This window comes from Ascidia mentula, chromosome 1 (assembly GCF_947561715.1).
Source record: "Ascidia mentula chromosome 1, kaAscMent1.1, whole genome shotgun sequence".
NCBI lineage: Eukaryota > Metazoa > Chordata > Ascidiacea > Phlebobranchia > Ascidiidae > Ascidia > Ascidia mentula.
This window is the reverse complement of record NC_138566.1, coordinates 7,299,831-7,577,643: the sequence shown is the minus strand read 5'-3', so window position 1 is coordinate 7,577,643 and position 277,813 is coordinate 7,299,831. Positions and strand designations below refer to the sequence as shown.

Sequence of the window (277,813 nt, the reverse complement as noted above, 5' to 3'; positions counted from 1 at the left end):
GAGTACCTTTTCCTACTTCTCCCTGTCGCATATTTGCACTCTATCCTTACGTACGGAAACCCTGGCATGATAGTGTGTGTTTACAGCAAAACGCTATTGACATGGTTCCTGTCTATCCAGGTCGATATGCTTGGCTGGAGCCCATTTGATGAAGTTGCTGTTGAGACTATTTCGATGAACGTGCTGGTGTGTGTCTGTGGCGTTGCGTGCCAGTCATAATGCTCATTGTTATTCAAACAACTTTTAGCATTTTTATCATTGATTTTGCGGAAAAGCGGGAAAGTTTTTCGATGTGCTCGGCATGTTAGTAGACACATTCGTTTTATGAGACCAACATGTTTGCCTAATTTTTGTGTTCTCTGTCGTTGGGAGTCTGCTCCTGGCTTGGAAGCACATGACCTCTTGCTGACAGTCACTCTCGGAGGTTCCGTGTTGTACCTTGCTCACGTGGCGTGACAAACCTCATTGTGACGTCACATCGATTCCAATGTTCCCCAGATAATGGCACAGTAATTGACTTGATCCCTGAAGTGTTCACCTCGTGTTATCTTCGTCTCTGTCCCTTGTGAAAAACTGTGTTCCTCTAATGGAAATTGTCTGTTGTGGTGCGGGTTTAATAGCGTTGTCGCCTCATGTACTTGAACATTGGTTTAGCAACTTGTGTTGGTTTGAGTACGTTGCAATGGATAAGCTTGTGGAAGATATCAATGATATGATTAGACTTATTCATCGGTTTTGGTGAATTATATATATTAATATATTAATGGTTTTTACCAATTTGTAAAACAATTTGGTTAAAGTTGGACCAAATTCTATAATACTGTGTTGGTAGATATATAGATCTACTGGACATTGTATTAACCAACTAAAATATGGTTATGGTTGAAATGACGTTTTTGTCGCGAGCTTGCAATATAACTATGCTGTAAATGTGTTTTGGCCGCTGAAATATAATAATTTCCTTCGCTGTTTTACAGGATTTTAAAAAAATGTTAATTTAATTTAACAATAATCTGGAAGTCGTCTGCGTACTGCGCCTGACAGGCCGGAAGTGACGTGTTGTACGCTGATACAGCCAACGTGTCTTGGCATGTCTTCAAACAACTCTACGCTCCCCAGCGATATCGACAACTTGGACAACTTCCACGAGGCAAGCGAAATTACCAACTCGACCGAACTCGACTCTTCGAGGACATCTGGCGGTGAATTGGGATGGAATTTATCTCCGCTGTTCATCATCATGGCTGTTGTCGGGGTTATGCTGGTGTGTGTTGTTTTGTCTATGTACATCAACGGTTTTCGTTTAAGGAAACCCAAGTGGTGGTGCCGGAAAAAACGATCTAATCGACAAGAGGACCAAGACCCATTCATATGATAACGAAATTTGATGCTTTAATCGGCAAAATTATTATCAAGGAAATTCAAACCTTCCCAAAGTCTAGCATGTTAAATATGAATCAGCAATGTAGTTTACCCAAGCTACATGTTGAAGTTTAAATGCACTTTCGACATCTCTTCGTATGAGCCTCTGTGAGGCCGGTAGCTTGCTTTCAAAGTGAACTAATTCAATTCGCAATTTGCCCGAAAGGAATCAATTCCATAGAATTGGTTTTAACAGAGCGCGTCAGCGGGAAGGTGTATAACATGAGTTTCCGCATTTCAGTTTACTCCTCGGAGTGTATGCTTAGCCCTAGGCCATATACAGATTCTGCTCGCATACTTATGCAAATTAACTGTTTTTCTTGTTTACGCCTGGCGGTACGAGGTATATTTTCATTTCTGAAGATTTTTTTTTGCCTTTACCTATTGCGCGAAAACGATCTGCAGACCTTGATGTGTTTTTTGCTGACATCAGCAACTTCGTACAAGAATTGTGTCTCTGTGATATACAATAAAATGTTTTTACTTCATGAAATCCACCTAACCAGCAACACCTCTTTCTGCGATATACGTTGCAAGTACAACTCTTGTTTGTATTACGTTCAGTTTGTGCGTTTTGGTTTCAATGAGTTTGGTATTAATTTCTCTTTTAAAACGTCAGTAATCATCAAATTATTTTGCAATTTTTTTATGATTAGGCTCTTAAATGTCACGTGTTTTCTTTTTGCAAAATAAGAACAGAAATTTCTGTTTATGAAACAGACCGGGTAAATTTTGAATAAAAATTTACTTCAAAAAAATGTTTTTGTGATGCAATAAAGAACGAGATATTCGTAACAAACGAACTGTCATAGATTTCAACGGCTAAAATTATTTATTGAAAGTTGATCAACCGAGATTTTTCGTCGATATAACCGGAATGCCTAAAGTTTTAGTTGCTGGAACGATCAGTTTTTTTCGCGTAACTAAAAAAACAGAAGGTTTTTGCAACCTCCTGATGAAGGTTTATTAAATAACGATCAAAACATTATGTTTTTGCCCCGGGAGCTCTATGCGAATTATTTTGGCAATGTTTTTGTTGTTTTAGTTTATATTCGGTAACGCTAAGTGCAAGTTGTTGTTGAGGAAGGTATACTATAATAATATCAATATTGAGTGCAAATACCAACTTAAACCTTTGTAGTCGGACACACAGATCCCGTTAAAAGTAATTTAATTTGACACGCAACAAACTTGCTGTAGTTTAGCTTAAAAAATGCCTTAAGAAGGTAATTGCTAACTATCAACAAACAAAATCATATGAATGTGAAAACGGGAGGCGTTTAAGTATGAACCGGACGCTGTGTCAGTTTAGAATAGACGTAGAGGTTTTTCAATTAACGCTCCCCGAATAAAATAATCCGCCGTCAAGGTCATCCGGCCGTAGCCGCATTGCGACGTTACAAACTCCCAATATTATCTCCTCGTGCTACATGGTTTTCCCTTTTCTTAGTGATAGGAGAACAGTTGTTGCACTTAGTGCTAGGCCAGTGAAATTGGTGTGTTGTTTAGTTTGGCAATGTATGTATTGCAGCCGAGCCGTAATGGAGTTAGCGCAAACGATTTCGACACCGCCCATACTTGCATTTGAAAGCGTAACAACATATTTATTTAAATTTATAACTTGGAATGCGGAACAATGGGTGCAAACTCCCAAACTTTACTTTGTCAATTTTTTTCCGAAAGTTTGGATAATGTCGGTCGCATAGCAGTTTGTTCATTAAGTGCTATTTTCCAGTCTTGTTCAAATCTAGCTTTTGGTATATAGTGTGTTATATTACACTATAGACCCAAACGTTGTGTTCATATTTTTCTTGGAATAGGTCCAAAGTTCTATCTTGCCTTCGCTCCTGTTTCTTGCTCTCGGTCAAGGCCTGTAAAGAATTTAAAACGAATTTACAAGACGTTTTTTGTTACAAAATTAACTGAACTGCGTGTTGTAGGGCGTTACCCATCCGCCAGTAAACTATGCGCTTGGAAAAAGTTACAATGAGTACATGTAGTTTTTTAACAGTCAGTCTTTTATTAAAACAGTGCACCAGCAAGTACTGTAGTTATAGACCAGAGACTGACACAACGAAATTTAATGAGTATTTACAGTGTTTTTGCCGTTAAAGACGAGCTGGTAAGAAACCACTTGCACCAGTGCTTTCCACACTTTTTCAACTGTGACATTTCTGGAGAGCATTTTTTAATTAAAAGTATTTAACGTGTGTCTTTGAAATAATTTGGTAGCATATTTGAAGTAAAATAAAGGCACTCTTGCGGCGGTATTAACAACACCAATGCGCCTCGACTCTATTTAGGAACACTATTTAACCGCGATATTGGGTAAATTTCTGTTACTTGGTGACAAATGAAACAAATCGGTATTTGACCCAATGAAGTTGCAACAAAATAACCAGAAGAAATTACAAGCGTCAAGACAAGGGAAACTTTTCAAACTGATTTGTATGCATTCATTTCACGTTAGCAACCAGAATCTCATTTTTTTCAATATTAGTGTTTGGTCTTCAATTTCTGATTCTTTTAAGTTTTATAAATGAGAAATACAATGGAACACAAATGTGATCAATGTAAAAAGACGTTTGACAGAGAGGAAAATCTTCATCAGCATAAACTCACACATTGTCACAATTCAAGCCACAAAGAGGAACATCCATACAGATGCAAGTTTTGCGAAAAGACGCTCAGTGACAAAGGCAACCTTAAGTACCATATGGCTACACACACACGGATGGATAAACCACATCAATGCAATACTTGCGACAAGAAGTTTTGGAACCACCGAGCATTTAGATTGCACCAAAAAAATCACTTGGACATAAAGGAATACAAATGTGACGTGTGCGAAAAATCGTTTGTCACGAAATACAGGCTTAAAACACATTTGAATACACACAGAGCAGTGAAGCCACATACATGTAATGTTTGTGAGAAGCAATTTACCTGTACGTCGAACCTTCGTCGCCATGAAATAAAACACACTGGAATAAAATCATTTCAATGCGAATTTTGCGATAAGTCTTTTGGTCAAAAAGGACATTTGACCGGTCACTTGAAAATACACACTGGAGAAAAACCTTTCCAATGTACTTTGTGCCGAAAGAGGTTTGCCGCCAATTCCACCTACACAGGTCATATGAGGACTCACACTGGTCTGAAACCTTTCAAGTGCGAAGTGTGCGAGAAAGAATTTGCGCAGAATTCAAAGTTAAACAAACACATGAATATTCACTTTGTACAAGAAAAGCGTCACCAGTGTTTGGAATGCAAAAAAATGTTCGTCTCCCAAGAACGTCTCCGTGAGCACGAAAAAATCCATTCTACAGATAAACCTTACAAATGTCACCTGTGCGAAAAAGCCTTCAAACTGAAGAAACGTTTGCAAGCACACGCTAGAACACACACTGGTGAAAAGCCTCACAAATGCCACCTGTGCGAGAAGCGATACACTCAAAAGCATAATCTTGTCTTCCACATTCGCAGCCACACTGGAGAGAAACCCTACAAATGCGATGTGTGTGGAATGGGATTTGTTCAAAATCCGCCACTGAAACGACACATGCTAACGCATGCTGCAAAGTAATTTTGAAAATGTTTCGTCTGACAAAATGAACTTCTATGAAACGGCATACTTTGTTATCGTGGCATACTGGTGGCATACTTTGTTTTCGCAGTAAACCAGTTGGATAATCGCTTTTTTGTTGCAATAATCTTGTTGTAACATTTAATTGATTTACGTATTTGACGGTGAAAAAACAGATTCAATTAAACGATAAGTTGTATATATTGTAGTGTATTATGAGTACGTATTTCGACTGTATCAAGAACTGTTCGTGTATTTGAGAAATTTACAAAGACAACAGCGCGTAGTATGTTCATGTAAACTAATCTGTATTATGTTTATTTTATACACGTAAGAATACTTTTACATGATTAGCTTTTATGCAGAGACCACTGTATCGCCACCTTGTGGTTGCTGTGTAATTGGCAAAAAAAGTTTATCAACAACAATTTTAAATTAACTACAAAATAATTCAATCACATTAAACCGTATTTTTACATAAAGCGGCGATGTCTTGATTTCAAAATACCTGAATTTTTCCGTCATCGTTTGACGTTCCTTGTGATATCGCTAAATACACACACACGATAATCAAATTACATGGTCTTTGCAAGGAACTGGCCTCTTTCACCACATTAACAAGAGTAGAATATAAATTTTGTTACAGTTGCCGTGTTCAAAAAAAATTGCGTTTGGACCACATGGAAAACTTGATATATTTCAGATCTATTCGTTCTTACAGTGAAAAAAAAAACGACAAAATATATACACCTCATTTAAAAAAAATATATTTAACACTGACGTTTCGCTTGTCTTAAAAACCAAGCTTCTTCATAAATTAAAACAAACTCAACAATGAAACTAATGGCCTGGAATATTGCATCCCTGCCTAAATGCAACAAAAGTCCCACCGCGGGTGTGGTTGTTTTAACATATTTTTCAGGACTTTCAGAGACATTGAAGAGACTGCTGGAGGACTTTTCCATCCTGGTGTACGACCGCCCGTCAGTTATACTACGCTCCTTGGTATCGCATCCCAAAGAACGCGCTGGAGGTGCGCTAGATGCTAGAGAGTTAATATACCGCATTCCCTGTGGAGAGTGTGAGAAGGTGTACATTTGTGAGACGGGTCGCGCCTTACGAACACCGTTAAAGGAGCATCAACGGGATGTCGTCAAACCCAAGAAGGTTGCAGGGACGGCACCGTCGCAACATGTGGCAGAAACAGGACACGCAGTTAATTTCAAAGATACAATAATTCTGGACAGGGAGAATGATAGGTATAATGAATGTTTATTGAGTCTGTGCATATAAATGCACATGAATCTGCCTTGAATGATAAGAGGGAAATCTTTTTTCCTCCTGTTTATCGTAATTTGATAAACGGTCTGCGCGACACGCCCCATGATTAAACCTGATGTCGGCACCTCAGGGCGCTGTGCGTTAGACCCCGGTATCGTTCCTTGTTGGTGCGCGTTTTCAATTCTTTGTGCCCGCCTCTACGTTTTTTCGCGCTCTTTTAGCTTTTTCGTACTTCTTTCGACCTTTTTTGTTCTTTTCACTCCTGACTATTTATCGCCGTGTCATGCGCTGTACTTCATTTGTCCTGATGAAGGTCAGTTGGATAACGACCGAAACGTCGTCCGAAATAGTTTTTTCTTTTTTGCCAGAAGAGCCTTTAATTACTAAGTATTATGTCTGGCAGCATCAGCAACAAACTATTTAAAGGGAAATAATGTTTTTCACAAGCATTTATTGTACACAGGATTCGCATTGCAGTTATGCTAAAAGGACAAACACACAAGCCAACTGTTACGTTTACATGTTTACGTAACATGGAAATTGGACATTTACACATATCATGAACATTGATCACAAATAGCCAAATTACGTCATTAAAGTTCGGGACCTCTCAAATTCGGATTGTAATGTGGTAAATAGGATTGCGCATTCGTTGGTAACCTCATGTCTTTATTTATGGTAGAATTATGCTTTTGCAAATCTCGCGCGCCATTCTCATGTGATGTTCGTTGTTTTGTTTGATTGACGTGTGGTCACTTTACTGAATAGTCATTGTACTCGCATGCATATGCTCGCACGCATTTTGCTCGCATTAGATTGAAATATGAACCGTCCGGTCATTGTTTGCAAAGGGTTTGTTTTTCAATAATTGTTGTGATGTATCAATCGTTCTGGTTTGGTTTTGTCGTAATTGTTTTGTGAAGAGAATGGGCTGCTGTCCATCAGATAAGATAATAGCTTTTGTCATGGTAATTTCGAACCGACTTTTTCGTTGTGGTGATTTTTATCGTAGTGTATATATATATGTGCACGTTTCCTTGACTAACCTAGACACAGTCTTAAACTCGTCTCCTGCGCAATCTCTGTCTCCGTATCTGTCTAATTCAACTATGCTTTGTTTGTAATCAGTTTATCTCGTGATCTCGTAACTTGTAATTTCGATTCGATATACTTCTTAATATAATCATGTATCCTTAATCTAATACGTGGTAAAGCAATTTTGCATCAGGTTTGTAATTGAAATCAGGTCAGAAAACACAGAAGTTAGAACTCACGTGTGGCCTTATGTCAAATGAATTAGTCAAATAGGATTCCGTTGTCAATGGTTAATTAATCATGTTAATATCCTAACGTTAGGTTAACAACATTTGGCATATAGGTCGCAACACCAACGTACGACAATTGCAATATTTTCCAGCATGCACCGCGGTTGTTCTTTGAAGTAAGTTGCTTCTCCTTTATTTGGAACAGAAAGCCGCTGGTGGGATAAGTATAATGGCTCTAAACATTTTACAGCCCAATAAATCTCACGCAGAGCTATAGATTTTGAATGGGGATAACCACAGGAGTTAACTTTTGTATGGTAGACTGATTTACAAAAAGAAAAAAGTGTAGCCCAAGCATAATGTATTTGCATATATATAAAACGCTGGAATTGATCAAATTATAACAAAACAGCAAATCAAGTAACAGGATGTAGGTAAACCGTTAGGTTTGTTGAAACAGTTGCAAGAAAGTTCTTGCTTCACATTGCATCCAGTTTTGTGTTAATTAGCTCATGTTGTTTGGCGTCCGCAGAAAAAAATTCTGAGCGAGGGGAGTACAAAGATATTTTCCGTGTTTGTTTACGTTTTAGTACGCCCATGGTCGTTTATAACATTTACTGAAAGCTTGACAATGTTACGTCAGGTGGTTGAGTAATCCGATTTCGATTTCGCTTTGTTAACAAACGTCTGTTCAGGATTTTAGATTATGGAAGAGTATAAAACAAGCAAAGTTTTACTTTTGGCAATTAACAGCCACAAGAGCCAGTCGATTGCGATAATACATGACCACCAGTTAATGTTGTGTTGTATACAAAACAGTTGTACGTAATATAATATGATTGTATGCCAAGTGGCAAGTTGGAAATTTAGTACTCTGCGGAAAACAGGCTTGAGTCGTTGAGATGGAAGTAGCCCTCATATAGTGTCAGACTGTTTGAACGGGAATACGATAAGCTATGTTGATGTGAGCAATTTTGTGTTTAGTTTTGTATCTAGACACTTCAACTATTCTAAAGTGCTTTTTGAGGATAGCGACAAAAGCTTATAATGCAATACAACAAAAGATTAAATTATACACGCTTTCATTATATTTGAATCGATTTTTCTTAATTTTTGTATCAAAACTTAATGAAGGATGGATTTTAGCTTTATTCGTTTAGCAACTCTCAAATGAGTGTTTTTATACACGTTTCTAAAACAAATTTTGTGTTTAGAAGACTTGCAACTTTATAATCTTTGCTGCTCCGCAACGGGTACTGAAGAGTCATGTCAATGCAAAGCCAGTGTGATGTATGTAGGAAGACGTTTGTTGACGAAGAAAATTTGAAGCAACATATGATTGAGCACAACGAAAAGACATCGTTCGAGTGCACGATTTGTGACATGACGTTTCAATCGTCATCGTGTCTCCAAATTCACGCTTTTACTCACCTGAAGAGTCATCCATACAGATGTAAGTACTGTGAGAAAACACTCAGTAACATTGAAACATTCAGACGTCACGTTCTCACGCACACCCAGACAAAAAGAATACACGAATGTAATATTTGCGGAAAGAATCTATCTCGCAGTTCAACCTTAAAGTCACACTTGAGAAATCACTTCGATAGAAAGAAGTACAAATGTGACGTGTGCGAAAAATCTTTCGTCACGAAACTCAGGCTCACAAGACATATGGATACGCACGCCACAGTGAAGCGGCACCGATGTGATGTCTGTGAAAAACGGTACACCTGTCGAACAAGTCTTCTCAGACACGCTCGAACCCACACTGGAATAAAACCGTTCAAATGCAAGTTTTGTAATAAAGCTTTCTTTGGGAAACCATGTTTAACCCAACACTTGAAAATTCACACAGGAGAAAAACCTTTCCAATGTAATGTGTGCCTGAAAAGCTTTACTACAAATTCTAGCTGCAGAGTTCATATGAGGACTCACACTGGACTGAAACCTTTTAAGTGCGAAGTGTGCGAGAAAGAATTTACGCGGAAATCAACTTTGGAAGAACACACGAAAACCCACTTTGTACAAGAAAAGCGTCACCAGTGTTTGGAATGCAAAAAAATGTTCGTCTCCCAAGAACGTCTCCGCCTGCACAAAGTAATCCATTCTACAGATAAACCTTACAAATGTCAGCTATGCAAAAAAGCCTTCAAACTGAAGAATCATTTGCAATCACACACTAGATCACACACTGGTGAAAAGCCTCACAAATGCCACCTGTGCGAGAAGCGATACACTCAAAAGCAAAATCTGGTCTTCCACATTCGCAGCCACACTGGAGAGAAACCCTACAAATGCGACGTGTGTGGAATTGGATTTGTTCAAAAACCGCCACTGAAACGACACATGCGAACTCATGCTGCAAAGTAATTTTGAAAATGTTAGATTCCACGAAAGGAAAATATTGCCCTTTGCTCAAGTTGCAAAATTAAAGGGTCAACTTCACACTCTTTGCTCAAATTTATTTGTGATTTTGGTCGATATAATTTACTTTAAATAAATGATTTTTTGATTTCTGTTGTGAATGATTTTGTTGTATTGACTACAGGCAGAAACACAAACAACGTACAAAACAGACATGTTTGAGGTGTTCTTGTGAACAAAACTTGGCTTTGTGAATTACCCACGTTTGTCAAAACGCTTAGCTGGAAGTAAATGCGAAAAATTTCATAGTTTTGAGAACTTTAAATTAAACTATCGGAAGCAAATATACCTGGAATATGCGTTTTATGCCGTTTATTGCGCATTTTCTCCTCTAGTGGTGTGTGGCCGATAACATTCAAACAGATGATGGCATAAGTTCTTGCCGAAACGTTTTTCAAACATGACAATGTTAACAACAGTATGGGCCAGTCTTTTATTCTCAGAATCAAGTAAATCCGTGAGTTGTGTTCCTAATTTACATCCGTTTTAGTACGAAAAAGTATCCAAACTGTATCTAGAACTTCACCAATATTTGAGAAATGCACGATTATAGAAGCACGTGGTGCGTGGAAAGTGTGCTTGGTGCCATTCTCAATTTTGGGGCTTACCACACCCTGCTGACGTTGCAATCCAGCATTAACATTGTCGATGGTTTGGGTGAGCAGAATATCTCTAGACTTTTGTGATGAGCTCTAAAGTACATCAAAATAACTTCTAGTTTACCAAGAGTTACATATTTGATAAAACTTTTTATTAAACAAGTGTCAACTTATTACAGGTGTGACTTCAGCCACAGCCACATATATTACCACAGTGCTATTCGGCATTATTTGTACGCCTGTGGTTCTCAAACTCCTAACTGCCAAATGGTCATTAGTTGTTGCATACGGTTTTTATTTTCTGTACATCTGTGCCAACTACTTTCCAAGTAAGCAAATGCCTTAAAAGTAAATTCAAACATGTATAAAAGATTTGCACTAACTTGGGAAATGTGTATCTCTTAACACGTTTTTAAACTTAAAAACCCTCAGCCACTTATTGATCAAACAAATCAATTTTTTGCGCCTTAAAGTATGAATGTTTTCCTAATTATTTCCGTTAGAAGATGATTTAACAACCAATTTACATACAGCAACTTTTCAATGTCTCTATGTTGTTGTAGCGCTTTATTTACCGCATTGTAACGATGTGGATTAATTGCCTTCTTTCGTCGCAATTCTCTTTTTCTGGCGTTGCGTGGACTTGCGAAGTCATTCTTAACTTGGTAATACAATAAAGCAGTAAAACGCCTAAATGGTGACCCCGACGAGTCAGAAACGTGTACTACATCGCTTATTGTTGTTTTTTATTCAGATATATACATGCTCACTGCCTTTAGAGTGGTTGTCGGTTTTGCTGAAGCGCTGTCCCGGCCTTCGTTCATGATATATTGCGTTCATTTCGCGTGCAAGTACGCCAAACATGAAAACAGGCCGATTGATAATTACCAAGGACAATTCATGAGCTACTTCTACCTCTTCATTCGCGTTATGGCGGTAATATTGCAAGCACCTTGGTTTTCTTTTTAATTTAAATATACTTCTAATGATTTGCAGGTGATCAGCAACCTTACAGTTTATTGCATTCTGTACGTTGGAAGACCAACCGCATTGTTCTCCTCAAACAAAACTGCGTCCTCCAGACAGCATGATTATTCTGTTTGCGGTTCAAATGACTGCCAGGATCCCAACGTAACGCGTGAGAGTCTGGCGCAATACGTTCCATCCCAAATTACTCTGCATATCCTGTTAGCCGTGTTTGGGGCAATGGTTTTGGCTATTTATCAAGTTTTGGCTCTGATCATTCACGTTGCTTTCGTTGAGAAATCGAACCTTAATGATGTCACAAAGAAAATGAACGAAACCAAAAGCGTTGTGTCAGGATCTCGTGACCAAACTTCTACGCACGTTACTTTTCATGACACTCAGTTCAACGGACCACCTGACACTTCGCAGTCTATTCCCCTTCCCAAACCATTTAACGACGGCTCTACAGATATTGTAATTCAAAACAAACAAAAGGTTTGTTCCAGATTTTGGGCAAATGCAAATTTCTGTTATACAGCTAAAAATATAACCACGCCATGTGGGACACGGTGTATGTGTTAGGGTAAAATGTACAAACAATTCTCTTGGAACCAATGTTTCAAATACGTACATATTATTCAAAACGATGGTATCTTTTATTACAGGGCACTGTTAATCTTGCAGTTTTTTCTGTAAGAGACGCGTTTACTCAAATGTTCAAAACAAACCAACTTTTGATTATTCCTCTCAGCTTTTATACCGGAATACAGCAAGCTTTTGTATTTGTGGAGATGTCAAGAGCTTTTGCTTCATGCATTCTTGGTATCGATCAGGTATAATTAAAAACAGACTTGCGAGTAAATCCTAGCCTATTTCTATGGCATGGAGGACAAAATGCTTATAATTATAAGTACTCGCTGTCGATATAATGGTTTACCCTATTACTATCACCCCACAAAACTTTCTGTGGGCCAGATTAACCGAAGGCATGCATCGAATAGAAGGAATAAAACATTTTGTTATATGACAGTTGTAGGTTTTAGGAAACTTAAACTTGTCTTAAGTTTTCAGTATTTACAACAAACTAGACCAACAATACAGGAATTGACAATTGCCCAACACACACCGTAATCCACATTTAAGCCGCTTTTTGATTTGCAGGTAAGTTTATGTATGATTGCCTTCAACGTTGCAGCCACAATTGTGACAGCTTTGGTGGGAAAATTGTCGTCCAAAATTAGAAGACAAACTTTTTTACTCGTGTCGATGTTAGTGGACATTAGTACTTCTATTGCCTTTATATTTTGGTCTCCAGCGGAATCCACCAAGTGGTTTGTTTACTGCTTGTTTGCTTCAACAAGAATAGGAAATGGAGTCCGCATTCCTATGAGCACAGGTACAAATGCAACCTTAAAAACCTGATTTATAACCAGGTGGTAAATGTATATGCGACTTCCAGTTCAGTGATCTAAGGTACACATATACTAGCTTGTCAGTGTCAGATAGAGTCATGTCAAGGCCATAATGCACTTAAGACTTTGGTGCCTATACGTGTAGTTCTCTATAGAAATAATAATAAGCCACACAACGTTTCCATTAAATTTAAACTAACCAACAGAAAAAAAAACAATGACTATTTTTTGAAAGTTTCTCTAACAGTTGAAAAGTTATATCCCAACAGCACGTGAATGATAAATATGTGGCGCTCCCTTTCAATGGTTGCCAGACTGTAAATTTTTCTGCACTTGCATCAAAAAGTAGGTTTTAAAAGTAACTGTGTTACAAATGCCGCGTCTGCATAGAAATTAACCTTTCACGACCCTACCAAATATTAGCGAGTATATTTGTTAGATGCCCATGCTGCCTTCTTTCCCAATGATCAAGAGCAGACAATGGTGGTGTGGGCGTTCTGGTATTTAAGTGGCCGTGCATTTCAATTTGGTTGGAGCACAGCGGTTTGTGTCAAGTATAAGGTCTACTTCCAAATTGCTCTAATGATGACCAGCATGATTTTTTACTGTAAGTTATTGTAATCATGAATAGTTTACAAATTCACTGACTCACCTTTTTTCAGATGTCGCCGAGCATTTGCACCGGAAAGAAATGCGCAAAAGTAATAAAGCGTAAAGTACATTGGTGGTTAAGCAAAATCTCAAAGGATCATACTGCAATTTAAACCTTCTTTTTAATTTGGAATATTATTTTTATTATTAATTTTTCTGGAGTGCGTTGCTTTTTAAATGCCTATTTATCAAGTTTTTAGTCATTTTTTAAAGGGATTCACACTCCACGCAATACGGCATTAGAGTTACCTGGTAAGGAGGTTACTTTTAAACAAGTCGAAAGTATGCCCCTTAAACTGCTATGTATAATCCCATGTAAGCTTTTTCTCAGTTTCTGATGAAACGAATAGCTTTTGCTGACAAACGAAACGTGTTTTCTTGTTTATTTCACCCTGCGTTCTCTCAGTCAGTTCAAACCATGAGCAAGTTTCCGTACGGGATCGGCAAACTTTTCTGTAACGTGTTGCCAACATTTATCATTCAGCGCACTGCACCATATTATGTAAGAGGCAACAACTTTTAGTTGAACAACGTTTCTCCGATTACTTCGTATATCTTAGCGTATCCCATGATATTACGGACGCAGAAACAGTTGTCGAATGTATTCTAGGAAAGGGTAAATGCCAAACTTTCTGAAAATAACGTATGTAACTTGCAAATGTATGCACTCCTTGCTGTCCTGTTCCCTATCGTTTTGAATGTACTAAAGGCCTTGAAATGACAGTATGCGGATAATTTTGTGATGACTGTATTTCAAATACGTCAGAATACAACTTAGCAGGCAATAAATTCAATAGGAGTTTCTCAAAGCATTTTTTGAAAAAATTAACGTTAATTCAATGTGAACTTTAAAGTTTAAGTTTGAAGAGGTTCTTTACCATCTAAACGACTCTTGGTTTAACTGTAACTGTAGTCCGCAAAACCTGATAAAATAAAGCATGTGGAAGTTGCATTTGAGTGCAAATGCCTTAAATCACTACTTACTATAAGCTACCATGCTGATCACCAACAGAACGAGATGGAAATAAATCTTGTACCTTACACAAATTGCCGTACTCCAACCAGCTTGCAAAGCAAAACCGCTGACATAGCATAGCGACCAAATCAACATGGCAGGTTCCTGATTGTCAGGAAAGAAGGCAGCTTGAGTTGCTTCAAATGGACGAAAAACAAGTAAATGAACAATTTTGAAAGTGAATTGAAAATATACCTTTGCTTATGTTAATCTTCCACAATTAATTTAAACGTTTAAAAATCTTTGTTATTTTATTATTGCGGAATATATCACAGCTTAAATCATTCTAGGAACTTGGCATCTTATCATCACACAACCCCAAAAACTAAACACAATTGTGACCTTTAATTTTCATGCAAAATATAGTCTACCTGCACTGATGGTCGTTCGAAGTCCGTTTGCAATCCCTATCAAGCCGAACAAACAGTAAACAATCCACTTGGAGGATTCTGTTGCACTCCACAGCAAGATAGTTAAGAATGTTCCAATTTCAAGAAGTGTGCATATTAATAGAGGCAACTGCCTTCCATGCTTTCTCGTAATTTTGCCAACATGAATTGCAACAAAAGCATCAGCGGCACTAAATGTCAACATGCACAAAGGTACCTTTAAATTAATGTATTTTAGGAGACGCCTAGCAGGTGAAAACTGTATAATATACATATACCGAAATATGTATAATAATATACCGAAAATAAATATATTCCAGTAATTACCTGATCAACACCAAGAATGCATGAAGAAAGGGCTCTCGGCATTTCGACGTAGACAAACGACTGAACCAAACCAAGGCACAGTGATGTGGGGATAATAAGAAGTTGTTTGGTTTTCAACATTTGGCGAAATGTACTTTGAAGAGAATGTACAGCCAAGCGGCGATATCCCTAGAAAATAATCTTTTGCATCAGCGCAATCATATGCTTGAAAACTTCAAAAAAACTGTCGCACGAAACATTACATAAAATTTTGTCTTTTGGACTGCGACATCATCAGTTTCTGTCTTGATTGATTCATTGCATGGTAAATCGTGTTGAATATGTGGTCCCTTGGACACATTGTTACTGCATGGTGTCTGAGAAGATGCTTCCGGAAATATTGGTATTTCATCTAAAACTATATTATTGTCGAAGCTTCTCAGAGTACCGCGTTTAGTTTTGTCATCAACTGTCGAACCAACATTTAATTCAGATTTTTCTACGAAATATCCCTGAATTGTTGCAGCGATCAAAACCAGTCCCATTAAAACACCGAGCGTGATGTAAAGTGTAGTTTGAGAGGGGACGTATTGCATCAGATTTTGTTGCGTCACATTCGGGTCTTGACAGTCGTTGGCTCCGCAAAACGAATAATCCCGTTGCTGTGATGTTTTGTTTAGGTTTGTTGAGTTGGTATTTGAAACACTGGAGGATCTTCCAATATAGAGAATGCAATAGATCACAAGGTAGCTCAAAACCTGAAAAAGGTTTCGCACTATCAAATTAATTCTTACTTCCGTCAAACTTTCTGCCCACAACCAAAGTACACTTCACTTACCGCCGCAATATGAAAGATACAAGAAAAGTAGCTGAGAAACTGGGCGTTGTAAAAATCGTATTTCTTATTTTGTAACTTGGCGTACTTTCGTCCAAAATGAATGCAGTATATCATGAACGAAGGCCAAGTGATAGCTTCCGCCACTCCCAAAATAACTCCACTAACTGTCAACAGGTAGATATCTGTATATATCGTTAATTGTTGAAAAATACCATGTAGCACACTAAAATTTAAAAATTTTATTTTAACTTCTATTCTAGTTTTTTGATTTACTATTAACATCAGTTATTGACCCTTAACATCATAAATGAACTTGTTTATAAGTTGGAATCACGCAAGAGTCGATTTCGATTCAAAGTCTGCTTATCAAATTTAAAAGCTCAAATACGGCGTTTCAAGGTTGTGGGCAAGTTATGACATCCTACCAAAAATCACGTCAAGTAGCGACGTCAAGCAGTTCGCGAAAGCAGCAATTGATACCGTACGGCTAAACAGCAACGAAATAAAACATTACATATTTTCAGCACCGCTAAATTCACAGTGAGCTGATATTAAACTGTTTTAGGGTTATGTGTTAGGGGATAAATCATTATTATTTTAAACAGTTACCTCTAATTTTACATGAGTTTCAATTGTGAAAATGCGGTGACGTAACTTTTACAGCCTGCCCAGACCTCTCTAGTGACGTAATTTCGGGTTTCCCACAATTGAACACTATACCCGGCAAATGTAAACAATGTGTCGATTCAGATCAGCAAGTTTAATTTTGATCGTATTTTTTTCGATATTGCTGTAGGAAATTACTTACAAATGTACCCTTGTTTGGTCTTATTTTTACCATAAGTATTGCCGTCGTACGTCTGATTCGAAATCAACTCAACGGTGAACACGGTAAAAAAAACGCGGCAAACTTAAAACCGTTACCGAAAAGGTTTGCTTTGCAAAGTACTCGAAATCTGTCGATGAAATTAGACAAGCATCAAAACCATTACGTTTAACAAGCGCATTAAATTTTCCGTGAAAGTCGAAAATTATTATGTTTCCTTAAAAAAATTTACTTGGGTAGTAGTTCGATCCGATATAGAGAACATTAATGCAGTAGGCAGCAGTAAGAGAGCGTTTGACACCGAAAAACTGGAAAGCCAAAGGCGTGCCAATAATGGTGAATATAGCTGTAGTGGAGTAAAGAGCCGTAGCAGATGTGACTCCTAAATATAAAGCATCGAAACGACATTGATAGAATATGTTACTGGAAAAAATTGTCAGACAATACAAAGTTACGTGTATGACATTGGAGCATTCACAGCAGCGCAAATCTAATACCTAAAAGAAAATATTTTCGAGTAGAGTGTTTGAGTGGGGAAACTATATATATTCGTGGTTTACAATCTGCATTACAGGCAACAAAAATTTAAAAATTGGGATTTAACCAAACTTGCAGATGCAGGTCTATAGCGATCACAATCCTGCTGTAAAAAGCTACTGCGTTTTTGTGTATTATAGGCTGTGGTTGTTGTGTTCGAAAATGTAATTGCTACTATTTGCAACAAAATACTCAAGAACCTCTGACATACCAACACCGTTAACGATGTTCACACTTGACTGCAAAGTGAACAGGGAGTTGAACGAACCCATGATTAGAACAACGCCAACCATAAACAACCCGAACTTGAGCTTCACATTCCTTTTCTCCCGTCTGTACATCGGTTGCGCTGGTTGACTTTCCATGGTTGACTTTTCGTTTGTGAAAAAGCTTACAAACTAAATATAATATTGTGTATAAGCTGCATACAGATGGCCACTGTTTCGACCTGGCCGTCCGTATGCAGCTTATACACAATTCATATTATTGGCTCCACATTGCTTAAATATAATATACCTTTCTTTGGCGAGGTTTTGAGTTGTATTGATATCACAGACACTAAAGAACAAATATTTCAGTCACATTTCTGTTGCTACGATTGCATCGAAAGCAATTCTGCATGTGATGAAAAACATTACAAATATTATTTCCCAACACAAATTACTCCTTGCCAAACTTGTTGCCTCACTCTAACTTCGCCATTGAAGCTCACAGACCCAAAACTGCAAATTCATGGGAATCGTCTACCATGACCAAATACGCACTGAACGGTTTACCAAGCACTTTTGCATTCAATAGTATATTATAATATCGGATGCAAAGTAAGAAGTAATTTACAAACAGGCGAACATTCCTGTTCGATTACATCTGATTGTTTTAGGAATTTAAGAATAACACACTCAACATGATGCCTGTGACGAACAAAACCAACGGTATATACCGTATATGATTTCTATGCACTTGCTTGGTTCATTTATGCATGCAAAACTTGTGTCGTGTTTTGACGCGTCAGCTTGCAACGTTGGTAAGCGCATCAATTTTAATCTAATTAATTTGTCAAATCATTCGCCGGAATAAGAATAGAGCAGCCAGGAATAAGATTGAGGCTACTTGGAATGTTGCGACCTATTATGTCAAATATGAGTCTCGATCGGGTCTTAACAATATTATTTATGATTGATGGAAATCCTATTTGAATAGCGCATTTGACATTAGATCGCACGTGAGTTCTAATTGTTGTGTTTTCCTAACCTGACTTTAATTAACTCTCGATGCAAACACAACACCAATATTTATTTACCACGAACAATTTTGGATACGAAATTAACATGCGCAATTATACCAACGCCAAACTGAGTGAATTTACGCCCAAACGTCCAGACAGAATTGAACAAAACCGAATCACAAAATAGTAACTATTAACTCACTGCAAACCACGCACACCCATTATATGAAGCGAGAATACAAAAGACCAACGGTCAGCGGACAGTTTAACAAAGACAGGTCGTTTGAAAGACGATACAGGACAGTCACACAAGAAAAACGTCTAGCGTCTCCAAGCGCCTAACGTCTCTACGCTACCAAACCAAACACTTCAAAATGGCCAATGAAATCGCTTGACAACGCAACAGTTGCTTGGAAACTACACATGTCTTAACATTAATATGACACCAAAACAGTTGAGAAACAGTTGGAAAGGACACATAGGACACAAATCACGTGAATACACAACCGTTGCTAACGCTACAGTTTGAAATGAACACGCCTGGCAAGACGACCCTACTTATGACTTTACCCAAACCAAATGATGAGAAATCCCGAACAATGACATACTGGCCATGCAACCTACTTCCATAAATGCACATTGGTATGTAACGTAAAATTACGTCACATGGAATAAGATCAGATACATAAATTTTCCAATGTTTAGGGTTTTGTTTGCGCTAAGGAGGGATGCATCAGACAAGCACTTTACAGCAATGCCTTTCCTGTCATCAGAAACTCATTTTGACGTGATATAGAAATTCTCCACCAATACAGAAAGGAGTTAATTTGTACACTTTTTTAAAGTCCTAATGTTAAATTAACCTAATAAGGTTCACAGGCTTCGCAGCCAAGGCATTGCAGCGAAGCTGATTCAGCCACATTTCCCGACAAATCGTAGTGAGATTTGAATAATCAAACTCCCGGTGAGGTTTGAACTCACGACCAGGCTAAACGCTCTTAACAACTGAGCTAGAGGAGCTCAGTGGTCTCACGGGGGTATATTGTGGCCAAAGTACACCGGTGCGCAAGCGCACAACTTGCAAGGCCATCTTTGCATACTTTGGGGATCTTCACCACCGTTATCAGACATAGCAAGGCAGGACTGCGCAGGCCCTTTATATTTGGCGATCCTGCCTTGCTATGAGAAAGCATGGTAATACTTCTGCGTTAACCTAATAACTCTAACATTTTAGTTTCCACAATGATTACATCCATCTCTTTTCGCAGATATCATTTCGCCTATTTTTGTTATCTTTCGCGCAACTAGGTTACACTTAGGCTATATTGGCCTTTTTATGTAAAACAATTCTGTTTTCATAAACGGTGTTTATTGACAAACTCCAGGAAGAATTATACATACAAAATTTACGTCACGCATGCAATCGAAAAGGCATTCTGCACAGAAACTGTGCTGCACGATAAAAACTCGTAAAGTGCAAAATAAATTAGGAAGTGTACAAGTGACTTGCAAAATACAACGTGAGAAAAGCGTGCTCTACTGCAACTTGCCATATTAGCTCAAAGTTTTGCGTACAAAAGTATTTTGTAGTTAATAGCAGCTTCCGTTTCGTTTTCCAGTTCATTCGGGAAAACCTTCACGTCCAATCCAGCTGGCTGGAAATCCTTGTATTTCACCGACTTCACCCTTATGTAACCATTTGAATTGAAAAGGCGGCGGGCGTTGCGGGAAGTGCAGGATGCCACGATAAAATTGTGCTTCCGCTGGAACAAAAGCTTCTCTAATTCGTTGAGAAGTCGCCGAGCAAGACCCATATTTCCGTATTCTGGCCTAACACCCATGGGACCCAAATGAACGTACGACTTGGGATTCAAGCAGCGACAAAAATCTTCCTGCACCTCGTCGTAAAACTTCAATATCCCCACGATTTGTTCGGTCGGGTTGACACCGAGATCCTTTAAAAGTGGCACCGATTTAACTTCAGGGACATATTCGTGGTTCACCCGGCTCATTAACAATCCCACAAGGCGGCCGTCTTTGTCGAAGTAGCCAACTGCCGTTTTCTCTTTCAAAGACTTCTTGATGCGAATGTAATGGTAAGGCAAAAATTCCCTGTTGGATATGCCCGCAAGTTTGTGTACTATCTCTATGTTAATGTAACATTGCTCGACGAAGCGCACAACCTCCTCATAATCTTCCTCCTTCAAATGCTTTAACGTCAGGTTTTCCATTGCAAAATATGAAGCTTTGATTCCTGCAAAATCCTTCCAAGTATTGCGATGAATAGTTGGCACCACTGTGGTCGTCCCTTTCTTTTATGCCCATTTCGAACATGTGTTGAAAAAGGTTAGGAAAACTTGAAGAAGTCTCTCCGCACGATGGGGTTCGTCAAGTTGCGGAAAATAGAGTAACAAAGATTTGTAACTCATTCCTAACTTTGCAACATTATTTTGATGAGGTTGCACGTTTCCTGTTTAACTTCTGCATCAATAATTTGTGTTTTATGCAAAAACGGCGATCATTGATGAAGAACGAATGTAATACGCGCAAAAACAAAACAGCGTTTAAAAAAGCTGCGATTAAACATAACATCGAAAACTTAAGCATTAATTTTAACCAATATTGAGTCAAATCCAACTCCACGATATTATCGCAATGTAAACCAAATAAAATCGATTCTTTCCATTCTTTGGTTTTATTGCATTTATGATAATAACCTGTAGCTTTTTAGAAGTTTTGTCACGTTTTACAGCAAGAAATCTAGTTGAATAAGCAGTCTCAAAGACTGGTTTTTGCTAACATAATCACACTATTAACTAAACCAAATGTTATCTATTTTTATATTTAAAATAACAAAGAATTCAAGAATTATTTGCAAATAATCGATGTGGATTCTAACGTTTACTGAATAAAGGATCGGAACCAAAAGCCTCCCCTTTCAAAAAGGAAGCAATCACAAAAAGCACTTGCTTTGCAAACAGGGCAAGCCTGGTTTGTCAAGCAAACCAAATCCAAAAAACTTTTTTGCAAACCAGGCTGATCTTGTATCTATAGCAAGTCCTCTTGGTGTATGTGATCGATATGGAATTTGGCTGGTCCCCTAACCCTGTGGTGTCAACAATTTATTTTACTACTTTCACGCCCCCCACTTTTTCCGATTCTTAACGCGCGACTGAGTTGCAAAATAAGGAAGCCTTCCCTTTGTTTTCCGCGACAAACACGCTGTCGAATTTCGACGAACGGTCAAAATATACCCTGTAAAAGCGCTGAGCTCCTGTAGCTCAGTTGATAGAACGTTGGGCCTAGTTAGCCCAGGGTCGCGAGATTAAATATCTCCGGGAGCTTGATTTTTCAGGCTCCGACTTGTCAGAAAAAAGTGGCTGATCCAGCTAAGTTGCAATGTCCGGGTTGCGAAGTCTGTAAACCTAATGATAACCCAAGTTAATTTAGGATAGCATTTATGGCTACGAGTATGTTCTATTTTGCAAAAAGTAAAATGGGATGGGGTCACTTTCCGATTCTTAACGCGCCACTGAATAACAAGGAAGCCTTCCCTTCATTTTCACTATTCCTCACAACAGACAAACAACACGGCCGAGTTCTGCGAACGCTTGACAAAAATCCCAAGGTTCGTCACTACTTTCCAACCGGACAGAACAAGGTCAATAATACTATGAAAGGTAAACGAGACAATCTATTGGGACGGGATTCCTTTATACTAATGTGACGAACCTCTGGTAGCTATGGCTGCGTAAAATGATTTTAACTATAAAATGATTCAAAGAGTGCATGTAAAATTGTAACTACCTTCGTGCTAACGTGAAGAACCTCTGTATCTATTGCTAATGAAAAAAACTTGTAATAAAATTGGAGTAGCTGATCACTCTGCTACGTATTGTTGGGGAATGTGAGTAACTAGAATATTAGCAAAGTATGAACAAATTCTTGTGCATTGCCTGCTTGAATATCAGTGTTTTCGGGTTCCAAGGTCCTGATTGGGGCGGATGGAAATGTAGACACAGAATTCCAAGTACGAAAATTAAGCAAAAGGTTAGCTGTCTATACAGTAGCCGCTCAAAAATTACTTTCTACTGGACAAAGTAATTTCCGAGGCCTGAGAGTAAATAGATCCTTCAACTGAAAGGTCCACTTAGTGTCGCTGACCCCTGCCCAACGGTGCCGTCGGTTCTGTGATCATTTCCTTCTTTCAGCAAATGCAACAGTGAATGGTAAAATATACAGGTGTGCCATGTTCAAAGATTTTCGACAGTCAACCATTGACAGCTTACGTCGCCGCAATCACTATTTTTATGCAATAAGGGCAACATATTTAAAGGAATCATCTTTGCACAAACTTTAATTTTATGTGTAAAAAAATGCACAAACTTGACGTTTGTATTTCACATGGGCTTGAAATCCTGACTTTCGGTCAAGGATGGGTTGAACCCCATCTGCCCCGCATCTGACCAAGTTTTATTAAACATGCCAAAAGCTGATGTCGCACATTAGTAGTTAAATTACTTTCACGTTGCAACCAATTTTATGTCAGTGACGTCATCTGCGATAAATATTTTGAACGTAGGTTTTTATGTAAAAAAAAACAACTTACGAACGGTAATAGCTAAAAAGGAGCTTATCAGGTCCAGGTGGAGAGGCCAGTGAATAAGAGATACCATGAACCCACATTTAAAGAAAATAAATTGCAACTTGTTTCGAAAGCACACAAATCTTACACATTATGACAAGACGATTAGGTGGAAATATCCATAATATTGCTGTGCAGGTCGTGAAACTCTATCTTATACTCGTGCTGAATACGCACGGATGGGCGGTTTGAAAAACCCAAGAGTTCTGTAGAATACGAATGTCTGTAGAAATGTGTTTTTGAATATAAGGCAAAAACGATTATGTGAACTAACTGGCTTTTTCCATCCGCTTGCTGTCGCGCTGGATCCTAATTTTAAACCGACTCAGTATATTCTAGACCAGACCATTGAATACAAAGTAGCAAAACGTAAACAGTCATCCGAAAAAGCTTTATTTTCTGTTATTTTCTAGGCACAAACATGCCAAAATGAAATTCAAATTACTATTCGGAAACCAACTTGTTCCATGACAATAAAAGGATTCGATATTTTGTGTATTTGTGGTCACGTAGCAATTCCTTTTGCGCTCGATGTTTCACGACTTAGCGGTGGTCACGTGACATATAGCCAATAGACAAATAGTAATTATTTACACAGGGGGCATGTCGTGCAGACTGTTTCTCAAATTGCGATAAATGGGTGGAAAGAAGGTTTCCCTATTATCATTAGGTGCAAACCCATGTGCGTTTATATGAACAGACTCGATGAAGTATCCTCTTGTACCTGTCCTTTTTTTCCGGTCCAGAATTATCTGCACGACATGCCCCCTGGTTGAACGTGATGGTCTTGTGCACCTCGAGGCGCTATGCTTTAGACCTCGGTATCGTCCTGTTGGCGCGCATTTTCTATTAATGGAGTTCCCCCCTCCCCGCTTCTTAGCTTGTGTTGTTTCTTTCGCCTTTTTGCCTTTTTTTGCCCTTTTTTGCTTTTTGCGCGCGTGACTATTTATCGCCGTGTGGGCGTTTTTACTTCATTATCCTGATGAAGGTTTGTTGTATAACAACCGAAACGTCGAACAAACAAGTTTTTTCTTTTGCCAGAAGAGCTTTTAATTACTAAATAGTATGCCTGGCAGCGTTAGCAACAAACCTTAACTTTACTGGCGATTGATGTTGGAAACTGCAAGTTCTTTCCCACGTTTGGGCATTAGTTCTAACCATACCTTTTCCCTATCATTTATCGCAGTGCGTTGATTCCGCAGCCATTCACGTAGAAAACACGTAATAATACCTATATCCTGAGTGATTTGTCACAATACCTGTAATTTCGATGGATGTGTGATGTTATGAGACCGTGCGCTAATTATTTAGCAATCTCATATTCCGATAAGAACGCGAATTTATTCGGACTTTTTTTTCGTTGAAGGTTTTCCTTAAATACGAATAACATAATTTTTTTTACCCGTGTATGCGATAACATTTTTTTTTCATTTTCAGCATACGGATGTGTTTTTCGGACAGCAATATTTTTCACGGTGCTCGTTGTGGCACGCACATAGTAGATATTTTAACAATTGTATTTACTGTAACATTTGACAAAAACCTAAAAAAAAATCAAAACTGAAGCAGTTTGGTGTTTTATATGAAGTTTAAGCAATAACCCAAAAGCTTGTATTGCAAAGAACTCAACAACACTTAAAAGCACTATAACTCACATAATTTTGATATCTAAGCGCTTGACGGTCTGCAGAATTCTCATAGCGATGGCTAACGCTTTGCCTTGACCTTTTCAATTCATAGTGCATTGCGTGGGAGCAGAAAGGAACCTTGTTTGCATCTTTAAGATTCAGCAACACTAAAAAGTTAAATGATGCGCATCGTGGTTCCACGGCGCTTCATTGAATAACAACCACAAAATCTCATGTAACTTTTGTGTGTAACTGAGATAGCAGCAGCAAACTCCAAAGTTTACCAAAGGGAAGTTGCACAAATGCGAAACAGCTGTGTTTTTTAATTTTTACTGCTATCTTATCACAAAAACATATTGGTATCAATTTATTATGTTCAATAGCATAGAGAAAGGTTCATGCTGCTATGACTGAAATGAAGAGTAAAAGAATCGTGCTGTTATTGTAGATATTAAACATTAATTTTGTGTTTGAAAGTACGTCAGAAGATGTTTCGTTTTTTCTTACTTTTGTGGTGTTTAAACTCTGCCAAACCTATAGTAACAAAAAACGTAGTTACAATACCGTGAATGCAAATGGTGGGGTCATTTAAACTTACTGAAGAATGCCATGTCGATAGTAAAGCAAAGTTGTAAGACCGGGCTTTTGGGCTTGGGTTCGGGTCAAAAATGTGGGATGGGGTCACTTTCCGATTCTTAACGCGCCACTGAATAACAAGGAAGCCTTCCCTTCATATTTACTCTTCCTCACAACAGACAAACAACACCGCCGAGTTCTGCGAACGCTTGACAAAAATCCTAAGGTTCGCAACTACATTCCAATCGGACAAAACAAGGTCAATAATACTATGAATGGTAAATGAGACAATCTATTGGGACGGGATTCCTTTATACTAATGTGACGAACCTGGTAGCTATTGCTGCGTAAAATGATTTTAACTATGAAATGATTCAAAGAGTGCATGGAAAACTGTAACTACCTTCGTGCTAATGTGAAGAACCTCTGCATCTATTGCTAATGAAAAAAACTTGTAATAAAATTGGAGTAGCTGATCACTTTCCTGCGTATTGTTGGGGAATGTGAGTAACCAGAATATTAGCAAAGTATGAACAAATTCTTGTGCATTGCCTGCTTGAATATCAGTGTTTTCGGGTTCCAAGGTCCTGATTGGGGCGGAGGGAACTGTAGACACAGAATTCCAAGTACGAAAATTATGCAAAAGGTTAGCTGTCTATATAGTAGCCGCTTTAAAATTACTTTCTACTGGACAAAGTAATTTCCGAGGCCTGGGAGTAAACAGATCCTTCAACTGAAAGGTCCACTTAGTGTCGGTGACCCCTGCCCAACGGTGCCGTCGGTTCTGTGATCATTTCCTTCTTTCAAATGCAACTGTGAATGGTAAAATATACAGGTGCGCCATGTTCAAAGATTTTCGACAGTCAACCATTGACAGCTTACGTCGCCGCAATCACTATTTTTATGCAATAAGGGCAACATATTTAAAGGAATCATCTTTGCACAAACTTTAATTTTATGTGTAAAAAAATGCACAAACTTGACGTTTGTATTTCACATGGGCTTGAAATCCTGACTTTCGGTCAAGGATGGCTTGAACCCCATCTGCCCCGCATCTGACCAAGTTTTATTAAACATGCCAAAAGCTGACGTCGCACATTAGTGGTTAAATTACTTTCACGTTGCAACCAATTTTATGTCAGTGACGCCATCTGCGATAAATATTTTGAACGCAGGTTTTATGTAAAAAAAAACAACTTACGAACGATAATAGCTAAAAAGAACCCAAGAGTTCTTTAGAATACGAATTTCTGTAGAAATGTGTTTTTGAATATAAAGCAAATACGATTATGTGAACTAACTGGCTTTTTCCATCCGCTTGATGTCGCGCTAGATCCTACTTTAAAACCGACGCAGCCATGTGAAATGGTATCGGTAACACCTTCGTCACGGTATCATCGGTTCTTTGAATTGAAAGGTTCAGTTGGGTTAGTGATCCCAAATATGTTCATACCAGATTTATATGAAGAAATGAATAGAAATAATGTGGAAAAATTCACTGCGTAGAAAAGTTTGCTTGAACAATGTGATTGTACGCTCCGACGCTGCAACACTCTTCAAAATCACTGTAAAAACCGGTATATTTTTGTGTACACTCGAAGCAAAGCACCAATTGTAGTTTCATTCCAGTAATATATTTTAGACCAGACTATTGCATACAAAGTAGCAAAATCTAAACAGTCAACCGAAAAAGCTCCGAAAAGTTATTTTCTAGGTACAAACATGCCAAAATGAAATTCAAATTACTATTCGGCAACCAACTTGTTCCATGACAATAAAAGGATTCGATATGGTCTTGTGACATATCGCCAATAGACAAATATTAATGATTTACACACCAGTTAATTGGTTTGGGCCGATGAGCTACTTGAGGGCGCTATGGCTAGTAACCATGCCCAGACAGCTTTAATGATCATTTAAACAACATGCTTTTTATTGCAGCCAAGCCGGAGCGAGATCTGAAACTTCACCGGGAGCTTAATTTCTCTCTCTCCTCTACTTGTCGGGAAATGTGGCTGATCCAGCTTGGCTGCAATGCCTTGGCCGCTAGACCTGTGAACCTCATGTTCTGTATTCGTTTGTCATAAAGTTCAAGAGCACGTAGTAAAGCAATAAAGAGTTGAAAATATCATGTGCTTGCTTGGAGCTGGGTTGATCAAAATTTAACTTTTGTAGTGAATTGCATTTTTTAGTAAATTTAATCGCACCCTCGCTATTGTGCACAATCGCAAAGTTAAGTATTTGCCTGAGCATTCCATTATGTCCCCCGAAGGACATTTATATGCCCACAGCTGCATAAAGTTCTGCAATCAATAAAAATTTGACTGAGCGGAATGCTGGTCTTGTTGTATTGAGTCTTGACACTTTGACATTCTTTAATGCCGGAAGACAGAAAGCAGATAGATGATACATATTGAAAGAGTCGCCTTGTCAAAGAAAAAGGCACGCAGGGAGCTGTTTATAATCAGCTGATCCAAAGTATCTAGGGTGAATCGTAAATGTCTGGAGGTTATACCTATAAATGTTGTATGATTTGTAGACTTAGATTTTCATCGATTTATTGTTTTTAAACTCTGCAACACCTGGAGAAACAAATTTAAATTTTATTTTTAAGGTTAGAAGTTATATGGCAGTAAAACACAGCTTACTGAATGCTGCCATGCTGAATACCAACAAAATGAACTGGAAATAGATCTTGTATTTTACGCAAACTGCCGTGCTCCAACCAGATTGAAATGCATATCCCATCATCACAAACAGAGACCAAACCACCATAGCTTTCTCCTGATTGTGAGGGAAGAAGGCAGCGTGGGCAGCTGTTAAATGTGATAGATTTCCATGATTACCGTAGAGATTTGCAATGCATAAATAAGTGTTACGTTTCTGTTTTAGATAACACCAATTGAAATATGTACAACAACGCTTTTAGATCATATATGATGTTGGTAATAGTCGACCCACGTATACTGCAGACACAGTATTAAAATTTCCTGTCCATTTGTTAATTTTATTCGAATGATGACAGTCAACGTATCTGTTATCATCAGATGCACTGTAATTAACATCACCGATTGCGCACAAAAATAATTTAAATAAAAAGCACTGATGTACTATACCTGCACTAAGGGGTGCTCGAATTCCGTTTGTAATGCCCATCATACCGAACAAGCCGTAAACAATCCACTTGGAGGATTCAGTTGCGCTCCACAACAAAATGGTTAAACATGTTCCCACTTCCAACAGCGTGCATACCAAAAGTGGGTACTGCAATCCATATTTTCCTGATATTTTCCCAACAAGAAATGCAACGGAGGCGTCAACGACACTAAAGGCCATCATGCACAATGACACCTTATTTAAATAAGTGTCGTTGTAATATGTAGCAACCTGGCAATTACTTTAAATTAACCGTGTGCGCAAATTCAATTTGTGACACGACTTCTTTTGTATGTTAAGGATAAATATGCAAGCACAACAAGCAATACCTGGTCAACACCAAGAATGCAAGAGGATAGGGATCTCGGCATTTCGATGAAAATGAACGCTTGCATTATACCAACAGAAAGCGATGTGGGAATTATGAGAAGTTGTTTGGTTTTCATCATCTGGGCAAATGTACTTTGCAGTGAATGTAGAGCAAGGCGAAACCAACCCTGGAAATAAGGAAATTACATCCATACAATTCAAAAGAAATATCTGTGCATAATATCTAATATGCAGGGCCTGCGCAGTGGGGCGATCCCGCCTTGCTATGCGTAAGCATGGCATTACTTCTGCGTTATCTAATACACAAAATTTTAATTAAATAGTCTGTTCTTCTGGCAAAATAAAAACGTAACTTTTTTAACCGACGTTTCGTTTTCTTGGTGTCGGTTGTATGCTGTACCTGTATCATTACCCTGAGGAAGCCTTGTTGGATAACAGGCGAAACGTCGGTTAATAAAGTTACGTTTTTATTGTGCCAGAAGAACAGACTATTAAATTACAATATGCCTGGCAGCAACAGAAACATAAAACGAAATTTTGCTTTAAATTACAAACACACATTGGATACAAGGTTCTTAGAAGCAGCAGTTTATGTAAGATTACTTGACACTCTCTGCAAAAAGCAAAATCATTTCTTTGACTTTCGATGTGTTTGGAAGATCGAAGTTCATGTTGAATGTGAGGAGGGTTTTCATTCGATGCATCATCACCTGTGTTCGGAGTCTTAAAGGAGATTTCCGGAGGATTCGTGATCAAATAATGTATCTCATTGTCAAAATCGTTTACAGAATCGCCGTTTACATGCGCTTTGATTTCGCTTTCCACTTTTACGTCAGGATCCAAACTTAACGGCTTTTCCACGAAATATCCTTGAATAGTTATAGCGATCAAAACCAGTCCCATAAAAACGCCGAACATGATGTAAAGTGTGGTTTGAGGGGGGACGTACTGCACCAGATTTTGTTGCGTCACATTCGGGTCTTGACAGTCGTTGGCTCCGCAAAACGAGAAGTCCCGTTTATGAGTAGTTTTGTTCGGGTTGGTTAAATTTGTAGGGAGCATTAGAGGGGATCCCCCAACATAGAGAATGCAATACGTCACAAGGTAGCACATTATCTGCAAAAAGAAAGTTCCTTGCAACAAGATCTTTAATAATTTAAGGTTACATTCTCAACATGACATTTCAAGCCACAATATAGCCTACTTACTGACGATGTGAAGAAAATACATGAAAAATATCCAAGAAATTGGGTGCTGTAGAATTTCCTTTTATTTTTTCCAAACCTGGCATAACTTTGCCCGAAATGAACGCAGTAAATCATAAAGGAAGGCCACGTTAAAGCTTCAGCAATCCCCACCAGGACACCACTCACGGTCAACATGTAGATATCTGTATTTATTCAATTTAGCGTTTGTAACTTTCGTCTTTGGAAAAATTACCTTCTGCCACAATGGATCTTATTATACTTTATTTCCGTCCCTGAATAATTGGGTTTGTTTTTTTCTTGCGACACAAGAATGTCATTCAGGGCGAAAATTTTGTTAAACGTTAAACGTTAAAATTAAATATTACTTTTTAACCTCTCTGTTCCACATTATATTACATGCTTGTCAACTGTAAGTACAACGTAGTCTATAAGGTGAATAACTGAAATGTCAATAAACCTACTTGGATAGAAGTTAGAGCAGATGTAGAGAAAGTGGATACAGTAAGCAGCTGTTAGTGCCCGTTTGACACCTAGAAACTGGAAAACTACCGGAGTGCCTATGACGACGAATATTGATGTGGTGGAGTAAAGAGCCGTGGTTGATGTCACTCCTGATTGAGAATCAATGAAAAGGTAGTTATAAATTATTTTTTTACTCGTCATATATTAGTTTCAATTGCACACTTATATACAGATTTATTGTAGCATCACCAATCCCGCATTTAAAAAAACACATATTTTATTGCATGGATTGGGATAGCTGGACAACATATTGCAAAAAGCATACATGCCCTATCTTCGGTAACTGCATGTGTGAAATATACAGAAAGTGTTTATGTATCAAAACTAGAATTGTGGACACAAAGTTGTTCTAGTAACATTTAAAATTGAAGTTTAACTTGTGTCACGCGTGAGAAGTGTTGCCGGTTAGGTGGATTTCATGAAGTAGAAGCATTTTTTGCTGCATTTATCGGGTTAGAATCTACTATATATGTGATAAAACGCAATTAATATATGTCATAAATATCAAAACATATTTATTTCGATATATTGTACCAACGCCATTAACGATATTCACGCTTGACTGCAGAGTGAGCAAGGAGTAATACGACCCCATGGTTAGGACAACGCCAACCATGAAAAACCCGAACTTGAGCTTCACATTCCTTTTCTCCCGTCTGTACGTTGGTTGTGCTGGTTGGCTAACCATAATAATATATGCGAACCAATATCTTTGTACCTGTTTCTTTCAAGCACAGATATTCCTATTTTTTCCCTATTGCTTATTAGATGGAAAAAAACAAATTAGGTGTGAAGTTTAACATTGGCCTCCGTTTGTCTAGCTAGAGGGAAACAATTCCACGACAATTGTTAAACAAAAAACAACATATATAGATCATTAATTTAACTGCAATCCCGATTAAATAAAATTTAGTTTTTTACCCTTCCAATGAACTTCGTTGCGGAGAGGGAAGCTGGAAATTGCGCATGGCTTAGCAAGTTCTACCAAGCATGAAATCGCTAAAAATTGCGCTACGCAACGGCGAGTACGCTGCAGTGTGTAACCTTAAACCGCAATTTTATGTTAAACAAGAACAAATGTTGTCTCTATGCGAAAATATCTTATCATAAATATCTTGCTTGTACATTACGATTTTGTTGATTACAGATTAACATCACTTGACTGTCATAATGTCTCGGAACAAAAAAGCCATAGCTATCATATGCTAATCATAATGGACTGTATGTTTTGCTCATCTTTGCAGTCGCTTGCCCGCTTCAGTGGACGTGAGCACAGTAGGGTTCGAAACGTTCGCTCTGTTATGATCACATATTCTAGCTCTTCTGGCTCAAGTTTTTTGCACCTATCATATGTCTCATATGCGGTGTACTAAATTTCAGCGTCATAAATAAGTATCTTCAGAAAAAAACACCTTGTTCAAGATGCCCTCGGGCGCTAAACTTGTCGCTCGAACTCAGACGCTTCTCCAGATCAGAGCCGGCATTGCAAAGCTTTTTCTCGATGGAGCGTTCGCAACGATGGGTTTGGGCAACAACCAGCAAAGAGTTTGTAAGATCGAAATGGAATAGAAGAGCAAAATGCGTAAGAAACGTCACTCTCGGCTTTATAATAACACGGGTTTTGGAAAATGTGCAGAATTGTTGTACGTTATTTTTAAACAGTGTGGACTATTAGGTCAATAGCATGCGTGGCAAGTATACCTATGCGATTTAAATTGAGGTTTTCATTTAGTTAACTTGCAATGTTCTGTGTATATTTTCCATCTATAGCTTCAGTAAGTCCCTGAAACTTAACGTATGTCGAAATTGCAAACTATTCCCTTGTGTATTGCGACGATAGATAGATAACAAGCCCAGATAGTAATAGTGGCAACCGGCCAAAGAATCGGATTAGAATGCACTTGAAGCAAACATATGGTGTCTAAAGCTGTCTATATTCGGATTCAGTCTAATATTGAATAAACAATTCTTTCGAATCCGAATCCGAATTCAGTACATCCCTATAGTACTAGTTGTTGGTCGAACAACATCATCGTGTTGTATTTTTTTGGTTGACGATGTTTTAATTTCCCATTTGTTGCATGCGCATTCTTGCCAATAACTCCTTTCTTGTCACGGCAATATTTTCGGTGTCATTCAAATCATTTCAACGGTTTTTAAATAAGAGGATCCAAGTGTACAGTGACCCTAATATGTTTGAGAACCCCCGATCTAAGTCTAAGAGACAATGGAAAGAAGAAAACCTACCAACCACCCTAAAGTGAAACTAAACTATGCTTTATTCCGTACCCTGTGTAAAACAAGGTAGGTGTAAACCAGGGTTCGTCATCAGCACAAAAACATTTTGTGTGATTTTTGCGCTAGATCGCTGTTCGAATTCGGGTTTTTCACTGTTGTGTTCATTCCAACCGGGCACACTGAATTGTTATTGTTACCAACATATCAAAGGTCGAAGTACGGGCCATTTTATTTCGTTGAATTGTTGGTTATTTCAAACCAAAATCTTGACTACCAGTGTATGTGCATAGGTATACCTATTTCTACTTTTACTGACCCAAACGTGATTCGATTACAGAATAATCGCGCTATAACCAAACATAATTGGAATTTATTATGCAAACACTAAACGCAACCCTTAAAAATAACGCTCCTAATTCCACCGACGTGTCGTTTTGCGAAAACAACAAACCTTTCATGCAAAAGCAATGACATTAATGGAATAAATAATTCAGTGTAAATGTTTGAAAACGCAATTCTTATAGATTGCCCGACGGTCGTGGACAGGCTACATCCCTCCACATGATATAATATGTTGCAAAATAGGTGGTTTTTATAGTTGTTTAACACAGGGTTTCACAAAGTAGATTCCGCGGACCATTTGGCATATTTATTTGTTAAACCGACAAGGCAATGTGCTTTAAGTAAGGCTGTCAGCCAACGCCTAAGATAAAAAAAAATCGGTATAAGTCCGGGCAATTTATCGAATTTGTGGGTTTGGCATATAGATGAAAGCTCTTGCCTTAATTGGGAAGATCATTACAATACAATAGAACAAGATTATAGGCATGTAAACTTATACTTCCTATTTGTTTCTCACTATGTCAGCAAAACTTAGTTTGGAAATTAGTCCGGCTTGTTCAATGTTTGTGTATTTTGTAATGATTATAACCTGTATTTTATGAGCACTCTGAACCACATCACAAACGAGTTGTTGTTATTGTTGCGGAGTTAAGAACGCCCCACTCTTATTTATTTTTTCCCGTGATAAACGAACTTTCATAAAACATACTTGCCGACAGGTGCGAAGATCCGTATAAAATTATTAAGGGAAAAACCATGCAAAAAACAGATGTTCTTGTTGTTTAGAAGATATCAGTTTAGGTTTAAGAAGTGTTTAATTGTCAACAGAACACAGCAAAGACAGAATAAGGAATTATGCGACCGGGGTCAAACCCCGCGGAAACGGATATGACAAAGAAATAAATACAAAATCTGCTTATATAACTGTGAGGTCATACGAGAAGGGCTTGAGACTGCAAAACGCACACATGAACCCTTGCAGAGAGACAGACGGTGAGCGATAGATACGTTTCTTTCAAATAACTTAAAATAAATTTTATCGATAAAAACATGAAATGATTTGTCCCAACCAACCAAAAATTTGGGAAGACAAGTACCCTGCGTCACCCTCCTGGGATTTTTGGTAATGCTTGTCGTGCATCAGTTGTTTTCGCAACGCCGGTAAAAAGCACGCTTCAATTACTGTAACCAAATCGGCCGGGTTTGATCGATAGGTACCAAGATAAAAGGCGTGGACCTTTATTTGTGAATCCGTGTTTTTGCATTTTCGTCACAAAAATAAACTCTACCGTAACCTTACCTCATTTTATACTTCCGTCTCGCAACAAGCTGGGTCTACCAACTAATATCGTCGTCAATGTTACACCATAGAAGCAAAGTGAGACAGCAACGTTAAACAAAAAAATTAAATGATAAATTAACGCAACAACCATTTAATTTAAAGTTACAATGCTTTTTGCCATGCAGTTTATGTCGGCTACTGTTTGCAGTACATTTCTGCCACAGGGTGAAATGTTTTCTTGAAAGTCCCTTTTCCATGTTTCCAAACTTGGTCGTAACGAAAGTCAACATGGCACAATAAGTGATGAGATTCAAACATTTTAACAATCGGTTCTTTCAATACCGGCATGACATAATGACCTCGGGGTCGATAAATATGGATCCATTTTATGCGTAGCTAGGCTATGTGCAAGTTCTACTGCCATTGTCATCTCTTACGAGGAATTAGGCATTGAATTCTGCGTACAAGAAACGCTTACGCAACGTAACCCTAAATTCGTTACGCAACCCCTAAATGTCGTCCTCGTTTTTCTTGCGCGAAATTGCCTTTCAATTTGGCCCTAGCAGTTGGCGCATGTGGTTCTGATGACCGTTTGCTTCTTGCTGTTTACGCGGTGATGAGTATGCTGCTCAGTGAAGCGTGACGTTGCAAATAGCCTTGCTTCACCACCCTCATTCTGGCAGAATTCTGGCAGAATAATTTTGCAAATTTGCCACATTCTACAAGGTACAACAGGCATTTACTCAAAAATTGTTTTTTTTTGGATTAGAATCAAATTACAGAGATGAGCAAGCAGATCAAACCTCAAAAAACATTTAAACAACATTTTCCGCAGCTGTATCAATCAAAAAAATCGCGAATTAAAAAAATCGCCTGGTTTTGCGATTCAGCATAATGGCGGCATGCGAAAAACTAGTCTAATACAAAGAATTCTGCTCGGCGTTCTGGCAATAGGTGCCAATATTGACCAATATCAAGAGAACGGAAATTTAATTCTCTACAACATGCAATTAACAAATTTGAAATTAAGGTGCCGGATGACCTTCAAATCGCCGATTGAAGACGACCCGCTTTGAGCGAATCAGCAGCGTAATGGCGTAATGTCGGCATGCGAAAAACTTCCCTATTAAAACAATTCTGCTCGGCGTTCTGGCAATAGGTGCCAATATTGACCAATATCAAGAGAACGGAAATTTAATTCTCTACAACATGCAATTAACAAATTTGAAATTAAGGTGCCGGATGACCTTCAAATCGCCGATTGAAGACGACCCGCTTTGAGCGAATCAGCGGCGTAATGGCGTAATGTCGGCATGCGAAAAACTTCCCTATTAAAACAATTCTGCTCGGCGTTCTCGCAATAGGTGCCAATATTGACCAATATCAAGAGAACGGAAATTTAATTCTCTACAACATGCAATTAACAAATTTGAAATTAAGGTGCCGGATGACCTTCAAATCGCCGATTGAAGACGACCCGCTTTGAGCGAATCAGCAGCGTAATGGCGTAATGTCGGCATGCGAAAAACTTCCCTATTAAAACAATTCTGCTCGGCGTTCTGGCAATAGGTGCCAATATTGACCAATATCAAGAGAACGGAAATTTAATTCTCTACAACATGCAATTAACAAATTTGAAATTAAGGTGCCGGATGACCTTCAAATCGCCGATTGAAGACGACCCGCTTTGAGCGAATCAGCGGCGTAATGGCGTAATGTCGGCATGCGAAAAACTTCCTTATTAAAACAATTCTGCTTGGCGTTCTCGCAATAGGTGCCAATATTGACCAATATCATGAGAACGGAAATTTAATTCTCTACAACATGCAATTAACAAATTTGAAATTAAGGTGCCGGATGACCTTCAAATCGCCGATTGAAGACGACCCGCTTTGAGCGAATCAGCGGCGTAATGGCGTAATGTCGGCATGCGAAAAACTTCCTTATTAAAACAATTCTGCTCGGCGTTCTCGCAATAGGTGCCAATATTGACCAATATCAAGAGAACGGAAATTTAATTCTCTACAACATGCAATTAACAAATTTGAAATTAAGGTGCCGGATGACCTTCAAATCGCCGATTGAAGACGACCCGCTTTGAGCGAATCAGCAGCGTAATGGCGTAATGTCGGCATGCGAAAAACTTCCCTATTAAAACAATTCTGCTCGGCGTTCTGGCAATAGGTGCCAATATTGACCAATATCAAGAGAACGGAAATTTAATTCTCTACAACATGCAATTAACAAATTTGAAATTAAGGTGCCGGATGACCTTCAAATCGCCGATTGAAGACGACCCGCTTTGAGCGAATCAGCAGCGTAATGGCGTAATGTCGGCATGCGAAAAACTTCCCTATTAAAACAATTCTGCTCGGCGTTCTGGCAATAGGTGCCAATATTGACCAATATCAAGAGAACGGAAATTTAATTCTCTACAACATGCAATTAACAAATTTGAAATTAAGGTGCCGGATGACCTTCAAATCGCCGATTGAAGACGACCCGCTTTGAGCGAATCAGCAGCGTAATGGCGTAATGTCGGCATGCGAAAAACTTCCCTATTAAAACAATTCTGCTCGGCGTTCTGGCAATAGGTGCCAATATTGACCAATATCAAGAGAACGGAAATTTAATTCTCTACAACATGCAATTAACAAATTTGAAATTAAGGTGCCGGATGACCTTCAAATCGCCGATTGAAGACGACCCGCTTTGAGCGACTCAGCAGCGTAATGGCGTAATGTCGGCATGCGAAAAACTTTCCTATTAAAACAATTCTGCTCGGCGTTCTCGCAATAGGTGCCAATATTGACCAATATCAAGAGAACGGAAATTTAATTCTCTACAACATGCAATTAACAAATTTGAAATTAAGGTGCCGGATGACCTTCAAATCGCCCATTGAAGACGACCCGCTTTGAGCGAATCAGCAGCGTAATGGCGTAATGTCGGCATGCGAAAAACTTCCTTATTAAAACAATTCTGCCCGGCGTTCTCGCAATAGGTGCCAATATTGACCAATATCAAGAGAACGGAAATTTAATTCTCTACAACATGCAATTAACAAATTTAAAATTAAGGTGCCGGATGACCTTCAAATCGCCGATTGAAGACGACCCGCTTTGAGCGAATCAGCAGCGTAATGGCGTAATGTCGGCATGCGAAAAACTTCCCTATTAAAACAATTCTGCTCGGCGTTCTGGCAATAGGTGCCAATATTGACCAATATCAAGAGAACGGAAATTTAATTCTCTACAACATGCAATTAACAAATTTGAAATTAAGGTGCCGGATGACCTTCAAATCGCCGATTGAAGACGACCCGCTTTGAGCGAATCAGCAGCGTAATGGCGTAATGTCGGCATGCGAAAAACTTCCCTATTAAAACAATTCTGCTCGGCGTTCTGGCAATAGGTGCCAATATTGACCAATATCAAGAGAACGGAAATTTAATTCTCTACAACATGCAATTAACAAATTTGAAATTAAGGTGCCGGATGACCTTCAAATCGCCGATTGAAGACGACCCGCTTTGAGCGAATCAGCAGCGTAATGGCGTAATGTCGGCATGCGAAAAACTTCCCTATTAAAACAATTCTGCTCGGCGTTTTCGCAATAGGTGCCAATATTGACCAATATCAAGAGAACGGAAATTTAATTCTCTACAACATGCAATTAACAAATTTGAAATTAAGGTGCCGGATGACCTTCAAATCGCCGATTGAAGACGACCCGCTTTAAGCGAATCAGCAGCGTAATGGCGTAATGTCGGCATGCGAAAAACTTCCCTATTAAAACAATTCTGCTCGGCGTTCTCGCAATAGGTGCCAATATTGACCAATATCAAGAGAACGGAAATTTAATTCTCTACAACATGCAATTAACAAATTTGAAATTAAGGTGCCGGATGACCTTCAAATCGCCGATTGAAGACGACCCGCTTTGAGCGAATCAGCAGCGTAATGGCGTAATGTCGGCATGCGAAAAACTTCCCTATTAAAACAATTCTGCTCGGCGTTCTCGCAATAGGTGCCAATATTGACCAATATCAAGAGAACAGAAATTTAATTCTCTACAACATGCAATTAACAAATTTGAAATTAAGGTGCCGGATGACCTTCAAATCGCCGATTGAAGACGACCCGCTTTGAGCGAATCAGCAGCGTAATGGCGTAATGTCGGCATGCGAAAAACTTCCCTATTAAAACAATTCTGCTCGGCGTTCTGGCAATAGGTGCCAATATTGACCAATATCAAGAGAACGGAAATTTAATTCTCTACAACATGCAATTAACAAATTTGAAATTAAGGTGCCGGATGACCTTCAAATCGCCGATTGAAGACGACCCGCTTTGAGCGAATCAGCAGCGTAATGGCGTAATGTCGGCATGCGAAAAACTTCCCTATTAAAACAATTCTGCTCGGCGTTCTGGCAATAGGTGCCAATATTGACCAATATCAAGAGAACGGAAATTTAATTCTCTACAACATGCAATTAACAAATTTGAAATTAAGGTGCCGGATGACCTTCAAATCGCCGATTGAAGACGACCCGCTTTGAGCGAATCAGCAGCGTAATGGCGTAATGTCGGCATGCGAAAAACTTCCCTATTAAAACAATTCTGCTCGGCGTTTTCGAAATAGGTGCCAATATTGACCAATATCAAGAGAACGGAAATTTAATTCTCTACAACATGCAATTAACAAATTTGAAATTAAGGTGCCGGATGACCTTCAAATCGCCGATTGAAGACGACCCGCTTTAAGCGAATCAGCAGCGTAATGGCGTAATGTCGGCATGCGAAAAACTTCCCTATTAAAACAATTCTGCTCGGCGTTCTCGCAATAGGTGCCAATATTGACCAATATCAAGAGAACGGAAATTTAATTCTCTACAACATGCAATTAACAAATTTGAAATTAAGGTGCCGGATGACCTTCAAATCGCCGATTGAAGACGACCCGCTTTGAGCGAATCAGCAGCGTAATGGCGTAATGTCGGCATGCGAAAAACTTCCCTATTAAAACAATTCTGCTCGGCGTTCTCGCAATAGGTGCCAATATTGACCAATATCAAGAGAACGGAAATTTAATTCTCTACAACATGCAATTAACAAATTTGAAATTAAGGTGCCGGATGACCTTCAAATCGCCGATTGAAGACGACCCGCTTTGAGCGAATCAGCAGCGTAATGGCGTAATGTCGGCATGCGAAAAACTTCCCTATTAAAACAATTCTGCTCGGCGTTCTCGCAATAGGTGCCAATATTGACCAATATCAAGAGAACGGAAATTTAATTCTCTACAACATGCAATTAACAAATTTGAAATTAAGGTGCCGGATGACCTTCAAATCGCCGATTGAAGACGACCCGCTTTAAGCGAATCAGCAGCGTAATGGCGTAATGTCGGCATGCGAAAAACTTCCCTATTAAAACAATTCTGCTCGGCGTTGTGGCAATAGGTGCCAATATTGACCAATATCATGAGAACGGAAATTTAATTCTCTACAACATGCAATTAACAAATTTGAAATTAAGGTACCGGATGACCTTCAAATCGCCGATTGAAGACGACCCGCTTTGAGCGAATCAGCAGCGTAATGGCGTAATGTCGGCATGCGAAAAACTTCCCTATTAAAACCATTCTGCTCGGCGTTGTGGCAATAGGTGCCAATATTGACCAATATCATGAGAACGGAAATTTAATTCTCTACAACATGCAATTAACAAATTTGAAATTAAGGTACCGGATGACCTTCAAATCGCCGATTGAAGACGACCCGCTTTGAGCGAATCAGCAGCGTAATGGCGTAATGTCGGCATGCGAAAAACTTCCCTATTAAAACAATTCTGCTCGGCGTTCTCGCAATAGGTGCCAATATTGACCAATATCAAGAGAACGGAAATTTAATTCTCTACAACATGCAATTAACAAATTTGAAATTAAGGTGCCGGATGACCTTCAAATCGCCGATTGAAGACGACCCGCTTTGAGCGAATCAGCAGCGTAATGGCGTAATGTCGGCATGCGAAAAACTTCCCTATTAAAACAATTCTGCTCGGCGTTGTGGCAATAGGTGCCAATATTGACCAATATCATGAGAACGGAAATTTAATTCTCTACAACATGCAATTAACAAATTTGAAATTAAGGTACCGGATGACCTTCAAATCGCCGATTGAAGACGACCCGCTTTGAGCGAATCAGCAGCGTAATGGCGTAATGTCGGCATGCGAAAAACTTCCCTATTAAAACCATTCTGCTCGGCGTTGTGGCAATAGGTGCCAATATTGACCAATATCATGAGAACGGAAATTTAATTCTCTACAACATGCAATTAACAAATTTGAAATTAAGGTACCGGATGACCTTCAAATCGCCGATTGAAGACGACCCGCTTTGAGCGAATCAGCAGCGTAATGGCGTAATGTCGGCATGCGAAAAACTTCCCTATTAAAACAATTCTGCTCGGCGTTCTCGCAATAGGTGCCAATATTGACCAATATCGGGAGAACGGAAATTTAATTCTCTACAACATGCAATTAACAAATTTGAAATTAAGGTGCCGGATGACCTTCAAATCGCCGATTGAAGACGACCCGCTTTGAGCGAATCAGCAGCGTAATGGCGTAATGTCGGCATGCGAAAAACTTCCCTACTAAAACAATTCTGCTCGGCGTTCTGGCAATAGGTGCCAATATTGACCAATATCAAGAGAACGGAAATTTAATTCTCTACAACATGCAATTAACAAATTTGAAATTAAGGTGCCGGATGACTTTCAAATCGCCGATTGAAGACGACCCGCTTTGAGCGAATCAGCAGCGTAATGGCGTAATGTCGGCATGCGAAAAACTTCCCTATTAAAACAATTCTGCTCGGCGTTCTCGCAATAGGTGCCAATATTGACCAATATCAAGAGAACGGAAATTTAATTCTCTACAACATGCAATTAACAAATTTGAAATTAAGGTGCCGGATGACCTTCAAATCGCCGATTGAAGACGACCCGCTTTGAGCGAATCAGCAGCGTAATGGCGTAATGTCGGCATGCGAAAAACTTCCCTATTAAAACAATTCTGCTCGGCGTTCTGGCAATAGGTGCCAATATTGACCAATATCAAGAGAACGGAAATTTAATTCTCTACAACATGCAATTAACAAATTTGAAATTAAGGTGCCGGATGACCTTCAAATCGCCGATTGAAGACGACCCGCTTTGAGCGAATCAGCAGCGTAATGGCGTAATGTCGGCATGCGAAAAACTTCCCTATTAAAACAATTCTGCTCGGCGTTCTCGCAATAGGTGCCAATATTGACCAATATCAAGAGAACGGAAATTTAATTCTCTACAACATGCAATTAACAAATTTGAAATTAAGGTGCCGGATGACCTTCAAATCGCCGATTGAAGACGACCCGCTTTGAGCGAATCAGCAGCGTAATGGCGTAATGTCGGCATGCGAAAAACTTCCCTATTAAAACAATTCTGCTCGGCGTTCTCGCAATAGGTGCCAATATTGACCATTATCAAGAGAACGGAAATTTAATTCTCTACAACATGCAATTAACAAATTTGAAATTAAGGTGCCGGATGACCTTCAAATCGCCGATTGAAGACGACCCGCTTTGAGCGAATCAGCAGCGTAATGGCGTAATGTCGGCATGCGAAAAACTTCCCTATTAAAACAATTCTGCTCGGCGTTCTCGCAATAGGTGCCAATATTGACCAATATCAAGAGAACGGAAATTTAATTCTCTACAACATGCAATTAACAAATTTGAAATTAAGGTGCCGGATGACCTTCAAATCGCCGATTGAAGACGACCCGCTTTGAGCGAATCAGCAGCGTAATGGCGTAATGTCGGCATGCGAAAAACTTCCCTACTAAAACAATTCTGCTCGGCGTTCTGGCAATAGGTGCCAATATTGACCAATATCAAGAGAACGGAAATTTAATTCTCTACAACATGCAATTAACAAATTTGAAATTAAGGTGCCGGATGACCTTCAAATCGCCGATTGAAGACGACCCGCTTTGAGCGAATCAGCAGCGTAATGGCGTAATGTCGGCATGCGAAAAACTTCCCTATTAAAACAATTCTGCTCGGCGTTCTCGCAATAGGTGCCAATATTGACTAATATCAAGAGAACGGAAATTTAATTCTCTACAACATGCAATTAACAAATTTGAAATTAAGGTGCCGGATGACCTTCAAATCGCCGATTGAAGACGACCCGCTTTGAGCGAATCAGCAGCGTAATGGCGTAATGTCGGCATGCGAAAAACTTCCCTATTAAAACAATTCTGCTCGGCGTTCTCGCAATAGGTGCCAATATTGACCAATATCAAGAGAACGGAAATTTAATTCTCTACAACATGCAATTAACAAATTTGAAATTAAGGTGCCGGATGACCTTCAAATCGCCGATTGAAGACGACCCGCTTTGAGCGAATCAGCAGCGTAATGGCGTAATGTCGGCATGCGAAAAACTTCCCTACTAAAACAATTCTGCTCGGCGTTCTGGCAATAGGTGCCAATATTGACCAATATCAAGAGAACGGAAATTTAATTCTCTACAACATGCAATTAACAAATTTGAAATTAAGGTGCCGGATGACCTTCAAATCGCCGATTGAAGACGACCCGCTTTGAGCGAATCAGCAGCGTAATGGCGTAATGTCGGCATGCGAAAAACTTCCCTATTAAAACAATTCTGCTCGGCGTTCTCGCAATAGGTGCCAATATTGACCAATATCAAGAGAACGGAAATTTAATTCTCTACAACATGCAATTAACAAATTTGAAATTAAGGTGCCGGATGACCTTCAAATCGCCGATTGAAGACGACCCGCTTTGAGCGAATCAGCAGCGTAATGGCGTAATGTCGGCATGCGAAAAACTTCCCTATTAAAACAATTCTGCTCGGCGTTCTCGCAATAGGTGCCAATATTGACCATTATCAAGAGAACGGAAATTTAATTCTCTACAACATGCAATTAACAAATTTGAAATTAAGGTGCCGGATGACCTTCAAATCGCCGATTGAAGACGACCCGCTTTGAGCGAATCAGCAGCGTAATGGCGTAATGTCGGCATGCGAAAAACTTCCCTATTAAAACAATTCTGCTCGGCGTTCTCGCAATAGGTGCCAATATTGACTAATATCAAGAGAACGGAAATTTAATTCTCTACAACATGCAATTAACAAATTTGAAATTAAGGTGCCGGATGACCTTCAAATCGCCGATTGAAGACGACCCGCTTTGAGCGAATCAGCAGCGTAATGGCGTAATGTCGGCATGCGAAAAACTTCCCTATTAAAACAATTCTGCTCGGCGTTCTCGCAATAGGTGCCAATATTGACCATTATCAAGAGAACGGAAATTTAATTCTCTACAACATGCAATTAACAAATTTGAAATTAAGGTGCCGGATGACCTTCAAATCGCCGATTGAAGACGACCCGCTTTGAGCGAATCAGCAGCGTAATGGCGTAATGTCGGCATGCGAAAAACTTCCCTATTAAAACAATTCTGCTCGGCGTTCTCGCAATAGGTGCCAATATTGACTAATATCAAGAGAACGGAAATTTAATTCTCTACAACATGCAATTAACAAATTTGAAATTAAGGTGCCGGATGACCTTCAAATCGCCGATTGAAGACGACCCGCTTTGAGCGAATCAGCAGCGTAATGGCGTAATGTCGGCATGCGAAAAACTTCCCTATTAAAACAATTCTGCTCGGCGTTCTCGCAATAGGTGCCAATATTGACCAATATCAAGAGAACGGAAATTTAATTCTCTACAACATGCAATTAACAAATTTGAAATTAAGGTGCCGGATGACCTTCAAATCGCCGATTGAAGACGACCCGCTTTGAGCGAATCAGCAGCGTAATGGCGTAATGCCGGCATGCGAAAAACTTCCCTATTAAAACAATTCTGCTCGGCGTTCTCGCAATAGGTGCCAATATTGACCATTATCAAGAGAACGGAAATTTAATTCTCTACAACATGCAATTAACAAATTTGAAATTAAGGTGCCGGATGACCTTCAAATCGCCGATTGAAGACGACCCGCTTTGAGCGAATCAGCAGCGTAATGGCGTAATGTCGGCATGCGAAAAACTTCCCTATTAAAACAATTCTGCTCGGCGTTCTCGCAATAGGTGCCAATATTGACCAATATCAAGAGAACGGAAATTTAATTCTCTACAACATGCAATTAACAAATTTGAAATTAAGGTGCCGGATGACCTTCAAATCGCCGATTGAAGACGACCCGCTTTGAGCGAATCAGCAGCGTAATGGCGTAATGTCGGCATGCGAAAAACTTCCCTACTAAAACAATTCTGCTCGGCGTTCTGGCAATAGGTGCCAATATTGACCAATATCAAGAGAACGGAAATTTAATTCTCTACAACATGCAATTAACAAATTTGAAATTAAGGTGCCGGATGACCTTCAAATCGCCGATTGAAGACGACCCGCTTTGAGCGAATCAGCAGCGTAATGGCGTAATGTCGGCATGCGAAAAACTTCCCTATTAAAACAATTCTGCTCGGCGTTCTCGCAATAGGTGCCAATATTGACTAATATCAAGAGAACGGAAATTTAATTCTCTACAACATGCAATTAACAAATTTGAAATTAAGGTGCCGGATGACCTTCAAATCGCCGATTGAAGACGACCCGCTTTGAGCGAATCAGCAGCGTAATGGCGTAATGTCGGCATGCGAAAAACTTCCCTATTAAAACAATTCTGCTCGGCGTTCTCGCAATAGGTGCCAATATTGACCAATATCAAGAGAACGGAAATTTAATTCTCTACAACATGCAATTAACAAATTTGAAATTAAGGTGCCGGATGACCTTCAAATCGCCGATTGAAGACGACCCGCTTTGAGCGAATCAGCAGCGTAATGGCGTAATGTCGGCATGCGAAAAACTTCCCTACTAAAACAATTCTGCTCGGCGTTCTGGCAATAGGTGCCAATATTGACCAATATCAAGAGAACGGAAATTTAATTCTCTACAACATGCAATTAACAAATTTGAAATTAAGGTGCCGGATGACCTTCAAATCGCCGATTGAAGACGACCCGCTTTGAGCGAATCAGCAGCGTAATGGCGTAATGTCGGCATGCGAAAAACTTCCCTATTAAAACAATTCTGCTCGGCGTTCTCGCAATAGGTGCCAATATTGACCAATATCAAGAGAACGGAAATTTAATTCTCTACAACATGCAATTAACAAATTTGAAATTAAGGTGCCGGATGACCTTCAAATCGCCGATTGAAGACGACCCGCTTTGAGCGAATCAGCAGCGTAATGGCGTAATGTCGGCATGCGAAAAACTTCCCTATTAAAACAATTCTGCTCGGCGTTCTCGCAATAGGTGCCAATATTGACCATTATCAAGAGAACGGAAATTTAATTCTCTACAACATGCAATTAACAAATTTGAAATTAAGGTGCCGGATGACCTTCAAATCGCCGATTGAAGACGACCCGCTTTGAGCGAATCAGCAGCGTAATGGCGTAATGTCGGCATGCGAAAAACTTCCCTATTAAAACAATTCTGCTCGGCGTTCTCGCAATAGGTGCCAATATTGACTAATATCAAGAGAACGGAAATTTAATTCTCTACAACATGCAATTAACAAATTTGAAATTAAGGTGCCGGATGACCTTCAAATCGCCGATTGAAGACGACCCGCTTTGAGCGAATCAGCAGCGTAATGGCGTAATGTCGGCATGCGAAAAACTTCCCTATTAAAACAATTCTGCTCGGCGTTCTCGCAATAGGTGCCAATATTGACCATTATCAAGAGAACGGAAATTTAATTCTCTACAACATGCAATTAACAAATTTGAAATTAAGGTGCCGGATGACCTTCAAATCGCCGATTGAAGACGACCCGCTTTGAGCGAATCAGCAGCGTAATGGCGTAATGTCGGCATGCGAAAAACTTCCCTATTAAAACAATTCTGCTCGGCGTTCTCGCAATAGGTGCCAATATTGACTAATATCAAGAGAACGGAAATTTAATTCTCTACAACATGCAATTAACAAATTTGAAATTAAGGTGCCGGATGACCTTCAAATCGCCGATTGAAGACGACCCGCTTTGAGCGAATCAGCAGCGTAATGGCGTAATGTCGGCATGCGAAAAACTTCCCTATTAAAACAATTCTGCTCGGCGTTCTCGCAATAGGTGCCAATATTGACCAATATCAAGAGAACGGAAATTTAATTCTCTACAACATGCAATTAACAAATTTGAAATTAAGGTGCCGGATGACCTTCAAATCGCCGATTGAAGACGACCCGCTTTGAGCGAATCAGCAGCGTAATGGCGTAATGTCGGCATGCGAAAAACTTCCCTACTAAAACAATTCTGCTCGGCGTTCTGGCAATAGGTGCCAATATTGACCAATATCAAGAGAACGGAAATTTAATTCTCTACAACATGCAATTAACAAATTTGAAATTAAGGTGCCGGATGACCTTCAAATCGCCGATTGAAGACGACCCGCTTTGAGCGAATCAGCAGCGTAATGGCGTAATGTCGGCATGCGAAAAACTTCCCTATTAAAACAATTCTGCTCGGCGTTCTCGCAATAGGTGCCAATATTGACCAATATCAAGAGAACGGAAATTTAATTCTCTACAACATGCAATTAACAAATTTGAAATTAAGGTGCCGGATGACCTTCAAATCGCCGATTGAAGACGACCCGCTTTGAGCGAATCAGCAGCGTAATGGCGTAATGTCGGCATGCGAAAAACTTCCCTATTAAAACAATTCTGCTCGGCGTTCTCGCAATAGGTGCCAATATTGACCATTATCAAGAGAACGGAAATTTAATTCTCTACAACATGCAATTAACAAATTTGAAATTAAGGTGCCGGATGACCTTCAAATCGCCGATTGAAGACGACCCGCTTTGAGCGAATCAGCAGCGTAATGGCGTAATGTCGGCATGCGAAAAACTTCCCTATTAAAACAATTCTGCTCGGCGTTCTCGCAATAGGTGCCAATATTGACTAATATCAAGAGAACGGAAATTTAATTCTCTACAACATGCAATTAACAAATTTGAAATTAAGGTGCCGGATGACCTTCAAATCGCCGATTGAAGACGACCCGCTTTGAGCGAATCAGCAGCGTAATGGCGTAATGTCGGCATGCGAAAAACTTCCCTATTAAAACAATTCTGCTCGGCGTTCTCGCAATAGGTGCCAATATTGACCATTATCAAGAGAACGGAAATTTAATTCTCTACAACATGCAATTAACAAATTTGAAATTAAGGTGCCGGATGACCTTCAAATCGCCGATTGAAGACGACCCGCTTTGAGCGAATCAGCAGCGTAATGGCGTAATGTCGGCATGCGAAAAACTTCCCTATTAAAACAATTCTGCTCGGCGTTCTCGCAATAGGTGCCAATATTGACTAATATCAAGAGAACGGAAATTTAATTCTCTACAACATGCAATTAACAAATTTGAAATTAAGGTGCCGGATGACCTTCAAATCGCCGATTGAAGACGACCCGCTTTGAGCGAATCAGCAGCGTAATGGCGTAATGTCGGCATGCGAAAAACTTCCCTATTAAAACAATTCTGCTCGGCGTTCTCGCAATAGGTGCCAATATTGACCAATATCAAGAGAACGGAAATTTAATTCTCTACAACATGCAATTAACAAATTTGAAATTAAGGTGCCGGATGACCTTCAAATCGCCGATTGAAGACGACCCGCTTTGAGCGAATCAGCAGCGTAATGGCGTAATGCCGGCATGCGAAAAACTTCCCTATTAAAACAAAAAATGCACTAAAACTGCACCTAACACGCTGAAAATCGCTATACCACGTGACTTCTTGCTCATTCAACCAGAAAATTGACCCCAATGCATCACCGGTTGCCTTGTGACGAAATTGAGAATCTCTATGACGCAGGAGTACAAGACGGGCAATCCCCGCGGGCAAAACTATTTTAATAGAGTTGCTGATATGCGGTCTTTAGTCCTATTTTCATAAAATAAAGTTTGGTCCTGGCATTGAAATTCGTTTTGGTCGAAGATTGCCTTTCTTTTTGTTTGTCCCTTATGACGCATTGACGTTGATGAGGACATATTTCGCTCGTTATCGTTTGACCGTACTGTTGCATTCTATTAGGATTTGATCTCAGATACCGAAAAGTTTATCAACCCGTATGGATTCGTGGTACCTAACATGAAAATTTTTTAATAACCTCCCTCCTATTATCTCCTGACTCCCCTATCAATGACACATTTGCAGGAATTTGTCAGGTGTAGTATGAATTACACTACATTTTCAATTTTTTTTTTCCTCAAAAGTAACCATCACAATTCAACTTTTCCTTTTTTTTCGAACTGAACAGTGAAGAAATGAATCACGACCTGCACAGAAAATAGAGCATATTTTTTTTAAAGTATTTTGTCACAGAAATAAATTATGCAACAGATGTCACAGGATAAACAGTAAATAAATATGTTTGTGTGTATTGGAAAAAATAGTATTTAGCGTTATATATGTCACATACCTCTAAAATTTGTTGCCATTTTATCCAAAGAGCACATGAAAAAGAAATGTAGAAAGCAATCCATCATCTAAACATGTAGCAAAAATGTTTTGTATTTGTTTACACCAAGGGTGTACAAACTGCAGTCCGCAAATCAACATTTTGTAGCATGTCGAAGGCTGCTACGTGGCCCGGCTCCGGAATTTAACAAATACAATTTTTTACAAATAAAGTGGTGTATTATTGCCAAGTTTGCTGATATGTGCAAATGTGATTGAACACATGTTGTACTTGCATACTGCCAAAGTTATAAATTTAGAAGGCTTATGGTGTAATCAAGTTTGGTCCTTCAGTCCAGACTGTGCTACACTTGGTTCATGCATTCAGCAGGTTTTACTGTACAGGTCTGTTTTCCCCAAAAAATAATGCAACACATAAATAAGTTGTTATTACACCAATAAACATATTTTAGTAAGTGTGTAACTTATGTAATAAACCAACATAAAGCATTGTGCATCTTACATACCTTTTTATTTTGTTCCATTTGCAATTTTATCTGAACAGCACATGACAAAGAAATGAAGAAAACAATCCATCAGCTACACATAAATATAGCAAAATATGTATTAGGAAACAATAAATAAATTTCCGTTCTCTTGATATTGGTCAATATTGGCACCTATTGCGAGAACGCCGAGCAGAATTGTTTTAATAGGGAAGTTTTTCGCATGCCGACATTACGCCATTACGCTGCTGATTCGCTCAAAGCGGGTCGTCTTCAATCGGCGATTTGAAGGTCATCCGGCACCTTAATTTCAAATTTGTTAATTGCATGTTGTAGAGAATTAAATTTCCGTTCTCTTGATATTGGTCAATATTGGCACCTATTGCGAGAACGCCGAGCAGAATTGTTTTAATAGGGAAGTTTTTCGCATGCCGACATTACGCCATTACGCTGCTGATTCGCTCAAAGCGGGTCGTCTTCAATCGGCGATTTGAAGGTCATCCGGCACCTTAATTTCAAATTTGTTAATTGCATGTTGTAGAGAATTAAATTTCCGTTCTCTTGATAATGGTCAATATTGGCACCTATTGCGAGAACGCCGAGCAGAATTGTTTTAATAGGGAAGTTTTTCGCATGCCGACATTACGCCATTACGCTGCTGATTCGCTCAAAGCGGGTCGTCTTCAATCGGCGATTTGAAGGTCATCCGGCACCTTAATTTCAAATTTGTTAATTGCATGTTGTAGAGAATTAAATTTCCGTTCTCTTGATATTGGTCAATATTGGCACCTATTGCGAGAACGCCGAGCAGAATTGTTTTAATAGGGAAGTTTTTCGCATGCCGACATTACGCCATTACGCTGCTGATTCGCTCAAAGCGGGTCGTCTTCAATCGGCGATTTGAAGGTCATCCGGCACCTTAATTTCAAATTTGTTAATTGCATGTTGTAGAGAATTAAATTTCCGTTCTCTTGATATTGGTCAATATTGGCACCTATTGCCAGAACGCCGAGCAGAATTGTTTTAGTAGGGAAGTTTTTCGCATGCCGACATTACGCCATTACGCTGCTGATTCGCTCAAAGCGGGTCGTCTTCAATCGGCGATTTGAAGGTCATCCGGCACCTTAATTTCAAATTTGTTAATTGCATGTTGTAGAGAATTAAATTTCCGTTCTCTTGATATTGGTCAATATTGGCACCTATTGCGAGAACGCCGAGCAGAATTGTTTTAATAGGGAAGTTTTTCGCATGCCGACATTACGCCATTACGCTGCTGATTCGCTCAAAGCGGGTCGTCTTCAATCGGCGATTTGAAGGTCATCCGGCACCTTAATTTCAAATTTGTTGATTGCATGTTGTAGAGAATTAAATTTCCGTTCTCTTGATATTGGTCAATATTGGCACCTATTGCGAGAACGCCGAGCAGAATTGTTTTAATAGGGAAGTTTTTCGCATGCCGACATTACGCCATTACGCTGCTGATTCGCTCAAAGCGGGTCGTCTTCAATCGGCGATTTGAAGGTCATCCGGCACCTTAATTTCAAATTTGTTAATTGCATGTTGTAGAGAATTAAATTTCCGTTCTCTTGATATTGGTCAATATTGGCACCTATTGCGAGAACGCCGAGCAGAATTGTTTTAATAGGGAAGTTTTTCGCATGCCGACATTACGCCATTACGCTGCTGATTCGCTCAAAGCGGGTCGTCTTCAATCGGCGATTTGAAAGTCATCCGGCACCTTAATTTCAAATTTGTTAATTGCATGTTGTAGAGAATTAAATTTCCGTTCTCTTGATATTGGTCAATATTGGCACCTATTGCCAGAACGCCGAGCAGAATTGTTTTAGTAGGGAAGTTTTTCGCATGCCGACATTACGCCATTACGCTGCTGATTCGCTCAAAGCGGGTCGTCTTCAATCGGCGATTTGAAGGTCATCCGGCACCTTAATTTCAAATTTGTTAATTGCATGTTGTAGAGAATTAAATTTCCGTTCTCCCGATATTGGTCAATATTGGCACCTATTGCGAGAACGCCGAGCAGAATTGTTTTAATAGGGAAGTTTTTCGCATGCCGACATTACGCCATTACGCTGCTGATTCGCTCAAAGCGGGTCGTCTTCAATCGGCGATTTGAAGGTCATCCGGCACCTTAATTTCAAATTTGTTAATTGCATGTTGTAGAGAATTAAATTTCCGTTCTCTTGATATTGGTCAATATTGGCACCTATTGCGAGAACGCCGAGCAGAATTGTTTTAATAGGGAAGTTTTTCGCATGCCGACATTACGCCATTACGCTGCTGATTCGCTCAAAGCGGGTCGTCTTCAATCGGCGATTTGAAGGTCATCCGGCACCTTAATTTCAAATTTGTTAATTGCATGTTGTAGAGAATTAAATTTCCGTTCTCTTGATATTGGTCAATATTGGCACCTATTGCCAGAACGCCGAGCAGAATTGTTTTAGTAGGGAAGTTTTTCGCATGCCGACATTACGCCATTACGCTGCTGATTCGCTCAAAGCGGGTCGTCTTCAATCGGCGATTTGAAGGTCATCCGGCACCTTAATTTCAAATTTGTTAATTGCATGTTGTAGAGAATTAAATTTCCGTTCTCTTGATATTGGTCAATATTGGCACCTATTGCGAGAACGCCGAGCAGAATTGTTTTAATAGGGAAGTTTTTCGCATGCCGACATTACGCCATTACGCTGCTGATTCGCTCAAAGCGGGTCGTCTTCAATCGGCGATTTGAAGGTCATCCGGCACCTTAATTTCAAATTTGTTGATTGCATGTTGTAGAGAATTAAATTTCCGTTCTCTTGATATTGGTCAATATTGGCACCTATTGCGAGAACGCCGAGCAGAATTGTTTTAATAGGGAAGTTTTTCGCATGCCGACATTACGCCATTACGCTGCTGATTCGCTCAAAGCGGGTCGTCTTCAATCGGCGATTTGAAGGTCATCCGGCACCTTAATTTCAAATTTGTTAATTGCATGTTGTAGAGAATTAAATTTCCGTTCTCTTGATATTGGTCAATATTGGCACCTATTGCGAGAACGCCGAGCAGAATTGTTTTAATAGGGAAGTTTTTCGCATGCCGACATTACGCCATTACGCTGCTGATTCGCTCAAAGCGGGTCGTCTTCAATCGGCGATTTGAAAGTCATCCGGCACCTTAATTTCAAATTTGTTAATTGCATGTTGTAGAGAATTAAATTTCCGTTCTCTTGATATTGGTCAATATTGGCACCTATTGCCAGAACGCCGAGCAGAATTGTTTTAGTAGGGAAGTTTTTCGCATGCCGACATTACGCCATTACGCTGCTGATTCGCTCAAAGCGGGTCGTCTTCAATCGGCGATTTGAAGGTCATCCGGCACCTTAATTTCAAATTTGTTAATTGCATGTTGTAGAGAATTAAATTTCCGTTCTCCCGATATTGGTCAATATTGGCACCTATTGCGAGAACGCCGAGCAGAATTGTTTTAATAGGGAAGTTTTTCGCATGCCGACATTACGCCATTACGCTGCTGATTCGCTCAAAGCGGGTCGTCTTCAATCGGCGATTTGAAGGTCATCCGGCACCTTAATTTCAAATTTGTTAATTGCATGTTGTAGAGAATTAAATTTCCGTTCTCTTGATATTGGTCAATATTGGCACCTATTGCGAGAACGCCGAGCAGAATTGTTTTAATAGGGAAGTTTTTCGCATGCCGACATTACGCCATTACGCTGCTGATTCGCTCAAAGCGGGTCGTCTTCAATCGGCGATTTGAAGGTCATCCGACACCTTAATTTCAAATTTGTTAATTGCATGTTGTAGAGAATTAAATTTCCGTTCTCTTGATATTGGTCAATATTGGCACCTATTGCGAGAACGCCGAGCAGAATTGTTTTAATAGGGAAGTTTTTCGCATGCCGACATTACGCCATTACGCTGCTGATTCGCTCAAAGCGGGTCGTCTTCAATCGGCGATTTGAAGGTCATCCGGCACCTTAATTTCAAATTTGTTAATTGCATGTTGTAGAGAATTAAATTTCCGTTCTCTTGATATTGGTCAATATTGGCACCTATTGCCAGAACGCCGAGCAGAATTGTTTTAGTAGGGAAGTTTTTCGCATGCCGACATTACGCCATTACGCTGCTGATTCGCTCAAAGCGGGTCGTCTTCAATCGGCGATTTGAAGGTCATCCGGCACCTTAAATTCAAATTTGTTAATTGCATGTTGTAGAGAATTAAATTTCCGTTCTCTTGATATTGGTCAATATTGGCACCTATTGCGAGAACGCCGAGCAGAATTGTTTTAATAGGGAAGTTTTTCGCATGCCGACATTACGCCATTACGCTGCTGATTCGCTCAAAGCGGGTCGTCTTCAATCGGCGATTTGAAGGTCATCCGGCACCTTAATTTCAAATTTGTTAATTGCATGTTGTAGAGAATTAAATTTCCGTTCTCTTGATATTGGTCAATATTGGCACCTATTGCGAGAACGCCGAGCAGAATTGTTTTAATAGGGAAGTTTTTCGCATGCCGACATTACGCCATTACGCTGCTGATTCGCTCAAAGCGGGTCGTCTTCAATCGGCGATTTGAAGGTCATCCGGCACCTTAATTTCAAATTTGTTAATTGCATGTTGTAGAGAATTAAATTTCCGTTCTCTTGATATTGGTCAATATTGGCACCTGTTGCCAGAACGCCGAGCAGAATTGTTTTAGTAGGGAAGTTTTTCGCATGCCGGCATTACGCCATTACGCTGCTGATTCGCTCAAAGCGGGTCGTCTTCAATCGGCGATTTGAAGGTCATCCGGCACCTTAATTTCAAATTTGTTAATTGCATGTTGTAGAGAATTAAATTTCCGTTCTCTTGATATTGGTCAATATTGGCACCTATTGCGAGAACGCCGAGCAGAATTGTTTTAGTAGGGAAGTTTTTCGCATGCCGACATTACGCCATTACGCTGCTGATTCGCTCAAAGCGGGTCGTCTTCAATCGGCGATTTGAAGGTCATCCGGCACCTTAATTTCAAATTTGTTAATTGCATGTTGTAGAGAATTAAATTTCCGTTCTCTTGATATTGGTCAATATTGGCACCTATTGCGAGAACGCCGAGCAGAATTGTTTTAATAGGGAAGTTTTTCGCATGCCGACATTACGCCATTACGCTGCTGATTCGCTCAAAGCGGGTCGTCTTCAATCGGCGATTTGAAGGTCATCCGGCACCTTAATTTCAAATTTGTTAATTGCATGTTGTAGAGAATTAAATTTCCGTTCTCTTGATATTGGTCAATATTGGCACCTATTGCCAGAACGCCGAGCAGAATTGTTTTAATAGGGAAGTTTTTCGCATGCCGACATTACGCCATTACGCTGCTGATTCGCGCAAAGCGGGTCGTCTTCAATCGGCGATTTGAAGGTCATCCGGCACCTTAATTTCAAATTTGTTAATTGCATGTTGTAGAGAATTAAATTTCCGTTCTCTTGATATTGGTCAATATTGGCACCTATTGCCAGAACGCCGAGCAGAATTCTTTGTATTAGACTAGTTTTTCGCATGCCGCCATTATGCTGAATCGCAAAACCAGGCGATTTTTTTAATTCGCGATTTTTTTGATTGATACAGCTGCGGAAAATGTTGTTTAAATGTTTTTTGAGGTTTGATCTGCTTGCTCATCTCTTTAATTTGATTCTAATCCCAAAAAAAACAATTTTTGAGTAAATGCCTGTTGTACCTTGTAGAATGTGGCAAATTTGCAAAATTATTCTGCCAGAATTCTGCCAGAATGAGGGTGGTCTTGCTTCAGTTGAAGCGATTTTTGTGAACTATCAACTTCGAACACATCAACCTGTTAGAAATTGAACTTTGTTCACTGGTTTGTCGGAAATGCAGCGTTATGCAATTTGTGATGACGAAATCTCTAAAGTGACTATGACGATACAGTGTCCTTAATGTCCTAAAATTTTAAAGTTATTGTTATGTCACTAATTAAACTTCACTGATATTGTTCATAAGAATCATACTTCATGTGTTAAGTAAAAAAATGTTTTTTTCTAAAAAATCTTGGCTTAAAGATTGTGATTTTGTAATGTGGTTTTAATTATTTGGATGTTAAGGCTTTCTTGTGTTTGTTATGTTGTGAAAAATGCTACGTGTTAAACTGTTTACAAAAATTTTAAAAAAAATAGTTTTTGGCGATAACAAAGCTATTGTGAGGGTTTGCATTTGATCAGAGTTGTAATTGTACATTTTGCAATTCTTTACATACACTGTCATAATTTATAGCCTATAGCATAATATATATTATATACATATTTTTGTTCAGCAATGTAATAGATTCAATATTATGAGCACGTTGGAGGGGCACTTGCTGCCAAATTGCTGCGTAACGGATACCCAGCATTTGAAGGCAACCGTTGCAGCCACTAACCAAGCAGGTGTCACTAACAATCCAGTAAACAGTCAGCAATTTAATCATGTACATTTGGATCAAAACAGCCCGAGAAATGATGATCATGTATCACCCCATCTGCATAATCATGTCAAACCACCTACTATTGCTGAAATTTCTATTCTGAACAGAGGACACCCACGGTTTCCACACCCATCCAACATATCTGCTTCTTGCATCCAGAACCTTAACTTGCTCACTCAGTTTGTGGTATGATTAGTTACTTGTTTCTTATTGTTTGTTATTTTGAAGCTATTGCTTTTTACTGGTGAACTTGATGGTTTCATCATTAAATGAAAATAATGCCTTGAAAGTTTGGATTGATGTAATATGGGTGACTGTTGTGAATGACTACTTAAAAGTATAAAACTTATGACATACTAGCAGTAAATATTAATTTAATTTATATACCGATTCACACTTCTAAATTTGGTCAAATGTGTAGATACAGACGTTTTTTAGAGTGTGCAGAGATTTTCCAAATTCTACTTTAACCTTTATCCCATATGCCCTAAACCACAATTTTACTGTGAATGTTTATTTGTGTATTCATACTACCCTGCAATGTTGACCTTTCTCTATCGGGAAGATTGTGGCAACTTTTGCCCCAAGCAATAATTTCTTCTAAAAATTACCTATTAGCCTGAAAAATTCTTGACTTTTTACAAATATCTGAAATACCAATTGGGCAATTCATGTTCTACAAACTGTTACATTGCCTTTTACCAACTCTGCAATTGGTAAAATTATATAATTGGCAAAATTAAACACACAAAACACACATATAAAATTATATTTCTTTTTGCAAAGATGACCCCAAAAGGAAGTTCAAGCAGAAAAAGTCGTCATTTTGTTCCCAATGAAAGAAAAGATGAATATTACTGGCAAAAGAGGAGAAAAAACAATGAAGCTGCCCGGAAGTAATACTTATATACACTTACTAGGGCTACTAATTTCATTATAAGACAAAACCTTTTCAGAACAGGTACTTTTCAATGTTAGCGAAGTTATTGATGCAAACCCTTTGTTGTGATCATAAGCCTAATTAAACAAGAAATGTTGTAGAATCACAATTAGCAAATCTATATATTTATATAATTACATTATGATTTTCCCTTTCACATTAATAGTGCAACAGGAACTATGTTGGGTTTGAAATCCGTTTACACACAATTTGACATCAAGCATAAAATGTCAGACAAATTTCAGCACTAAAATTAGGTTACTAACTCGGTTAAGAGAAATATAAAACATGATGTAAAACACATGAGATGAAAATAGGACAAAAAACGATTCAACTACAGTGGAATTGGTATATATGTGTATAGATTTATATGTTTTACTGTTTATCTAATCAGAAACTGTGTGATGTTTTATGGTATATGAATCTTGTAGGTCCAGAGAAAAACGGAGAAACATAGACTCTGTATTAGAAGAAAAGGTGCTTATTTTAGCACAAGAGAACAAGTTGCTCAGGGAAGAGTTGCATTCCATAAAGGTATACAAAGTTCTTTAACAATGTTTTTGGTATATATTTGGCAGCATGTGCGTTATTTTGATGTTGCAATTCTGCAATGGGATGTATAGCCAAAGGACATCCAGAGTAGTTGCTACCAGTTTAGGGTACTATTTGTAAAAGTAGGCAGGATTTTAAGTTTTTAATGCAATTCATCATAAAATAAAACTGTTCAAATAATTTCCTAAACTGGTAATTAATGTGCATATTGGTATGCTGATTTGTTTATACCAATATTCAGAAATCAATCTACACGCCTTCCTGAAAATAGTGCAAATATTTTCATGAATAGGGTGAGCTGGTGTATCAGCTTTCAGGAACAAATTCATGCATTTTGTTTCCAGCTGAAGTATGGTGAAATTACTCCGGAGACCAAATGCACATCACCTACAATGAATGGAATAAATGTAATAATCCAATTTATGTATTCATTTGCTCCTGCAAAATACACAGTAATATTTTTTCACTTTTGTTTGACTGGAAGCCTATTTAAAAAAGAAAATTGTGTTTTTCCTGGCAAATAAATTTGTGTGAAAAAACATAAATTGTTAACTTGTTAAGAAATGCTTTTATTTCATCAATAATATACATTAGTTTCTTGTGTGCTTCCAGGTCCAGCAAGGCCTACACATCGATGGAAGATATGTTCCTTCGACTAATATGGGTCTAAGTACAAGTATGCTTAAGATTACATATTATATGCGTTTACTGGAAACACAGTTTTCTAGTTTTTTCTGAACCAGCCATTTCAACCCGATATTTAAAACGAGCTCATGCAGCAATCTTGTGCTACGCGGGCCGTCCTGCAATGTACACACGAGCTTGTATGCAAATTTTTGTGGCCTGCAAAGCGGAAAAATGCGTTTCCACTGTTTTATGCACGTTGTGTTTGACATGCGTGTCCACAACAAGATGTATTAGTTTCGTGGGCGGGGATCCGATTTGTTAACAACAGCGCTTGTGTTGCAATGAACAAGCACATTATGAAATTAAAGCAGTCCGTACCACACTTATAACTTACTTTTGATAGCCAATGAGTTTTGGTTCGTTAGCATAGATGGCATTTACATGATGCCACATGTATACACCACCATGATATGTGTACATTTTGTAAACCTGACGTCGACTGCACTGGAGCTATCAACCTTGCAACAATTTAAGAAAAAATGTAAAATTGCAAACCCATGTAGGCTACGAACATCTGAACGTAAAGGTGTTCCATGTTTATAACTTTTAAACAGCTTTCCTGGTTTGAGGCATATTTATGCAAGTAAGCTTAATTTGTACATCGAGAAGTCGCATGTTTTTGTACGTTAAAAAAACTTAGTTTGCCAAAATGTGCAACACTTAAAACAATTTCACTAAGACGCTGTGATCTGTTTACTTGAGTGTGTTGTTTCGTACAGACTGTATATGTAAACCTCTTAATACGGCGATAGCTTGCCGTTAACCATTGCCAGTCGTTATGCTTCGTGTTTTTATGTAACTCTTATATTATTGTTTGGTCACGGGTGCCAAACACAAAACTAAAATAAAATTTAAACCTAATTTTTTTCTGTGATCTGCAAATAGATGGCCATCGTTTTAACCTACAAGGTCTCATCAGTGCAGCTTCAACCTAGATTGTCTACCCAGAGTCGCATCACGCTGCACCGATGAGACCTTTTCACAACATTTGTATTATTGGCTCCACTTGCTTATATATATCAAATTTTTTCGTCTTGATTTTTTTTTACTTTATTGATGAAACTTTCTGCAGTTGAACATCTGGACACAAACCAACACCATTTGCCGACTCCAACGCAATTCGAGTCCAGTTGCAAGTGTGTGTTGACTACCCTTCTCAACCATCCACTGAGTGTGCCCAATTCTACTCCCATTGAATCATTCTGTAAGGTAAAAAGTCCCGAAGTGACGTCACCGAATGACGTCGACCAACTTGTTATGGATCTGAGCATCAAGAAGTGCCGCACTAACAGCGAATCGTCATTCTCGCCGAAAAATGCCATGAATAAAAACTATGATGCGGCATTTTCCGAAACCACGCGACCGACTAACGATGCGGGGCCCGCGCGGGACGCCGCCGGCACCGCCGAGGCCCCAACCACTGCGCCCCAAAACGCTTTGCCACACAAACTTCGCTTTAAACACTCGAATGTTGAAGGCAAGCGTTAGAAACGCATTCGAGGCCACGGATAAGATGTGATTTAGATTTTCTTGTTGCTAAAAAAACCGTTCCACCCGTGCATATGTTCATGATCGTTTTATGCTTCATTCTTGCCAACTGAGTGTTATTTTCTGTCAATGTACATGTCAATCAGAGAACCTTCCGCAGCGTGCTTACCCCTATGCCTTGTACATGCTTTTCTTTGTGTTGTGATTATTAACCTGGTGCCGAGGGCATGCTTTGCGCTAACCCCGCCTTAGATACATGTTCAACACAAATCTCGAGTACATGATCGCAGTTTCTTTGTTTTATGCCATGCCGATGACCAAGCGCCGATCGTTTTACCTGATTGCTTTGTTTTTTTCCCGCCATGGTTTTAAACTTTGAGTTGAACATAATGCGCGTTTCATATTTTCTGGTTTGAAGAGCATTTGTACATGCGATGACAAATGCGACGTTCGCCTTTTTCCGCTCCTGTGTCCAAATTAATTACTTGCTTGCTTGCAATCAAAGTCTCGTACATGTTTCGCACCAGTTAATTTTTTGATTCGAACCTAAAACTTGCTTGGCCTATGCATTTCAAGCTCCTCCGGTTTGAGTGTTTTATTATGTGGATAGCCAGACAAGCTGAGTTACGCTTAAAGTGGCCTTGATCTTCGTTATCGCTCTCCCCGTATTCCAATCTATTTGCACATCGTGATCACGATTTCAAAACGACTCAACGGCATTGCAGGCTACGTGAAAAACAACACCATTTGCCTGATTTGGACGTTTTATACCTTTAACTGGCGTGAAACCACACACGCAAAAAAACATTTCGACAACTCAGCTGCAGGCTAGATGATCAGTACGCAGCTCCTGCATTGTCCACTTTAGGACGCATATTGGTATTTCTATGAAAATTAGTTTTGGTGCTGGGAAATGCCCACCGTGTAGACCTGTGTCACAATGCAAAGTCATGCATCACCAAGCAAAGCAGTGACGCAATTAAGTTAAATTTACGGTTGAATGAGCGCACATGTGCATGCTGTTGTCATGGCGAATTTTAAGGTGTTTGGGGCAGTTTTAGTGTGGTTTTGAGCTATTCCAATTAGGTAGTAACTTGCTGGTGGGTGCTGCTGAAATTTATGTTGAAAATGGAGCAAAAAAATCAGGCTGTGTTTGTGGCAAAATGAATCGTTTAAGTGTCCAATCATTTGTGATTTTATGAAAGATCCATTTCATATCTACAAATTTTGATCAAAATTAGTCTCCGAAAAAATGGTTTAGCCACCCCCCTAGGGCCATTTGCCCCCCTGGTTACTCAATATTTTGGTTAAAAGAGCAACCAAAAATGGAACTGGATTTTGCAGAAAAATGAATCGTTCAACTACCCACTCATTTGCATTTTTTTGTAAGTTCCAACTCTTCTCTATGCGATGGCATCAAATTTAGTTGCTGAAAAAGTGTCTATGCCCTCCCCCAAGGGCTGGGTATACCCCCCTGTTGGTCATATGATCTTCCAGGGGGCCCCAAAAGTCCTTGCTCTGTACAGTCTCATCCAGGAGCAATTTTTTTTTTTTCAACTTTGTACAATTCCAGGTCCCTATGTAAGTCACAAGACCCATCAACGGTCATTGGGAAACAAGCGGAACAGTCGCTAGATGCATTACAGCCGAGGGCCTTGAACACAGGATTTCTCCTATCTAATACCCATATAGGTCCTTAAGGCGAAATGTCAAATTTTTTAAATGGTGAAATAGACATTAAATTTACACTGAAATATGTTTATTTATGTAAGTTAAACATCATGGGAGGATTTTAAACCAGCTCCAGTCATCAGTCGCCACCTAGTGACAAAAATGAATTTTTTCAATGCCCTAATGTACATAAAGTATGGGGTCTGTTGCTTGACTTTCAGCTTTCAAACAACTTGAAATATAGCTTAAAATGCATGCATTTCCTCTATTGTCATTCCGCAACACATTTTGAGTCATTTATAACACATAGTTTTTGCAATGTATTGTTCATTCGTCATGGCATTTGTTGCATGTGCTGTCTTTCACAGCATCCATTCTTTTGTTGACCTATTTTGCAAAATCTTGAATTAAAGGCTATTTCATCTTGTTTAGTTATAATACATAAAATATAATTATTTTGTGGCCTAAGTACTGTATTTATTGCCACAGAAAGAAGTGGTCCAATGCCGGTGGGTGATACTTCATACGAAAGGATTCCAATAAACCCACTGCTGAAACTGCCGCAACCAACAATGTATTTCCTGTATGTACTGCACTTGTTGACATGTACAGTAGTTCCTAATTGTGTTTGGGCCATTAAATTTCAATACAAAACACTTTGCAAGGTCTTGTAGGCCACTTAACAGCACTTTTTTCATGTCATTTTCATGCTTTGGAGATAGCCATGATTTCTTACCATTATGCATGTGACTAATTAGCCTCGAATATTGATTAATTGAAACTTTTGTTGTGTCATTGAGCATGTGTGCATACAAATGGGTGTTGCCATGACTGGTGCATGATGTTTCGGTGTAATTTATGTGAACCGCTTAAGGTCGGTGGCATCATTTTCTGCCTATTAGCTGTACTGCTTGTAGCCCTGCTGATAAGGCCATTTTCTGTTGTTTTGGGGGGTGTTGGTAAAACAGCCATAACTCTGGGATCGATGATCAACCAGGTGTGAAACTTCACATTGTGATAGGTGAATGTCCCATATACTTTGCGGCTTAGGCCAATTGGGAATCTGGTGCATTGGCCTCCTATTGAAGGACGCATATTGGTATTTCTATGAAAATTAGTTTTGGTGCTGGGAAATGCCCACCGTGTAGACCTGTGTCACAATGCAAAGTCATGCATCACCAAGCAAAGCAGTGACGCAATTAAGTTAAATTTACGGTTGAATGAGCGCACATGTGCATGCTGTTGTCATGGCGAATTTTAAGGTGTTTGGGGCAGTTTTAGTGTGGTTTTGAGCTATTCCAATTAGGTAGTAACTTGCTGGTGGGTGCTGCTGAAATTTATGTTGAAAATGGAGCAAAAAAATCAGGCTGTGTTTGTGGCAAAATGAATCGTTTAAGTGTCCAATCATTTGTGATTTTATGAAAGATCCATTTCATATCTACAAATTTTGATCAAAATTAGTCTCCGAAAAAATGGTTTAGCCACCCCCCTAGGGCCATTTGCCCCCCTGGTTACTCAATATTTTGGTTAAAAGAGCAACCAAAAATGGAACTGGATTTTGCAGAAAAATGAATCGTTCAACTACCCACTCATTTGCATTTTTTTGTAAGTTCCAACTCTTCTCTATGCGATGGCATCAAATTTAGTTGCTGAAAAAGTGTCTATGCCCTCCCCCAAGGGCTGGGTATACCCCCCTGTTGGTCATATGATCTTCCAGGGGGCCCCAAAAGTCCTTGCTCTGTACAGTCTCATCCAGGAGCAATTTTTTTTTTTTCAACTTTGTACAATTCCAGGTCCCTATGTAAGTCACAAGACCCATCAACGGTCATTGGGAAACAAGCGGAACAGTCGCTAGATGCATTACAGCCGAGGGCCTTGAACACAGGATTTCTCCTATCTAATACCCATATAGGTCCTTTACACTGCTTTTTACCTCGCTTTATCAGAAGAAAAACCTTTCAACACTTGCTTGAATAAATGTTTTTCATTGCCCACAATGGTGAGATCGTACCACGAGCTGCCAGGGTGGAAACTAATGGCCCAAGAAAACGTGTTCAAGTATTACCGTGTTATGGTTAGTCACACAACAAATGGAGTTATGGGGAAGCATGAACTAGGCTGTCCATGAAATTTGTATAGCCGACGCAGGTATGGAATCAAGTTTTGGAAATATCAGATGACCTCTTGTATAGCAAACCGCATACAAATATGTCGTGTAGCTGGTCGTGAGTTAGCAGATACGATAAGGGTGTTGTGTGAAACTGAAAAGTGTCCTTCATCCAACCTGTCTGGCATTGGGGAAAAATAAGCAACACTACGTGTTTGGCCGGCGGCTATTAAAATTAGAAGAGAAGTTAAATAAAACAGGGATTTTAACACCTTGAGTGTGCAGACAGTCGGCAAAGTTTTCCAATACAAATCCCACACAGAAGGCCTTTTATTGCTTTGCACAAATCTCTTTAAAAGTTGTACACAGTGGTGCACGCAAAAACGTTCAGTATTTTACAACGGGCGTCTCTTCACAGCTCGTTACGCAGAAACTTCCGTTTTCGTTCTTTGAGAATATCCTCCCCGCTCTTACCTCCGTCCTCTCCCACCGTCTCATATTGGGCGTAATTTTCTTCCAGAGAGCCAATCAGCTTTGTGAACAGGGCTACAATAAAAACATGTGCAGATTTTCCAAGTTCGTGTTTCATGTAATGGCAGAATGCGTGTTACTACTGCACACGGAGTTATAAAGAATTTTGACCACACACGATTTTTGGTAGCATTGGTGCTGTTTCCACGCTCCGTTTCGAAATACCTTTTTTAATTTTGCTCCAGATTTCCGAAAAAACAACAACTTGATTTTATACAATAATATGGAAAGCGAACCTAAAGGGGCGTCGTACACTTCTTGTAAGGAAAGAACGCCATCCTTGTTGGAATCAACAAAATGGAATATTTTCACCGAGCTCTTAGAGCGGTGTATTTCTATCCAGCGTTGCATCATCGTTTCGCGGTTTTTCTTTTGTCCGTCACCCTCTGGCTCCTCTGGTGGTGCTTCAGTGGAGAAAAACTTCAGGAAGAGGTCAAGGGTCATGTTCTCGCGACCAACAAAAAGATCCAGGAAGGCCACTCTGCATTTAACGTTTAACATGGTTTAACATCAAATTATATTAAACGTGCCGCATCAGTCTTTATATATATATAAAGTTCGTAGATATATCTACGAACTTAATTTTCTTGATGGTTTAACATGCATCTTAAAATTTGGTATTTCGTTTTGTTATACCTAAATTTCAATATACTTGTCGCTTCCATAGATCACCTTCACGATAACCACGTTTGGTTGTAAACTGGCCCATCCCGTTAATTTTGTGTATTCTCTTTTGCGCGGTTGGTAATTGCGTGTGGCGTGAGAACTAATTATGTATGAAGGTAGTTGAATTAAAACCAAGATTCTTCTGTGTATTTCTATTCACAACACTTGGGCTGATAAAATAACAAAATTACTGGTCCAAAACTACCTCGAACTTTCACCGACATCAGACATTTCCACTTGCGAAAGAACGGTTTTTCTTTGTCCACTTTCTTCGCAGTCATCTAAGACGCGGAACTGATGTGTCAGCCAAAAGCTGACAGCCAAATTTCTTGTGTTTGAAGAATTGACAAAATGAAACCAACTGCAAAAAATGCCACATAAATTTTCATTTATTCATGATCTGTATGTGATTAGTTTTAATCAATGTCAGCGCCATGCCTCATTATTATGTACATTAAAGCCCAATGGCGTCTAATGGCAACCCATTCATTAATTCAAAAACCACGCCCTATATTTTGCTATTTGCAGCAGAACAATTTGATCAGCGGTTGTGTAACCACGTTATGTTCAATAAGGCTTGAAATTTATTTGACCTTGGGGAGCGTGCCGGACAAAGCTAAATTTAGAGTTGCGCCACTTCTGTACGTTATGTCAAACCCATTTCAGAGTCTCATATGGCACGAAATTCGTGTAAAGTGATAAACTATGCGTAATTCCACAATCCATCTTAGACACAAGTAACCTCATAATATTGGTCAAAAAGACGTAGGGAGGATCACGGCCGCCACTTAGCGCCACCTCGTGGTCACCGCCATCTAACTAAATGTAACATGAAAAAAATTTTAAGCTACGAAGTTTATATAAAAGTAAAAACGCAGCCGAATCAACTAAGTAAAAGTGTGACAGAATATTGTTGAAAAGTCAAGCCGGTGGTGACTTTTTTTTATTCTGAAATTACATCGTGGCATTAAAAGTTTATTTGGCGATGAACAAAGAAAGAAGCTAAAGGCAATTAAACGCGCTTCGCTGATTTTCATGCGGGAGAAATAAGAAATCGTTGAACACCACTCAAAGTGGTAACATTTATAAGATCAACTAGTGAACAAAACCATGCCGCGTGTTTTAATTATGTTGGTGCAGCTTTGAACCATTGTACATGTACCCGGTTATTTAACAAAGAATCGACATTGTATCAATGTCGAAACTTGTCTGTAGGAAGTGAGAAAACTTATAGTAATATTTGACCTGTATCTGTGCTCATGGTTGTTTTACTTCGGTTTGTATCAAAGACATCACTTACCCATAAGGCACGAAGTAACAATCTCCTGGTTCCACGTGCATTTTATACCATGGCAGTTCGGATATCTCTGGAAACTTCCTCATATCAACTTTGTCCACATCCATACTCTGATACTTTCCTTCGTCGCTGTTTAAGCGCAGTTCGGTATCTTTCTGTCAAATGAATTATTAAATTAAAACACAAAAATCTGTTATGCGGCACAAATTGTTAATTTTTAGCGGCACAATAAAATCTTCGTTGGCACCAAGGGAAATTTTCTGTACACATGCGGGGAATTTTGTTCGTGACACGAGAAAATAGACAGACATGCGGTAGACAAGCACGCTAAAGATGAACGAAAATCAATCCTAAGACAACCTCTGTCACTGAAGCGTGTTTTATTTTCAATATCCTGGGACCGACCTTGAATTGAACCAACTAAAATGTGATTTACCGTTGACAGAACATGCGGCATAACAAAAAGAAACAAACAAGGATTCACCAATCGTAAATGGCTCGTATGATACACGATATAAACTCAAAAAATGAATTACTTTGCTGATGAGTAAATATTCTTTCCAACCGTCTAACATGCACTCCAAGTTGTCTACCCCTTCTGCGTGCAAAGTTGATTTCGTTCCTCCAGATGAAAACCACATGACTACGGATTGGATGCTTTTCTGGAAACCGCCGCACTGAATGCATGGAGGCAGCAACACCTCCTCTGAATAGCAGTTTGTTTACAGAACTATCGCATTATAAGCTTAATTACAACGTCTTCATAACATGGTTGAAAAGTACGTTATGGACGCAAACCCTTTGGCGCAAATTAATGCAATTCTGTGTTTATGATTACCCTTTATTGCACATTTAAACTCAAATATCAATTTACACCGACCGACATAGAAATACAATCTTCGACATAGATAAACAGTCACCTGTCATTGGATTTGGTGGCACAAGATCATGAACGAGATAGGAATCTGCTCCTTTGTATTGGTCGAGAAATTCGTTTAAAGACATGGTAAATGCCGGTTTAGAGCGATCTTCTTTTTTGCCTTCTTCTACCACAACTTTCCAACTGCCGTACTTTCTGTCAGTTTTAAAGAGTGTTGGATTGGAGAGTAGGTTTTCGGAGCCTCTGTCTTTTTTGTGATTATCAGTGTTCTATTCCAATACGGATTATCACAAAAATACATTACTTTACCACAGGGACCTTGAGAGAAAACAAATGTGCCGGTGCGTTGAAAAATGAAAAATGTGCCTTTGTGATAGATCCCTTAGTTTTAAAGAAAACAATGGTGTTCGTGGGGCCCCTTATGCTATTCACGACCTCCCCCCAGACCAGATTGGAAAAAATGGCGTGCGCGGAGGATGCACTTTTGCAAAAATTTACAGATAATCCGCGCAATATTTATTAGCTAATGAAAAAACGTTGCGATCGTCCGCGCAATTAACAATCGCCGAAACAAAATCCTCCGCGCATAAAACAAACTTTCCAATCTGGCCCCCAGACTGACATGGGCCCTGCGCCCACCACTCGTGGGGCCTGATTTACAAAAGCAACATCTTACAGCAGCAATGGATATTAGCTGGGAATTTTACTGCTTTTTTTTAAATAACCGGAATTTTTTTTATAATGATGCGGTAAAAGCCGTCAGCCCAGTGAGAGATGAAAGTACTAAGTTAGTATCTTGATGTTTCCGAGAAAAACTGCTGAGGGGCTAAAATTGTCTATATAGGCCTAGGCTTTATAACCTACCGTATCAGTGGCCTACCTTAAATATTGATCGGTCCACAACTTGTAAGCAGGAAAATTTGTCGCGGCGCCTTTGAAAACAACAGGCCTACTTGCAAGCGAGTAAGAAGTGTAAAATTCTTTGGGCGATGGCACCGTCCATTTTGTATCAACTTGTCGTGGGTGAGCATGCGATCCAAGCGGTTCCATGTGTCCAGCCGGATAATTGACAAAGATATCTAAGAAAACGTAGCGATTGAGGGACAATTTGTTATGGGCAATTGTTTTTCCCGCTACAGTTGGGGCGCGACCGTGCGGTGGATCTATAACGACGAATTTTATGGGTAGCAAGATGTTCACCCATGTTACATATTACACGTATTTACCTGTACTATCTTACAAACAATGCACCTAAAGCAAGTAGTTCGGTTATTAGCATATATGAGCCTGTGGGTCGAAACATGTTACTCAAATAATAAAGGATTTACAATCGAATTTGTTATCTGTGAAAACCCTTATGCAAGGGTAGAAGGCCTACATTCCGCATTTATGTGTCGCAGGACACTCTTACACAATTTGTTTCACAACAATTTAAAAAAACTAGAAGTAGTTTTGATTCACAGAAATATTTTCGTGTGATAGTATCAGACTACTTACCGTCTGCTGTGCAAGTGCTTACGAACCATAGTAAAAGCAGCACATCCAAAATCTTTTGATACTGCATTTTGACGAATATCATAAAAACAAGTACCGAACTCTTTTTACGAGGGCAGATTTAGTAAGCTACGCTTCGGCCTGGTAAACTATCATAAAAAAGTGCTATTTTTTCTACCTTTCTATTACATACAACAAATTTCGCAAACCAAACTCGCGATTTGAACAATACTCGCTCAAAGTCTACATGGTAATTTTCATTGCTTCCAATCCATACAAGACCAGTGAACGACACGCATATGGCAAACTGCACAGTTTGAGGAAGTAGAAGGCAGGCGCAGATTGGGTTGCTTTGCCGACTAAAGACAGCAAGCCACTAATGCCAAGCGGAAATACTGCTGCAGTATTGCACAGTCTGCAATTCACCACACGTTTTGGGCTGTCCCCAACTATGTTGATTGAAAGTAATTTACCTTTTCTGACATTGACCAATAAATGTCAAAATTTCCAATGAACATGTGTTGCATTACACACTTACATATGGGTGTTATCATTCAAAACAATAAACAAACTGCCCTCTGAAATCTTGCGAATGTTTGTACAAATGGAAGTGTATGTTTTGTTTATTTGCCTAAAGCAATTTTATTGCAAGTTTTTATCTTGTTTAGATGTTGCACCCGTTGTATTAGCACAAGTGTATACCATAAAGTAGTCATTAGGTAACCGCTAAAGGACGGCAACCTATGTTTTCGAATCGACATGTTGTCCTTTCAGAAAATGTCCATAGACATGGCAAGCACACATAGAAAAAACTATAATGCAAATAAATAAGAAACATTTTGAAGTTAGTAGTGAAACTAATTGTGAAAAGATGGACTTTGCAAGTTCACTAAAAACAAATAGTAATATTTGGTGCAAAAAAACTGAAAAAGGGATGTATACATTATTTTGTCCCTTCAGGAACGTTCTCCTCAACCACACTTTCTCCAATTACTGTGTCTTTACTTTTTATATCTCCTGCTTTCCTACGCTTGTAGACTAGCTCAGGATTACCTTCCATTGATGAAGTGTAACGAGCAGCCGTAAATAAAAAGTCACTTAAACGATTGACATACTTTAAAACGCTGTTGTCAATTTCATCCTTTTCATGCAAAACAGCCATTCTTCTTTCAGCTCTTCTGCAAACACTTCTTGAAATGTGTAAATGGCTGCTGCACTTTCCCCCTGATGGTAAAATAAAGTTTTTTAAAGGGGGTAAATCCTCTGTGAAAATGTCAATCCACGATTCTAGTTCTTGAACTAAGTCACCATCGAAAGCGGTCCGAGAAACATGTTTATCGGATGCCGTAGACAAGGGTGTAGCTACACATGATGCCACATCCTGCAATACGCACTGGATTTTCTGCAAATAAGCAGTGAGAATTTCAAAGTTTTCCTTTTGCCAAGATTCGTGTAAAAGTTCCCTGGAGAAACCAATGTTTGAACTCAATTCATCAATTGTTCCCAAAGCTTCAAAGGCTGCATCATGTTTTATTCTTCGCTCTCCAGTAAACAAACTTGAACTGCCGCCATCACCAGTCTTGGTGTATATTTTCATGCAACAGGCACACGTTGTGAATGCTCTTTGCTTGCTGGAAGCAGTGAACCCTATTTTTAGTACTTGGGTGGTCTTTGCACCTCCTCTGCAACTTTGCAAAAAAATTCTAGAAAAATTCATGCCTTATGCTAAAATACAAAATTCTACAATGTTAACTTATGCAAACAACACCAGATTCGAAAGTTTCTAATTTTTGGAGTTTTTCAGATAAACTCTCCACGCCCTGCTGTCTTTTTTAAAAAAAACTACGCATTTTAAAGTAAACCTATTTTGTTATGGATTATACTAATGACGTTTATTCTTTTTGGGAATTGCAGTTTCCCCTACCTTCCCATACATTTTGTTGTAGAGCATTGCTCCATCTGGTTGTCTGAAACGGCATTTTCAGGATGACACAGCATAATAAAAAAAAAGGTTTTGTGCTTGTATTCATATTTAAAATAAAATAGCCCATATTATTTTGATATAGATAAGCGAAATACTATGAATTTATGGAATAATGTTCAACTGTTAAAATTTACATTTTTATGACGAAGGGCAAAGTTCATGAGCATAGGGTAAGCCCCGAGGTAGAAAGCAAAGTTTCCCTTCAGTCACTTCCCCTTTTGCCTTGTGTAGGTGAAAAAGGGAACTATTTTATGGCACGCAGTGTCGCAATACAAGCAGTTGTATGATTGGTTTTAAGGAACAGTCACAGGTAAAATTCGACCAAATGTTTAGGAAAGCTGTTTGGATGAGGGTTTAGAAGGGAAGGGCACTATAAAAGGGTTAAACTTAAATGAATCTAAAGATTTACCCCTTTTCACTCAGATAACATGCCGTTTTCACAGTTTGTAGGTGCTGAATGCTGATTAAGACCTACTGCTATCTGTAGCCTACACTGTTATCTACCAACCATCTATACAAACTAATTTAAAATTATGTTATAGGAAATACATATCTGCAGATATATCTGTAGATTGGAATCTGTCTTGCATTCAGAGTAAGTTACAATTGGCGGCCCTTGGCCATGACTGATGACGAATGCCCCCGAAGACTGTACGTGTGTGACATTCCAAAGGGCTACGGCCTTTTTCCACTGAAGCTGAAAATTGGTGAAACTTTGGGTGACAAGGATGCATTGCAAACAATCGAATTCGTGCGAGGTAAAGACGGCACCAGAGTCGAAGGCGCCTCCGAAATCCTTCTCAAAAATAATCAATGTGAGTGTGTTGAAGTGGATTGTTGAAGCAAAATATGCGATGGATTTAGCACGAAAAATTTCAAAGCCAGTTAACTGATAAAGCATACAGTGATGCCAACGTCCAAAGGGGTAAAATGCTACAGAATAGTTCTCGAAATAAATGGCCTAATTTACAAAACTAACTAGTGCTTTATGGCGAATCACGTGCTTTGAATTGGCAGCCGCAAGTCTGTTTGTTGTTAGGTGTCAAGTTGTTGAAAGACAGCGGATTGAAAATCAAGCACCGTGGCAAATTCATCGACTTGAAGATTACCGACAACTTGCCTGGAAGCAACACTGAAAGGGCTCCCACGCCAGACATTCAAGGTTCGTAGTTATTTTTTATGCACGGTTTATGATTAACTTGCTAGCGCCCTTAGCACTAAGGCACCACGTGATGTCGTGTGGAAACAAAGGTTTCGCCCCCCTTGTTTGTGTGCATGGTTGTGTAAGAAACGATGTCACGGATCATATCGTTTCCAGTACGTCACGTCATTAGGGAGGCGTGTGTGAGCAAGAAATTTTTACGATCTTTAAATTAATTTTGAAAGCTTCGACAAATCATCTCTACTTCATGTTTCATTTACATTGGTGGAATGCGCCAACATATATTTGAAGAATATTTTATGCAAACATTGCAAATAAATCACAGAAAGCAACGAGGGTCCATCACAGCCCAGTCCAACACAAAGGAAGTTTTCCAAGGACAGACCGATACCTGCACCAAGAAGCTCCACATCAAGTTATCAGGAGGATGAGGTTCAGCGTCTTCAACGGAGAATTGAATGCAGAAATGTTCCATTGCACATGTTTCAGAGAAAGAATATGTTTGATCATTTTAACCAGTATGTGTTTTCCTCAATATGACTTTATTTTGAATTATTTGTTGTTTTGGAAAAAACTTATTTCTTTAATTGTCTTTCATTTAATCGGGAGTGATGGCGATTTTCAGGTATGGAAATATTGAGGACTTATTTGTTCCAAACTACTTAGAAAGAAATAGAACTCCTTTCGTGAAAGTCAAATACAAAGATCATGTAAGTGTATTGCAGTTAGTACTCTCCAAATTTTTTTTTTGACCAAGATTGTTTCTTCATTGATCAATGAAAATATTCCTGGGTTGTGTTTCCGTAAGTGATCCCAAGTGTTTTCCAACTTCCGCATCAAATCCTGTTCAATATTGTGCGATGTAATACACAATTCTTTTACGTTCTGCAGGAATCGGCTAGACGTGCACTTCTCGGAGGCGGGGATCTCCCTGCGTTTGGACACAAAATGTACATCACGTGGGATTCAACGGAAGGTGGGCGAATAATACACAGCAAATATAATAGGGATGCAGGGAAAAACAAATGTTACAGTTTGTTTTGCTCTGTGCAAATTTTGCCTTAGTTACGGTTTTATTTTTTTTCTTTAATATGAATGACAAGCTAGGAATCTGCTGATTATTATTTCTCTATGCACAACACTGAACTGTGTAGATCATCATCGCGGTTTATCCACTCGTCTCTGCTTGCACAGCTGGTCTTACAGCCAAATAGTAACTGCACTAATGATGAACACAATTTAGTGTGGTGAAACATGTGTCATACTAATCAGCAGATTCCGAGCTTTGGTGTTTGTATTTAGTTGGCATTTATAAATTCAATTGTGAACATAGTGACTTGTTGATTTTAGTTGAAATATTTTGTAATAGCTAGCCAAGTAAGACATCGTCTCGGTATGGAACTTAACAACAATCGTGGCCAAGTCCGAGACCGTACAAGAGAGAAGCAAGCCAACAATCGTGGCCAAGTCAGAGACCGTACCAGAGGGGAGCAAGCCAACAATTGTGGTCGAGGAAGGGGCAGACGAAGCACAAGCGAAGAACCGGTTCTTACGCACGAAAAAACAATCGCAACCACTGAAAGGTCATCAATGCCCAAACGTAAAGAGCAACCAACACGAAGCAGGGCCACCTCGTCCTCCTCAACCAGCTCGGAAAGGCAAAGCCGAGGTCAGTTGGTAAACTTTGTTGCGCTGTGCTACTGAACAATTCTTGTCTTTGAAATACCCTGCGTTTCTCACAACCTTGCGGATCCCTTTTGATTGCATCAGAGTTGCGTATCCCTGCAGGTTTTTGTGCTGAGATTCAAGACTGGGTGGCAAAACACAATACGATTTTGTTTGCCTTGCAACACGGCTAATATGGTATGTCAACCGGCCCATTAAAATGCGCAAATATTTTTCGAAAATCTGGATTTATTAATCTAGCAGCGCATATTCAGAAGTTGTCGTGGATTCTCTAATACCGCTTTAGCAGCGTCGAACAAACCCGACCAACGAATAAAAAATCACTACTAGAAACAGATAGCATTTGTAGTTGCGAATTTTTTTGTATGAACTACTGATAATTCTTAACATAGATCTTGTACATATGATCCACAAAGCGAATCTAGACAAAAAAATGCTTTCTTGTTTTTTTCGGGAAGTATTTAAAGTAGAATAAATTATTGTTTACGATTGATGTACATTTGAGGTTGATTTCTAAAACAAAACGACCCAAAGGTATTTGGAGCAATTTCATTTTTTGTGAATATTCCTTAGCTCAACGAAACCTTTTTTCATTTGTCTTTTTCGTCAGACCGCAACATTTCATCTCCAACCAAACGTCAGTCAAAGGCGTCCCGAGGTCAAGGCGATAAAAAAATTTACGACTGGTTCGATATTCTGCAAGAAAACAGTGAACTTTTTCAGGAGGGTGCTGGAAACAGGTACTATACCCTTTACCCACCGAGATAATCACTAATAAGACACCAATTGAAAATATCTATTGCAACTTAACATGTGAAACAAAACCTGAAACGTCTTTTTAGATGTGTACTTTTGCAAACCAACCGCGTTGATAAAGCGGATGAAGTGAAGGAGTATTTCCAAGAAAACCACTCTGTAAACATTGAACATACGTATCCGATGCCGGATGGGATTCTGCTTGTATTTGATAGCGAGGATGGTAAGAACATTCACAGTTTTTCTCATGGCTTGGCGCTCACGTTTAATTGCACATATCTACGTGTTGTTGGGTGAAAGCGAGTATAAATATATATTTTTGCGTTTTTTTAGTTTTAGTAGAACATCATGGTAAAACGCGATATCAGCTTAAATAATGTTTGGGCTTCTAGCAAGTAATTGTAACTTGTGTACAAATTTTGCTTTCACTTCACCATGGGATCATAATATTACACTAACAGGCGCCGACGAAGCCGTGACCGCCAAAAGCATCATCATTGACGAAGAAAAAATGAATATTGTCGCAAAGACAGTACCTGGAATGTTTAGGGATCGTTTTTTGCTAGAGGTAAACTCGCATTAAAGTCAAAACATTAAGGATCACCTTCTCCATAATTTTCCATAGGGAACGTTTGACGATCATGATGGCGTCGAGGCGCTGCTGGACTGTTGTTATGAGGAGGATGACGCGTGCTATGATGTTATCGAACTGGAAAGCTCAGCGTTTTTGGTCAAGTTCAGCGATGAAGTCGGTGAGTTCATGTTTATTGCAACTTTGTGTTACGAATTTTGTGTCGCACAATTGCCTTTAATTTTGCCCACAGACATCGACAATATTCTGCAGGAAATTGAGGGCGCAGAACTCGATGACTACAACCCAAAAGTGAGTCCCTGTTTTGATTGTTATGGACATTACGCGCTGTATTTCTTTTTATAAAAGTAAATGTGAATCAACGAACTATGCTATGCATGGACTTGTGTTTCAACATAAAAGTGTCATCTGTTTGCTCGCATGTCTAACAGCTATATAATTTCCGATACGAATATTTGGTTGTATGTTGTTGATAACAGGCGTACGCAATATGCCGAAGCGACTGCGTTAAAGTGGAAAACCTGCCCAAAAATGTTAAGAACGACGCCCTCAAGTTGGCTTTCCAAAACAGAAAAAATTGTGGAGGTAAAGTGACGAAAGTGGACAGAAATGGAGCGAATACATCAGCAATTGTCTACTTTGCCGATTGCGAAGGTAAAAGGAAAGGGCGTCATTACGTTTCTTTTTCTTTTTAATCCTGGTACAAATTTCACAACATTTCAACGTCTTACTGAATTCTAATCCGCAGATGCCGAGAAAGTTTATGAAAAAGTGTCCAAAGACGGACTCCAAATTAAAAATAAACTAGTGGAGGTTTCCCTTTATTTCCGCAACATTGTCGAGGCTGAAGATAAAAGCGACGACAGCGACGAAAGTGACGAAAGCGCCAATAGCGTAGATTTTGAAGAACCGAAACCAAAAGCCAATAAATCAAGAAGGACATCGGAACAAACAAACAAAAGTCGACAGAAAGTTGATGGAGCTGGTGACAACCCACAGAAAAAAGAAAGAGCACGAAAGAGTCAGAACCCCAAAGAGTCACGTGATACTGCGGAAAGTTCAAAAGGGAAAAGCGCGCCAAAAACGACGAAGCGTGCGCAGAGGAAACGTAAATCGTGCTCGTTTTCCTAACTCTTTGTGTGAATTTATTAATCACTAATATTATACTTTTATCCATTCTAAGTTTAAGTTTGAAAAACGTATCAAAAATTTTCGCCAAGTTTAAAACTATCGATATTTAATGCAGGAACCGTTGTTAAAGAGTTTCGGGTCACCCCCCAAGTCGATGGTGACGTTATCAAGTACGTCAGAAAGTCAAAGAAAGGGTTCGACAAATTGCACGATGATCTTGAAGCTTTGTGTGAATTAGAGGTGGTTGAAAGGATGAACGATGTTTCTTTCTGCTTTCGCCCAAGCATTGAGGTGAATGTTAATGGAGTTTCTCTGTATTCGGATTGCAGCAGATTTTATTTTCTTACCGCCTTTAATTTTGAAGAAATGTGCAGCCTATAGTAGATCCCCTTTTCCATAGGTATGTTTATCTCACACACTTGCACGATTTGTCGACAGAAAAAACATTCAAATCAATTGCACGATGTGTTACCACTTACATGAACAAAAGATAAAAATGGCATGGTCACCAATAAAACCGTAAGCGTTATCAAGCCGGACACTCACATCGGCATTTCGCAAAGTAGCGCAAATTGTTGCATTTTTCAACAAACGCTTCATGAATTGCAAAGAAAACATAAAAAACTGTATTGTAAACGTATGCATACACACTTCAGGAATTGGACGAAGACACAAAATACAACCAAGAGGAATTCGAGGAAAGATGTACTTTGATTATGGACGAGTTTTTTAAGGAGTTTTCCACGAAGTCGGCCACGTACGATGCCACCAACCTCATGAATCTCCGCACAACTATGAACTGGAACGAAGACCACGAATATATGAGGATTGATGTAGAAAAAGAGAAAGGAGTTGACGTTTACATCAGGTTATTAAAAAAAAATTTACTTGTGCAAATCGTTTACCTTGCAGCATTAAATTGTATAGTTTCGGTCGCAATGATCTCGGTGCGTCAGGCTTGGACCAATGCCATAATTTTGAAAATTGTGCCATATAAAGTCATAGTACACATTGAGAGTTAAACCATGTTCTTGTGCTAACCAGATGGTCCGCGAAGAACCAAGGTCAAGTTGTGGTCACCGGAATTGACGATGAAGTGGCGGATGTTTTGCAGTTTGTTAAAAGGAAGTGTGACGTCACAGAACAGTCGATGAAGCTACCGACGAACAACTTTAGGTTTGTCACAAGTATAATCCGATGATATGAAACGTCTGACATAAATTTATTTTGTATTCGAAAGAAAATCAAGGAATCGTTGAAATGTTTATGTAAAATTTTGCCCTCTGCAAACTTCTTTTGATCATATGTTTTCTGTGACGTCAGAGCTCTGCGGGAATGCAACGTCATTAAACGAATCGACCAAGAAGTGCAACATGACGTTGAGATAAAAGCTGAAGAAACAGGAGATAAACAAGGATTGATCAAGTTCAAGGGCCCAAGGTCAAATGTGGAGGAAGCCAAGACAAAAATGACCAACGGCATGATGGTAAATCTTTAATTGTCTTAGTTGTTGAGGTTAACGGCAATAACACTCTGTTTATTTGCAATTGTTTTCATTGAAATGCAAATAGCAGTACTTTAGTAAAAAATATTACTGGTCAAAAATTATGATGGCACCTGCGAAATGGAATTTGGCGAAAGTTATGTGGAATAAATTCAGCTTGCGGTGTAATTCGAGATCTAGATTGTTTTTGTAATATTTCCTGTAAAACACATAAACCTACTAACGCATGAATTTTGTTGTTAAGGAACTCACAACACGCACCTTGCCTAAAATGGGAAGTCGATCAGAATATCTGCTTACGTCACTGAAAAGTGAGGTTGACGGATTACAACCTGGTGCAGTCGACGTTAGGCAAATAATACAATCTCAATTTGACACCGACCACATATATGGTAAGTATGATTGAACTGTTCATAATTTAGACAGGTATTACGACATCCCATGCACTGCATAAGTTTTTTTAGCAAAAGTTAATTAAATTTTACCGTTAAGGCCTTCTATATATAGCTAATGCTAAAGCGTTAATATGAGACATTGGGCATAAACTAACTCATTTCTAACGATACTGGGAGTCAGAAGCACCCAACGTTAGTTGCAAGATACCATAAACAACATAAATACCTAGAAACTACGCAGACAACTATCTGTGACTCAATATATCCCTTTTCAGCATCGCTTCAATTAAACAACGATGAGGTTTGCATTAAGTACTGTGATGCCAGTGAACTCGAGAAAGCCCAGACTGCCTTGGTCGAGATTGTGGAGCAAAAAACGATTCCAGTGAAAGAAGGATTTCAAGAAGTGATCAGTACACCTGAGTGGAAAAGGTTGAAACAGAACGCGTGCTCTTCCGGTGCTGTGCAGGTTTATGTAAACGTAAGTACAAATAAATACTTTTATTGCTTTGAAAGAAAACATTGCTAACAAAGAAAAAACAAATTTAATTGATGTGCAAAGAACAACTAACTTGTATATTTGGTGAATTTCATCAAGGTCCCCAAATCGAGTATCGACGTGGTCGGTTTGTTGCAAGCCTTCCGTAAAGCTTACAATGACGTCAGCAAATACATCAGCGAAAACGTGGTGGTCACCAAATCTTTTAGTGGAAGCAGCTACGTCATCAAATATCTGCAAGATTATTTAAAGTCACACAAAGACAGCAGCAAAAAGTTGAAGGAAGTCAGGCTGGATTTTAAACCAGACGAGGCGGTTGTGTTGGTGAAAGGGAAGATCAGATATGCAATGGATGGTAAAATAGTTGGTTGGATAGTTGGATTGGTTGCGCAAATGTACATTTTTCAGTAAAACGCTTTTACAATGACATAATATTCTAAAAACTACACTTACTTTTCTTAGTAAAATCTTACCAATAAGCTTTTGGTCATTAATTCGCGGATAATATAACACAAAGCTGTTGAGCTGTTGGTCAAAAACATTTATTACACATCTTTTTCCATTTGTTTAGTTCAATTTTGGTTGGAGGAAGTTGCATCCGAATTAACGATCGTGGAAAAGTCGATCCAGAATCCAGGGATGCCGGGATATTTCCGAGGCAGAAGAGGTCGAGAGCAAATTGAGACGATTGCTACAAAAAATCACTGCATCGGTGTCATAGATTCCCAGGACGAACAAACCTTTAGTGCATCACCTAGTTCGGTAAATGCAGAAATGTTTTGTTTGCTGTGGTTGCCTAAACCAGGGTTACTCAACGGTCGACTATTTCGTTAATATATAAATGTATCGTTATGTAGAAGTTCAACTGTTTTTTAACTGTCAGTATATCACTAGTATATGCAAGTTTTTTGGACTAATAAAAATACCACAAAACCCCGGGTGGAATCATTGAACTTCAATTTTTGGAGTTCATTGAATTTCAACCGATAAAATACCTTGGCTTTTGCAATTTAAATCCACTCTTTCCCAGCATAATTTACAATTGATAAAACATGCATAAGTTTTCTTGTTTTTAGCCGGGCACAAAGGCAACCGTCACAATTCCAGATTCCAACGTTAAAATCAGTTTGGTAGTGAGCGACATCACCACAGTAAAATACGACGCAATTGTCAACGCATCTAATACTGAACTTGAACTGCGACCTGGTGGAGTTTCTGGAGCTATTCTGAAAAAAGGTGTCGTACAAATTTGTCCATCAATGTATATTTTTATTGCTTATTTTAGTATCATTCAGTCGTTGTGATTACAAATCGCCATTCGATAAAAAACTAAGAAATGTGATGCTCTGTGCAGGTGGGCACGGAATACAAGTAGAAATGGTGCTAGCAAAACTAAAACTAGGCGGAAGAATGTTGGCTGGCCAAGCTGTAAGCACAGGATCCGGGAATCTTCATTTTAAAAGAATAATTCACACTGTTGGACCAACGTAAGTATAACATACGCTAATTTTTCAAAAACATATCTTTGGAATTGTTGGTTTGACCATAAATTGTTCATCCAAACCGGTCGACACTAACAACAATGTTAATTTATTTTTGGTTATTTTTGGTTCCGCAAATGTCTGCTAAAGTGGAGAACTTTTCACAGTTGGCAACAGGGAACAAGTGCATCTTGTCAACAAGATCTTCGAAACTGCGTTAGAAATTGTCTTCGTGAAGCCTCCGATCATAATCTGCGATCCATCGCCATTCCCGCTATCAGTTGTGGAATATTCGGGGGCAAAGCGTCGGTTTGTGTTCCAATCATTGTGAAAGCTATCGTGGATTTTGTCACTTACAATGAAGGAAGTTCTCTTCAACAGGTTTGTTATGAGTGTAATAACGTAGATATGAATCCTATTGTCAGTTGTTTGATTGAAATTCAGTTCAATTACATTAAGTTTTACCATGTAAAGAAAGTTTTTGTTAATCAGGTGGCCTTAGTTGAAATGTCCAACAAGGAAACGGTCAGAGAGTTCGAAAAATCTCTTAAAACCGTCAATTCCAACCAAAACATTTCATTGGAAGATTTTGTGAACCTACAGCAACTTCCGAGGGTGTGTAAAAGTTATTGACTTGGCGAGAATACGAACCTACAGCTTTTTAAATGCAATGCAGGAAAAACAAACAACGCCAAGAAACAGAGCAAGAGGAAGACAGCTTCAGTTGAATGTAGCTGTGGGCGATATATCCACATTCCAGGTAGGAATTTCATCAAGTGTTAGTGCAAACGTTTATAGTGTGTCCAAAATTTTTGTCGGTACCTTTCGTGTTTCAAAAACTGTTTTTTGTTATCAGGCCGATGTGATTGTGACGTCAACTAACCCTGAAAACCTTGTCAATTGTCAAGGATCGTCAATATCGAAAGCCCTCCTCAAACAGGCCGGAAATGCTTTAAAGGTAAACTTTAGATAGAAAACAATACATTTGCAAAAAAACAAACAAACAAACATAAAGATCACAGAGCCAAAGTAGTTTTTTATTCAAAATCAAATGCTCTGATTGAGAGTGGATATCGAGTATGTTGTCGTTTACAGAAAGCTTGCCACCAAGCTAGCCACAAACATCTTAAACTGGGCGACGTTGTTCCAACCCCTGGGTTTAACCTTTCCTGCCAAGAGGTGTATCACGTGATGTTCGGAAACTACAATCCCTACAATGGGGAGAAATTCTTGCAAGAAGCGATTAAGTCTTGTCTTGACAAAGCCGACAACAGCGGGTATTCGTCAATCGCCTTCCCTGCTCTAGGAGCTGGGGGTTTCCAGTATCCGTCACAAGAAGTGGTCAAGGTGTTTGATGAGGTAGTGAGGAACTACGAGGCCAGCAAACTTACTAATGTGCATTTGGTGATTTATTCTGGCGACGCTTCGACTATTTCGGTATGTATACATGTAGTACAACATTCACGCGATGTAAGGTTGTCTTCTATTTTGTCAACCAACAATGATTTCCAGATTAAATCCCTGCCTAAAAATCCCCAATGACATGATATATGCCCTCACATGTAGTAAAATTTTAAAAACTTATGTGAATGAGTTTCGTTAGATTAATCGTCACAGAAACTATCATGTCAAAGTACTTTTAAGGTGACTTTAGATTAAAGATTTGCCAAAAAAGTTAATTTAATAAAAAAAGAAAAGAGAAATTGGCGCAAATTTATCAGTTATGATATTGGTTTTGTGTTTAGGCTGCACAAACAGAACTTTCAGTCAACATTTCTCAAGTACCAACAAGCAATCCGGCACCAGCAACTGTCAGTCGAACCACAGTTCAAGTTATCGTTAAACAAGGAGACATTACCGCGACTAGCAGTCCTGCTATAGTTAACTCAACCAAACAGTTCGATCTCTCCGGTAGTTAAACATCAACCAAGTTTGCTGTACATTTGTATATTTTGAAGCTTTCGGTAGACATTGCTTGAATGTAGGTTTAATGCAAATTGTATTTAGGAATTTGGCTTCCAAATATTTTCATACAATGAAAAACCTATACAGGTACCCTGGAAAAACTTTGTTTACAGGCCAGGTTGGAAAAGCTCTTGTGGCAAAGGCGGGCGTAGGAATTGTCCAGGAATGCGCAAATAATCCGATTAGTCAAACCAACAACATGAGAGTAACATCAGGCGGGAATCTGTGCCAATACATTTTACATCTTGCAACACCGAAGAATCCAAACCAACTTGAGAATGTTCTTATTGACTGTTTTCGCGAAGCTGACAGACTTGGTGTCAATAGTTTGGCTGTTCCACCGGTTGGTACAGGTATGATTCGCTTTTACTATCAATATACTCAGTATAAATTAAGGATGCCAGTGAAGCTGTGATCTTACTCTCATGATTTTCCCAACAAACGCTAAACAGAAACCAGCGTTGCTCCTGACAAAATCTTTATTTAGTTACGTGTATTATCTTGGTCGTTTGGTTGATGACTTAAGTAGTGGTATAACTTACTGCTTTTTTTTTCAAAAATGCAGGTGGAATTGGGTTACCAAGTCCCGTCGTGGCCAAAACCCTTGCTGTCGCAATTGATAAATTTGACAAAACCAACCCTGTGAACTTAAAGAAGATCAAAGTTTTCGTTTTCCAAGGAAACATGCTGGCCGACTTTCAGCAGGAGTTGCTTAATCAACCTTCTCAAAGTTTTGTGGGAAAAATGTTTTCTTCTGTCTCATCGGCATTCGGATTTGGAGGCACCGGTAAGAACAAATTGAGCAATATTTAAAACAAACAGATAACAAATAAACGCTTTAAACACGAGGATGTGCGGTTGTACGTATTAGAAAGTAACCATACTAAGATATAATGTTTTTGTTGCTGCCAGGCATATTGTAACTTAATAATCTGTTCTTCTGGCAAAGATAAAACGTAACTTTATTCACCGACGTTTCGCCTGTTATTCAACAAGTAATATACCATTACCTTGAGGAAGCCTTGTTGAATAACAGGCGAAACGTCGGTGAATAAAGTTACGTTTTATCTTTGCCAGAAGAACAGATTATTAAGTTATACTAAGATATATTTCATATACGGTAAGTTTTTTGACCTATCTGTAACCAATGGGCAAATTGGCTAGTGGTTACATGAAAAGAGAAATGCTTTTGTATGAAATTTCAGGCAAGCCAAAATCTCAACCAAAGCCGCCTTCGATTTTACCACAAAAAGGAAGTTCATCCAATCGAGACCATGTTCGCATATTGTTCTGCTCATGGAAGAAACAAGAGGTCGACAAGGTGAGCTGAGAAAAGTGTGCTTTGCGGACCTGAATGCGGAAACAAAGTCTGTTTAAATGTTTCAGGCATTTTCTGCCCTTCAAGAAATCGTAGATGAAATGAGTATCGAAAAAGTCATTAAAAACAATGCAGTTGCCGATTTAACATTGGAGGAAGAGCGAGAACTGCTTTCACTTGCGCAAAAAGAGGGAGTTCTCATTGAAAAGACATCTCGAAAGTAAGAAAGATTCACAAGATTTCGCTTAAGAGTTTTCATCTTGAAATTGTTTGTATTATACCCGTTTGCACACGCACTGATTAGACCTGTAATGTCATATCAGTGCAGCTGTTGTCAGTGGCACTGTGCTAGCTATTACACTAGCGAGCACACTAATTTCCACTTTGTTGTGCCTTTCGGTCAACGTCGATCCGTTGGGTACCCTATACTGAGTACCAAACAACGGAGACGAACCACTGTGGAGCGCACTATGGCCAAACGGATTTGCTTGGTAACCCATAGTGCTAAGGCAAAAACATCAATTCAATATATATGCAAAAAAAGAAACATACATTATACCCGTATATTCCACAAAGCAATTGCTGGTCCGAAAACTTTACAAAAATTTTCAATATATTATACATCAGCAACAGGTGTTTTATAAAATGTATATTTATAAAGTGTACATGCAATGTCATGCCAATTCACATATTTCTAATATTTCGTGGTTGCTGTTTACAGCGAGTTGACTCTAAAAGGCCTGGGGCCTAAAGTATTAGAAGCTTATGGCCAAGCAAACGATATCATTCACCAGTTTAAACAAGCATTGCTCATATCCGAGCACGTCATGTGGAAGTACCAGGACCAAAACGACAGCCAAATGAAAGAGTTTTCGTTGCACGCGAACATGTTACTGGAAGATACCCACAAGGTTTTGTGTTCTTGATTTCGTGTTAAGTTATAGCTGAAAAAGTTTGTGTTTTAAATTGTCATTGTTCCACTGTACACCGTGCAGAAAAACGACAAAGGAAAGACTAATGTACAAATGGTGGAAGGTGGAGTTTCGCTTAACTTTTCCGTCGATTTTTCCAAAATGGAGGCTCGCACAGGATCTGGTGTATGCAAAGTGGAGAGGAATGTTTTGTCATCAAGTGTTGACAGTAAGCACATTGATGAGGCACTTTAGTAACCATTGTAAACTGAAGTATAATGTCATGCAACATTGTGAACATGAAAGGCCTTTATAAACTTGAGTGACTTCAGTATCATTATGAAACTATGGTGCCGCTGTTGCTGGTGTAAAAATGTAGGTATAATGAATTTTTTAAAGAATATCATTCCGACGAAAATTGAACATAGATTTTAATAAACAATCGCCTCGCCAACCTTGCAGAAGCGTTGCTTTAAATTACTAAAATTATGTTAGTAGCATCATACAATTCAGTAGTATTAAAAACTTACACCCGTTGTTGAAACTAATTTTAGCTCCCATTCCTCCATCGTGGGATGACATGGGAGGCCAAATGTGCAAACGGGTCGTGGTACCAACGAACACAGCGGAATATCAAACCACTCTACAGAAGTTCCAACTCGGTGTGAACGTGATATCAGTGAGTATAAACACTGAGTATAACATTGAATTGGTTGTATTTTTGGTTTGAAACCAATTTCCATGGCATTACATAAGTTTCTAAAACTTCGCAGGAGAAGCGGGTGTATTGTCATAACTATTGCATCTGCGGCATTAGTAAAAATAAAGCTCGTGTTTTGCAGTTGGAACGCATACAGAACCCAACACTTTGGAACCAATTCCAGGCTCAAAAACGTAAGATTGAAAACAAAATGCTGAACCAACAAGTTACCCGCGAGCTGTTTCACGGTTCGGACAAAGTCACGTGCGACAAAATCCTCAAGGATGGATTTGACAGAAGTTATGCCGGAAAACATGGTGTGTTTTTTTGTGATCTGCAGATAGCTCTACTGTTTTCTCCTAATAATCTTATCGGTGCAGCTTTGGTATGCCTTACAACTTTACGTTTTGTTATTGGCATTAAATCATTGGTTTTTACATAGTTTGGTTTTAATTTACTATGTTTGTGGACTTTCAATTGTATTTTGTAAGCTGCATGCCGATGGCCACTGTTTCAACCCATAAATTCTCACCAGTGCAGCTTGGTGTGACTATGGATGATCTTGCCGGCCAATCGGCCAGGCAAAGACTTCCACTTTCTGGTGACTATGCGTTCACCGCCATCCCTTGGACACCAAACTAGGTGCAACCATCCGGGAAACAAGCTGCGGAAACACTATGGCCAACCAAAGCTAAACCAATAGTGCCATCAGACCCGTGTCACATTATATCAAGGTCGATAGCTCATTGGTCGAAACAGTGATCATCCGTATGCAGCTCAAATAATCATATTATTGGCTCCATGTTTTATTTTTGATTGTATGTTTAGCCACGGCGTTTGGAAGAGGGGTTTATTTTGCCACCACCTCGAATTATTCACACGGGTTTTCGCCTCCTGATGCCCAGCAGCGCCGTTCCATGTTTCTGGCCGAGGTCATCACAGGAACTTATTGTGTCGGAACATCTGCCACCACCGTGGCCCCGATGCAACAAGACGGTTCGCCATTCGACAGTGTGGTTAACAAGCAAGCAAATCCGACCATTTTTGTCGTGTTTCGTGATTCGAGTGTTTACCCCACATATTTACTAACGTACATGTGATAATGTTACATTGGTTGCAACAAATCGATGAAGGTTCTCAAAAAAATTTGGCACGAAAGCTTCTTTATTTTGAATATTAACCTATGATAGTTTTTTTTCATATATCTTGAACTATTCTTTCTTCATTTGCAACCTGTTTCGTCACAAAGTCAATGTGAATGACTCCGTTGCTGTTGATCGATTATTTGGACACTTTTTTCGCAAGTAAGCAGCTATACTACGCGCTATCAAATTTTCCACCGTAACGGTTCCACACTTTGCATATATTTTGTCCTAATTCTTCAAAAATTATGTCATGCAGTGAGTACGAATGTTTTTAGAAGCATTACACGTGAATCTTGCTTGCTTTCTCGTTGTTCCCTTTCCTTCGACCTTTTCTCAATAACGAACGTGTATCACTCTGGTCCTCCCTCTTCAATGGTTTTCATATTACAATTCTCAGCTTTTGCTTTAACCCGTCCGTGTTTCATATCAAACACTTTACATTGTGTATTTATTTTTATTTTGGGGCACATTTGTATCACTTAAATGCAGCAGTTGTAAAAAATGTAAAGCAAACAAACTTCTCAGTAGTTGACAGATTGTCACCAAAGTCTCAGTGTATTGATAAGTGCAAAGTATGACAATCCTTTATTGAAGATAGAAAAAACGTACGGCGGCAGTCCAATCGGAACCACAAGTAATGGAATACTGATGCAAGCCAATATCGCCCATTTAAAGCATACACACAAGTCAAAGGAGCCCGCCAGGCATAGCAGATGACGGACCAACAAGTTACGTCATCTTAGAGTCATTTAGTTTCAGTGAACAGTCATAGGAAAAAAAACAATATAAGAAGATAGCCAAGAAGGAAAAGAGCAGTATAACAGGGTAAAAACTTCAATGCATATGAAAATTTTATCATTTTTTCACTCAGATAACACGGCGGTTTCACAGTTTGTAGGTGCAGAATGCTGATTAAGAACTACTGCTACCTATAGCTTACATTGTTATCTAATCACCAGCTTTACAAACTAATTGAAAGTTATGTTATAGGAAATACATTTATGCAGACATATATGTAGATTGGAATCTGTCATGCATTCAAAGTGAGATAAAATTGGCGGCCCTTGGCCATGACTGATAATGAAAGCGCCCGCGAACTGTACGTGTGCGACATTCCAAAGGGCTACGGCCTATTTCCACTGAAGCTGAAAATTGGTGAAACTTTGGGTGACAAGGATGCATTGCAAACAATCGAATTCGTGCGAGGTAAAGACGGTACCAGGGTCGAAGTCGCCGTCGAAATCCTTCTCAAAAATAATCAATGTGAGTGTTTTGAAGTGGATTGTTAAAGTAACATATGTGAGGGATTTAGCGCAAAAAGTATTGATGCAAGTTAACTGATAAGGCAGTGATGCCTATGTCCAAAGAGATAAAAGGTTACAAAATAGCTCGAAATAAATAAACGACCCAATCCACAAAACTAACTGGTGTTTTATGGCGAATCACGAGCATTGTATTAGCAACCGCGAGCCTGTTTTTTTAGATGTCAAGTTGTTGAAAGACAGAGGATTGAAAATCAAGCACCGTGGCAAGTTCATAAACTTGAACATTACCGACAGTTTGCCTGAAAACAAAACTGAAAGGCGTCGCACGGCAGACATTGAGGGTTCGTATTTGTTTTTTACGTACACGGTTTATGATTAACTTGCTAGCGTCCACAGCACATAACAGGAAGTGTTTCAGGAACGTCATCACGTGACGCGGTGTGGGAAGCGATGTCTCACCGCTTTTGGTTTTGTGAATGTTATAGTAGTGTAGGAATACCGTGGATAGTACGTTACGTCATGCCGTGGATAGTACGTTACGTCATTGGGAATGAGCGCGTGGGCAAAAAATGTATCGACCTTTTAATCCATACTTTGAAAGCTTTGACAAATCATCTCTACTTAATGTTTCATTTATATTGATGCAATGCGGCAACATATATTTGAAGAATATTTTATGCAAACATTGCAAATAAATCACAGAAAGCAACGAGGGTCCATCACAGCCCCGTCCAACACAAAGGAAGTTTTCCAAGGACAGACCGATACCTGCACCAAGAAGCCCCAAATCATGTTATCAGGAGGATGAGGTTCAGCGTCTTCAACGGCGGATTGAATGCAGAAATGTTCCATTGCACATGTTTCACAGAAAGAATATGTTTGATCATTTTAAGCAGTATGTGTTTTCTTTAAATATGACTTTTTTAAATTGTTGGTTGTTTGTAGAAAAAAACTTGTTTCTTTAATTATCTTTCTTTTAATCGGGAGTGATGGTGATTTTCAGGTATGGAAATATTGAGGACTTATTTGTTCCAAACTACTTAGAAAGAAATAGACCTCCTTTCGTGAAAGTCAAGTACCGCGATCATGTAAGTGTATTGAAGTTAGTACTCTCCAATTTATCTTTTTGACTACGACTGTTTCTTCATTGATTAATGAAAATATTCCTGGGTTGCGTTTCCGTAAGTGATCCCAAGCGTTTTCCGACATCCGCATAAAATCCTGTTCAATATTGTGCGATGTAATACACAATTCTTTTACGTTCTGCAGGAATCGGCTAGACGTGCACTTCTCGAAGGCAGGAATGTCCATGCGTTTGGACACAAAATGTACATCTCGTGGGATTCAACAGAAGGTAATATGCGAGGAATATACAGCAAATATAATAGGGATGCAGGGAAAAACAAAAAAGTGCAAATTTTCATTTTCCTTCCTCTGAACCCCGTGCTGTCATAGGAAAAACTATTTTACAGCAGGGTTATGTTTTTTATATATATTTTCCTTAATATAAATGCAAGTCTGGGAATGTTCTGATAAGTATGGCACAAATAAAAACGGTTCAAACACTGGACTGTGGAGATCATCAGCGCGATTTATCCACTCGTATCTGATATGCTTGTCGATGTGCACTGCTTGTACAGCTAGTGTTGTAGTCTTCTGCTGAACTTATCAGCAAATTCAGAGCTTTGCTGTTTGTATTAGATTGGCATGTATAAATTCAAATGTGAATATAGTGACTCGTGAATATAATGACTTATTGATTTTAATTGAAGTATTTTGTAATAGCTGGCCAAGTCAGAGACCGTATCAGAGGGGAGCAAGCCAACAATCGTGGCGGAGGAAGGGACAGACCAAGCACAAGCTACGAACCAGTTCTTACGCATAAAAAAACAATCGCAACCACTGAAAGGCCATCAATGCCCAAACGTAAAGAGCAACCAACACGAAGCAGGGCCACCTCGTCCTCTTCCACCAGCTCGGAAAGACAAAGCTGGGGTCAGTTGGTAAACTTTGTTGCGCTGTGCTACTGTACAATTCTTGTCTGTGTTACTCATATCTTTGCGGATCTCTTTTAATTGCATCAGAGTTGCGTATCCCCGAAGGTTTTTGTGCTGAGATTCAAGACAGAGTAGCAAGATACAATATGTTTTTGTTTGCCTTGCAACATGGCGAATTGGGGATGTTGAACGGCCCATTAAAATTGCGCAAATATTTTTCAAAAACTTGAAGTGCATATTCAGAAGTTGTCGTGGATTCCCTAATGCCGCATCAACGAATAAAAAATCACTACTAGAAACAGATAGCATTTGTAGTTACGAATTTTCTTGTATGAACTACTGATAATTCTTGACATAGATCTTGTACGTACATGGTCCACAAAGCAAAGTCAAGACAAAAAGATACTTTCTTTTTTTTCCGGAAGTATTTAAATTAGATTAAATTATTGTTTACGATTGATGTACATTTGAGGTTGATTTCTAAAACAAAACGACCCACAAGTATTTGGAACAATTTAATTTTGTGTGAATATTCCTTAGCTCAACGAAACTTTTCTCATGTGTGTTTTTTGTCAGACCGCAACATTTCATCTCCAACCAAACGTCAGCCAACGGCGTCCCGTGATCAAGACGATGTAAAAGTTTACGACTGGTTCGATATTCTGCAAGAAAACAGTGAACTTTTTCAGGAGGATGCTGGAAACAGGTACTATATCCTTCCCCCATCAAGATAATCACTAATAAGACACCAATTGTAAATATCTAGTGCAACATAACATACAAAACAAAATATGAAACGTCTTTCTAGATGTGTACTTTTGCAAACCAACCGCGTTGATAAACTGGATAAGGTTGAGGAATATGTCCAAGAAAACCATTGCGTAAATATTGAGCACACGTATCCGATGCCGGATGGGATTCTGCTTGTATTTGACAGTGAGGATGGTAAGAACACCAGTTTTTCTTATGGCTCGGTATTCACATTGAGTTGAACAAATCTACGTATTGTTGGGTGAAAGCAAGTATATCAGGTAAATGCGTTTTTCGTAAAATATCATGGTTTAAAATGTATGACGCGGTATTAGCATGAATAATGTTTGGGATTCTGCAAGTAATTAATTCTTTCTCTGATTGGCACTCTTTTGCAAAAGACTGACTTTTGTATTGTAAATGGTACACAAGCTTTCGCGATTTTCCTTCGCTTCGTCAGGTGTAAATAAACACAATGCGATACAAAAAAAAAACAAGCGCAAGGCGGTCGAAGAAAAAAGGCACTGCAAGTAATTGTAACTTGTGTACAAATTTTCCCATCACTTCCCCATGGACTCATAGTATTACATAAACAGGCGCCGACGAAGCTGTGACCGCCAAAAGCATCAACATTGACGAAGAAAAAATTAATATTGTCGCAAAGACAGTACCTGGAAAGTTCAGGGATCGTTTTTTGCTAGAGGTAAACACGCAAAAAGGTCAAAAGAATTAAGGGTCACCTTCTCCATAATTTTCCATAGGGAACGTTTGACGATCTTGAAGCCGTCGAGGCGCTGCTGGACTTTTGTTACAAGGAGGATGACGCGTCGTATGATGTAATCGAACTGGAAAGCTCAGCGTTTTTGGTCAAGTTCAGCGATGAAGTCGGTAAGTGCATGTTTATTGCATCTTTGTGTTACGAATTTTGTGTCACACAATTGTTTTTAATTTTGCCTACAGACATCGAGAGCATTGTGCAGGAAATTGAAAGCGCAGACCTCGATGACTACAATCCAAAAGTGAGTCCCCGTCTAGATTGTTCTACCCATTACGCACTTTGCGCTGTATTTCTTTAAATGAAAGTAAATGTGAATCAACGAACTATGCTATGCATGTACTTTTAACCAGGCGTTCAGTTTGCTCGCATGTCTAACAGCTATTTAATTTTCGATACGAATATTTGGTTGTCTGTTGTCAATGACAGGCGTACGCAATGTGCCGAAGCGACTGCGTTAAATTGGAAAACCTGCCCAAAAATGTTAAGAACGACGCCCTCAAGTTGGCTTTCCAAAACAGAAAAAATTGTGGCGGTAAAGTGACGAAAGTGGACAGAAATGGAGCGAATACATCAGCAATTGTCTACTTTGCCGATTGCGAAGGTAAAGGAATGGGTGTCCCTATTCTGTATAACGTTTGTACATTGTCTTGTTGACTATTTCTATTTCAACGTCTTGTTGAATCTAATCCGCAGATGCCGAAAAAGTTTATGAAAAAGTCTCCAAAGAAGGACTCCAAATTAAAAATAAACCAGTGGAGGTTTCCCTTTATTTCCGCAACATTGTTGAGGCTGAAGATAAACGTGACGACAGCGACGAAAGTGCCGATAGCGTAGATTTTGTAGAATCGAAACCGAAAGCTAATAAATCGAGTAGTGCATCGGAACAGAATGTGGACGGACCTGGTTGCAACCCACAGAAAGAAGAAAGGGCACCAAAGAGTCAGGACCCCAACGAGCCGCGTGATACTGCCGAAAGTTCAAAAGGAAAATGCGCGCCAAAAACGACGAGGTGTGCGCAGAGAAAACGTAAGTGGTGTTTGCGTGAATTTGTTTATCACTGTTACAGAACAATTTATCTAATCTAGGTTTACTTTTAAAAACTTCGAGCATATTAAAATTTTTGGCACGCTGACAACTATTGATATTCGTTGCAGGAACCGTTGTTAAAGAGTTTCGGGTCACCCCCCAAGTCGATCGTGACGTTATCAAGTACGTCAGAAAGTCAAAGAAAGGGTTCGACAAGATGCACGATGATCTTAAAGCTTTGTGTGAGTTAGAGGTGGTTGAAAGGATGAACGATGTTTCTTTCTGCTTTCGTCCAAGCGTTGAGGTGAATGTTAACGATGTTGCTTTTTATTCGGATTGCAGACAATTTTCATATCGCCTATATATTTTTAAAGAAGTTTGCAGTTTGGTAGATCCCCTTTTCCATAGGTATGCTCGTCTCACACATTTGCACAATTTGTTGACAGAAATAACATTCAAATCAATGGCACGATATGTTACCACTCACAAGATCGATCAACACTAGATAAAAAATGGCATATAGTCACCAATAAAACAGTAAGCGTTATCGAGCCAGGCGCTCACATCGGCATTTCGCAAAGTAGCGCAAATTCTTGCATTTTGCAATAAACGCTTTATAAATTGCAAGGAAAACGTAAATACTGTATTGTAAACGTATACATGCACACTTCAGGAATTGGACGAAGACATAAAATACAACCAGGAGGAATTCGAGGAAAGATGTACTTTGATTATGGACGAGTTTTTCAAGAAGTTCTGCACGAAGTCGGCCACGTACGATGCCACCAACCTCATGAATCTCCGCACAACTATGAGCTGGAAAGAAGACCATGAATATTTGAGGGTTAATGTAGAAAAAGAGAAAGGAGTTGACGTTTACATCAGGTTATTAAAAAAAAATTTACTTGTGCAAATCGTTTACCTTGCAGCATTAAATTATATAGTTTCGGTCGCAATGATATCAGTGAGTCATGCTTGGACCAATGCCATAATTTTGAAAATTGTGCCGTATAAAGTCATAGCACGCTTTAAGAGTTAAAACCATGTTCTTGTACTAACCAGACGGGCCGCGAACAACCAAGGTCAAGTCGTGGTTACCGGAATTGACGATGAAGTAGCGGATGTTTTGCAGTTTATTAAAAGGAAGTGTGACGTCACAGAACAGTCGATGAACCTACCGACGAACAACTTTAGGTTTGTCACAAGTATATAATCTGATGATATGAGACGTCTGACATAAAGTTATCTTGCTTTTCGGAAGAAAATTAAGGAATCGTTGAACTGTTTAAATAAAATTTTGCCCTCTGCAAACTTCTTCTGATCGTATATTTTCTGTGACGTCAGAGCTCTGCGGGAATGCAACGTCATCAAACGAATCGACCAAGAATTGCAACATGATGCTGAGATAAGAGCTGAAGAAACAGGAGATAAGCAAGGACTGATCGAGTTCAAGGGTCCAAGGTCAAATGTGGAGGAAGCCAAGACAAAACTGACCAACGGCATGATGGTAAATATTTAATTGTCTTAGTTGATGAGGTTAACGGCAATAACACTCTGTTTTTTTGCAATTGTTTTCACTGATATGCAATTAACAGTAATTCAGTAAAAATTATTACTGGTCAAAAATTATGATGCCACCTGCGATGTGGAGTTAGGCGAAAGTTATGTGGAGTAAATTCAGCTTGTAGTGTAATTTGAGATCTAGATTATTTTTTTGATGTTTTATAAATACTAACGCTTAAATTTTGTTGTTAAGGAACTCACAACACGCACTCTGCCTAATATGGGAAGTCGATCAGAATATCTGCTTACGTCACTAAAAAGTGAGGTTGACGGATTACAACCTGGTGCAGTCGACGTGAGGCAAATAATACAATCTCAATTTGGCAGCGATAAAATATATGGTAAGTATGATTGAACTGTTCATAAGTTGGACGAGTATTACGACATCACATCTTCTGTTTGGAAGGCTTCGAATCGCGTTCACCCGGTAGCCTTTCCGATTTCAGCACCACAGCTAATTTCCTCATCTGTATGTGATGGCGAAATATCACTAACACGCCACACACGAGTTATTGTGTGTAAAATTTTCCAACATTGAAAGTAGTGTAGTCGTTGAATGTACTGTGCGTGTTGTGTTCCGCGATTCGTTCACAGACTGCCTTTCAGCAAAAGTTAATTAAATTTTACCGATAAAACCTCCAATATAGCTAATGCTGAAATGCGTGCTTTAATATGAGGTATAGGGCACAAACTCACGTGCTATACGACGCTGGGAGTCAAAAGCACCCCACTTTGCCTTGGCTCGTCGTGACCGAGACTCATATCCTCTTTTTCAGCGTCACTTCAATTAAACAACGATGAGGTTTGCATCAAGTATTGTGATGCCAGTGAACTTGAGAAGGCCCAGACATCCCTGGCCGAGATTGTGGAGCAAAAAACGATTCCAGTGAAAGAAGGATTTCAAGAAGTAATCAGTACTCCTGAGTGGAAAAGGTTAATACAGAACGCGTCCTCTTCCGGTGCTGTGCAGGTTTATGTAAACGTAAGTGCAAATAAATACTTTATTGTTTGGGAAGAAAACATTACTTTCAAAGAAAAAACAATTTCAATTGATGTACAAAGAACAACTAACCTGAATATTCTGTGAAATTTATCAAGATTCCCAAATCGAGTATCGACGTGGTCGGTTTGATACAAGCTTTCCACCAAGCTTACAATGACGTCAGCAAATACATCAGTGAAAACGTGGTGGTCACCAAATCTTTTAGTGGAAGCAGCTACGTCATCAAATATCTTCAAGATCATTTAAAGTCACACAAAGACAGCAGCAAAAAGTTGAAAGAAGTCAGACTGGATTTTAAACCAGACGAGTCGGTTGTGTTTGTGAAAGGGAAGATCAGATATGCAATGGATGGTAAAACCGTTGGATAGTTGGATTGGTTGCGCAAATACACATTTTTAAGTAAAACGACTTTACAATGACATAATATTCCAAAATCTACACGTAATTTTTTTAGTAAAATCTTACCAATATGCGTTACGTCATTTATTCGCTGATAATATCACACAAAGCTGTTGAGCTGTTGGTTAAAAACATTTGTTACATATCTTGTTCCATTTGTTTAGTTGAACTTTGGCTGGAGGAAGTTGCATCCGAATTAACGTTCGTGGAAAAGTCGATCCAGAATCCAGGGATGCCAGGATATTTCCGAGGCAGAAGAGGTCGAGAGCAAATTGAGACGATCGCAACGAAAAATCACTGCATCGGTGTCATAGATTCCCAGGATGAAGATAGTGCATCATCCAGTTCGGTAAATGCAGAAATGTTTTCTTGCTTTGATTGCCTAAACCAGGTTTACTCAACGGTTGTCTATTTCGTTAATATATAAATGTATCGTTATGTAGAAGTTTAACTGTTGTTAAACTGTCAGTATATCACTAGTATATGCAAATTTTTTGGACCTTTAAAAATTACACAAAACCACGAGTGAATCGGTATTTTGGAGTTCATTAAACTTCAACCGAAAAATACCGTGGCTTTTGCAATTTGTTTTTGGATAAATCAACTCTTTTCCAGCGCAATATCAATTTACAATTGATGAAACATGCTAAAGTTTTCCTGTTTTCAGCTGGGCACAAAGGCAACAGTCACAATACCAGATTCCAACGTTAAAATCCGCTTGATAGTGGGCGACATCACCACAGTCAAATACGATGCAATTGTGAACGCATCTAATACTCAACTTGAACTGCTACCTGGTGGAGTTTCTGGAGCTATTCTGAGAAAAGGTGTGGTAGAATTTTGTCCAACAATGCATATTTTTTTTCCTTTTTCTAGTATCAAACAGTCGTTGTGATTACAAAATCCCAGTTTGATAAAAACTAAGAAATGTGATGCTCTGTGCAGGTGGGCACGGAATACAAGCAGAAATGCAGCGAGCACAGCAAAAACTAGGCGGAAGGTTGGAGGCTGGTCAAGCTGTAAGCACAGGATCCGGGAATCTTCATTTTAAAAGAATAATTCATACAGTTGGGCCAATGTAAGTGATATAATATACACCAATTTTTCAAAAGCATATTTTTGGAATTGTTGGGTTGACAATAAGTTTTTCATCCAAATCGGTCGACACTAAAAACAATGTTAATTTATTTTGGTTATTTTTGGTTCCGCAAATGTCTGCTAAAGTGGAGAACTTTTTACAGTTGGCAACAGGGAACAAGTGCATCTTGTCAACGTGATCTTCGAAACTGCGTTAGAAATTGTCTTCGTGAAGCCTCAGATCAAAATCTGCGATCGATCGCCATTCCCGCTATCAGTTGTGGAATATTCGGAGGCAAAGCGTCGGTTTGTGTTCCAGTCATTGTGAAAGCTATCGTGGATTTTGTCACTTACAATGAACAAAGTTCACTTCAACAGGTTCGTTTTGATTGTAATAACGTAGATATGAATCCTATTGTTGCTGTTCGATTGAAATTCAATTCAAATACATTACATTTCGTTATGTAAAGAATGTTTTTTTGAAACAGGTGGCCTTAGTTGAAATGTCCAACAAGGAAACGGTCAGAGAGTTCGAAAAATCTCTTAAAACTGTCAATTCCAACCAAAACATCCCATTGGAGGATTCTGTGATCCTGGAATCCCCTCCGAGGGTGTGTAAATGTTTTTGACTGAGCGAGAATACAAACTTACTCATTCAGCTTTTTGAATGTATTGTAGGAAAAACACACAACGCCAAGAAACAAAGCAAGAGGAAGGCAGCTGCAGTTCATTGTCGCTATGGGCGATATATCCACATTCCAGGTAGCAATTTGACCAAGTATTAGTGTAAACGTTTATAGGGTGTCCAAAATTTGTGTCGGTGCCTTCCTTGTTTCAAAAACCGGTTTTTGTTGCTAGGCCGATGTAATTGTGACGTCAACTAACCCTGAAAACCTTGTCAACTGTCAAGGATCGTCAATATCGAAAGCACTCCTTAAGCAGGCCGGAATTGCTTTAAAGGTAAACTTTAAAAAGAAAACAATACATTTTTATGTTTGCAGAAAATCAAACAAACAAACATAAAGATCACAATGCAAAAGTAGTTTTCTTTAGAGGTAAACTTAAGGCAGAAAATAATACATATATGAAATAAAAAAGTCAAAGCTAATATCAATAATAGCATATTCGCTTTGGCTTTTCTATTTCAAGTAATTAACTCCAAGTATTTTGCACCCAACAATACATATATATCTCTGCAAAAAAAAAAACAAGCAAATATAAAGATCACAGAGCCAAAGAAGTTTTTAATGAAAAATCAAATGCTTTCATTTAGAGTGGATATCGAATTTATTTGCGTTTACAGGAAGCTTGCCACCAAGCCAGTCACAAACATCTTAAACTCGGTGACGTCGTTTCAACCCCTGGGTTTAACCTTTCCTGCCAAGAGGTGTATCACGTGATGTTCGGAAACTACAATCCCTACAATGGGGAGGAATTCTTGCAAGAAGCGATTCAAACATGCCTGGACAAAGCCGATAACAGCGGCTATTCTTCAATCGCCTTCCCTGCTCTAGGAGCTGTCAGTTTCCAGTATCCGTCACAAGAAGTAGTCAAGGTGTTTGATGAGGTAGTGAGGAACTACGAAGCCAGCAAACTTACTAATGTGCATTTGGTGATTTATCCCGGCGAGGCTTCGACTATTTCGGTATGTATACATGTAGTACGACATTCACGCGATGTAAGGTTGTCTTCTGTTTTGTGAAAGCAACAATGATTTCCAGATTAAATCCTAGCCTAAAAATCCCCAATGGCACATGCCCTTTTCCAATTTGCGTGTTGCAAAATCTTAAAAACTAATGTAAATGATGTGCAAAAAAGCCATAATATTGGAAAGCTGCAGACAGGTTGTGTACACGCACTCTCTCGACCTGTAAGGTCTCATCAGTACAGCTGTTGACAGTGGCACTGTGCTAGCTTTTACACTAGCGGGCACACTAATTTCAGGTCGAAACTGTGCGTGTACACACCCAGTTTCGTTCAGTCGTCACAGGAACTATCATGTCAAAGTACTTTCAGGGTGACTATATTAAAGAGGGAATTGGGATTGTCAAAAAAGTTAATTTGTTTCAAATAGAAGAAATGCGAAATTGGGCGCAAATTTATCAGTTATGATATTGGTTTTATGTTTAGGCTGCACAAACAGAACTGTCAGCCAACATTTCTCAAGTACCAACAAGCAATCCGGCACCAGCAACTGTCAACCTAACCACAATCCAAGTTATCGTAAAACAAGGAGACATTACCACGACTAGCAGTCCTGCTATAGTTAACTCGACCAGGCAATTTACACTTTCCGGTGAGGAAATTAGGACCAAGTTCCCGGCACATTAATGTATTCTGACTTTGAGCTTTTGGAAGACATTACATGAATGAAGACTGTTTGCATGCAAATTTAATGTATCAAAAATTTTTGCATTAAATGTTTGAAAACAAATATATAACCTGTCCCCCGGAAGCACACATGGTACTGGTTTCCAGATTGTTAATAATTCGTTCCCCAAACATACTCGTAAAAAAACGGTTCACCTTGTTTACAGGCAAGGTTGGAAAAGCTCTTGTGGCCAAAGCGGGTCAAGGAATTGTCCAGGAGTGGGTAACCAATCCGATTAGTCACACCAACAGCATGAGAGTAACGACAGGCGGGAATCTCTGCCAATATATTTTGCATATTGATACACCGAACGATCCAAACCAACTTGAGAATGTTCTCATTGACTGTTTCACAGAAGCCGACAGACTTGGCGTCAATAGTTTAGCTGTTCCACCGGTTGGTACAGGTATGATACGAAATTTTGACCCATTTCCGACACACAAATCCAAAAACCCTGCGCAAGATATCTTGTCGGTTAAAGGGTGATAATTTAATGCAACATAGAACCAAATGAATTTGTCGTAAGTTAACTTTCTCTCCGTACTTGCAGGTGGAATTGGACTCTCCAGCCCTGTGGTAGCCAAGACCTTCGCCTCCGCCATTGACAAATTTGACAAAACTAATCCAAGGAATTTACAAAAGATAAAAGTTTTTGTTTTTCAAGGAAACATGTTGTCCGATTTTCAAGAAACGCTCCTGAATCAACCTTCTCAAAGTAAAAGATTATTGGAAAAATTTGCTTTCATTCGTTAGTTAAGCGCTAGGATTCGGTGATATTGTTGATACTCGATAAGAAAAAGCTCTTCGTTTTACAAAAGATCATTAAAAACTTAACTTTGACTCATAAATATCATAATTCAATTTCTTCAATTTGCCGTGTCAGTCTCTGATCTATGAATATATTGCTTGCTTGTGCACTGCTTTTATAAGGGACTGACTATGAAACCACTTTATTAGCACGAGCTTTCGCGAGATTGATCTCGCTTCTTCAGGTGCAGCAAATAACGTGTATAAATATGTTACCTATCGATCTTAAGTTGCCCAAATGTTTTTTTCAAAAAAAGCGACTGGTTACGTTTTAAAGTTGTTTACATGGCAACACAGGGAAATCACAAAGCCAACCTAAGCCACCGTCGATTATACCAAAACAAGGAACATCATTTGAACGTGATGCGGTTCGCATATTGTTCTGCTCGTGGAACAAAAACGACGTCGAAAAGGTATCAACTCTAGGTTTATTTCAAGGAAAGAAGAACACAAGTAAATATTTATATTAAAGGCCTTCGAAGCTGTTCAAGACGTAGTTGGTGAGTTGAGCGCCACGAAGGTAATAAAAAATGAAGTGATCGGAGATTTGAGACCGGAAGTTCAACAGGAACTTATGGACCTAACCAAAAGGGAAAATGTCCTGATCGAGCAGACCTCAAACAAGTACTTTAAGATTTTTGTTTATTGCATAAGAATAAAACGTTTTTTTTGTCCGGGTATCGCATGTGACACTAAAACACAATATATTGCAAATAACATTACGTACGCAGGGAACTTACCATCAAAGGGTTACGCCCAAATGTTTTGGAAGCCTACACGCAAGCAAACGACATAATTCACCAGTTCAAACAAGCGCTTCACATTTCCAAATATGTTATGTGGAAATACGACGACCAAAATGGAAGCCAAGGGGAGTTTTCCCTCAGGGCCAACTATCAGTTAGAAGAGGCCTACAAGGTTAAACGAAATTTATACGATTTGAATGTAAACATTTACTACATGCGTTGATGGTGTAAAATTTGTGAAACATGAAAATACGCAAATTAGCAAAAACAATCATCTATTTTTGCAGAAAGATGAAAAAGGAAAAACAAAAGTGACTGCAATGGAACGCGGTACAAAGCTTCAATGTGCGGTAGACTTTTCAAAGATGGAAGCTTACACAAGAAATTTTACATACAAACTAGAAAGAAAAGTTATATCCTCCATCGTCGACAGTAGGTTTTGATTATCTGGGAGCCTTCTTGTGTTTTTTTTTATGTTCTCCTGTGAAGAGTTTCAAACTTACAGAAAATAGACGAAACTGTGTTCAATTGTTCATGTTATTTCGTAGACCCACTTCCCCAAACCTGGGATGACATTGGAAATCAAATGTGGAAGCAAGTTGCAGTTCCTGCAAATTCTTTTGAATATAATCGCATGGTCACAAGATTTACATCATTATTGGGAGTGTCTCAAATTATTAGTGTAAGTTCTAATGTCCATTTGCTCCTCGTTCGTCTCGATATAATTAAGCGACATCATGAAAAGTTTCCTTTTGGTCGGTGTTACTCAAATGTCGGCTCGCGTTATTTTTTTACCGCATTATTCACAAATCAGATATTTTTTCTCTAAATTGAATTTTATAGAAAATTTAACTAAAAATTTTTGAGAACCAATACTTTAAGTGATAGTTAACAACGTTCTCACCTGTTGAGCGTGAAAAAATGTTTTTACAGTTACACCGAATACAGAACCCGACGTTATGGAGACAGTTTCAGGAGCAAAAACTTAAGATAGAGAAGAAGCTGCAAAGCAAGCATGTCACCCGAGAGCTTTACCATGGAACTGCAGGCTCCACATGCACTAGCATTTGTAAGAATGGATTTGACAGGAGTTACGCGGGAAAAAATGGTACTAATTTGTTTTCTGTCCAGTACCTATTTGTTTGGTGTTGTTCAAGTTCACGCGTATTGTGCAAATTAAAATTATGAGTAACTGCAACTATTTATCTTAATTCTTTATCCGTATAATTTTATTCGGAATTTTTGTTTCGTGCAAGTAAGTTAGTAATTCTAAACATCGCACACAGAAGCTCATGTGTTGTCTATGATTTAATCTCTAAACCATATTATTGTGATAATTACGTTATGTGAAGTAAATTGAAGTAAAATAAATGTTTTATGATCCTGTTCCAACGATCCAGTTTGTTTGTTCTGAAGTGTTTGTTGTCATTCCAACAGGCACAGCTTATGGAAGAGGTGTTTATTTTGCTACTACAGCACAATACTCAGCCGATTATACTACACCAGATGGCCGAGGACTACGTTGTATGATATTAGCTGAAGTAGTGACTGGTAAATACTGCGCGGGGAATTCATCCCTCAATGTCATTCCGATGCAAAATGACGGATCCCCGTATGATAGTGTTGTAAATGATATAAGAAATCCCACTATATTCGTTGTATTTCGAGATGCCAGCGTTTATCCTCTGTATATTTTCACGTATAAGTAAATGTCTGAACTCTTTGTAACACACACTGCTTTGGTTTCCTCTGTCGTTTTTGCAGAGCCATGCGTTGAAAAACTTCTTCTTACTTTCTGTTCCTTAGTCCTATAAGCAGTGTTGGTGGTTTCTTTTGTTCGCGGTATCCTAAATTTTATGCGGAACCTTTAATGAAATGTCGTAGTTACTGTTTACTTCTTGGTCAAACTCAACGGTATGTACAAATATATATGCAGATCAGTACAGGTTCGTAATAAATAAGCTTTTAATTCCCTTCTGTTTTATTGCATTGTGAATTAGCGTCGCATGATAATACATATATAGTAACAAAGTCTCTTGCTCATTCTTTCCAATAAAATAAGACTTCTTAAAATACGTCACAATGCTGCAGGAAAAGATTAGTTGAAAATGCATTGGTTTAGATAGGAGGTGTTCATTAAAACGCGTGTAGCGCAACCCTTAATCCTATTGTGGGAAAAACATTTCTTTACCTGCAGCATTGTTACGTCAGATCCATTGATGACGCGAAGTCGAAATCACGAACAAACCTCCATAGAATTTACGAAACACGTAACATCAAACTCATGATTGCCTGAAACAGCATTTTTAGGATGACGCAGCATATTAAAAAAAGATGTCGTGGTCGTTTTTAAATTTCATTTAAATCCAACCGCAATTTTTCTGTTATAAACAAGCAGAATGCTGTATTTTTGTGAAGTAATGTTAAAAGAGTATATTTCTATAGCCAAGGGCAAAGTTCATCGAGTTCGGGTAAGCCCCGTGGTAGAGAGCAAAGTTTCCATTCAATCACTTCCCCTTTTGCCTTCTGTAGGTTAAGAAACAGGAACTAGAGTCGCAAAACAAGCAGGCGTAAGGTTGGAACAGTCATATGTGAACTGCACAATTCGACCAAATGTTTCTGACTAAAGCTGTACTGGTTTAAAAGATAGCAAAGAAGGGAAGGGCGCCATAAAAGGGTAAAAACTTAAATGAATGTAAAGACTTAACACTTTTTCACTCACATAACATGACGCTTTCACAGTTTGTAGGTACTGAATGCTGATTAACAACTACTGCTATCTGTAGCCTACACTGTTATCTACTCACCAGCTATACAAACTAATTTAAAGTTATGTTATAGGAAATACATTTCTGCAGATATAACTGTAGATTGGAATCTGTCTTGCATTCAAAGTAAGATAAAATTGGCGGCCATTGGCCATGACTGATGATGAAAGCGTCCGCGAACTGTACGTGTGCGACATTCCAAAGGGCTACGGACTTTTTCCACTGAAGCTGAAAATTGGTGAAACTTTGGGTGATAAGGATGCATTGCAAACAATCGAATTCGTGCGAGGTGAAGAAGGCACCAGGGTCGAAGGGGCCGCCGAAATCCTTCTCAAAAATAATGAATGTGAGTGTTTTGAAGTGGATTGGTAAAGCAAAATATGTGTTTAGCACGAAAATTTCAAAGCCAGTTGACTGATAAAGCAGTGACGCCAACGAACTTTGTATTAGCAACCGCCAGCCTGTTTGTTTTTAGATGTCAAGTTGTTGAAAGACAGAGGATTGAAAATCAAGCACCGTGGCAAGTTCATCGACTTGAACATTACCGACAGTTTGCCTGAAAACAGAACTGACAGGCGTCGCACGGCAGACATTCAGGGTTCGTATTTGCTTTTTACGTGCAAGGTTTATGATTAACTTGCTAGCGCCCTCAGCACAAAGCTGGAAGTGTTTGTCATCACGTGACGCCGTGGTGGAACCGAGGTTTCACCTCTGTTGTTTTTTTGTATGCTGGTTGCGTAGCAAACGAAGTCGCGGATCATGTCGTATCTCTACTTGGTGTTTCATTTACATTGGTGCAATGCGCGTTATAAGTGTTAAAAAAATTGTGAAAACATTGCAAATAAATCACAGAAAGCAACGAGGGTCCATCACAGCCCAGTCCAACACAAAGGAAGTTTTCCAAGGACAGACCGATACCTACACCAAGAAACTCCACATCAAGTTATCAGGAGGATGAGGTTCAGCGTCTTCAACGGCGAATTGAATGCAGAAATGTTCCATTGCACATGTTTAACAGAAAGGATATGTTTGATCATTTTAACCAGTAAGTTTTTCAAAACGTATATTGAATCTGTACAAGCAATGAGGCACCTTTAAATCAACGAGCTGCTGGCAGTTTAGACCATCAGCGCAGCTTTCACGACGGTCTTGTCGTCTAGCTAACCCGACAAAGACCCGAGACGAACCACAGTAGAACACATTTATATTGCCTCGGTTTTAACAGTTTGGTTAATAATTGAAAATCTGACTTTGTGACTTTTTTCTAATGTTTTGTGTTGGTGATTTGTAGATATGGCAATATTGATGACTTATTTCTGCCGAATCGTCTGGAAGGAAATAGAAGGCCTTTTGTGAAAGTAAATTTCGCCAACCACGTAAGTTTGGAAGTAGTTAATATTCCCAACAAAGTTTTACACAGACATATTTTTGATGGTTGGATGATAATAATGTTCTCTGGTTTCATTGTAACCCATGTTGTAACATTGTCTCCCGTCTCAGACCGAAGTTACATTAAAGTATTTTGATTGCTGCAGGAATCTGCCAGACAGGCACTGCTTGAAGGCGGGGATCTCACTGAGTTTAACCACAAAATGTACATCCTATGGGATCCAACTGAAGGTAAAAGAATTCTTTATTCATGTTGCCATTTATAGCATGAAAGGTACAGCATGCAAAATTACCATGGCCCCACCCCTTTGTTCTGCAACATAAAAACTCTTCTATTGTACTACTATTGCTACCTGGCATATTAAAATTTAAAATTGACTGATCTTCTGGCACAAAATTAACGAACTGTATTCTGTCGACGTTTCGTCTGCCATGCGGCCTGACTTCATCAGGGGTTGGTACCGCATTTCAAACATAATTTTTGGACATATTTTGTCACAGTTTATTTTCAATCGCAAAACTACGTTTGTTGGTTGATTGTTCTGTTGTGACAGCCGGCCAAGCCAGAGACCGTATCAGAGAGGAGCAAGCCAACAATCGTGGCCAAGCCAGAGACCGTACCAGAGGGGAGCAAGCCAACAATCGTGGCCAAGCCAGAGACCGTATCAGAGAGGAGCAAGCCAACAATCGTGGTCGAGGAAGGGGCAGACGAAGCACAAGCTACGAACCGGTTCATACACACGAAAAACCAATCGCAACTGCTGAAAGGTCATCAATGCCAAAACGTAAAGAGCAACCAACACGAAGCAGGGCCACCTCGTCCTCCTCAACCAGCTCGGAAAGACAAAGCCGCGGTCAGTTGGTAAACTGTTACGACGTATGTATTTTCCAACTCTTGCAGTTGGTCTGAAACAGAGGTCAGCAACCTTTAGGTAATATATTATGGATAAGGCTTGTGTCTATAGTTTACAAAACAAAAGTGCAGTCAAAAATTGTGCTTGCCTAAATAATTGTTTGACATTTTTATTGCAGGCTGGGTTTCTAAAACAGAACAGCCAAACAATTTTCAGGGTAATTGAATTTCATTTGATGTAACCATTGCGATTTTATTAATATCCATGCGCTCACCCAAGAGACAATTTCAACCAAATTTGGTTATATTGCAATTTTTGTCAGATCGCAATGTTTCAACTCCAAAAAAGCATCAGCCGAATGCGTCTCGTTACCGGAGCAGTGAAAAAATTTACGATTGGTTTGATATTCTGCAGGAAAACAGTGAACTTTTTCAGGAGGATGCAGGAAACAGGTATAAAATTACATGTATTTAAATATCTAACTCCCAAACACCAACGAACAAAAGCTATTCCAAAAAAATATGCGAAACAAAACCTGAAACGTTTTTCTAGATGTGTACTTTTGCAAACCAACCGTGTTGATAAACTGGATGAGGTGGAGGAATATTTTCGTGAAAATCATCACGTAAATATTGACCACACGTATCCGATGCCGGATGGGATTTTGCTTGTATTTGATAGTGAGGATGGTAAGAACATTTACAATGTTCTATTTTGTTTTAAATTTTATAAAAAATCATATTCCTGCATCACATGATTAAAAGATAAATTAATTTTAATGCCTGTTGGCGAAACTGTCGTATTTTTGTAAAACAACTTGTTGGTATTTATAAGCTTGACTGACGCTGGGACTTCGCAAGTGATTGTAACTTGTGTAAATGTTTTGCTTTTAATTCATGAAAAAAAAACAGGCGCCGACGAAGCCGTAACCGCCAAAAGCATCAACATCGACGAAGAAAAAATGAATGTTGTCGCAAAGACAGTACCTGAAATGTTCAGGGATCGTTTACTGCTGGAGGTAAAAATACAATAAAAGAAAAAAGTGAAGGCTTTAAAGTTCTTACGTAAATTTCCATAGGGCTCATTCGACGATACAGATGGTGTTGAGGCGCTAATGGAGTGCTGTGACTTAGACGATGGCGTATCTTTTGAAATAACCGAGTTGGAAAACTCCGCGTTTCTGGTTACGTTCAACGATGAAGTTGGTAAGTGCGGGTTTCCAACCAGTGCTTGTTGATTTTCCTAACTTCAGTGGTTGTTATTTTTATATTGCCGCAAACAGATATAGACAGTATACTACAGGAAATTGAAAGCGCAGACCTCGATGAGTACGACCCCAAAGTGAGTCCTATACCCCACTACAACACTAACCTGCACCGCCAACAATAAGTGATTCCCAACCATTTTGTGGTTGCGTACCAAACAATCTCGACGCGTACCACCTAGATGAGTGTTACAAAGTAACCTAGGGGATGAAGTAACGAACATTTTGGGATCACTTACGACTTTTTAAATTCGAACTATTTCGGCAAAATACCGAAAGGTGCTCACGTACCACCTAGAATGCCGTCGCGTACCGCTAGTGCTACGCGTACCACCGGTTGGGAAACACTGGCCTACATTAAACTAATGTTTAGAAACTCAGATCTAGTCTTTAGACGTGGTCCAACTTCGAATATATGTAAATGTCGTTTTTATAAAAAATGTACTTATTAGAGGATAAGAGAACATAAGTAGATAACCACCAGTTTATTACACTAAATGTAACCAACTTGGTGTTTATATCCTATAAACCATTTCCATAACATTGCACGTATGCGAAAGCTATTTTTTAGATTAAAATGCCAGGAAGCTTTCTAACAAGCACATACCCTAACAACTAAATATGTTCCAATTCATGACAAAAAAAATTGGGGCACTCATTGTTTTTAATTATTCCCTCTTTCGATACCAGGGGTACGCCATGTGTCGAAGCGACTGCTTGAAAGTGGAAAACCTACCCAAAAGTATTAAGAACGACGCCCTCAAGTTGGCTTTCCAGAACAAGAAGAAGGGCGGAGGCAAAGTTACCAAAGTGGAAAAGATAGCAGGGAGCACTTCAGCTATTGTTTACTTCGCCGATTACAAAGGTTGCAGGACGAAATATCGTTGTCGAGTTACTGTATCGTGCTCTTGGCTTAATTACTTTATCGCCCTAATTTTCCATGCGATTTTGGAGATTTTCATTTGTTGTGGACTGGACTTATTGCAAATTCCTAACGAATGATTAATAATTAAAACCAAGCTGATAAACTTTTTATCGTAGAAAAAGAAAACATGTTTACATAAAAGAGTTTGCTTTGCAGCGGGCGGTAACGTTTTCTGTCATTTATTTTTCCAGACGCTGAGAAGGTTTGCGATAAAGATGAATTCTTGGTAAACAGGAAAACTGTGGATATTTCCCTTTTTTTTCGCAACATTGTGGAAGCGAACGATAGCAGTGACTACAGCGACGAAACTTATGAAAGTTGCGAATCAGACGAACCCGAACCTAGCAAGCACAGCACATCAAGACAATCGAAGAAAAGTCCACGTAAGGTAAACGTAGTTGGTGAAAAAGCAAGAAAAGGCGAAAAACAGCAGAAAAGGCAAAATGCTGATGAGCGGCGCGACACTGAAGGTCGTTCAAAGAAGAAAAGTCCACAAAAATCTGAAAAGCGACCTCGAAAAAAACGTGAGTTGTTTTGCACGATTGGCTTTCGGTGTTTTTTTAACATTATTCAGAGAATAACAAACGCGTAATTACTCGCAAATTGAAAGTCTTTGCAAGTTGCAGCTAAACGTTTGAAAATTAATGTTCGCATTTCCAAAATTATTTCGCAGGAACCGCTGTCAAAGAGTTTCGGGATTCCCCGAAAGTCGAAGCTGACGTCATTAAGTACGTAAGAAAGTCAAGAAAGGGGTTCGAAAAGTTGCACAAAGATCTTGAAGCTTTGTGTGAGTTGGAGATAACTGAAAGAATGAACGAAGTTATTTTCTGCTTCCGTCCAAGCATTGAGGTAACGATAAGTTATGTCGCTCTGCGTCGGAAAAGAGATAATTTCAGTTTCTCACATTTTTACCAAGTGTTTATTTTTCTGACTGAGTCAGAATCATTTTATAACCAACAATTTCATAAAAAGTTCCGACATATTACAAGCCAGCAATGCCGCAAAACTTTTATAATTTCTTTTCTTACTCGCAACGAATAGAAAATTGCAAAATTTCTTGCTAGGAATTGGACGAAGACATAAAATACGACCAGAAGAAATTTGAAGAAAAGTGCGTTTCGATTATGGACGAGTTTTTCAAGGAGTTCTGCACGAAGTCGGCCACGTACGATTCCAACAACCTCATGAATCTCCGCACAACTATGAACTGGAACGAAGACCATGAATATATGAGGATTGATGTGGAAAAAGACAAATGGGTTGAGGTTTACATCAGGTGATTTAAACCTTGCGTAACTCATTGTTTATACACTTTTCTTTCATTGGCTGTGTACGACCACCAGAATATATTTTTATCGCATTAATGCACCAAACCAATGCCAATGTTTCAAAATGTCCTGTACAACACCACAAAAATTATTGGTTCGTAACTGAGATTCAAATATTTGTACCTGTTGACTGTTGAATTTTGTATCCAGCGTCAAAACCTGGGCGAGTCTATGGCGGCTTATATTGTTTTTGTTGTTGACAGATGGGGCGTAAGGGATCAAGGTCAAGTTGTGGTTACGGGAATGGAAAATGACGTGAAAGAAGTTTTGCAGTACATTAAAAGGAAGTGTGACGTCACAGAACAATCGGTGAAGTTTCCCATACATAACTATCGGTTAGTTACGAAAAATGAGTATTTACTTTTTACAGGAAGAAAAGGAAAGAATGGTTTAAGTGCTGGCTTTTAATTAAAATTCTTGCGCGTTTGCTTCTACTTACTGTTGGTTACTTTGGTACCAGAGCTCTTCTTGAATGCAACGTCATCAGACGAATCGACCAAGAAGTGCAACATGATGTAGAGATAAGAGCTGAAGAAACAGGAGATAAACAAGGATTGATCAAGTTCAAGGGTCCAAGGTCAAATGTGGAGGAAGCCAAGACAAAAATGACCAACGGCATGATGGTAAATCTTAATCCTTCCAAGTTAATAAGTTTAATGGTTGTATTTCTGTGTTTTACTTGTAAACTTGTAAACCAAAATGCAATACATACCGTAAAAGGCTTTGGTTGTGTAAAATAAAAGATTCAATACAACCAGCAGACTTCAATCTGAAACTTACACATTTTAGATTATTAAGATTCAATAAAAAATATGGCATATATTTTCTTTGGTTATCTGTAACAACATTTAGTTTTGTTGTTAAGGAACTCACAACACGCACCTTGCCTAATATGGGAAGTCGATCAGAATATCTGCTTACGTCACTGAAAAGTGAGGTTGACGGATTACAACCTGGTGCAGTTGACGTGAGGCAAATAATACAATCTCAATTTGGCAGCGATCAAATATTCGGTATGTGTGGTCAACATTAACTATATAGCATTGTGGTGGGGGCATCAGTTTTCCTGTATAATTATTGTCAAAAAGAAAGTATTTTTTGCTGACCTGCTGGTCAGCAGCATTCGCTTTAGGCAGTACATGGTCCACTTCGCGCTGTGGCAAATTCCGCACCATTATAACATGCAGATAGGATGAAAAAACACCTCTTATAATGCAAGAAGCAATGTATATTAGTTTATTTGAAGAAATCCCGAATGGTTAAGAATAAAAGTGAGGCGGTCGTGTGATGGGAATTAAAGACTCTATACTGCAAATCATTGAATCATTTGCCTTGGGCTGTATAATCACATTTTGACAATAACATTTTCTTGGTTTACTTGTGCCATATAGGCGTTAAATTGCGGTTGTACAACGGACCCAAAATCATGTGAAGGCAGAGGTAAAACGTCTATAGTTGCCTCTGCAAGTTTTTCCGAAATGTCTAAATGTCTAAACCTATCATACACTGACTGAAACTTATATGTCCTCTGTGAGCTGCGGACAGATGACCACTGTTTTGACCCATAAGGTCTTATCAGTGCAGCTTGGTGTGACTCTTCTAGACGACTTTGCCGATTTGTAGGTCGAAACAGTGGCCATCTGCCTGCAGCTCACATAAATCATATTATTGGCTCCACTTTACTTACCTATGTGTCTTGTTCTATCTAGCGTCAGTTCAGCTGAAATCGGATGAGGTTTGTCTCATCTATTCCGACTCCAGTGAATTTGAGAAAGCCCAGACATCCCTTGCCGAGATTGTGGAGCAAAACACACTTGAAGTAGAGGAAGGGTTTCAAGAAGTGATCAATACACCGGAGTGGAAAAGGTTGAAACAGAACGTGTGCTCTTCCGGCGCTGTGCAGGTTTATGTGAATGTAAGCGACACATTTTTTGTGTTCGATTACACTGAAAGTAGAATATATAAAAGTAGTTTGAAAATAAACGAATCTTGAATATATAAAAGTTTGAAAATAAACGAATACTTTTAAAGAAATTATTATGTCAAGCACCAGTAACAAGTGCCAATCGGTAAATTTTTCAAGATTCCCAAATCAAGTATTGACGTGGTCGGTTTGACGCAAGCTGTTCGCAAAGCCTATAATGATGTCTGCAGTCACATCGGCGAAAATGTGGTCGTCACCAAATCGTTTAGGGGACCTAGCTACGTCATCAAATACCTGCAAGATGGTTTAAAGTCACACAAGGACAGCAGTAAAATGTTGAAGGAAGTCAGGCTGGTTTTTAAGCCAGACGAGTCGGTTGTGTTGGTGAAAGGAAAGACCAAACATGCAATGGATGGTAAGAATATTCTTATAATTAAAGCTGACCATTACGTGCATCAGTGCTGGTTTCCAGCCAGTTTACTAAGTTTGGATAATTAAATTACAAATTAGTTTTTGATATTTGCATCAGACAAACCCACATTTTTAAACAACTTATTCCATTTGTTTAGTTCAAGTTTGTCTGGAGGAAGTTGTATCCGAATTAACGATCATGGAAAAGTCGATCCAGAATCCAGGGATGCCGGTATATTTCCGAGGCAGAAGAGGTCGAGAGCAAATTGAGACGATTGCTACAAAAAATCACTGCATCGGGGTCATAGATTCCCAGGATGAAGAAACCGTATCTGCATCGCACAGTTCGGTAAATGAAAATGTGTTGATAACTTTTACTGCTTATTTACCTTCATGTGCCACATTATATATGAAAGAATGCTACAAGAACGTGTGTAAACTATACCAGTGTTTTCCAAGGATGTCTCTTTTTTAAAGCAATAACATAAACTAGTGGTTTTACAAGCAATTTTCGCACAAATATAAAAATTAATTTAGCCGGATACGAGGGCAACAGTCACAATTCCAGATTCCAACGTTAAAATCAGTCTGTTAGTGAGCGACATCACCACAGTAAAATATGATGCAATTGTTAACGCATCTAATACTGAACTTGAACTGCGACCTGGTGGAGTTTCTGGAGCTATTCTGAGAAAAGGTGTTGTAGAATTTTGTCCATTTAGTTATTTATTTATTTCTATTCTTTATTATTACTTGGCATTTAGTCATTATAGTTGCAACAAATTACCTGATCTAAATTACTTAGAGAATCGTTGACTTGTTCTGTGCAGGGGGACACGGAATACAAGCAGAAATGCAGCGAGCTCAGCAAAAACTAGGCGGAAGGTTGGAGGCTGGCCAAGCTGTAAGCACAGGATCCGGGAATCTTCATTTTAAACGAATAATTCACACAGTTGGACCAACGTAATATAATTTACAGCACTATTTTTGTATTTTTTGTTGATTATTTTTGCATTACTTGACCTAAATATATTTTCAGCTAGCATTAGTTGTACAAGTTGATTTAATAAGATCGACTCCAAATTCAACATTTTGCAAATATATTAAATCCACGTCATTTTTTGCAGTTGGTATCAGGGAAGCGGTCCGGCTTGCAAACGTGATCTTCGAAACTGCGTTAGAAATTGTCTTCGCGAAGCGGCAGATCATAATTTGCGATCCATCGCCATTCCCGCTATCAGTTGTGGAATATTCGGGGGCAAAGCGTCGGTTTGTGTTCCAATCATTGTGCAAGCTATCGTGGATTTTGTCGCATACAATGAAAAAAGAAGTTCACTTAAACAGGTTCGTTAACAATTCAAAACTGAGATAAATGAAAAGACTGTTTTTTGTCCACTTTATGCTGTAAATAAAATTATTGTTTTATTTGTAATAATTCTCGATTAGGTTGGTTTGGTTGAAATGTCAAAGATGGAAACTGTGAAGGAATTCGAAAAATCTCTCAAAGCTGTCAACAGATTTGAAACTACAAACACAATTGAACATTTAAGATCAGCACCGGTTCCAAAGGTTTGAAAGCCAATATCGGTGCAACAGATTTTGCAATCTTCTCTTAATTGCAGAAGAGGTCAAATCCACAACGAACAGCTCGGGAAAGACAAAATCAAATCCAGCTAAATGTGATTGTCAGCGACATTACAACATTTCAGGTAACTCTAGGATGTCACCGAAGAAAGAAATTTGTTGATGCGACTACTCAAATCGACATCAATTTTGATTAAAAAAACAAGTTTACGTATTCATTAAATCTGAGTTTGCGGAAAATTCCTCCTTAGAAACACCACCAAGACAGCAAAACTAGTTTTGTAAAACTATTGCAAGAAATATTGGTTTCAGCTGTAAAAAAAACGTTTTATTTGGTGATAGCATTAAGTTATTATTCTTTAAGGCTGATGTGATAGTGACATCAACCACTCCAGCTAACTTTGCTGACTGCCAGGGATCGGCAATTTCTAAGACTTTACTCCGTCAGGCTGGAAACAATCTTAAGGTACTCATAACAAAGAATGGAATTGCGAATTGTTTTCCGCACAAAATATGCCATTGTTTTTTTTCCTTCTATTCAGGCAGCCTGTTTAGCTGCCAGTCATAAAAATCTTAAACTGGGCGACGTTGTTCCAACCCCTGGGTTTAACCTTTCCTGCCAAGAGGTGTATCACGTGATGTTCGGAAACTACAATCCTTACAATGGGGAAGAATTCTTGCAAGAAGCGATTAAGTCTTGTCTTGACAAAGCCGATAACAGCGGTTATTCGTCAATCGCTTTCCCGTCCTTAGGAGCCGGGGGATTCAAATATCCATCGCAAGAAGTAATCAAGGTATTTGATGAGGTTGTGGGAAACTTCGAGGGCAGCAGTTTGCAAACCATCCATCTGGTGATTTATTCTGGTGACAGCTCAACTATAGCGGTAGGTGTTATATGCCGCAATAAAAATAATTGATTTTTACTCCGTGCTTTTGCCATTCCTTGCAAATTATTTTTTAGCACCTTAAATAAACTGGTATTTCTGTTTAATGCAGCTGTGTTGAAGTTGTATTTATGAGTGGATACTATATTTACGTTCTGTGCAAAAAATTATATTATTGATATAAGTATGTTGACTAAAACATGATTTACAAATTTGTCTACAAGTTTGCTTTAATTTGAAAACGTATCGAGGCATGACGACGTAACAAATGTATAAAACTGTAAAATAAAAGTAGACTTAATTTACACAGTAAACAAAATGGTTTGTGTGGTTTGCTTCAAGGCCGCACAAAACGTGCTTTCAGTCAATATTTCGACACCAACGTCCACAGAAGGCAGTGTCAACCGAAACACAATTAAAGTTATCGTCAAACAAGGAGACATCACTTCAACTAAATGTCCTGGAATAGTGAATTCCACCAATAAATTTGATCTATCAGGTATAATTCCCAGTTTTACTGTGGATTTAAAGACATAAATGTTCCTTAATGTTCTTGCGTGTTTTACCTAATTTTGTCGTTTTAAAATTTGTCTATTCCACGCGGGATGATAAACGAATGTGTGTTTCATTTCAAAGGTCAAGTTGGAAAAGCTCTTGTGGCCAAGGCGGGTCAAGGAATTGTCCAGGAGTGCGCAAATAACCCCATCAGCCAAACCAACAGCATGAGAGTAACGACAGGCGGGAATCTGTGCCAATATATTTTGCATCTTGCAACACCGAACGATCCAAACCAACTTGAAAATGTCCTTGTTGACTGTTTTCGTGAAGCTGATAAATTGGGTGTTAAAAGTTTGGCTGTTCCACCAGTAGGCACAGGTCGGACATCCCTATTTTTAGTTTTGCATGGCAGTTGTTCATGAAAATAAATTCAACGCAATTTGGAAAATTACAGGTGGAATCGGACTTTCCAGTCCGGTGGTGGCAAAAAGTCTTGCTGCGGCAATCGACAAGTTTGACAAAACCAACCCAAAAAACCTAAAAAAGATCAGTGTGTACGTATTCCAAGGAAACATGCTGCCTGACTTTCAACGTGAAATATTTCGTCAGCCTTCCCAATCCACAGGCTTATTGACGAAAGTTAAAAACGCTGGAACCGCCGTATTATCTGCAATCGGGCTTGCTAGTGAGCAAATTTAATATATTGAACCTAAATGTAAATACATGTTTTTTTCAAAGAGGTATTTTTATTGTTAGTGGTAAAATTATCTTTCGTGGCCATTTTTGCTTCCTGTATTGAAAAACTCCTAATTTCTACAATCCTGTTCGTAATTGCGTGACGCAAGCGTCACTGTTCCTTGGGTTTTGCATTGTGTTTGTATTTTGAATTGTAGTTATTTGAGGACTAACTGATTGTTTCTTGATTAATTTGAGAACAGTTACTCTAAAGCAAACAGAACCGTAGGGTATTGGATCTTAAAGATCTCATCTTTATTTTAACCAATTAATAGTAGCAAAGTCCTTATGCTTCTTGAAATGTACTTTCTGAACATATTAAAGGTAACACCAAACCCCAAACGAAACCTCGTTCCATTTTGCCAAAAAAAGGAAGTTTGGTTGAACGTGAAGTTGTTCGGATTCTGTTCTGCTCGTGGAAGAAGAGAGATGTTGATAAGGTTGGAAGTTTGTCATATTCCTGTGTGGTGTTCCTGTTTGGGTTTTCTATTTAACAGGAAAACCCCACTTAATGTAGGATAGACAAAATTACATTACTCACTGGACAACATTTAAAGGCTTTTGAGGATGTTCAAGATGTTGTTGATGAGATGAGCATCACGAAGAAAATTGAAAACGACGCAATAGACGATCTGACTGCGGAAGAACAACAAGCATTGCTTCAACTCATGGAAAACGAGAAGGTCCTCATCGAAAAGACTTCAAACAAGTAAGCAAACATTAGGGTTTGAAGTGAGAATCAGAACGTGGTAAGGATTCAATACATATTTACGTTCCTTTGCCAGAGAGCTGACTATACAAGGATTACGGCAAAACGTGATGGAGGCTTATACTGAAGCAAACAACATAATCCATGAGTTTAAACAGGCGTTTCACATATCCGAATATGTGATGTGGAAATATATGGACAAAAATGATTCCAAAATGAAGGAATTTTCCCTTAAAGTGAACTATGAGTTGGAAAACGCTTTCAAGGTAGAAATAATACGCGCATGAGCGATTGGCGAAGTGTTTATTCGGCTGTGACTTGTGCAATTTTAAACAGAGAAATGAAAAAGGAACAGCCAAAGTTACATTGGATAAGCAAGGGGCAAAAGTTCAATGTTCGATCGATTTTGCAAAAATGGAAGCAACTGCAGGTGGTGTAGTGATGACAATACAAAGAAATTCATCCTCAAGTGTTGACAGTAAGTTTATGTTAATACAAATCAACTATGTTTAAAGACACTCAATTGAATGTAAATTCCATAATTTTGTATTTGGTACAAAATGTAGTATTCCATATGGTAACTAAAAGCAAGCAACTTATATAATGCCAAGAGTTTTTACAGTGGAGACTACATACTTTCTATCAGTGGCAGATTACAACGGTTATAGGTGCTCTTAAAAAGCTGTTGTTAGTACCAAGCGCCAACGACCAATAACCCATTAAAAATAAAAAATAAAAATAAAAACTTTTTTTTTATTTAGCTCCGACCCCGTCCACGTGGGAGGATATGAGCAGTCTTATTTGCAAAAGAGTGAAGGTTCAAGCAAACACAGGAGAATATCAAACAATCACTCAACTATTTACAGCAAGCCGGGCTTTGAATGTTGTTACTGTGAGTCTGTTTTCATTCGAAAGATCTTACCACACACAACTGCTATATGTATGTAGTGGATAACACATATTTTCAGATCGATAGCTTAAACAGTCTCAGCAATTTTTGTTACATTTATAAATTGCACTAAGTGAAAGGTATAACATTATTTTCACCCCGGCGGGACAAACATTTTAACGCACGTTTCACCAATGTGATCTCTGTTTTTTAATTAAGTACACTTATAATAGAAGTTTCATTGTCTCTTAGTTGGAGCGAATACAGAATCCAACCCTTTGGAATCAGTTTCAAGCTCAAAAAAAGAAAGTTGAATCTAAATTGAGCAACCAGCAATCGGTCACAAAAGATCTCTTTCATGGAACAGATCAGGCCACGTGCGACAAAATCCTTCAACACGGGTTCGACAGAAGTTATGCTGGCAAAAACGGTAGATAAAATATTCAAGTGAAAAAAATTATGCCTTTCTGTTACCCCTAATGATCTTTACACAACTATTATAATTTTGTTTGTATGATGTTAAACACAAAGCCTTACTTTTCCAAAATTTTGGATTTAATGCCAATACGAATTTGTGGGAGTAGTTAATATTCGTTTGTAGCTTTGGTGATCCTTTCAAGCGCAGAAGAAGATTGTATTTATCTAGAAAACTCATGTATCTAACCGCTTTTGTTCCTTGCTCAGCAACAATGTTCGGCAAAGGAGTTTACTTTGCAACAACTTCCAACTATTCTCATAATTATACCACCCAAGATCAACAAGGAAACCGCTGCATGTTTCTTGCTGAAGTTATCACAGGAACTTTTTGCGTTGGAAATAGTCAGACCAATGTCGCACCAATGCAAAGCGATGGGTCACCGTTCGACAGTGTAGTGGACAATATTCAAACTCCCTCCATTTATGTTGTGTTCCGTGATTCCAGCGTCTATCCGTCATATTTGCTAACGTATAAGTAATTAGAAAAGTGCCACCTAGTTGGACCAACGCAGTATTGTTTCATACAACGGCATGATTGGCACGATCGCCCTACTGCGCCAGTCCTTACTTGGCGATCACAGCTCGTACCTAATTTGACCAATTCAACATTTTATTAAATTCTACAGCGTTCAACAAAAACCTTTTTCCTTATGTGTATTGTCTCGTACGTAAGTAGATTCTGGATTCTGATAGCCAGGTGCCCATGCTCTTATTTTTTTTCAAGCTGATGTTTCAAAATTATGGATTTTTGTTTTATTGTTTCTCAACTGTTTTAATATCGTGTTATATTTCCACGTAGTATTTTAGCATCCACTATAACTTACTGTAATTCATAACTTGACTGCTACAGTTTTAAAATTACCAAAAAAAGTTTAGCTTAATATTTTCTCTGTTCGCTTTCCGTCCGTGTATCCACAATAAAATCCACTTTCTGCTATTTTGGTTCAGCCTTGCGTCCAGAGGTCGGCTCTTTCCATCCTTGTTGTGGCACAATAGAATCTCATGTTAGACAAAAACTGAAGGCAGCTCATTTATTTCCAGTCCTCTATGTTTTTCAAGAGTTCTTATGACTGCCTATTATTTGACACGCTTCGTAATTTTTTCCAGGTTCAAAGTAAGCCTTGTTGAAGTAGGTTATTCGGTTTCCAATTGATGAAAATCGGGTCAATTTGACGCTAAAGTGTTCACAAACCTCTTTCAGCGTAATGTGAATTTTTAATCCATCTCCATATAACACTTTTACGGGGAAATTAGTCTTTGTTTCTTGTTAAGTAGGCTAACTTTTCATAATATATCATAACTGAAGTACTGCTAATTGCATTTCTCAATGAAAACAGTTGCAAATAAACAGAGTGTTACTTCGGTTAACTTCATAAACTAAGACAATTATTTGTAATTTCGGAGTTTGTAAAATGTATAAATTACCTAAAATGTTAAGGTCAGCACTTCGTGTTAGTACGGACAAACCGGGCCCAAAACAGCTGGTTAAAATGTGGACCGGAAGTGTTTATTTCATTTTTACTGCTTGTTATACCGCGACCTTATAAACGTAAAGTTAATGGTCTTATTTCCTTACAGGCATTTTCCGCTTGTTAGGATGAATTCATCACATGAACATTCGTCATCTTGAACGTTAAGTTGAAAATTTCCTCTGCATGACTGCAAACATACAGGAGAACACGACGGCAGGCTGCGTTTTTTCTTCAAGATGCAATTGCATTGAAAAGGATTATTAAATGCGTTAAATTTAGAATAAACGTTTATCAGTTGTTAAGAGAGACGATAAAATCCTGGTATGTAACATATAAAGTAAACAAAAACACGATTTGGGTGGCAGAAAGTAGTTTAATGTGACGAAACTTTCCTGGGGTACAAAATGAGCTTGTGCCGGTCCTGCGCGTCCCTGCAAATATTTTTTGAAACATGAAGTCTTCTACATGGCCCGCAATAACGAAAAACTGGTCAATAGAAGAAAGTACGTTCAATAGAAGAAAGTACGTCGAATTTTTGAGAAAGTAGGCTACGTTGAAAATCTTTATTTCGAACTAAAAATATTGTTCAATAACCGCAAATTACAAACTTTGAATTTATCCGTTGCTGCTGAACCTACATTTATGATAGAAAAAATATTTATGTTTACACCCAGCCACAATTTAAATTTAGTAACACATATAACTGATTTCACGTAATAATCACGAACATTAAACGTTTTTATCAATGTATGTAAGCCTGTTATGTGTGCTCGCGATTTTTTGGTGTGTGGGACTCTAGTGGTCGGTCTTTGCAAAAATTTAGCGTCTATTGCTCACATAGCGACGTTGTGTTGATTTGTTTCAACAATATGTCTGAAAGAAATGTGGAAAAATTAGTGCCCTTCAAAGCCCCATTCTCAGTCGTTTCGTTGATAGAAACAATTGTTCCTACTGGAGAACTGCAACTAATTCGGTCATATTTAGGAGAATCGTCAATAGAGTATTGCCATGATCTTCGACAAGAGGTTTGTTTGGAGCTAATTTAAAGTTACCTTACCTCGCTTTGGCTAATGATTCCTGTTGTCCAGTTCGTCTGCGTTACTTTCTGCTATATATCAGTCCTTCTATATGCTTTCTCTGTATGCTGTAGTTTATTCTTGTTTGTGAATAAAAGATTAGCCACTACACTCAACAAACCACTCCTAAATTTTGTGGCCATAGTTTAAATATATTTTATTTTAATACTATGGAAACAATAAAGTAAGCAGTAATGTTTAATTTTATTCTAGTTGGACATGTTGTTGGAAATATGGAAAGATGTTGGAGAACAAAGTGAACCACCGACCATAACCAAATCTGAGGACTTTGCAATGTTTGACCCACCCAATGCACGAGAAATGCTCACAACCCAAATTAAATTTCTAACAAAGGTATCTAAAATACGCTCTCATTTTAGAGTGGCACTTTTATCTGTAGATATTTAGTTGAGAGGTTGATCTTTTGTTACTGGGTTTCTGAGCATGCGTCCCTTCAACAAATCTTCACATATTTTTGACAGGAGCTCCATGAAAAGAATGGAGTAGGTAAACAGCTCAGTTTCACTGAAACTGACGAAAAGGTCATTAAATACGTCATGATTGCCGGCGGTCCAACAGAAACAGGTATATATACACACATGGAAAATCGTTTTTTTTATTTTTTTTATAAACTTGGTGATACAACATATACATGTGTAGTGTTTTATCATTAAATGATTGGTACATGATAACTATTTGATATATTTTCATATTTTGTACACATATCAACATAAAATTTTCTTCATAAGTGTATATTTTACAACTATGCAAATGATTATCTTATATATACAGTCAGTTTCTGAAATTTTGTTCCCAATTTTTTTGTAGTTGATCGTCCCTCCACTCCAATGAGAAAAAATAACCCTGAATGCACTTACTACACTTCTCCTGTCAAACTAAAGCAAGTTCAGAGAAACATCAATGTATTTGATATTGACAAGGTTGCGGATTTAATACGTGATGCCATTCAAAAAGAGTGTACAGCCCTTGAGAACGATATACAATTTTTGCAGGTAAGCTTATATTTATCTGAACCACTTCATTGGCAAAAACTGTAAAGACCCCAAGTTTTGTATATATATATATATTCAGAAGGGATAAAATAATCAAAAAGATCGGTGATTATCTGTTACACTTTTTTGAGTTTGCTGACATGTAAAAGTCTGATTTGTCAGTCTACACAAATCTGCCAGGCTGGTGCTTATTGTCATTCATGACACTTTCTCTTTAGGTGAAATAAGTGAGATAAAAAAAATATTTGAATTTGATGTTAATGTGCCTAGAAAAATGCTTAAAGGCAGTGGTCACATTCAGATGTTTAATGATTAGTAAAATATGGAAAATATGCAGGGTTGTCATTTGCTTATATTTATGAGTACTTAATGACCATATCGATGTATATACATCAGTGAACTTGCCTTCTAAAGGAAAAATGTTGTCATCATGATGTAGTAAAAAAAAACAAATATTCAAATTTTTAACAATGCTGAATGCCACCACTCCTTGTAGGCCGACTTAGTAAATTTAACACCAAGACAGACATGTTTGTTTTAAACATGAACAGAAGTGTGTGGAAGAAGAGCATGACATTGTCCAACACAGACCTACAAGTCCTATACGGGAACCACCACTGTCCAAGCTGAGAGAAGTTTGCAAAACACTTGAATCAAAGGCTCTCGCACCTACAGCACTCATTGGAACAAACTCACAGTCAAAATCATTTCGCAACAACTTAAAACACAGCACCTTGCCTAAAGAAATTCTGCCCACTCCCTGCAGCCCTATAAAATCCAAGCAAACCACTCCACCATCGCCCAATAAAGTGCGCTTAAAGCCCTTGGATAAGATTAGTCCTGCTTCTGACAATGAACAAAGGCATCTGGGACGTTCTGCTCCAAATAGCCCTTTATCAGACAGGCATTGGTTACCAGTTCGGCCATTAAGTCACAGGTTGGCTAACTTTAAACTGGAAAAAACAAACCAGGGTGAAGAAAGCCCAACAGAGTGTTGGATCGAGCCGTCCTGGGCGAAAAGCATGTCTTCCTCACTTCCTGGTAGTCCAGATAGCGGCGTGTCATCAAGGCCTCCAACTAGAGACTTAGCCACTATTCAAACTATGATGGACAACTTAGAAATGCAGTCCGGTTTAGGTGGAAATCTTGAATCTACTGCGGACTTGGGCTACAATACCTCGAGCTCAGCGGACTTCAAATCTGCTCCGTCGCATTCTGACTCCGATGTAGAACCGCAACCGCTTGGCAGCGATACCAAAAAAATATTACCCTGTCAGCCGAAAATTATGCCCCGACCTCCGGCGGCGAATGACTCCAATCGACGAGGTCGACGTACAATAAGCAACACACGTTTTACACGGAAATCTGCCAAATTACCCTCGTGACTGATGACAGCATTTTTACAGGTTGTATTAAAATGTGCTCAGTATCAAACAAAATTGTGTTATCCTGTGTAGTACAATTGTTTAGTAAAGCACGAATTTATAAGCGCTTTAGCATTGCTTCGATGCAATACGTCTTCCAGGTACGTTATTGTTTTTATGTTACTTTTGTATTTTTACAACCTATACTGACCTATAAGATTTCACTGTGTCCTCATTGCAATGTGTGTTTCCAAGTAGTTAGAGATTGTTTCGATCGCGCAAAAAAATATTAAATTAAATTCGACCCAACCCTGTATTCTCCCAAATTTATTCCCAACCTTCACAAGTTACGACGAAGCAAAATTTAATCCTTTTGAATATCTTCAAGTGAAGCAGCTTGAATCTTGTCTAGGATGACTCGAAACGCTTCCACAGATGCTTTGCTTGTTTCGTCGCCAAGGGCTCCTGTCCACTTCACAGCCAATTCCCAGACTTTATCAAAGGCCTCGTCGGTCATTTCAACCCCGATGCCTTTGAAAATTCTTTTGACCTCGTCACGCGTACGGGGTTCGAACACATCGCGTTCAAACACGCCGTTCTTTGTATAAATCGAGGGATTCAGCAAACCGTATGCATCGTACTCCTCGCCGTAGTTTCTGCGGTCACTGATTCGTCGGATGCGAGGAGCGGGAACGTCCGATCGTACAGTCGGCACTCCGTAGGCCCGTTCCTCAGCCGTTTTCACGCCTCCAACCACGGCGTTGATCGCAGACGATGACGTCACGTGGTTTGTCATGGCCTTGTCGATATGCTTGCAGAGACGCGGGACTTCGTCGCATTCGTCGGTTCCGTAGCCTGCAATCGTAAACTTGTCTTTCCAGTTGAGAAAGTTGACAAACTTCACGTAGTCCAGCTTACAATCACTGCTATCAGCCGCCACACCATCTTCTTGCACAGTGCAGTAATGCATTAAGGCTAGAAGCAGGTCGTTGTCGATGGGAAGGTTGAACTTCCAGCACGCGTCGCGCACTTTTTGTGCGTCCAGATAACCTTTGTTGTTGTAATCGTAATGCTTGAAAGCCGACTTCAGATCGCTAAAGTTGTGGTAGTTCGCCTTTTTTAGCTGTTGGCGCACAATGGAAAGCACACCGCGCTTTCTGTCTTTGCCAAGCAAGAAGTTGCCCGGTGAACGCATATGTAGGAGGTCGCCGACCCCGTACTTGTCTGGCCGAATGGTAATCCCGTACGTATGTCCAGGCCCAGTCTTTAACGTATCCGCTATAGGGTCGTGCGATTTTCCCAGCTGAGGCTGCGTGCGCTCGCGAAAATCATCCAAGCGCTTCGTGACCATAAGGTTTGTTTTCTCTACAGGGGTCTTATGCATCCAACGCAAAGTTTCCGCCATATTCCGGCCGTCGTTATAATGGGGAGTTTCCACACCAAAACGAATCGTTTTGGGGTTATTGCTCCCCCAGTCGTACTTACGGTCGTACATCTCGCCTACGTCATAATCGTGATGCGTCACAACGTACAAGCCGTGGCCAGCTTTAGTTTCTTCCTCAACTTGTGTCCGAGTCTTACTAGGGTTAACAATTAATCCAGCCTCAATGTCCAACTCAGTGGGTAGACCGAACGTCAATGCACTATCTGGCCTCTTGTCCTGTGTGCAATGCTGCGGCAACCTTGTCTGTCTCGATTTCCCTAGTGGCGAGTATTTACTGGCATAGAGCTGTTCCTTCTTGTCCAAGAGCTTTTGCTGGAATAGAGTTTTGGGTGCAGGGTTGATTAGCTCGCCTGCCACCAAGGAAGGCTGCGTGCTCATTCCATGGGTGATGCGGTGTACTATGCCATCAACTGATTTTTCTGTCTTATTTTTTTCACATACATTTTCTACATTGCTGACCGGTTGCAAACACTCTTTCGCTGATCCTCCTTGATTGAACAACTTACCTGCTACTTTGTCGTAGCTTTTTGAATGTGAAAGTATCATTATCTATGGGACATTAGCGCTACACCACAATCTCATTTGCTGTTTAAAGATAAAAAGTTTTGGGGTGCCACGAAACGATATTTCTGTAACAATGCAGCTTTATTTGTCGATTGTGATGCACCGTGTGGTAAACAATTTGACAACAAAATCATTGCGTAGGAAATACACAGCAGTTACTTTAAACCTAAAACAATTTCTTGCAGTAAAAATTAGGGTTGAGAAGTTCCTCGAGGAAAACAAAGACAAAAGTGGCTTCACAACTCGTTTTCACCGGCTTCTTCAACATTGTAGAACGTTCGAATGGCCTTCATCATGGCTCTGGCCACTATGAAAGAAATGGACGTAAAGCTCAAAAAGAGGGGGCACCCGGATTTGAACCGGGGACCTCTCGATCTGCAGTCGAATGCTCTACCACTGAGCTATACCCCCGCACGACTAACAGCGCTTAAAATAGCCTTTCAAATGGCAAACTATCGATGACGTAGTGTCTGGTACGTGGCACGGCTATTGTTGTTTTGTGCTATTTCCTGAGGGCGTTTGGTGCTTTATTTAATCATTTGCTATTTATGTTGCATTATCTAATTGGATCAAAGCGGTTTTTGCATATAAATTCGTATTGTTTTGTTTATAATTGAAGGATTTTAGTTGTTTCTGTTACACTAACACAGCCAACTTGAACAGAGACAGATAAATGCTCACCGGTCAGTGCATCTGAATGGTAATATTTGTAGGGTTCGCGTGGGAACACTTCTGGGTTGGTGATTTCAGTTCGAACAACTCCATCTGCACCTGAAGTTTAGTCATTATTATCATCTGATATACTTTTTATAATTTTGTTTGGTGTGATGACATAAGATGCAATCTACTACAAGTATACGCCCCGGCGAACTTGATTGAAAGAAAAAATATTCTGAGCAAATATTTTGCATTTTCATGACAAGATATAGGTAGAGCCTTGCGGCGTGGCAAGGCCGAAATATTGCTTATCTACTTATAACTTTAAATACCCATAAACAGAATCCTTGGATAGTAGACGCCATCCGGTTGAAACTTTTCGTCCATTGGTTCCTCTTCATCCATTAGATTTACCATTTCAAATAGTGGTGCCATTTTAGCGATGTGTCTAAACCAAAATGTTTGCGAACTAGATGATGCGTAGATATTTTTATTTTTATCTTTTGACTGCTGAAAATAGATAGGCCTATATAGCCTGCCAGAGGTGCGCAAATTGTGGTCGTACGGTCGCATATGGCGGTGGATGCTACAGTTTCATGCGTAGGCTTACACATGCTTTATAGTACATTTGTATTTCCGGACGGGGATCGTTAAAAACTAAACAGGTTTTTACCTGGATGTTTGGGTTCTGAAATTGGTTAGTCTTTGTAATAAAACAACGCAAAATCATGCATTTTTAGGTAAGGAAAACGGAAAAATAAAACATTTCATTACACTTTTGGGCAGATGTAAATGCGAACTTATCAGTTTGGAGTCCTTGGCGGCCGTTAGTATGTGTGTGGTGCGGCCGACAAAAATAAAAAGGTTGTGGGCCCCTGGCCTATACCATAAATCAAAGTTAAATTGCACTAAGCGATAGACCTGAGTTTGCAGTTAGAGGTGCGTTTCCAACTAGTAATGGAAAATTATATTTCATACTCACGGCGACTGACTAAATGAAGGCATCAACAGCCGACATGCTTTGCACCATTTCTGGTGAAACAAAAGCATCACAGGCTTGCCGGTTCTGGCGCTGTCCTCACAAGCATCTTTGTATGTTCTCCAGTTCAAGTGGGATCCGAAACCTAAAATTAGTGAGTAGGATTATTTGATGACGTTATTATTGGCCTTATTTGTTTGTTGAATTTGTAGCTGTTTCACTAGAATTTTTGAAAAGAAAGGCAGACGACCTCTATATTTTTAATTCCTACTAATTTAGCCTGCATGTAGATACCTCTGTGCAATTCTATTTGCGCAGGCGGCGGTACGCTGGTGGTTGCATGACAAAACATCGCCAAAAACAGTAAAAACCAACATCTCTTCATCTTTAGATCAGTTCGCGGAAAACTGTTCGCTCAATTTCTTACGTCGCCTACAACTCGTCTAATGAATGACGTTGCATTGTAGCTTTCACTGCGTTATGAAGTGGTTATGGCACTTTCAAAAAATCGATAACTCAGTGCCACTTGACCAGTTGGCCGTTCCCCTCGTTTCGGGTTGTTAAAGTGTTGACATCCAAATAAGATTTGATTGTAAAATCCCTTAGAAATAAACAAGTCTGTTTCTTGAGGTCGACATCACCCCGTTTGAAACAGTCGTTTGGCCATAGTGCGCTCCACGTGGTTTGTCTCTGTTGTTTGGTACCCAACGGATCGACGGTTGACAGAAGGTACCAACAAGTGGAAACCTGTGTGCCTTCTAGTGCAAAAGCTAGCCCAGTGCCACAGTCACCAGTAGAGAAAGTGCAAGGAACGTCCGCACACTTATGAAGCCGCTATCACATCACGATAAAAAGCTGATTAATTTTGCTTCCATTCACGTTTTTCTTTTGTTTGGTTGCAGAGGAAACAAGAACAAGACTTATCAAACATACTTCAACGAAAACTGCAAAATCCATCCGGAACTTCAACACGTATTTCTGTGGCACTCTACTACCGGAGCACAAAAATTTGTCGCAAATTTGTATTGTGTCGCAGGGGTAAAAACAGTAGCTTTTCCAGCTAATAATTCGTTTCGGAGACGATATCCTTTAACTGAAAGGCCGAAGCTGGGGATAAAAAAGTTTTGCGCAGGACTACATCTTCACAAAGTATTGAAAAACAACATTTACAAAGGAATGATATGATTTCTGCGATATTTTGTGTGAATCGTTCAACATCAAGTAATATTCTGCACACAGCAGGTGAACACACCGGTTTAAATCTGTGTTCAAGTAAAATATCGGAAAATAATTCACAACAAAAACCATTAAAAGGCGTGGCTCACAAACAACAAAGGCAGTGACGAGCTCTCGTTGAAGTTTGTCCACCAAACCACGTTTAACCATTCCACGCCCGGACAACTCGGGCGTTTGCCTCACAAATCATACAATCGTGCACAGATTCTAAACGCGCAGACTCTGGGATGTCGATGGAATGAAATGGGCGATGTTGGCCAGAGTTTCCGACTGAAATACAGAGAAATAAAGCCTTGCAAGTTCATGGCAACGGAACATGTGCAACTTGTTGACTATAGCCAGTAGATTAACTACAGGTAAGTCAACGTAAGAATTACAGTACAGCATTTAGTTACAACACACCAAACTAAATTCTATTCGGACTCTCTTTCGGACTTGTTTTATTAAAAAGCTCACTACAAATAAACTAAATATATTGATATGTATACTGCCAAGTTAAACCAAGTGCACTGCATCTTTTTGCCGTGATGCAACTGTTATAAGGTCAAAAGGCTTTTTGGTTTTTATAAAAAAAAAAATTAAAAAATGTTTCGGTTGTAATCACGCCGTGGCACACGTGGCATCGTCTTGTGGCGCAACGGTTGCTGAGCATTGCTCTCCAATGTGTCTCGTTGCGTTCTTTTGAGAAAATTTTAATCACGGGGAACACGATCTCACCATTGTGGAGTCCGGAATCGCCCCTTGTAGCTGAGGTACTTGGTTGGTTAGAGAAACGAGTGGAGCCAAGGCACATAAAAAGCTGTCCAACAAGGTGGGTATGACTCCAGCCATGGATGTCCCGCTACCTGAATTGTGGACTTTGCGACCTACAGGTGAAACAAAAAAGTTTATGAATCCAATAGATTTTTGTGGTCCTTCAACATGGCATTTATTTTTGACAGAAAACTACAGCAATTTCGATAAACATGTTTTTTTTTAATAGTCCCAATTGACATGCTGTTATTTATGTGTCAAACCCTGTTGGTGCTGAGGTTTACAGTATTTTACTTGCTGGCTCAAATACATCAGCTGCCGAGAAAATGCCACCACCATAACTGTATTAAAATTCACAACTACTTTCTGACATTCTGATTAGGATAACCAACCACATTAAATTTTTAACTGACCTATGGCGACCAGGGATTCCCCCAGTAAGTGGAAATGCGCTGCGGCGTCGATTGGTTCAATCGAGGGAGCGGGAAGTTTGGCAAGTTCACGTTTCATTGTCTGTTCCGGGTTCCTGTGAGGTGGGTATGGAGCAAGAGGTGCGTCTCGAAATTGCGGCGTCCTGGGAGACGCCACTGCTGGGGAAAAATGTTTCTTTAGGTGTTAACAGCTCACGAAATGATAATATCCAATGCAAAATTGGATTATTAAATTTTGCAAGATTATTAAACTATGTAAGTAGAAGTGACACATATGATGACCAAGCAATGTTTAAGTGTTGACTATTGACTACACCACTGATATTTATCCACAGAACTATGCCTGAAAAGCAGAGGCAAATGAGCCATAAGAATTGGTGAGCTGCAGTCAGTGCACACCAAACTATGTACAAACCACAGATGAACCAGACCTGCAAGACAGTCCTCAGTTACCAGCTACACTAATGAGACCTGGTAGGTCAAAAAATTGTGAATTATCTGCAGCTCCAAATTCAAAAAAGCTGTAGAAAGACTGTAGTGCACAAACCTTGTTTCTTTCTCGGGCCGGTTTCAATCATCCGGCTTCCCTGCTTTCTCTTCTGTGGAACTCTTTGCATTTTCTCAAGCTGGGTTGCCATCTTAACACTTCGATATTTCCACATCTATCACAACATAGAGTAGCATGTTAAGTAAAAGCAAACACCAGAGAATGAAATTTTTTGATTTAATTTAATAATACTGCAATAATTTTCAGTATTATAATTTGTTGATAAAAAAAAATTCCAACGTACATTTTCATAGAAATTTGCAACAATGTATTTTTTTGAAACAGTGCAGGTCAAAAAAATATAAATAGATCACCTGTTTTTCTTTGTCAGGTATTCTCTTCCATAGATCGCCGAGTTTTTTGCTTACATCCCCAAACTGGAGACCCGGGAATTGCGTGGCAACCTGTTTCCTCATCTTACTCGACCACAACATGTATCCACTTGCCTTACGCTGTTTCTGTTAGCAGTTTGGCACAAAAAATACCTATTAGTGTTGTTCACAAGTTTTATATGACACATGTAATGACACTAACATATAAAAATTACAGTACTGCCGTGTTATAAATTGTCATAATTTTATTTAGATTCTCTATAGTGGATCAGGGAAAATGTGTCATGTAATTACCTTGTCTTTGTCATCTTGCTTTGCAAGCTGTCGCTTTTTGGCAGCAGCCGTAAGTCGCTTTTTCTTGAATTGTGCAGAGTTGACAGATTTTGCCATTTGCCGTGCATGATCTGCCTTTCTTGCTAAATTTTCCTCGGCAGTTATTTCTGTAAGCATGCAAGCAACAAAATGACTGTCAAGTCAATAAGGCATAAACTATACAGTTTTTTAACTTTACTGAGAATGAAAATGATTAAAAAAGGTTTGCAATCGCATGTTTTAAATTTTAAAACGAAATTACTGAAACCAAGTATACTAAAAAGACAACTTTTTACAAAAAAAATATTTTTTGGAAAAATTTAATTCACTTCCCACCTTCAACTGGAAGTGGAGAATCTGGGACATCATCAAAATTATCTTCTTCATCTGCGGCAATGTCTTCCCACGACACCACCTCTCCCTCATCCACTCCCACTATTTCCTCCTCCACAACTTCATTACCAATCACCTGCTGTTCCTCCAACTCTTCATCTACATCTTCCACACCGGGAGGATCAGGATCTGTGTATGGCTGTAATAAGTGTAAGATATCAAAATGGAGGATTTACATCACAACCTTTTATCCAAAGTTGCACAAGGTAAGCTAATAAATGGGATGCTGCAAAATTAATAGGCAATTGGGGTACTGAGAAAAATGGGCAGTTTTAGTGTCACACTCTGTTATGCGACAAACAGGATAAATTGGTTTTATACGCTTTGAGACTAAATTAAAGTTTGGGAAACTGGTGTTGTCACCATCTGCCTTTCGGATCGCATTAATATAGTCCTCACAAAATAGAACATATTAGTTGCATTTTATGTTAATTAAGGGGAGGTGAAGGGGGTGTTTCATATCACCAAGCTCTTCAGTGGGTGGTACAGAAAAAAGCAACATTAAACTACTGTCTATCATCGACTACAATGAATTCTGTAGCAGGTATTTATTTGGAACATTATTTTTAAACAAGTCCGACAGCAAACAACCAGCTTGCATACAAAAGAAAACCAAGGTAATGTCACAAAATATACTTCTGGTTATAGTAAGATACTGATATTGTTAATGACATAATAATTTGTTGCGGAAAAATCCCTAAGTTTTCTTACCGATTCTTGAACATCAGTACTGTCATCGTCATATGAAGTTGCTACAATAAGGAGAAGAAATTTTATAAATTTGAACGTATGTTGTCAATTTGTTTCACTTACCTTTGGCCGGTGCAGATTTTCTTCGACGTTTCTTCTAAAGTAAAAGTCATTTTATAGTCAAACAGTTATTTTTCTAATGCAAGTTTGCAAACATTAATATATGCAAACACAAGTACCTTCGTTTTCACCAACTTCCTTCCACGTTTCAAGGCATTGGTGTCCTTGGAACCTAAATTTTTTATGACAAACTTCATTTTTAGGCCACCATGACCAGCTGGAGTTGACCTTCTTCTCCCAGCCTGGAAATAAATGTCTTAAGTCAAATCTCACGTCTTCAAAAACATTGAGCTGCCTAATTTACCTTTTCTGTGTCTTCTGTTTCGCTTGATTCCACATGAAATGATTTGGATTTTTCTCTTGACTTGCGACTTATTTTGATTTTCAAAGCTCCTGAAAACAAAGAAAACCATGTTTTTATAAGTTTTGGGTTTGTTAATGAGAACTTTAGCTGGCAAATTGCAAATTAGGACCAAAAACTAAAAACATCATTTAACAAACACATACTTTATGGATCAATACAATGAATGCAGATACTATCTGCATGATAATTAAGCATGAAAGAGTTACAGGTTAAAATCCATCAGTCTGTCTTCAGATTTGGGCACATTCGATGGTTAGTCGGTTAGTATAGGCACTGATGATGAATACAGGCTGTATTTGAAACATCTGCTCAACATGTTCAGCATTCTAGCTTTGGTATTTCTAATCTGTCAGCTTTCTTACTGCAGCACCATTTGCAACATGGGCAATACTTCTCAGGATCAATTCAACAAGAATGTAATAATTTTTAGTCTAGCCGCACCTTTCTTTGCAGACTTGGCAGAGGATGAGGTGTTTGATACTTTTGCACTGTAGCTTATCTGCATGAAAGCATTGATCACAACAATTTCAAATTGAACATGAACAGGTTATCAAAAATAAGTGCTTTATATTGCAAGCTACTGAAAACAATTTCACAAGCTAATGCATAACCTGCCTGAATGACCAAAATGGAGCTAGGCCCAAACTAACATAGTTTAAATACTGAAGCTTAAACGAAAAAATAGTACTTGCTGGTGCACTGTTTTGTAGCACATGAAAATACCTTTGGAGACAATGCCACAGTTTGTAACTTATAAATAATTGTTAAGTACATACCTGTTTTTTCAAGGGCAATGACTTAATTGAGAATGGAGACTGTGGTGAAAGAGCATCTGATGACGACCCTTTGCTGCAATTACAGAAAGAAAATAAATTTCAAATGACAACGTAAGTTCTTTGTTTTATATTACGGTATATATGCCTTAATATTAAAATAGGTTTTTACTCACCTTCTTTTAGCTGGAGGGGATCTCAATGTTGAATTGGAGTCAGAAGCATCAGTAAGCTTTGCTGGCCGTTTTCTTGTGCGAATGTCTCTCTATTTAATAGATTTTTTTTGTCATGACTTGCTGTAGACTCAATGACATTAACATTAACATTACTCAAACATTTCATGCGGCAAAAATGAAACGAACACACACTCAACAAAAGAACAACAATTTTGCAGTGTATTTCATTTAAAAAATGATGTGTTATGGCTTTCAAAAATAATCTTAACACATGCATGGGGTTTCTGAATACTTAAATAAAACAAAAATTAACACAGAATTACCAGGTTGAAATAATATTAATAATGCATTACCAACCTTTTTGGGTGTTACTTCAAACACAGCAGATTCATCAAATCCCTACAAAATGTATATATATATATGTGTTTGTAACACTTCGACAAAATATGCCTAAAAGTGTTTGTAGAAATACAGCCCAAAAGTCAAAACAATCCAGTGTATATTGCAATTAAAACTATGCTATTACAATTTGAGAAAACACCAACCTCAAATAATTCGGACCCTTCACTGTCAGATTCCTCAAATATATGCTGCAAGTCTTCTTCTTCTTCTGATTCTGTTGCAGTGCCTTGGTATTCTGAACTTGGGTTTTTCATTCCAAATGAGGTGTTCTGCTGCTTACGCTCTCTTGCATTTCTGCGATTCTCTTTAGTCCGACGGATTTTTGGTGACACTTCAACGAACACAATGTATGCATACATAAACTTTTGAAGCACGAGGTATTAAGATGAATTAGCGAGAATAATTTGTTCCAATTTGCAAATAGTTTTACAGAACAACAGTATAAACAAAAACAGTTGCCATACAAACTTAAAACACACTTTCGTTGGGTCAACTGTAGGACAAACATCGATAGAATTAAACAACACAGTATGTTCTTGGTATTGGAGTTTACAAACTTTACTTGGATCAAAAGACATTGGTGCTCCTTTTTCCATTCTGTTGTCTTGGTGGAGCTTAGAGTGGAGATGTTCAACTATATTGTCTTTCCTTAGGGAGTGGATTACTTTGTTACACCACTTGCAGTAAAGCTTATGATACTTTATGATAAACTCATCAGGCAATTCTGCTGCCCTGCTTTCAGCTGTCACATGAACAACAGGAGGCATACAACACCAATCACCTTCAAGTACGGTCACATATCTACCAATGAATAACACTAATTAAAAGAGGATTCTTTAAAGGGTATCCATTATTTTTTTGTTTGTTATTCATTTTTTTGTAGTCCGCGCAAAAAAACTGCAATGTATCCTTCGTGGCTACGTAAAAGTACGTAATAGTTATCACATTTTGCCGCAAACGGCGCCATAGAAGCATAATCATACGGTTTGATTTTTAAGAAATTACACTATACACTCCGATTTTTCAGGTAACTACCAGCAGTACTTAATTTCCCTATACGTGACTTGAAATAGTAGGACACTCAAACTATTAAGAAATTTTATTGTTAATACATTGAGGTCTGGCTGCAAATAAAATTGCTTACAAATGTAAATTATAACCACAGAGCTGCTGAATGCAGTGCTGTGTGAGAACAAAATAGTTTTATTTATATATGCGGGAGTAAATAAAAACGATTGGAAGTGCATGAGTTTATAGGAAAATAAATCGTAGGGTCCATTTTGGATTGATTGGGATCTGAGGGATACTGTTTGGGCGTAGATTAGACATAATAAATTAATTAACAAAACACAACATGATAAAGCAGTGAACAGAATAAAAATGTGATTCTTTTTTACTAAAACCTAAATCGACAAATCCAAAGAACTTTTTCATTAACTGTTATGGCGACAGGCGTCATGCTCTTGCCTGCATTGGGGGGCCCAATGTTGAAATGTGGTGTTGTACATCATAATTGGCCTCGTCCAAGAAAACTGTTGGGTAAATCAGGAAATTCATTTATGAGGTCGCGATACGTTGAGTCAACGTTTGACACACGGGGCTTTAATGCACCGTGTTCGGCTGTGAATGCACAAACGGCGTCCCTTTCAAAATCCACGAATATATTCCTTTTGCGTTTGAAAAATCTGCCCAAAGCAAGGGTTTAGGATACATCAGCTATAGTGAATCTCTACACAAATTTTCCAAACGGCAGGTGTAGTATAAGTTTTTTGAACCAAATGTAAGTATGTTGGTTTCGTTGCGCTGATCTCTGCACCGCTTTCTTCTAAAAATTGTTTTTTGGAGGTTCGGTCTGAGACGAAAAGGAGATTAATTCGTCCCCCGGCCGTCGAAAATATTAAGGACGGCCGGCTTGGTCGTTTCCCTGATAGGCACAAGGCTTGCGGCATGCTTTCGCCATTGCTCAAAAGCATTGGTGGTAGTTTGGAAATTGTAATTTAGTTGGCGTGGCTTCGGCCGTAATTTGGCAACTGCAAAGTTGCTGTCTTTCGTGCCATAACAAATCTGCCTTCTTAGCTAAAGAACGAAGTTCTACAAAAAAATTTTCCGGCATTTGTTGGATAAACAAATAAGCAAAAAAAAATTATGTTGACCCAGCAATGCTTGCACTTCGTCCTACTTAAATCAGTGCTGTGTTTACATTGTACAGCTTGAACTTACATGAGATCCATCCAAATTCAAAATTTTGCTTCATAGCCAATAAGCATGCCTCCAATGTTAAAAATCGGTGGTGTGTTTGTGTTAATTTGAACACTGCTGCCATAATAATTCCGTACATACTGATCTGACTATACTGCCGCCCACGCGTGGTTTTTAACTTTGCCAAAGCTTTGTTAACAAGAATCGTCAATAGAAACGCATACAAATGGCAAAAAATGGGCGGAAAAAATTTTTTGACTACAGGATAAAAAGATTTCATCGGTGTTCACATCATTTCATTTCTCATTGAGTATTACGTGTTTGCGCAAAATACAAATGCCTCGTTTTGATTCTTACAGATTTGTCAAAATAAGCTAGAAAAGCCGCCTGTGGTGACGCTTTATTTAGGCAAACATTACCAAGTCTAACACGCACCTGTACAGGAATTTCAGATTCTGGTGTAGACAATTATATGACAAAAGCTGATAAGAAACCGAATCAGGTTATTTGGTAAATATGCATAGTATTGTATTGGTTGTATCACGTCATTCGAGTTGGAATTGTATTTTGTGCAAAGTGGCAGGGTATAGAACTTGTTTACCACTTTCACGATATGAAAGGATTGTTTGTGAGGCTATAAATAAAGATCAATGTGTTTCCAAGACGAATACTCTTTGCTTTCCAGTCATCCATTAAGCAAACATTTTGCAGTCTGTAAACGTGAAAGTAAACCCTAGACGTAATTTGAAATTAGCAGGTGCCGCATCCATTCATGATCACATAGTGGAATGGACTGCTTTGTCACAGATTTTGACTGTTAAAGACCATGACGCGCACACGTACTTTACCGTGTGCCTAATAAGTTGTGTGACATTTCAGACGCTTAGTGTTAAATTTATTCGTGTCAGGGCAGGGAAATATATTCAAAATGTTACGTTGAGAATATACAGCTCCATGCAGCAATAAATTTAAGCTTTAGAAAGACAAGCTCAATTTGCATTTCATAAGAAATATTGTATATACGTCTTTATTTCATACCTAAGCAATAACCCAATTTACTGTTAAAAGTTGGCTAGACACTACAAAGTAGTCGGCCTTGTTTGAGGCAATATGGATAAAAATGACGCGATTCGTTTGTTCGTTTGTGATATTCCGAATGGATGTGGACTGTTTACTACAAAAGTAGCCATCGAAAAAGCTCTTGGCACGTCTGTATTGCAGTCAATTGACTTTTTAAAGAATGATCACGGGACGAAGTTGGGAGGTGTTGCACAAGTGTGCCTTGCAACCAGTGAAGGTGAGTTGCAACATGTGTTTAGATAATAGTTTACCCTTTTCGCATTGTCTTAGCAAAATCAGCAAAACAAGCGGAAACTTAAACAGATATAAAGCGTGAGAATATATTAAAACATTTACATTTCTATAACACAACAATAAAATACTTCACTAATAGTTCAGCGGTTTACGATTTCGCGTTCAATTATCTGAATTTTAATCTGGTTTTCGGCCAATCAGGTTCCGCCATTTCGTGGATAGGCGCACTGTATATTCTTACCTCCACGCTATCAACTGATCTAGAATCTCTACTCTAGTTTATTAACTGAGCTAGGATGTTGATTGCTAGAATATGTAACTGGCCATTGTGCAACAACTGTTTTGTTGATTCACAGCTGCTGACGACTTATTAGAGCACGGATTACAAGTCAAGTTTAAGGGCAATTTATTCGATCTGAAAGTTGCATGCAGTTTGTCGGAAGAACTATTGTATCCTGAGTACCAAGGAAAAAGTAGGACGTGTTGAAGGCTTATTGCATTTTATACGTCAGGCGCTCGATCCACATAATTTGTAAAAGGCATGTTAAATAAATGCGCGCGGGAAAACGGCCTCGAATCGTTATGAAAAGATAAAGCCTAATGGTTAATCTCAGATTGATAAAATATCTCAGATTGAAAAAAAAGATTCACAAAAAAAAGTGTTGAATAAGTGGACACAAATTTAATCACATCCAAAAGCCATCGACATCTCAACAAATTAAGCAAATCAACATTGAAACAAGAAAACAAAAGTCTATTGTGTTATAAGGTTCACAGGCTTCGCAGCCAAGGCATATATAAAGGGCCTGCGCAGTGGGGCGATCCCGCCTTGCTATGCGTAAGCATGTCATTACTTCTGCGTTGTCTATTGTGTTATTTAGGGAAATTTAAGAAGTTGGTAACATTAGCTTGTTTGCAGAAAGCAACATAAGCTTTTCCAACCCTGCACCTGGTCTTAGGAAAGCTCCTACTCCTGCACCGAGAAAAACACAACCGAAAGCAACTTTCGCAACGCAGGTGAGTTTAAATGACAACTAAACGAACACAGAGTGTCGAGAAAAATATACTTTTACTTGAAACAATCGTATGTTTTTTAATTACTGTTACGTTGTGGTTAATTTTAAGCAATAATTTTGCAAATTTTGCGTAAAACGCATAACTTTGCAGATTGTATTCAAAGTTCACACTATTTTAAATGCATGAAGGGGTTTACATCGGTTCCATTTCGTGAAGGTAGCAGCTTTCTACGTCCAAAAGTGTCTGCTAATCAATCAGCGACTAATGGTAGGAATACATATTTCTTCAAGTTTTTATTGGTAAAGTTTGTTCAAGTAATGGTGCAAAAAATGAGTTTGCACATGCATAAATGTTGTTAGTTTTACTAAAAAGAAATGTTGTTTTACTTTGTAGTCAAAATATTTATTATCAGTTTGCAGTGGTATATGCGTTGTAAAACTGGCTGGGTCGTGAGTGCAGGTCTTGCTGGGTGAACTATTGTACGTTCCCCGATTTGTCAAGAAAAGGCTTGTTCAAGCTTAATTGCGATGCCACAGCATGTAACCTAGCTTAAACCAAACTATATTTTATGTATTTTATAAGGAATTCACTATGCAAGATCTCAGAATCTCGTCGTCCCAAGAAATATGTTGAGACACAGCGGGGAATTTCGGCAAATTCAAAGCCCTGAAACGTTATCCTCTTTTAGAAGCGAGACAAACTTGGCGACAATGAGAAATACAAGGCCTATAAAAACACGCCCTGGTAAAAATGAGGTGTCGTTTGTAACAGATTTGAAATGCAGCGCCTTTTTTTCAAACAACGGATAGCAAGCCAATCATATAGCCGTGACCGTCATGATCAGCTCTTTGTAGAAAAATTAACTATCTTACAAATCTTTGCTGTAGTTGCAATTGTGCAATGAAAAATTTTAAATTGACATTTGGTGTTTTCTGACAGTCGGAAAAACGTCACCATACTTTAGAAAGCTGCGTGCCAAATATACTACGGACATTGGAGAAAAAGTCTATGATTGGTTCGACATTCTACAGGAAAACAGCGAACTCTTCCAAGAAAGTGCTGAAAATAGGTTGGTTTTATCCATTCTGCCTTTAAAAAAACACAACAGGATCCACCTTAAACTGTTACTCATCTCCTGCGAAAACGACTTAAACAGGTAACAACTGTATGTAGCGGCCGTAATTAACTCGAAATCTGTGCAGCCTGGATCTGCACCGACCGCCGCACTAGGGGGTTTCCTAATGTGTTTAAACGCAACACTGCAGGCCTTTTTGGTACGAATTCCTCCTTGTTTGCACAACAGCATTGGTTCTCTGTTAAACGAACAGACATTCAAATACGCACATTCAAATAACACAATTTCATATTCAATTACGTACCAACTTGTTAGGAGTCCAGGACTGAATTACAGGCACTTTTATGGACTAACACGTTTCAGCATTTCAGTTAAATTAACTCCAGTTTTTATAGCTACACACAAACACTAAATGTTAGAACAAACATTTCCAAAACTAAATTGGATCAACTATGAACTGCAAAAACTGAAACTACTGCTTACAGCACAGAAAGAAACTGTAAAACGTGGTCAGCACAAGATTGAGACACTAATGACATCACACGCATTGTTACGTTTTTGGATTTTAACCAATCATGGTAAATGCCTTGTTACGTCATAGTCAATGAAGTCAGATTACTGACATGAACTAGAAACAGGGAAATAAAGCACATACAAGTCATTTCTCGCTGTAACACTGTAGCTTTCATCTATTTACAGGTGCGTCCTTTTGCAATGCTCTCGGACCGATCTATTAGCTGACGCGACAGACTTCTTTTTGGAAAACTACTCGGTGTTTGTCGAAAACACATACAAAATGCCTGATGGACTTCTGGTGGTATTTGACAGCGAGGAAGGTAAAACGGTTCTACATGGCATTACTGAGTCTGCTTCACTGTCAATGAGGCTTCAAAATATTATCGCAATTATTTTTATATGCCTGCCCACCTCTGTGCACGCCTTGAAGTACGATTAGAACTGACAATGAACAGTGCGTTGTGCGAAACGTCTGTTCTATGTCTAGCACACTAGCTTCGGCTTTCTTGTTCAAATGTTTTTGTATGATTTGACGACAATGATTTCTACACAGGCGCCGAAGAGATCGCTAAGCAAGAGCATTTATTCATTAGAAGTGAAAAGATAACTATTGTTCCTAAAATCGTGCCAAGAGTGTACCATGACCGTTTGCTGTTAGAGGTATATACCAAAGTGACGATAAAAATCTTGTTGTTGCGTTTGTTATTATACTTTCAACATTTTAAAAGGAATCATCTGAAGACAGTGGGGTGATAATGTCCATACTTGAATCTATCGATGAAGATCTGATGTTTGATGTGACAAAATTGGAAAACTCCACTTTCTTGGTAAACTTTTGCGAGGAAGTTGGTAAGTTATGTCTAGTTCGGTCTTAAAATTATATATTTGCGTGTTTATTTCCCCTTGCAGACATATTCCACATACTCAAAGAAATTGAAAATACGATCCTGGACGACTACAGACTTAAAGTACTGGCAAGGAAAACCCGTTTTTAGCATTTATTTTCCTGCAGAAATAAATCTTTATCTAATTTTAGGGATATCCATTGTGCCGAAGCGACTGTGTGAAAGTGGAAAACCTGAACAGAAGTGTTAAGAACTGCGACGTCAAGTTGGCTTTCCATAACAGGAGAAAGGGCGGAGGTAAAGTTACCAAAGTGGAACGGAATGAAGGGAGCACATCAGCAATCGTTTACTTTGCTGACTACAGAGGTTTGGTGTATTTTGTATTCGCAAACTTGATTGAACCGGTTCGCGCGAACCGGTTCTTGGAATTTAATGACCAAAGCAAACCGGTTGTTAGCGACCGTATGTGTAGACTTATGTTTAACTTCGAGAACTGTATTCCTGCGGTTACTATGACATACTGCTTGTGAGAGAACCGAATGCTAAAATATTTCAATCTCACCACCGCTTTGAGAGTATCAATCAGGCATGTTAGCTTGTGTGTTTTTCAGAGGCAATTTTTCTTTTTTACAGACGCAGAAAGCATTTTCAAAAAAGCTTCAATGGAAGCTATTAGGGTCAACAAAACACCAGTGGAAATATCTCTTTACTTTCGAAATATTGTTGAGGCTGACACCAGTTTCGAGGTGGGCGAAGCAAGGTATTCCGATTCCGGGGATGTGTTTTATCAATCAACTTTTCCCTGGCAAGAACGACACTTGGACGGCTCTCATCGTATAACAGCACGTGTAACACCAAGAGCTTCTCCGAAACTGATAAAGCAAGCACCCGTTAAAAGTAAAAACTAAATTATATATTGACGAGCTGCAGACAAGGTGTGTACACGGTTTAGCACACTTACGTAGACAAGTCGGGTCACGAGAGACTTGATGTTTTGAAAAGGAAGAAAGCAAACCCCTTCTTCTTCTTTTTCTCTCTATCTCTCACACACACGGCCGATCTTTCTTGGCGGTAACTTAACGAATCAACAGTTCGTCTGCCCTACACTCGGGGATTCCATCCAGGATGTGAGGCATCAAGCAGAAGAATTAAATAGAATTAATATGGTGCGGCGTATGTACACTAACCGTAAATCCATCTTACTCATCTCATCCTAACAAAAATTAAACAAATACCCAAACTAATGTAATAACCTAAATCAGTTATCTAAACGCCTATATTTATACAAAACTTTAAAAAAGTACAACGGTAACGATACCAGGCCATACAACGCGCTAAGAAAGAAAGCTCAACAGCATCAAAGTGTGAGAGAGAGAGAAGATTTGCCTTCTTCCTTTTCAAAACATCAATTCTCTCGTGAACCGACTTGTCTACGTAAGTGTGCTAAACGTGTACACGTACTGTTTCGACCTGTAAGGAACGGTACCACAAAGTGGAAATTAGTGTGCCTGCTAGTGTAGAAGCTAGCACAGTGCCACTTTAACAGCTGCACTGATGAAACCTTACAGGTCGAAACAGTGCGTGTACACACCCTGTCTGCAGCTCGTCAATATTATGGCTTTTTTGCACATAAATTATATATCTTTTTTTGAAGCAACACTATTCCTGTTTGTTATTGTTAGGTTATAATTTGGATCAGTCAAAACAACAGAAACACTATTTTTATATTTTTGCCTCATTTTCAACAGCGGTTGTGAGAGAATTTACGACTCGCCCCGATGTAAACACCGACATCATAAAGTACGTGAAAATGTCAGAAAATGGTTTGGGGCAGTTGCACAACGACCTGCAGGCAATTTGCAAATTGAAGTTTAGAAGAACAGGCGACGATACAATCTTGTTTCAACCAAAGACAGAGGTTTCAAAAAATATTATTGCCTTTATTTGTAATATACAAACAAGATTTTAACGTTTAGTTCCCGAATCTTTAAAAATCGTATCGAATCGATTGCATTTTGCATAAAACACCACCAATAAACACAATTAATTAAAATTTCATGGGTAGGCCTACCGATAAAACTTAGTAGGTTTCAAAATAGTTGTACCACATTCCAAACATCTTTTTCAGACGTTGGATGCCGATCTGAAATTTGACCAAGACAAATTCGAGGAAACGTGCATTTCTGGAATGGAAAAGTTTTTTGATCAGTTCTGCACCAAGACTGTCAACTACGAAGAACAACTTATTTTGAACATGAGGACAAAACATTCCTGGGATGAAAACGATGTCTTGGTTACATTACAAGTTGGCAACGATAAAACGGTCACAGTCTTTGTGAGGTAACATTATACGAATTTTAGCTTTGCACTGGGCATGGAGTATATATAGAATGCCTTTTTTTAAACTGCACATAAATTTCTGGCATTTTTTTTAAGATGGAGCTCCCGTCAAATCAAAATAAGTGGCATCAAGGACGAAGTCGAAGCTTTTCTGCAATACATCAAACGACAGAGTGGTATTAGAAGTATAGAGAAACGATTAAAACCAAACCAATACCGGTATGTTTATCCTGTGCTATATGTAATTCCTGGAACAGCCAGTCTGAAGTTTAATAATGTCACAGAAACTTACTCGAATGCAACGTAATAGATCGCATTCAAAAAATGACGAAGCTGGACGTGAAGATTGCGACAGAGGAAAATATTGTCAGACTGACCGGTCTGAAAGAAGATGTCGAAAAGATAGAGGCGGAAATACAAGACACGCTATATGTTAGTCAACTTAAAACCATCCAATTTTACAAGCAAATACAAAAAGATCGACCATAACTGGTCATCTTATTCCTAAGAATCATTGTGGATAAAGTTAAACGATGATTAAGCACGAGTAGTATTTACATTGTTTTTATTCACATATTTACTGGCTTGTGGAAAAGTAAACTTGTTAAAGTTAACCTCAAAATACATGTTAAACACTTGGCGCTTTATGCTTGGTTGTGAATCAACACTAATGTTGTTTGCTAAAGGACCTAACTGGACACGAGTTGGAAATGGATACCCGTACGGAATACTTGCTAAAAGTTCTGGAACACGAGATGCGTGGTTTGCAACCTGATGAAATTGATGTCAGAAAGATAATTCAAACCAAGTTCCAGAGAGACGGAATATTAGGTCATAAACTTTTCGATATTGTAAACACCATGGTGTTTTTTTGCCTCCTAAACGATGACGTAAATTGCACATTAAACCTCATGAGAAATGATACTTGTTTTTCTTCATAGCTTCACTGCAGTTGAAATCAAACCAGGTTCAAATTATGTGCCTCGATGCTGGCGAGCTTGACAAAGCAAAAAACGCATTGATTGAGATAATCCAGCAAGAAACCGTTAAAGTCAAGGATGATTTTGATGACGTGTTCAGAAGCGATGAGTGGGATCAGTTAAAACAAGACATTCACCGATCCGCTTGCGGACAAGTAAATATAAAGGTAAACATCAACAAAGTGAGTTTTAAGTACTACCGTTCAACATTTTAGCGCAAAGTTAGCAAAACCATTGCTCACTATGATCAGATGTTTTCGGTGCGGAATTACGCTTATGATTTGCAGGAACGTAAATCGGAGATTGAAATTGTCGGCTTGATGAAGGCCGTAAAACTAGCATACGCACGTATCACCAATGACTTCTTGAAAAAAAATATGGTTATTACAACAACATTTCCTGAGCGTCACTTCGTCGTTAAGTTTTTAAAGAAGTTTTTAAATCTTCACAAAGACAGCGACAGAATGCTGCAAAAAATTCAACTTCAGTACGAAGAGGAAGCAATAGTTGTGAAGGGAAAAAAGGAATGTGTTTTAGAGTGTAAGCTACTTTGTGTTACCTAATCAAATATTAAACCAATTCCACACAACAATTATGAAGTTTGTAATATTCAAATAATAGTTAAATTTGAAAGAAAATTTTAACATTACTTCTCTTACCAGAATAAATGTCCACCATTTATTCAGATAGTTATTTTCGATGGCTTTAAACATAATACTGATTGCAAAGTGACAAAAAGTAGTCATATACCGAATCTTCTCTTAACTTTGTTCATTAGCTCGCCGATGGCTGGAGCGTGTGGTCTCCGAATTGCATGTTGAAACAAGGTCATTTAAAAACCCCAAAATTCCTGAATTTTTCCAAAGCAAAGCGGGTCGTGATCAGATCAATGTGACTGCGAAAAGTCATAGTTGTGTCTCTGTAATTGACCCTAAAGACCAGCAAGGAGCAACATCCAATCAACTTGTAAGACCTTAATACTTATATTACTGTATGTTCTGTCGTCATAGGCGGAATTGTTGTTATATGTTGTTACATTAGTATGATATCACTTGTGTTTGGCGTGTTCTCGTTAGCTTATATCAAAAAGAGTAAATCTGAAGGCAACAAGTCAGGCACGATTGCCTTTTTCTTGTTTCTCTCTCTTTTTCTATCTCTCGCGAAGACAAGTCGGGTGCGACTTAACTTTTTAAAACACGACAGAGACAAACCGTTAGTTTAGCATTGTCGTTTGTCCACTCACAGCAATAGATAGAGGTAGGTTAATTGAATTAATTCAATATTTTGGCCGACCAAATTAGCTTATTATGCAACACAGTTATTCTGTCATAATACAACTTTTTGCCCGACAGCAGCGTTGCCTGCGTCATAAATGATTTATTTAAATCGCCACAATCAACCACTAATGTATTTTTCGCAATATAGTTCGTAACTAGAACTGTTGGAATCATCAAATTAAATTTAACACAAAGGGGAGGTTAAAATTATGACATCACATCCAAAATGGCGTCATGTGATGTCACTTAGCAAAGAAACGCACCATTCCCGTCTTATCGAAGTACAGAGTTATGTCGTTTCTGCTATACCCTATGGTTTTCCGTTAATTAGGGACAAATAAGCCTTTGATTTGTGACGTCACAATGACATATTTTTGTGTGATGCAAATCCCTGTCTCCTATGTTTAAAACGAGTCGATATCTGCAAAAAAGGCGCCTTCTCCTATCTAAACAATGCATTTTTCGACGCGAGCGCCTTGTGTGATGTCCTTTTCTCCTCAGCGCAAAAGGTTTACGATTTTTGGTCGCCACTACTTTTCGTGCAGTTTTCTTCATGTTTTAGTTGACGCAGAACCGAAAAACTTTGGAAATATGTTTGTTGTAGATGTACCTTTACTTTTACGCAAAGTTGTCATGGCCGTGTCATATGCACTTTAAGTTGGGCACTATGATTACTGAAAACCATCACGTACGATTACAACAACCATATTCTCAAAATACGTAACCGTTTACGCGGGTGACCAATTTACAAATATGGGTTTTTCTAAGTTTTAACAGCTTACAAAGTACACTTCTACATAATTTGCAGGGTAAACCACAGATGACGGTTATGGCACCAAATTCAAATGTTGAAATCGCCTTGATAGTAGGCGACCTCACATCTATAAACTACGAGGCAATAGTAAACGCATCGAATGAAAACTTGGAGCTTCAAACTGGCGGAGTTTCGGGAGCTATTTTGAAAAAAGGTTGGACAAGATTTATGTTGGCCTGAATATGTCTCTTGTGGCATGTTTTCCCCACAAATGGCACATGGAATTTACGATCGTTATTTAGCTGTTGTTCCTTGGCGCAAATTTTCACAAGCTAGCCATGAACAAAACACAATTTTCATTAATTCATCGTTTTATATTCTTGTTTAGAATCTTTGTTCAAAGTATGATGTTTTTCAGGGGGAGCCGACATACAAAAGGAAATAAACAATATGCTGCCGAATCACGCAAAGCTGCCAGTTGGAGAAGCTCTCAGCACAGGATCAGGAAACCTTCATTTTAAACGAATCATTCATACTGTGGGACCAACGTAAATGACGTTCATAAAGTCACTGGCAATTACTAAATTAACCTTGGTTTAGCTTGGCGGTTAAGTTTTTTCTGAACAGTTCGGATATTTGTTTTGCCAGATGGAATCAAGGCAATACTACGTCAGCATGTTCTCAGGAGCTTCACGATTGTGTGAAAACCTGTTTGGAAGAAGCAGTAAATCACAACCTCACGTCAGTTGCATTTCCCGCAATTAGTTGTGGAAATTTCGGTGGTGATGCTTCGGTGTGTATACCAATCATATTGAATGCTATCTTGGAGTTCGTACGTCACAACAAGACGAATTCACTTCAAAAGGTTACTAACTTCCTAATACTGCTTAATGGCAAATCTTGGTCGAGTGGACAAAATTTATAACTACCTAGTACACATTTAATTTCCTGTCAGTAAATTTAAGAATATTTGAAAACAGCCTGTTTGGGCACTTTGGTTATAAGGCTTTACAACCACATTTTTTTATTGACAAATGTTTATTAATAGGTAGGACTGGTCGAAATGTCAAATATGGCAATAGTTAAGGAGTTCGAAAAGTCTTTAAATTCTTTGAAAACCAACAGCAGTCCTCGTGCATCGTCGCGCTTTTCAGGAGTAAGTTTATACCACTACGTGAGTAAAACGTTAATTGCACCAAAGTGTTATGGCACATTTACAGGCAAGATCAGGGAAAACTACACAAAATCAAACAAAACTTGAGGTTGTTGTTGGAGATATCGCAACTTTTCAGGTAATTTTGTTTTAATCATAATGTTTGTTAAAAATAATTATTTTTTTCGTAATTAAGACTGATGTCATCGTGACGTCAACAATCCCCGGAAATCTTGCAAGCTGCCAAGGGTCAGCAACATCAAAAGCCCTCCTCAAACAAGCAGGACAGCAATTAAAGGTTTGTTTTCGTGAAAAATGTTTACATGCAAAGTAAAATTACATGTTGCCTTTAACATACGGTGATTCCATGCTAAATGATATTAAATTCTCTTTTAGAGCGCTTGCCTCTCAAAAAGCCGTGCCAACTTGAAATTAGGCGAAGTAATTTCTACTCCAGGGTTTAATCTTAATTGTCAAGAGGTGTACCATGTAATGTTTGGAAATTACGACGCTAACAGCGGAATCGATTTTCTGCGCAATGTGATTACTTCGTGCCTAAACAAAGCTGAAAAAGGTGGCCTTTCTTCGATCACTTTTCCAGCTCTCGGCGCCGGTGGATTTGGGTTTCCATCCGCAGAGGTGGTAAAGACGTTTAAAAACACTGTTCGCAATTTTGTGGGCACCTCCTTGGAAGCTGTGTACTTGGTTCTTTATTCTGGGGACAAGGCAACTATTGCAGTAAGCTTATTTGTTAGTTGTACGTTTATAGTATATAGTGTAATTGTGAATTATGATCATGATGCTGTCATTGCCGTCACCATTCGTAAATTTATATTACCCCTAACTGATCAACATAATTACATTACAAATATCTCTAGGCCGCAGAATCGGAAATGTTGATTGGCATTTCACAAAAACCAACACAAACATCAGCATCAACTGCTGCCTTGAATTCGCTACGAGTTACTGTCAAACAAGGAGACATAACGTCAACGGATTGTGACGCTATTCTCAATTCAACTTGGCAGTTTGATTTGACCGGTTTGTATTTGTAAACAGCTACTTATCACAAACTGTCCAGGCCAATTTCATTATACCTCAAAAATGCATTATACCTCACCATTAATGTAATGCCTTACTCACTTATTGTAGGGCAAGTTGGGAAAGCTCTTGTAGCCAAAGTGGGACAAGGATTAATCCAAGAATGTTCACAACATCCAACCACCAAAACCAACAACATGCGCGTGACAACAGGTGGCAAGTTATGCAAATACATTCTTCATTTGTCAGCGAAAAAGGACCCAACTTATCTTGAAAATGTCTTGATTGAATGTTTTACTGAAGCCGATAGACTAGGTGTCGACAGTTTAGCTGTTCCACCGATTGGCACAGGTAAGATTAAACATGTGTTACACTTTTGTTTGTAATTGACAGTTAAAGTGCGAACTGAAGTAATCGATTAACATAAGAACATTAGTAATATGCCAGTACGTTATATGTTAACAGGTGGAATCGGCTTGTCTGGCGCTGAGTCAGCAAATATTCTTACATCAGCAATTAAGAAGTTTGACAAAGTGACACCTAAGAACCTAAAACATATAGTGGTTTATGTTTACCAAAAAGACATGCTTGCAAACTTTACCCAGAAACTGTCCTTCACGACTGCTGCACTCCGTAGGGGGCCTTTTAAAAGGATTCTTGGATCTCTACAAATAAGAGGCATGTTAAAAGCATTCTTGGATCAGATAAAAATTGGTACACTGATCCCAATATATTTGGCTTTTTCGTAGAATATCACAACGAAAAAACGTAACAGTTTTTGCCTCAGGTGCAACCAACCCAGTAAAGCAATCAACTGTTCTTTCTTCGGGGACAAGGAAGGAAATTGTGGCCATTTTGTTCTGCTCGTGGTCGAAAGGAAACGTCGATTCGGTATTTTCCAGGATAATACTCACGCGTGTATTGTGGAATAAACTCCTTTTATGCCCCATCCACTCATAATATAGATCTGATCCAATGTTTATTAAAGGCGTTCATGGAAGTCGAGGAAATCATAAATGAGAAAAGCTGTACCTTGACCATTGAAAATCAATCAATCAGCAATTTTACCAAGGAAGAAGACGAACAACTAATGGAAATTGCAGAAAATACAGACGTTTTTCTGGAAAAAACTTCTGATAAGTAAGATATTTTGTAATTGCGTTCGAATTAAAAGTAAAATAGTAACAACCCAACATAATGCATTGTAAACTTCTTTCAAAACTTGTGTAACTTGTCAGTGGAATATTTGAGGTCAAAGCGCAGTATCAAATCTACCAAACGTAATACTTTGACAACCACAATCTTAGTAAGGTGACGATAAGTGGGATGAAAGCAGACGTAAAGGAAGCCGAAATGCAGATTGATCGCATCATCCGCAAATTTGAACAAGCCCAAAACATTTCTGCTTATGTGGAGTGGACTTACAAAGATCAAAACACTAACAAGGTCGTCAGGTTCTCAGCGAAATGTGCGTATGAATTGGAAGATACCTATAGGGTGAGTGAATTTAAACTGAAAAACATCGGAATAAGTAAAGTCGTAAAGCAATTAATTTGTTTAGAATTATTTGGGACAGAAGTCGGCAACCGTTGTCATGCAAATGCCATTTACACACTTTTTTGCTCCAAGCTAAAACACGCTTTGAGCGGCAATACCTATGTTGGTAGGGATTATCTTCACCCTTTAACGCATACGAAACATAATAAACGTCAGCGTCACTGCACGTTTTAATGAAATTCCAAAACCTACAGGAACGTTTCCAAAACCTACTGGAAGTGCACCATAACTCGTTTTTTATTTTTCTCGATTATTTACAATGCAGTGGTTTTCTAAATGGGCTTGTGAAAGAGCTTGTTAAAGAGTTCAAGAGCTATGAAATCATATAGGTGCCGACTTCTGGTTTTGGAAATACCAAATATAAGTATAGTTTCGATTTTTGCCGAAAAAAACTTGATGACAATGGTATCAATCTGTTTTATACCCTTTGGTACATTCCTAATTATACCAAGTGATTTGGGAAATCCACATTTACGTGAATGGCCATTCCTTATACAACACGTACAATCAAAGCCTTCGTTTCAAGACTCTTGGTAAAATTACAGTAACACACAAAAACCGTACATACTTTATGAGCAGAAACATAAGAAGGAGAAACGAGTGGTACCTTTGAATCACCAAGGAAAGACAATCAATTATTCGGTCGATTTTACAAGTATGATAGCAAGATCCGGCAGCACCGTGATAAATTTGTATAGGACACAGACGAGTGACAGTAAGTTAAGTTCGTAAGATTTGTGTCATTTCGAAAATACTTTCATTAAAATAAAAAAATAAAAAAATTTAAAGCCAAAGCTGTAGAACTCTGCTGATTAAGCATGAAGACAGAGCAAACGTTTCGAACACTACACTGCGTTCATCATTAGTAAGAACAACTAACACCATTCAAAGCATTTCTCAATCTTTATATTGCTTGCTAAATTTAACAATTACTTTAATAAGCAAGTGGAGTCAATAATATGCTGTACGGATGGCCACTTTCCCCTATATGTTCCCTACAAGGTCTCATCATCAGTGCAGCTGGCGTGACTTTCAGACGACTTTGCCGACCAAACGGTCAGGCAAAGACTTCCACTTTGTGGTGACTATTCAACCCCAGGCATCAGTCGGGCACCAAACTGGCCGTTTGGGCGGCAAAGTCACTGAAATTACTTCAATTGTTATCACTGATGATGAACGCAGTATAGTGTTCGAAACGTTTGCTTCATCCGTATGCTTAACCAGCAGACTTCTATAGCTTTGGCTTCATGTACAGATTTTTTCGCCCAAAGTATTTTACACCCCAAAACAAATGTTTTTAGCTCCTTTTCCTACTACGTGGGAAGACATGGGTGATGAGTTGTGTTTAAGGGTACCAGTGACCACAAATTCAGCAGAGTACCAAAAAATTATTAAAATGTTCTCAGCGACTCAGCCAGTCAAAGCAATATCGGTAAGGGCATCCCAAGATGTTTTTTTTAGTATACATTTTCCACAAACGATTTATTTGTTTGCAGTTGGAAAGAATACAAAACCGAACCCTGTGGAAGCAATTTTTGGTCATGAAACAAAAAGTTGAAATGAATTTACCTGGAAAGGAAGTTACTAAGCAACTTTTCCATGGCACCGACAAGTCAACCTGTGAAAAAATACTTAAAGGTGGATTTGACAGAAGCTATGCTGGGAAGAATGGTAACTGTTTGATTTCTTTCCTTATTTCCCAACTAATCTTTTATACAAAGCAGTACCTTGTATTTAGCCACATTGTATGGCAAGGGAGTGTATTTTGCTACAACCGCGAAATATTCGCATGGCTTCACGAGCCAGGAGCAGAAACAGAGATGCATGTTCCTGAATGAAGTCATAACTGGGACCTATTGCTTGGGTACAGAAAAAACCACTACAATCCCAATGCAAAGTTGCGGAATGCCGTTCGATAGTGTGGTGAACAACGTACAGGATCCGACCATTTTTGTAGTATTTCGTGATTCCAGTGTCTATCCTTCATACCTATTAACATACGAGTAGATTTTAGCTGGGATTGCAGTAGAGAAAAAATAAGACAAAAAAATTGCGTTTGCTCTTTAGAGTTAAGCAAGCTCTCACGGCACGTTAGTTTTAGCGTAGTATTTGTGTAATTTAGCAGCTCTTGAGGCCATGTGCAAATGTAAAATTAAGCTATGTAAACCAACACACGTGAATTTCTTGGTCCATTAATATGCTCCTCTCTATGTTACAAGTTTGAATCAGTAAAAATGCCTAATTAGGTTCTCCTTTCTTCACTCTGTGGGAATAATTTCACCAAATGTACATATATGTGAATACATAAACATACCCGGTTACTCGCACAGAGCAATGTTTATATGTTCTAAAAAAAGGCTAGAAATTTCCAATGTAGCACTCTCACTTGTTTTCGCTAAGAGCGCGCATGGTTTGGCAGTTGTTTTTAAAAATCGTTTATTGACAATTTTAATTAGCCTTTTTGCATCCCATCGCTACAATTGTTGATCACACATCCAAATCAAAACAATGTCTGAATATTACAAAAAACAATCGATGTAGTGTTTTTGCAACAAACGTATCTTTGTGTTTGTGTTTACTACTGCTCACAGCTGTTAAAAATTAGCAAAGCGTGGATGGGAAAGTACGAAACGAACATAGCCGCGTACCATTTCCACCATTTCTTCATGGGAAGGTGAACTTGCGTGGTTAAGAAAAGTCAGTTGATTCTAACTGAAAAGTAAAGAAAGCAGAACTGCAGTTGGCTGTTTTTGTTTCTTGCCATTATGTCATTTGTTCATTTGTCCACATTTGAGAAGTAATAACATAAACATGGTATCGTGATGGTGAACGACAAGGCACCCCCTTTCCAAAAACTTTCAGCAGCAAGGTGCTTAGTACGAGGAAAAGTCACTGGAAAGATTTTGACGAATTGGGATGAACTACATGCACCCAATTGACTGCTGGTTTGTCCTTCCGCTATCAGACAAAAAAACTGTTCATGATGTTTGACGATTATTTAAACCGTTAATTCAGTAATTTTGTGTTGCCAGTTGTAACTGAATTTGAAAGCGTGTACGTTGCGTTTCAAGCATTTTGATTCACATCCTCAGAAGTGCACTAACTGTTGTTGCCACACTATAAAAGTTTAAAAAGCTAGGGTTTTCCATTGTTTCGGCGCACCAAGAAAGTTTTTAAGCGATTGCCTTTATTTGACAAGCTCCACCTCACAGATGTTATTCAAAGTAGTCCTCTAGCTCCACCTCACAAATGTTATTCAAAGTAGGCCTCTAGCTCCACCTCACGGATGTTATTTAAAATAGTCCTCTAGCTCCAACTCACGGATGTTATTCAAAGTAGTCCTCTAGCTCCACCGCACGGATGTTATTTAAAGTAGTTCTCTAGCTCCACCGCACGGATGTTATTTAAAGTAGTCCTCTAGCTCCACCTCAAGGATGTTATTTAAAGTAGTCCTCTAGCTCCACCGCACGGAAGTTATTTAAAGTAGTCCTCTAGCTCCACCTCACGGATGTTATTTAAAGTAGTCCTCTAGCTCCACCTGACGGATGTTATTCAAAGTAGTCCTCTAGCTCCACCTCACGGATGTTATTTAAAGTAGTCCTCTAGCTCCACCTCAAGGATGTTATTCAAAGTAGTCCTCTAGCCCCACCGCACGGAAGTTATTCAAAGTAGTCCTCTAGCTCCACCGCACGGTGGTTATTCAAAGTAGTCCTCTAGCTCCACCACACGGATTTAAATTTTAAAGGCTTGCATGGAACCCCAAAATTTACGGAACTTTTGGGTGTGCTACCTGGAACAATAGGATTCCGCGAAACTCAGGTTGAAGAGCTCTGTTTTTATTAACGTTCATGTAGTGGAACTAAATAAGAATTTTAAATAACATCCGCGTGATGGAGCTAGAGGACTACTTTAAACAACATCCGCGTGACGGAGATAGAGGCGTACTTGGAGCAAGATTCGACTTTATATAGTTGGGAAATAAGAGAAGAAACCAGGCAGTTACCATTCCTGCCAGAGTGGCTTCAGTCAAATCCACTTTATAGATTTTTAGAAGGTTGAAAAAGTTTCTTACCTCGTTTTCAGCAGGAAAATTCATTTCCACTTTTTGTTTCATAACTGAAAATTGCTTCCACAGGGTTCGGCTTTGTGTTCTTTCCAACTGCAAACAAATAAATCGTTTGCAGACTATGTATACACCAAAACATCTTAGAATGCTACAGTATCTTCCCACGTTGTACGAAAAATAAGTCTGGTTTTTGGATCCAACCAACAAATTTTACAGTTTTTGCAAAGTGAACCTTAAAAATTGAACCCCACCCCCCACCAATAAGTTGGTAGTATGTGCGAAGTAAGTGTTTTAGGTTCCGCAGTAATACATATCCCAATCCACGCCTGTTTTTTGGCAATACTGCAACCATTCAACTTCTTTTTTGACGACCTCGGCTATACTTCATACAGTAAAAAATCATTTGGAGATACAAAGGTTGCATACTTCAATTTTCCTACTTATAGTTTACGCTGGTAATCCTATACAAGTTTCTCTTAACAACGCCAACAAACCCCGAGCAAGTTCATATTTATGACCAACTTTAGGAAACATAAACAGTAGCCGTAAAATGCATGGAGCGCCAAGAAGCCAATTTACCCTTGTGGTGTGTTTAGTTTTTGTAGTCAGCCTAAAATATTGTTTTAGGGTTGACCAAATATGTAAGCAACAGTTTAAGGTTTAAATTATCGTATTAAGAAGAAAGGTGTGTTTAATAGAAAAAAAATACAATTGAAACGAATATGAAGCTACAAATATTTGCAAAAACGAAACTTCGTTAACATGTATATTTGGGAGGGACCATGGCCCCTTTCGCTCCTCCCCGGCTACTTCACGGGGTGTGTATCATTCTTATCTGCTTACAAATATGACTTAAACATATCAGTCCGCCCATAATCTAACGATCAAACTACCACTCAGCGCGCATATTAAGAAGATACGTCAGATGACGATCACGACCTACCTTAATTTTGTCGGTGAAATATAAACAAACGACGTCACTGCTAAAAATGCCGAGACATTTATCAGGACGTGGACAGGAACTTGCTAAGGGCATGGCTTGCACTAGTTAGCGTTTGAAGGTATTAGTTTTTTTTTTTTTTTCCGCCCTGTTTTTTTTCCTTTATGACGCAACCGCATGTGTGTGATGTCAAAATGACGTATGTTTCCGAGCACACCAACGCTTTTATTGCATGTGGCATGATCTAACCTAACATGCTGCACGCGCGTTGTTTCAAAATTTTCCAATGCTCGAAAATAGACATCATATACACGCGGTTGCGTCATGGAGTCAAGAAAAAAAAACAATTTTCGAGAATAAAAAAACATTCTACATCATATTGCATTGGATGTTTAAAGCGTAAGTCTATACCAGTTTTTTTTCGCAATTATGCAGCCATTATATCGGCAACGGATAAATTGCGTTGCAATTTATACGGGTACTGCTGATGGGCGAACTAAACAAACGACTTGATTATCGTGCTATACTTATATATGTTGTTAATTATTATGATGGTTTGCCAAAATCTCGCAACGGTGACGTGTGCAGTTTGGATACGCCAGCCCACTGCTTGATAGTCACGCGGTCGAACGTTTCAAACCGTTTCAAGCTTGCCATACTCCATCGGCCCACATTGCCGAATCGATGCAACCTGCCACACGTATTATGATGACTCCTACCACGGCACGACGACACAACTTAACAACTAAAAAACGCCTCACCCATGCGTAAGCAACGCGTTTGACAAATAAAGCTTGCGCGTGTGGGTAGATGTCAGACCATTACTCGCAAGATTGAAATAGCCCAATAAAATACACCACCGTTGCACGGTAACTTTATTTCGTGTATTTCAACTGGTTTTTATGGATATTTGTGTTGGGGACGACGAAAGTGACAGTAGTAGTAGTAGTAGTAGTTCAAGTGGTGTAGAAATTTTCTACGAAGTTGTCGATACTCGAAAAGTGGAAGAAGCGGCGTCTTTGGTGGTTGACGTTTACTACAACGATGAGCCTCTCGCACAAATGTTTCCAATCTCTCGTGAAGAGTTCGAAGCAGAGGAATGTCGTCTGATAAAGGTAATGCACAAGTTCATATTTGTTAATTAACTCGGTCTTCTAATATATGGCTCTTGTATTGGTTTGCAATTTTCTTTCCGACCAAACGCATCAAAGTTAAACTTGTATAACTTATACCCGGATTAGTTATAACGCACTGCAGGAACATAGGCTGCATAATAGAATGCACAAATCTTTCTGCCGAAACCAGAAATCGAGAACCCGCGCCTCTGGAGTCACATGCGTTTTTTTCAACCCTCTATTCTGACTCCATACGACAAGCTCATTTGAGAGAAAAACAATTATGTAAAAAAATATTCAACATTTACCGCTTTTGTCTCGGGAGTAGTGTGTGGCTGCTTAGGTTTAAAGCTCCGAGTATAACTTAGCTTAAATACCAAAAAGGTCGTAATGACTCTTTATATACGCTAAAGGTTGCTGCCCCCTGGTTTCAACCATTGTAGCATTCCGTGTCATGTCGGATGGTCGGCAATATTACCAGTTTAAACGTTTCAAAACGAATTGTTGTCCCGTCATGGAAAAGGTACCCCCGACTAATGCAACGGCATACAGTTTCATGAGTTTGCATGGTGCCCAAACCCAAATTGACCCCGTTCAAATATAGTCCTTCCCAGCTGAAAGCTAATAAATTAGTGCCGACTCAGCGGAGAGTCATTATACTATTGATCATTACGTATGTGACAATTGTATACGTCATGCGATACACACACCGGTCACATGAAGCCACCCTCGGTTGACGAGCATTAAATTGAGGTTTTAAGTTGATGGAGAAAAATCATCTTGTTGTATCAAGCAAAAATATTTGCAGGAGTCAGTTTTATTAAAATGAAAAACAATAAGCCTCGGTTGTAATTAGCTGCAGTAGGTGTTGAGCAAGCCTTGTGCGATGTACTGCTTGCAAAAATCAAGGCAGACAATTTTCAGTATTGTGTATAAGCTGCAGACAGATGGCCACTGTTTCGACCTAAAAGGATATACAGTATTCGTATCAATCATAGTAGACCTCTCTGTATACTTTTGATTCGGGAAAAATGTATTTCGCCGCAAAGTCAATTGGAATACCTTGCTTGGATTAATCCAGTTTGTTTCCTTGCATCACAGCACTTACTTAATTATCAAGTGACATGCATGAAGATGGTAATTGGCATTTCTGTTTCAACAGGGAGATTTATCGCAGGGAAGTTCAGTGGCTGCATTTGATGAAGAAACGGACAAATTATGTGGGGTTGCGGTGAACAACTTTCCAGTGTTGCAAAGCTACGAGGAAGAGTTGGAGAATCCGACGAAAAATGAGAAAACTCTCATTGTTGCCAGGGTAAGAACGCGGGTTGGAAACCCAGCTTGTGATTTTATCAAGAAACTGAATTTGGAATGCATAATTATGCTTGCGTAATGCATTGTCTTCATGTTCAGTTTTCATTGGATTTTTAAAGTTTAATTTTTAAAGCAAAACACATTATTTCCACTCAACACATTCTCTGTAGTATTTCCACAAGTGTTTATCTGTTGCAACACATTCTCTGTAATATAGAATGTACAGACAGCAAAGTCCACAAATGACATTTTCGAACCCAAGCAGGCAATAGGATATCTTCCATGGCATGTCGATGAAGCACACACAATAATAATAATTTTTTAACATGCACGCGCAGGGCTAGCTTCCGGCCAGGTCGTGCGAAATGCTTTGATGCAGTTCTGTGTGTACACATTCCAAAATGGTGGTTTGTTGGTGTTACCACTAGAATTGCAGCAGTTTTCTCACCCAAGTGGTACAGCAAAAGTAAATAAGCATTATTGAGCAGTTTTTCCCAATATACGGTTCACCTTGGGATCTGTGTAATGGTTCCAGAATGTCTCTGAATGAGCAAGAGCCAACTTTTTTAATTACATTTATATTTACGCTCTTCTTATCCCAGAGGTTTTCATTTTCCCTATATTTTCTACTATTCATATAATATCCATAATGGCACAACTTATAATTCGTCATATGAGAATTGTGTAGGGGTCCGTACCTTGGCTGATTTTACAAAAAGGTTTTGTGACAATGAAAACGTTAGTAACCACAGAGTACATGGAACTCTCTTTGTAAAATTCTGGCACTTTTTAACATTTCGACATAACGCAGATTTGAATACTAAAACTTATTTTGTAACATTCACAGCTAACCAGAGGAGTATGCATATGTATATATTGGTCTATTTAGTTACCAACATCTGATGGTCCTATGTATGCAGGATTACATTGGTTTCAAAGTTTGTGCGTAAATAAAAAATTACGTTTATGTCCGCAGTTTCTTGATCACATGTGCACTGAAGTCTTCATGTTGACGGAACCTCTTTTCTACATAGATATTGTCGTTGTCGCACCAGAATATCGTAGAAAGGGGATTGGATCCGAACTGGTAATGAGGTACAAGCTCTATTGTACGTGAAACGATTTAAGTTTCAAATGACTTTTTGCCTGGTTAAAAATTTGCAGAAAGGCAACATTTCGGAGTCCAAACCAAGTTTATTTTTAAATAATTTGATATCTTGTATTTTCGCGACTTGATTACAGGCAAACGACAAACGTTTTGAAACATAATAACACACTTAACAAACACGTAACGTTTTGACGCTTGGTTGTAATGCATGTTTTGAAGAATCAGCATCAGTCACGCGTCTGTGTTAAGCAGCAAAGATTACGATGCACCTAACATTTGCATGACATATCTACCATGAGTGACGGCTAATCTCTTGTAGAAGCGAACAACGTGCTTTGCAACTCGGTGGCAGTGTTGTGTATTCGGTAACAACGTCCCTTCACTCAAAAAAACTTTTCCAGCAACTGGGTTACCAGGTCATGAAAGAAGTTCGCTACAGCGATTACGTGGACCCGGTTGCTCAACGCAAGCCGTTTCTGGATCCACCGATTCCTCATCTGACGGCGTCGCTTGTTGTAAAACATCTACTTCATGATAACAGTGAATCGCACACTATACCATATTAATAGCGATGTATTATGCTCACATAGTCCCATTGTTGGTGTCAAACGTGTTGCATACCTTTCAAAATCCGTTCTTCAGGGTGGGTGATTAGCAAAATCAGTCGAGCGCCCGACCTATATGCCAAGAAAAAAACCTGATCGGAATTCCTATCCAGGACATCCTGGGTCTGAACCTCGTTGTGATGTCAAAAAAGGCCGATCTTTAGGCAAATTTACGTGGAATTTATTCAACCCACGTTTTATCTTATATGGGAAAAGTTGCGCCTTCTGGCTACCCATGGCTTGAGACATACAAAGCTGTTTTGTAGAAGCAAAGCTTTGCCGTATATAGCTGGCGAAACCTTACATGAATAAGATCTTCGGTAATTGTTGCAAGAAGGTCTCGGTTATTGAAAATGTCGTTGACTTTCGCTAACAATTTTAAGTTTAAATATATTTTATCGCGATCACCCGCCTTTAAAAGATAAAACGTCAGTCTGTAATTGTAAAGCTGTATTTCCGTCAAGAGCACACGTTTGTCAGCAGAAATCACTTATTTTACAAAGCTCTATTGCACTGTGGCGGTTAGTCATATTTTTTTAAATGAATAGTAATGTTTATTTTTTTGTTCTACCTCAATAAAAAAAATCATATAAAGTTTCAAATTGCACCATAAAAATTTAGTAAAGAAAAATTTCAATGCTGTTTAAAAAAATTTCCCAAAAATTTCAAATTCCATTGACTTTGTTTTTTGTTTCATAGAATAGAAACCATTGGCAAACAGAATCTGCACTCCACTTACAGTTTTTTTTTGTTATGTTTTTTTTAGTATTGAGCAATTACAATAGCCGAACAGTTATTAGAGTCATACCATTGTATACTATGCGCCTTTATTCATATATTTACCGAGAATAAATTCTGACACATTTTCTACACGCATTTGTTTACCTTCTGCACTACACAGTTGGGACTCGTATATTTCTTAACTTTGAACAAACCGTTAAAGGACGCCACGGAGCAGACAGAGCCTCACGATCATGAAAATGTACACAAGTGGACAAGCGATTGGCAACATCGGTAAAGCGTCCGATTAGTTTAACAACTTGACATTATCAATTGGAAGGATTGCTAGGGCCCGAGGTATGGATGCCCGTAAACCACACAGTTGCCAGCACATCCACGGGAAGCCGTTGACAGCTTTCACGTCCACATGTTCGGTCACACCACAGCTATGACATTCGGGCGAACATGGTGATGTATTAACGTTAAGAAAAGTACAAGCAGGTGCTAAATTCGACTGTCAGGGCGTTAGTGCAATTTTGGGATAGATTGGATAAATTGTGATTTTTCAGGTGTGCTAAGTGGTAGATGTTCGTTACTTCGTTGCTTTGTTTTGTATTTAATTCTTTTTACCTGTCAATTCTTTTGGTTGACTTAAACATGTAAAATACAAGCACTAAAGTAGTCAAAAACTGCACCACGTTTTACGTATTGTACAGTAGGGGAGACCGGGGATACCTCGGACCAGGTATTTTAGGTCACAATTAAGTGTTGTTATGACACTTTAACAAAAGCTTAATGTCTCCATCACACGTTAACAGGAACTTTGGAATTAAATCATGTCTGCCTAAAATATTATGATCAAAAAAGTCAATTTATCAGTGAAACCAAGTTTTTCAATTTGTAAGTGTAAGGCTATATATCAGTCACAGTTAATCAAAATGCAGTAATTTTTGGTTAATTGCATAATCAAATATGTATTTGTGTAACCTTAAAAAATACGGCCATTTTTTAATAATTTTCTATGTCGTTACGTGGTCGGGGATACTTCGGACATCATGGCAAGAAATCGCGAGAAGACAACACTTTTTGAGTTTTATGAAAAATTATCAGGTCATAAAAGAGATTAAACAAAGACTTGATGAAATGATCGAATTTTGGCAGGAAGAATAAGCCCCAAAGATAAAAAATCGTTTGTTGATCCGAAAATCTATGATATCCGTGCTGCCGTTAAAAGTACACGAGTTACCCAAAACGTGAACGTGTTGAAGGGTCGAAACGATAAGTGGCCACGCCCTGATTCCTGAAAGCTTGAATGATATTTTATGCGCTGATGCCCCTAAGCTGATATTGCGCCAAGTTTGATTTCAGCTATTTGTTAAATAAACAAAAAAAACGTCTGTTAAAACTTGCTGTCCGAGATATCCCCAGTCATGTCCGATGTTACCCCGGTACCGGGGTGACTTCGGACATTTGAGACCTGTTTAAAAAATGGGCTGAATGATCATTTTTAGTGAGCTAAAACGAACAAAAACCCGTTTGTTTTTTGAGCAATGCTTTACTAGTTGTGCTTTACTAGTTCCGAGCTAGCCCCGGTCTCCCCTACATGTTTTGGCCTAATCTAATCACTGACCATTACGGAATCTTTGGTTTCATGATTTCCGTAACAGTAAATTGGTCGTAATTCCGTTACAGAAAAATACTACAGGGAAACAGCCTTCAAAAACTGGTTCAAATTAGCTCCAATCTCCGCAAAAAAAACATTGGCAATGCAGACGACACGAGCAACTGAAATTGTGAATCAAACCGTGGGGTGGAGTGTTGATATTCGTTGTTTTCCAAAGGAAGTTGCAAAGAGCAATATCGAAGATCCTATCTGTCAGGCAGTGTTGAAGGTAAGTCAAAGCCGTCATACCAAATCGAATTTGGATGTATATAGTTAAATAATTTTTTAAAGCAGTGGTTTCCTAACTGTGGGCCGTTACCCAGTAGTAGGTCGCGGATAAATTTTCAGTGGGCCATATAGAGTCCATTCACTACAGCTTGAATCTTGAAGTATAGTTGTACTGTATGTACCACATGTTAAATTTAATCATTTTGATGAACGTAGTTGGGTATGGCTTGCTGTCAATTTCACGACGGATGTGTATGCGTTCAATTAAAGGTATAGTTGCTAACTTGGTCTGTGCCCGTTTCGTTAGTTGTGTGAGCAGCGCAATGGTGACATATCCACATGAAACAAGATCGGTTTAAATGCTGATTTAATGCAATATCCAACATTAATCCTCATACGAAACCTGGCACGTGTCCTGGTATAGAAGGCACGTCAAAAAGGAAATTTTATCAAATAGACAGGCGCCTTGAACCTTAATAACCTTACATTTGCAGGACGCCCTCGTTGGTTTGGGGCTGGTCTTCGGTCAAATCCAACTGGCGAGGGTCGTGATGTCGTGGATTGGTTTCATTTTCGCCTGCGCGGGAAATGTGGCTGTGCTTGCGAGCGTCACCGTGTGGCGAAGTACGGCGCAAATAAAAAAACACCAGATGGTCATCATCAACATGAGTGTCGCCAACCTTTGCTTCACCTTCTTCATTTTTCCATTAGGTGAGGAAGTTACCTGTAAATTTACACACGAAGAATGTAGATGCTTAATGTTATGAAATATATGGGATATTTCCGCAGTTTTACAACAGTTATTCACACAGACAAACTGTTTTAATGATAAACGAGGTTTCATGCCTTTGATACTTTTACAGATGGGATCTGGCAAACTACCATGGTATGGTTCGGCGGGGATTTCCTGTGCAGATTTCTAAATATGGGCAAACAGTTTGCCATGTACATCGCGTCGGCCATCGTCGCGGTTGGTTAACAGTTTTTTTTATATCACATAATGCTGACCTAACCATGCTCGGTGCTCAAATGTTTAGAAACAACTTGGTCAGACTTTAAAAACTTACTTCAGATAATCTGGGACTTTTTCGGACAAATAAATTCGAAGTAAAACGGCTTGGCATTTCTGTTAAGGAAGTTAATCTGCTTGTCACCAGCGGTATACGTAACGCAAAGGTTGTGAAGCACCAGCTTAAAATGTCAAGACGACATCCGTCATCCATATACCTTACAAATAAAACCTCATCGCGATTCTTGTCTTGGGTAATCTGAGTTCGAATCTCAGTGCGTTAAAAAATGCCACGACGAAATTTAATAACTTGCTGTTTCCCCTTGAATAGGTGATGGCAATTGAGAAGGTTATTTCTCTTCTTCGAGCCTCATCTGTCAACGAAATGCGGGCGGTTGTTGTGAAAAGAATGTTAATCGCCGCATGGATGTACAGCTTGCTCAACTCCATTCCTGCAGTGAGTTGGAAATTATGTTTCGACACCAGATTTTTTATGCATTATGGCTTCAATGTTATAACATCCATAACAATGCGCAATTTCCAAAATTTTTTTGAAAAAATGCTGTAAGAATTGGAATGCGATGGATCTCATCATTAATTTAAACTTATCCACTGCATGGCAAAATCATTGTGGAAGTCATTTGAACAATGTATTGAATGTTTTTGAGGCGCATTGTAACAAAAGATTTCTTTCAAACCAACAATAAAATAGTTAGTTAAAGGTAACTTATACTTTCGTCCGTAATGTCCAAACTCAATTTGTGACAAAACCCCTCAGTTACGGTAAAAGCCGTTGTGTTGGAATCTACCCAGAGCATCATCTTTTCTGCGTTTGAAATCGGAATTAAGCACGAGAATTGCTCGAAATTGAGCTTTGTCCAATGTGGTGATTACTGCTTGCTCGACAAGAAGGCAAAATCCTCATATTTCCTCTACACAATGTGCATGTCCTTCATCGTCCCGGTGACCATCATCATAGGCTGCTACTGCATTATAATTGTGGTGCTGGCACGAATGTCAGAGAACACGAAAGGTAAGGATGGACGCCATGTTTGTTTATTTGAACAAGACGCTGGAAATAAACATAGGGCGCGCTGGCACAAATGCCGGTCAAAATTTCTGTTGGACTTTACAAGCACCGCCCGCTGCACTGCGGGAACAAAACTCACTAATAACCACCAACAAAAGTGATTTTAAGGCAGAATGGGATTTAACAAAACAAATTATTTGAAGGAAGAATTTCAGTATGTTGGTATTTAATCGAACTAGAGTTGTTCTGTGTTACATTCGGGTGTTTGTCGTGATGCTTTGAGTCTCGGTTTGAGTATAATTTATCCCACAGACGAACGGAGTCAACTGACCGACAAACGACTTCGACAGGCCAGAAGATCTTGGCAGATTGTCACGTTGCTGCTCACGGCGTCTTTTTTCATCTGTTGGGGACCCTACTACTTTGGGGGGATTGTTTACTATTTTGATGAAAGTGTCTTGGATCATAAGGTACGTGTTTTCAACACAAACTCACAATATCAACACCTTACGTTTGACACTCAATAATGTAAAAAAGTTAATCGCTTTTTTGTGGACTTTTAAAAGAAATGTTTTTTACTGTGATGCAATACCTCTAACATCATTTCCTCTTTCCAAGACATACATAAAAACAATAGTAGGAATCTAAATTCTGTTCATTTTAGCAGAAACTTATGCCATAGTTAGTTGCTTTGTTGGACAAACTTTATAGGCAGGCACTCGCCAACCCCAGGCACCCAAGGAAAGTTTGATGAAAAATTTACGTCGTGGGTTATAAAGTAAATCCGATGTAGTTCATACAATGGGTCATTGCGATGCAGCAGTCACTGAACGAATTGTCAACATATTACCCACGTGTATTTTGGCATGCAAATTTGACATAAATTGCATTAAACTTTGTAGATAATGATGCTCCTGGTAATTTCGTCTTATTTTTATCCGTGCTTACAACCCATCATCACTCTTGTGCAAATAAAGGAAGTGCGCGCCACCTTGCGGACGCGAACCTACGGACATATTTCGTCCATTTTCAGGTGAAGTGGGTTAATTAATTATTTTTTTAAAATAATTTTTGATTTGCAAAATAATTCAATTGAAAAAACGCTGGTCTCACAAAGCACACACGTGGCCTATGTTTAGTTCACAATCCGAAGATTTTCGAAGTCACCTTTTGTTCAGTCAAGGCGTCGTTAATGCGTTATTAACGGAAAGTAGGTCCTGATATCAACAATGAAATGTGAAAAATAAGTTTTGAAACCACATGTAAGAAATTTTCTCCAATCCAAGTCTCCACACCAAATGAGCTGTTTTGTTGTCTAAGTTAACAATTGCTTTCTTCAGTTACTTTATCCTTTGCAGTAAACATAACTTGGTTTTTAGACGTAATTGAATGAATCGAAAGGGACAAAAAGGTATTCTGACATCGCTCCAGGAACTTCCTCTGAGGATATAACCAAACAACTGAGTTTGGATCACAAAACATGTCCGATTCTGCATGTAACCCTGTTTGTTCCACATCATAACTATTTTTTTTTATCATCAGCGTGGTTGTTAGTAACTGCTATTCCTGCTGCCAGGCATACTAGTTAATCAGCATCGTTTCTCTGGCACTTAAGTTTCTGAAAGCGTTTATTTGAAACCGACGCTGTTTCTAGAGTTTAAACTGCAGACGAAACGTCGGTTCCAAATAAACACTTCAAAAACTTAAGTGCCTGAAGAACGATTGTGGTTGTTAATGTTGTTGTGCAAAATACAAAGAAATAAAGTTGTTCATCACAGTCCCCTTTAAAATGTCATTTCGCATACCGAGACATGTTTTTTATTTCTTGTTGAACAAATCGCTAAACACCGGCGCAAGAAATTTGAAATCGTCTGATCTTACATGTTTGGTGTCAACTTTAGGTTGATCTTCACCTATTTCCGTTTCCATCGGTCCCATTTCCTCGAATTCAGGAACAATTTTATCACTGAAACACGATTGATCACTGTCAGTTGGAAAGTAAAAAAAATCTTACCGGAATCATTGAATTCGCACGAAAAAATGAACCATTATGGTTTCGTATACTATAGCTCAGATTTCTTGAATAATTTACTATATTTAAGTTTCTCGTAACGATTTGGGATACGTCAGTCATTGAATTTTTACTGGAACGGCGTTCCGTCAAGAATTCTTATACCGGAACGGCGTTCCAGGCCTCCGGCTAACTTTCGTCACAAAGGTTTATGGGTTTTGGGGTCTGAATATAACACAACGCACAAAAAGCATTGAATTTGCGTTTTGGCACAACATAAAGCATAAGTGCAGCCAAACCCATGTGCTACTCGATTATTATTGCTTGCTCTTCATTGCACATAAACTTTGTTCATAAGAAATGCCAATAAAAAATGAGCTTTGAAAAACACCAACAAAATGCAAAATGATCGAGATCAGTTGAACGTGATTAAAGCGAAGTCATACGAGTCCCATTGAGTTGGGGTCAAAACCATATTGAGTAACCAAGCCGATAGCAACAACTTCGTGCATTGAACAATATCCTGTTAACGACGCAGAAAGAATGTGTAAATTTAAAGAAATTAAGTCAATGTTATGAAACTATCAGAAGTTTCAAAATGATGGAGGACAATACCCGACAGTCATCATGCCCATGTTGAATAAATATTCCTGTCGTGAATTACTTGACAACATCAATTGGAGGGATTACTAGGGCCAGAGGAATGGATGCCCGTTAACCACACTGTTGACCGCACAACCACGGGAAGCCATTGACAGCTTTCACGTCAATATGCGCGGTTACACCACAGCTATGACATTCGGGCGAACACGGAAATGTATTAACGCCAAGAAAAGTACAAGCAGATGCTAAATTCGACTGTCAGAGCGTTAATGCAACTTTGGGATTTGGATAAAGTGATTTTTCAGGTGTGCTAAGTGGCAGATGTTCGTTACTTCGTTGCTTTGTTTTGTTTTTAATTAATTTTACCTGTCAATTATTTTAGTTAACTATAACAAGTAAAATACAGGCACCAAAGTAATCAAAATAGTCAATCCTTACGAAAAATTTATTCAAGCTATGGTACGGTACATGTTTTGGACTAATCTAATCACTGACCATTACGGAATCTTTGGTTTCATGATATCCGTAACAGTTAATTGGTCGTAATTTCGTTACAGAAAAATACTACAGGGAAATATCCTTCAAAAACTGGTTCAAATTAGCGCCAATCTCCGCAAAAAAAAAACATTGGCAATGCAGACGACACGAGCAACTGAAATTGTGAATCAAACCGTGGGGTGGAGTGTTGATACTCGTTGTTTTCCAAAGGAAGTTGCAAAGAGTAATATCGAAGATCCTATATGTCAGGCAGTGTTAAAGGTAAGTCGAAGCCGTCATACCAAATCGAATTTGGATGTATATGGTTGATAGTTTTTTAAAGCAGTGGTTTCCTAACTGTGGGCCGTGACCCAGTAGTGGGCCGCGGATAAATTTTCTTTGGGCCATATAGAGGTATTTGAATAGATTGGACTATTTTACAAAATAATTGCTTTGTTTCAAAAAATATTTCAAGCTTTTTGAAAGCTTACCAGAGAGATTTTGTACAAGCCGTTATAAAAAACAGATTCGTGACGCGGATTAGTTAAACTGCATAAAAATGTTCCCGCCTATTTAACCGCCGCAACGAGGACAGCAAAACTACAAAACAATATTTGTGGTCCATTCGCTACAGCTTGAATCTTGAAGTATAGTTGTACTGTACGTACCACGTGTTAAATTTAATCAATTTTACGAACGCAGTGGGTATGGCTTGCTGTCAATTTCACGACGGATGTGTATGCGTTCAATTGAAGGTATAGTTGCTAACTTGGTCTGTGCCCGTTTCGTTAGTTGTGTGAGCACTCAAAGAGCGCAATGGTGACATATCCACATGAAACAAGATCGGTTTAAATGCTGATTTAATGCAATATCCAACACCCTTACACGAAACCTCGCACGTGTCCTGGTATATAGATGGCACGTCAAAAAGGAAATTTTGTCAAATAGACAGGGGCTTTGAACTTTAATAACCTTACGTTTGCAGGACGCCCTCGTTGGTTTGGGGCTGGTCTTCGGTCAAATCCAACTGGCGAGGGTCGTGATGTCATGGATTGGTTTCATTTTCGCCTGCGCGGGAAATGTGGCTGTGCTTGCGAGCGTCACCGTGTGGCGAAGTACGGCGCAAATAAAAAAACACCAGATGGTCATCATCAACATGAGTGTCGCAAACCTTTGCTTCACCTTCTTCATTTTTCCATTAGGTGAGGAAGTTACCTGTAAATTTACACACGAAGAATGTAGATGCTTAATGTCATGAAATATATGGGATATTTCCGCAATCTTACAACAGTTATTCACACAGACAAACTTTTTTAATGATAACCGAGGTTTCATGCCTTTAATACTTTTACAGATGGGATCTGGCAAGCTACCATGGTATGGTTCGGCGGGGATTTCCTGTGCAGATTTCTAAATATGGGCAAACAGTTTGCCATGTACATCGCGTCGGCCATCGTCGCGGTTGGTTAACAGTTTTTTTATATCACATAATGCTGACCTAACTATGCTCGGTGCTCAAATGTTTAGAAACAACTTGGTCAGACTTTAAAAACTTACTTCAGATAATCTGGGACTTTTTCGGACAAATAAATTCGAAGTAAAACGGCTTGGCATTTCTGTTAAGGAAGTTAATCTGCTTGTCACCAGCGGTATACGTAACGCAAAGGTTGTGAAGCACCAGCTTAAAATGTCAAGGCGACATCGGTCATCCATATACCTTACAAATAAAACCTCATCGCGATTCTTGTCCTGGGTAACCTGAGTTCGAATCTCAGTGCTGAAGTGCCACGACGAAATTTAATAACTTGCTGTTTCCCCTTGAATAGGTGATGGCAATTGAGAAGGTTATTTCTCTTCTTCGAGCCTCATCTGTCAACGAAATGCGGGCGGTTGTTGTGAAAAGAATGTTAATCGCCGCATGGATGTACAGCTTGCTCAACTCCATTCCTGCAGTGAGTTGGAAATTATGTTTCGACACCAGATTTTTTATGCATTATGGCTTCAATGTTATAACATCCATAACAATGCGTAATTTCCAAAATTTTTTTGAAAAAATGCTGTAAAAATCGGAATGCGATGGATCTCATCATTAATTTAAACTTATCCACTGCATGGCAAAATCATTGTGGAAGTCATTTGAACAATGTATTGAATGTTTTTGAGGCGCATTGTAACAAAAGATTTCTTTCAAACCAACAATAAAATAGTTACTAAAAGGTAACTTATACATTCGTCCGTAATGTCCAAACTCAATTTGTGACAAAACACCTCAGTTACGGTAAAGGCCGTTGTGTTGGAATCTACCCAGAGCATCATCTTTTCTGCGTTTGAAATCGGAATTAAGCACGAGAATTGCTCGAAATTGAGCTTTGTCCAATGTGGTGATTACTGCTTGCTCGACAAGAAGGCAAAATCCTCATATTTTCTCTACACAATGTGCATGTCCTTCATCGTCCCGGTGACCATCATCATAGGCTGCTACTGCATTATAATTGTGGCGCTGGCACGAATGTCAGAGAACACGAAAGGTAAGGATGGACGCCATGTTTGTTTATTTAAACAAGACGATGGAAATAAACATAGGGCGCGCTGGCACAAATGCCGGTCAGAATTTCTGTTGGACTTTGCAAGCACCGCCCGCTGCACTGCGGGAACAAAACTCATCAATAACCACCAAATAAAAGCGATTTAAGGCAACATGGGATTTTACAAAACAAATTATTTGAAGGAAGAATTTCAGTATGTTCGTATTTAATTGAACTAGAGTTGTTCTGTGTCTTTGAGCCTCGGTTTGAGTACAATTTATCCCACAGACGAACGGAGTCAACTGACCGACAAACGACTTCGACAGGTCAGAAGATCTTGGCAGATTGTCACGTTGCTGCTCACGGCGTCCTTTTTCATCTGTTGGGGACCCTACTACTTTGGGGGGATTGTGTACTATTTTGATGAAAGTGTCTTGGATCATAAGGTACGTGTTTTCAACACAAACTCACAAACTCACAATATCAATACCTTACGTTTGACACTCAATAATGTAAAAAAGTTAATCGCTTTTTTGTGGACTTTTGCAAGAGACGTGTTTAACTGTGATGCAATACCTCTAACATCATTTCCTCTGATTTTTAAAGACATACATAAAAACAATAGTAGGAATCTAAATTATGTTCCTTTTAGCAGAAACTTATGCCATAGTTAGTTGCTTTGTTGGACAAACTTTATAGACAGGCACTCGCCAACCCCAGGCACCCATGGAAAGTTTGATGAAAAATTTACGTCGTGGGTTATAAAGTAAATCCGATGTAGTTCATACAATGGGTCATTGCGATGCAGCAGTCACTGAACGAATTGTCAACATATTACCACGTGTATTTTGGTATGTTCGTTCAAATTTGACATAAATTGCATTAAACTTTGTAGATAATGATGCTCCTGGTAATTTCGTCTTATTTTTATCCGTGCTTACAACCCATCATCACTCTTGTGCAAATAAAGGAAGTGCGCGCCACCTTGCGGACGCGAACCTACGGACATATTTCGTCCATTTTCAGGTGAAGTGGGTTAATTAATTATTTTTTTGAAATAATTTTTGATTTGTTTGAATTCAATTGAAAAAATGCTGGTCTCACAATGCACACACGTGGCCTAGGTTTAGTTCACAATCCGAAGATTTTTGAAGTCACCTTTTGTTCAGTAAAGGCGTCGTTAATATGTTATTAACGGAAAGTAGCTCTGATATCGACAATGAAATGTGAAAAATAAGTTTTGAAACCACATGTAAGGAATTTTCTCCAATCCAAGTCTCCACACAAAATGAGCTGTTTTGTTGTCTAAGTTAACAGTTGCTTTCTTCAGTTACTTTATCCTTTGCAGTAAACATAACTTGGTTTTTAGACGTAATTGATTGAATCGCAAGGGACAAAAAGGTATTCTGACATCGCTCCAGGAACTTCCTCTGAGGATATAACCAAACAACTGAGTTTGGATCACAAAACATGTCCGATCCTGCATGTAACCCTTTTTGTTTCACATCATAACCAAAGTTTTTTTTATCATCAGCGTGGTTGTTAATAACTGCTATTTCTGCTGCCATGCATGCTAGTTAATCAGCTCGTTTCTCTGGCACTTAAGTTTCTGAAAGCGTTTATTTGAAACCGACGCTGTTTCTAAAGTTTAATCTGCAGACGAAACGTCGGTTCCAAATAAACACTTCAGAAACTTAGGTGCCAGAAGAACGATTGTGGTTGTGAATGTTGTTGTGCAAAATACAAAGACATAAAGTTGTTCATCACAGTCCCTTTCAAAATGTCATTTCGCATACCGAGACATGTTTTTTATTTCTTGTTGAACAAATCGCTAAACACCGGCGCAAGAAATTTGAAATCGTCTGATCTTAGATGTTGGGTGTCAACTTTAGGTTGATCTTCACCTATTTCCGTTTCCATCTTTTCCATTTCCTCCATTTCAGGAACAATTTCATCACTGAAACAATATTGATCACTGCTAGTTGTGAAAGTAAAAAAATCTTACCGGAATCATTGAATTTGCACGAAAAAATGAACCATTATGGTTTCGTATACTATAGCTCAGATTTCTTGAATAATTTACTAAATTTAAGTTTCTCGTAACGATTTGGGACACGTCAGTAATTGAATTTTTACTGGAACGGCATGCCGTCAAGAATTCTTATACCGGAACGGCGTTCCAGGCCTCTGGCTAACTTTCGTCACAAAGGTTTATGGGTTTTAGGGTCTGGATATAACACAACGCATAAAAAGCATTGATTTTGCGTTTTGGCACAACATAAAGCATAAGTGCAGCCAAACCCATGTGCTACTCGATTGTCATTGCTTGCTCTTTATTGCACATAAACTTTGTTTATAAGAAATGCCAATAAAAAATGAGCTTTCAAAAACACCAACAAAATGCAAAATGATCGAGATCAGTTGAACGTGATTGAAGCGAAGTCATACGAGTCCTATTGAGTTGAGGTCAAAACCATATTGAGTAACCAAGCCGATAAGCAACAACTTCGTACATTGAACAATATCCTGTTAACGACGCAGAACGAAGCAACCGATAAGCAATGCCCACTAACAGAACAGGAAGTGATAGCAATTTTAATGGACAGCTAATACGTAGAATGAGCTGCTTGTCACCACAGGCTATTGCTGCGTGCCACAACAGGAAAAACGGGAGTATTTGACTGAACCAAAGCGTATGTATCAGACTAATAACGAATATTACGACACAACTAGACGTTGTGAAACGGGTTGACATTATCACGCAAGATTGAAATAAATTCCACGTGATCCTAATGGCATCTAAGACAACAGCGTCCAACTGCTTTGCAATTAAGTCGTAATAGAGGGACGTACATATTTAGTCATATGACAGGACACCGAATACACGAGACTGTTCAAAACCAACACAACCTGTCTGACGTCAGTGGTACAAAAAGTACGCGGTGTGAAAAGTTGGCAGCTATTTTAAGACGGGTTGGTTAATGGCGGAGGGTGACAAGGTCTAAAATTTCGTGAGCAATTTCACATTATTTTTACATTGTTACGTGATTCAGTGAACCGTATTGCCGTAAGTGACGTTATATCCTGTGTCAGACGCTTTTTGAACCCTTTTTACACCAGGTTGTCTAGCTTGGGAGTTGGATGATTGTTCTACATTGCGGGGCATTCTTACAATGTTTTTCATTTCAACATCTATTTGACGTTTTAAAGGAAAACGTAATTTTAAAGGTTTTTTTTCAAATTTCACACAAAAGCAATTGAATTTGCAAATCACAAAACATATCTTGGAAATTTAATTTTTTGTGGTTCCATGTTTTCCTTTAAAGTGTTCCAAAATGTAGAAAAAGCAGAAAAATTATGAGCCAAAATTGACGCCTTTTAAAAAATTCTGGCTTCTTAAAAATCAACCCTTAGCTACACACTTTCCTAAATTCCAAAATGTATAATTACCCTCTGTATTTCTCTGCACTATCTTCAACGATCACTGGATTTTCTTTCAGCAGTAAGGTGGAAATAAACTGCTGACAGAGAGGTTTCATCGGCGGCAACACGTGGGTTGGTGTGTCGAGAATTAGTGACAATGCCTCCTGGAATACACACATTGTTGTTCATTGTTACGTAACAATATCAGTATGCAAACAATCACGCATTACGCTACACCCACCGAATTTAAAGAAAAATAGAATGGCAACTAGTCCATTTAGGGAAATTTTACTGTTACTCATATACTACAGTGCAAAAACAGTTATTTGCCTGCTTTGTTTTCGGTTCGATTGACAAGTTATTGGCACTCTCAATTTTCTGCTCAACCGATTTAGAGGAAGGCAGCACGTTCGACAGGTTGTCAATCTCGTTCTGTGACGTCACAATGCGGTTGTCGTGTTGAAGGGAAGATTTTTCGGCCGCAAAAGTGTGGACGGTCTTCAAAATAATGATGTCAGTGATTAAAAGAAGCTTATGTACACTTCCTTTCAAACGATAGATAGACCCCCACCTAGTCACATAATACACGAGGAAATAATATCCAAAATTTACATGGGACAGCCACACACGGAAAACGCGCCCAAAATCTCACCATTTTGTCCGAAATCATGTAAAGTTGTGAATTTCGGTCCCAGCCCAAATTTTTCGATAACCTTGGCACGAAACAGGCCGACACGGGACGAAATTCAAGGTCATAGGAAAACTTGGGGATATTTTCTTCAGGTGAAAACACGAAAACTGCAAAAAAACAAACAAAATGTTGAGTATGAAACGTTTTCTTACAAATAATTGTAAGTTTTTAATAGCGCGACTTGGGCAGAACATAGCGTATTTACAAAAAAATGCAGCGGTTTGGTGCTACAAAGGTTTGACGTCAACAAAGTTTGGTTTACGATAAAGTCCCCGTATTCTGTGCATTTTCCAAAAACAACCGAAGGCGCAAACCAAATTAGGCGTCTTACAACCTCCGATCAAAGATAAGCCGTGACTAAACGAGGTTATGTATTTTCCATGTACCAATAACATTGCATTGCAAGTCACAATAAAGTGTAATGGCCCAGCTTTCACCACAGCGGAAACGCATTGCAGTTTATCACGCGAAAGGACACGACGCGGGGTTACAACATCACCCGCGTTTATTCTCCGCGTCGAAACAAAAGGCTATGTTACGTCATAAAGGCAGAGGCGCTTTAAACAGTAGCAGCGGCGCCGGAAACACGCGGCTTCCTCATTCGTGATGTCACGCCCAGTGTGACGTCATACCCGAGGTGTCAACAAACCCAGCACTGATCACTACACAGTGATTGTGTATAGGTACTGAGAGTAGCAGTTTAGAAAAGAAAAGCGCTCTAAATTGAAAGAAAACAAGATGATTTGGATTATTTTTCTGACGATTTTGGGATTTACGCGAGGAGCAAATGTAACCAAAGGCAACATTTTGGGGGTGAGTTTTTTTAGACCATTTTCCTAAGCTTTACTGGCATTGCTGTACTTAAAACACCACTAAAAGTACAAACATAAATTGAAACTTTTGGTGGGACATTTTTCGTTTAGACGTACGCAAACATTTCGCTGTGTAAAAATATGTTTTTTTTTTGTGATATCTAAATATTATAAAGATGAACATTTTCCAACCATGCAGATTCAGGTAAGATTGTATTTGGGTTAAACTCCTAATAGGCGAAGGTTGATCAAAATACGTAAAACGGATATTCATACAACATAAAAAGGTTTACGGGTAACACTTTTTCAAACGAGAAGGTTTTCAAACGATCCTGTCCCGTAAGTTAATATTAAAAAACAAACTACCTTTTTCGACAATCTTGTCAAAAACAACAGATCTAATAAGCCAGTAGCAAAACCGAAAACGTGTTTTAATGCCGAAAAGAGTTTTTATCTGATAAGCAATGTGGAGCCAATAATATGAATTGTGTATAAGCTGCAGACAGATGGCCACTGTATCGACGGGGCCTGGCGGCACTATTGGTTGAGCTTTGCTTGGCCATAGTGTTTCCACCTTGTTTTCTCCGTAGGTTGCATCTAGTTTGGTGCCCAACGGATGACGGTGATTGTATAGTCACCACAAAGTGGAAGTCTTTGCTTGGCCGTTTGGCCAGCAAAGTCGTCTGATAGTCACACCAGCTGCACTGATGAGACCTTTTAGGTCGAAACAGTGTCTGTGGCCATCTGTCTGCAGCGCATACACAGAGTTTTTATCGATTCAAATTTCGACACCGGATTGTCAGAAATCATTTTGGTACATATTACGGCCTCGTCATTTAAATACGTTTCCGATTTTGACCAGAACAAAGACCTTGCGCCACGATATGGACACCATAGTGATAGCAGGAACACATAGAGCATGCGTAACACTACCGGATGTTGTTGTGCAGTGCTGACGCGTCATAATATCGAAACGGGAAAAGCCGTGAGATTTAAAAGATGCGGAAAATAACATTGCGTACATTAGATCAGAGGTTTAAAAATAATGTAGTTTAATATGCGATAAAGCAGGGCTAATGTTTGCGGTTTCCTTTCTGGTCATACTAAAGGAACGGCGCGGCGTTTTTATATTAAATACACCATTTATTGAATGAACATAAAATAGAGGTTGAAAGTTATGGAACCAAAAAAACACCCAACTATTCCAATTCCAAACCCACATCTGAGAATCCAATTAAATTGTTTGAAACAAGATGTTTCGGATTGGAGTCAAATTTTCCATTGTTTACAATAAACTAGCTGACTCCAATCCGAAACATCTTGTTTCAAACAATTCAATTCATACACTGGCGTCGCTGGCGATAACACGATGCCTAATCGAGGGCTAGATTCTGCCAAAACTAAGCAACCAGTCTGAGAATCCAAATAATTTATTTTGTTAATTTAAAAAAAATGTATACATTTATCTTGCCCAGGAACTCCAGGGTAGCTGGCAGACATGGTCCCCATGTACGGACAAGACGCGCTGTTTGTTTCAGAGAATACACAGCTGCACCCAGCAGCCCGATCCCGCACAAGCTTGCACGAATGCTGCGGGCGAGAGAACGGCTTGGAAAGAGGAACTGAAAGCTTGCGATTCCTGCTTAGGAGACTGGGTGGGGTTTACAGCCGTCGATGTGTTATTTTTGAGATTAAGTAGAAACTAAGATCGGTTTTGGCGATAGCGGTTAAATCAACATGTGATTTGAATAAAAGCGTTGGTGATTCAGTTTAGACTCCACCAGTGGGGTGACGATTTTCGTTCGAACACAACTTCCGTCGTAAAGATGAAAGAAACAATAGGTTCAAATATAGTGAAACCTTCATTTTTTGGCATGTATCGCCTTTAGCTTCTTGTCATTTTTGCACGTTTACCTTTAATTTTAAAGTGCGTTCAACTGAATAGGTAAATAAAGTCAGACAAATCCAAAGTAATGCATAGTTTTCTTCGTTTAAGATTCTATGGATATGTTTCCTTACAGCTGCCGAGGTCCACGTGGTCGAACTGCCGAGGTGTCGGGTGCATGGGAAGTTACGAAACGCGCGAGTTTTCATGTTCAAACTCGAACCGTCAACCGAACTGCGCGAAGACGGAGACGCGATATTGCGACGGTACAGGAGTGTGCGACGGAGCTTGGGCGTCGTGGGCCAATCTTTTCCCTTGTACGAAGACTTGCAATGTTGGACTTCTGGTAAAAACCGTTGTAACATTGCATGGCTTGTAATTATAACGCACTTTTTGGTGTGGTTAAGCGGCATTTTGATGCACGGTTTGGTTGAGACTAACGCGGAAACACATGTTTTCGTCACTGGAAAGTAAACAGTTTTGACCTAAACCTTTTTTGAGCTTAATGATCGTTAAAATTTGAAAATAACTTTCACGGTTAACATGTAACGAACAGAACAAAATATTGCCTAATTTTTTGGTAGCCTAATTTTGCCTAAAAAAAAAACTAGTTGCCTAATTTTGGTAGAATCTAGCTCTCGGTTAGGCATTGCCTTATTACCAGCGACACCAGTATATCGAAATAAGAAACAAATTTAAATAAAATAAAAAAGGGAAAATTGTGCATGTTAGGGGAACGGTAAAATAATACGGGGACAGATGGTCGAAAAACACTGGTTTAGACCAAGGAACCAGCAACGTAACAAAAGGGACGGAAACTGTAAACAAAAGCTGACTATGACATAAACACATAGGCTTGTATTAAAAACAACCGCAGTGTCATTCAACTGATTGTTGAAAAATAATGAAATTTGTATACACAGGCACGTAGTCGTGTTTGCAAGAAGGGAAACCGGAACAGCGGCAACTGCGCAGGCCAATTTACATCTGGGTTCATCGACAGAGTTACAGTGTTGTGCAACACACAATCTTGCAACACTGGTAAGTGCAGACAAAATTTTTCGCGTGGTTTTCAATGAAATAACTATTATTTGCGGTTCACGCTCCTAAACAAAGGCGAGATTTTGATGCTGTTTACAACTTTTATAAAGTGGAAAAGCTAAAAAATCAAAACAGCATTGGTTGCTGTCAGCTAATTACAGGCGAAAGTTTTCAATTTCTTAGCAACATTTTTTATCGGAAAGACTGAATAACCTATCCCACATATTTCGTTATACACCCGGCAACTGTGTTGAAATGCCAATGTCATTATATCAATGCTTTTTAGGTTATATTTTTCTGTGCCACAAAACCAATGCAACACACCGAAAAGAATATTTAACACACAAAAAACTGTTACGCAAACTACAAAAACTTCATGGCAATATTAACTTTGCCGTTTTTTTAGTTCCCACATGGGGCGGTTGGAGTCAATGCGACTGTACAAAGGCCTCAGGACAACAACAGCAACGACAGTGCACTGCTAACTGCCCACCGGGACAGCCCACGATCGAATACAGAAGTTGCGCGCAGTGCACAACTACAACCTTGGCACCAGTAACGACCACAACAAGTATAACCACTACTAAGAGTACAGCACAGCCTGCAACCACCACTGACGCACAAACAGGCACTGTAGACCTACAAGGGAACGTTGGCGGCCGGGGGATGGCCACAGCGGGGTCAAAGACAACCACATCAAGCAAAGTGCCTGAAAAGCGTATGCAGCCAACCACTGGCGACTCCAAGGATCGTATTATTATTATAGTCACTGCAACGGCAGTGGTGATCTTCCTGGTATTGATCATATGCGTGCTGGTGGGGCGAATACGGAAGAAGACCAAACCTCTACAAATACAAGTACAGCAACAGGCGCCTGCGCCCTTGGATGGCAACAACAGACGCACACTGCTGTTTGAACACACACCGGAGGGGGTGTACGAAGAAATGGGCCTCGTGACGACACGCTCAGGTTCCTGTCCGAACTTTAACCGGGCCCTACCGGCGACACCATCTCCAGGAAGACGCCCCCCAAAGCCACCAAGGCGAAATCGGCCGGTATCGCAGATTTCAACACATTCGTTTCCCGACATGCAACGGAGTCTGTCCGTGCAAGACTGCAATGTATCGGCGGCGTCGGTCGAATCGTCACCCACTGGGTCGTTCCGCGTTACGCAAATTTACTCGAATCCCCACAGTGGAAAGTATCTCAATCCCATGAACTGAGTTTTTTGCAGTATGGATGGAAGTGGGAAATGATCTGAATACGAACGATTGTGCGCGACGCGCCATAACGAGACGATTACGTAACGCTGGCTTTAAAATATACGAGCATGCTACCGATAATCGCGATCTAAAAGCCAATGCTTAAAGATCTATATTAGTGATTCCTGCACGATTCCGCACAGCAATTAAATCCATCGTTTTTTCAAAGCAGGACATTGCTCTAAGATTTTTTCATTATTTCAACTGTGATTAGCAGCTACACAATGAAACATTTGGTCGCTAAGTAAGAAAACAAATGCAGCAACCATCATGTAATTTCCATTCCTATGCGATTGGAAAACATTTAACTCGGTAACAATTACGCCCCAAACATCCCAAATAAAAATTTTTGTTTTCTCTTCAAAACGGCAGAAGTGTAATGCCTTGTCTGCGATGCTAGTAAGCCCATTTTCTCCTTTAGTTTTATTTTCCTTGACTGTTCCGTTTCAGTGTTCGTAGTCTGTTTGGTGCTGAGTACTTTTTGCGCACAGTTAGAAAATATTACGCTGAACGATGTTTTTTGTTGTTGTACATTTATCGAATGATACAAAACCTATGCGGCGTTTGAATTCTTCCCAGCGTTATGTTGTACTACGATATTTTCACGTCTTTGCAGCATCACCATGTTACTGTTTGCGTTCTTACCGAGTTTCTCGTAAACCCAATAAATTATTCCTTGCAGAAGTTCGTTGGCGGCCCAAGTTACAACGTAATAATAATAAGTGAGACAATATTACAGTTTTCTGCTATTTTTGACTGAGGAATTCTCGCCGGATGATATGCGAAACGTCGGTTTCAATAAACACTTTCGAAACTTAAGTGCCAGAAGAGCAATTCTCATTAAATACAATTTACGTTGTATTTTAGGAAAATCTAGAAAATTCAAAGGAATTTCAAAGGAAATTCAAAAATGGCAAACTAGTCAATCGTACGAAGGGCGCAACGTGTTTAAAACTGAGTAAATTTTAAGGCAGTCACAACCTAATACAGTAAATAAATAAATTGCAATATGCAAAACTTTGTACCAATAATCATTTGCAATACGCCGCCGCCAACTAGCGGCGACACCATTCGCAAGTCTACAACTAGAACTTTTTTTCGAACTGAGACAACGCTTTCACTGTATCGTAAATAGAAAAATGATAATCCTGATCTTAATTTAACCAGCCTCCTAACGTCAAAACAGCAGCAGTTACATACCAGAGTTGGACTTGGTGAACAAAGCCATGTTGCAGGAACACTTGTCAGCCACCAGCATGTCTCCATGTTTCACTTCGCTGCTCCAGGAGAGGGCGCCTGTGAGAATGTTCCAACACTGGAGGTCGGTAGAGAGGGCGACTAAATAGTGGGAAGACGATTTTCGACCAAACTCGACGGATCTAAAAAAGAGTCAAGTACACAGTAGTCAAGAATTGCACTCCGTCAAGTACAGCGGAAAGTATAGGTATATTCCATATATGTTTAAAGTGCAGCCTACGTGTAAAACCGATTTACTGCAAAAGGATCCAGTCCCATAAATTGCAAAAATCACTCTGTGTGTGTTCATTTGCAGTGATTGGTTAGAAAGAAATTCTAAGAGGCCATCACCAAATCCACAGTACAAACGCAAAATAATTTACCTCAAATTGAAATGATTTCAATCAACAGATACAATCCCTTACATAACACAAAACAATGCTTACGTTATATCTTCGTTCTGTGACGTAAGCAGCATAAGTTGTTCGGGCTTTTCAGGGTCACACAGCATGATAGACCCAGCGAATGACATTGCAAGCATGGAACCGTCTTCGGAAAATGAGGCGTCGTTACATGGCAGACCGCGGTATGTGACGCAGCTCTCACAAATCCACTCTGGAAGCCATGGTTACCAAGGTTACTCAACAACAAATTACACTTGAAAAACCTGCGGTCGCGCCTTGTATGATAAAAATTAAGTGTGGAAATTTATCGCACGAGAATTGATGATCCATTTGTTAAGGGCAATATATTTCTTGTTGCAAATTAACGTGCACTGAAAGACAAATATTTGCGAACGATGCACTGCTGGACAACTGACGGTGTAGAACCTATCTTTATTTTAATATAAGTTATTTACTTGCTGCCACGGTTGACGCGGCTTCCTGGAAAAAAATGTTTTTTGTCATCACACACATATACACTAATTGGACTTTAATGGCATTGATGCCCTTTAACCACATAATACACAATCTTTAAAATGTAAAGTACGCGTTTTTATTGGTTAGGAAACTTAATGTGATTAGCATGCCATGTAGTTTTGAAAACACACTTACTGAAGTCTTCATAACACCATATCTTGCACGTTCCGTCAACCGATGAACTGGCGCACAAGTTTCCAGACGGGTGAAACGACAGGGAAGTGACGACAGCGTCACCATGCGGCGATGACACAACGGTTTTCAAAGTCCATCTGTGACGGGATAATAACTTTTTTTTTAACTGTATGAGTTACATAAAACAAATGAGGCTTTAGCACAAGGCAGAAAGAAATTTTATTAATAAAATAACTTACTCTTGCTGTGGTTCATCATATTCCCAGAACTTTAACTTTTGGTCGCATTTTCGTTCGTTGTTAAACTCCAGGGTCACCATGCGGTGATCTGCAAAATAATTTATGTTGCCGGATCAACTATCAAGGAAGCAATTGTCTTGCACCTGTACACAAAAATGGTCATAGCTTACCATTAGTGACAGTACTGGAAAATGCAAGCTTCATGATTTTGGTTTGTGAAAGTGGTTTCTCAAGATCAGCAGATGAAATAAAGTTCTGACCAATAACGTCCAACTGCAATGATCAGTAAGATGTCAAAAGAATATATCTCCCTCAATGAAATAAGCACTAATCTATTAAATATTTTTCAAACAGACTCCTTATAATACTTAATCAGACAAACCATTCCAAAATAAAGCAACGTAAAATGTATTGGCATTAAATTTATAACTAACATTCTGGGCCACTGGGCCACATGAAAACATATATACCTACATTGTATAATTGTGTATCTGTGGTTGCTTGATAAAACAACAAATGACCAGGTTTTCCATTCGTAACGCATGCATCAAACCGTTCATCATACTGAAGTCCACATGGCAAATCTATCAGAAAATCACATTCTTCAGGGTATAATTTTCCTCCCTATACAACTGGTATAATTTAATGTTCATATGCAGTCACATACCACTGTTGGCTGCAGCAAATCCCTCAAACACTTGCTTGATTGTAAAATAACTGGATATAATTGTGATGGCTGAAAAAGAAGCGTATGTGTGTACACATAAATATTACCTTGATGTAATGCAATGTGATAAAGTTGTAACATATATGCTCCATTTGTTTATTCAATACCTATTAATATTTCAGATTAGTTTGTTATTTTATTAACAAAAAAATTTTTTGTGCAAAAATGCATCAAAACTAAGGGCTTCTCCTGCATTAAGAAAGCAGCCTTTTCACAGCCTCACACATGCCTTTTTGTGGAAAAATCAGGTTCAATGCAAAATATAACATGAAACAGATTCACTTACAGTTGTCTGAATGACAACATGCATACAAAGAATTGTCATCAGACACAGAAATCCGTGATATTGACGATCCGAGTCGTGGAAGGAAGTGTTTTTGGTCGGCACTCCACTGGACGAGAACACACTCGTGGCCGCCAGAGAGCAGGGATGAACCCCGTGGTGTAAAACATACAGTGAGGACTTCCAGGGAATGCCAATGCTGACTATTTATCACTGGTGTGTTTTCAAATATGTTGTACCTGCAAGTATACATGGTTTAGGGAATTATTTCTGTATCTGCGTAGTTACTACTTATATATACACACTGTTTAAGATAGTGACTGTTTTTAGACTTTTAATGCAAATAGTTTTTTACAGTGTTGCTAGTGCAAGCTTGTGATACATCATGTATCATACATACGTACGTTTTACTTTGTAATATTACAGTGTTTGACATTAAATGAATTGTTTGAACACAACCATTTAAAACACCTTTAATTTAGCAACAAAAAAAATCCACAATCTATGAATGAATTTGGAATGAAACTATGTTTTTCTGCTTACCAAATTCTAATCTCTCCATTGCGATGTCCAGTAGCAAGTATTGACTCTGACTTTTGGCAAGTTATACAAGATATTGTTGAGTCTTTTCCTGTGCTAACTTTTAAAACTGTCCTAGAAATAATAAGCACACCAAATAAAACACAACAAGTACAAGACAGTTAGCACAATTGTACAACAACATGTATATTATATAATAATCAATGATTAATATGACTTTTTTGCACATTATATATATATAATTTGGGTGATCCTGAGCCAGTAGCACTATCGGATACCAAGCAGTCATTTGGCCATAGTGCACTCCACGGTGGTTCGCCTCTATTGTTTGTTAACCAACGGATCGACATCAACCGAAAAGTACCATAAAGTAGAAATCTGTGGCCTGCTAGTGTAAAAGCTAGCCCAGTGCCACAGTCAACAGCTGCACTGATGAGACCTTACAGGTCGAAACAGTGTGTAGACCTATCTGCAGATCTCAAACATTTATATCTTTTGCAATGTATGTGCACCCTTGACAAAATTGATCAATTGCCATTTTATCAGGAAATACCTTTTGCACTTCTTTTTTGAATTTAAATTCCTGTATACAACAACTTTATGTTGGAAAGCAACCACCATGTAGTGTTGGGAAAATGCACACTTGTTGTTCATGTTTTCAGGCAGTTCTTTTGCAAGAATCTGATCAACAGCGTCCTCCTCACCCAAAGAACCTTTTTCCAAAGCAAATTTTCGCAGTTCATATCCATTTTCTATACGAAATATAGGAAGGAGGTCTGCAATAAGATCAAATTGAAAACAAAAATGAAGATCATTGCATACCCTGCTTTTGCACAACGAAACCCAGATCTGGATATATGTTATTGCAAAATAATTTATTTAAAGGTTGATGGAGTGAAAATGTTGAAAGCAGAATGCCATCTTCATAATCCCATACATTGACATTGCCATCAAGGGAACTAGACAGCACCTGAATTGAGAAAAAATATGTCTTTTTGTTTCAGAAATATGGTGTATGTTTTCTCAAAAATGAAAAGAATTTTTGAATTTAACAACATGTTTAGAGACCAGGTTGGAAAGTTTGTGAAGCAAAGATTTTTTTAAGTGACTGTTGCACGGACAATGCATGAACCACTGAATATATTAGCTAATCATGGATAACATTCCCAGATTGAAATGTGGTAATTTATGCCTTTTTGGCGACTGGTAATTGGATGAACAATGCCTGGATTATCAGAACATTTTTGTATGTTTGAGCATCGTTTTTTTCATTTTTGAAACTTTATCAGCAATCCTGACAAAAAATATCAATTAATGCATTAATACACGAAAAACATTAGTTTGTCCGTGTAATTAACATTCATCGAAAAGAATCCATCTGCAAATATTACAAACTTTCCAATCTGGAACATAACATATATGAAAAGATTTTAAGCAATTTAGCAAACCTGGAGCTTAATTTTGGGATGGTGTTGTATGCTGGTAACTTCCAAATTGTGGCCACACAACCTTCTGTAGCAGTAACCGGTGGAAATTGAAAAAACCTTGATGATATTGCCACAAGGACACAGCAAATATCTAAAAAGTATTTTGTTATTAAAGCAGATGTCCACTTTGTTACAAAAGATCCTTTCTGTTTACTTTGAATCAAGACTGAAAAGTGGTTCGTGTCGCACAATACTCGATCCACCAGTTTCTATCGTCACCATCTTGCCTTCATTAATTTGCTTCATAGTTCAAGAGCCGTATTCAACACTTCTATCTTACTAAATTCGCGTTCCTGTTCTTATTGTTACAACCGCCCACATGGGTACAAATTTTGGGACTTTTTTCGTGTGAGATTTTTATTTCCACACAAACAAAGCAATTTTATGTTTTATGGACTGTTCTTTCTCTCCATAAACTAAATTGAAAAATCTAGAAAAGAAATAGATGACATTTTTGGGAATTTTGCTTCAAAAAAGTGTATAATTATATTTAATACCAGACATGAGGTACATTTTGTTGTTTTTCTATGTGATACGTTAATTGTGAAATTTCTTGGTCACGCATGGTTGCATCACGTGTTTGTGAATCGTTTGTGTTTACATCACTTACAATCTTGCATTATTGGTATTTGTTCCTTTGGACAACAATGTCGGAGATTCAAGTAAAGTTTTTTACAAAGCAGAAACAGTAAGATTTTTTATTTGACTTTCTCTTAGCGGTTCCTATTTACATTAACTGGTTAAACCTACAGTGCTTTTGTATATTTTTATACATGTGACATGTGACCTTTACAAATATGTGGTTTACTTGCTGACAGGTATGAAATCCCTGAAACACCGTTTTCTGTTTTGGGCTCTGTTGCTGGAAGTGACCTCTGTGATTTGATCAACAAACTTCTGCTTGAGAAGGTAAAAAACGACTTTAATAAATCAATCTTGAATGTATTTTGTTATTATAGTTACTATCATAATGATCTAATCTTGTTTTTATGCACCACTTGCCATAACAGCAGCTCTTCCTATTCAGCCTCCACTTTTAGAAATTTTGGCATGTCAGATGTCTTTGTGGTTGAATTCAATGTGGCCTGAACAAAATTTCCTTAAACCACCTAAACAAGCTTATTTAATCAACTACCGACAAATGTGGTTGCAAAAATATTACACTGGCAAATGTTAAACTTGATGTGTTTGTGAAAGATTGTTGTGTCACAAAAAATACTGTTTGCAATATGTTATTTTAATAATTTCATTCACAATGCAGTTGTTGTAATTGTTGTTCTGTAACATTGTTTACAACCTGTGCCACCACTACCATTGGCTAGAAAATTTAGATAGTGATCCCCAAGCACAAAAACAACCCACAGGTTGAAAACCACTGCTCCAAACCATAATGTATATGTACACTTACAAGCAGATACAAAAACATGCCAAAAAGTCTAGAAGCACATAAAAATGGGTGTCACTTACAAAGTATTGCAAACCATCAAAACAATTATACGCTGCTTTTGTTTGGCATTAGCACTTTGTGGGAGTATGTTAAGCATTACCCAAAATAGTCATCAAAATGATCCAGTTCTGTCTTCAACACAGTTAAGTTCTGTCATTTAAAGTGTAAATGTGGAGGCTGAATGGTTTCACCGAAATGGACATTACAGTCATGCCTGTGCATGAATGCAGAGTTATTTACAAATTATTTCAAAGTGAAATTAACCATATTTTTTACAGGATAATGAGGATGGGAAGAAAATCTTTGACTTTGTTGTGGATGGGGAGTTTCTCAGATCAACGTTATTGCAACACATTGAAGATAAAGGCTTATCAGTGGTATGTGTCTTTAAGAGCGTACCATTAAATGTCTACAGGGTAAAGACACTGCACTTCCTTTAGGAATCTGTTCTTTCCATTGAGTATTTTGAAGCAAAACAAACTCCCGAATTAAAATCGACATTAACTGAAAATGATTGGATCAGTGGAATTGAGATCAACGACCAGTATATACTTACAGGTAACAAACAACAATTATTTTTTTAAAGGTAGTGCTATTTAAAATTAACAATCAATCAAAGAACTCTTAAAACATGCACGGGAATCTCCCGACAGTCTTATGGTAACAAAGACTTGGTATCGGATTTCTCAACAAGTTATCTAAGAGCAAACCTAAATCCATTGTCTTTCAGTTGTTTTAGAAATATATATATCTACAACAACTGAAAGACAAGGGACTTAGGTCTATTCGATCATTCTATTTGTTTTAGTATGTTGAAAAATATGGTAATATTTACTAATAAAACATAAACCTTACATATGATCATTTGATGAAAACCATATCTTTCAATGGTGATTTTGCATAGGCAACAAAAAAGCAACAATAAACCTGGTTAAGATTTTTTTAGTAAATGAAACCATAAACGTAACACATTGTTTCAGGGACATATGACTGCAGTGTGAACATATGGTGTAGAAATTCCTCAACCAAATTAGCAAGTGGTCTTTCACATTCCGAACCACTGAAGTCTGTGGCGTTGATTCCTTCATTTGATGGTAAGCATTTTGTGCTTTTATACATATATATATGTTGTACTTGGTAAATATGCTTGTATAGATACTGAAGATATTAGGTTGGCTACCGCCTCGCAGGACCAGAAAATTATCCTATGGGGATTTAATCCTAAAAAAGGAACATTAAAGCCTAAGTTTACTTGCAAGGGACATTCCCAGAGTGTGGAATGCCTTGCTGTTAACAAAAAGCTACAACAGGTAAAGTACAGTTACATAAAATTATTGTTTTGCTATTATGCTACCATTATGTGCAGACTGCGCAAGTGAATTATTGTATGCTTTTTGCTTCTTTCCAGTTTGCCTCTGGCTCATGGGATACCACTGTAAAGTTGTGGTCTTCTTCATTTGTGCCAGAAAAAGGAGGAATGGAAGAAGAGCAATTTACTTCAGCCAGTAAAAAGAAAAAGGTTAAGTTGGAACAAACAGGATTGAACAGGGTGCGTTGATAGCTTAGTTTTGCTGATAAAAATGCTAAAATTTCTTTAAAAAGATGAAGGCTGCTGCATAACAGCCGAAATGTTGAAAAACGTCAAAAATAAAATTTGCCTAAAGAGCAGTATTCAGCAACAAAATATGCCTGGCAGCGTCAGTAACAATTTATCTTCTCCATTCAGTTTATTCAATACATTTTACATTTTTGAAATAAGGCAAAAAACCCTTGCTTTTGTTGTCTGTTGCTGCAGTGTAAGGTAAAAAAAATTACACCAGTTTTAATCATTTTCCCTAGGTTCCGCAAATGACCGTTTCAGGCCACACAGAAGCAGTGACTGGTTTAGTGTGGATGGAGGGAAACCACCTGTGCAGCGCCTCATGGGATCATACCTTGAGGTTATGGGATATGTCGGAGGGCAAAGAAACCTCACACATGGTAATTTCTAGTAAACAGTTTATTTGTTGACTCAATGATGTCTTACATTGTTCGATGCCTTTGCCACTATAGCTTCTGTAAATATATATATACATTAGTAGCTGAGTAAAGCCTTTTTAAATCAATCTGTTAGACAGCTCTTTGAAAGATGTTTTTACATCCACAAAATACACACATTTGATTTATTGTTCATATCTTATGATGTCATAACCTACAGTTAACATTTTTTAATTTTTGTGTGTGCTGTTTATTCCTTTAAAACACAAAAAAACATATATTCACAGATTTGTCAAAATAAGTTGCAATGAATTTATCTTATATTTTGTTTAAACTATGAGTTGAATCAAATTAGAAATGTAAAAAATAGGTTTATAGTGGTATTTTTTTCACTTACTGTAGGACTTAAAATGTAGCAGATTTAACAAATGTTTATCAGGGTTAAAAATCTTTTAAATCTTAGCCTGTGAGAGTAGCAACATCTATTTTTTTGTCATTTCTTAATGTGTCAGCGTGGAAGCAAAGCAATATTATCTGTGGATTATTCTGACCTCAACCACACCCTGGTAACTGGAAATACAGATAGACATGTTAGACTCTGGGATCCAAGAAGTTCAGGTACGTACACTGTGCAGTAATTGGAAATTTATGGAGAAAAAAAATGTTTTTGTTAGTTTGATTCATGAAGTTAATATTCTTTACATTTTACACTGAAAACTGCTTGGGGCTGTAGTCTATGCTTTGCAACATAAACATTATACTTGTGTAAGTTGATGCATTGGACCTGTTTGCTACGTAAAGTGCAATGCAATGGTTTTGCGTTTAATTTGCAGTATCAATGTAAAGTTAGTAAATAACAAAGTGTGTTCATTGTTTTAGGTTCTGTTGTTAAATCCAATTTAACGTCGCACCATGGTTGGGTAACATGTGTAAAATGGTGCAAAACCAATTCTAACCTCATCGTCTCTGGATCACTGGACAACCTCGTTAAAATGTGGGATGTGAGAAGGTGGGAAAACCTGTCGTTAAAAGTTTTCTTGGCGTTGTTGCAATTCCTTGTATTGGGTGTTAAATGTGTGGTCTGAACCAATACTGTTGTTAGTATTATATTATCACACTGTGCTGTGCGGGTATTAAATTCTTTAATTTGTTTTTTTAGCACCAAAACTCCTTTGTTTGACCTCACTGCCCACACTGATAAAGTGATGTGTGCTGATTGGTATGAATCAGAGGTGAGTTATATCATCTGCTGTTAGTTCCTTACACTTTAACCTTATTCTAAAATCGCAGACAATCGCAACTGGAGGCGCTGACAACAAAGTTTTCCTATTTTCTGCCCGTGATGGATCCTTGAAGCAAACCTTGGCGTGAAAGAAGGTGCTTTTGTAAATAAGCATGATGTTTGCATAAAACCGCTTTCAGTTGGACTGGCTATAAAACGTTTTATAAAATTTTTTTCAAGTGTCAGAATCGATGTATTTATAATATGGCATGAAAAATAAAATTCAAAAATCAAATCGTTCAACAGCAAATAAATAAACGATTAAAAAAAAAACCCATATCCAATCTTAATGTAGTCGAACCGAATTAGTCAAGAAGCTTTATATTGGCAGATGTATCCAGGTAATGGGTCGTAGCATGGCGTTTTGTGCCTTATGGATGCCAGTGCAGTGACGACGAGTGACACGCAATTGCCTGTACCACCTGCTAACCAGGTGGCATTCATAGGCGAGCCGTCAGAGTATTTGAATCCGTCGACTTGGCTCTTTCGATAGCCGTCAATCCAGTACTGACCAGCGGACACGACACTACTGATAGCTTTCTGCGAAAAATTTTTGTCGAAAATAAATACCTGTCGTGGTGACAAAGTCTGATTATTTTGTAGCAGTTGCAGCAAGTTTATAAATGTTAACCAAATACAACGAAGTGAAGCAATGGTTTTCGGTTGGAAGATAAGATCGTTCAAGCGCAATTACGATGCGTACAGCCCTGAGGGACAAAAACATGAATATAAAAAACGCAACCTCGATGTATTGATGACGAAACGATGCGAGCCTCGACCCGGACTTTGCTGCCCAGCATCCAACCATGCTTTCGGTGCTCTCAGCATTCCTTGTCAACTTAACGATGAAAAAGCACAAGTTGTTTGACCTTATATGGCCCACGTTGCACCCTGTATAAAGTTGTTAATTTATTTTCAATGGAAAATTAACTCTCTCTTTAATGCAAAACCTGTGCTAACCTTCAATGTTACAAATCAAGTCCACGGTTAAGTTTGCTGCGTTTTAATTTAATGTACTGTAGGTTTAATGAACGCTTGTATTATTGGAATCACCCGATGGCTTCATGGCCATCATAAGTTATTATGATTTGAAACAAATTGTTTGTTCTGACCTGCTGTTGATGTGTTATGACCTGTTGGTGGTACAGTTGTTGATGCACTTGTTGGGTTTGGGGCATCCCATTGTTTGTACAAGCTTAGCATAATAACCCTTTGGCCATCCTGCAACAACATAAAAAACAATGAGCTCTCAATACCCAACTAAGATACCTCGTGCGCAAGGTTTTTTGGTTTTGATTCATTGTGAATTAGGCCTGCAATGCAGAAAAACTTAACACAACAACAAGAGAACCGAAACCGATGCTGTATTTATAGAAACAACCAAGCTATTATTTATTGCAGGAAATGTGAGTCATATTGGGTAAATAATCTGTATGCTTTGAAAAGGAAAGCCAAAGCTAGGATGCTGTTAATCATATTCTTAGTAAACGTTTCAAACTCATACTGGGTTCATCATCAGTACTCCACTTATTTTGCACCCTTATCTGTATGCCTTGAGCGAAAATGCAAAAAACAGGGTTGTCCAAAGTATCAAAATGTTGCAAATTCCGGGTCATAAATGTGTAAATCCCCACTCTTTTCAAATTTGGAACGGATTTATACGCTCTCTGACAAAATACTGTACCTGCGTTGCTAGAATTTGTTGGCGTAATTTCTGGACTTCTGTTGCGCGACTTGTGATGTTTTGCAAATTTGCCTCAAAGGTTTCATGTTGCGTCGCGATACTGCGTTGCTGAATGACTAAAACGTTAAACAAAGGAATGCGTGAGTGGGATAAAGTAAAATAACGGAAATATGACGAAAATCCTCACCAAGATAAACCACAAAGCACAGCAGGGCGACGAAGGCTGTAGTCAGACCCACAAGGTACATTTTTATGCACAGCGGAACTTTTCTGTTTCGACCTCCTGTTGTTTTTCCACCTGAAAACAAAAGGATGATTCCCAGTTTTAAATTCGCTTCAAAGTAAAATACACAGCATCCCGCTGGATAAAATTCATCGTTAGTTGCCGTGGTGATTTGGGCTATTGAAGTTACAATACCGGTTGGTGACTTTTCGCTCTTTTCCGGGTTCGTCTCGCTTCTGTTTGTTGACTGCAACATCTGCCTCGTTTCAATGTGAGGTGGAATGTCATACATCCGTCTGTCCGCGTGCAAGTCTGCCAACAGCAGAAACATAATTAGTGTTCATTTGTTCGGACGGCAAAAAGTGCATAAAAATAGTGTGGGCTATAGGCCTATATATAAATAACAATACACATGACCATCTTATCTCCACCATTTGGCAGTCTCTTTGTCCTTTAGCATAAATTTTTACAGAAAACCTGTTGTTAGTGTTTCTGTGTTGAGGTTGTTATGGGGGTTTTTATTACGAATATAAATTTTAATCAGAAACAAAATTGGAAACTTTTTATGATTTTACAATATTGTCTGCTCCTGAGCACCCTACAGTCATCGCAAAAACACTGAAGTCGCATAACTCTCCTATAATTTTTCCAAAGGGCCATCATCACCTTTGTCAGACACACACCTGGTGTTGCAACATAACGCGATTCCATTTCACTTTCATCTCGACTCCATTCTGAATCGCCCATGCTGAATCTGCAGTCGGAAGCCATAATAGATACAAGTACAGACTTTGATAGTAGCCGCGCCCTCCCTATACTGGATTGCACTGTTTACGTTCTGAGGGCTATCCGCGGTGCTTCGTTGTAACCTCTTAGCCCACCAGCTTCCGGCGTGGTGCTCTGACGTGTTGCATTTCCTGTTACTGGCGCGCTATGATGAGATTATGATGTAACAGATAAAGCATTGTTATCAGTCCCGCGTTCCAACAGTCTCTGGATCTAAATTTTTGCATAACTTCTGAATGAAATAGATTTTAGGTTTCACCGATTTTGACTGACAAAACAGAATTGCGTCATTACCATCATGCCCCATTGTACTTGCTGTAGAAGTTTTATTTGCACACACTTTATCACAATAGGCCCAGAAACTACTCAATTCAAAAGATTTGCAAACTCTTTTTAGCCTGACCTAGATGTTTCGACCAATATACGTTCGAAACTTACATTTTTTGTTTTTTCTGTCGCACAAATCCGTTTCCCATCGAACCTCAGCCTGAACCTCTTTCCTGACAATTTTTCTGTCCTTTCAATCCCCATACACGTCTAACCTTCACGCCATGCAACTAATTTCACACCGGATTACAATGCAAACAATCGGGTTAATATTTGGGAATGGGTTAATGAAGACGGACAACATACACAAATGACAGCAGTCGAGGATGTTGATTACATACAGTCACGTGATGCTCAATGAAATATAAGACTGAGGCTCTTTAAACTCTGTCCAACTCTTTAGATGGCTGGTGGTGGAGGAGGCGGAAGCTGAATCCTTTGCCGGATGCTGGAACAAGGATCTGTTGACAGGTACAATTCGCTGAAGGTCCAAGTCGTTTTGAAGCAGTTTCTGTTTTCAGCTGGGGCGAAGTGGTGGAGTTGGCGGACAGATATCTCCGGGTCTGGGTTATTGGGCCCCACTAAGGGACGGTAGAAGCTGGCCAGTGATCCAACCTCGTCGGAGGTCAATACCCGTTGCCAGAAGTTGAAGGCAGAAAAACCGCCCTTTACGTAACCTGTACAGGAAATTAAATACCGTTGGTTTTTAATTTCTCACAGATATTCCCGTGTAATTTAAGTAACCATGAACATCCTATTAGGATTTTGAAATTTAGCTTCTTGCACTGACAGAGGAGGTTATGGACGTTTGTACTGTAAGGGTTACTTTCGTAAGAAAACACTATTAACTCCCAAAAAAAGGTTTGTGTTTTTGTAATGTGCTTGATTGACACAAAAGTAAAAAATGGACCTAATAAAGATCGAACAGCGGTTTATTCGAAACTTTCATTTTTATTTCAGGCCTGCTGTTGTGTGTCATCGTCAAACACGCAAGGCCTGATCAAAGAGGGTCTCAACTGCTTACCTCGTTTGAATGCATTTCCATAATCACTAGCTCCAATGGTTAACTTCGCGTTGGTCGGGATGTTAACCGGTCTCCTCAGCGCGTATTTCGACGAATATCCGACCTTTGTACCATCGATGTACACCTTTGCCCCAACTCCCCAGTCCCATGTCAGTACGACGTGGTTCCATTGGTTCAACGGAAGTTGGCTGAACGAATAAAAAGTGTTTTGTTTACTAAAATCCAGCTACAGAGATCTGAGAGAGTTCCCAAGCACGTTTACAACCGTTCCCGGACATCGGGATTGCTTACAACGCGACAAAACTATAATTTAAAACTTGTTGATTTGTCAGAAAATATTAACATCGAGCGACGAGTAATCTTTCACAATTACAGTCCAATGGCCCAGTAAAGAACTGACTGGCGGCACATTGTGAAATAGTGTTGTGGAAACAAATTGCAAATACAACTAAACATAATAGTTGTCTTACGAGGGCGTTATTCTCTGTACGCGATACAAAATAACTCCGTGATTCATCACAAATCGGAATTCGTTCTTCCTGCAAATACAGCAAATATTTTAATTTTTATTAATCTGTTGTTCTGGCAAAATTAAACGTAACAATTATCAACCGATAACAAAAATTTACCGACAATCTACATATGCACCACGAAGCAAACAACCTCCGGTAGATTTGTGCATATATTTTTGCGTATGATATTTGATTATGATTTTGCAGGCCCTTTGATATTGATGCATGGTTCCCCTAATGAACAAATAATTTTGGAACATAACGCACGGCCTTTATAAATCTTAAAGCTATATAAATCAAAACTTCAAGGCATAGCAGTTACATGGGCTACACTGTTTGTCTTAAAAAATTATTTTTGCTTAGTAGCAAAAATAAAACTGAAATTAACAAGGTTGACCCTGTAAAGCTTAAGTCTATTTCAAAGACTATTTCAATTATTAATGACACTGCGGTGAGGCAATGTGATTAGTAAATCAAAACTGGATCAAAAAACCAAAGGCCCCTGGCAGGCTGTCGATCGCACACCGTATCAATAATAATGTATTAAAATCCCAACACAGCGATCTTTAGACAGCTCAGATCGATTTAGTATTCGAAACAGACGGACTTACCACCACACTTTCTCGAATTTGAAAACGGTTTTCGTCTTTTTTCCATAGCTTACTAAGACCATCGGCACATTGTTAGACAGTTCAGAAAGCCTCACTAAAAAGGACACGGTAAAACCGTTGCTTTCGTTGATGCCTCGGTCGAAGGTGGGATTGGAACAAGTAAAGAAGTTATTGTTGTTGTTGGAGTATCTTGGGTCTTGGTTGATGATCGATCCTAAAAGCAGGCAGACAAAACAAATTAGTTTGCCGCCACCGTAGTCAAGGTTGCCATAGGCCTGGAGATTGTGTGAATTATTTCAAACATATTGGAGATTTTGGACCATTATTACATCAGTACGATGACCTCCTTTCAGAGACACCCAACGATAATTTGGCTTAAAACGTTGTCCACAGTGATCCACACAACTAAAATGAATGCAAGTTCGTTCAGATAAAAAAAACGTAAAGATTTCTTCGAAGTAACCTTTTCTTTATCAGACACTGCTCTTAAAAACTGGCACCCATGACTGTAGTACATTTTGAGAAAGATCGTGTACTCGTAAATTCTATCGAAGAGCTGGTGGCTTGCTTCGTTAAAAGGTTAGCTACCAACCTGGAATGCTCACAGATCTTGAGACGCCAGACCAACTTCTCTTGAGCGTGCAATTCCTCCTCGATGTATATCCCGCACCTCTCGGTAGCTTGTACCAAAGTCCGTCAGACACAGCTGCGACAAATAAAGCGAAAATGTAGGTTGTATGCATGAAAAAAACAAAAAGAGCCCTTAATTTGACAGGCAAAAACACCGATCACATTAAAATCGATTTACCGAATGGGAGCCTGTAATTTGCCGACAAAAAGGCACCTAGAAAAAAATCTCAGTTCGATTTGTTCTTTTTTTGTACTCTATGAGAAGCTTAGCGGCGGGGTTCGATTTGGCCAAATCGATGTAATGAGCCCAGGATCGGCCGTGCCCAAAACCTTTGTCAAAACTAACTGCAGCAACTCACCAGGGCAGGGGAATCCTTCTCTTGCGCACGGTCTCGTCTCGCGTACAACTTCGCCAGTCGGACATTGAGAATAATCAAGCGTCTCGTTATTATTGGGGTCAATGCAGTATTTCACACGAACGGAGAGCTCGGAGTCGCAGAAACCCTTGCACACCGACCAAGGACCCCAGTCGCTGATGCGAGGACCTGTTGTTTATGGTTAAAAAAAGGGAAATTTGAACTGAAATGCGAAGGGTCAAATACCGTTCAAGCAAAACTGCTTGAACACTGCTCACTGCCACTCAACGCCACCACGTGGTTAGCATGCCGGTGCCAATGTTGTTGGTGTTGGTGTCATGCGTGAGAATGAAGACTTTGTTTGATGATGCAAATACGGTACTACTGGTTAAGTACACGACGCTACTTTTATTCAAAATGAAGACCAACGGGGAAAATGTAATAAAAAGCATTGGAGATTTTAAAAAAAGACCATACTACACAAGAAACAACGAAGTTTGTCTCTATAGCAGCGATACAACAGAAAAAAGTCGTTCAGAATCGTTCCAGTAATTGCAAAACCTGAAAGGAAAATAGCAATGCAGTGGTGGCAATTGCAATACAAAGGATTCACTTCGACAAGGAACGTGTGTGTAATACTCAAGGCATAGAACAACTACATTACAATCTCCGAGCTAAAAACATTGAAAGTTGGGCAGGCAAGGCACGATATATACTGTGCACACTTCAGCTACACTGCTTTTTTAACCATACAAAAATACATATTGCAAACGAGACGTTCTATACTGCATTTTACACATGCGTTTGCAGTGGAAAATAGCAGACAATTACACACGAAGCTACTGAATATCTCTTACATATGAAGCGGTTTCTCTTCAGAGAACTGGTTTCGCAACGGAAGTCACGGAATTGTGAACTCCAATAGGCGGACAGTGTGTTAATGGGATGAGGTGTTATGGGGTTAATGTCGATGATGGCCGTTGGGTTGTGTGGTATCAGTGACGCCCGGTAACCTACGCAATGTGATGACTGCACAAAGGTCAGGGCAGAGCGAATGGAAGTAACTTGTGGTAAAATCGTATTGTTTACAAAGCCGATGTTCGAGGTAAAAAACAAATTATAAAACATACATTTTAACCATAGAAAATATAAGGCAAGCGGGATTGAATGCGCAGCCAGCAATCCCGGCGTACGTGAGGCGTGAGACAACGCGAGTTGCAACAGAAATAATATACAAATGCAGTACGAAAAAATACAAAGTAAATGGTAACGATGAACAGAATGACGTGGTGATCAGAACTAATGAATAAAGTGGCTTCGAATTGCAAATGTTAGGTTTAGGTATCTACGTATTTATATGGTGTGGTTGCATTAAAAACTGTGGCATTTGTTTGTAAAAAAAAAACAGGTAGTGGATACACAGCCTTATTGTGGTGCCTCGAAGTGCCACAGAAACTAGAAAGTGACGCACACTCTTTGTGTAATAAAAGCGTTTTAGGGACACCTCATAAAAGCCCATGCGCATTAAAAACAATCCAACCAACTCCTCGCCTCGGAAAAAGTTGAACTTTTTCGTGCCGAGGACTTTCGTGCAAAGTTAAAAAACGCAAAACACATTCATCTATTTATGTTGTACATTGTTTGCTCTTTCCAAGCGCAGGTTTATACTTTTAAAAAATTTAAAACATGTCCCGTTTGTTGAAGGTTGTGTGACATCACAATGTGCATGACGTCATCAAGTTAATTGGGATCATAAAAACAGAGCCCCCTCAGAAAAAAAATATTGCAATTGCGGTTAATAATTAGGCATAAATAACACCCAAGCATTTAAAATACACCTCCCCATAAACAATGCGGTGGTAACGCGGAAAACATCGTAAACGGGGGTGCGTCAATGTTGCGGTGGTTAGTGTAACGTGATGAGCGCGAGCAGGGTGCACAGAAAACAGACAAACCACACCACCGGCCGTTTGGCACTTCCTCCGCCACTGTTACCTGGACATCCGACACATTCAGAGCCGCACAGGGTGCATGCGTCCGACGCCGCAAATTGAGGAACTTCTAGAAGCTTCGAAACCTGGCGATCTGTGACGTAAAGGTCATGCGTCACACGGTTGATTGGATTATACGTAGTAATATCTTTTAGCATAAGAGTTTCAATGTAAAGTCAAAAGTCGTTTGAAGGAAATTTGTAGTCGAGGGAACAAATTCCACCACGATCTAATGACGTCAGATTGCAGATACGTCATTGCATGAATTGTGATTATACGTGGGATGATAACAGCAAATAGCAAATAGTAAATATTTTTAGGAACATAACTCACTTTTTTGTAAACCTTTACGACAAACAACACAGCCCATACAGGTGCGAATGATTACAGAAACAATCGAAACGTCTTCCAATTAATTTTAATACGGGATATATTGTTTATCTTAAATAGTATAATTAAAAACATATTGGAACAGCAAACAAAATCGATATAAGGGCTCATTAGTACACGTTGTGGAAGCTAGCTTAGAACACCTGGTTTGTAATAGTCGGAAGCAGTGAGTGGTTGTGGTTTTGATTTTGCCACGTCAGCGTAACGGAGTAACTCCACATTGGCACAACGTCTTTGACCTGGTGAAAGCTGAAAAGAAATATTGGGTTCGATCATATGGAAAAACCGCCATCGCAGAGGGAATGCAGGGAAACATTGGGAACTAAATGTAACTTTTTTGGATGTGAAGATGCAACATCAGTGGAATTGAAACACATTCAATCAGTACTTTTGTTCACCCCCAAAGAAGGTTTTTATTGAAAATGTCGTTATACTTTATGGTCAAACGGACTTGACATGTTGTTTTTTTTATGTAGCTAGACCGTTACCCTACAAAAGGTGGTGGGTCTTGTAATGTACGAAATGTACGAAAATCAAGTTGTACTTTTAGGCGCTGTCCACGGCTGGAATATTCTGAGTAACTTATAAAATGGCTGCAAAAAAATGAACTCACAAAGTACGATAGGACTTTTTAATGCGTACTCAACCAACAGATGAGTTTTCCTGTAATATACCATACAATTTTCAGGACGTGATAACCACATAAACTTACGTCATCGTAGTAAACGTTAACGCTGTCGTCATCGAGTTCAACAAGCTTTGCATCCCTATTTCGTTCCCTCTCTGCGTCGAGATCAACAGTAAATCCGTTTGCTAACTTTTGTTCCATCAGAAACATTCCAGTCGTTTCGTTCGATCCCTGCTTCAATCTACAAAAAAATATTGGGCATTGTAAAGGACGTCTGGGATTTATTAGGGAGCAGGAGTAGGACCCGAAATGGTAGTGTAAATAGTTTTGTTTGACTTCTTTTAAATATCTGCGTTTTTTAGTGTCAGCAGGCGGCTATATAAGGTTACGAACCACTGATTTCAACAGTTTGATTGCAAAGTCGTTGGTTCGTTTTGTCAGAAATTAAAACTTTCGGTTCTATCCAGACGGAGGGAAGCCCATTGTTCAATTTCGGAAATCATGAATTTGGTAAGTCATGTACTTTCTTCATTTATAGAAGCCTAATATCAAGAAATGGATGTTATACAATCAGAATAAGGTAAAAAATTTAGTTTGGAAAGACCAATTTATCGCACTTTTGGGCAAAAGTAACGCATTTCTTGAGCTGATACTACTTTTGTCAACTGAATCAAAGAGATAAACACCAAGTTGGTGGTGGAAAAAAAACAAAAACCTATAGACAGAAGGTAAACAAGGCAGTTTGCCTAAACGAAATCAACCACGTCACTTACTGACAACAGAAATCCACACGAGCGCTCTTCGAAGATGCATCACTGACATCGGCTGTACACTCAAAAGACTCGCCTTGGAATGGGCCTTCGGGCAAGTTGTAGCACACGGAAAGTTGGACAACACCGACACCCACGCCGTCGGCGCGGACTTGCACATCACCGTCAATCGGTGACACCTGCGAAAAAATATGGGTATATCGTTGGTATAATGCCTACAGGGTGCTTAAAAAGAAGCACTCATGAGACCTGGAAGGTAAATGGGGTACCCTGTTTGCTGTTATATTGGTCTGTACTTGATACTACATTTACTGTCGAGATGGAAAGGAGAAAAAAATATGGAAACCGTCACCGATTGTATTTAGGTTTTCCTGCTGCAATACAGCTCTTCTGGCAATATTTTTTGCCAAAAAGCAGTATTGCAGCAATAAAACATGCCTGCCAGCATCATATATTTAGGTTTTTACCCATAAACAAAAAACTTTTCTTTTTCACAGTACATTGGTATATGATAATAAGACAACAGGAGCAGCAACATACGACGTCCTTACGTTAATTTGGTTGAAGACCATGCTGTTAGCGGGCGTAATAGTGACGTCAGCGCTGAAAGTGGGGTCGCTTGAGTGTGTTGCTGTGATGCTCAGTTCTTCAAGTGTTCCAACGAGCAGACCTGCCACATTCGACATCGCTTGGACCGCAATAACCGTGTCCTATTGATATAGGATGTATGTGTTGGTTTGTAGCCAAGATGTTATTGTTACACTGGCAGAAATTGAGATTGATCGAACGAAAATACATTTCAGTTTACAAGTTTACAAACTTCTGCGTTCGTTGCGGATATACGATGTTTTATGCTTTGCCTGATACACTGTGAAGTGCCTACATGAAATGTCTCGACTGCAATTAACTAGCCAAGGGGTGTAAAACTAGCAGGGTCACATTTAGGCCCATCAAGCACATTTCGTGACCCGAGAAAGGTTAGTTATGCGACTGTAGTATGCATTCCAACTGATGTGCTGAACAAGAACAAGAGTTTCATAGTGACCATCTTGGAAGTTGGATAATTGCGCTTATTGTGATGTCATAAAGTGACATTATGACATAAGGTCACAGTACGACAAATAAAGCGCTTATTGTGTGTACAAATATGACCAGCTGTACAAAGTGACTTTTACACCTCTGGTTTGAACACTAATAGGTAACGGAACCCGATAAAACGCCAGAAACACATTTTCAATCATAATCCAACTTTCCAGAGAGCCTTGTACCTGTGTGGACGAATATCCACCACGTGGATTTTGTTTGGAGGAAAGCCACTTCATGATCGGAGCGGATGCTCCCACATTTCCCCGTCTCACATAAGTAAGGAGTGCGTACGCGGTCATTTCGACGTCATTGGTTGATGGTTTGTAATATGGAGGCCGCCAGGATTCCTTGTACATTGATATCTCCCTGTCAGGTTCTGCCCAGAACTTCATACCACCTGTATTTACCACAACACAAAATGTTACCTCAACATTTGTACATCAGTAGTTTTGGAACAGACAACCCCTTGGGGCAGCGTGTTTTGAGTCTCCAAGGGCGTCGCGTGACAGTTTTAAACAAATGAGCTTTTTTAGGGAAAATGAAGGCTAATAGAAAGTAATATCAGCCTTCTGCGACTGAAAATTGTTAACCTAGGAACAAATCGCCTTGATAGATTTATAATTGTGGCACAAGCGGAAAAGTTTGAGAACCACTGTTGTACATGAAATATCGACAACACCTAAATACTATGTGGGTACATGGAAATAGTGGCAGTGCATTGAAAAGCATCACAGCCGTTTTTAATGGGTAATGCACAGTATTTGTAATAAATTTGTCTAACACGGAATAAAAAACTCTTCAAAATCACAGCTGGTCAACGAAACGAATTCCAATTTACCAAAGGTTCTCTTAGAAGTAAGATTGTCTTACTATGAAACAGTGCTTGCATGCTCTTGTGAACATCAATAGTTTTTTTTATGACGTCACTAAGGCATCGTAAAGAGTTGGTGAGAAGTTAAAATGCGGCCACTACGCGGCGCGCTTGGGCAGCTATTTAAAACGACTGGATCGTTGTGCACATGTGAACTATCAGGTTAATGCGGTTCCTAGGCCTGAGGCGATTGCAACCCGTATGTCCGATGCAAACTTAAGTGGTTTGTTTGTTTTTGCAGCAGACATTACGGCGTCAATTTTGCATGTTTTGAGGCCCAAGGCGATATGCGGCAACTTATACTTTAACATACGGTCGTTTTGCATTCAAGTGCTGGTAATTTATCGCCGTAGTTCGAGAACACATTTATATGTTTGACAACACATTGTCCGCGAGCCTTCAAACGAAATTCAAGTAATATGGACTGCAAGACATGTATTTTACGATGATGAAATATTGTACGTGTGTGTAGATCATATACACGACTGTAAAACCATTACAAGTCGAGCATTTAAACAGAAAGGTTTGTAAACCAAACCGTTTTGAAATACAGTTTCGCAAACAAATTTGTCTCGAAACACCGATCCCAAAACTTGACCGTAAGTGTAAGTTCGCCTTTGATGTACGTTTCAGCAAATATAACATATAAAGGAAGCAAGTATACCTTCTATTGTGGCCAGGAGTTCGAGGGCCTGTAGGGCTTCGTTGGCTCGGTCGCTCTCAGCAACGTGAAGTGCGTACGTGACGATGGCAAGCGCATACTTGTCTTGCTTGATCGAATTGAGGTTTGATTCAAGGTAGGTTCGTGCGCGGTCCGCCGCCTGCTGTACTGACTACAAACACAACTGATGGTTGCTCAACGTGCAAAACAAACAGAAAAAAAGAACTACTTGTATCAAAATGTTCATTTTTTAGGCAAACATTACAATTATGCTTGTTGCGGTCAAAAGACAAACGGCTGTTCGTCGGTTTGGAGTGAAATAAGTTCAGCAGTTTCTTACCCGAATGCGATAAGCGAAATTGGTTTCACGCAACGTCACCAACACGTACGCTGTCATCGTGATAGGACTGTTTACGCCTCCCTGTGAATAAAGATCGTATAATAAACCATTGGTTTATGTTCAATGTACTTAAGTGTGCTGCAAACTATAAATACAAGGCAGCTACAACGGGAGTGTATGAATTGGACCGTAAAAAATATGTTTTTTTAAACACGGTTAACCAATGAAGAACGACGATTTGAAACGCCATGGTAAAAACTGATGAAGCAACTGTCATAGCAACAAAAATCAAAATGATTTATCAGTCAAATTCCCAAGTAAGCATTCTTCCAAATACCTGCATATCTTTGTGTGAAACTTTGCCGGGCTCGTTAAAGTGACCGTTCGAATCCTGCTGGTTTACCAAGAAGTCAAGACCAGTGGTTACAATTTCCTCTTGCACAAGGTTGGGTTGCAGCTCTCGGGCGTACAGAAAGCACTTGATCACGAACGCTGTCAACCAGGTGCTACCTGAGGGATCACTGTCGCCGAATGCGCTGTACGATCCGTCGGAATGCTTGTAGCTGCGATCGGTACAAAGGCGTGATTTCAAATGTTCGTTTCACATAATACGAAAGCAGAAACACCGTGCAAGAATATGATGCATTTACCAACTATTATTACTACACAACAATATAGATTTATCATTTTTTAAGTGTAATTTACTAAAAAAAAACTGATTACATCCAGTGTACTCAAGAGTTTTATATTAAAGTCGTTTGTTTTATAAATAAAACGTGTGGTTTATGTGGCACTTACTTCAATTCATTGGTGTAACCCGAGTGGAAATGGTCATAGGCCTTGCGGCGAGTCTCGGCGTCCAACTGGTCTGCCTTGTGAAGGTAAAGGGTCACGAAAACGTCAGGTGCAAACCCGAGCATGTTCTGCTCTCCACAGCCACTCGGCTTCCTCAAAAGGTTACCAAGGTTCTTCAGAGTGTTGCCGAGGATATCACCTGATTAGAGAGGTCACTTGAGGTCAAACGCGAGCGCAAAGGTGAACGGCAAGTCACCGGATTTATGCCTTGTGAGTAATGGGAATTTTTCAGGCAAATTTAAATGTGTAGCAAGGAGAAAACAATTTTTAATCAAAATTCCGGGACTAACTCGTGTACATTTCATATTAACACAGGACAAAATTAAACAAATTCTGTCCTCAGAGCTATGACGCAGATGTGTTTCGTGGTATTTTATCGGGGGAAAAGGTGGTTTTAATCCAGCTTGGCTGTCATGGCGGCGAAAGCTTAAAGCTATCACGCAAGTCCTAAATCATACCGTAGATGGAAAGTTGGACTTTCTCCGATCCCTGTACAATGTTGGCGGGAATTTGGATTTGCATGTCTTCTGCCGTTGTTGGCTCGCTTCTGGATGCGCGGTTGATCAGCGCGGATGTGGAATAACATTCTTGGACTCCCTCCGGCTATGTGCAATATCATTACACATTAGAAAGTCGGCACACAAACGCACAGGCGAATTTTTCAATTGAACATTTAAATTACGAAAATGAGGTGTATGCAGGCATTTCCCAGGCCAGAAAATATGACGATAAAGAGGCATTTCTTAGCTCAGAAAATGAAGATTTAATTTGTGTTCGGGACACAATAATATCAACATTTAGTCGCGTTCAACGTAAACCTACCGTTCATAACAGCAATGTATTGCTGATAATTATTTGTATAGCAACGTCTCTTACCCTGACATAAACCTTGCGTGTGAGGGCGTCACCAGCAAACTCAGAGACCGCCGATACGGTGATGGGTACTTCCCCTAGAGCGAGCATGCGCAAGGGAAACTTCACAGAGACTGCACCGTCAGCCGGAACGTCGATAATCCGGAATGGACCGGCTGCAAGCGGATCGTCACCCGGCCTGATCAGCTCAAAGTTACCGCTGTCACTAAGTGTAACTTCAACCTGTGGTTATTGGGGGAATTGTTTAGTGAATGTACATTGTAACGTGGAAGCAATGTAATAAACAAGGACTTGCACAACGAACTACTTTTCCAAACAAGGGAAGTTTAACAGAATCAGAATACGACACAACCAATTTGAGAAACGAATAGCTTCAACCAACATCTTACCGCCAAATCGGTTTTGAAGTAGTTGAAGATGATCGCTTGAACTATGATAATTTCTCCACGTGTGATTTTCAGTGGCAAGTTGAGCGAAACGAAGAATTGGCGGAAAACTGTGATCTGTGGGACGAAAGCAAAACAAATATGATTAAATCTGTAAAACCTAAACAGCATGGACAATAAAATGTCAGTTATAACTGAAAAGTAACCGCCAAAATGCTGTCAATTTGGAGCATATAATGAGCTTTAAAACATCGCATAGGAAATTTGGAAAAAACTCAGAAATGTATTTTTTGTGTTGGTTATGAAAATTAGAGGTTTCATTGAAATGAAAATGCATGGTGCCGACTGTACAATATATAGACTGCATTCACATTAAAGTGTAGGTTTTTCTTTAAAAGAGATAGCTTGAAGTTTATTAATTTCAAAAAACTTGGGAGTCGACTACCAGTATCTTAGCTTCGGCTTTGATCAAAGAAGTTTAATAAAATAACTATTAGGACCATTAGATGGACCGACCGACCACATCCACTCGTCTTAAGCAAACAACGATCCTCCTATTTTAACCACCAAAGACCTACCTTAAAAGAATCTGCCAATCCAAGTCCGTATTGGTCAGAAACAGAGAAAACACTTAAGATCCACGACGTGATCGTGTCAGGGGCAGTGGTATTGAAGTAGGTTGAACCGTCAGCACTGTTCACATACAAAAGGACATTGCTTGAGATGTTGGGACGAACCGCACTTAAGTGTCACTTAAGGGGTTTCGTGAAATGGTCAGTAGGCATTTAAGTGCTTGGGCTTTAAACTAAAGATGTTAAACGTGGTTACAATGGGAGAGGGAGGTTATAAGAATGTCTCACGGGATTTAGTGGAGAAAATTATCAAAAAAATTTTACCATTTTTATTCCCAATTTTTTAAACGCATAGACACAAAAAATTTTCTTAAAAACTTATATAAACAAAACCATTACCAAACACGTGCATCATAATAATAATAATAATAATATTAAAATAATTATAATAATATATAGGAGCAGCAATTACGTACAGCATGCAAACACTGGCGATTTTTCATGCAACATGCAGTGAGATGTTGGTTAAGTTTGATAACGACGGTGATTGAACAAACGAATACCTCTTTTAACCTTCTCAGTAGTTTTTAGGCATGGTTTCAAGAGGACTGTGATACGACACGTTGCTTATGAACTGATCGTTGAATCAATATCACATATAAAAATGATCCCGAACAGTTCAACACATCATAGGACTGAAACCACCGAGTTTAATTTTGTTTTGCGAATTTCCGCAAGGTCGGCGTTCGGTTCAGAAAAAACGAAATTCATCAAATTTTGCAAACAGTAGTCGGAAAGCTCTCCTGTTAATTACCCGCGGCCGCTTTAGGCACATGGACTTTACGTTCCGCAGGGGGACAAATCTGCGCATTGGACAGCATATGCCAGTGACGTAGGTGTAATTTAAATTATTGTCACACGACGATATACAATAGTTTCATTTGTTCATCCATTTGATGTCATGCATTTAACGCACAATGATGAGAGAAGCAAGAGCGCTTTGCTACTTGTTCATGAAAAGTTTGTGACTTCAATTTCCCGTAGTGAACAACAGTGTGCATGACAAACAGGCTGGTGCAAGAATGAATGTGAGAAATGACAAGATTCCGTCTAATTGCAAATAGCGTTGTGATATTGCGATTAAAAGCGAGTCAAGGTACCCTGATACGGAGTCCGACCATAGCCAAGTTTCTGGAAAATGAGATCTTGGTGTCGGTTTGGGCACAGAGGAGGCGGAGGCGGAGTCGGTGAAGACGGAGAGAGAATTGGACATGGGGACAGAGTCATATAAAACCATTTCGGAAGCATCATCAATCATGAACCTCCACGTGTATGGATAATCTGTAACATGAAATGAATGACATTGAGGAGCGCAGGGCCTCCATTCTGATCGAAAATGTAAGCCTCAGGAAAGAATTGACAGTCCAACATATAGTTATAGACTATTCAACACCAAGGAAGAAGGTGGTGTTCGTTGGCATTGAGCAGATGATAATTTTGAATCTGAGCAGCTGAATCGAAAAGAGAATTTTCAAAGCTGGCAAAACATTGGAACTACGATATACCAATGGGTAAAGTATAACGGAAAGAAGTTATAGATACAGATTCTCTGTATATAGTTTTTTTGTGTGGATGATATGATAACTTCTCATTTATCCTATATAACCAACAAGCACCATCAGCGGTCCACCGTAACCGGAGGAACACATTACCAACCAAATCAAAGTGAATTTTTGTGATGTTCCTTGATTGTGTACGTACAATCTTCTTTCAGGACTTTTCCGGTGGAATCAGTATTAGTGAGTTACTAAAGTGAAGTTAATCTAAGTTTCACAAAACGCCACAAGGTGGGGACTGATTCGGCAAAGATTGGAGGTTGTGTGTACAGAAGTGGTCGCAAAGTTGGAACGCTTGTTGCATTCGAAAATGAGATAACCCAAAAATTAGACTGAAATTATGTTAGTTAGCCTTACACTGGACGCAACAAAAAAAAATGATAAAGCAAACATGATGGCGTTGACCTCGTCCATGAAAAGTTTGGAACTAGAAACTGACTTAATGAGCTGATAGAAAAGAACTTGACGAACATATTACAAAGAATCCGTATAGAATGTGTTGTGAAACTGCTATGACCAGTAAATGACAGTACCCTGATACGGCGTCCGACCACAGCCAAGCTTCAGGGAAATGGGATCTTGGTGTCGGTTTGGTCACCGAGGAGGAGGGGACAGCGTAGGAGAGGGAAGATGCGGGCCTGGGGGCCAAGTTATAGTAAGCCACATCGGAAGCATCTTCAACGATGGGGTTATAGTAAGCATCATCAATCATGAACCTCCACGTGTATGGATAATCTGTAACATGAAATGAAGGACATTGAGGAGCGCAGGGCCTCCATTCTGATCGAAAAAGTAAGCCTCAGGAAAGAATTGACTGTCCAACATTCAGTTATAGACTATTCAACACAAAGGAACAAGGTGGTGTTCGCTGGTATTGAGCAGATAATAATTTTGAATCTGAACAGCTGAATCGAAAAGAGAATTTTCAAAGCTGGCAAAATATTGGAACTACGATAAAGCAATGGGTTTGTTTTTACTGTGAAGTGACGGAAGAAATTATAGATACAGATTCTCTGTATATAGTTTCTTTGGTGTCGACGATAAGAAAACTTCTCAGTTATCCTATATAAGCAACACCATCAGCGATCCACCGTTACCGGAGGAACACATTACCAACCGGAACTAAAAACTGACTTGATCAGCTGTTAGAAAAGCGACAGTTTTAACATTAACACCATCCATACATTGGCTTGTTTCCCAATTCTGCACTGAAGGGAGCAAGAAAGGGTTTGTCACACCTGAATTTTTCAGTTAACCTGCTTTATCGTCCAGCAACACCGGTGATCAAGAATATTCAACGCAATTCCCATTTCAAAGAAATTAAAAAACGTTGAGTTTTGATTGTTTGTAAACCAACATAATGTCGGCAAAGAGAAAAAAACGGCAGTGGTTGTTGTTGTTGGACGAAACGCGCCTTGAAATTCGGGAATGGGGGCAAATCGCAAATTGGACTAATGCACAGAAGCAGTTCCGAAAAAAAGTTTTCCATTCCAATAACTTAAGCGGGTAACCGACCCAATAAACAAGCTGGTGGTACCTACGTTCGTTAAAATGATTTGCACATGACGATGTATAGAAAAAAAGTTCGTTATGAGTTGTGTGAATGACAGGTGGGTTAATGAGACAAAAACTTCTGCTGGCAAATTTTTGTTGTCAAGGTACCCCGATATGGCGTCCGACCACAACCAAGTTTCTGGAAAATAAGATCTTGGTGTCGGTCGAGACACAGAGGAGGTGGAGACACTGTTTGGGGAGATAGACGATTCTTTAGAAAGCATGACGTCTTCTGAAATTGATCCAAACATGAATACGGGTTCACCATATTTGTAAAACCTTTTGCGCCAATCTGTAACATGAAACGACAGTTTAATGAGTGATACCAAAATAGTGTCAATTTTAGCGTTGCTGCGTTATGGTGTGCGTACAACCTTCCCATGTACTGTTGGTTTTCATGTAAACAAAGAAACCAAAAAGCGTTCCACACACCAATGTATTTCGATCGTGAAACGAGGGAATTTAAGGGCGGGCGTTGAAACCAACTCTCGTTGTCATGACTCTCGTTGTTAGGTTATATACAGTCAGATCAATTGTACACCCAGGTAATCGCGTGCACGCTACTCGTTGTTTTCGAAGCAGTGGTGTTGTATAATCCCGGCATCAAGTATGAGCTCGATCCATTCACCAGCCCAAAGGTTAAGATGACGCGTGACTTTTCAACAGAAACCCGACTTTCAGAGTCAAGTACATTTCTCGAAGAAAACCAAACAACAAATATCGTGTAAAGTGCTGACAGAAAAGAAATGAAAAAGAAAAGACAACACAAAAATGGTTGCGCTTGTCCGTTAATGACCACTGAACACTGTGGATGGAAATGAATGCGTGCTATTATGGAGGCCACCAGGCGGAGTTCGTATCATACAGACATCCGCCTGGCCACCTTTTGAAGCGATGTGTTAAAATATTGAGCGTTTAAGTACCCCGATGCAGAGTCCACCCACAGCCAAGATTCAGGGAAAGCATATCTCGGCGTCGGTTTTGGCACAGAAGCGGTGGATACCGTCGGTTTGGAAGCAGTGTAAGACGCGTACTGGGGTTCTGAATTTTGAGCGATGTCATCATGGTAATAACGCCCAGCATTCTCACCACTGTCAGAGTTATATTCATATTCAGGACTATAGTCCGTTCCCATCAAATAACTGTTCCAATGGTAATCTGCGTCAAAAAGCACGATTAAATAGCGGAGATTTGAGCAGGTTTTGTCCAGAAGATTACAAAACAGTGTGAAAACCGGAAGGCTCGTTTGTAAAATAACCCACAAAGTACAAGGCAGAGAAAGGTCCGACAGTTCAGGTGGTTTCTCATTGAACGAGGGTAACCATTCACAAAAGCAACAAAAAAGAACTGGTTGCGCTGCTGACCGCCGACCAAAATATTTTGAAAACCGACTTGATACATGGCGAGTTGTGATGCAAAAATGAATGTCAATGGCGGTGTATGCTACTTCGTGAGGAGTCTGTATCTTTCAAGACACCCGTTTTGTTAGCTTGTTTTGTGACATTGTTAAGGAAGTACCCTGTCGTCGAATCCATCCACAGCCAAGTTTCAGGAAAATGATGTCGGGGTGTTGGTTCGGAGACTGTGCCCAAGGAAACGTGGCTCTGTGGGAAATAGGAAGCGCTAAGTGATAAGTCAGCATCCATCACTGGAAAGGATCTTCCCCGCATTAAATGATACCAATCTGCAATGGGTATACAGTTTATAGGCAACGCAAAGGGAATGCTTTTGCTTGCATTGGTTGATTGAGCGCTGCATCTGAAAGGGATTTCGAAGGTTAAACGGAGAAAGGAAAAGAAAAATGTTGCGGCTTTTTCGTGTAAGAAGCACCAGTCAATAAGGAAATGAGAGAAAAGAATGCCCACAGAGACCTTTGTGCTGTGGGGAGTTTCCAAATACGTTTTACACCGGGTGATTTCACTACCACGGTAACATCATAACAAGGGTTCTCTCGACTGAAAATATCGTCTTCATCATGAAAGCCATTGTCTTTTCACAAAAAACTAAAAACAAGTGGCGTGCAGTGCAAAGATCAATTTGGTCAAACCAGCACTCAAACGAAAAAATCACCCATAAACAAGCAGAACATAATAAAAAAAAAGGTAAAAAACTTATCGCAGAGTGCGCTACAACTTCCAGGCCTAATCACATCGACACACACAAATAACAAAAACAGAGACGTGGCCCAAACAGGTAACTACCCAGTCACAGCATGGTCCCACAACCAAGTTTCGGGAAAATAGCTTCTTGGGGTAAGGGTCGGTGCATTCGAGTCAGTGTTGCTTACTGTCCGCGTCGCTTCATCTACAAGCACTACCCCAGCATTGGGTACGTTGAAGGCCAAGACCGGAGGAAGTACAACTGAAATGGAAGAATGGCAAATGTAACATAGGTTCATGCAACTCCGCTATAGCTTGTAGAAACTATTTCAAGGTTTTCGTCATGGCCTCAATTGCTGAACTTGAACATTCGATCGATGGTGACTCCATACGTTGTGACAAATATACCCTCAGGGCGATGAAACAGATATAAAAACACCACATAAAATACAGGCAGTTTAGCAAATACGGTGTTGCGGGGTCAGATAAGGTCCCGGAGGATCGCATAGCAACAAGTTTTATGAAAAAGTTCGATGCAACAGACTTGTTAACCTGCGAAGCAAGAAATCCAGTACCTAATTTCAACGACTTCCGAATACAAAACCGACCAATTGGCTGCTACAATATAGCGTGCAAGGTTGTTTTCGAAGCAACAGCTAGCAAGTTTTTTCCGTTCTGGTAAGGATTGGATTACCCTCCACAAACGACCAATAAGTACCTTGTGCATGAATAGGCATACGACACACTCCTTTGCAAGGATCCAATCGACATTAAATCTTCTCGTAACGTGAATGGAAAAATGCAAATTTTACCTGAAATCATTCGCAGTCAATAGGTACTTGAAATTCTTGGAACTGGTCATTAAGTACAACCTTCGAGACGCAAACGAGCATCGTGAATCATTCAAGTTGAAAGTAGTTGCAACAAAGCATTGCAACTTTTACTGTTAAATCCGTGCGTCAGCGGAACCACGCACAACTTCCTATTGGTTCAATTGAAATGTGCGCGGTAAGGGTACGAATGGCAAAGGAGCCACGAACATGAGTAATTTACCACATTTGTAATGCTGTGCGACTATTTTATGAAAGTGCCATAAGTTTTGTTATATATACACACACACACACGTGTATAATCCTTCAGTTTGTTGATGTACAAATGTTTTTGTCGGACTTTAACTAAAAGTGTGAAACTATTCGTGTACATTACGTCCGGAATTTTAGGCATGCGTTGAAAATGTGGGGAAATCACGGGGAGTGCTGATCGAAAATTCAAGAGGAACCCGTCGCCTTTCCGATAAATATACAAAGCTACAAAAAAATGCTGGAAAAGTAAAAAATCAAGCATACACAAAAGTTGTTAAGCATTAGTTTCACCTCAAGTCTGCATAGAAGAATAACGTTTGCACAACACAACCGTTTCATGCAGGAAATCTGAAACCGTACTACGCATGCAGAAACAAACCCTTGCAACGTAATCTACTCTCGATGCGCTAAGTGTGTACCCAGATATTTTGTCCTCCCACAGCCACGTCTCCGGGAAATAAGATCGCGGTGTGACAGGGGAAGCACCCGACCCGCCACCTTTATTGACCGCACCTGGGGCCATTGCATCAACCGCCAAACTTTCCTCGAAGGCGAAATACACGGGGTAATTGTCTACGGATAAGACGGGTGGTTTAGAAGTGGATATTTCTTATGCGCAGTATTTCGAGTTAAGTGGCAAAACTAAAGTTTTGGGATTTTTTGATCATTTTGCCCGGGATGCAATATGCTCCCAGAGACCCTTTTGTTCTAAACATGATTCGCACTGCATGAATTTTTACCGTGCCTTCTGTCTGACCTGCCGGCAAAAAGAGAAACACCACATGCTGAGACGGGGAAAATTACAAGCTTTAACTTTTACACGACAGCCATGGTTGTTTTCCAGGCCCTAGAAGCCGAAAAACAAGCAATGCAAGCTCCCCAGGCGCATCCCGTCCGGTCCAACAGCGTGAAATACCCCGTAACTGCGTCCTCCCAAAGCCACGTCTCTGGGAACAGTTTCCTTGTTCTGGGCGCAGCGTCTTTGGCAACATTAGCAAAACTCGCCGTTTGGGGCCGCGCAGGTAAGAGTAAATGATCATCTATGGAAATCCGATCTCCGAAGCCAAAATAGTGCACATGTAAATCTAATTCAAACACTTGATTTATAGAGTTATAGCTACAACGACGACACAGTTGTGGTATCATGTGCAAGCGGGTGGGATTTGAGAGAGATCCCAACGATTGAATCACGAAAGTGAAATGCTCTAATTTTTTCGTTTACTACCGACTTTGTTCAAAACTTTTCTTTGTGCACGGTCTAACTAGGCGTAGAGAACGCGGAAGTGCTACACGTTAGCGCAGGACAATGCCTTGGCTGCGACGATAGCGAACCTTTCTTGCGTAGAGATAAACACCACAAGCGAGGAATGGACAACAAACTGCAAGATTTAGTTTGAAAACGGCACCCATTGTCGTCTTGCTGAAGCAGGACGCATCAACTAAAATAAGCATAGGCGCACAATGGTTATTGGCATGCCACCACGATGGTTGTTAAATACCCTGTTACTGCGTCCTCCCAAAGCCAAGTCTCAGGAAACAGTGTCCTTGCACTGGGCGCAGCGTCTTTAGCAACAATAGGAGCACTTGGAGCTTGTACTCGTCGCGAAGATGTGGCGGGAAGTGCCAGCATCAAGCGGGCGCCAAAATAATCGGAGTCTACTATGCGCCGGTACAAATCTAATTGACATGATTATTGCATTACCGTTACGGGAGAGACACATATAGGCATATGAAAATGAGTCAAGAACGTATTTGGGGAAACAGCCGAAATATCGCAGGCTATTTTTTGCAATTTTTGTTCCGCGTGCTGTACCTCATAGTATGACTGATAAAAAAAAGTGCGGCACGTTTCAAGGTCAAACATACAGAGCCCAACTAGGATCGAAATTGTTCGAGTTTCGCACGTCAGACCCACACAATCAGAAAAGCAATAAAACCTAAACGCCAAAACGTCGAACAAGCAGAGTTAAAAATCAATCCGGTTTTTAAATGGAGAGAGGTATATCTATTGAACATACTCTATGGACGATGGTAAAGGTTATATCCGAATGATGCATTCTCCTGGCTGGATAATGCTTCGGGAACAATGCTTTTCAAATTAGGAAAGATTACAAAAATTGGGTCTGAAGGGATCTCGCATGGGTCAAATAATACATTGGCTGACTTTTGATGATGAAATAAGCACCCACTGCTTACAAACTGATTAAACCTCTAATGCGGAAGAGCGTTTCCCACGTTTAACAACGAGCATGATGAAGTCTACGTACGCGCTACACGAGAGGTGACAGGCGTGTGTTAATGATTTGATGATGATTTTTACAGTGACTGCGACGTGGGCGTTGAATCAGGCAACGGTACATGATGGAGGGCGCACCCTGTGGTCCCGGATTCCCAAATCCACGTTTCTGGGAAGTAATTTCTCGGGGTAGGGGAAGTCCCTCTCGGTACCGGGGTTGCCATGGCAGGACGTCTGCGCTTCCCTGCTGTTTTGTACATTATTCGTCCTATACGACTCGAGAACCGAATCATACTGTGTCCATCTGTGCATATGTGTAACAAGTGATAAGTCAACGTTCATATCCCTCTTCTTTAAAACTCGTTTGGGGACGAGTACCGGCTGCGACTGGCAAAAGCATCTGCGGTCAAACAAGTTTTTCATTCAACACAAAACAGAGGTAACATCGACCAGTGCCGCTAGAACACTGATTTGGGTTTCGAGAATATTGCGACGAACTTAGAGTCGCGAAAACAAACGGCAAAAAAGCGCAATCGGGTTCGAACAAAACGTAACGACTGACAGCGTTTTAAAATATTACATGGTGAGATGTAGAAAATACAATGCGCACGAATACGCACTGGCATTGTCGCTTTGCTATGGTAAAAGCTGAGCGTAGTTGAGTTAACCAGATATACAGTCAGCGCATCGTCAAACCTGACAATGTATTTGCAGGTACTGCAAAACGTAAACCTACGGGAAATCTGAGCGAATCGCCTGCGACGGAAATGCTCCCAGAATAAAATCTCTAAACTTTCGAACAAACAAAAAGGAAAAACTAAACTCAAATTAAAAATAAGTGAACACCTCGCTAAACTGCACAACATATCTCACCCAGCAAGTGCCTCTGTCCAAACCCAGGTTTCTGGGAAACTGCTTCTGATCCTAACCTCGCCTGTGCTTTCCTTCAATCCTCCGCCATTCGGCTCAGAGCTATAATCCAAGGCGAACATTGGAATGTCATCGACATCGTAGTCGACTCCAACGTGAATGTCCCAGTCGAAGTCTGACATGACGTGATAAAATATAGGAAACACTCACTTTCTAAGAGGTCCTGCGTATTGAATAAACTATCTATAGCTAAATGCATTGGACCGGTTGTCACAACACACCTAGCATGATCCGAACAAATTTGACAGAGAGAGTTTCTAACCAGAACTGTCTATTGGCAGGACTTCTTTACAAACTTTTTAAAATATAAGTTGTTGCGCATGAAACACCCTGTGGTGAAACAACGTATTTCTGTGCACATTTTCCGCTTCATAATGTAGCTGCGTGGAATGGGACAAGAGACAAATATGTCATTTAGCACGGATAAAACACAGAACTATTGTAAGCATGAATGATGATCCACCATTAGATTGGCAAACGACATGCAACCCCCCACCAATGTTAAACGACCATGTGTTGTAGCATGTTAACAACCTAAACTCGCAGGTTACTTGCTACAGTGACTGATGTACCACCATCTATTGGTAAAATTACCCGGTGACTTTCTCATCCCAGAGCCAAGTTTCGGGGAAAAACGTCCTGGGCTGCGGAGCCGTTTTGGCCGCAACAACACTGTCTGTTGCCAAATTGGCTCGACCCGCAAAGCCCAAGGCCGCAGGCGGTGGCCCAGCCAATGCAAAAGCGAATTCTTGAAAAACCGGGAAAATATCTACAAAAATTAGTTTGGTTTCCATGGTTTAATCTGTCATATGCCAAGCGTGAGTGCAAATATTTTCTTGAACTTTCCACAAACTAAGATAGAATGAGGTGAATTCGGACAGCACGTACGCCGCCCCCGGCAATTGCGCAGCGTTATTACTCATTAAAATTGAGGATAAGATCAAGGTTCGCGGTTTGTTAAGCCTGAATATCACGTGATGAAAAGCATCGGCCGATAAATAACACCTGGCTGTTGGGATGGGCTGATCAGAATAAGGATAATTATACGTGACATTCCAAATTGTTGATAAATTATGCTATGTGGTGAGAATTTGAAAGATATCGTTAACTTTTTTGTAATAACGCCACTGATACCTATCCATATTGTGCGTACTGCTTTAAAATTCAAAATAATGTGATCTTTAAACAAAATTGTACTTTGCCCATCCCTACGAATAAAAAAGAATCAGCTGTGACTTACAGTCTGGTTGTTTCTTGTAGACGAGAGCATCGGTGAGAACCAACATTCCCATTTCCTGTAAAACAAAGTTCGTTGCCTCGTCAATGCATTTCATAAGTTGAAAGATGACACAGAGAAATCAGACAGTGTGCAAAAAGGTACACGTAGTTGTATAAAATGACCAATAAAACTAAATCACGCCTTTTGGCGAAAAACTTTGCGTATCAAAAAATCCAATGCATTTTCATCAACAAATTAAATGACTAAAACCGCATCATTGTTTTGTAAACACGCTTAACAGTTTGCAGATGAACTTACCGAGAAAACTTCGGATGTGTCCTTGGCTCCAGATGGGACAGGATACCACCACCACCACCTCCAGTAGTCCGGTTGCTCTTCGGTCTCGTACTTGCTAAGGTCGGTAACCACCTACATTTCGGAGAAAAAAAACATGACAAATCACACAAATTTGTATTTTAAATATACGAACGGATCCTACAAAATGGTTAAGCTGATGGTTTCAAAAAATAGCAGTTTCTGAAAATTACAGGAAAATATGTCAGACATATCGGACGTTATCAACATGTAAAGTTATATGTATCTTCATCACAGACAAATATATTGATTATCGTTAAGGCCACGGCGCAATAATGAGGCTACAAACGACATGGTGCAAAGCATAACCTGGTAACAAGCAACACACAATAAAATATATCCATGCCGACAGCAAATCGCACCAACGCGACCAATTACTCTCACACAGTGGCACGTGACCATCACAGCGTCATGACAATAAGCTTAACAACCAACCTTATCAGTTGCTAGGCGACAAGCTATAGCAACATTTTATAAAAGCGTGAAAGGTGCTTACTCGCTCTTGCGAAATATCGTTTCCAGATTTTAGCAGAAGGACGCTTTGGTCGATGGCACGAGCTCCCACGTAAGAACCTGCACCGGAAGTCTGCACCTTGATACTTACGTCAGTTCCGGCGTCGACACGCGTGGCTGAACTAGTGACAGTCACCTGTATGAGGAAGAGGTGTTTTTTTACAGAACAACGACTTGGGCCAAAAATGCCGTTGGCTGGAATACAATTAAACAAAAGTGCATGATGACTTTGGTCTGTTAGCAAAGGAAGACGGATAAATCATGGCGTTGTTTGTTTAACAGCAAAACTAATGCATAAATACGTGTGACTAGCGACATGAAAGGACAGCTTTCCGCATATTGAAACACAGCACGCCACAGAGTCCACGTGCATTAAGCCAGTAGTAAAAAGGTCACACGTACCTGGTTTTCCAGTGAAGTGCTCACTGTCAGTTTTATGTAGTCGGCGACGATCTCACCGTCCGCACGGACGTACGACACCAACAACTGAACGCCCGGAATCATAGCGTGAGTGACGTCAAACGAGTAGTCACGTGACTTGACTGGAGTCCCGGTGATCGTCTCGTCTTGTAAAACAGAGCCGCGGGAAAGAGACTGCGCCAATAAACATATTGAATTGGAAATGTATTCGGTTTGTGTACAGGAGATATCTTTTGGGGCTCAAATCTTTCTGTCGGTTTTGACTAAAGCTTAGACGTCCAAGTTAACTTTCTATGGAAATTCCATTAATCTCTTTTTTATTTAAACGGAAAATTGTTATTCGATATCGATTGAACAGCATTCTATTTGCCTTCGTTTGAATAACGCTTCCTAAAAAGAATAAAACGATTCATCAAACCCTTTGTTGCAGCAAAGCCCCCATAGAGCATTGATCGAGAGACAAACATTAGCATAAATACCTTATCATAAAAATTAAAAATCCCTTATTATAACAATTTCGAAGCTAAATGACTTAAAACTCTCTGGTGACAAAAAAAGCATTATTATGTTGGATAATCCAGGTCGACAATAAAAACATAATTTTTACGATTGAACATAGACACACACGCTATTTATAAAATTCTACCGCGCCCATCCCATAAAGGTGGTCGCAATTCCATACAGAGTTACACAACCGAGACGGGTTGAAAATGACAGGAAGTACTTGCCATGATACGAACGCTGGACACTTCGCTAGTAGTACGAATGGTGACTGTTGCAACTTCTCCGGGGCTAACTGTGGTGCTTTCAGATGTGGTGATTTGCAAGTAGGAATTTGACGGTGATTCAGCGCGATCTACTGACCAGTTCTGACCTTCCCATTTGTTGGTTCCGCGCATATAGGCCTGTTATAAAAATGGTTGATATTGAGTGCAATATCACAGGAAACCAGTGCATGTGTTTTTAGGGCAGTGGTTCTTTACCTTTAGTGCTTCAAGGCCCTTTCTCAACCAATTAACCAAAAAACACAGATGACAAGCAAAAAAACAACCAAACAAAAGCATTTTTAATGAATTTTAGTGTAAGGCAATCCATCCGGGCTAGGCTAGTGGCACCCCGGGGGACCAAAGGCCAAAGTTAAGAAACCCTGGTACAGGATCCTGTGAAGTTACTGTGCATTATTGGGTCAACACATCTTCAGGATCGTTGTACCATATTGTTGTTCAATCAGGCCTTTAACTTGGCTGAGCGTGTTTTTACATCTTTTAACACAACAAAGGTGGACATTTATGCTTACTTGGAACTGCACTGATGAAAAATCGGTTTCTGGAGCTGACAGTGTGAACACAACAACTCCATCGGGTGGTATTGCGTGCTCCGTTACAGTCTGATTTCTTGCACGGGTTGACCTGGATCTGTATTTAAAAATAGGATAGCTATTAGGTTGTCCTACATACATCAAAATAATTGACAAACTTTGTAACTAAGACATTGAAAGGTTAAATTAAAACCAGATTTACGCATTAAATTGAAAATTATTTTAGAACCCAGTGTGCTCAGTGAAATTTTGCATGAGAATGATAATTTGTTGCACAACCTTTGATGGTTTGTCATTAGGTATCACAGATTTCAAAAATAGGGTACCAATTAAACATAAAAAATCACCAATCCACTCACGTGAATTCACTAGAAATCATCAAAGCATTTGTCGTACGGTCACTTTCCATCAGTTGCTTTCCATCTGGCTCCGATACCTTAATCTACACGAAAAACAACAGAGTGAACAAAAAATATTATATGATGTAGATGAGGCTTACGTAAGCAGTATAGAATAGTCCAGGTTTGATCGTATTTGGCTTGTACAGTGGGTCAATTTTGATATTTGTTTTCTTTGCATCAATTTCTATGGTTTCGTTGATGGTGACTTTGCTTTGGCCATCTGTAACACTACCCGTGATACTGATTTTGCGTTCAGATTCTCCATCCCAGCCAAGTTGCTTTTTCACTGCGTCAAGTGAAAGCTCTACTTTGCCCTCTCCATCGAAATCCTGAAAAAATTTTCACACTTGCACTCAGAAAAACAAAACGAAAGAATAAAATGACTAGATTAAACTTTGTATCATACACAATACGAATGCAATATTTTGTGCTTTGTAATTTAAACTAAAAAAAACACCAAAGAATGGTTATTTCCAAAGTTGTATAAATATAATAACGAAATTATTTGTTAAACTGATTTTTTATGGGAGTTAAAATTGAATAGTTTAAACCTTTTTTCTGAAATGATTTAAAACCAACAGCCTGAAAGAAAATAGTCATTATAATACCTTGAACAATTCATTGAAATTCCCCTGAGGGGCACTGTTTCCGAAAAATCCACGTGAATGGAAGAATACTGGCCCACCATATGAATACAGAAGTTTCATTGACAATGATGCCTTTCCTTTGACTGGTTTACCATATGTATATCTGACCCAAATAACATTTTTGTTATGTTTGCACCATCATGCAGTTACCAGGCATTAGCCGGTGTAAACATGAAGGCATAGATTTTCACTTACGTTCCTTTTAGTGTCACAGTGAGACTTGGAGATCCTTTGTAAATGTAAGTTGGCGCTTCTATCTCCACTTTAAACTTGGGCAGTTTGTAAAGTTTTACCTCCACACTCATCTCTTCCTTGTAACCCTACATAAAATATAACTTATAGTAAATCGTAATCCACCACACATATGAATCATAAACACAAAAAATAAAAAGGTATCGGCAAATCAAGTCGGACGACCCCAGTAAAAAAGCAATCAACAAAAATATATCATTGCTAAAATGCACAAAGTTTTAGCATCTAGCATTAACTTTATAGTTGGGATATACCAGTGTTTTGTAGGTGATTTTCCAGTTTCCACCAAGGGCATCTTTGTTGAGTGGGAATTCATTTCCAGCCACGCCATGATCCAAAACAACATCGGTTTCCAACAGGATCGTGTTGCCCTTAGGATCTTTTACGGAATAAGAGACATTCCCAATCAGTGGACGAAGATCAGGTTTCAAAACAATTGCCCTGAATTTGACTGAAAAAAAATAATCAGAAATTTGACTGATAAAAGTACCATAATTTTCAAAAATGTTTTTCCACATAAAAACATACATAAAATATTTAAACGCACATTAGCATTATTGTATAATTGTAACAAATACTAGAAAATGCAGTATGTTACTGTTACTGTTGTAAACGCAGCGACAATTATGGACCACTGTAAAAGTCATTGCATACATACAATCAAATTCAGAACAGTTTGGTCTTACTGGTTTGGCCGGGTTTGTAAATTGCCTTGTCAGTTTGTATGAAAATTGAAAGAGTTTTTGCAGCAAATGTGAAGTCAGAGGTCTGATTTGTGAACAAAGTATCACCAGTCACAGAATTGACACCAGTTACATTCAAAGTAAACTTGTGAGATCCTGCATATCCTCGTGGTACCTAAGCACAAGCGTATGAATACTTGCATTATGCAATTAACAAACTCATAGGTTACAGTACCTGGCCCACATTGATTGTAGCACTTGAACCTGAAAAACAGTGTAATAGTGTATGATAAATTATGCCCATGCAGAATACTTTCAATAAAATACCTGAGTTGATTACTGCCTGGTTTTGAAGATTAACCACATTGTCACCGGAAGTAAGATGTACAGTAACTTGTACTGGGTTTGCAGAATTTAAGATTGAGACAGCTGGCTGGATACTGAATCCTGGGCGTATGATTTTGGGCACATAGAGTGCATAGGAACTAAAAATTAAAAAAAAAACAGTTCCTAATCAAGTACAAAACATCATACAAACATAATATTGCCATCGGCAACAATTTATCCATTGCAATTAAAACTTATACCGAAAAACATCATTGTACTAGTCATTCGGTGAATAAAGTTACGTTTTATCTTTGCCAGAAGAACAGATTATTACGGTACTAGTCATTGTTTGTTACTTACTTGTCTCCCAATGCACTTCCAAAAACTCCACAAAGGAATAAAAACACAAACTTCTTCACACTCATTTCAGTGCCTCTTTGACACTAATGTAAATGAATAAAAGCAATTTCAAATCAGATAAAATCGATCACTGCATAAAACTTTGGAGAATCTAAATACAAGCACATTTAAACGAGAAATTCTGCAAATTTAGACGAGTTTTTGTCAACATTTTTGGCAAAATTTCTGACACAGACGTTACAAAAACCGGATAACTATCGCCTTAATCGTGTTCTGACTACAAAATATTACGGCATCGCCAACTAGTTCTCAAACCAGTAAATCTATTAATATCTTGCAGAACAAGTGCGTCATATCATGGTAATCCTGCGTGACGCAAAACCAAGCCCACATCGCAGCATTGTTGCGCAAATCAAAATTGGGAACTCCCCTGTACTATGGGCTTTAATTAAAGATAGCGCGTTTGGAAATAAACAACATAGAAAATTATTACGTTTAGTCCATAATCGTCACTGCGCCATTGCCTTCAGCTTATTTTGCATCAATGCATTTAAACCTGTCAGAACACCGTAGTTCAAATATACATTTCGCTAATGTCGATATCCTTACAAAAAATACTAATCAAGCATGTCGTTGAGCGCTACACGTTTTGGAACATAGTTTCAACTATCTTTCACCGGGAATAGAGCTAACATTATGTTTTCAGTGAGTTGCAGACAGACTAACTAAATCGACCTAGTAGGACAAGATCGTCACTGGTTACAAAGTTGCACTGATAAAACGTGACAGGTTGAAGCGGATGCCATCTTTCATTGAAATACCAGTCGCAAACTGCCTACATAAGTTTGCTGCGTCATCCGACAGCAACTGTGCTGTGCGCACAACCTCAATGCGCGACGTTGCTTATATACAGACGAAGGAGAAAAAGTTGTAAACACTAACCTTTCGAACGGCGAGGAGCTCGAATCGGTGTCGCCCAGGGCTTGATAAATTTTCTACCGGCAATCTCTCGAATTTGCACTCCAGGTTTCGGGAGGAGTTGGAAACCGAAGCATAGGGGAATACTTTAAGCAATTCTCTCCGCCTCAAGGGCCCTCGGTTTTGATAGTTCTGTCAACTTCATGTGATTTTAAATCTTGTTTGCTGGATATTATCCAACGGTTGGGATTTTCTAACATAATTTATAATCTTTAATGAGAATCGAAGTAAACGGCTAAAATACACAACAACGAAGATAGATATTGTGTGGCTAATTGCTTTACCTATACGAAGGCATGGGGGGATGAATATTTGAAACATCTACATGAAATAGTAAAATTTATTTTTTGTCACCAAAAACATCATTTCAAAAGAGAATCCTATGAATTGCAAACAATTGAAACAATCAACTTTTCTTTTACAAGTAACACTGGTTTGCTATAAGGCAACCGTCATCGCCTGGACTGGAGGATGTTTTAAAAGCAATTAGCTGATAAGTGCTAAATCATTTACACACAGGTGCTCGTATTGAAGTCTCGCGCACCACTTACGGTTTTATTGTGTGAAAGGAAGAGGGGGGTTTGTTTCGTAATAATTTCAGCCGGGGGGAGTAAGGAGAAATCCAAACAGGCGGCACAGTATAATAACAATTTGTAATCACCAAAAAAGCCTTAGGCGATTCGACTGCCTCTAACTCTGCGGCTTGCTTCTCGTCGGCACGCCGAAACATGAAAATGTGCGGCAATGTGCTGCACTATGCGGCAATATGCGGCATTATGCGGCAATATGCGGCAATGTACCGCAATGTGCGGCATTATTCGGCAATATGCGGCAATATACATAGGTTGTTTCAGTATTTTTTATGGTTGAGGCAACCTGAAGGCTGTCTACTGCATTCTGTTAATTAAAAATTCCATATGAGTACTTTTAAAAACAGGACAATAATGTCAATGTTGCTTGAATGTTTCCTACCGCCATATTTCTTTGCACAGACCAAAAAGTATCGATAACCTTACAGGAACGTTGTTTATACATTTTGAATTAATTGGGAATTTTTTTGCGCATGTAAAATATCACGTAACTTAAAACGTCATTGTTTTTTTGGAACTAGTCGATCGCGTTATCTGCTAGTTCGGGTTTTGCACGTTTCACTCTGTCTGTAAGTTTTCATTAAATTGAGTTCACATCGACCATCCCTAATCCGTATTACCCGAGGCTTGGTATTTTTTACCTAGAATCTCTAGCATTCTGGCTCCAGGTATTTGGAGGAGCAAGAAATGGATGCTTCTGGGAATACTTGAGGCGATTCTAACTACCTCGAGAGCCCTCGGATTCGGTAATTATTGCGCTTCATTTTGAAGTGTTGTTCTCGCTAAAGGTTATCAAGCTTTTCGAATGGTTTATTCCCAATAGAAATCTTAGTACTTTGCTGTACAAGTGTCGACAGATTTGTTACCACGTAGAAATCTCCCGAGTTTACACAATAGGTTTTTAGAGGAGTTGGAAGTTCATCCTTTAGGGAATACGTCAGGCGACTTGTGGCTTCACGAACAATCAATCTTGGCTCCCATACATGCTGGCCGTGGGCTTTGTGGTAAATTTTGACGCGAAATTGTTCGCAATCACTCTTGAACTCTAAACGCCGAGAGGAGCAAAACGCCATTGACAACTTCTTTAAACAAACAACAATACTGAAACCACCATGTGTTACGTTCAACTATAACTATAATGACTTTCCGATTGTTTGGGTTTCTGTATTTGGTCTTGTGGTCTCATGTTGTAATTAACGCGCATAGTTGAAGGGTTGATGCAATTGCCCCGCTTTGAAGCTTGTACGGTTTGATAGATTTCTGCGTTGCCCAATACTTTGGTCTGTTGTGAACTTACGGTGATGTAATCTGATGCTCTTTGCTAACTGAAACTGTCTACAATTCCGCCAAAACCCACAATTTGTTTTAACGTTGCCACACAATGAAGAAGTTTTTATTCGAGAAGGAAAAAAACAACACTGTTTTTCAGATTTGTCCGCGCTGAGATAGAACACGCAAAATTGAGGAAAGCAAAAAAGAAATTTGTGAAATATGGATGGCTTGCAATTGTGCACCACACGAGGCAAGGTTGGAATTTGCTGCGCAAAGCAGGGCTGCAAATCTCGTTTCGTGTCCCGGGCAATAATTTTCCTGTACCTGGACGTTCCGCGGGACACACATCTTTGGCAATGTCGAAACAATGGAAATTGCGGTTTTGAATCAAAAACAAATTGTTATCAGTTACCTTCAGTCATAATACCGTGTTATGAAATCATAATAAGTGTAACTTGTCGCACTTTTTGAGAATCAGGATATTTTTTAGCTCGCTTTAATGCAAGTGCAAAACTAATATGACGCGGGCCACAAAACGAAGCAAGGCGGGCCGCCAGTTTAACACACGTAACCCGAAGCAACAATACATATTCAAGCGCCTGCGAAACTTCGAAACTAAGTACAGTACATTACTTTTCAGACGACTGCAACCACAAATTGTACACCGCACTTAAAAATCACTATTCGGGATTTGTGTAAACACCTCCTTAGACATTAAAGCCAATCAATCGCATCACGTCTTAGCAAGTAAAGGGTTACGTAAAACTCAAACGTACCAACCCCTTGTTGATTACCCCTAGAACGGCGTAAATCCTTGCAATAATCATCGGTATATTCGCACACGTGCAAAAGCGGGGGGATAATGCGCTTTCAGGGACAGCAATGGGCAAATATTAAAACCGCAGTCGAATAGACTGGCACCATAATTGCATAACACTGCTCATAAACGAAGCACCGGAAAATTGGGTATGATTTGAAGAAGTACAAAAATTACAGTTCGGTGTGCATAGCGCCACTAGTGTCGGAATCCATCTGATCGACGTTCAACATTAGGTGGTAGTAGAGATTGATCGAAGCCTCGAAAGAGTCGCGGTGAATACGTTCATCTCGTCCGTGTATTCTGACGCAATACATGGGTATGTAAAGTAGATCCTGTTGTTTGTTACGTAAGTCCTGATGACGCACACAGCGTACAATATTTGCATCGAACGTAATAACGAGGCAAGTTTCTGCAGATTTTGTTTAACTACCCACAAATAATTGAACCTGCTTTGAATATACCAACTTTTCTAGCCACATGTAAAACTGTTTTGAGATTATAGGACACTTTTCGGGTTATAAGTGATAATTGCCGGTGCTGAAAGCAAGCCGTTACGGCGAAAATTTTCGAATTCAATGGCTGGTGTGTCCCGGATAGCGGAAAAATGATTCCAAAAGCGTTGGATTTGCAACAGATTGGCTTTTAACGACAGGAGCTGCGGGTATATTACCGGAAGTGGTTGTGAGAATTACATTACTAGGGGGTAGATAAAGAATGTGATTGATTTTTCAGCACTGGCCAACTATATATGGCTGCCACGTTGTTCTATTTCTGAAATTTTTTGGACAAAATTTTTCCTTTTACATTCAACAATTCTTTTGTGCGAACTTTGACATCACCTCCAAACCGTTGCACAATTCGTTGTGTTAAATGCCGTACAAAAAAATCCAGTGCAAAATATTTGGGTAAATGAGATGCTGCATGCAATAAGGTGAAAGATTAAGTGGGCTTGAACATACAGAACTGTTATGAGACGCCATTTGGCACATGTTTACCTGTAGAGATCTTTTCCAGACATCACCACTGGATTAAATCTGTAAATTTTATCAGAGAATTTCAGGTAGTGCAGCATATCCGTGTTGGCGACCATCGTAACTAAAACAGAAATACGGCCAACATCACACGTTTTCCTCTGCCAATATTAACAGAATATATATAAAGAGTTACCACCTAACAAAGAAAAAACAGGTGAAAAATTTTAACGAATATAAACCGGCAACTGGGGTCTGTAAATCTTCCACGTAACAGTGAACACTCAAGCAAAGTTATTTTAATTACTTGGCACAGTCGCGGCATTGGGGTAAGCCTGTATGATGGATTTGCTGATTGCCTCAAAGGCGGGGTTCGCTGTTGGCGATACAGGGTGGGCTTCATCTCCATGTATGACTTCAACATGGACGCGCTCGTCGTCGATAATTGCCTTATCTGTGGCCATCACCTGTAAGCAAATGTAACTCAGATACAAGTAAAACGTCTTGTTTCTCGGTGCGTTGTTATGGGAACCGATTGTAAGAGGCATGAACAACCAAATATACGCGCGACACGGACTATGGTAATATACCCTTTTTATGTTTTACAGATACCGATGATTTTAAATACAGCAAGCATATGTGTATATATATCAATGATAAACCTTGTCTAAGAAACGATTCAGGGTTCTATACAGGATTTGCTTAATGGCAATTTTTGTGAGTTGAAATGTTGGGTTATCACTCGTGGATACCTAACTCGACAACCGTCACAATCTTATCGGCACACCCGCAATAATTCTTGAGATTATGGTTTATAGTTTGTGTTACACTTCACAATAAAAATAAAAATTTCGCGTGGAGTTGATAACGAGTTTGTTACGTTCTTTGCAGGTAACAAAAATACGTGCTATAACCGAAAAGTTTTGGCCTGACAAAAGTCATCAGAGAATGTTCTTCTTTTAAAAACCGACGCTTTAGAAAATTAAACGAACGTTTTTATTTTTAAAGATTTGTCTTTAATGTGACTGCAGTGCATCAGAGCCCAGACATAGGAGGTCCATGAATGTCATTGCTTGCTCTGAAACCGATTGATTTCTACCGCAAAGGTTCGACCACCTCCCTGCAATCTTACGTGGTCTCAAAAAAATTTTCGTCTCGCTTTGGGCCCTGATCGGGTGTTTAGTAATTTTGTTACTTCTTATCGATGCAAGTGGAAAACGGATTTTCAATTAACCTGCAATGCGTTCAATGTACATTATATACCTCATCAATCGTTTGCGATGGGTGAATCCGATGGTTAACTATGGCCCACGCGCTCGGAGGTATGACGTTGTGCTTGATTCCGCCGTTAATCATAGTAACAGCTGTAGTGGTCCGGACCAAGCCCTGCGTGGACCCCTTGGCCAAATTATGGGCAACAATCGGCTGAAATAAAAAAAGTAACATCAATACATTACATTAAAATATAATTTTTAAAAAACGACGTATTTTTGCCTGTACGTTTTCTTTCCGTCAATGCGGTACTGAAACGCAATTTGAACTGGCGTATCGAGTGGTCAAAGTCACCCCTGAGGACTTTGTGGCTTCGAGTTTTAGTTTGGCACAAAAACGGTCAAATCGGCTTTCAAATGCCAAAGGTATAGCCGACCTCTGGTTTGGTACAAATTTGTCAGTGATTCAATTGCAAAATCACGGAGTACATGAGCGTAACACGCCCACGCCTTGTCATTTGTCACATGTGTTTGGGCGAAGAAAACGAACGATTAAATACTCACGCCGAACAGCCAGAGATTGGAGCAGACCACGTTGAGGGGAAACGTCATGTCGTAGGAGAGTGTGTGAACGAGAGACCTCGTGATATCGTCGAAAATCAATCGGTGGGGATTCGCCTCGAGTCTGTTTCGCAAGTTTATTTTAGGCATTTACGGATTTGAAAAATGTACATTGGTACGCGTGGGCGCTGCTTGGTGTGCACAAAACGTAATGTGGATTATTGTGTAGGTGGAAAACAGCAGACACTTCGAGCTTTGGAAGTCCTCACTAACATCATTATACTCTCCCTGTGACGTTGTGTTGTTGGCCCGACTTGCAGCAGCAGTTCGTGACGTGACTTAACGTGTTTTTTTTGTTTGCATGCAAATGAATGGCGCCGGTTGAACTTTGATCGGTCGTCCGACCCTGTGTTAGTTTTTCGTTCAGCGACTCCTCTACTTTGATTTTGGAATATTCCACAACCGAAGAAGTAACGACTTCCATATTGCAAATACAGTCCGAATGACCAAGGCCCAGCAAACTTATTCTATCGCGTTTGATAAAAAGGAGATTTAATGCATTTATTATACGATTCGGGTAAAATGCAGTATGTGGGATCATGTTCCATTCAAATTTGAAAGCATTAAATTTCAGAATGATACCGAAACTTTACAATGCTCTCCGTGTAATTGAAAAAAATAATATAGTTTAAACAATGACCTTGCGATAGCGTTGGATAGAATGCCGATACTGGATTCCCGTGGAGGCGCAGATGAATGACCACCCTCACTGTGCACACTTAAATTTAAAGACGCAAATCCTTTCTCCGTGACACCGATTCTGCATCAAAACATAAAGTGCATGTCAGTTATTTCAGAACAGAGTTGTAACCGCCTACTATAGGTAGAAAAGTGGCCATGTCCAGAGTTTCCTGAAATGTTGTAACCTTTGTTTTGGCCACGCGGTGATTGCGAAGCTTATCGAACTTGCCGACAGGATCGCCTTCGCTCGTCTTAAAGCGCTAATGAGATGCGATCGAAACTCAAACTCTATCGAATGTTGCAATACGTTCTCCCATGGCGTGTAGGAAACGAGACATATGATTTTAGTATCGTTTGGCACTGCTATATTGTCTGTAGTTTGTGGTTACATTGCCGACCACGTGCGCTTACTTTTGGGATTTAAAAATCCGCATCGGGATTAAAACCCAACAGGTTGCCTTTAATCGATGTAGCCCAATAGACTTTGTTGAAGCAAATAAACAGCAACTACAGAGGGTTTACCCGGCCATGTCCTTGTTAAAACCCGGCAACAAGCCGGTAGTGATAGGGAGACCTTCGTCGAGAATGAATTCAAGTTTGTTGACTCCTCGTTTCCGCAACGCATCGGCGATTTTGGCGGCACCGTCGGCCCCGCGAACCTAATCAACAATACTTGAACAAAAACTGTCGAACCATTGTTTAAAGTAACATTCTGTTACCACTTTATACGGCTGGAAACCATACAAAGCAATAGTCGCGTTTGAACTTCACACCACAACGTTGCAGTGCAGTCACTCAACTATTGTGTCACGAACATCAGTAATTTTATGTTACCGGTGTTCTTTTCAATGTCATATAAGTATATGTGAAGTTAATATCAATGTATTTGATGAAATTGGCTACAAAAGGAAGTGGTTGGCGGCTTCGCAATCTCGCTTCTTTAACACGTGGTTTACTGTTCAGTCAACAACGTATTAAGCACAGTTCCACACTTGTTGAACAAAACCAAACGCGACGTATACCTCCTCATCGTGACCGTAAGCCATGTAGAAGGTTCTTTGCGGTTTTACGCCCCTGGTAAGGAGATACTCCAGTGCTTCAAGTTGCGCCTGAAGAGAACGGGTGGATTGTTACATGCATGTTGACTCACACAGCAATGCAAATACGAGCGGCAATACGGCGACGAGCGCCCGAAATGCTTGTTGACAACCAGCTTGCGTAGTTTCCACAGTCTAGACGGTAATGTCGTTTTTTATCCACTGCTTTTGCAATTTAAGTTAAATTACTGTTCGTCTATGATATCATAATGGACAAATTCATCCGCCATTTGCCGGTTAAGTTATAGCCTCGTGGGTAGCCGTTAATTCGGTTGAGTGTTCTGATTTGCAACTTTATGGGTTTATAAGTTATACCAATGCATTGTTCAATTTAGGACAATTTCCTATTAACCCTGTGTGTTAGATTGCGCTTTTTATTGTGCTTCCGCGCTTACAACAGACGTCACAGTAGCATTACGACGTGCAGAAAACGCTCCCCTGAAGAGCTGTTAAAGGAGATTACGCCATTCGGCAAAGTGCGGCGTAAACACCAAGTTTCGGTTCCTATATGACCATACTACAGCATAGCAGCAACCGTGAAAAAAAACTTACATCCACACAAATTAGCAAACCCCACTCTTCATTGTAAGCTACGCTACGAATGCAAAACGCGTTTAGAACGTACATGCTTCATTCATCTGAACAAAGAATTACGACAGTAGAGGGCTCCGTATAAGGTTAATAGCAGTCACCTACAGCAGCATTTAAGTTTCGTGTACGATACAAATGTCTGTTTCCATAATAATGCAATGAAACTTTTGAGCAATGAAACTTAAACACAACTATGTAATGCTGTTATTGCTGCCAGGTATAGTAGGAAGTCTCGCCGGATGATAGACGAAACGTCGGTTTCAACAAACACTTTCGAAACTTAGTGCCAGAAGAGCAATTCCTATTCACAACTATGTAAATTTAGAAATAATCAGAAACAACGACTCGTTGAAAGAAGACACTTATGCGTATTTTCAAACATATATGTATCTTACCATAACTGGACCCTTATTATCCACAGCCCCACGTCCGTACATCACCGCTCCTCCTTCATCTTCCTCGCCTCCGAATCCCTCCCACTTCCATTCCTCCTGGATAACGGGAACAACATCCAGATGACCAGTGAGTGCGTAGGGTGTAAGGCTTGCATTCGACCCTTTCACCTCGATTAGAAGACTGTATTCGTTGATAACGTCGGGCCGAACTAGCGGAGATCGGAATATACCCGGGTAGTCTGAAAATAATGTGATATTCAGTATTCTGCACATAAATTTCTGACGTTGGTATGCGGCAATATAATTTTGCCCGACACTGCTGTGACTACAGCGAACTACAACGAAGTCTAAAACAGAAAAAATGGCAACAACTAAATTTTCGATCGCTTAAAGTCGCTTCTTAACCAGGGAATCGCAAAGGTCCTTTGGTGGTTAAATTTAACCTTTTAATGAAATAAAACGTGCTAATAGCTTAGTGACAAAGTTAAGATTTAAACAACGAACCTTTTTAACAGTCTGAAACCGCACCAATTGGTCCCTGAAATGTTATACTTACTGTGGCGAATAAATTCCACCATTTTCTTCAGGGCGTTACGGTCGTAATGATGGGGCTTAAAAGACACAGTGGGTATTTTAAGAGCTTTTTTCAGCCTTGGCCAGGCTTCGGTACTTTCGATATAGCCTTCATGTTCATCCTTTTGACACGGTGGTGGAGGACCTGCCCTTGTCAATGTGAGGTAAGTGGTTCTTATTAAGCATAAACCTATCAGGCCTAGAAAGACCAACGACACTGCCCCGACAAGTTTTACGGGCTTGTTCATTACGCCGCGTTCACAAAACTACCTGACGTACAAACAAATGGAGAGGAATTGAGAGTAAATCATTGTTGGAAATACAACTCAGAAGATTTTGAAGTAAAAACGACACTTAATTTGGAGTAACTGTATGCTAATCTACCACCCAAAGACATCTCTAAGTATGCTTGCAAACTAAGCATCGACCTTTGCCCTTCTTATTTGGACTGAAATGATCAGATATACGCTTACACCAACATCAAACCAAACTAAACTGACCTAGCATTTAAAGACAATGAACGCACGTTTGAAACAAACGCGTAACTTTCTGCTTTGTCAGTAGGACAAATAGGGAAATTCTGTCATGGTTAAAACCACAACAACGTATGACAAATAGGACTATTGGCCCATGCAGGCTTAGTATATAGCTTGTTTACAGCGCAACCAAATTTTCCAAGCGATACCAGCCCACTTTTTAGATTTCTATCAATCAAAAACTAATGACGACTATCATGTAATTCGAAACTCTTAACTCTGCCTTGTTTCGTACACAATGGTTCTTTGTTACTACAATGAGGCGTGCAGTATCCTGTTTGTCCGTATTGTGTCAGTAAACTCTGCACTTTAATTTACTGAGAAGTGAAAAGATTTGTAGATTACCAACCTGTGAGAGCACCTGACGCAAGAAGCAAAGTGTTTCTAGTGTCTATCGAACCAACTTTCTATGTTCTAAGCACGAAAAACCACGTGTAAAGTAGACCTGCTAGTTCAATCGAGTGTTGTCTGTGTAAGCTGTCTAGTTCTGGACACATCTGTTCGGCATGTTTGAGACACGTTGACGTTAAACAGACTTCTGTAAACGCTGGGAAAACACGAGCGTTCAAGGTCTAACTTCAACATTGGTAGTGCTTATTCACTGCATCACTGTCGACACTTCTTTTACTGCAACAAAAGTCAAACAACCTTCGAAGCGGAAAGCTGAAGTGCAAAGTCTAAACATTACCTGAGTCTGTCCAGTAAAGGGAAGCGTCGACCGGGTTGGTGTGGTCACACTTCACTGCGCCGGTGCATTGCGTTGCTGTCTCACGCTTCATTGTCTCTGACCCACAACCTGACGGGCAATTGTTTTTGATCAGTTCTTCTCAACTTTCCTCGGATATGTTCACTTTTCATTTAGTGGAAAGTTGCATTTTTGTACAACGTTTATTCAAACCAGGTCATAATTTAGAAACAATTTACTACACCAGTGCAGTCCCACTTTTGCAAATAACCCCATGTTCACAACTGCACTGCCCAAGTAGTAGTTGTCTGTCTATATTGCATTTTCACTTGACAATTTGCGACGAGTGACGAAAAACCTGTATAATGGTGTCACTTGTTTTCTTCTGTTTCCTACTAAACGCTAAACTTCACACTAATCATCCTATCAAGTAAACACGCTTAAGTTTTCGTTTATAAAACATATAAGTTGATATATATTGATCTTCGGCCAAAATACATCTGGAATGTTGGAACTCTTCTGTAAACAACAATATTGCTTTTGCAGTTGTACTCAAAGTTCCCAACCGGTGGTTGACAAACACAATATCGCTCCAGGCGTTAAAATCTGTTGAGGTCTCTGTTCTCGTCCACTGTGCAAGTTGTTACCTTGCTTTACTTACATAACTGAGCTGCTGTTCCTGCAACATTTTGCATCCACGCGGCAAGCACAGTTATTTGCCTTACAATCGCCTCGTATGTTTGCTTTTGGGTCGTTCCGGGAAAGACTAAGCAAATTTACCTCGCTGTCACCACTGTGGAATGTAGAAATGAGTGGCAGGCCAATGTTTAAATGTAACGTAAGAACATATTGAAAAACATTTGAAGGATCATATATGCTTTAAACAGAGACAGCATTTTTTACGTATTGGTTTCATGTGCTGGTCAAGCACGTTGCCACACAGTTTGATTGCTAACTCATGGCTCAACATCGTCATCTAGCGTAGATTGTTTTACCAATTAACTTCATCACACACGAATATACACGGAAAGGGTTTGTGTGGCCCAAGAAGAATATTACACTACCTATAGTCTAGCAATCACACCAAATTTAAGACTGCGTTGCAAATGACCCTGTATTTAGAATTGAAAGGTAAACATGTTTTTTAACTAAGAAGTCTAATTTTTTTGCCCTAATTGTTAGCAAGCACGTTAAAGTAATTCACTCTATTTATGTAATTGGTTTTCGATGCGTAGGGTAACGAGTAACGGCGTTGTAAAACTGTCAACGAAATGATTCATTTTGCCCATTTACGAACCAAAAACACAATCGGAAATGACATTACATTAGCAGCGATAGACAGAGCACAACAACCCATTTGTAACATGGCCAAGGAAAAAATGCAAGTGCCTGTTCCGTTAGTGTTGACGTTGGAAATCTTGTTGTTGTTGGGCAGTTTGAAACTAAATACAGCCTCAAGTAAGTATCAAGTGATATTCTGTGTGCAGTTGCATAACAGTATAGGAGCATGACTATAGTTGGGATAATAGAGTAACTTTTTGATTACAATACGTGAGTTGTCGGTTTCCAGCTCCTCTCCTTATGCGATTATAGTGTTGTTTGAAAGCTGTAGTTTCACAGTAAAATGGATGGCTTGTTTTCTGATTAGGTTGTAACAGTTGTGGTTCTGAAACCAATTACAGTTGTTGTGTCGCTTTTTTTTCAATAAAGTTTGCATGTCATTTGACATTTCTTAAAGTTAGGCCTAAATATAAACTCAGTTTTTCGAAACGGTAGGGTCGTCATACAAATATGCGATCACGAGTTGTAATTAACATTTGTACATGGCAAAATTACAAATTTACAAAATGCATATTAACTGTATGTTAGAAGACATTGATTGTGATGAAGATTTTACCACCTTCACACCGGCCGGCATACAGTCTTTGTCGTGTCCTTCTGACTGTCCGATGGAACCTCACAGGCCGTGCATAGGTGGGCCGTACGTATCGGGGAAAATTTGCACCGAAGCAATTCACAACAATGTTATCAATAGTAAGCACTGATTCTTGTATGCAGTTGAGTATTTTCTTGCAATGTATGCGTATTTTCGAGTTGATTATACTTGCTCTAACTTTGGTCAAATTGTTAATCTTTGGGGCAATTTTTTTCATAGAATAAGTATATAGGGTAGTGCAAGAATAGTTGTGCAAACCCACTCAATAATTTAGCGCAACCCTAAACAACATCTGGTGAACAACGAACAGTACCACAGATTACCTTCTTTCTATTTTTGACAATAAAAAACTGTTTGTAGGTTCTGGAGGCGCGTTTATCATCTTCACAACTTATGATTACAGCTTTCAGAGAACGGTTTATCGTAGAAGTAGGAACACGTTTACTTCTACAACTTTGAAAATTTCGTTTTCGTTTACCAGTAAGTTTAATCAAATTTTGCGTTGCTATAAATTCACATACAGAATGAACAAACTTACAGTTAGTTCAGTAAGCCTATTAGTAGATGTTACTGAAATTATTTGAAATTAAACTTGCTTTTACAGCATACTTTCGTAATAACAAATTGCATAATTGCATTTAACAGCAAATACTTTATTTAACAGGACTTTTAAAGCAAAGATTCCAAGACCGCATAGAGTTGTCAGTGAAACATCTCACTTATAAATTTCATAATGTTTCTGAGAATAAAGAGGCTGGGCCATCATAATGTTGAAAACATTGACATGTTTTATTTATTTAAAATGGGTCAGTCTCTTTATTCTCAGAGTAATGATCAAAACCGTATATAGTGTCCATAACTGTGTAAGCTGCAGACAGATGGCCACTGTTTGTTCCTAAGAGGTCTCATTTGCTTATCATAGTGTCGATAATGTTTAATACTTTATTTAGTATCGTGTTCTACGAGTGGAGGAACTGGTCGTTCCATTACGGAAGTGGAGTGCCCAGCGGGTTGCCAAGGCACCGTCGTTGAATGCGGACCAAAAATGTACGTCCTGTCTACACCAGTTTGCGCTGCAGCCAGTTCTGAAATGAAACTTCTTCCAGGTATTTCAAGTCTTATGCCTTTCAACAGTGTTTCCCAACCGGTGGTACGCGTACCTCTAGTGGTAGGCCTACACGACGGCATTCCAGGTGGTACGCGAGCACATTTCCGCAAATTGCGGATATAGTTCGAATTTCGTGGGTGATCTCAAATATTTGTTACCTCATCCCTTAGGCTACTTTGTAACACTCAACCAGGTGGTACGCGTCGAAATTGTTTTACCTCCAAGTGGTACGCAACCACCAAAAGGTTGGGAATCACTGCCTTACAATAATCAGGTTTTAGGAAATAATTTTACCACTGAAAAAGGGATTTAACATGTAGTAACATTTTTGACGTAGGATTTATTTAGATTAAATTGCATTTTTTGGCACATTACATCGTTTTGCCGTTTAACCTTTACCGTTCGTGTGATTACCAAATAGCTGGTCACATAACACGGGCTATAAACATTTTTGCATAAATTTGGCTCTTATACATGAAAAATCTGTCTTGTTTTATATCCAACAACATTTAATCAAGCTTGTTTGCAAACAGGTTTTTAGACATCGCCTCTAAAAAATGTCACACAAATGTTTGGCACAACGAAAATCACACGCATCCCTGTTTTAAATTGTGCATTTCTTTCCTCTGATAAAGTCGCGGTAATGCAGTTAGAGGCCAATTTTTCCTGGTCTGCGATTAAGCCAACGCCAAAATTTACAATAAGTACGTTTTTTGACAAACACAGTTGTGTATTCCTAATATAATGTTTTGTTTTTTAGCGTCGTTGACCATTTACAAGTATTCACGTTACAAAACTGCACCTTTCTATCCGACAAACAGTTGCATTGGGAAGCCATGGTACACTTTTACAGGTGGGTTCACATTATATAGCGCTCTAAACGACTTTGAGTCGTGTAAAACCTAACGCATATACATGGCGCTCAAGTATCTTTCACAGTTTACACAATCTTGCAAATGTATTGCAGTCAGTCCTCGTTAATTCAAATCAAATCATTTTAGATCAAGCGAATCATTTCACAATAAACATGCAAAATATAATGCCAAGGGCATCAATAAAACCGGAAGGTTTTTAAACCGCCCATGTGCTCAGTGAGTGGCAATGGAAGGTGATGTTATAGGTTGGAAGGTGGTGTTATAGGTTGGAAGGTGGTGTTATAGGTTGCAACAGATTGTATATTTAAAGGTGGTTCGCCACGCGTCGTTAATCCAGACTACTATAGGCCAAATTTCTGCAACTTACTTCAGGGTGTCCTCTTTCGTCGTATGCCTTCCCGCGCGACAATCAAGGCACGGACTACGTGAGGTATCAAGAAACCGTGGACAATTTTAACGCAACCACCATGTGCGCTTGGATCAACAAAACAAAGCCGTTTTCGAACGCCACAATTTTCAGCTACTTTACACCAAGCGGTGACTTGGGAATGGAGATCATTGTCAAACACTCGCTGGACTCACAAACGTTGGAAATCAAAGTTAATGGCTCAACTACGGAAATACAAGATTTTCAATTGCAAGATGGAGTGGAGGTATAATATTCAGTTTTAAATATAGCACGTACGCTATCATAGACGAATCTTCTTTCGTGCACGTCCCTGGCCATTTTTTCCACACCAGGATTCGAATCTTGGTTATCCAGAACGCAACAATCCCGATTTTCTGCTTGGTATTCCAGTTGAGCGCCTTTTCCGAATAGTTTATTACTTTGTTAATAACAAGAGCGGTCTAAAAAAAGATCGCCGTCGAATTAAAACATGAAATAAGGACAACTGAAAAAAATATGTGGTTAAATTTCTACGGGGTTCATTTCTTTAAAAAAGCTCGGTTATATTTTTAAGACTTTTTCCAAATCATGGACAAATCTTAGAATTAAGAGACAGTTATCGAGGTCTAAGCACGGTAGGGTTCCATTAGTAACCTTCAGGGGTACCGCGAAATACCTACTTTGGTCATTTTTCACCATATACGATTTACCGGTACTTATGGTACAAATTTATGGTGTGGTATGAAAGCCCGAATGATTGCAGCAATCGTGGTGGTGGTTACGCCTGAATGCCACGGAATCTTTATTTTTTCGTAAGCCAAAAAACCTCGGAACAAACCAATACAGTTTACCCTGCAAACTTCATTTGTAAATACAGCATTGGAAATGTTTTTCGCCATATAGAATACTAAAAAAACTGAGCAATGCAAGCGGTGCTGTACCTAAACTATGCTTATCCTGGACTACAGTACATGGAACAAAACGTGCAACCACAAATTCGCAATATTGTACAAAAACAGTATTTTCCTGTAGACTCACCTCTGCGTGGTGTTCGATGCACCGACCAACGCTAGCAGCTACTACATTGACGGCGAATTCAAAGCAAGCAGACCTCACTTCGGCAATGCTGTTCCCGGGGGTGGAACCCTGTTACTTGGCCAAGGGCCAGGTTTGCTTAATACTAATCAACCAGACCCGGAATGGGCTTTCAAGTAGGTGAAAAGGCAACAGATAGAAATAATCATTAGGTTTACAGGCTTGGCAGTCCAGACATTGCAGCCTATAGGCTCGATACGATGCCAGTCATGCCATTGCATGAAACATTACTGGGTAGAAATAAGGTAGAAATATGCCTGGCAGCAAAAATAGCACCAAATTCTTATATATTTATTGCGTTTTCAACGCCAAATCTAACGTTGCAAAAACAGGCATATGGCAAATCATGAACGTTTAATGTGTTACGTAAACAAAAATGTTGCAAAAAACGTTTTCTGGGAGGCTGCCCTCTGATTTTGCGTCATTTTCAGGGGAACTATCCGAAACTTTGTGATGTGGCCGCGAGTTCTTGGACCAACACAAATACGGATGGTGTTTCGCGACTGTTATTGCGAGCATGACTACATGGTTATCCCGGTTTCCGATCTGGTTCAATTGCACGGAGCGGTCGTGAATGAAACAAGAAGTTGCACCAAAGGAGTTTAACCACTCACTGATCTATGTATTTTTGGACAATAGGTTGTCGTAAAATTACAATAAAGTTTAACATTGGGGAATAGAAGAAGTCAACCAAAATGTATGCAACGAATGTTTAGTTATTCATTTCACCACGTGTAAAGTTGTTTTTTAAAAATAAAACGTTTTCGTATGCATCACAAATCATAAAAAAATAAAAATGCTCCATTACATGCAGGAGCTTCAGACTTTGAAACAGTAAAACAGTCCAAATTCTTGCTTGAAAAATTTATTTTTTTCTCATTTATTTATGTTTTTTCGAAACCAACAATGAAAATTACAAACCCATATTATCTCTCAAAGACAAATATTAATTTTTTTTTATTAAAATAAGAAATTCATTACTACTAACATAAAAGGTTCTGTATCAATGTTTTAAATTAGTCTGCAATTTGTTTTTTGCTGCCTTTCTCTATTAGCGCTCTGCACTGAATCACTCTGTCAAACTGTGTGCGCAATTGAAGGTTCGACGCATGGGATATAGAGCAACGCAGGGTCGATTTTTGTAAAATTGTCCAAGAAATGATTCATTTTGCCCACATGCGTAATCAAAAACGCAAGGGGAAAAGATCATGACATTATTATCGACGGCCAGTGTACATGTGTTCATTGTTACTCTGCTGATTATTTTGGCAATTTTGATCGTTCTGCAACATTGCAGCCGTAAATAAGTGACTGGTGACGTTTCAAACTATAAATACTGTAAAAAAAGAGTTACCATGTAAGTGATGAGCAATTTGTACTCTCATTGTATGCTTTCTGCCGTGACAATCCGCACAAGAATTACGTACCCTATAGAGCAGTATTTTTCAACCTTTTTGAGCCACGGAACACTATTTTTATCAAAAAAATCTTGCGGAACACCAAATTGTTGGAAGTACTGCGGCATTGTACTTATCCAGCAACAGGCTCGGTGACTTTCCGTATACGATGCCACCAACTCCAAGCCACGTAGCAACAAGAAAACCTGCAATCTCACCAGCTATCGCGCCCTACGAAGTGAATAGTTTTGTTTACACATATAAATAGATACAATAAGTTGTATGTTACAAGAAATTTAAAAGCTTTGTAACAGAGGCATTGTATAGTCTGACTTTCTCCCGACAAGTCGGTGTGGGATGTAAGAAATGAAGCTCCCGGTGAGGTTTGAACTCACGACCCTGGGCTTTGCCGGGTGTATGGTGCTCATAATACTTTGTTTTTTATAACAAGGCAACGAGTCTATCATTGAGGTGATTAGTAACACATACAGAAATTTAATGTCGCCGATGGCAATATAATGTTTAACCGTTGGCCGGGTTTACTCATATTAAGATATTAAGAGCTCAGTCTTTGAAAACAAACAGTTTTGCCTTTGTGTTGCACCAGGGTAAGAACATGGCAAGAGTGTACACTCCAATCGATGCTCCTATGAAGCCTCCTTTTATTGAAACTATCAGGTTCATCACGGTCCCATCCAGCAGTAGTAAAATATACACAACGCCGGTGACCAAGAGACCGAGAACAAACGCTGCAAAAATACCGCAACTTTTATCTTTGCAATACATTTTGCGAAAGGGTGACAGTGCTGCAAACCTGCAAGTTTACTGAACGTATTTTGGAAAGAAGTGCTGAGATTCGGATGGAAGGCGAGCAAAAAGTCCTCAAGCAACTGCGCACTCATTGAATTGAGGCCAGATGAAACTGTGCTAAAGGAAAAACTAGTTGCTGACTCTCTTGTATGTCAACAAGGGTATATCACAGTATACAGAATCATGCATCATTGACGATAATATTTTGTACATTTCAACACGTTTGAATACAATATCAATCCTACCTCAAGGAGCCACTGAATGCAGCAGCAACGAAAAGGCCAGCCATGCCTGGCAGGTTGCGAAACACTTTCAACACGAGATATGGATACATCTGATCGTTCTTGATTACTTCTCCAGATACCAAGGGATCGCAACCTTCGAAGTAGGCGTACGCCACAGCACCACTCGTATAAGCAATGCCGCCAAGAACGGTTTTTATGATTAACGAGGTAAAGGCGGCCCTTGGTAAACATCGTTCGTAAGTGTATTTAATTTGCAAGGAAACACGTTACCCCAAGGATAGGCCTTACTTTTGAGCATCGGGGACAGTCTTGCACGACAAGTATCTTTGCATCACGGTTTGCTTGGAACAGATGGAGAGGGTTTCAAACACACTTGATCCTATGAAAACCGTCCAAAACGTACTGCGTATCGTCGGGTTCGGATTAAATCTATAAAAAGTACATCGAAAGTTGGTATTCTTGGAATCTCCTGTTTGATTTATGGCCAACAAAGTAATTAGTAACATATTTTCTTAAAAATTTGTGGAAATATATATATTTCGCCTGTACTTGCAGGCGTCATCAGTATCACTTATTCAAATACAATCTACTTGATGCCCACAAGTTCAGGCGAAATATATGTAATAAAAGTACACCAGATTGGCACCTAATCGTGATGTAAATCAAGGAAAAAATGGTGTGAGGATGACCAGGAATTTTTTATTTGAAGTTCAGTGTCACAAAATAGATACTGTATATGATATGCGGTTAAATAAATAATTAAGATCCATATATTTCTATATGCAATAAACCCAGTCTATAATGAATATGAGAACTTCTGTCAGCAGTTCGTCAGGATATTTATTCCTGCTTCGGACTAAGAAGAAATTGAACCTACTCGAAGAAGTTCAGTCTTCCACCTCTGTCCAGCGAAGACCAAACGTTTCCAAATCCTCCGATTTCAATTGTTGCCATTACGAAAGCTGCGGCCGACCCAAGAAACATAAACACAAACTGAATCACGTCTGTCCATACCACGGCTTTTATTCCTCCCTGAAATGCGAAAACTTAGATCAGTGTTTCCCAACCGGTGGTACGCGACGGCAATCTGGGTGGTACGCGAGCACCTTTCCGTATTTTGCGGAAATAGTTCGAATTGAAAAAAACGTAAGTGATCCCAAAATGTTCGTTACACCATCCCCTAGGTTACTTTGTAACACTCAACTAGGTGGTACGCGTCGAAATTGTTTGCCTCCAAATGGTACGCAACCACAAAAAGGTTGGGAATCACTGACTTAGATGATTGTACTGTGAATGTAACGTATACAGGGTGGTATGGAGGAAACACAGCGACCATCGTTTAGGTAACAGTAAATTTAACCCTAATGCGTGAAAGAACAATGTTATTGCAAAGCTGCAGACAGGGTGTGTACACGCACTGTTTTGACCTGTAAGGTCTCGTCAGTGCAGCTGTTGTGTGGCACTGTGCTAGCTTTCACACTAGCAGGCACACTAGTCTCCACTTTGTGGTACCTTTCGGTCAACGTCGATCTGCAGGGTACCCTATACTAGGGTATACACACAACAGCTGCACTGATGAGACCTTACAGGTCGAAACAGTGCGTGTACACACCCTGTCTGCAGCTTTGCAATATTATGGCTTTTTTTGAACAGTGTTATGTTGTGGAAATACAATAAAACATTTTGAAACTCTGTAAAAAACTTAAAATCATGTGTTGTTGTTACATTACTTGTACTGCAATTATCAGTAGATTGACTTACCACTGTGGTGTAAGCTGTGCAGACGGCACTCGTTAAGATAATGCTCCAGTAAAGATTGATTGGTGTCATTGCGTTGAACGCTAGCACGGGCACAAGAATAGCGAAGCACATATAGAGGAACTGAAAAAATAAACCATATTTTAAGGTGGTCTTATGGAACTTTAACATCCCACAACCTACCGATGACATTAGTTCTATGGCAGACATCATCTTCCTGAATGGCGAATTGAATCGCATTTCCAAGTACTGCAAACAATGCAACTGTGCATATGGCCAAACCCCTCATGTTCAACACATGTTTTTGATATCATACCTCGAAAACAGTCTTTACTTGTAGTCGATGAAAGAGCGGAATGTAATACATCATTGCTGCAAGGGTGCCGGGAACGTACCCGAAAATGTACCATACTGTGACAGTTCCATACAAGTATGTCTCAGTAGGGCCGCCGATTATAGTCACCGCTGACAGGTAAGAAACTGCCAACGAGACACCGACCGCAACCTGAATGGGAAAATGGCATGGTTCGATACAAGTGATTGTAGTTGATAGAAGTTTTCTTACCGGCGACATTTGCTTTCCTCCGAAGAAATAATTCACTGTGTTCCTTTTTCGATCTTTTACTGCGAAGAATATTCCCTGGAAGGCACACACGAGAAGAGATGCTAAGAAACGCAAGTGCTCGTAAATGTGAAAAATGTGATTTTGAATTGCGCAAATGCTGTTTGAAGATAAGCTAATGGTTGAGAAATGTTTGCGGCAAACGTAGAAACCACAACGTATTGTTAATTTGGTCAAACACCCTGTATTTGGGAGTTGTGCATCATTTGTGGTACTCCCCAGGTAAATGCCTTTAAATCCATAGAAATGGTATCATGACGTCAGATTACCCTGTGTATCAGCAAAAAACAAGAAATGCTTGCTCTTGGCGCATGGAGTGAAATATATTGGTCTTGTACAGGGGTTACAAACGGTGGATTTGGTATTTATAAATTCACAATTAAATACAGTTTCAACTCATCTGGTTTAAATAAAATGACTGCAGGCACTAAAGGATTAAATGTAAATTGTGACTTGATTCCTTTTCAGATTGCTCCACGGGCGAAGGATAATAAAATTTTCTTAAACTGTGTGCATTTGTTAAGCCTTCACTGGCTTTGGGGCATTGATAAAAATACTTAAAAATTGGCAAAGGCGCAAGCACAGAGAGCGATAATTTCGTTCGAAATCTCGCCAAGTTAAGACCAGCTAGGAATTCAAACCATGTTTATCAGTCAAAGACAATGAAACCATGTTTATAACCGAAGCAAATATGCGACTCACCGCCAAAGACAATGAAATCCACGATACCGAAATGCTGCTGCCCGACGTTTCCCATCATAATCCAACACACAAACACTTGACAACACTTCTAGATACTATATGCGTCTACAATGAAATTGCTGGGTGCATTAGCATGGCCGCCAAATACCTTACTTCTACGTAAGTCCCGAGGCTAAATTTAATCTGCAATATATTTGTAACATGAGCAGCATTTGTAATTCCTAGGAAACCAACCCAAGTTGTCAGTGTAAGATCTATGCTGATTGTAAACATTTTTATATGAGCGGTATGTGATTGTTTGCCGAAACACTTACTAGATGTCGACCCTTTCCTTTCTTTTTATCACGCTATTTTAATTCTAATTTAAAACGACGTTGTCCATTTGATCTCGTAATCGTCTTCTAGTTGTAATGACAACCAAATGACAGTAGTTATGCTCTGCTGGTTTCTTTACCTTAAAATTCTTTGCCTCGAACTGTGGTCGCAAAAATAAATACAAACCTAATTGCTGCAAATCAACATACATAGAATGCGCAATGCGATGGCTGCTAATAAACATCGGTCACACAGTAAGGCCCGCTTTTTTGTTAACCTGACGAGGACAACCACCAACAGACGGGGCTGGAGTGAATATAAACGAAACACGACAGTTAAAAAGTCTAGGAAATTGGTGATAATACTATAGCGACGATACTACATTTAGTGGTGTTGCTGCAGTTCCGCAATGCCTGAACACGAGCCGCCACTGAATAATATTAACATTTCCTTCGCAGCGTGCAACACTGGAAATGTGCTCATTAAGAAATTTCCTGAACATTTGGCTGACTCTACGTTTACTCATATGGAAAATGCGCGGTGCAAGAGTCTGAGCGTCCGTTCACGAAGAAAATTTTTTGATGACGTTGCAATTCTAATTGTCGGTCGTAGAGTTCGTCTGCGAACCTTATTTGAAAATTTATTGAGCTTGAATTTAAAAGCAACTGCTTCTTTGGGATGAAAATTCAACAATCCCTTTGACAATCATCCGTTATTGAATTATTTTTGCAAAATACAACGCCAATTGTGCAAAACGCAACGGGTAACTCGGGGCCTGCTCGGCTGGACGCACCACCATGGTCTTTTTGTACACATATATAGCGGTAATTCTGAAATCCTTGTCCCGAAAGACTACCTCGATTCAGACAGGGAAGAAAAGCTGAAAAAGGTTAATTAAACAAAATTTGCTCTCCAACACCTTGCAGCGTGAAATGCTTTTATTTGTTTTAACAAGGTGCGAAAAGTTTTTAATTTTGCCGATCAACCCACGTACAAACCTAACATTCATGTGCGGGAATACCTGGGTTTAAAACAGGAAAAAATATCAAATGTAACATTTTCGTGAATATTCACTGCAAACAAATTAAATAGCAAAGAAACAATTGTCTGGCATTTAATCGAAGTCGGCACGAACACTAAACGAAAGGTATGACAAGTAAAAATTTAAAATCCCATAGCCAATACTTAAATTTTATTGAACAAAACGCTGGTTCACAGGTAAAGAACGACCCAGCAAAGACGACGAGCAATTAAACGTACATACATTCATTATAGAGGCGGGTCTTACACAAACAGGGGAGAGTTTTTGGGTCCCATAAGTAATAAACAACATAAAAAATTTTTGGGCATTTTTTTTCGTTATTTAATAGACATAAGAGAAGCGCTCTCCTTGGCAATTTGAATATCTCTAGTTTTTAGCTTCAAAACAACTATGGAATCGTCTTCAATTGTCTGAGATTCTTCTTGACAAACTCGTTCCGGCATCTGACTCTTTGCCACATACGGGACACCAAAGCGAAAGAAATCTCGAACACTTTTAGGCAGTCTTTGATTGTCAATAATCGGACAAAACAAACGCGGATCGCACTCCTCCGGTCGGTCGGCCCCTTCAAAAGTTTTTTTCAATGCTTAATCTATTTTTCATTTCAACAAAAACATGCCGTAATCTGCAATATGAATTACGGCATAGCGGTAGCGCCTGCAGTATAAAACGTAACTATGTGTATCTTTAACCTACTTGTTGCAAACGACACCAGCAATCCGATTACAACAGTAACACAGAGTCCAACACCAGAGAGATACCAAAACGAGACTGCACGAAGTGGATTGTGTTCATCATTGGATTGGGAACTAATGCATAGCGAGATCAAAGATTTGTTACTTTTTAAATCTAAACCTCATTTAAATTCACACGGGTAACCTGTGCGTGGTTGTCGTTTCCACGAAGCTAATTTCCACAGACGAAACATTTGCCACTGCGCACACGGTTGTGGTTGCATTGCAGCACTGCGTTGACACAGGCAGTTGGCGTTGACTTTCAGGTGACCTTCCAGACACGATGCCGTCGACTCCTAACCAAGTTGCCACCACAAATCCGGCTATTTGACCAGCAACTGCTCCCTGAGTATTAAACATATAGATTTCTGAATGCGGTTATAATTGTGTATGCGTCATGATCAAATACAGTTTTACATTAAACAAGTACATTTACAGTTTTAAATAACTATTCATGATGCAATAAACCTTTAGAACAGTTCTTCGAAATTACAAGCAAGAATGGTCATTTAAGTACCTTAGTGTTGCACCAGGGCAAAAACATGCCCAATGTGTAAACCCCAAGCACAGCACCGATGAAACCACTTTTTACTGACATGAGCATGGATATGACAGTTCCCTCCAGAAATAGGAAGAGATATGTGATTGCCGTAATAACCACTCCAAGACCAAACGCTATAAGGCACCAATACAAGGTTTATACATTATGTTTTAGGCTGTTATACTATGATACAGTATAGTTTATGCCGATTCTCAATTCGGAATTTTTTTATCAAACTTTGAAACAGCATTTGGCAAATAGTTTTGTTTTGGCAAATTTATCTTATTTTGTATACCAGCCAATTTGCTGAAGACGTTTTTAAACGAAGAACTCAGGTTGGGTCGAAAAGGAATTAGAAAGTCTTCCAACAATTGGGCACTCATTGAATTAAGACCAGACGATACGGTGCTAAAACAGAAGAAGAAATGCATTTTAAATGACGCAAAACCACACCAATATGAAATAGAAATAATTCATTACAATGAAAAAACAATAAACAACACCGGATCGGTGAACCAAGCCACCCTGGTAGGCTGTCGATCGATACCGTATCTGTAGTAGCTGAGTAAAACTTTTAAATCAATCTTTCAGACAGCTCTTTTAACGATGTTTTTATTTTTGTCAGAAAAATATATTTCGCCCTGAAAAGGGCATCATCAGTTTCTGCAAAGTGTACAAAACAGCGTAAAATAACGAAGTAGAAGTCTGCCACATAAAGGAAAGTACCTTGATAAAAAATTAAAAAAAATAAAAAAAATTAAAATTAAAAATTAGATAATGCAAATAAAAACCTGGATATGTAAGAAAAGAACTAGTAACTGACTGCCAGTATAATTCCAACAAAAAATATGTCGCCCAAAACCTGACAAAACTCGCGAGCAAGTCCAACATCTGAATGTACACGTCACACGATATACGACGCCAAAAAATGCAACGAACCGTAAAGAGGAAAAAACACTACAAAGAAGGGAACACGAGGTTCGAACTTTTGAGCCTTTAGGCGGACAATGATTGTTGGCAGTGCCACACAATCGTGACGACATAAAACGCTACAGCAAAACACGAAGAGCAATTGAAAACAAACAAGGCACATTGCAAATATACTATTTGCATACAGGTGTGATCATACTCTGCACGTTGATCTGTGCCCGTGTCCTATGCAACCGCATATCCTCATATATATCCAAATTCTCTGCAGACGGTTTGTGCACGAATGTCACACTGTAACAGCGTGATTATCACGTCCGCCTAAAGGCTCAAAAGTTCGAACCTCGTGTTCCCTTCTTTGTAGTGTTTTTTCCTCTTTACGGTTCGTTGCATTTTTTGGCGTCGTATATCGTGTGACGTGTACATTCAGATGTTGGACTTGCTCGCGAGTTTTGTCAGGTTTTGGGCGACATATTTTTTGTTGGAATTATACTGGCAGTCAGTTACTAGTTCTTTTCTTACATATCCAGGTTTTTATTTGCATTATCTAATTTTTAATTTTAATTTTTTTTATTTTTTTTAATTTTTTATCAAGGTACTTTCCTTTATGTGGCAGACTTCTACTTCGTTATTTTACGCTGTTTTGTACACTTTGCAGAAACTGATGATGCCCTTTTCAGGGCGAAATATATTTTTCTGACAAAAATAAAAACATCGTTAAAAGAGCTGTCTGAAAGATTGATTTAAAAGTTTTACTCAGCTACTAATTCATTACAATTTACTCTAAATCGATTTCACGGAAATTAACGGACTGAAAATAGTTAACATAGGTATGAAAAAAAGTTAATTTCTCATGGAAGATGGAAGAACGCATGAATCAGTCTGTGGTGCTCCGTGTCGACCAATGGAATCTGTTGTTTACGTTTTAGTATTATCCGGAAAAACACATATTCAGAGATGGCATACGATCAGCAACGGTATGATATGTATATTTCTTTTCATATATTTCTCATGGATCGCAAAACAAAAGACTATTCTGATGCTGATCGTCTGCCACCATGTTATTTTTTCTGGATTGACATAGAAACGTTTTAATTTGGCAACCACTGTTGTATTACAACATCACATTGGGAGCCGCTCGGTTATGATTCGTTGTCAGTAGGTTACGTTATTGCAAACATTCCATACGTTTACACTAACCTTAAAGTTCCACTGAAGGCGGCGGCCACGAAAAGACCAGCCATTCCCGGCAGGTTGCGGAACACTTTCAACACGAGATATGGATACACCTGATCTTTCTTGGTTACTTCTCCAGAAGCCAATGGGTCGCAACCTTCGAAGTAGGCATACGCCACAGCTCCACTCGCATAACAAATGGCCGAAATAATGAACTTCGGAATAAAAGTGCTGAAAGCGGCTCTGATGGAACAAAAGCTGCTTTTACATTTCGTTCGTGCATCATCGATGCAAAACGAAAATATGAACAAACACCAAAGATCATCTTTTTGTCATAATGTTACGGAAAGTTCGTTGTTTTCATGTAATGGCAAACTACCTTATATGTTGAAAAAACTGAAAGTAAGCATCACATACTGTACTTGATAAAAAAAAACTCGGAGTGTAAAAATGTCACCAAATTAACAACACAAACCACCTTTGCGCCCCCGCAACAGTTCTACAGGACAAATATCTTTGACACACCGACTGGCTCGCACACATTGTCACGCACTCCCCTATTCCTCCACCAACCAGCAGCGTCCAAGCGGTGCTTCGGAGAGTCGGGTCTGGATTAAAACTAACCAACAACAAAAACAATTAGACTCATGCTTGACATCAGTGGTTCTCAATGCAGTACACAGCTAGCACTGATTATAAACTCAGTTCTGTTTAAAACGTCTGCTTGATATGTTCAGTGTCTTACCTTTTTGCCCTGGGTACAAGTACATGTAGGAAATCTTACAAGTTATAGATTAAACTTACTCGAAAAAGTTCAACCTTCCCCCTCTGTCCAGGGCGCTCCAAATGTTTCCCATTCCTCCAAGTTCGATGATTGTCATTACCAGGGCCAACGTGGAACCAATGAAAATAAACCCGAACTGGACAACATCCGTCCACACAACAGCTTTGATTCCACCCTGACCAAAAGTAGGATTTGGTTTAAATTTGCGAACAAGATACAAAAATAATAAATATATTCAGTTCGAACACTATTTGCGGGTATACTCATAATTCTGAGAATAAAGAGCGAGCTTTATCTATGACTTGTGACGTTAGTCAGGTCAGCTCCATATAATCCTGGAGATAGACCAACCGCATCATTTTCAACTAATGATGGCATAAGTTTTTGCCGAAAGGTTTTAAATAAATAAAACATGTCAACGTCTTCAACAGTATTGGCCAATATTCTTATTCTCATATTCAGATAGTTTCACAAACGCGTAATGTAGGGAAGCAACACAATCACCCAAGAAACACCAGTGAAGCTACGTTAACAGCGTGCAAAGTAGTAAAAATTTCAATAAATAAACGATCCACCTATACTACGCGTTGTATGATATCAACAAATAGCGCCGTTCTTATTTGTGTCATTTATCGCTCGCACAAGGTCCGTGGAAGAGGGCAAGTTTGTTTGCTTTGAATCTGAAGCCGCAAAGGCTTGCTCTCCCATCTTATCTCCAGAAAAGTTATCACACCGAAAACTTTAGTTTCCTTTCGTGGGAAATGCACTTGTGGACTAATATTAAAATTACGCAATAAAATAATGATTATTCTTTTTAAACTCGATACGAAAGCTGGGATCGACAAGTAAGGACCTGCGCAGTGGGCGATACTGCCAATCATGCCATTGCATGAAATATTACTGCGTTGCATATTTCTAATTGTATTTAGTGCAAAGAGACACAGTTTTTGTACCAATCTAGTGAGTAGTTTATATCCAACGCAATTCAAAATATTGTATTGCGTTGTACACTTAATGAAAAACTTGACTTGCCACTGTAGTGTAAGCTGTGCAAACGGCACTGGTCAAAATTATGCCCCAATGAAGACTGATCGGAGTCACGGCGTTTATCGCGAGAGCTGGTACCAGTAGGGCGAAACACATGTAGATCATCTGCAGAAACATGCGTTTAATACTGAACGATTTCAGGAAAAATGGGTTGGTGGAAACAAACCGTCGACACCAGCTCAAATGCGGAAGCCAGTTTCCTGAAAGACGAACTGAATCGCATTTCCAAATACTGCAAATAACAGAATGAATGCCGTTGGCTGATATATTCGTATTCATGTGGTAAAACATACTTCATAAATTGTTTTCACTTGTAGCCTGTGCAACATTGGAATGTAATACATCACCGCAACGACCGTCCCCGGAATGTAAGCAAACGGATACCACAGGGCAACCGTCCCATACAAATAAGTCTCTGTTGGCGAACCGATTATTGTGAGTGCCGATACATAAGTGACAGCTAGGGACACGCCAACTGCTATCTGTAATTTAACCGATATAAGGGTTCGTGATTAAATATATTGAACATGGGTTATATGCTATATGTACCGGTGGCATTTTCTTTCCTCCAAAATAGTAGTTCACGGTATTTGACTTGTGTCGATCCTTCACAGCAAAATATACTCCCACCAAAGCTGACGCAAGCAAACTCCCTGCGTTTGTGAAAAGGTTACGATATACATATGATAGCACTAACACAGGAAATCTGGGCTACTGGAAATAGTACACTCGGGGAAAATTGTACTCAAAATGACATTTTTATAGTGATTTTAAAATGGAAAATATAAAATCCTTTGCAGGGCAATTTTCCCCGAGTGCACTATTTCCAGTAGCCCAGATTTCTTATGGCGTATGGACAAGTGTATACACTGGCTGTGTAAATGCAAGTTTAAACGGTAGCACGTTTCTAATTCAGTACGCACGGCCCGTTGGCGTTGTTTTCTCTCTCGGACCATGGTTAGGTTGTGCTTGCGCGGCGCCAGACATTATGTTTTCCATACTTCAACTCATAAGTTTACTGCTGTGTCGGCACTTAGTAAGAATAAAATTGTACACACATAAATTGGACGACTTAGATCATTTAATACAGAAGAAAGTCGGAAGAGATTTTCAGCATAAATGGTGTATTTGCCTTTAAATCAATAGGAAATAAACTCTAAATTAAAGGATCACGGTTAAATTCTACGCCTCACAGTTATTTACCATTTGGCGAAATTAAAGCGCCACCTACGGTGCCTGTCGTTGCAGTCGTTTTTGCAACACAGCACCTATACCTGCAATATTATTATACAACTGCGACGTCTTTATTTATGTATACTCACCCACAAACACAACAAAGTCGGCAGTTCCAAAATACTGTTGGGTGCGCTGGTTGTCCATCCTGTCGCCGAGTAACAATTCAATTTCTATGGGGTTATTAGAATTGTATTTCCAACTGCTGCAATTAACGCGCAGTTGATTAAATTGCACCAACCTTTTCTGCGTTATACTTGATGTTCAGACAAAAAATGTGACTGTTCTTGCATTATCTAAAAAATTAGATAAAAATCGGATGATTTGTGCCCCAAATTAACGATTGTAACCTGCAGTACCATTTCATGATTACAAACAGCACGCATCTCTCACACGGGTTCAATTGGCTACTCTTTCCATATGCAAATGAATGAGCGGATCGTACGAAAAAAATAAAAATGGGCGCCTTGTACTACGAAAAGCAGCACTCCTACTATGCTTGAGCTAAACAAAACAGAAGCGCAAACAAGTAAAATGTAAGATATAGAAACAATGCTAACATCTTATTTTTGAAAATAAAATGCATGATTGTCGTCATTTTCACTACAGTCCTACACCTTTTCACAGTTGATTTACGATTTGTTCCGATTTTTCCCCACTTTTCTATGTTTGGAAAAACCAACAGATACACAATTTAGGCTTGCGCTGTTTGTGGGAGCAAAAATACGGATCAAATTTCGCATTACATTCCGGAAGTCCGAATGCTTCCGTTCTCTCTTTTAGCAACGCAAAATAAACCATGCGTTCCATTTTTTTAAAAATAGCAAATTGCATTGTTTGTCTATGCGGTGAATGGGCTGCATCCAAAGGACAACTCAAAAATATATATACTGACCGCAACCTCAATAATCAAGCAAATAAAACCCTACGAACAAAAGTCCATATCGCGCCTATAAAAATCTATTGGTGCTGATGCAAAACATCGACTCCTCTGCAAGTGCTGTATGGTGACGTCACCTTTGAAATATGGACATCAATCATTTAGCACGGGAGGCGATTGGGCAGAGCGCCAGCGATTAACCTTAAAACGCCTCAAGGAATTTATGTGCAGGTTTGTGTCATGGCCAAATTAATCGTGAAAAAATGCCTGTGCCAAAGTTTGTACACACAAGAAATTCGTCGTGACGTTATATCAATGTTATCCAGATACGTAAAAACGTTTTCAGAAGCAATAATATGCACAAAGTTGTATTGAGCCTGCGTTGTTTACTTAGGCCCATATTCCACCTAATAATTTACATACAAATAACTGAAGTCAACTAACTACGTGTGTAACTTCTCCAGCATCCATCCATTTCTGTCGAGTCGACATAAACTGTTTTTCTTGAAATATCAAAAGTTTAGGAGGCACTTGGAAAGGGATTTGGAATTTTTTTTTTATGTTGACAATGAAAATGCCTCGATTCCAACAAACCTTTTTATAAAAATACTCCCCATTTCCACCAAGTTTGAATCTTTCTTGTCATTTAAATACGCTTAGAAAACTATTGCCGACATCAGTGCTGGACTGTGGTCCATAAAGCCATATGATAAAAATTTTCCAGAAATACACAAATGTTGTTGCGTTTAAAGCGTGTTCTTCAGTAAACTCCGTGTATCCAACACTAATCAGGTATGACAATCTTTTATTGAAATGGCTAAAACGTAGCAGTCCAATTCAAATCGCAAGAAATGAAATCGTTTGGAATCACCACAGAATGGGTGGATTCACCTTTACGACCCCCACTAATACAGGCAAATGCAATTCAGTATATATAGTGGCACTGGTCAAAGAGGCCCGCGAGGCATGTCAGGGCGGACCAACAAGTTACAACAGTTTAGAGTCGAGGTTTACATTGATTTAGAATCAGGGCGGTCGTTATTAAAAGGCGTGTAATTATTATTGCACACGTTTGATTGACCTTTTGCATGTGGGAAACAGGTCACGAATAACATTTTTCATATTAATACACATTGTACAATGTTGCAACCACTATCAATAGATTGTTGACCCCCTGGAGGCTGTTTGACATTATTAAGAGAACCAAATTTCATTCAGAATGGTTATACAGAAGCATTATTACTTGGCTATCTTCTACATGTATAATTTATTTAACTTTAACAACAGGCACCTCTCGAATTTGTTTTCTCCAACTCCATTGCTCGCTCCAAAAACCGTATTCATGTTGTAGAATATTTATTCTTGAATTATTGTGGTAGTGAAATAAAATTATCTGTTTTGCGGTTTTGTAACAATAAGTTCGGAACATTACAAAGTGGTAAAACCAGTTTAAAACGTAAACAATCCTAAACTCTGTCCAGGCACATAAGATTCTATAGAGATCACATCGTAAAAATATTTGGAATATTGCAGGGAGTTACCCTTACACGCAAATTACTTTATGGGTGCGATAAGCGAATTTTTTATTGTTTTGGGGATTGTATTCTGTTTGTACATATATACCACAACCACTCACTTCGATAACTTGTGTAAGGTTTGTGAGTAATAACCCCACATTATGAGCAACTGGACTGTCATTTAAGCACGAAACACAATAACCTTAATCGTTTTGGTGGTGGTGCTTGCTTAGCTTATGCTATTTCGTGATTCAAAGTTGCTATTGCGTCATATACCAGTAATGCAAAATAAAAAGTAAGACTGTTTGGCGATTCAAATACATATTCAAAGAGTTCTGTAGTAACATAGGATCTTATGATTTGAACAGCAGGTGTTGCAGATACAGGTAAAGCAATTTGGAATGGGAGATGCCAATGACTACCATGAAGTAGAAAAGAAGTTTGAGTACCTGGACCACACGGCAGATGTTCAAATTCACTCGTGGGGAAAATCTGTTGAAGAGGCATTCGAACATGCCTGTCTTGGGATGTTTAATTACATGACAGACATAAATGATGTATTACCTCAGAAAACTGTTGAGATTACAGCAGAAGGAACCGATTACCTGTCACTCCTCTACCACTTTATGGACGAGTTCCTTTTCCTGGCTTGTACTGATGACTATTTTATGGCTCGACAGATTGAAATTATAGAGTATGACAAAGAAAATTGGAGAATGCGTGCAAGAGGATATGGAGAGGATTTTAATCGCTCTAGGCATGGCGGTAAAGGTACAGAAGTGAAAGCAATAACTTATAGTGCGATGAAGGTTTTGGTGGAGGATGAACAAACAGACATTTTTGTGATAATCGATATTTAGCTGCATGATTTTGACGTGTTTGTTGTAAACCAGATTTAGTACTAATTCCCAAACACATGCCGAATTTATGCTAAGTTTGATGATAGATTTAAGGAAAACCATGATCACACTGGCATTGCTTGTTTAGAATCAAATCGCTAAGTTTTTTTTCCCCAAATTCTCTGTCCATTGTTCTAAATTCCAGTTTGGGCAGCAAACTGTTTTTTGGTATTTTTATTCTTTACTGTTGAAATTTTAGCATTTGCATAAATTTGATACGTCATGCTAATGCGATAATTATGAATTCGGACTACCTCAGTTAAACACATGAGACATTTTGAATAACATTCATTTTCATTACAAATGTATTGACTTTTATTGTTTGTTTTTCAATGTCAATAATCTGTGAGTAAAAGGATATTAACTGTAGTTGTTTTGTGTCAATGGACTTTTATTTTCCAGCTACCCAGTTGCAAAACCAGAAAGGTACAAAGTTTTTCTTTGCAGCAAAATAACAGCCAATTAAGCAGCATCTGTCAATGCACTACCTTACCATAATGTATTGCTGGTATATGCATGACTACAACATTGCTGTCGTCTAGCTTGTGCCCTTATAACTACAGCCCTCTTTCACCACATTTTCATCCAGTTGTTTCAGGGTTAGTCCATGACCCGACGGCCAGAAGCAAATTTCTCCGCGTAAAGTGCAAATGGTATATGGGTGTTGCTTTCGTGGGATAGTCAGAGAGCAAGTAGTTTCTGTCTGAAATAGTCGCATGGCCACGTTGCAGCCCAACATCATCTGCATCAATGTCCCAAATTGCTTGCTGAAAATCCCATACCTTAACCGTGTTGTCGAGCCCACCTAAACAATAACAGATGCATGTTGGATGTACGGTTTGTCATGTAAGCCAGTTCATCCCTGGACCATAGCAGTCCTCAAACTTGCTATAAAGCCATTGCAAGCAAATGTCATTTTTTCACGTAATAATAAATATTCTGTTATCGATGATAAATCTATTTTTAAACTTAGCAAACATAACGACATAGAAAAATACCACAGCGAAATCTAACCATCACCTGATGCTAAAACTTCACCATCACGGCTGAACACAAGGGTGTGGACGGATCCAGTGTGTCCCAGAAACTGGCCAACCATAACTTTTGTTGACATGTCCCAAATGAGCACCTGACCATCAACACCACTTGATGCCAAGTACCTCCCATCAGGAGACCAAGCAAGACACAAGATTGGTTTCTGTTAAATAAAGAGTTTGTTTTGATCAAATACACATTATCCAACAAAAAATATTTGGAAGCAGTTTGGGTTAATTTCAAAGCTGGAAATAGCACCGAAATGAGACAAATGCCACATTAATCTATAGTTTTGGCAAAACTTATAAATTTTATAATTGTTGCAAACCCAACAATGCTTTGTACCTTGTGACCAGTGAAAATGCGCACACAGTTTCCTGTGAGCAAATCCCACACACGCACACTGTTATCACTTGATCCAGTGGCGATGTAGTTGGAGTTGTGATGGAAAACAACACAATCAACATCAGAAAAATGTCCTGGTTCAAAATATTTAGTTTTTTTTTCAATTTACATCAGAACATGATTGATCAAGTATGGGTAAAACATAATTATATTGCAGTAAATAACTTAATGTCTAAGAAAAAGCAGTTTAGTAAGAAAAATTTTTCTGGTAAAAAATAAACAAAATATTTTTTGAACTTTGTATTTTGTTGCAAAATGTCTTTAATGCCTTAAAGTTACAAGTAAACCAGATAAAAATGGATTTAAAGAATACTTATTTATGACAATTATACTTCTTGGAAAAGCAAATGCTTAAAAAATGTTCTGCCTTAAAAAGTTTACAATATACACCTGCGAAGATCCTGACTGGATGCTGATGGTCTGTAACCCACAAGCGTGCCACTCTGTCTTGTCCGCTTGACACAAAATAATGCCCATATGGACCAAATTTGCAATCCCACACAGACCAAACATGTCCTTTGTACACAATCAGATTGGTCCACGTCAAAAGGCTCCACAATCTTTGAAATTTTGTTGTAAATTGTACAGAACATTGCTTGGAAGTATTGTTTTGTACGCGAAGATATTAAAAAATTGTAGAGCAATTTTTTTTAAAACATCTCTTGATATTGAGAAAAACAAACCACACTACAATCAATGAAAAGGTTTTAACTTCACGAAATCAATCTAACCAGCAACACTTCTTTTGTGTGACACCAGTGAAACTTCAACTCATACATTCTTATGACAACTTTGTGTCAACGCTTCTAGTTTCAGAAAACGTATATATTTGCATACTAAAATCAGTGTTTTAAGGATGCGTATTTATTTGTTTTAATTTCTTTAAATGCCTTAATTTAATAAAAACAAGCATATTTTATATACCTAACTGTCCCATCTTCTGAACTTGAAACCAACATTGTCCTGCACGGACTGAAGCTCACCGAGTATACAGTTCCACTGTGCCCATACAAAGTTCTACAAAATTCATTACAAAGAGTTTGTTATTAAACACAATTCCCGAAGGTGGGTGAAATTTTTTTGTGTTCATTAAAGCAATCAAGTTCTATAATTATAGCACATTTAATTTATATACAGATTTTTTCTAAAAATACCTGGATTCAACCCCAGTGCAGTCATCCATCATTCTTTCAAATATATCCTCACCCTCCTTGTCGAGTAAATTCAATTCAGAGGCAGATTTTACTGACCGCAAACTTCTAGGTGTGAGGCTCCACACCCTTATGTGGGAATCAACAAAACCTTCAGAAATTAACAACGAAAATAGTTAACTAACCAGTTTCTTGATAAATAATTAAAATTAGTGTTTGTTCAACACATGTGGCTGGTATTAAAAATTAAATTCTGAAACTCATTGTTAATGTAATCCTGTCACATTATTTGGCGCCTAATGAGATACCTGTTTTGGGTGAACTACAAGGTGTTTTTATTGAATACTCATTGTTAATAAAATTCAAAAGTTTGATTGATCTTCACTACAGACTCACACACTCACAATGAAGATTAAATGTTAACAACAGAAAAAAAACAATGAAAAATGAATTTTTTTAACACATTTTTAAGCCCTCTACCTGCAGCAAGCAGCGATGAATCGTCACAAATATCAAGTGCAGTGACTCCTCCAAAAGCATTAGTAAATGTGTAACAACACACTGAGGGCGCAACTTGGTCAATTCCTCCCAGTCGAACACGTTTAAGACTTTCTTTTGCGGCACTTATCCTTTCCACCTTGTCAGCATCCTTACAAGAAAAAATGCAATCATAATAACACAATTAAAGGAAAAAAGCTACAAAATTATTACTTTGAATTTTTTGGTTGATCTGAGAAATATATTAAACAAAGTTTTCCTTTTTTGCAAATGTTCAAATAAGTTTTTAATTTTTTGTTTGTTACCATGCAGCATTGGAATAAAATATTGGTATAAATAAGTTTTGTGATTTTACTGTTTTTCTTCACATGGATGTATAAGAAAAATGTGTGCCATATTTCATTAAAATTTCTCACCTTATCCTCATTTAAATTTCACCTAATAGCAAAGTAATAAGATTTTTAAATACCTTTAGCTCAGGTAGTGGTATTCTTGTCATAGATGGTGCGTTTGGGTCGGCCTTGTTTTTCTTGGAAAACATCTCCTTCTTTTTCTTCTTCTTGGACTTCGAAGCTCCTCCCTCACCCCCATCTGCTTCCCCAGCATCTTCCTCATCTTCAAGTGGAATGTCTATGTCAGGTTCCTTGAGCAGTCCATAATATACCTGCAAAATTCACAGGAAATGGATTGCACAGCACATCTATATACAGGTTTAGTTTTATACAATGAACTCAGAAACTGCCAAATCTTAAATTCTGGTACAAACAGTATATACAGCTTTTATTGATAGTGAAAAGAAACAAGAAAGTCAACTGGTATAATATTGCTTGTGATAATTTTGTTTTGCATTTGATGATTTGAACACAAAACTTTTTTTGACTTTGTTTAAAATTGTTACCAATCTTTTATGGCACACTGTGGTCCATTTTCGAACGTTCTGTGAAATTTTACAACTATTATAGTTTGTAAAATTGTGTAGGCTACAAATACAATAACTTCATGTTTGAACATAATTCAAAATAATCTTGTGAATCTCTTAATTTGAATCGCAACACAACATAATAAAAGCTGAATCACTGAATGCAAAACAAACCCATCATATAATAATGTTGTAAACTATCGTACTTTTGCTTTATTTTCTTCATGTCGTGGTTCACCGCACATACCACCGGCACTTGCTTTGATTTGCGATTTTGTTCTGGGAAGGCCTTCGAACACCTCCATCAGCAAATGCTCACGTATTATATTACTCACAATTGGACAATTTTTTTCCTGCAATTATAATTTTAGCAAAGAGTGCAAATGGACCCAGCAATTTCTGACCAAATGTGTGCTGTTTGTTTGCCACAGTTTCATGATATATATAAAGGTACTTTTTGCAATCCAAAAATTTGCAGGTAAACAATTTTACAAAAGTACTGAAGTAGGTACAACATAAATATAATTAACAGCCAAAAATTCTTGCTTTCAGAAGGGTAATTTAAAAAATTGGACATTATACAGAAGTTGTACATTCATGTTTACCTGAAGGTTTTTTTTCAGAAGGTCGTTGGACTCGTGGGATATTCGAACGACAAATTTATTGCTCCTTAAACTATACACAAAGTTATTGCCCTCCATTTGCAGCTTAGATGTTATAGAAGCCAAATTTTGCAGCACACTTGCATGAAAATCCTCCAGGCTTGACCTAAAAAATGCATGAATTCACAACTTTTTGACAGTATGTCACAGCCAAAGTGTTACTGTAAATCTGTGATATTTGTGGTTTGGAAAATTCAAAGATGCAGTAGGTCACAGCAATTCTGTCATTTTACACCAAGGCAAAATATTTATGTGTTTAAGCACAAATAAAAGGAGCCAAAAATTTTCTTCATTTCCAAGAAAAAAATTTTCAAAAAAATACAAAATTGATCAATCGATTCATTATTGGGTCAATGGAGCTATGTATAACTGTGCACTTTTTTATAACTTGTTGTTCACCTGAAATGCATGAAGAAGGATCTGGCCTTGATGTCATGATTGTTGTAAACGAGTTCCAGATACATGTGAACAAAAAGTGGATACAACAATTGAGCCAACTCCCACTTGTTCGTGTCCAAGCTCGATTCAACAATTTTCTGCAACATTCTGTACAAAGGAACTTTTTATACAATGAGAAGTATAAAAAAGGAAAACAAAAGTGAATCTTGTTGAACCAAAGTAACCTTCCCTGACAGACTGTAAGTCATGCACCATATATAATCTGGGTTTTTTTTTCACTAAAAAATTTCTGTCAAATGACCGAAATGCCAGCAAATATTTAAGACATTTTCAATTTATTTTGGTCATTTACAGTATAATACTTTCGTTCGTAAAAATGTAAGCAACTTGAATAATCTACCAGCCAATTTCCTTTGGGACATTGTGTCCAAAATGGCTTTTATTTTTTGTGACATTTCTAAAAAAATTGGGTCAATGACAGACAAATGACACAAAAAAAAACCAGTATATAATGCAAGCAGTATTTTTATAAATAACATCAATCACAACAGAGAGCTGCGATGTTTCATTTCAGAAAAATACATTTCACCAAAAGGGTTTATCAGTTTGCAAGTAATTGCTTTGTTGAACTTTCAGAAATGATCGACATTTTGAATGATTTATCATAATACTGTCTTCATGTTTGTTTTAAACCCATGTACACTTACATTAGCAATCCTATGCAAAAAAGTACAAACCTGTAGTTGTCATCATAGCTTGCTGGATCGGCTTCATTGGAGTAAGCCGACAATAATGAGGAAACTTCAGCATTACTTAATGACTCCGATAACCCTGCCTTTGTAAGACTTGACACTAAAAAAATCAAGTTCTGGGATCCCGGAACATGAAATAGAACTACCATAAATATGATAAGCAAAGTCGTCTTATAGTCACACCAGCTGCACTGATGAGACCTTTTAGGTCGAAACAGTGGCCATCTGTCTGCAGCTTTTACACATACCATAAATATGTTTGTTACAAAGTGCCACTAAAATACCAGTGATACCAGTTTGTTACAAATACCAGTTTGTTACAAAGTGCCACTAAAATACCAATTCAATGTAACAAGATTAGTAACTTACCATTGGTTGTATCTGCTTCTCTTTCCAACACAGCCGCTGCACGTGCGAGTTTGTTCTTTTTCAGGAATTGCAAAACAGCAAGAAGGGTTTTTTGATCTTCCTCAGTTTCCAGTTTAACCGGTTGTTCCTTTATCCCATTGTCCTCCACTTCCACCTCTGTCATAGGTTGGTCTGAAGAAGGAATTTCTTCTAGTTGTGTTGTGTCTTCTTGCTTGATAGGAGTGCTAAATGTGTCAGTGGGAGTAGGTGCAAAAGTTTGATGTTCAGCCATTTTTGTCTACAGGTTTGCTACATCATGCATGTGCAACCCTATAACCTAGAAAATGGTTACACATAATGTGAGTACATAGACCACAGTTTAATGAAATGAAAAAGCATAACCACCAGAATGACTCTGCTTTATGAATTTTACTTGGGTTTGGCACATATTAAACAAGTTGGTATTTGTTGAAAAAAAATTGCCCTGTATATATGAGGTTGAAATGTGTGATTGCGGAAATCTAGATTTGTTAAAAGAAAAACTGGAAATTGTGTTATTTTTCTGGCGAGGATTCCTGCACATTATTGTCGTCCCACTTTAAATCAAAGAAAATTTCCTGGCAGGAAAGAGTCTTTAAATTCACCAACACTGCTGAAGATGTTTTAATAAAGGCAGGCACTGATAACAACAACACCCTCTGGCCTTTGTCAGAAGTCTCTATTGATGATCCATAGCTTTCTTGGTTTCCGCAAAAGTAAATATGTGGACATTTGTTGACAATAAATGGATCAGTTTTGTAATATGGAAAGCACCCGAGAGTGTCCGGAGCAGTTGGAGCTAAATGCTGGGAATGTAGAGTGGAGGACAGCAACTTAACACTATCTGCAACATTGCTGAACAATTTAAGATTGTTTATGTTTTGGCCAGAAGTGCCCAGCATATGAACGCCATTGACTTTAAATTCATACGGGTTGGTCACTGTGTGGAAGGTGCTTTTATTGAATCTTCTTGCCAAAGGAAACATACAGGGATGCAGAGGTTTTTGGGGCAAAACATGATTGGTTGGATCAAATTCTCCACTCATGACATCCACACTGACATGTGGCACCAGTTGTGACAAAAAGAAATCAAGGTCACTTATGGCTTGAACTGTTGAGGCTTCTGCTTTGTACGTGAGATACCTGGCTTTTGATTGTGATTCCTTGTCCTGAGTTTCACCAGCAAGAGAGTTGCCGGCGACAACGACATGAACAATTTTGGAACACAATTCATGATCGTCAGTGCCACCCAACATGCCGACAATGTAATCAATCAAAAGTTGAACCTCAAATGTTTTTTCAGTCTTACTGCCCAAACCAAGTCCAGACACAAACAGCACATGTTGCTCCTCTTCAATATTGGGCATTGGATCTTGTTCGGGAAGACCAGAATATGTCATTTCATGCACTTGGAATTGCCCGGCAACATTTTCCTCGCCTAGCAATGCAACAATACTCCCAGTGAAACACATCTGTGGGTCAATATTTCCAGTGAGTGAGATTCTTTGCAATGCTCCCTCCAGGACAAGTTTGTCATTTTCGCTGGTGAACCGACTTCTGGGTGGCTGTATCTGCAAATGATGTTCGTCACTGATTTCTTTTAGGATGCTTGGCTGTAGTTCCATTTGCTTGAAAAGCGTCCCAGTAATGCAACATCTCTCTTCAGATTTAATGTCCGCCAATTCTTTTATTAAAACATCATCTCCCCATTTCTTCTTTGCAGCAGCTTTGATGCGCTCGCCCATGAGCTGACTGCGCATAAAGTAAATGTTCGAGTATTGTTTACCATAGTTTTCTTCAGTTGCTGAAAATTTCTGGGACAGGTTTTCTAAGTTACAAACAGGCCTGGTGAAGATATCCTTGTCTGTACTTTCATCCATAGCCACAGGCATTATATGCTGTAATTTATGAGATATGTAGGCTATAAGGTATATTAATATTTTTCTAGTTTGCCTGTATCGCCTAATTGTAATTTGTAATAACAGTAAAACTGCAAATTTCAATATAAAGCTGAGTATATTTCCTTGATGTACCGTACATCAGTTAACTAAAAATAACAAACACTTTCAGTATATCAGTATTCAATTTGCAATTGTTTGCAAAAAGTTTAAAGACGAAAAACTGCTACTTTTGTGTGGAATCAGCGCACAACTGGAATTTTTTTGCAGTTTTAGAGAGCAAAAAAAATTCACAAAAATTGTGGTACATAGTTATTTTGCCATCAAAGAATGTAATCCCTAGAAATTCAAAAAGGAATGTATTTATCACTATTCTCAAAATCTCATTGAACAGATTATGATTATTGATTAAATCATTACAACACAAAGCCACTCGGGCGTGACAAGCGCGCGAATATTTGTGATTCCCAAACCTTTTTTAAAAAAAATAAAATTATTCAAAAAAATTTAGGAACATGAAGAACAACAACAGCAAAAAAAAACTGCAAATGACAATAACAAAACCCCAAAGGTTATATTCAATTGCAAGTGTTATTATTCTCAGAATAAAAAAATACAAATCGAAAATGCACACACCAATATATCTGGGCCTACACCTCTTTTTAGATGTGTAAAAACATAAATTTTATTTGATAAATTCGTACGGGCATTTGGGGACTAAAATGTAAACCACTTGGCGAGTTCAAAAATACCTAACGTTTCAAACGTGGCACGCGTGCCAGAAGTTGCGACCAATAGAGTTACCGTATCTTAGGCCGGGTCCACAGAGAAGCACACACCCCTAACACATATGACCAATAGAGTTACCGTATCTTAGGCCGGGTCCATAGAAAAGCACACACCCCTAACACATATGACCAATAAAGTTACCGTATCTTAGGCCGGGTCCACAGAAAAGCACACACCCCTAACACATATGAGGTTAATGACTGTTTATTGAAACCACGAATGTGTTTTACGCCTTACCTCACCCAGGGAATATTTGCGTACAGTTTCATCTGCATACAGGAAATGATTCTGCGTGGGCTTCTGCGTCAATGACTTAACAAAGAATCCGCTGGCGCAAAGCGTGAGTGTGGATCCGGCCTCACGGAACTCCATCCCTGATCAATTTATGTTTTTTACCAATGCAACATTCCGCCCTTATGCAATGACACTTAGGTACATCAATGTTTCTATTGCGTAAAGACTACATATAAAGGTTTGTTTCCGTAAAATGCAACTTGCCAGAAATGTAATAAAAATTTATATTCTCCTGCTTATTTCGTAATAAACGCGCAGTGATTGCGCCGGTAATAACGGGGACAACATTTTTAGCTGATGAGTTTGTTGAACAATACGGACAAAAAAACACGCAGAAGCTCACAAAGAAGCCCCCGCAGAATCATTTTCTGTATTCAGATGAAACTGTACGCAAATAATACGTGGGCGAGGTAAGGCGTAAGACACATTAGTGGTTTCAATAAACAGTCATTAACCTCATACGTGTTAGGGGTGTGTGCTTTTCTGCACCAATCGCTTGCCAGCCTTGGGATTATAAAATATTTGCTTAAGATCAGGTTTCCTTACAAGCACCTACGACATTTGTTCTGCTTTCACATAGTCCTATATACTTCACTGTTAGGATGGTAAGGCTTTTCTGCGTGAAGTGTGCTGTACGGAAGAAAAGTAACAACAAAGCATTTTTATAAACATTGTTAGCTGCCAGATGGCTCTGAGGTTGATAAAAAATGTTGTTTGCTCTTGTCGGTTAATTATGTTGTCTTACATCATTGTACAGTTCCTAGGAAACGATTAGAAATATTATTTTAAACAGTTATGAACAGCCATTAAAATGTCGGAAAAACGAAGTGAAAATGTTGAGGCAAAAGCACTGGTATATACTTGATATAATTTGTTCTTTAGTGTTTTATATTACCATATTTTGGCAGTATTGTACAATGCAAAGTATATGCGATTTTAAGCTTTTTTATATAACTTGCTTTACTGTAGTGATTTATTGCAAAGTCTTTGCATATAAAAACGCTTAATTACTTTGGCGAAATTGACCGTTCTAAAACAACTAATGCCTAAGTTTTTTTCAGGATTCCGCTGACAAGGACAAAGATAAAACATACAAACAAGAAACTTGTATGAATCCAGGTTAGAAAACAATAGATTTTTAAACCAAATATGTGAAATAACTAAAATAATAAGTAATATAAAAAAAGACTAGACTATTTGTCATCAAACAATAAAGTTAAGCACATGTGTCTATTAGTTGCAAAGATTGTAACATAAGTTTGCGTTCCAGCACCTCAAGTTCAAGCCAGCTATAAAAACGTTACATTCAATGGACCGGCAACTTTTGTCATTACTGGAAACGATGTAGGTGAGTTACATCCTTTTGAAAAACTGTTTACCTCCTAAAGTTGGACTACCAATGGCCTTCTTTCAGACGTTCTACAGAACTCAGTAATGGAAGCACAAAATACACTTGCAGGTATGCTCCAGTAATTTATTCTGTTTTAAATAAAAAAGTAAATATTTACCAACGCTTCTTTGTGCCATTCATTTATTTTTACAGGGCTTAACCTGAAAGAAGATTTGACGAAAATTACGGAACGCTATTTAAACAGCAATGACCAAAAATTTTTGACAAATGACCTCAATTTGGGAGATGGTGAAATTCCCGAGGTTTACCCTAGGATGATTAAAGTAGATTTCTATAAAGGGAAAGAACCAAACCCGAAAGAACGCTTCGAACCGTCGACAAACCACAGGGATCTTGAAACATCTAAGTCAGATCAAACCATTGATTTTGCCAATTTGCTGTCTCTTATCAAAGAGTCACGCTTTCTTACTTTGTTAGGTCCGCCAGGCAGTGGCAAAACCACTTTGTCACAAAAACTAGCAAAATTCTTGACCAGTCAAGGCCGTTTTGTTATTCTGCTAAAATTTATGGATATAGGCTACGATAATCGGCTCACTCTTAGGCAGCTTCTAATCGATCATCCTTTTAATGATTTGGAGAAATCTAATTGCGCAAATGTCTTCACGTGGATAAAAAATAACCAGGAAGAGTGTACCTTTGTATTGGACGGTTTCGATCAGTTCACTTCGCTTAAAGGCGTCAATCCTCTTAATGCTTCCTATGATACTGCACTGTCAGTTCAACAGATAGTCGCTAACCTTTGCAGCAAAAAATTTTTGCCAAAATCTTCGCTGGTGTTTACTTCGCGCCCACATCCAATGCTTTTACTCTCCACTCCGTTGCGGCCGGATGTGACAGTTTACGTTCACGACTTGTCGACCGAAGACATGAAAAGGTTGTTCTGCGTTTACGCAGGATCAAAATCAGAGGAGTTGTGGGAAATGCTAAGCACCAAAGCTCCGCAGTTGATTGCTCTTTGTCACAATCCACTTATCCTGCAGTTTATTGTGTACGTCGGCTTGCATGGCGGTGTAAGCCAGATTCGCACAATAACAAAAGTACTCGAGGCTATTTTGGCTCTTCTCCAATACTCCGAATTTGCAAAGGCCCCAGGAATCGATACCCTTAAAAAGCCGCTGGGCTCGATGGCGTACAAGGGTATGCTTCGCAAAAGTGTTGTGTTTACAACTGATGACCTGAGAAGAGAGGGTCTTGAAGATGTAAAGGTTCAGGATTTTGTGATTAAGTCTCGTCGTTACTCGTTGTTTGAGGGTGACGCAGTCTTTACATTTATCCACCAAATTTTCCAGGAGGTTTTTGCAGCCATTTACCTGTATATGTTCATGTCAACAGAGGAGTTCAACAAAGTTGTACACGAGGTTATTTTTGAAGGCCATTGGTCGATGGTACGGCGATTTCTGTGCGGATTTTTGCTTGGGGACAAAATGGTTGAAGGTTTGTGCACTTTTTTATTTTGAGGTACACATATCCATGATTGTCGATTTCAAAATATATGAGCTAAAGGACTATTTATTTGCAGGAAAATGTGAGACATTTTACAAAGAACTGGTGGACTTTATTCAGTCATTTGACTACATCGAACAGTTAATTGGTGAGACTTCCTATTCCTCAAACAGGAAATACGAATTACTGTTGTACATTTTAATCTGATGAAATCACGTTCATAAAAAAACTTTCTAATCTTTTCTTGCTTTCAGATCTCTTGGTCGATTTGGAGGAATGCTCAGACGAAGTGAAAAACTCATTAGCAAAGTACTTTCCTCCCGAATATCATCTGACGCTTGTCCCGATGAGTCCCCTCACAGCTTATGCCTTGGGACAATTACTACCCAGGCTCACAAGTCCAGTTGAAGTGTTAGACTTGAGACGATGCAATTTAAATTTTACCATGGCAAAATGGATTTTCAACGGCATCATTGCATCAAAACACAAGGTGCGAATTGCGTTTAGAAACATGGACAGATACAGCTTGTTTAACTTTTTCATGGTGTTTGATAAGTCATTAGGCTGCTTATGAAGTAGAAATACATAAGTGTGTGCCATCCACAAAGCAACTATTTAAAAAAATGTCTTAGTTGTGATTTACGAATCCACGACCATGGCAATTTTGGAATGGCCTGAACGACTCACAAGGACATTATAAATTAAAACTACATGTATAACACTAACCGTTTTCTTCTGAATCGAAGGTGGAAATTGTTTACTTAAGTCACAATAACATCGGAGACGAAGGAGTGAAGTACATCTGTGACAGTTTACCCAAGGTAAACAAATGGTATTTGCATGGCTGCGCAATATCCAAAGCGAAGATTGAGGTCATCGCCGATGAGGTCGAGAAGCTTGGCATTTCTGTGAGTAAAAATATTGGAAGTATATTTCGTCTCATCTTGCGTTCATTTTATTTTCAACGTGCCTCAATTTGGTTTACTAATGTCACACAATAAAACAGGTACATGTTAGTCACCGTTTTCAAATGCTATACCAGAGCATAGAAGAATATTCGATACATTTCTTCAGATAAACGCTTCGGAATTTGATCGTGCCTTTTTGTTTGCAGCGTTCCGCCATAGAAGGCTTGTGGATCGAATAGATTTTTGCTTTGGCAACAACTTTCGTTTTTCTGTTCACGACGAAGGCTACTTCCTGTTGATAATGTGTTTATTGAAAGTGCCACGTGCGTGTTTTAGTTTTAACTATTTCTTTTGTGGTTGTATTCTTTTCTCCTCCGTCCTCATCTATTGCTTATTATTCGCAAACAATTGTGTGTACTCATTGTTTATTTAACATATTCTATATTGTGTACAACTTTAGGCCATTTGACTGTGGCAGAGATTAGTACATAACGTCACTGCAAACTTACTCATGAACGTAACTTCAATGCTGTGATACAATGTAACACAATAATAAACATTTTTTTGCACATCAGCAGCAGAACAAATGTCTACAATACATACCATGCAGGAAAACCGCCGTTAAAAATATGTCGGTTTGTAACTTTAGTTTCTTACGTGCAGCGGTTTTTCACGACTGTCATCGCAAACGTTGCCGCCTCAGGTTTCAGAAGTGATTCGCTGTTTTTACTTGCGTTCAATATTCGATTTTAGTGCTGTATAATTACACAATACACACCTAACTGCTGTAGTTTTTTGTACACTTCTTGTGACAGACTGCATGATATCAAAACACTTTTAAAAGCGCGATCTAACGGTTTCCACTACTCTCTTTTTTCGGTGCGACTCTGATTTAGCTAAACCGGAACACGCGCTAAGATCGCCAAGGGCCGTAAATGGCAGTTCGCAGTGGGTGGATCCTAGCTATTCTTGCGATAACATGAAACAATATTCTAACCGCCCTAACCACTAAGCTCCGTTGCACAAGCTGTAGAATATTGTGTTAGGTATGCCAACGGCTGGGAGTTGATTTTTCCGATGCCTTTGGATGTCCGTGAACTTGATAATCAAAATACGATAGCTGAGGTTCCCAAGTATAAGGACCCTCGCGGGCGATCGATCATGCCTTCGCATACGAAAGCAAGAAACACTTTTGTGCAGATCGTACATTTTCCGTCGATACGAAGATCACGACCATTTTCGCGCAACATCTACTGGAATACGGTTTTTGACTGCGAGCGACATCTGACGGAAAATATTGCGACTAGGTTTATTGGCCATTACAACTTAGTTTACTGGCAAGTAGCTTAATAGACGCTATTATTTTGCAAACACCGACCACTACAGTCCATGTTAACACGCTCACACACTTGATGAAACTAGTTTGATGTTCGTAATCATTAAGTAAAATCAGTTTTACATGTCGTTAAATTTAAATTTTGCCTGGATGTATAAAAGATCTTCCGTCACAAATGTAGGCTTTGCAGGAACGGATAAAAGTTTTTAATTTGCGGCTTTTGAACAATATTAAAAGATTATTGCTTTTTTACTTTCACTATCAGCAAGAACTAATTCTACCACCAACACAAGGACGTTTTTAAGAATTGCTTAGATAACTCATATTTATGCAAATACTAACCGACGACCAAACCACACGTTTCAAAAACAGTCTAGTTGACTGCACTAATACCAATAAATAATAAAACCCGCGAAAGAATGTCACCAACCCTATTATAAATAGAACGACCCCAACTTGTTTTCAACATACAGAAATTTAAGCAATAGGAGAAACTGCCACTAAAATATAAATGTTATTTATCCAATAATGCTGGATATTCTGCTTTACATTTGCTACTTTCAGTGTTTCGTGTATTAGCTGTATTGATTTTGTCTATATACATACTCATACACTTGTGATATTTGTTCCATACGTACATTTTATGTGGTCTACACATAAAATTTTTGATGCAAATACTAAATATTGTAGTGTTTTTTGCTATTTTTTCTGGTAACTTGGTCCCATTAAGAACGTATACCACACACAGAATACGGAGAAGGAAAAATACCACCTATTTATCGTGTGTAAACGCATGTAAATAGGTTGGGAATACAAAAACTAAATTTCATTTCGTCTAATCACCACTTATTGCGATATGGTTTAATTTTGGTTCGTCGCACGATTCGTTCGATCGCTCTCACCATAAATCTGTCTGCAATTACTGTTTACAATGTTGCGAAACAACAGCAACACCCCATGACGTCGGTTAAATGAAGCACCAAAAAAACTGCAACGAGAAACGATTTCGCGGGTCTGTGCTTTTTATTGTTAGTTAGCGTCATTGAAACGCCCTTTGGAATTCCACGTTCAAGTTTGTTATTTAAGTATTCGTTCACGAAGTAAGGTTACAGAGTATTTGAAACTTCGGAGAAACAAACTGAATATGTGGAGTTTGAGTTGTTCAGCAACGATAAGTCCAGGAATTCTGTTTGTGCTGCTTGGTATTTGTAGATTCGTGGGTATGTAAAAATTGGAGTAATTTTGTTCTGATATTTAATAATGCAATCCGACGTGGCGGTTCTTACTGCAGAATATATACGCGTAATATATTTGTATTCTGTTCACTCAACACTGTGCATGGTTTGTAAAATAATGCTGATTTGCAATGTAACTTGGTCGAAACATAGATTCATTATAATTTCTAGGCTATTATCCCTGTTTCACCAGCTGATTTGCAATGGTTTGTTTTCTTATAAGTTTTGCAAGCATTAGTTCAAAGAAAAAACAATGGTAGCAAACCCGGGAATACCGCGGGTGTTGTAGTTTTCCGCCATGCTTTGAATAGAAAGTAGTATTTTTGCAAAATGGCAATTAGTATCATGGGTGCATTGGTTACACATGCGTGGTAAGTTATTGCTCTTTAAATTCATTGGAAAGTGAAACTGTTGACGCAAGAATACTTATTTCTATGCAAAACATTTATCAATCTTTACATTTGATAAACATTATTGGTATAGCAGTAGGTATTGCTTTCAAAATTTACAAAAAAAAGATAAAAATAAAGATGTAAAAAAAGAAATATTGGCACGGCAAATGGCTTCAACATATTTGAATATTCTTCACACAATAAGAAGACTTCAAGCGCATTTGACTATACATTCTGATATCTTTCTGTTGTGTTAACACAATCTCAACAGAATCTATGTTACAGGATTTTGCCAAGCGCTTCGACCAGTTGAGCTACAAGAAAACAGTTATGCAAAAGTACCTCTGACTTCCTTCGCCAACCGGTGGAACGAAAATTCTTCAATCGCCGAATTACAATTAATATTTCGACCTTATACAAACAATGGAACTCTTATTCGGCTGAGCAACATTGACCGACATATTTCTATCCACCTTCAAAAAGGTTTCATGCATCTTCAACTTATAGAGGTACCATAATAAATGTTATGTTTGAAAATAAGGTGTTTTAGTAACACACAGCATGTTTTTCAAACTATTACACACAAAGAGCTTTGGATAAATGGAAATATTCTGAAAAGTCAAAAATTCTAATTTTCCGTCAGTAAGTTAATAATAAATGCATGGAAACTTTAAGTTGAAAACTAATAGAAAAATGTGCCACACAATTTTTAATCTTTATAGAAAGGTCAAACGACGGACGACTTCCGGTTGAACGAGAAGCCATTTACGTTAAATCAAATTCACGTCGTCAACTTCGAGTTTTTTTACTCAACGCAAAACGTAAGTTTCCTTTTCACTGTTCCGTGTTTTTATTAGCTGACGTAATTCCTTTCAGCTTTCAGTGTCAATTGATGACGTAACTACACGGTCGTATTATTCAGAAGCTTTGAAGGAAAACTTTCAATTGAATTTAGCATCAATATTGCTATTGGGTAAGTTTGTGTTTTTATATACAATGTCAAGTCTGATTCTGTTTGAATAAGTGACGCCTGCAAATACAGGCGGAATATATATATCCCGGAAAAAGTCAAACAAGCGACTTGGGATTATTTAGAGGAGTTGTTAAAAAAAATTGTTACTCAGTCTTTGTTGGCCTTAAAGACAACAAGGAGATTCCAATAATACAAATTTTCATTTGTCATGCCATTTGCAGTTTTTGAAACGGTTCCGGTTAAAGTTACTACACCTCTTTTACTGACACAGGATCTTCCAATTTCTCCCCTCGTTTGCCAACATTATCGTGCTGTTTCTACCAAGTGGTGGTAAACAATCATCATGTGATACTGCCGGGTGGCGCTACTGAGTCACGGAATTTGGGTCAATGTCAACAAAGTACTGCAACCTCTTGTGGTGAAAATTATTGCGGCCAGGGAGGAATCTGCTACAAAACTATCAGATGCGACGAACGACTTATCGGTTAGTTGACTTTTTCTTAATATGATCATGTATACCTTTTGAATCGTAAAGCCAACAAATGTTGTTTTCACCAGTGGAAGGATATTTTTGCATACAAATAACATATTCCGGTAAAACCAGGTAAAAGCAGTCAACGGAAGCTGAGTTGTTCGAGAATGTAAAACTGCAAACAATTGGTATTTGTAATGTTTCAAAAGTCGTTTTTATTAAATTAACAGGTGAAGAAATGGGGCGAAGCAGTGTGTCGTCACGGAACCACGAATCAAACCACAGTGATGACGTCACAACGGAAACAGAAGAACAGTGGATCGAATACAATTTCGGTAGGATCACCCTTGTTAATTTCTGAAGCAGCACCGTTGAGGGACTTTGTTTAGAAAGCGCGTACTCTCAACACTTCTTGGAGTAAAAAAAATAGGAATGCACCAGCGTACCGTATCGTAGGCATAACAGCTCCGTTCGGGGCTTGTAACGTGAAATTAGCAGCAACCACTGCAATGGTTAAAGAATCCGGTAAAACGATAGCAAAAAAAATGAATATGCAATGAGAAAAGCAAAAAGTAAAACATAAACAACCACAAAGCGTTAAATGTATTTCTTAATTTCCTATTCTCAAGGAAGAATTTACCGCATTCCAATAGTCAAATTGTAGGGCGTGTGCAATAAAGAGCAATTAAATGGGGTCGGGATAATACAATGAAAACAGTCGGGGTACGGCGATAAACGAATTGATCAGAGTGTTTTCAACCGAACCGACAACGTCACTCTTTCCCACGTCGAAAGATTCCCGCGAAATCCGGTATAACACCTCATCTGTACCCTCTAAAACACGGCGCAGTGTGACCATATCGCCATCGCTTCTTAAGGTTTTGTCGATTGTAAACCGGAAACGTGCTTGACCAGATTCGGTGTCGTCGCACTGGGCCCGCAATGACGTCATATCTGCTTTCGGCGGTTCGATGTCCTCAAAAAGGGGTTTGCTGATTTCTATCCCGCCTTTTGTGTCGTCGCTTGGTAGCGATGCAGAGGCGTGGCTGTCGGCTTGCTGCGTTGGACCAACTATGTGGGGTGTTTTTGAGCTTGCGTAGTCGAAACTGCCTGCATTAACAAAGAAACAATGTAATGCATAACTGTATATTGAAAACATATTATTCGAAAAATTAGACTTGTTTGAAACATTTGTTAAACTTATAATTTCAATGTTATCTAAACTTTGAAAAGCGGCGTTTCAAAATCTGTGGATACTTGCAAATACCAATACTGACTAAGTTCAAACACAAACATAGAGCACTTTCCCACCTGAAAGCTTTTGGAACGATGCTTTGTTGCAATTTCTCCACTTGTTATCGACCGGGTCGTAGCAATCCACGTCTTTCATTTCCTTGTATAGATTTCCTTTACGTCTGCTTACCCTCCGCGCTGAGTGCACGCAAATTACTTGGCATCCCTTCCCAACCAAAGTTAACTGCGCAACTTTAAAGCTCTGCACATAGCCTTGTTTCGTCAGCTCGTCACTCTCTAGCTTCCACGCTGGACCCATTGACGTAAAAGCACCGTCAGTTTTCTGAACTTGACGTTTCTCGAAAGGATTAAAACTGTATATTCTGATGCGCGTTTTTCGGATTCGCCAGCAGTATTGTGACGTCACAATGAACAAGTAGTTCCGCATGGTCAACGCTTGTACAATGCTTTCATTCCGTCGAAGGCTGAATTTGTCTACGACGTTCGGAGTCCAGTTGTTGTCGTTTTGAACACGTTGGCGAAAATCCACAAGCGCATATGTTCGTCGTATGTCACCTTGATCGTCCAGACAGACATCTGTTTGCAGTATTACAGTAAAATTGCCCCCGCAAAGGCAGTCTGTGCCAAGGCGCTTTTTCTTGATTGCGCTTAGTTGTGCTGCATCCAGCTGTTTACCGCTGGATAGCTTCAAAAATTCGTGATAATTTACCACTGCGGCTTTTTCAGCGTGCTCGTGAATTTCGAACAATCCGCATTGTTCGGCGTAAGGTAAGACGTGTACTGCGCTGGCCACGTCCATTGTCGAATCCCGCCCGTTTGCTTTCAGTTTGTCAATCCAGCCGCGAGCTTGAAAATATCCAGCTGCGAATAACAAGTCATCAGCGGCTTCACCAAGACTTGTGTCGTTTATGCTGTTTATTTTTCGTACAGTCTTGGACAGAAAACCTCTCCCTTGCTGTCGTGCAAGAAAAATTTCGCGCAGAACCCTCCTTCGGAAGGCGCTCTCTCGCGCGATTAAATCCTGTGCTGCAGGGCGCAGATCGAGAGAGCGGTGTCGGGATTCGGTCATGCGGGAATCAAACATAGCGCGGAAGTAGTCGCAATTTTCGCGCAAGACGTCTCGAGGGACTTTAAGAAGTTTGCCGTCTCCGCAGACAATCGAAAACTCGCCCCCTTCCATTATTTATAAACTCTTGATGAATTTTATGTCAATAACCTGCACCAAAATGACATGGTTTTAAATTATACAGCCACTGCAACAATAAAATTACCAAAAACAACTACAAAATATTATACACAAACTGTGAATTTTGCTGTTTTGCTACCTTTCCTAATTTTCTGAAATATGTTTTGAGGTTTCCGAAACATTTTCGAAAACACTGTACTGTTTACTAATGCGCGTAATTACGACCTGAAATATTGACATAAAACTGACTTCTTCGACATCGGAAGCGTTTGCTTTGCAACAGCACAAACAGACTTTACGCCATAAGTACGTTTCGTGCTAAAAGACAGTGAGTCAGTCATACTTGTGACTTAAAAACGTGATCTACGGGTCATTTCAACTTATTGAAATTATCGAGACGCCAGAGTAACAGTTCCGAAACCAAATCCATGTGCAATAATTCGCAAAGCAGGAAACGCCCCAATATGAGGCGTATTACATATTGCGCACTGAAATGACAGCGCAGATTTACAGTGACGACAAAACAATAGCTTGATGATCAGCGCGCAGCCACTTATTGGTAAACATACGACCTCGCATTCCAGAACCACTGGAGGAAGCTGTTTGTTTTCGGCCTACTGGCGGACGCGAAATCTTTCAGTCTAATTGATCTGCGTGCTAACAAATTACCCGTGACGCTGTGGTATTAATGATTTTGCCGAGCCTCGTCCTACGGGTTAAGTACAAAACGTGAGCTTTTGTACTTTTGCAGTCTGCAACTTGTTTGAAGAGTTTGCTTGTACATCTTAACGTGAGTTTGCTTGTACACCCTTGGTTTCCTTCTATCCTTTTAAACCCGGCGCACTTTTACATGAGAAACCGCAGTCAAGCTCTATAGTCTAACTACAAACCCACTAACACTCAGGAACACAAGACCATCAGCGCCGCGTGGGTGGCGATTTTTTTTCCTTTCCCCAGCTGTGTTGCTGCTTCAATCAGTCGCGTCTACACAATCAGCACCGCTGCTGACAGCTCGCTACGTCGTCTGGTCTTTCCCTCTATGTGCTACCCGAGAGAACAAGTGGTTAGCCGTGTAGATGCGCGTCTGGCTGTTTAAGTTCATCAATAATTCACAATCACAAACGGAATACTGCTTCCAACCTTTCGTTACTAAGGCCTATCCGACATTGTAATCTACGGCTGCCGACTGGAAGTCGATTGATCTTGTAGGTACAAACCCGCCATTACTTGGTGTCCTGTAATTAGCTGAATCCGATAGCGCTCGACGGCATCCGCTGGCCCTGACAACGCACTGACGACTGTCTCTCAGCCGCCAACCGCTTATGAATCGCCGATTTCGCCAGGCCTGCACCGCGTGGGCCTCCAGCCTAACAATGGACGTAGCACAGCGGTGCGAGGTAAATACAAAAAACAGCTGTCACATCTGGCACCAATTTCCTGCAGTACAAACATTTCGGGTTTGTGTTCGAATGTCGACAGTTGCGTGAAGGTTTAAAGAGCTCTCTGGTAACATCGTCATCCAACAACAATATAACCCAAAATCTAGGTTTACACATTTTTTACATAATTTACCTACGTATTCTATCGCGAATGTCTCACAGAAACCAAGAACATTTCTTAGGCCTCAACATTGCGACAAGACAATATATATGAAAGTCGTGGCAGTACTTCAACAAGGCACGATTAACATTGCAGTAAATCGACTATCAAACAACAATGATCGTGTTGTCATGCTTTCGTTGCTCGGTCGAATCCATGCTTTTAACAAGTGACAGTGTCAACCAGCGAAAAGCAAATTAAAGGCCGCCAATTCTCCTGACACTAAACCCCAACCAGTAACCCCTGCGACACCCTAGGTCTTGATGGTTTGTCGTTGTTTGAAACCGTTGTATTTATACAAAACACCACGTGATGTGGTTAAAGTGAGACAGATATGACGTTTCGTCAGGTTGAAGTCAGCCACGGTCGCTTGGCTCACGACGTTTTTCCGTGACTTGTTATCAAAAATATTTAGCTAACTGTACATTAGTGTCTTGCTTCCGTTCGCCGGAAAGGCAGTTACCAGCAACTAGCAAGGCAAACGTGTGTCGCGTCACCCTATTGTGCTTTATGTCGTCACAGGTTGTTACGTACAAGCTTAATCAGCCGCAGTATATAAATTTATTGCAGCACCCAAAAACAGGTCTGTCAGGCCTTTTCTATTAATATATATAAACGTTTGGGTGTCACCACAGTTCGCCTGGCCTTCGTTGACCCTGTCTACTCTTAACGTAACACCAATTAGGTGAAAAGGCAAATTACAAAACGGCAATTTAGAACAAAAAAAACTTTATTTTTCAAAATAAAAACGAATCAACTTCCATTCTCCAAACAGTCGTATTCGTGTAGGCGAAAATATCCATAAACATCACGCAAAATGGATTTTAAACTGTATAGCAAGTCAACATGCACGATTTCAAATAATACCCCATTGTTACTAAACAATTCACGTGCAGAATTCAAAGTCCCACCAAGCGCGCATTTAATAAATTCTCCCTGTAGGAGATATCGACGTCCTGTTTCCCTAAAAACTGAATTCCTTCCCTAAAAACTACCCACAGACACATCGAAACAACGAAAATTAATGCTTCTGGAAAGGGCAGGCCTAAATGTGTTACAATTTTAACAAAACTTCAAAACAAAGTAGTTACGTGACCACACACGAGTTGCCAAAACATAAAGAAGGCCAAACAGAAAAAAGCCAACTTGTCACTAACCGTAACTTACACATGAGTAATTTTCCCGCCCTAACCTCGCCCGTATCACCGAACTCGGGTGCAAAAAAACTGCGGTTTTTGATACTGGTGATTCCAACTTTAAACATACGTAATATAATGGCACAAATCTTTCATATGTTTTTCTACCGTTTTACCTTAAACAAACCGATGAGCTATTATAAATTATTTACGGCGAACAAACGCAACGTTTACATCTGTTTTCCGCGAACGAACACAACATCAGTTTCTCTCTAGCAGGCACAACAACGATTGAATTGGCTGCGGGGCCGTCATGTGACCACAAAAATCGATAGGAATCTAGTTATGGCCGAATCATTTGCTCAGGAATGGATCGAAAGATGCCTCTGCATTTTCTCTTTGAACTTATTGCGGATTCAAATGCTTTTAAAACGTTCCCAAACTTTGGAAATAAGATTGATGCAGTGCACGAGCAATTGATTCTACGTCGTACACATTTTGAACTTTATTTCCAAAACAATTTTATGCAAAAAAATACCTCCCAGATAAAGTTGACAGCAGGATGTAAAATTGTTGTCTCACTTGTATATAACGTTAGGTCAGCTCCAAAATAGCATTTTTTTCTATCTTTTTATAAATTCAAGGAATTTTTAAAGCTGACGGGCATTTCAGTCTTTTAAAAGGTACGCCAGGAACTGCTAGAAAGCAATGTCACTTAAGAAAGTTGTTTATACTGCAGATGAATTATATATTTACCCATTATTTTTGCTAACTTCGTTGATAACATTTAAACCTTAATTATTGTGAATAAGTTGGTTTATAAACTGTTATGTAAACAGTTTTTGTTCACGTTTTTTCACTCAACATTCACCATTGGCCTGTCCTGAGTCGTTTGCCGGCAGCCAACATAAACACATTAGGAGTCATTTTGCACAATCCGACCATGATTTATGCTTATCTATATGAATTACCACCATTACGATGGAAGCAAGTCATTTACACGGGCACACTGCTTTTTCAAATCACAGCGGACAGCAGTAACTGCAGAGCATTTTCCGGTTAGCGTATTTTAAATTGCTTCGAAACTTTCGCAAATGGCTTCGAAAATTTACCTTCAACCTTTTTACTCCCATTTCAAGTGGTCAATATTGCCTGAAAACAAAAGTCCACCGCACTCGGTACTCTAATGCATTTTTGCATCCATCACCGCATTCTGACAGATTGCGGAAAATTCAGGCTTGTTGGTCCTTTTCTATAGGAGTTTTTGAGTAATATCGTCCATATAAACGTTCGAAACAAACAAATGTCCCGTGGGTAGGTAGCAACCATGCAAAAGCGATCATTACTGTTTCGTTACAAACTAAATGCCTTTTTTTGTGTAAAAGTTGGCCCTAAATAGTTTTGGGCTGGGGCAAAGACAAACCTTCTTATTCCACTGATCATGTCTCACCAAGCACTCCTGTTTGTCTTGAACACGCACTGGGAACAGTGAAATATACGCATGAATACTAGTAGCAACGTTCTGCCGTTAGTCGTCGCTAAGCCAGTTGCATAAGCTATGTATGGCGTATAATAACAGTCATCCGTCAAACCGTAGTTTCACCATCAGTTTGACAAGAAATCAATTGACCTTTTTTCTGCTGATGGCGTTGCCTAATGCCCACCAATGGATATTCCCTTATATTTGCTGCACTGCCGCACAATATCTACTCCGGCGTAAGCATCAGCTTCGAAAATATCATGCTCAAATAGTCGTTGAAATGCAATAGTACAACAGGCCTTTTCTGAATGACAATAAATGCCATTTAAACTTTCTGACCCTAATCAAAACTACAATCTACTGGCATTGATTGGTTATAGTTGTCGATAATGTTGCCCCAAAAAGTCGAACAGAAAAACTATATTATTCATATAATACAAATAACACATCACGAATGTTAGGTTCATGACCGCAGCTTACAGAACTTGACGTCAATTTGTCCCAAAAAGAAAAATCCTACAACTTCAGACCTTGTCAACCTTTATCCTTCTGGTAAAAGCTAACAGAAATCAGAAACAATTGAGCAGAACGGGACCAAAGCGATCCCGCTTCGGACGACTTGCGTTGGAACCCCGAACCACTTCCCTCTGTAATGTTGGCTGTTGTTACAGGAAATCTGGTTTACGTCCATGGCATCGAGTCTGTCGGGTGCGACGAAACGTCAAACCAAACAAGAGCACCGGGAAATGAGTTTAGACTTTCGATTCAGTTCGGCGACGACAAGGGATTACGCAACTACAAGGGAGATATAAACAAAAACGTATTGCTCACATTTTTCCGCTCCTGTGATTTTGTTACGTTAAGTTATTGTTTCCTTCGTAAAATACGGGTGGCAAATCCTGTGGGTTTCAGTTAGTTGACACAGCGTCAGGTCCAACGTTGGTATTTGCGGTTCAGGCGTTTTCCTTCCATCGAGCGTTCTACTTCTCGTGGCCGATTGCCGCCACGCGGGTCAAGGTTCAGCTCACGGGGAAGAAGGGAGAAACTTTCTGTCATCAGTCATGGGCATTCCGGGGATGCCAACCAGAAAACAGTGACATTTGGAGTCATTTGAAGCCAGCAGGTTTATTTCTTTGCAGATTTTTCATTCCAAATTATGTAGATTTCCGACTAACATCGATGCATGTATTTTTTTATTTAAGATACTTTTGAACGCACTCATACCAGTATTGGGTTGAAAACAGAAAATCCTTATGTTTTTTACCTCTGTTGCGCGCAGAATGGGCAATCGTACTCGAAACGGATCTGATGTCATTGAACGACACAATGATGTCATACGGTGATGTCAGCCACTCCCCTAACTCACCGTCAGAAATCAAAATCAAATCAAAATGGTTGGATTTGATATCGCCAGAAAGTCCGTTGAGTTGGAAAGTTGAGTTTGCTGAAAGGAACGCCAAACATCCCAGTGCCATGTGGTTAGCAACCGGCACCGAATCCTGCACCGTTGCTATGACCAAGCACTCTCTTCTCAGCGAGGTTTGGACTCTGAGAAGTTGTGGGTTTGGAAGATTGTGCTCCTGGAGGCAAGAGCAGGAAGCCGCCAATGTTGATCAAAGGGCTGAAAGTAAGTAATATTTCAATATAAATGCCGTTTCCAAATATACAAGATTTAAACTTGAAATTTTTGATGCAGTATCGCTATTTTATGGTTTCATTTGTTTCATTTTTACTTTGGTATTTTACGCATGTGGTACATACGGAATAACTACACTATAGGTTGCGACGTAATAAATTTGCGCTTCTCTAGGTATAGGGTAAAAAGTGGTGAACGGACAATGTGGTAGAAGCTGTATCACCGAAAACAACTAAATCAAGCCAAAACGTCCACAAATTTGTTTTTTTATTGTATTTGCACAGACACCATTGTCCGCATATCTGTTCGTCGTTCTGTCAGCGCAATCGACAGCTTTGTTCGACTCGATGGTTTCGCCGTCAAATTTAGGAACATTTCCGCGTTATCCGGAAATACAAGCGAGAAGTGCGCCACCTCGTGCTTGCGCGAGAGCCAAATTGGCTGCCTCGGATTTCAAGTTTTAACCAAAGCAAACGGAAGCCGAGTTTGCAGGAAGTTCACAGAAAAACTCATTTCCTCAGTTCTGTTAAAGACTGAAAACAGTTACGTGTTTGTGCTGCAAGGTATCTTTGACGATTTTCTTTGTTTTCCAGAACTATGAAATGTAAACATAAAATATTATTGGACGTATTACGAGTGTAGTTATTTCTCGGGCATGTCACAATTCCAGTTTTGGAACCAAAAACACCTGTTTATTACCCACAATAATTTTAAGGAGAAGTCTTTTCGCATTGGGGCGCAACAAACTGCTATAAAAGCGCACCAGAATTTTAGATTCGGTTTACAACGGTGTCACATAACGGTGGACAGTTTTTCAGACAGCCGTGCTTCAAATGCTAGTTGGTTCCTCAAACCGTGCATTTTCGGCCTCCTTTCAAGGTGTAACACGTTTTATCCATTCAGAAAACGAAAAGACGTTTCTTCCCACGAGGGAAATCCCCGACCGATCGTCGCAGCAGATGTGTAAGCACATGATTTGTTTACTGTTTGTAAGACAGAGAAAGACTTGTCGGATGAAATCATTTTTCACGTTGACTTGGCACGGATATCCGTGCCCTTCCTGCTTACGAAAATCCTCGATTGTGACGTCACAAGCAACACGTTGCGGATGTTGTTCGATGTGTGTTTTCATTACATGCTAATAACGTCTATAGGAAAATTATCTACCTATTATGTAGATTCTGATGAGTTTTGGAGGTTTTATTGCTATATTACCTTGCTCTATTATGGGCTGGTATAGGAAGCAAAAAATCGGTGTTGCGTAACCGGGGAAATGGTCACGCCAGTGTGAAAATTTTTGTGGGCACCGCATGAATGGAAATTTACATCATATCTATCATTGGCTGTCATTGGGTTGG

General features: G+C 39.1%; 30 protein-coding genes, 1 non-coding gene and 1 pseudogene across 48 annotated transcripts; 15 read left to right on the top strand and 17 right to left on the bottom strand.

The window, feature by feature from the left end:
• Window positions 1–10,520: 10,520 nt before the first annotated feature.
• Window positions 10,521–13,673, top strand: LOC145902058 (protein unc-93 homolog A-like). The gene is made up of 8 exons (XM_082989945.1): window positions 10,521–10,638; window positions 10,760–10,909; window positions 11,335–11,516; window positions 11,577–12,041; window positions 12,212–12,379; window positions 12,708–12,942; window positions 13,398–13,565; window positions 13,621–13,673. The coding sequence occupies exons 1-8, from the start codon at window positions 10,521–10,523 to the stop codon at window positions 13,671–13,673; spliced, it is 1,539 nt and encodes a 512-aa protein (XP_082846071.1).
• Window positions 13,674–14,341: 668 nt separating this feature from the next.
• On the bottom strand, window positions 14,342–18,090 carry LOC145906761 (protein unc-93 homolog A-like). Its single transcript, XM_082994215.1, has 9 exons — window positions 18,037–18,090; window positions 17,732–17,853; window positions 17,216–17,365; window positions 16,158–16,339; window positions 15,583–16,077; window positions 15,341–15,508; window positions 14,996–15,230; window positions 14,594–14,761; window positions 14,342–14,532 (listed from the first exon to the last, which is right to left on the bottom strand). Exons 2-9 carry the CDS (start codon window positions 17,811–17,813, stop codon window positions 14,507–14,509), a joined length of 1,506 nt encoding a protein of 501 aa, XP_082850341.1. The 5' UTR covers window positions 17,814–17,853; window positions 18,037–18,090; the 3' UTR covers window positions 14,342–14,506.
• Window positions 18,091–27,524: 9,434 nt separating this feature from the next.
• LOC145908500 (protein unc-93 homolog A-like) lies at window positions 27,525–31,558 on the bottom strand. Its single transcript, XM_082995804.1, has 8 exons — window positions 31,345–31,558; window positions 30,750–30,899; window positions 30,289–30,470; window positions 29,684–30,196; window positions 29,080–29,247; window positions 28,711–28,945; window positions 28,243–28,410; window positions 27,525–28,176 (listed from the first exon to the last, which is right to left on the bottom strand). Exons 1-8 carry the CDS (start codon window positions 31,496–31,498, stop codon window positions 28,136–28,138), a joined length of 1,611 nt encoding a protein of 536 aa, XP_082851930.1. The 5' UTR covers window positions 31,499–31,558; the 3' UTR covers window positions 27,525–28,135.
• Window positions 31,559–56,068: 24,510 nt separating this feature from the next.
• Window positions 56,069–60,742, top strand: LOC145895242 (uncharacterized). The gene is made up of 6 exons (XM_082984017.1): window positions 56,069–56,400; window positions 57,001–57,110; window positions 57,586–57,688; window positions 58,051–58,113; window positions 58,319–58,382; window positions 59,466–60,742. Exons 1-6 carry the CDS (start codon window positions 56,086–56,088, stop codon window positions 59,879–59,881), a joined length of 1,071 nt encoding a protein of 356 aa, XP_082840143.1. The 5' UTR covers window positions 56,069–56,085; the 3' UTR covers window positions 59,882–60,742.
• A 3,248-nt stretch (window positions 60,743–63,990) lies between these two features.
• LOC145908174 (bifunctional peptidase and arginyl-hydroxylase JMJD5-like) lies at window positions 63,991–68,811 on the bottom strand. The gene is made up of 8 exons (XM_082995388.1): window positions 68,531–68,811; window positions 67,914–68,112; window positions 67,074–67,228; window positions 66,690–66,859; window positions 66,157–66,308; window positions 65,062–65,217; window positions 64,427–64,671; window positions 63,991–64,205 (listed from the first exon to the last, which is right to left on the bottom strand). The coding sequence occupies exons 1-8, from the start codon at window positions 68,610–68,612 to the stop codon at window positions 64,072–64,074; spliced, it is 1,293 nt and encodes a 430-aa protein (XP_082851514.1). The 5' UTR covers window positions 68,613–68,811; the 3' UTR covers window positions 63,991–64,071.
• Window positions 68,812–69,185: 374 nt separating this feature from the next.
• Window positions 69,186–70,244, bottom strand: LOC145907971 (corrinoid adenosyltransferase MMAB-like). Its single transcript, XM_082995123.1, has one exon. The coding sequence runs from the start codon at window positions 70,242–70,244 to the stop codon at window positions 69,471–69,473; it is 774 nt and encodes a 257-aa protein (XP_082851249.1). The 3' UTR covers window positions 69,186–69,470.
• Window positions 70,245–71,051: 807 nt separating this feature from the next.
• On the top strand, window positions 71,052–117,106 carry LOC145914539 (protein mono-ADP-ribosyltransferase PARP14-like). Of its 2 annotated transcripts, XM_083002363.1 has the most exons (40): window positions 71,052–71,087; window positions 102,420–102,652; window positions 102,782–102,904; window positions 103,159–103,351; window positions 103,598–103,682; window positions 103,842–103,926; window positions 104,250–104,549; window positions 104,728–104,766; window positions 104,872–105,001; window positions 105,102–105,238; window positions 105,461–105,567; window positions 105,628–105,754; window positions 105,832–105,890; window positions 106,504–106,678; window positions 106,930–107,262; window positions 107,412–107,587; window positions 107,803–108,014; window positions 108,270–108,401; window positions 108,527–108,689; window positions 108,932–109,079; window positions 109,776–109,981; window positions 110,150–110,405; window positions 110,560–110,750; window positions 110,939–111,098; window positions 111,232–111,364; window positions 111,529–111,745; window positions 111,848–111,970; window positions 112,024–112,110; window positions 112,350–112,451; window positions 112,528–112,869; window positions 113,212–113,368; window positions 113,506–113,745; window positions 113,822–114,052; window positions 114,427–114,542; window positions 114,660–114,811; window positions 114,888–115,077; window positions 115,148–115,289; window positions 115,573–115,703; window positions 115,953–116,130; window positions 116,385–117,106. In XM_083002363.1, exons 2-40 carry the CDS (start codon window positions 102,460–102,462, stop codon window positions 116,654–116,656), a joined length of 6,543 nt encoding a protein of 2,180 aa, XP_082858489.1. In that variant the 5' UTR covers window positions 71,052–71,087; window positions 102,420–102,459; the 3' UTR covers window positions 116,657–117,106. The 2 variants fall into 2 exon arrangements, with proteins under 2 accessions (XP_082858489.1, XP_082858497.1); XM_083002371.1 differs by lacking the exons at window positions 71,052–71,087; window positions 104,728–104,766 and having other exon boundaries at window positions 102,384–102,652.
• LOC145914557 (protein mono-ADP-ribosyltransferase PARP14-like) lies at window positions 71,058–101,474 on the top strand. Of its 3 annotated transcripts, XM_083002390.1 has the most exons (39): window positions 71,058–71,326; window positions 71,551–71,673; window positions 71,999–72,191; window positions 72,299–72,383; window positions 72,565–72,649; window positions 73,043–73,177; window positions 88,807–89,016; window positions 89,595–89,724; window positions 89,827–89,963; window positions 90,365–90,471; window positions 90,530–90,656; window positions 90,729–90,787; window positions 90,973–91,147; window positions 91,240–91,572; window positions 91,701–91,876; window positions 92,246–92,457; window positions 92,635–92,766; window positions 92,917–93,079; window positions 93,329–93,476; window positions 93,912–94,117; window positions 94,234–94,489; window positions 94,702–94,886; window positions 95,205–95,364; window positions 95,483–95,615; window positions 95,779–95,992; window positions 96,103–96,225; window positions 96,293–96,376; window positions 96,473–96,574; window positions 96,918–97,259; window positions 97,745–97,910; window positions 98,152–98,391; window positions 98,536–98,700; window positions 99,090–99,205; window positions 99,265–99,416; window positions 99,524–99,710; window positions 99,826–99,970; window positions 100,087–100,220; window positions 100,472–100,646; window positions 100,976–101,474. In XM_083002390.1, exons 1-39 carry the CDS (start codon window positions 71,134–71,136, stop codon window positions 101,245–101,247), a joined length of 6,480 nt encoding a protein of 2,159 aa, XP_082858516.1. In that variant the 5' UTR covers window positions 71,058–71,133; the 3' UTR covers window positions 101,248–101,474. The 3 variants fall into 3 exon arrangements, with proteins under 3 accessions (XP_082858516.1, XP_082858508.1, XP_082858523.1); XM_083002382.1 differs by lacking the exons at window positions 88,807–89,016; window positions 89,595–89,724; window positions 89,827–89,963; ... (28 more) ...; window positions 100,472–100,646; window positions 100,976–101,474 and adding exons at window positions 73,970–74,099; window positions 74,202–74,338; window positions 74,577–74,683; ... (27 more) ...; window positions 84,754–84,928; window positions 85,440–86,267 and having other exon boundaries at window positions 73,043–73,342; XM_083002397.1 differs by lacking the exons at window positions 95,205–95,364; window positions 95,483–95,615; window positions 95,779–95,992; ... (2 more) ...; window positions 96,473–96,574; window positions 96,918–97,259.
• On the top strand, window positions 86,827–88,476 carry LOC145913055 (uncharacterized). The gene is made up of 5 exons (XM_083000577.1): window positions 86,827–87,019; window positions 87,240–87,362; window positions 87,724–87,916; window positions 88,025–88,109; window positions 88,291–88,476. Exons 1-5 carry the CDS (start codon window positions 86,827–86,829, stop codon window positions 88,474–88,476), a joined length of 780 nt encoding a protein of 259 aa, XP_082856703.1.
• A 1,402-nt stretch (window positions 117,107–118,508) lies between the features above and the next one.
• LOC145908450 (uncharacterized) lies at window positions 118,509–121,345 on the top strand. The gene is made up of 5 exons (XM_082995737.1): window positions 118,509–118,674; window positions 118,939–119,079; window positions 119,208–119,310; window positions 119,554–119,738; window positions 120,290–121,345. Exons 1-5 carry the CDS (start codon window positions 118,519–118,521, stop codon window positions 121,121–121,123), a joined length of 1,419 nt encoding a protein of 472 aa, XP_082851863.1. The 5' UTR covers window positions 118,509–118,518; the 3' UTR covers window positions 121,124–121,345.
• Window positions 121,346–121,466: 121 nt separating this feature from the next.
• LOC145901967 (EF-hand domain-containing family member B pseudogene) lies at window positions 121,467–123,092 on the bottom strand (annotated as a pseudogene).
• A 254-nt stretch (window positions 123,093–123,346) lies between these two features.
• On the bottom strand, window positions 123,347–125,131 carry LOC145910698 (thioredoxin domain-containing protein 12-like). Its single transcript, XM_082997896.1, has 5 exons — window positions 125,041–125,131; window positions 124,750–124,891; window positions 124,100–124,215; window positions 123,792–123,881; window positions 123,347–123,417 (listed from the first exon to the last, which is right to left on the bottom strand). The coding sequence occupies exons 1-5, from the start codon at window positions 125,129–125,131 to the stop codon at window positions 123,347–123,349; spliced, it is 510 nt and encodes a 169-aa protein (XP_082854022.1).
• On the bottom strand, window positions 123,450–123,521 carry Trnac-gca (transfer RNA cysteine (anticodon GCA)). The gene has a single exon. It is a non-coding gene; the product is annotated as a tRNA-Cys (tRNA).
• Window positions 125,132–125,760: 629 nt separating the features above from the next.
• LOC145902059 (uncharacterized) lies at window positions 125,761–132,074 on the bottom strand. Of its 2 annotated transcripts, none has more exons than XM_082989908.1 (17): window positions 131,838–132,074; window positions 131,419–131,606; window positions 131,231–131,272; window positions 130,874–130,962; window positions 130,701–130,773; window positions 130,366–130,423; window positions 129,865–129,953; window positions 129,680–129,802; window positions 129,564–129,597; window positions 129,462–129,502; window positions 128,694–128,889; window positions 128,340–128,485; window positions 128,028–128,171; window positions 127,714–127,828; window positions 127,149–127,325; window positions 126,700–126,848; window positions 125,761–126,252 (listed from the first exon to the last, which is right to left on the bottom strand). In XM_082989908.1, exons 1-17 carry the CDS (start codon window positions 132,040–132,042, stop codon window positions 126,190–126,192), a joined length of 1,932 nt encoding a protein of 643 aa, XP_082846034.1. In that variant the 5' UTR covers window positions 132,043–132,074; the 3' UTR covers window positions 125,761–126,189. The 2 variants fall into 2 exon arrangements, with proteins under 2 accessions (XP_082846034.1, XP_082846041.1); XM_082989915.1 differs by having other exon boundaries at window positions 127,149–127,322.
• Window positions 132,075–134,547: 2,473 nt separating this feature from the next.
• Window positions 134,548–150,390, top strand: LOC145906823 (protein mono-ADP-ribosyltransferase PARP14-like). 3 transcript variants are annotated; one of them, XM_082994301.1, is made up of 37 exons: window positions 134,548–134,771; window positions 135,145–135,261; window positions 135,708–135,805; window positions 135,994–136,072; window positions 136,388–136,549; window positions 136,745–136,874; window positions 137,580–137,716; window positions 137,950–138,056; window positions 138,125–138,245; window positions 138,306–138,364; window positions 138,433–138,607; window positions 138,875–139,138; window positions 139,990–140,159; window positions 140,370–140,581; window positions 140,678–140,800; window positions 140,866–141,013; window positions 141,268–141,412; window positions 141,523–141,728; window positions 141,849–142,101; window positions 142,340–142,527; window positions 143,647–143,806; window positions 144,011–144,140; window positions 144,241–144,457; window positions 144,641–144,748; window positions 144,813–144,884; window positions 144,942–145,043; window positions 145,142–145,483; window positions 145,624–145,786; window positions 145,898–146,137; window positions 146,252–146,464; window positions 146,574–146,677; window positions 146,775–146,926; window positions 147,094–147,283; window positions 147,923–148,058; window positions 148,645–148,775; window positions 148,840–149,014; window positions 149,082–150,390. In XM_082994301.1, the coding sequence occupies exons 1-37, from the start codon at window positions 134,585–134,587 to the stop codon at window positions 149,348–149,350; spliced, it is 5,985 nt and encodes a 1,994-aa protein (XP_082850427.1). In that variant the 5' UTR covers window positions 134,548–134,584; the 3' UTR covers window positions 149,351–150,390. The 3 variants fall into 3 exon arrangements, with proteins under 3 accessions (XP_082850427.1, XP_082850418.1, XP_082850434.1); XM_082994292.1 differs by having other exon boundaries at window positions 146,252–146,500; XM_082994308.1 differs by having other exon boundaries at window positions 146,252–146,500; window positions 149,068–149,163.
• A 2,861-nt stretch (window positions 150,391–153,251) lies between these two features.
• Window positions 153,252–157,057, top strand: LOC145901870 (uncharacterized). Its single transcript, XM_082989715.1, has 4 exons — window positions 153,252–153,464; window positions 154,627–154,779; window positions 155,755–155,873; window positions 156,206–157,057. The coding sequence occupies exons 1-4, from the start codon at window positions 153,252–153,254 to the stop codon at window positions 156,450–156,452; spliced, it is 732 nt and encodes a 243-aa protein (XP_082845841.1). The 3' UTR covers window positions 156,453–157,057.
• A 1,863-nt stretch (window positions 157,058–158,920) lies between these two features.
• Window positions 158,921–160,898, top strand: LOC145901782 (gonadotropin-releasing hormone II receptor-like). The gene is made up of 5 exons (XM_082989601.1): window positions 158,921–159,103; window positions 159,597–159,813; window positions 159,966–160,072; window positions 160,443–160,568; window positions 160,890–160,898. Exons 1-5 carry the CDS (start codon window positions 158,978–158,980, stop codon window positions 160,896–160,898), a joined length of 585 nt encoding a protein of 194 aa, XP_082845727.1. The 5' UTR covers window positions 158,921–158,977.
• A 125-nt stretch (window positions 160,899–161,023) lies between these two features.
• Window positions 161,024–162,656, top strand: LOC145917824 (gonadotropin-releasing hormone receptor-like). Its single transcript, XM_083003114.1, has 4 exons — window positions 161,024–161,144; window positions 161,454–161,611; window positions 162,044–162,174; window positions 162,521–162,656. The coding sequence occupies exons 1-4, from the start codon at window positions 161,051–161,053 to the stop codon at window positions 162,528–162,530; spliced, it is 393 nt and encodes a 130-aa protein (XP_082859240.1). The 5' UTR covers window positions 161,024–161,050; the 3' UTR covers window positions 162,531–162,656.
• A 3,405-nt stretch (window positions 162,657–166,061) lies between these two features.
• LOC145901687 (gonadotropin-releasing hormone II receptor-like) lies at window positions 166,062–167,787 on the top strand. Its single transcript, XM_082989483.1, has 4 exons — window positions 166,062–166,184; window positions 166,517–166,760; window positions 167,046–167,203; window positions 167,653–167,787. The coding sequence occupies exons 1-4, from the start codon at window positions 166,062–166,064 to the stop codon at window positions 167,785–167,787; spliced, it is 660 nt and encodes a 219-aa protein (XP_082845609.1).
• A 770-nt stretch (window positions 167,788–168,557) lies between these two features.
• Window positions 168,558–181,755, bottom strand: LOC145901383 (WD repeat-containing protein 75-like). The gene is made up of 17 exons (XM_082989049.1): window positions 181,594–181,755; window positions 181,401–181,530; window positions 180,775–180,922; window positions 180,506–180,704; window positions 179,956–180,066; window positions 179,416–179,651; window positions 179,070–179,138; window positions 178,877–178,986; window positions 178,573–178,675; window positions 178,403–178,490; window positions 178,164–178,300; window positions 177,555–177,723; window positions 177,073–177,251; window positions 170,833–170,978; window positions 170,511–170,678; window positions 170,208–170,344; window positions 168,558–168,714 (listed from the first exon to the last, which is right to left on the bottom strand). The coding sequence occupies exons 1-17, from the start codon at window positions 181,683–181,685 to the stop codon at window positions 168,567–168,569; spliced, it is 2,370 nt and encodes a 789-aa protein (XP_082845175.1). The 5' UTR covers window positions 181,686–181,755; the 3' UTR covers window positions 168,558–168,566.
• On the top strand, window positions 171,548–176,468 carry LOC145901394 (uncharacterized). Its single transcript, XM_082989058.1, has 5 exons — window positions 171,548–171,684; window positions 173,159–173,338; window positions 173,705–173,914; window positions 174,492–174,609; window positions 175,016–176,468. Exons 1-5 carry the CDS (start codon window positions 171,610–171,612, stop codon window positions 175,831–175,833), a joined length of 1,401 nt encoding a protein of 466 aa, XP_082845184.1. The 5' UTR covers window positions 171,548–171,609; the 3' UTR covers window positions 175,834–176,468.
• Window positions 181,756–182,023: 268 nt separating the features above from the next.
• On the top strand, window positions 182,024–186,613 carry LOC145902267 (ribosome biogenesis protein wdr12-like). Of its 2 annotated transcripts, none has more exons than XM_082990173.1 (13): window positions 182,024–182,127; window positions 182,258–182,348; window positions 183,165–183,263; window positions 183,327–183,444; window positions 183,867–183,980; window positions 184,042–184,196; window positions 184,295–184,435; window positions 184,726–184,866; window positions 185,376–185,481; window positions 185,743–185,872; window positions 186,023–186,095; window positions 186,154–186,240; window positions 186,477–186,613. In XM_082990173.1, the coding sequence occupies exons 1-12, from the start codon at window positions 182,087–182,089 to the stop codon at window positions 186,232–186,234; spliced, it is 1,290 nt and encodes a 429-aa protein (XP_082846299.1). In that variant the 5' UTR covers window positions 182,024–182,086; the 3' UTR covers window positions 186,235–186,240; window positions 186,477–186,613. The 2 variants fall into 2 exon arrangements, with proteins under 2 accessions (XP_082846299.1, XP_082846308.1); XM_082990182.1 differs by having other exon boundaries at window positions 186,154–186,248; window positions 186,477–186,570.
• Window positions 186,341–188,882, bottom strand: LOC145902280 (uncharacterized). Its single transcript, XM_082990194.1, has 7 exons — window positions 188,736–188,882; window positions 188,248–188,364; window positions 188,017–188,127; window positions 187,830–187,945; window positions 187,258–187,366; window positions 186,888–187,036; window positions 186,341–186,685 (listed from the first exon to the last, which is right to left on the bottom strand). The coding sequence occupies exons 1-7, from the start codon at window positions 188,821–188,823 to the stop codon at window positions 186,455–186,457; spliced, it is 921 nt and encodes a 306-aa protein (XP_082846320.1). The 5' UTR covers window positions 188,824–188,882; the 3' UTR covers window positions 186,341–186,454.
• Window positions 188,883–189,391: 509 nt separating this feature from the next.
• LOC145917866 (CD109 antigen-like) lies at window positions 189,392–217,900 on the bottom strand. Of its 10 annotated transcripts, none has more exons than XM_083003168.1 (36): window positions 217,754–217,900; window positions 217,394–217,551; window positions 217,302–217,330; window positions 217,070–217,241; window positions 216,638–216,834; window positions 216,327–216,451; window positions 216,093–216,234; window positions 215,583–215,813; window positions 215,443–215,525; window positions 215,063–215,180; window positions 214,494–214,670; window positions 213,748–213,939; window positions 213,329–213,481; window positions 212,776–212,886; window positions 212,479–212,533; window positions 211,833–212,007; window positions 201,728–201,842; window positions 201,153–201,266; window positions 200,767–200,985; window positions 200,349–200,493; window positions 199,834–200,029; window positions 199,373–199,598; window positions 199,036–199,116; window positions 198,699–198,867; window positions 197,346–197,560; window positions 196,629–196,787; window positions 196,081–196,256; window positions 195,392–195,548; window positions 194,823–194,928; window positions 194,294–194,383; window positions 192,302–192,487; window positions 191,905–192,018; window positions 191,313–191,526; window positions 190,660–190,728; window positions 190,190–190,377; window positions 189,392–189,842 (listed from the first exon to the last, which is right to left on the bottom strand). In XM_083003168.1, exons 1-36 carry the CDS (start codon window positions 217,816–217,818, stop codon window positions 189,565–189,567), a joined length of 5,400 nt encoding a protein of 1,799 aa, XP_082859294.1. In that variant the 5' UTR covers window positions 217,819–217,900; the 3' UTR covers window positions 189,392–189,564. The 10 variants fall into 10 exon arrangements, with proteins under 10 accessions (XP_082859294.1, XP_082859296.1, XP_082859293.1 ...); XM_083003170.1 differs by lacking the exon at window positions 211,833–212,007 and adding an exon at window positions 210,447–210,612; XM_083003167.1 differs by lacking the exon at window positions 211,833–212,007 and adding an exon at window positions 209,572–209,749.
• Window positions 217,901–220,691: 2,791 nt separating this feature from the next.
• LOC145898546 (N-fatty-acyl-amino acid synthase/hydrolase PM20D1-like) lies at window positions 220,692–228,211 on the bottom strand. Its single transcript, XM_082987052.1, has 10 exons — window positions 227,537–228,211; window positions 226,981–227,219; window positions 225,920–226,006; window positions 225,420–225,556; window positions 224,857–224,976; window positions 224,160–224,280; window positions 223,648–223,809; window positions 222,692–222,851; window positions 222,409–222,508; window positions 220,692–221,713 (listed from the first exon to the last, which is right to left on the bottom strand). Exons 1-10 carry the CDS (start codon window positions 227,799–227,801, stop codon window positions 221,584–221,586), a joined length of 1,521 nt encoding a protein of 506 aa, XP_082843178.1. The 5' UTR covers window positions 227,802–228,211; the 3' UTR covers window positions 220,692–221,583.
• Window positions 228,212–235,654: 7,443 nt separating this feature from the next.
• Window positions 235,655–239,765, bottom strand: LOC145901598 (sodium-coupled monocarboxylate transporter 2-like). The gene is made up of 11 exons (XM_082989375.1): window positions 239,711–239,765; window positions 238,952–239,052; window positions 238,703–238,891; window positions 238,570–238,635; window positions 238,390–238,509; window positions 237,506–237,660; window positions 236,917–237,057; window positions 236,629–236,847; window positions 236,388–236,500; window positions 236,165–236,322; window positions 235,655–235,804 (listed from the first exon to the last, which is right to left on the bottom strand). Exons 1-11 carry the CDS (start codon window positions 239,763–239,765, stop codon window positions 235,655–235,657), a joined length of 1,467 nt encoding a protein of 488 aa, XP_082845501.1.
• A 1,145-nt stretch (window positions 239,766–240,910) lies between these two features.
• LOC145906003 (sodium-coupled monocarboxylate transporter 1-like) lies at window positions 240,911–247,730 on the bottom strand. The gene is made up of 13 exons (XM_082993379.1): window positions 247,599–247,730; window positions 246,826–246,929; window positions 246,570–246,758; window positions 246,443–246,508; window positions 246,262–246,381; window positions 245,250–245,404; window positions 244,924–245,064; window positions 244,470–244,688; window positions 242,638–242,750; window positions 242,319–242,476; window positions 241,947–242,146; window positions 241,764–241,876; window positions 240,911–241,632 (listed from the first exon to the last, which is right to left on the bottom strand). The coding sequence occupies exons 1-13, from the start codon at window positions 247,654–247,656 to the stop codon at window positions 241,385–241,387; spliced, it is 1,884 nt and encodes a 627-aa protein (XP_082849505.1). The 5' UTR covers window positions 247,657–247,730; the 3' UTR covers window positions 240,911–241,384.
• Window positions 247,731–249,964: 2,234 nt separating this feature from the next.
• On the top strand, window positions 249,965–250,766 carry LOC145917851 (tRNA-splicing ligase-activating factor archease-like). The gene has a single exon (XM_083003146.1). The coding sequence runs from the start codon at window positions 250,308–250,310 to the stop codon at window positions 250,764–250,766; it is 459 nt and encodes a 152-aa protein (XP_082859272.1). The 5' UTR covers window positions 249,965–250,307.
• Window positions 250,767–251,385: 619 nt separating this feature from the next.
• On the bottom strand, window positions 251,386–257,307 carry LOC145917848 (transcription initiation factor TFIID subunit 5-like). Its single transcript, XM_083003144.1, has 13 exons — window positions 256,996–257,307; window positions 256,612–256,726; window positions 255,875–256,021; window positions 255,419–255,581; window positions 255,020–255,166; window positions 254,364–254,558; window positions 253,877–254,045; window positions 253,400–253,547; window positions 253,170–253,262; window positions 252,636–252,805; window positions 252,186–252,319; window positions 251,826–252,003; window positions 251,386–251,610 (listed from the first exon to the last, which is right to left on the bottom strand). Exons 1-13 carry the CDS (start codon window positions 257,264–257,266, stop codon window positions 251,387–251,389), a joined length of 2,154 nt encoding a protein of 717 aa, XP_082859270.1. The 5' UTR covers window positions 257,267–257,307; the 3' UTR covers window position 251,386.
• A 10-nt stretch (window positions 257,308–257,317) lies between these two features.
• LOC145917850 (DNA polymerase delta subunit 2-like) lies at window positions 257,318–258,999 on the bottom strand. The gene has a single exon (XM_083003145.1). It carries the CDS (start codon window positions 258,903–258,905, stop codon window positions 257,529–257,531), a length of 1,377 nt encoding a protein of 458 aa, XP_082859271.1. The 5' UTR covers window positions 258,906–258,999; the 3' UTR covers window positions 257,318–257,528.
• A 1,750-nt stretch (window positions 259,000–260,749) lies between these two features.
• Window positions 260,750–264,438, top strand: LOC145904823 (NACHT, LRR and PYD domains-containing protein 3-like). Of its 2 annotated transcripts, XM_082992400.1 has the most exons (9): window positions 260,750–260,847; window positions 261,056–261,113; window positions 261,265–261,342; window positions 261,409–261,453; window positions 261,538–262,839; window positions 262,925–262,996; window positions 263,103–263,338; window positions 263,595–263,756; window positions 263,963–264,438. In XM_082992400.1, the coding sequence occupies exons 1-9, from the start codon at window positions 260,806–260,808 to the stop codon at window positions 263,993–263,995; spliced, it is 2,028 nt and encodes a 675-aa protein (XP_082848526.1). In that variant the 5' UTR covers window positions 260,750–260,805; the 3' UTR covers window positions 263,996–264,438. The 2 variants fall into 2 exon arrangements, with proteins under 2 accessions (XP_082848526.1, XP_082848525.1); XM_082992399.1 differs by lacking the exon at window positions 263,963–264,438 and having other exon boundaries at window positions 263,595–263,879.
• A 3,943-nt stretch (window positions 264,439–268,381) lies between these two features.
• LOC145903776 (uncharacterized) lies at window positions 268,382–270,630 on the bottom strand. The gene is made up of 2 exons (XM_082991920.1): window positions 269,476–270,630; window positions 268,382–269,274 (listed from the first exon to the last, which is right to left on the bottom strand). Exons 1-2 carry the CDS (start codon window positions 270,596–270,598, stop codon window positions 268,850–268,852), a joined length of 1,548 nt encoding a protein of 515 aa, XP_082848046.1. The 5' UTR covers window positions 270,599–270,630; the 3' UTR covers window positions 268,382–268,849.
• Window positions 270,631–277,813: the final 7,183 nt, after the last annotated feature.

What these genes read in the sequence shown, in the direction of transcription:
- LOC145902058 (XM_082989945.1), top strand. Translation starts at nt 10,521, where the DNA reads ATGCACGATTATAGAAGCACGTGGTGCGTGGAAAGTGTGCTTGGTGCC. An exon ending in TAACATTGTCGATGGTTTGG is followed by an intron (nt 10,639 to 10,759) that starts GTGAGCAGAATA and finishes AACTTATTACAG; the next exon opens with GTGTGACTTCAGCCACAGCC. An exon ending in TAATTCAAAACAAACAAAAG is followed by an intron (nt 12,042 to 12,211) that starts GTTTGTTCCAGA and finishes CTTTTATTACAG; the next exon opens with GGCACTGTTAATCTTGCAGT.
- LOC145906761 (XM_082994215.1), bottom strand. Translation starts at nt 17,813, where the DNA reads ATGGTTGGCGTTGTTCTAATCATGGGTTCGTTCAACTCCCTGTTCACT. An exon ending in GTATCTTTCATATTGCGGCG is followed by an intron (nt 16,078 to 16,157) that starts GTAAGTGAAGTG and finishes AACCTTTTTCAG; the next exon opens with GTTTTGAGCTACCTTGTGAT. An exon ending in TCGAACGACCATCAGTGCAG is followed by an intron (nt 14,762 to 14,995) that starts GTAGACTATATT and finishes GTCCATTTGAAG; the next exon opens with CAACTCAAGCTGCCTTCTTT.
- LOC145908500 (XM_082995804.1), bottom strand. Translation starts at nt 31,498, where the DNA reads ATGGTTAGCCAACCAGCACAACCAACGTACAGACGGGAGAAAAGGAAT. An exon ending in GAATATCGTTAATGGCGTTG is followed by an intron (nt 30,900 to 31,344) that starts GTACAATATATC and finishes ATTCTCAATCAG; the next exon opens with GAGTGACATCAACCACGGCT. An exon ending in CTGCTCTAACTTCTATCCAA is followed by an intron (nt 30,471 to 30,749) that starts GTAGGTTTATTG and finishes GAATAAATACAG; the next exon opens with ATATCTACATGTTGACCGTG.
- LOC145895242 (XM_082984017.1), top strand. Translation starts at nt 56,086, where the DNA reads ATGAGCACGTTGGAGGGGCACTTGCTGCCAAATTGCTGCGTAACGGAT. An exon ending in ACTTGCTCACTCAGTTTGTG is followed by an intron (nt 56,401 to 57,000) that starts GTATGATTAGTT and finishes CTTTTTGCAAAG; the next exon opens with ATGACCCCAAAAGGAAGTTC. An exon ending in AAGAGTTGCATTCCATAAAG is followed by an intron (nt 57,689 to 58,050) that starts GTATACAAAGTT and finishes TTTTGTTTCCAG; the next exon opens with CTGAAGTATGGTGAAATTAC.
- LOC145908174 (XM_082995388.1), bottom strand. Translation starts at nt 68,612, where the DNA reads ATGATATTCGTCAAAATGCAGTATCAAAAGATTTTGGATGTGCTGCTT. An exon ending in AAGCACTTGCACAGCAGACG is followed by an intron (nt 68,113 to 68,530) that starts GTAAGTAGTCTG and finishes ACGTTTTCTTAG; the next exon opens with ATATCTTTGTCAATTATCCG. An exon ending in AATATTTACTCATCAGCAAA is followed by an intron (nt 66,309 to 66,689) that starts GTAATTCATTTT and finishes TTCATTTGACAG; the next exon opens with AAAGATACCGAACTGCGCTT.
- LOC145907971 (XM_082995123.1), bottom strand. Translation starts at nt 70,244, where the DNA reads ATGAATTTTTCTAGAATTTTTTTGCAAAGTTGCAGAGGAGGTGCAAAG.
- LOC145914557 (XM_083002382.1), top strand. Translation starts at nt 71,134, where the DNA reads ATGACTGATGACGAATGCCCCCGAAGACTGTACGTGTGTGACATTCCA. An exon ending in GCGATATATCCACATTCCAG is followed by an intron (nt 80,478 to 80,573) that starts GTAGGAATTTCA and finishes TTTTGTTATCAG; the next exon opens with GCCGATGTGATTGTGACGTC. An exon ending in TCGGTGTGAACGTGATATCA is followed by an intron (nt 84,591 to 84,753) that starts GTGAGTATAAAC and finishes CGTGTTTTGCAG; the next exon opens with TTGGAACGCATACAGAACCC.
- LOC145913055 (XM_083000577.1), top strand. Translation starts at nt 86,827, where the DNA reads ATGACTGATAATGAAAGCGCCCGCGAACTGTACGTGTGCGACATTCCA. An exon ending in CCTTCTCAAAAATAATCAAT is followed by an intron (nt 87,020 to 87,239) that starts GTGAGTGTTTTG and finishes CTGTTTTTTTAG; the next exon opens with ATGTCAAGTTGTTGAAAGAC. An exon ending in ATGTTTGATCATTTTAAGCA is followed by an intron (nt 87,917 to 88,024) that starts GTATGTGTTTTC and finishes GGTGATTTTCAG; the next exon opens with GTATGGAAATATTGAGGACT.
- LOC145914539 (XM_083002363.1), top strand. Translation starts at nt 102,460, where the DNA reads ATGACTGATGATGAAAGCGTCCGCGAACTGTACGTGTGCGACATTCCA. An exon ending in AGGCTGGAAACAATCTTAAG is followed by an intron (nt 112,452 to 112,527) that starts GTACTCATAACA and finishes CCTTCTATTCAG; the next exon opens with GCAGCCTGTTTAGCTGCCAG. An exon ending in AAGTTATGCTGGCAAAAACG is followed by an intron (nt 116,131 to 116,384) that starts GTAGATAAAATA and finishes TTCCTTGCTCAG; the next exon opens with CAACAATGTTCGGCAAAGGA.
- LOC145908450 (XM_082995737.1), top strand. Translation starts at nt 118,519, where the DNA reads ATGTCTGAAAGAAATGTGGAAAAATTAGTGCCCTTCAAAGCCCCATTC. An exon ending in AAATTAAATTTCTAACAAAG is followed by an intron (nt 119,080 to 119,207) that starts GTATCTAAAATA and finishes TATTTTTGACAG; the next exon opens with GAGCTCCATGAAAAGAATGG. An exon ending in ACGATATACAATTTTTGCAG is followed by an intron (nt 119,739 to 120,289) that starts GTAAGCTTATAT and finishes AAACATGAACAG; the next exon opens with AAGTGTGTGGAAGAAGAGCA.
- LOC145910698 (XM_082997896.1), bottom strand. Translation starts at nt 125,131, where the DNA reads ATGAAGAGATGTTGGTTTTTACTGTTTTTGGCGATGTTTTGTCATGCA. An exon ending in GCAAATAGAATTGCACAGAG is followed by an intron (nt 124,892 to 125,040) that starts GTATCTACATGC and finishes CACTAATTTTAG; the next exon opens with GTTTCGGATCCCACTTGAAC. An exon ending in CCATTCAGATGCACTGACCG is followed by an intron (nt 123,418 to 123,791) that starts GTGAGCATTTAT and finishes TTTCTTTCATAG; the next exon opens with TGGCCAGAGCCATGATGAAG.
- LOC145902059 (XM_082989908.1), bottom strand. Translation starts at nt 132,042, where the DNA reads ATGCCTCCTGTTGTTCATGTGACAGCTGAAAGCAGGGCAGCAGAATTG. An exon ending in AAACAGAAGACACAGAAAAG is followed by an intron (nt 129,803 to 129,864) that starts GTAAATTAGGCA and finishes ATTTATTTCCAG; the next exon opens with GCTGGGAGAAGAAGGTCAAC. An exon ending in TACCTGACAAAGAAAAACAG is followed by an intron (nt 127,829 to 128,027) that starts GTGATCTATTTA and finishes ATGTTGTGATAG; the next exon opens with ATGTGGAAATATCGAAGTGT.
- LOC145906823 (XM_082994292.1), top strand. Translation starts at nt 134,585, where the DNA reads ATGGATAAAAATGACGCGATTCGTTTGTTCGTTTGTGATATTCCGAAT. An exon ending in CCAGAGAGACGGAATATTAG is followed by an intron (nt 141,413 to 141,522) that starts GTCATAAACTTT and finishes TTTTCTTCATAG; the next exon opens with CTTCACTGCAGTTGAAATCA. An exon ending in CATCGTCGCGCTTTTCAGGA is followed by an intron (nt 144,749 to 144,812) that starts GTAAGTTTATAC and finishes GCACATTTACAG; the next exon opens with GCAAGATCAGGGAAAACTAC.
- LOC145901870 (XM_082989715.1), top strand. Translation starts at nt 153,252, where the DNA reads ATGGATATTTGTGTTGGGGACGACGAAAGTGACAGTAGTAGTAGTAGT. An exon ending in AGGAATGTCGTCTGATAAAG is followed by an intron (nt 153,465 to 154,626) that starts GTAATGCACAAG and finishes CTGTTTCAACAG; the next exon opens with GGAGATTTATCGCAGGGAAG. An exon ending in AAACTCTCATTGTTGCCAGG is followed by an intron (nt 154,780 to 155,754) that starts GTAAGAACGCGG and finishes TTATGTCCGCAG; the next exon opens with TTTCTTGATCACATGTGCAC.
- LOC145901782 (XM_082989601.1), top strand. Translation starts at nt 158,978, where the DNA reads ATGCAGACGACACGAGCAACTGAAATTGTGAATCAAACCGTGGGGTGG. An exon ending in TCTGTCAGGCAGTGTTGAAG is followed by an intron (nt 159,104 to 159,596) that starts GTAAGTCAAAGC and finishes TTACATTTGCAG; the next exon opens with GACGCCCTCGTTGGTTTGGG. An exon ending in TCGCGTCGGCCATCGTCGCG is followed by an intron (nt 160,073 to 160,442) that starts GTTGGTTAACAG and finishes CCCCTTGAATAG; the next exon opens with GTGATGGCAATTGAGAAGGT.
- LOC145917824 (XM_083003114.1), top strand. Translation starts at nt 161,051, where the DNA reads ATGTGCATGTCCTTCATCGTCCCGGTGACCATCATCATAGGCTGCTAC. An exon ending in AATGTCAGAGAACACGAAAG is followed by an intron (nt 161,145 to 161,453) that starts GTAAGGATGGAC and finishes TTTATCCCACAG; the next exon opens with ACGAACGGAGTCAACTGACC. An exon ending in AAAGTGTCTTGGATCATAAG is followed by an intron (nt 161,612 to 162,043) that starts GTACGTGTTTTC and finishes TAAACTTTGTAG; the next exon opens with ATAATGATGCTCCTGGTAAT.
- LOC145901687 (XM_082989483.1), top strand. Translation starts at nt 166,062, where the DNA reads ATGGCAATTGAGAAGGTTATTTCTCTTCTTCGAGCCTCATCTGTCAAC. An exon ending in AATGTCAGAGAACACGAAAG is followed by an intron (nt 166,761 to 167,045) that starts GTAAGGATGGAC and finishes TTTATCCCACAG; the next exon opens with ACGAACGGAGTCAACTGACC. An exon ending in AAAGTGTCTTGGATCATAAG is followed by an intron (nt 167,204 to 167,652) that starts GTACGTGTTTTC and finishes TAAACTTTGTAG; the next exon opens with ATAATGATGCTCCTGGTAAT.
- LOC145901394 (XM_082989058.1), top strand. Translation starts at nt 171,610, where the DNA reads ATGATTTGGATTATTTTTCTGACGATTTTGGGATTTACGCGAGGAGCA. An exon ending in ATTCCTGCTTAGGAGACTGG is followed by an intron (nt 173,339 to 173,704) that starts GTGGGGTTTACA and finishes GTTTCCTTACAG; the next exon opens with CTGCCGAGGTCCACGTGGTC. An exon ending in CTTGCAATGTTGGACTTCTG is followed by an intron (nt 173,915 to 174,491) that starts GTAAAAACCGTT and finishes TTGTATACACAG; the next exon opens with GCACGTAGTCGTGTTTGCAA.
- LOC145901383 (XM_082989049.1), bottom strand. Translation starts at nt 181,685, where the DNA reads ATGAAGCAAATTAATGAAGGCAAGATGGTGACGATAGAAACTGGTGGA. An exon ending in TCACAGAACGAAGATATAAC is followed by an intron (nt 177,252 to 177,554) that starts GTAAGCATTGTT and finishes ACTCTTTTTTAG; the next exon opens with ATCCGTCGAGTTTGGTCGAA. An exon ending in GTTCACCAAGTCCAACTCTG is followed by an intron (nt 170,979 to 177,072) that starts GTATGTAACTGC and finishes GTTTTTTTGCAG; the next exon opens with TTTTCGTGTTTTCACCTGAA.
- LOC145902267 (XM_082990173.1), top strand. Translation starts at nt 182,087, where the DNA reads ATGTCGGAGATTCAAGTAAAGTTTTTTACAAAGCAGAAACA. An exon ending in TTAACAAAAAGCTACAACAG is followed by an intron (nt 184,197 to 184,294) that starts GTAAAGTACAGT and finishes GCTTCTTTCCAG; the next exon opens with TTTGCCTCTGGCTCATGGGA. An exon ending in CTGGGATCCAAGAAGTTCAG is followed by an intron (nt 185,482 to 185,742) that starts GTACGTACACTG and finishes TCATTGTTTTAG; the next exon opens with GTTCTGTTGTTAAATCCAAT.
- LOC145902280 (XM_082990194.1), bottom strand. Translation starts at nt 188,823, where the DNA reads ATGGCTTCCGACTGCAGATTCAGCATGGGCGATTCAGAATGGAGTCGA. An exon ending in GCGTTATGTTGCAACACCAG is followed by an intron (nt 188,365 to 188,735) that starts GTGTGTGTCTGA and finishes TGCTGTTGGCAG; the next exon opens with ACTTGCACGCGGACAGACGG. An exon ending in TTCGTCATCAATACATCGAG is followed by an intron (nt 186,686 to 186,887) that starts GTTGCGTTTTTT and finishes AATTTTTCGCAG; the next exon opens with AAAGCTATCAGTAGTGTCGT.
- LOC145917866 (XM_083003163.1), bottom strand. Translation starts at nt 217,818, where the DNA reads ATGAGTGTGAAGAAGTTTGTGTTTTTATTCCTTTGTGGAGTTTTTGGA. An exon ending in TTAACGTTTACTACGATGAC is followed by an intron (nt 194,929 to 195,391) that starts GTAAGTTTATGT and finishes ATTTCTTTTCAG; the next exon opens with CTTTCACCAGGTCAAAGACG. An exon ending in AAGATCTGTGAGCATTCCAG is followed by an intron (nt 191,527 to 191,904) that starts GTTGGTAGCTAA and finishes GCCTGCTTTTAG; the next exon opens with GATCGATCATCAACCAAGAC.
- LOC145898546 (XM_082987052.1), bottom strand. Translation starts at nt 227,801, where the DNA reads ATGAACAAGCCCGTAAAACTTGTCGGGGCAGTGTCGTTGGTCTTTCTA. An exon ending in CATCGCAAACGATTGATGAG is followed by an intron (nt 222,852 to 223,647) that starts GTATATAATGTA and finishes ATTTGCTTACAG; the next exon opens with GTGATGGCCACAGATAAGGC. An exon ending in CAATGCCGCGACTGTGCCAA is followed by an intron (nt 222,509 to 222,691) that starts GTAATTAAAATA and finishes TTTCTGTTTTAG; the next exon opens with TTACGATGGTCGCCAACACG.
- LOC145901598 (XM_082989375.1), bottom strand. Translation starts at nt 239,765, where the DNA reads ATGGGAAACGTCGGGCAGCAGCATTTCGGTATCGTGGATTTCATTGTC. An exon ending in GCACAGCTTACACCACAGTG is followed by an intron (nt 237,661 to 238,389) that starts GTAAGTCAATCT and finishes TTCGCATTTCAG; the next exon opens with GGAGGAATAAAAGCCGTGGT. An exon ending in GCATTCAGTGGCTCCTTGAG is followed by an intron (nt 236,501 to 236,628) that starts GTAGGATTGATA and finishes TTTTTCCTTTAG; the next exon opens with CACAGTTTCATCTGGCCTCA.
- LOC145906003 (XM_082993379.1), bottom strand. Translation starts at nt 247,656, where the DNA reads ATGGACAACCAGCGCACCCAACAGTATTTTGGAACTGCCGACTTTGTT. An exon ending in GAGGAAAGAAAATGCCACCG is followed by an intron (nt 246,759 to 246,825) that starts GTACATATAGCA and finishes GTTAAATTACAG; the next exon opens with ATAGCAGTTGGCGTGTCCCT. An exon ending in GCTGGTGTCGTTTGCAACAA is followed by an intron (nt 241,633 to 241,763) that starts GTAGGTTAAAGA and finishes AAACTTTTGAAG; the next exon opens with GGGCCGACCGACCGGAGGAG.
- LOC145917851 (XM_083003146.1), top strand. Translation starts at nt 250,308, where the DNA reads ATGGGAGATGCCAATGACTACCATGAAGTAGAAAAGAAGTTTGAGTAC.
- LOC145917848 (XM_083003144.1), bottom strand. Translation starts at nt 257,266, where the DNA reads ATGGCTGAACATCAAACTTTTGCACCTACTCCCACTGACACATTTAGC. An exon ending in ATGAAGAAAATAAAGCAAAA is followed by an intron (nt 254,559 to 255,019) that starts GTACGATAGTTT and finishes TGAATTTTGCAG; the next exon opens with GTATATTATGGACTGCTCAA. An exon ending in GCATTTTCACTGGTCACAAG is followed by an intron (nt 252,004 to 252,185) that starts GTACAAAGCATT and finishes TTTATTTAACAG; the next exon opens with AAACCAATCTTGTGTCTTGC.
- LOC145917850 (XM_083003145.1), bottom strand. Translation starts at nt 258,905, where the DNA reads ATGCCTGTGGCTATGGATGAAAGTACAGACAAGGATATCTTCACCAGG.
- LOC145904823 (XM_082992399.1), top strand. Translation starts at nt 260,806, where the DNA reads ATGTCGGAAAAACGAAGTGAAAATGTTGAGGCAAAAGCACTG. An exon ending in TGGGGACAAAATGGTTGAAG is followed by an intron (nt 262,840 to 262,924) that starts GTTTGTGCACTT and finishes ATTTATTTGCAG; the next exon opens with GAAAATGTGAGACATTTTAC. An exon ending in TCATTGCATCAAAACACAAG is followed by an intron (nt 263,339 to 263,594) that starts GTGCGAATTGCG and finishes TCTGAATCGAAG; the next exon opens with GTGGAAATTGTTTACTTAAG.
- LOC145903776 (XM_082991920.1), bottom strand. Translation starts at nt 270,598, where the DNA reads ATGGAAGGGGGCGAGTTTTCGATTGTCTGCGGAGACGGCAAACTTCTT. An exon ending in ATCGTTCCAAAAGCTTTCAG is followed by an intron (nt 269,275 to 269,475) that starts GTGGGAAAGTGC and finishes TTGTTAATGCAG; the next exon opens with GCAGTTTCGACTACGCAAGC.